A 284893-nucleotide genomic window follows, 5' to 3' on the forward strand; every position below is an offset into this window, starting at 1 on the left:
GACACGTGTCTAACATGACATTCAAGCAGAGATTCAAGTGTAAATATTCCCTCAAAATAAAATGTCAACTTTATGTGAGACAGACCTTAAAGTTCTTTTGGAGCTGACAGATTATACATATTTTATTCATACATGATTGTCAAACACAACTCATCCAGTGGACAAAATGTCCTGAAGAGTAGAAACACCCATTTTCTACTGAAAGTGAACAATCATGACATGCATCTTTAATAAGCAAACTTAAACCTATCCAATTAGAGTGTCCTGGAAGAGTAGAAACAACTCAAAGTCTTGCTGATAATCATACCTCAGATCATGCACCTGCTCATGTTCTTTACCGTAAAAGGCTAGGGCTTTTGAGATTAATAGCACTTCTCTCACACTTGTGAAATGGAGGTTTTCTCTTGCTCAACAGAATATTTACATAAAGGCTCTACCACAAGTTCAGATTGCCTTAGTCTTAGATAGTCTGTTTGATTTGTAAGTAGGAGACAACGTATGCAGTAGTATCCACTACTCTACCGAAACTAATCATATAGCCTGTATTACAGTTTGTACTACAGCACTGTGTTTGCATCTACGAGTATGTGTGTGTTTGCACGTGTAAAGTGCTCTCACTGTGAAAACCTCAGTAGATCTACAGTATCTACAGTAGAAGTGCCCAGTGTTCTAACACATAAGTGGCCTTGGCATCAAAGTGGCACTCTCTCGTTTGACTCAGAGACTTCATTAATGGGATTGGTTAGATGGAGAGAGGAGCAGAATAGGGTGGCTAATTTAGTTAATGCTATCAAAGGCTGTGGATGGAGGGCCTATAGCAGGAAACCCTCAGACTCTAATCCCCTGCCTTCTCCCTGGAGCTGTGAGCTTGACATGTGGGATGCTGTTCTGACAAGCCAATCTCACCAGGACACACTGCTAATCCTAATCTGTGTGTGACCAGGCGCTGGACCCGCTCTGGCATCACACCAATCAGCAGCCGAGCTGCAGAGATGAGCGACAGGATAATTGCTGATGAACGAAATCGTTCACGCTGCCCAGGGTTTATGAAAAATACGACGTTTTGGGGGCACTGATATTTTTGACATGACTGCAAAGACCAAATATATGTAACTGATCTTCCTAAAGAGTCAAATGCAGTCAACGATGCTGTTGTGGGCAATACAGGAGGGAAATTTCACTGGAAAACTTATTTCCTAGCAAATTCTCCAAAAAATGTGCCCTGGGAAGCAATGATTCCATAGAAAAGTATGAAATCATGTGGTGACATTGACTATACATTGTCCTCTTGAAACAGGTGAGCTTCAAACTGTAAGTAAGAGATGTTGCAGTGAATAAGAGGGTGCAAACAGGGTAATGTGGCATCCCGTGGATACAATGGGCGAGCTAAAGCAATACAGTTACTAATTAGATTTCATATACTTTCATAAACTGGCTACGCCACCACACATTCTCAGGCGCTCTGCTCTCTCACACAGACACACACCTGCTCGGTTGATTTCTATGATCTCCTCCTGGGCCAGAGGGCAGTCTCCGCCCATGCTGCCGGACACCCCAATGTTTCCCAGCACGTTTCCCATGAGCCTGTGTGGTGAGGCGGTTGCCATGGCGAGTGCATCTGGCTTGCAGTAGTTGGGTGAGCCCGGCTGCGGGGCGCGAGGGATGTGTTTGTTTTTCTTCTTGGGCAACTTCTGTTTGGCCATGGCTAACGAGTAGTACATGCCAAAGTTGTTGACGATGACGGGCACAGGCATGGCGATGGTCAACACGCCCGCCAGGGCACACAGTGCGCCCACCAGCATGCCGGACCATGTCTCCGGGTACATGTCCCCGTAGCCCAGCGTGGTCATGGTGACCACAGCCCACCAGAAGCCAATGGGGATGTTCTTGAAGGTGGTGTGGGCGCTGGCCGTGGGGTCGGCTGGGTCGGCTCCGATGCGCTCGGCATAGTAGATCATCGTGGCGAAGATCAGGACGCCCAACGCGAGGAAGATGATGAGCAAGAGAAACTCGTTGGTGCTGGCGCGTAGCGTGTGCCCCAGGACCCGCAGACCCACAAAGTGGCGCGTCAGCTTGAAGATACGTAGGATTCGCACGAAGCGCACCACGCGCAGGAAGCCCAGCACGTCTTTGGCCGCCTTGGAGGAGAGGCCACTCAGCGCCACCTCCAGGTAGAAGGGCATGATGGCCACGAAGTCAATGATGTTGAGCGAGCTCCTGAAGAACTCAGCCTTGTCGGGGCAGAAGATGACACGGGCAAACACCTCAATAGTGAACCAGATGACACAGACGCCCTCCACGTAAGTGAGCCATATGTCTGTCTCCACCTCCCACACGATCTCCTCTTTTGTGACATTACCCACGGTGACATTCTCTGTCTTGTTGTAGATGGTGTTGAAGGCCTCATGCGTCTCCAGGCAGAATGTAGAGATTGAGATGAGGATGAATAAGAGGGACAGAAACGCCACATACTGCAGGAGGAGAAAGAGAGAGAGAGAAAGAGCAGACAGATAATACATACAAATACACAGAAATCTGAATTACACACGGTTAGCACACACAATCACACAGGTAGACATAACATAACAAACATATTCAAATAGTAACAATAGTAACATTAGTAAGGTACCTCTTGAAAGGCTATACCTTATTATATATATCTTATTCAAAAGTTTAACCTTCATTTAACCTCTGTTTCAAAGATACCCTTTAACTAACACAACCACACAATTTTGCAATAGTTGCTACTTGCTAAGGTCAGTTCAGCTAACCATAGCCTACAACTGACTGACTTTGCCTAAATGTCTGGTTATTTGTACAGTATAGTCCATTGTATCATGTTTTGACTAAAAATCGCTATTTTGCTTTGCGCTTTCTACTTCTACAAGTATTTACAGGGTTTTAAAATCCGTTCTACTTCTTGAAAATGTTTATTACAGTTTTTCTCAGTCGCTTTGGTGCTATTCTCACATCACTATTAACATTTGCACAGTAGTTAGTGCATCTCTCAAAACAATTAGTGCAAACTGCAAAACCTAGTGGATGACCTGCAAAAGTGCGTCACTTGCTCAAAATGGATAGTCCATTACTCAAAAGCACGTATTCATGTCAATGAAACTGTCAGTGTCATCAAAATGAGAAGTCTTGACACCATCGTTTATGAACAAGATAGTCAAATGGCTTTGTCATGTTTTCATTATGACAGTTCTCTCAGTGTTTTCCAATGCAAAAAAAGGGCAGAACTCTGTGACACTACCTGAACATGCTCAAGACAGCACTATACAGTACTTGTACAGCCATTTGAAAACTACAGTAAAGTTACACATTGCTGTAGTTAGGGGAGTAAGTGAGTACAAGACACTGAATACGTACGTTTCACATTTTTACTGTATATGCTCTTTGCAATTCTACAGCATTGTGACAGAATTTGATAACTAGTTCACCAATTTTGTATGAAATGACTCAAGCAATGAAATGAAGACTATTAGTTTTATTGGGAACGACTATTCAGCATCCATAAGTATAGTTCATTTTGACTGACATGACATAAGCAAATGATAATGTTATAAAACAGCAGAGAATTGTATGAAAGCAACTGATATATGTCCAAAAGTATTTGCAATTTGTTCAGAGGAAGGAGAAATTGCTACTATGATGTGCACAAATGACTAAATGTTGTGGAGGTTGAACTAATAGTTATTAGAATTTTCATTCTGATCTGCAAAAAGCACCAAAGCGACTGAGAAAAACTGTAACTGGAAGAGCTTCAAATAGAAGGTGCACAAAGGAATGGTATACTGCAGCATGTAGTGTTCTCAGTGCAGTACACTGATTTGTTTTATGTGGGACATTCCAGAATTTGAGGACATTTTCTGTCCCACCCATTAAATTTCAAATAATACATGTAAAAAATAACAAAATGTTCACAAGTTGTGTAAATTAAACTTGTCCTAATGCAAAATGTAAACAGGTGAAAATCTTTCCTAAATATTATTTAAAAATAATTACAGTTTTTCTCAGTCACTTTGGTGCTTTTCTCAGATCAGAATGAAAATTCTCATAACTAATAGTTCAACCTCCACAACATTTAGTAATTTGTGCACATCATAGTAGCAATTTATCCTTCCTCTGAACAAATTGCAAATGCTTTTGGACATGTATCAGTTGCTTTCGTACAATTCTCTGCTGTTTTATAACATTAACATTTGCTTATGTCATGTCAGTCAAAATGAACTATACTTATGGATGCTGAATAGTCATTCCCAATGAAACTAATAGTCTTCATTTCACTGCTTGAGTCATTACATACAAAATTGTTAAACTAGTTATCAAATCAGTTATCAAATTTTGTCACAATGCTGTAGAATTGCAAAGAGCATATACAGTAAAAATGTGAAACGTACGTATTCAGTGTCTTGTACTCACTTACACTGGCAGTTTCATTGACATAAAGACTTGCTTTTGAGGAATGGACTATCCATTTTGAGCAAGTGACTTGCTTTTGCAGGTTATCCACTAGGTTTTGCAGTTTGCACTAATTGTTTTGTGAAATGCACTAACTGCTGTGCAAATGTTAATAGTGATGTGAGAAAAGCACCAAAGCGACTGAGAAAAACTGTAATAGGGCATCATTGACATTTCTCTCTTCCACCCTCCTGGTGACCAATTTTACAGTTTTAAATCTAGTTTAAGTCTTTTAATTAAGTCTTAAATATATATCAGAAAATTATAAAAGCAAAGGTCAGACATTACCTGACTAAACTTCATTAAATGTTGGAATAAATAAAGGTTTTATTTTGTCACGACACGTCCACGTATAGTGTATTTCATTTTTCTATAGCTATTTCTTTCACAAAAAAAGAAATTAAATGACAAACTAAATATAGGCCTTTCCAACATGCATAAACGCATGCATAGGCTTTATTTCAGGTTTCCTCAGTGAACCACTGCAACAGTGTAATATTGGGAGATTGTAGTTTGAGCTGGTGATCACCTTAATAATGATTAACACACTGTACACTGTAGTATTTGTATTAAAATGTTCACGTTTTCATCAAATACAAGTAGATGTATTTGATGTTTTATACTGACATTATAGTCAAAGAGAGACTGAAGAGTTCTTTTACTGCAGTTGCATTCTGCAGACTTGGGTAACTGATGACTGAGACAGATCTTGCCCAGAAGATTGGGCTCGTCATGTGCCAGATCAGGCCAGTGTCCTATTGAGAGACAGCTGCCATCAGGGCAATTATATTTCAAAGCTTCAGAAAGACGTGATGAGAAAATGTCTTTCCTATCTTGACTTGAAGAGCAGCGGGCAATAGGCCTAGCCTACAAATAAATACATGAAAGCCTGGTTGTGTATATACTACCCAGTGTTGTGTTCTGTGAGATAGATGGTCTGTGTTGCCGGTTTGGGAATGAGCTGGTGCTATTGTGTCTCCGTTTGGGCCATTGCAGGGGTTTCGCTGCTAGCTCTTCCACCAGATGGAAGACAGGGGGCAGCAAACACAACAAAGAGCAGCTGAAAGCAAGCGTGTGTTTAAAAGGGAGGGAGAGCGAGAGCGAGAGGGGGAGGGAGGTAACCTCCTCAGTGCTGCAATCTCACCGACACACTGCACAGAGACCGAGGAAGAGCAGAGAGGGAGGGAGGGGGGGGCGACAGAAATGGGGTAGCTGCATAAAGACGGGAAAGAAAGATGAAAAAGGGAGAGAGAGAGAGAGAGAGAGAGAGGTAAGCCGAGGGAACGGGATTGAGAGGGATGTTGAGTTATAGCATGGTGCAGAACCACAGCCACCATTATGAAAACAGAGTTGTCATGTTCTTTCTCATACAGATAAATGTCCATTGATCGAGCAGTGAGGTGTGTGTGTGTGTGTGTGTGTGTGTGGCCCGTCTAAAGCCCAGCCACTTCTCCCTATCAGCCAGGATCAATATCATCAGTTCTTCTGTGACAACAGACAACTGCCACCCCCCCCCCCCCACACACACACTCTACTCAACACACATAATTAATCTATGTTTTATATAACACATCATTACCATACATTTAGGAATGCATGTAGATGCCTGTGGTGTGTGTGTGTGTCTATGAGAGAGAGAGAGAGAGAGAGAGAGAGAGAGAGAGAGAGAGAGAGAGTGTGCAGGTGTGTGTGTAAGAATGTGTGCATGTGCTGTATGTATGTGTGTGTGTGTGTGTGTGTGTGTGTGTGTGTGTTTCTGTATATGTTTGTGTGTGTTTGTGTAGAGGGCTAATGTTCTCCTTCCCTCTGCTCACCACAAAGATTCCTGTACACAAATTTCTATTTCTGTACCTTTATAATTCTGCTGCCGTCTCCCTCCTCCATTTGCTTGCCTTCCCTCTCTCTCTCCCCCTCTATCTCTCTCTTCCCCTCTCTCTCTCCCCCTCTATCTCTCTCTTCCCCTCTATCTCTCTCTTCCCCTCTCTCTCTCCCCCTCTATCTCTCTCTCCCCCTCGCTCTCTCTCTTCCCCTCTCTCTCTCTCTAAGCCTGGCTATATCTCTGCAAGGCTGCACAGCCAGAGCCCTGAATGGAAGGCTACTTTAAGAAAAGCTGGTACGAAGCCATTAATGTCTTGAAAAGGCCTGATCAGATTGTAACACCAGATTAATCCTGCAGCCACATACCATTAAACGCACCGGCATGCCTGCAGTTCTCACACACACAGTTTGAAAACGTGCAGATTTCCTGCACACAGGATCACAATGGGAAATATGTTTTTGAGGACGTTTCCCAAATAACCGCAGTCAGGTCAGTCCTCCCGTGGTGTTTAGGAGCAGCCTAATGAAGGGATGAGGCATCCTCGGAGATTTGACAAATTCCCCGAGCCGATTAGCAGGAGCTAATTTAACAAACCCATTTCATCTTCCAGTGTCCTAGAAACAGATGAGGATCCTGTTGTTGAGTCAATGAGACAGGAGACTGACCTGCCTGATCTCAGCCCAAGCCATAGGCCAGCACCCTCGTACTGGTGCCCCACAATTTATTTTCAATGGAGATGTACGTGTGTAATTATGTGTGCAAAGAAAATGTTAGAAACTGGAGATGTAATATTATATTGAAAAATTGTTTATTCAATTATAAGTCGCAAAATCATAAATGATAGCCAACCTGCACATAATGTAGGTTTAGTGATAGACTGCGAACGCAATTGAGAAAACACAGTGCTGATAACACACCAAGGTCATGTGTTTTGCTCTCTGGGATCACACACCTGGATAACGATTCTCCTACCTGCACATTATACATTAAATAGATCCATTTAAATTTATTGCAATGCATTTTTGTTACTGTCATGAAAAGATAAAGCAAAGTAGGTTAAATTAAATAGGGAAGGGAAATAATGAACTGTATGTTTTTGCAACCTATTATCCCAATGTTAGGCTGAAACCCAAGCGTAACATCATAGGGACAGGAAACAGGCAGTAGATTGAATGAGAGAAGAGGGCTGGAGCCATTGCATTTTTAGGTTCCTGTTTACTGCGTGGATTGCCGTAACACTAAGCCAACCATAGCAGAGGCACCACTCAGCAGTTCTAACACCCTACACAACCAGCCACCATCAATTCAGGTCAGCTTTTAAAACATCAACAATAGGTCCAAAGAGAACAATAGGCAATACATGTATTGTCATAAGTGGACATAAATTCAGAATGTGCTGCTACAGTTTCTGAGAGCAATGTATTACTTGACCTAGCTGTTATGACATCAGCGAGGTTGTTAAGTATAAAATTATGTTTCATTGTTCTTTAAAGTACAATCATTGTTAATTAATAGCATACTTAATGCTGTGTGTGTGTGTGTGTGTGTGTGTGTGTGTGTGTGTGTGTGTGTGTGTGTGTGTGTGTGTGTGTGTGTTGATGAATGAATTCTTGCATTGGTGTCACTAAGGTTCTTTAACACAGACCCTTACACAACATGGCTCCCAGAGTTCCCAAGTAAAGTAATGTATTACTTGACCTAACTGTTATAACATCAGCCAGGTTAAGTATAAAGTGTTGTTTCATTGTTCTTTAAAGTAACACCATGGATCACTGTAAATTAATTGCCATTCAATGCTGTGTGTGTGTGTGTGTGTGTGTGTGTGTGTGTGTGTGTGTGTGTGTGTGTGAGGCAGTGTGTCTGTGTACTTGTGTGCACTGGTGTCACTGTGGTTTTTTAACACAGGTCCTTACACAACATGGTGCCCAGAGTTCTACTGAAACACAGACAACAGTGGGATGCTCTGAAATATTTACAAGGTTAACAGTGACGTTGACAGAGAGGCCAATCCTCAGGCATGAGGCACTGGACCGGCACTCTCCCTTTTCCCCCCCTCTCCTACTCACACCACCACCCCCACCCACCACCACTCCCACCCCCACCCACCACCTACTACCACCCCCACCAGCCACTACCACCCCCACCACCACCCACCCACCACCACCACACACTCCCACCCCCACCACCCACTACCACCCCCACCCACCAGCCGCAGTAGCAGCAGACTCACCCCTGACCCCTCACATCTGATACCCTCACCCCAGTGGTCAGGCCTCATTCCCTCTCCACCTCACCTCTCACCCCCTCCACTATAACTCCCCCTGCTGTGCTGCACCCCCTCTCCCCAGCCTCACCTCATCCATCACTACCAGTGCAGTCTCATTACCTTGGGTCACTTCATACTCACCAACAACAGCATTACAAATATCTGAAATACTACACTCTGTGTTACTAGCATAACTTAATAGTGGCCCAGGCCACAAACAGACTACTGCTATTCTTTTGCCTGGTCTTTTCTTACAGGTATAGGATAAGTAATGGGGGGGGGGGAACTTGATATGACCCAAACAAACCTGGCTGTCATACGCCGGTACAGTTATTGCGTCAGTAGATCCTTGTTAGCTCAGCTGTCCTCTCACTGCTCTCTCTCGGTCTCTCTCTCTCTCCCTCTCTCTCTCTCGGTCTCTCTCTCTCTCGGTCTCTCTCTCTCTCCCTCTCTCTCTCTCGGTCTCTCTCTCTCTCGGTCTCTCTCTCTCTCGGTCTCTCTCGGTCTCTCTCTCTCTCCCTCTCTCTCTCTCGGTCTCTCTCTCTCTCGGTCTCTCTCTCTCTCGGTCTCTCTCGGTCTCTCTCTCTCTCCCTCTCTCTCTCTCGGTCTCTCTCTCTCTCGGTCTCTCTCTCTCTCCCTCTCTCTCTCTCGGTCTCTCTCTCTCTCGGTCTCTCTCTCTCTCGGTCTCTCTCGGTCTCTCTCTCTCTCGGTCTCTCTCTCTCTCGGTCTCTCTCTCTCTCCCTCTCTCTCTCTCGGTCTCTCTCTCTCTCCCTCTCTCTCTCTCTCCCTCTCTCTCTGTCGTTTCCTTTCTCTCACTGTGTGTAACCCACTCTCTCTTCAGTTCGTGACATAGTCACATAATCGAAGGTCTACATTTCCTGGTCACATAACTAAGGTTTTCGCATATTTTTGCTAATGGGACTTAATATACATATCCCTTTATCTGTGTTGACTGATCCCGTCATTCATGGCACCCATAATGAGAAAAATAACATACTGTACTGAATATACGTACTGAATACAGTATGTCACAACATTTGTCCATCATTGCTATTGGTTTCTGGAAATTCATTTGATAGGATGGAAATGATGCCGGTAAATGTGTAATTTATATAGTGCCATACAAACAGCAATGTTATGTAGACCTTTGTGCTACATGTATATACATATTGACAGAGAGAAAGAAGAAACCCCTGGATGTGGGGTTTGAGAGGATAGCGAGAGTGTAGCTGATGCAAGGCTTAAATGATAGTAAATAAACCAGAGATGGAAGGATGGTCAGCATCTCTGTTTCATAGGGTCATTGTGAGGGCTGTCTGTCAGGCAGTATTACACTGTGTGGTCAGAAGGGTTAGAAAATCGTAAAAATTGACCCATGAATGGGTCTGTGTGCAGTAGAATGAGTGTAATTGAAGCACCATGGTAAAACAAAATCGCCACAATGGTCATTTTTTAAAAAACCAATGGACACATTCGTATTTGTATTTGTGCTTGTATATTGTATTTGTGCTTCCTGTGGGACTACACACACCAAGGCTAACTCTGGTGCAATGCATCAAATGTTTACATTTATGTTTTAATTGCACACTGTCCCTTACAAATAAATTGAAATTGAATTTAATTGAGAGTCCAGCGCTGTGGCCTGTCAGCCTTTTCAGCTGTGCACTGAATGAGAATCCTTCTCTGTGTCACACAGGTGAAGGGATGATTCATCTGATTGGCTGGTCATTTTCCAGATCCTCTAGGAGAGGGTTTTTGTGCTGATCACCCCAAATGCGACCTTCTCCTTAGTAAATGTCTGGGCGGGCTGCTGCAAAATTAAACAGCCCACTCACACAGATTCAATTTGTCAGCCTATTGATTTAGGCTTGCCTTTATGCTTTGCCTTGCACTTCAAACTAATGCGGGGCCATTACAAACTAGAAGTGTGTACTTCTGACCACAGCTGCCCACTCATGAGAGATGTCTTTCCCCCGAAAGGTAAAGAGCAACAACCCGTCAAACACTGTTCTCCGCGGAGTCCTTCATAGGGCCTCTGTCAATGGCATAGTTGACTAACGTCATCTCACTGTCACCACTTTTTATTAGTATCGATGTGCCAGTTCATGTTGGCAAACTACCCATCATCAGCTTTCTATCTCCAAACTAAACAGGTATTAGTTTGTTTGTGTTTCTCGTGTTGAAGCACCTGTACGCCGCGTCCCGTCTCTTCATCATTAGCGCCGTCATTTGTCTTAACCAAACTATGTGAATGAAGCACGGCAGGAAACACTGCTCTTAGTGCATTGTGGGTAGCTTACCATCCAATACAGCACAAAGCCTCCCAGCACACTGCACACACACACAAGTGCAGTAGCACGTTGTGCTGCAACAAACACAACCAAGGCTCGGCATTGCACTGGCATGTACAATATGGCTTATTGATTTCTCACAGTTCGTATATCATATTCCTGTGTATTGTCCTTTCTAACAGCACTGTGAAAAACTGTATGCCTAATACCCAACTTACAATACAGCGGAACTCTTTCTGTCTCTAACTATTAATGTTGCCTCTTGCTTCAATCTGTCTTCCTATTTTCTCTCTTGACTTAAAGTGACCTACTTTCCACTAGTGCAGTATCCTCCATGTTATATACCCCAAGCCCAAGCCCCTTACTGTTTAACTATTCACAAAATATCCCTCATCCTCTCGCCTATGAAGTCGCGTCCTGTGACCCTTTCTCTGTCCCTGTCCCGTTTCTTTGTGCTTTCCCACTGTTTCCCTCTGTCCTCTATGACTCGGCATGTGTTTTGTCCCCTGTCCTGGTGTTTTTCCCTCCTGTTCTTTCCCTCTTGTGGCATCATTTTTTAGGATTATCACCCTATCATCACTCTATCCCTGGCATGCTCTAAAAAGAGAGTCCACTTGGTCGTAAACATTGTCCGCAGTTCTGACATTCAAAACAGCCTTCAGCCCAAACTCTGTCTTTCTACTCTGGAGAAAGTTGATTCTCTTCCAGGATCATTGAATGAACTGCCTAAAAATTGAGTTATTTCCAGGTGGTGTGAGCACAAAGAGAACAGTTTGATGCTAACACACAAACCCAGACCCATATATCAGTGCACCTACATCCCCTACCTAATATTTCCCCTACCTAATTAATTTGACAGGGTGTAAGGAAATGGGTCACTTCGAAGAGAAAGAAAGGGAGGAAGAAAAAGAAAGAGAGAGAGAGAGAGAGAGAGAGAGAGAGAGAGAGAGAGAGAGAGAAGCTGAGCGAGTACAGCACCAATCGGAAGAAGTAGCAAACGAGGCAAAGTGGAGACTGACTTGGAAAAAAGATGGAGAGGAAGAAAGAGATCTAGACTGGTGATCAAAACAGACAATTAGCATCAATTAGCATAGGAGGCCTAGGGACTGCCTGGACATTTCAGGACTCATCATGTAAAACTGACCTAACTGTGTCAGTAAAGGAGAGGAGATGTGGTAGGCAGTGGATGAAAAAGAGCTCCAACACTATTTCCCTGTGCCTATCATAACCTCTAGCTACTCCATACTGCAACATGCAGTCAAGGTCTCCTCTTTACTTCTTTGAGCCATGACTTTTCCTAGTTATATTAGTGGGTTTGTAACGCACTAAACTCGTAGGTGTACCAAGCGACAAGACGTGTCAGTATATCATGCTTAACAAAAGAATTAAGACAGAAATCTATCCACAATTAACATGCTGTATTCCAGGACATATCAAAACAATTGACTTACTGCATGAATGTATTGCAGATACGTTAGAATCAAATGGTGTAAACGAACAAACCTCAGAACACACAGGGATGCAATGGGTCACTGTTGAGGGCTTTCTTGCATCTCTCTTTTCTCTTCGGAAGCATGTGTGTGTGCTTTTGCATTAGAACGCTGTTTGAGCATCTGTGTCTGCTACAGTTCGTTGGGAGTGTGTGTGCGTGTTAGCCGAGTTGTTCTCTTAAGTGCATGTAAGGAAAGTTTCCTGCCTCTGTGCCTCTAATGCACCACTATAAACAAGAGAGGAGGAAAAAGGAAAAGAAGAGAAGGTCGGAGGGAGAGAAACAAGCAAAGGGTTATAAAGCTATGAAGAGACACAAGAGATATACCAATAAAAGCAAGTCAATAAGAAATTGAAAGCTGTCCGAGGTGGGGCTGCAGTAAGAGAGCAATGAAGCAAATAAGGGAGATTAAAAAAGAGATGGATGGGAGACACAGTGCCCTCTATCTATGAGTAGTGGAACTGCATTCTTGCTTCCACTGCAGTAGCCAAGGTGCATTGACATGACGTGGTAAGGTCCCTCTCCCCCCACCCCCTTCACTGTCACACAGAAAGACTACAACAAAGCACAGAGAGTAATGGATGTGTGATAGAGAGGAAGTGTATGTGTGCATGTATGTATGTATGTGTGTGTATGTATGTGTGTGAGTGTGTGTTTGGGGGGGGGGCAAGGGAGAGGGAGAAATGAAAAAGCTAAGTGAAGAGCTTAAAAGTAAATGAGGGCAAGGAGGAGGAGAGACAGGGTGGAACGAAAAAATATAAGGTGGGTAGAGAGAGGGTGAACGAGGTGAGAGTGAAATAAAGAAGAAGGCAGTCTCGACAACATCTTCGCCTGCCATTTGAGACAGCTAAAGTACTGCACCATTTGCACACTCTCTCTCTCTGTCACACAGACACACACACAAACACACAAACACACACACACACACACACACACACACCGAAATGCATGTACTGCACCACCTACCTATATTCTCTCTCTCTCTCTCTCTCTCTCTCTCTCTCACACACACACATACACACACACACACACACACACACACAGATACACAAAGATGCACCACCTGCTGTAAGCATAGACAACATAATGCCCACACACACCCACACACACAAATACACACACACACACACACACACACACACACACACACACACACACACACACACACCTTAAAACAGTGATGCATCATGAAGACATACCAAGTGTTAAAAAGAACTGAAAGAGCCCTGAACACTGTTCCTAAAAATATGCGCTTGCTTTTTCCACTGATTTAACTGATTAGGCATTTTGTGAGTAGGGTCATTTACTTTGCTGAGCCCCTATGATTTCCAATGTCTTTGTAAATCCTGTTTCGTTCATAATTATATATTTAGGATTAACATTAGTTAAATTAAATATTACATGTAATTAGTGACACAGACCCTTACTGTTCAGAGAGTGTTTTCCATACAGTATATTTTTTATGAATCAATAATCCCGCTCGGTCACCTCCTACCAGTTGTATTACTGTAAAACATGACTTGTCTCAGTCATTTCTGAGGCAGCAGTTAAAGCATTGTAAAAACTCTACTCCCCAAATCCTCATAGCTGTTTAAAAGCACCATAACTTCAGAGGTGCTTCAAAGGTTCCCTGAACTAGTTACGCTATGCCCTTGTGGACAAACAGCTTGTCTTACTGGCGTTGTGGACTGGTGCACTTCCTCTAGCGACATTTTAGGAATCCAGGAACTTTTAAATGGACACGCGCAGAAGAATGCCCAGGATCACCAGGATCTGACCTGTTCACATAAGACATGCGCACCACTTTAAGCCCACAGGTGATGCCCTGCCTTTCTCTCTTAGTTGCACAGGACACACTAAGCTCCAGTGGAGTGTACCGGACGCCTGTAAGAGCGCTTGTGCTACTGCGGTCTAAAATGGTGGCCAGCACCGCAGCAGATGGCCGGCCTGTAAACAGGGGTCTGGTGGAAATACCATGGGGCCATTTGTATTGCAGTCACCCACATTACAGTAGGTCAGGTCTGACACGTGGCTCACCCCCCCACAATCCCCCCCTCACTCTCCACTCCCCCACCTCACATACACTCACTTACTTACACACACACATACACACACACACACACACTCACATCGCCTGCCTATGAGGTTGCCGTGGCAACAGGGTGGCCAATTCCAACCAGCCGTGTGTGACTTTTGATTGTGTGATTTGAAGTTGCACGGCTCGCAAAATGGTCACACTCAGGTGAGAGAGAGAGAGAGAGAGAGAGCTCACCTTCAGTCCCATACATACACAAACACACACACACACACACATAGCCTACACACGGTCATGGCACACTGAAACCTTATCACACCTCTCGGCCAGTCTACACTTGAACTCTTTAGTTCTCTCAGATCTGCTGGTTCTTGCAGGTTCTAAAGAAAAGACTAGAGCCTGCAGTCTTTGGTCATGAGTTCTTATTTCCTGTTAGTAGAATCACTTTTGATCTAGCCTAATTAGTGCCAAACAGATTAACTGCAGCTAAGAAACACTCTCACACATGACTTCATATTCCCCTACAAATAAATGTGCAATACAGTTATACTGTACATTCTTTTCCCCCATGCCCTCGTATGGTTGCAATGTTAACGGCATGTTAGCCAACTTAAGCTTGTCCATGGAATCAATTTCCAGGTTTGTTGAGAAAGAAATGTACTCCTGTTTGAGGAGAACATAATACTCTCCTGGCCAATCAGATTGCCTCAGCATTTCTGTGATAAGCATCTTTCAGAAGGCTCACACAGCAAAGGGGGCAATTGGGACAAATTCAGAATCTTATTTTGGTTTGAGGACTTGAGCCTACACTCCAGGATAGCAGCAAGGGGAGGAGCAGAGAGCACATCCTTCATGCACGACCACCCCCCCCCCCCCTCATACACACACACACACACACACACACACACACACACACACACACACATCCCCCAACCTCTCCACGAGTACAGCAGCAGGCAGGGTTTTACCGTGTGCGTAAGCGGGATCGCACACCACTGAATCAGCACAAAGAACACGGAGATCAATAAAATCATTTGGATGAAAAACAAAGCATGGAGGAGAGCATTTTAATTATAAATCAATAGATTAAATCCATCGACTAAAAGCATCCTCTCAGATATATCATATATATGACTGCAGTATTGGGCTTTGAGAAGGACGCGAGCGTGGGGGAAACGACGGGTTTTAAGAAGTGAACGGCTTTCTTGGATTGATAATTGAATGTGCTAAGCAAGCGTGTTTGTGAGATACAGGGAAGGTGGGGGGGTGGTACAGAGAGAGAGAGAGAGAGAGAGAGAGAGAGAGGGATGGCAGAGGGAGCGGGAGAGAGGGAGAGAAAGAGGGACATGGGGAGGGGGGGCCACTGGGTAGCTTCACGCTAATGTATTGCCTGGAGTCCTCTCCCTCTCTCCCTCTCTCTCTCTCACTCTCTCTCCTTACTGCACCATAATGACACGGACCAACGGATACCCAAGGTGGAAAAGAGTGGGAGGAGGGGCTGTGAAGGAGAGCGAGAGAGAATGAGAGAACGAGAGAGGGAGAGAGAAAGAGATGCAGTCACAGAGCGATAGTACAAAAAAGCATTCATCCGTTCGGCTCAGTACAGGAATGCAAACAGCCCTCAGCCACCCGCTGCAGACAAAACCTGCTTCGTGCCAGTCCGTGTGTGTGTATGTGTGTATGCGCCTGAGCAGTGCTCCGCACAAAAACACAACCATAGATTACACGCTTTCTTTCACAGTTACCTTTTCATTCTCTCTCTCCCTCTCTTTCTGCTCCTACTCACGCTGTCTTTACCCCACTCCTCTCTCTGTCTCTCTCTCTCTCTCTTTGTCATTCTTTCTCTCTCTCTTCCCTCCTCTGTCTGGTGTTTGTTCACTTAGGGAGATACAGATGAGTCCAGGTGGAACAATGGTTGCATGATAGGAGCTCAGAGAAAGGCTGGGGTGGACTGAGGAGACAGATATAAAGGTGATGAATGAGCAACTGGCTCTCTCTCCTCCTCTCTCTCCCTCTCCACCCCCCCCCCCCCCTCTCTCCTCCTCCTCTCTCTGGAGATCTTCCTGCCGCGTAAGCTGATCATTGAGATACGCAGTCATTGGCCGAGTCTCCTGCGCCGCACTACAATTGGCTGACCACGGCGTTTTCTCTAAAGGTGATTGGCTGACCACGGCGGTCTCCGCAACGAGTGGCTGACCGCTGAGTGCTCTGCAGTCATTGGCCCGGAGAGAGAGAGAGGCTTCTGCAGTGCCTGGCCGAGGGGGTGCGCGTAAAACCGCGGCGTTCTGGTAAAATGACGTTCCGGCTCTGGCCAGGAAGCGGAGAAGCGCCGGCCAATCCCCTCGCAGCGGCAGCTTAGGGAACACTGCTGAGTGTGGGAATGGCAAAGCAAAATGGATGAGGGTGAATGGGAGGCAATGATGGACTGGCACCTCTCGTCCAACCCCCCCATTCCTTATTGACCTGTGGTGACAATGAGGTGTGTGTGTGTATGTTTGTGTGTGTGTGTGTGTGTGTGTATGTGTGTGTGAAGGGGGTAGGTAGGTGCAGTGAGGTCATAGTCGAAGAGGGTTATTCTCTAAACAACCATGATATTGATTCATCACTGTCGACTTGAGTGCTGACAGCGTTCAAAGTGTGTATGTGTGTGCATATACATTGAGTGTGTGTGTGTAGGGGGGGGGGGGATTCTGTGTATGCGTATTTGTGTGTGTATCCAATACTGATCTGTTCACAGTTACTGTGATACCTATGTACTCCCAGCTGTCTGTGTGTGTGTGTTTCTGTGTTTCTGTGTGTGTCTGTCGGTCTCTCTCTGTGTGTGTGTGTGTGTGTGTGTGTGTGTGTGTGTCTGTACATTAGTAATGAGAAACAGAGAGTGTGAATGGACTCCTCTGAGAGGCAGGCGGGACGTGTGAAAGTGAGCAGCAGAGAGGAAGAGAGAGCAGGAGAAGAGAGGAAGATGAGATGCGAGATCAGCACTGGAGTTCATAAAGCTCAGCCCTCAGAAAAACACAACTGATCCCAGAAGGGCATCAGTGGAGAGGGAGAGCGAGGGAGAGAGGGAGAGGGAAAGAGAGAGAGAGGAGCGGGAGGACATGGCTAAAAAGAGAGGGAGAGAGAAATGTGAAATATGAAAGGAGAGCAGAGATGAGAAATGGAGGGATGAAAACAGAGAGGAGAGAAAAAGAGTCAGAGAGGACGTGAGAGGAATGGAGAGGGAGGAGAGGAGGAGAGGAGGAGGAAAAAACGGAGAGGTGGAGGAGGGGAATACGCAATATGGGGACCAGCCATACAGCAATGGAGCCATCTGGGAAAAGAACACGACAAACTGTGCTGCGTTTCCAGGTCTCTCTCTCTCTTCCTCTCTTTCCCTCTCTCCCTCCCGTCCTTTCTCTCCCCATCTCTCTCTTTCTCTCTCTCTCCCTCCCTCCCTCTCTCTCCCTCTTTCCCTCTGTCTCCCTTCCTCTCTCTGCCTCCCTCCCTCTCTCCTTCTCTCTCTCTTTCTCTCTCTCTGGTGCTGGCAGTCCACCAGAGCCAGAGGCCCAGACCCCCAGCAGTCCGGCATCTGGTCCCTCAGCCTGGCCTGCCAGAGAGAAGAGAGGGAACGAGGGATCAAGGGAAGGAAAACACCATGATGGAGAGAAAGAGGATGGCAGAGAGTGAAGGTGGAGGTGGTGGTGGTGGAGGGTTGGGTGGGGGTTGGTGGTGGATGTGGTGGAGGGTTAAAAGAGGTATAAGACGACACAGTGCCAGGGGTGATCCACAGACCCACTTCTATGCACAGTTTGCCGCTGAACCACGACGCCTCCCCCTTCCCCTTCCAAACAGCCTCTTCCAGCCATTCATTCCTTTCTGCTGCTATGGCAACAACCCTGGCCATTGTACATACATCGTCTATAGGGTACAGCACTGCAACTTTAATACTAGGCTTGGAGACTAATGGAATCATTGGCTACATGTGCATTTCTATATGTGTTTGGTGTCCTGCTTGTTTTAGTAAAGCACTGATGATTCAAATCGATCTTTGGGTTAAGGAGAAATGAGCTGTCCACCTGTAGGATGGTCATACAGGACATGTTGCTGGCCCTAAAGCAACACATCTGAAATGTAATATGAGTCATGAAGACCTCTCAGTTTTACTCATAGGCACAACCACAGGCACGCAGACACACATGCATACACATACACACACACACACACACACACACACACACACACACACACACACACACACACACACACACACACACACACACACACACACACACACACACACACACACACACATACACATGCATCTCCCATGTTACAACCAGCCTTTGTAGTTCAGCAGAGATGCGCTGGTCAGACATGCCAGCTACTAAACATAACTGCTGAACCCTCAGACACCCTCAGAGTTTTTTTTGGCCAAAATAAATGTCTGTCTCCTCAATTCTCAATATATCAAAGGTGTGAGGAGGACAAAACCACTTTTTTACTACTGACTGTTAGCAGCTCCCTAGGAGTTAATGAGTGTGATATCACATGCCTGTCTCACTGCTATGTGGTGTGAAGTGTTATGTTGCCCATTCGTGTAACTCCACACACACACAAACCATTTCATCAGCTTGTAGTAGCCTGGCTGCATCTCAGCATTTGCCTGCAAGGTTTTGTTTCCACTGACTGCATGGAGTGCACTCTGTGAGTAGCTCTGAGCAGCGGCCCTCTGATGCTGCACATCTGCTGCAGTGCTGCAGGCTGACCAGACCTCCATGTGCTGCGTCCAGTCTTCAACTTAACATGTGTGTGTATGGCCACCTGCAATGAATGTGTGTGTGTGTGTGTGTGTGTGTGTGTGTGTGTGTGTGTGTGTGTGTGTGTGTGTGTGTGTGTGTGTGTGTGTGTGTGTGTGTTTGTGTGTGTTTGTGCGTGTGTGTGTGTGTGTGTGCGCGCACGTGTGTGTCCATGCATGCAAGTTTACGTCATTCATTGGACGCGTGTGTGTGCGCAGCATCAAAAACTAACATGAACAACTTTGTACAAGAGTTTGTGTGGTACGAGAACAGGAGTACAGAGTGCGCTCTTAAGACTGAGGCAATAAGGGCAAACAGGAAAGCTGGGTTTTAACGGGCGATGAGTGCATTGCGTAAGAGCAAAGTGATGGAGGTAGCATGGGGAGGAAAAGGAGCGCGAGAAAGAGAGAGAGAGCGAATGGGGAGGGAATGAGAGATTGATGGAGGGAGGGGAATGGGTAAGTAAGACTGAAAGAGGAAAGGGACAGTGCAGATTCTGAGAGCATACAGTGAAGAGACAGGTGACCTCTCATTGATAAAAAAAGCAAAGGCTGTCTGACTACATACAGAGACAAGAATGGAGGGTTAAGCATCAGCTACCCCCTCCAGTCATGCCTCACTCTGTCTCTTTTCTCTCTTTCTCTCTCTCTCTAACTGGTCAGACTGTGGTCAATCCATCTGCACCTCTTTCCCTCCTTCCCATCTTTCCATGCTCTCTCTCTCTCTCTCTCTCTCTCTCTCTCTCTCATATACATCTCCTGGCCACTCAGACATACAGCCCTACAGACAGACACACGCAGAGTGGAACATTTATATAACTGGCTCATTCAAGAGTAATGAGGAAATTCCTGCACTGGCCAAAGACACGGTCCAGTCCTGACATGAAGGTCCAAAGCATGGAAATCCATGTCTGTGAATCTCACACAATGGCAGATCACATACTGCAGTATGACAATCACCAAACGCCATAAAAATGTGGACATTGCAGGACTAATGGTCAGCTCCCCTTTAGATTTACAAAAGTATCACTAAGCTCTACCGGGGTTCTAAAAATGTCTGAAGCCACAGGGACTATACCACAAGTATGTGGGAAAATAAATAATAAATGAATGATGCACAAAGTTAGTGCTTTGCCCCAATTGTTATTTAAATATTAATAAATGTAGAAAAACAAAGACGCATAAAACAAGAAATAATTTACTACAAATGTTTTATGACTAAATATAGTTTCTTTCCCCTTCATATTACATTCTTTACAATGTTGGTGCATGTCCTCTTGCTGTTTGCGCACAGTAATGATGTAGATGTGGAACGGGATAAGGATGATCAAGGACATTGCGAAAAGAGCAAGGTGACTACTGGTAGAGATCACCTCTTCTGTACTGGTGAGTTTGGTGACACCGATGACGGAGAGAGATGGTGAGTGAGGTGAGTGAAAAAAAGAGAGCAAGAGAAAGAGTTAGAGAGAGAGTGAGAGAGAGGGAGGGAGGGAGAACACATCTCAAAGTCTATAAATAGCCTACATTTATCTAGTGTAACCTTCACTATGCAAAGTTTAGAAACAATGCTGTGTCAGGTGCACCTATGGCAGTTCTTCATCAATCCCGTGTATGAACATGCACGCATGCATACACACACACACACACACACACACACACACACACACACACACACACACACACACACTTTACTTAAGTGAAACCGTGCAAAGGCGAATGCACTGCATTTTTTTTCTGCTTAGCATTCAGTTCTGATCACTGCAGCCCCCATGTGCATTTGTCCTTGTGCGATGTGTTTTCATGCTTGTGCTCCCACTCTCCATCAGCGCCGCGGTGGTGGGACGATCGCCTCACGCTCAGCCCCTCATCCTTCACTCTCAGTAGCTTCTGCAGGCCCCGTCTCTAAATAAAAGACTTTGGTCCTCCTCCTGTGTCTCACAGAGCACTCTCATCTTCCCTCTCACCTCCCCTTTCTCTACCCTCTCTCTCTCTCTCTCTCTCTCTCTCTCTCTCTCTCTCTCTCTCTCCCCCTCATGCAATCTCTCTATGCTCAGCACTGGCAATAGGCTGCATTCTCCTCCTCTCCCTCACTTTTTCACCTTCTCTCTCCCTCCGTCTCCCTTCCTCCCTCCATCTCTCCCTCCCTCCCTGACTCCTATTTTGGCGTGTTCTCCTCTCCTCCCTGTTCTGTTCTATTAGCTGTGATGACAGAGTGCTTTTCTCCTTTGTCCTTAATCCCAGAGAGAGCTTCCCTTAAAAAAAAAAAACTGCTTCCTCAGAGTAGCTGGCAAGTCAGGGACATTCTGGACTCTCCTTCCTCTTGGCCAGGTCCCATGAAACACAAGCTCGCACACGGATACACACACACCTACACACAGACACACTCACAAACAGTTACAAACACACCCACAAACACACACACACCTTCCCACACAGGTACACCAATCATTTTAATACGTACCTCACACACGTGCACAGCAAACAAATGCAGGGACAACACTGATAAATACAGATATAAAGAAGAAAGTGACCGGTTCACAAACTGGACACTTACACATTGCAGCAAGAAGTCATACTGCAGATAAATATTCACTACCATAACTGATGCCGGTTGCACACACCAACACTGCATACCCAGCGAGTGGAAAACAATCTCTTCTTCACATGTGTGTGAATACACATACACACACACACACACACACACACACACACACACACACACACACACACACACACACGCACACACGCACACACGCGCACACACACACACACACACACACACACACACGCTGCAAGATAAAAAGCCAGCACTGGCTGTTTAATTTAGCTGGAGCACACGTGTACGAGACGACTGAGTGTTGATGATAGAATGACATTGCTCATTTGCAAAACTCTCTCTCTCTCTACTTCTCTCTCTCTCTCTCTCTCTCTCTCTGGCGTGTTGGTCTTAGCCTCCTTCTCTATCTCTCCCTCTGCGCTGTTCCTGTAGGCTCCCCCCCTGCAGTCTACAGGCAGCGCTTTGAAGCTGTAAAGCCGCCAGGCGTGGACCATTTTTACCCATTCAAACCGACCCCCCTCTTTCACACCCCTTCTCCTACTCTAGCACCTCCTTCTATTCATTTCCCTTGAGTGAAGTCCCTCCCTCCTTCCCTCCCTGCCTTCTTCTATCCCTCTCTCTCCGTCCCTCTCGCTCTCTCCATCCGATCTGTCTCTCGCTTCCTCCCTCTTCCTCTCTCTCCTCTCAACCCCCCTCCCCATCCAGCATGCTGCAGTATTACAGTCATCATCATTTCATGAGTCCCACTCTCATGCTTTTCTCCACACACACACACACACACACACACACACACACACACACACACACACACACACACACACACTGACACACACACACACACTCACACATGCACGCACGCACACACACACGCACACACATGCACACACACACACACACACACACACACCAAGGAGCGGCTGCGTGTCATCTTAAAGGTATACAGCAGGCATATCCACCTTTTGCCGGGAACTGTTATTAGGCTCAGTGACGGGCAGACCGTTTTACAATGTAAATGTGAGTGTGACAGAGAGACAGGGAAATGAAAAAGATGGATGAGCTCTTTCACTTCTTTTTCTCCTCTATCCTCAGTAGCCCCCCTCTTTCTCTTCCATCTCTTTCCTTCCTTCTCTCTTGGATCAGTTACCCCTGCCCTGCGCAAAACATGAAGTCTTGTGGGAGTGTGGCTAAAAAGGAGGAGGGTGGGGGTGGTGAGGTGAGGTGAGAGGAGAGGAGGAGATGAGGAGAGGAGGGAGAAGGAGAGAGGAGCAGAGCAGAGGAGGGAAGGGAGAAGGAGAGAGGAGAGGGGTGCAACTGAGACGGGTGACACTGGGGAGAGAGGAGCAAGGTGAGAAGGAAAACATTAGCTGGAAATGAGAAGCAAAATAAATAGATTTGTAATAGAACTTCTGACTGACACCCAAACACCTTTCACTAAACAGATGCAATTACATTTACATTTACATTACTTTTACTTTCAATAGGACTGCTCTCTCTCTCTCTCTCTCTCTCTCTCTCTCTCTCTCCAGATACATCCCTAAGGACCACGTATACAATGTGTATAAGAGTGTGTGTGTGTGTGTGTGTGTGTGTGTGTGTGTGTGTGTGTGTATGCATGCATGTGCATGTGTATCCGTGTGTGTGTGTGTGTATGTGTGTGTGTGTGTGTGTGTGTGTGTGTGTGCATGTACATGTACGTGCATGTGTATCCATGTGTGTGCGTGTGTGTGTGTCAGCGCGTGCGTGTGTGAATGTGTATGTCCAGCTGTTCTTATCTGTTTTTAGCCCGCTGGTACATTTTGACCGCTGCTTGCTTAGGGGCATCAGAGTATTTTGTGAAACAATCAGCCTCACAAAAAAACACAGTGGTAGATCAGAAGGGCACTGGGGTCCTCTGTCCTTGTGTGACACTGTGTGTGTGTGTGTGTGTGTGTGTGTGTGTGTGTGTGTAAACGCAGATGTCACCTTTACCCCTAATGTGCATAGTATAGAATTAAACTTCTGCTGCTGTTGGACACTCCTTTTGAGCTATATGTGGATTTTGTCAGGATACTTATCTTACTTGTCCAAATAGAACTAAGATATGTGTATGTGGTGTTTGTGGATGAGTGTGCGTAATGCGTATGCATGTGGTTTACTATACACCACCATTAAACAGAGTGAGTGAGTGAGCAAGCAAGAGATACAGAGAGAGAGAGAGAGAGATAAAGAGAGAGAGAGAGAGAGAGAGAGAGAGAGAGAGAGAGAATGACAGCATTTGGGGAGGTGCTAGGGGTTGTTGAGTTGACAAATGTTAGCCATAGTGGTGTGAACCCCTTCTCTGGAGCCCATCCAGCAGAACTGCACACTGCGACGGTCATTCCAGGTCTATAGGGTGGAACCCGAGACCTCACTGTCCCTTAGGCTTGATGGATGTGAGCTTGCAGAGGCAGCAGATACACTGCATTAGCATTGAAAGGACATTTAGGGGCGTGTGCGGCTCAAAAGCTGATTGGTGGACATTTATTTTTGATGCGTGGGAAAAAGAAGTCAGCGCGCACTACTGCACATACCTTGGCGGGGCCCGAGGAGGATGCGGGCACTGAAAAAGTCTCTTGCTGTGTTCGCACGTTGGGACTCTCCCTAACGTGGGCCACTCAGCCACCGCAGTGTGCAATGCTTAAACAGTGCAGGGCTCTGCTTATTCTAAGGCAAGACCGCGAAAAGCCATATCAGCGCAAAACTATAGCCCTCGGTGATGGAATCTGTCATTCAAAGACGCCGGTATCCGTAGAGGGGGGCTGCTCGTGTCCACGCGCACAGAGATGTGTAGACATGCGGAATGCATGTGGTAGGATAAAATGGATTCAGCACATCTTTTTCTGTTAAATAAACGAAACGTCAGGGATGACAAGGAAAAAAGGACAGAGTGGCGTGTGCAAAGGTGACTGAAAAATGACTTACAAGGAAGCCCCTGGGGTGTGTGTGGGGGAAAGTAAAGTGCGTAGGCAATGGGCATTGATCGAATTGAAATATCGAGCATTACACGAAATCTGATCCTCAACTCTAACCGCGTGTGAAATGTGGTGCATTAAAGAATTACAAACCGCATTTGCTCGTACACAGCGACGCATCCACGGGAAAACCGATACTGGCTGGTCAATGTTTCCCTCGAGGACGCGTTTCAAATGTTTGCAATAAATAAATCAAATTCTGTAGCGCGCTAGGTGAGGTCCCTCACCAGCAATACCTCGTTGATAGTGACATACTTTTGAAGAAGGGGCAGTGCAGTGTGGTGTGAGTTCCTACGCGCGATGATATTTTCAGCACAAGCATCCTCTTTTTTCTGTCAAAACTGTTTACTAACGTCAGGCAGAAGACAATGCCGTAAGAGACGGGATTTCCCTAGGAAACCACGGATGATTCATATCTTTCCACTGCAGCTGATGGTGTTAATGTGTTGAGCCCTGAGTTTGCCAGTGTCATAGCAAATCCATTAGAAATACAATTGCACATTGACTAGAAAACATGAGCCATGACTACCTCCTTTTGAAACTCGCCTCACTAACCACTAACTTTCGTTTAATCGTTAAAGACTGATCCACCGCACTGTTGGACAAAGTATGTTTTTGAATATAAAGAGATAATAAAAACACGGTTTTAGTCGCACATGACCTGCACCTTGAGTTTAATACTGACTGGTAGGCTATCGTTTCACTAAGGCCGAAGGGAAATTCAGCACTTGGACAGCGACTGTGCGCTGGTGACGTCACACAATACAAGCGCGACAACTGCTGAAGTTTCTACTGAATGAAATCCACACAGAGATGAACCGTGAAACAAGAGAGATGATTCAACAGCTACGGTCTCTTCAACGTGGATGCCAATACATTCAAATGATTATTGGCATGAAAACGTGTTGCACAGTGGGCTGCTGCATCACGGGTGTATTAAATTCAGGCTGTTGATTGTTGGCAAGGTGAATTCTTATCGTGTTTCTTGAGCTCATTTAGCACTTGCTCATCCTTGGCGAATGAGATTTTGCACGTGAACGACTATTTTGCCTTGGGTTGTTGCTGGGCTTCAATAGCACACAGCAGTGTTGAGGAAGAAAGGCAGACCAGTCCACAATGATGTTGCCCTGGTGCCCTGAATAATCACGGCATCCTGGAATACCGAGTATAGTGTCAACCATGTTCATGATCATATGTGTTCAAAACAGCCCGCGTTTCTTGAAAAGAGGAACACTATGGTCAGGAAAATTAATGAAACAGGCGATCTTTTGATAAACTACTATGTAGTGGACAGCAGTGCTCTAGCTAACTTCCAACCTATTTATAGCACTGTACACTTTTGACCTCAACAGACTGTAAAGAGGAATGTACAGTCCTATACAGTCTGGGACAGTGGACTTGTCTCACATAAACCATGTAATGCCAAGCAGTTAAGCTATAATTGTATATTTCATGTAAAAACAGCGCTAATAAGTTATGATAAGCTAAGTGATAAGAGAACCTGATGGTCGCTAGAGGCCGGTGTACAGCCGGTAGTGAGCTGGTTCGATGGTTCTGCGGAATTAAGTCACCTCTCCGATTGAAACACACAGGCTGCAAGTGGTGCACTGGTATGTGTGAGTTAGTGGAGGAGCTGTACTGTATCTCTATCTGCAAAGCGAACAAATCAAGGTTAACAGATGAATGAGTGAATGAATATCTATACCGATTATCAAGATCAGGGGGTTATAACGGATACGGATATCCCATCCCCCTTCTCTATTACAGCGGACTGCCTGTCCTGTGCTGCAGCAGAAATCCAAGCGCAGTCAGCTAGTCTCGAGCACCGCAGTGTTACGCTATAGCAGTACGCAAGAAAGAGACATAGTGCCTGCGAGAGTGGATTACCTCTCCGCCTCCCTGCCTCAGTTGTACTAGAAAACGGGGTGTTAGAGGACTTTGAGGGCACACACTGACAGCTGACCAAAAGCACAGCATTACAGTAAAGCCATTGGGCTGCCGCATGTCAGAGGAAGTCCGCGATTGATTCAAAGCACATAGCGTGAAAGTGTGGGAGCAAAACGTGTCCATAAAACCTTCAGTCTTGTCATTTGTTTCAGTCTACGGTGGCTTTCAGAGTGGTTATCTTGATGTGAATGACGCTTAAAACAACTGTCGGCAATAGCTGCGACGATTCTGCTAAGGGCAAACCCTTTGGCTTGGAATTCTTAATGTGGAGCTAGACTGAGTGACAAAATAATTCTCAAACACACACACACCATGGCACAGCTCAGTAGATAATAGAGAACGAATTGTTGTTACGTGGTCTATCGTTCTCTGAAAACACTACAAAACATGACTTAGGCTACTCGCAAACCGGTCAATGAGTTACCTAGGCCGAGTCAACAAAAATCGGTTGCGCACAACCACCTGGGTCATAGCTGAGTTTTTCTTTGTCTCGTTAAGTGGATGTTGTCAAAATACTGAAGGTCTGGACGCTGAACTAAGCTCCTAGGTAATTTATGTTAGAAATTCAGAAATATCACCAACTGCAGGGAATTGGGATGGAGGAGGGTAAGCAGGTTGTGTTAAACTTGATGATTCACAGGCCACATCTGGCAGTAGATACAGGGTCTTCCAAGTAACTGACTGGACGTGACTGGACAGAAGATATTAGCCTTATAAATCCCTGTCCCAAAGCCATAAATGGTCTAGTGGCATTCGTGTGAGTGCGCTTTTCATGCTGTTCTGAGATTTTAGAGATTAGCCTGCGCCTGGAGATATACAGAATTACTAATCTGAAAATTCAGACTTGGAGCCGACTCCGCAAAAGGTGACACCAACATGCACGCAGGTATTCAGCCTAATTGCTAGCATTGCATCCATGATAACATTTATTGATGCAGTCGGAGGTGACACCAAGCATTGGGCCGCTATATGCCTATTCTACACTGCCCGTTATATTATTCCATAATAAGGAACACAACTGTTTGCAAAACAGAACATCATTATTTAGTCCCTAGAAGCCCTAGGCACGTTACACAAGAGTGATACGTTTAGTGTAGCTGCGATAACGCATGGTTTTAAAATAATAATTAGTTGCGAGATGCGCAAGAAAATGAACTTCTGCTACAGGCGATACGCACGCGCACACGCGCACGTCTTTAGGAAGATAGAGAAGATAAAGTTGCGATTGCTATGTTCTAGACAACATGTCATCGAAACGCCGACAACACTGCAATCATCCATGAACGTGTTTATTCAATTATAGGTGTAGTCAGACGGATATTTCGCATTGTTGAGTGATGTGTTAATAATGATGCAAATAGTAACTTAGAGGGAGAGTCATACTTATTCCGCCTATAGTGACACATCAAAGGCTGCTTTAAAAGTGGTGCAGAGGTGGCCGCACTGGCAGAAACTAGATGACGGAGAATAACGTGCGAGGGACCGTGCGAGCAGCTGGACCCGCTGGTCACTGACAGGTGAACGGAGCAGCAGCGACCACAGATAATGAGCTAATAGAGATAAAACGACGAAAAGTCCACAGTCTAAACCCGCACCAGAACGACAGAAAAAGACGAGCATTTCTTACGAAGTGTGTTGACAAGGAGAGGGGGCGGGACCAGTGTATGCACCAACCTGGAATGCAGAGTTTGCAAGCAAATAACGCACATAAAGAGTTTGCGGAGTCCAGTCGTTTTTTTTAAGCATCTCAACATAAAAAAACACATTCTTTTTCAACATTCTTATGGCGTTTAAGCAGAACTCTTAACCATCAAACAACCATCAAACCTTACATTACAAGGCAGAGCTAACAGTCATGGATGTCATCATAGCTCTTTCCATATGTCTTGACAAAGTTCTTCTATATCTTCAAAGACAAAGAAGGAAAAGTAATTGGACACATTCTCTGACTCACCCGGGCATTTTTGGAAGAGTACGGATCCTCGAAGAGGTTCCAAATATAGGGCTGCCACACGCTCCACCAGCTGGGCTTGCGGCCGTCTTCCTGCAGGCACAAACGCTTCAGGTCCCCGTCAGCGCCCCCCGTGAGCGCTGGGTCGATTTCAGGTTCCTCTGGCTCGGGGGTTTCAAAACTGTCCAGTGCCTCCTCGGCATCCCTGTGTTGGCGGTAGTTCATCCAGCAGCATGCCTCCACGTCCGTCTCATCGATGCCCCAAAAAGCGAGCTCCTCCTCAAAGAGCGGACCGCACACATCATTGGGACAGTGCAACTTCCCTGTGCGGTAATAGTTCAGAATGAAAGAAAAAGTGGCGGGGTGACGGTCGAAGAAGAATTCGTCAGTTTTGGGGTCGTAGTCGAAATTGCTATACGCGTCTGGTTCCGTTAGCCAGGACAAGCGGGTACCGGGCAGTGTCTTGAGCGTGCTGCGGTACGTCTCGTGTCGAATTCCACCGCAGTTTATCACGATTTTCTCGCTGTCTGATGACGGACAAGTCATGTCTGCGCTGGAACATGCTTTGTTAGCCGACTTGTTCCCACCCTTGCGCCCTTTGAAAGAGGAGACACACACCGAACTGAGCATAGGGGAAGGGGGGAGGGAAAAGAGGAGAGAGAACGGAGGGAGGAGGGGGGAGGAGGAGTCTGCGGAGAGAGAGAGAAAGAGAGAGAGAGAGAGAGAGAAAAGGGGTGGTGAAGAGGTGGGGAGGGAGGGGAGAGAAGGAGAGATTTAGGAGCTGGTTCAAAGTTTTTTTAAAGCCTGAGGGCACACTTCTATTCTACAGCTGGTCCATGACCAGGTGAAGACCATAGGCCATAGTTTCACTGAGACAAGAAGAGCTTTGTGTCATTTCTTTACATTGAAAAGAGCTAAAAGTTGGATTCAAAGTCGCATCAGAAACCAAGCCATGTCCTACCATGTAGCCAGGCAATTCCTTTGGAGACCACATACTACAAAGACTGTTTAGTGCAGGGAAAGAAGCCTATGAACATCTCACCGAATCATATGAGATATGGGAGTATATCATGCAGTCTAAAATATAACATGATTCTTCTCAATTTGGTGGAATAACAACTGGAATAGAAAAAACAAGTAGGTACTCTGGCACATCATTTGCAAGGAGATGATAAATCGCAGGGAAAATTGCACAGGGGTTAACATTTCAAATAGGATATTACATAACAAATAGGTCTGTGTTGGGGGGGGGGGGGGGACCCCTCCTCCTTCTCCCTCCTCCCTCTCTCAATTCACTAAAACCCCTCTCTTCAATTAGAGCAGAGAGATGAATATGACTGAGTGTTTCACGCCCCCTCCCTGCCTCACCATGTATCCAATGAGAGAGAGAGAAAGAAAATAGAGAGGGAGCAGGGGGGTAGAGGAGTGAGAGAAAGAGAGAGTAAGAAAGAGAGAGAGGAAGAGAGATAGGGGGGTTGAGCTAGCAGCAGAACGATTATTTGCTGAGCTCTACAAAATGGGGAGAAAAGACTGCAGACCATTAATGCACCGTTTCTCTACACTCTCTTTCTCTCTCTCTTCCTCCTCATACTCTCCCTCTCTCACTTGGTGTCTTTCCTCTCTGTCCTCACTCTCTAACAACCATCAACCTCATCCCCCACTAGCCGCTTCATTCCAATCCTTCCACCCCTCTCTCTGCGTTGTTCTTATCTCTTCTTATTGCAGTACTAATATGTTATGCATTCAGTGTGCTGCGTGCACCTCTTTGCTGTATGTGTGTGTGTGTGTGTGTTTTTGCTGTCCCAGAGTATCATTTTTTCTCAGTAAAGCCAACCTTCCCCCACACATGCACATATACACAGAGAGAGAGAGAGAGAGAGCAAGGAGGAAGGTTGTCATAGAGAGCATTTATTTATTTATTTTTTGCTGCAGTAAAAGAGAGTGTCTCTTCCCTCCTCCCCTCCTCTTTCCTGACTGGTCCCCTCACCTGCTGAAAGCAAGAAAGCATCTCAGCTCTGCTCCCCCTCCTCCATCCAGCTCTCTCCCCTGCTCTTGTGCTTCAGTTCCGCATAGTAGAGTCGGATTTCACTGCTGGGATTTCATACCTGTGTTCTACCTCCATTTCCCCCCTGAATCTCCCGTGAACACCGTCATTGGTCTATCCTGAGAGGATTCAACTTTTCTCTCACTGCTCTCTCGTGTGTTCCCTCTCTCTTTCAGACTCCCTCTCCTCCGGCTGCAGTCAGGCTCACTGCTTCCCTCCTCTGTCTTCCCTTCATTTCATCTCTTCATCTCCTCCTCTCACAATTTCTGCATCCCTCTATCTTCACCCTCCCTCCTTGAACCAAGCATCCTCTGTCTCATTTCACCCTCTCCTGTGACTGATAAGCCCTATTTTGTTGATTTACTCGTCTTTCAAATCTGTTACAGATCTTCTTCATCCACTCATGCTGACTATCTTCCTCTGCATCCCTTCTCTGCCTCCTGCTCCTCCTCCTCCCTCCTCCCCCAGCCGTTTCCAGCAGTGCCCTTTCTGTTGCCTGCTCAGGCTCTTGCTTCATTAAGTCCAGGCAAACTGCCACCAGGGTAGCAAGAGTATGGGAGCAGAGGAGCCTCTATGCAGAACACAGCAGAAGAGGCTCATGAATCAACCAGACAAGGTAAGAGGTGGGGGGGTGGGGGGATGGGGATGGGGCGGGGGAGTGTTTAACTGAGTGCCCTGGACTTTTGAGATGGGGGCACACTTTTAAAGTTGAGGGCAGGAGAGTTGAACCCATGAACTTGTAATGGCAAAACTCTGATAATAACGTTAATATTAAAGAACATGATGGAATTATAATTTTGCTAATTCTTACTCTATACACCAAATGACAAAATGAGAAATTAAACTTCTTAAAGTGGCGATGACATCGAGCATAGCTATAGGAGGCTGATGAAAAGTGAATGTCAAAAGTGTGTAATGATATTGCCAGTATTCAGTTCTGACCGATGCTCACCGGAGTGTCGAAATGCGAGACAGCCGCTTCAGAACCGCGGACAGCGCACTCGTTCAACTCGTTCCAGAGAACATGAAGTGACACCGTCGGCTGTTTCCGGAAGAGTCCGGAAATTTAACAGGAAAAGTGGAGCGCAAGGAAAGCCCGAAGGCAAGAGCTGCCATGCCGTCGTCAATGTTTTTAGGCTACATTAAAGATGTCGGCAAATTTCTAGCTATATAGGCTACTTTTAAAGGCCATAATGGAGGATAACGTGTAATGTGGCTTAATGCTAAACTTGACCAGAATACTTTTTTTTTTTTTTACAATTTATGAAGCTTAAACAGGTAAAGTAATTGAAATCGAATGAATAACTCTTACAATTGGAACAAAACGAAAAAAAAAAAACTTCATCATTTGTCCCAGGTACAGGGGACGACTGGCCATCTGGCTTACCGGGCGTTTTCCCAGTGGGCAGACGCATAGGGCCAGTGGAATATAATATAATATTTGGTTCATTGGTTAATTTTCAACACTGACACTAGGCTGATCCAATACAGGCTTTTGTCAGGTCCCACCCCTCCCATTTCGGCTCAGTGCCAAAATTGTGTGAGCGCAAACTCGATAAACCAAGTAGCCTACACGTAGAAATTGTGACCGGTGGCAAAAAATAACGCCAGTGTAACTAGTAGCCTCAACAATTGAACTATTGAAAAAAATTATCTTCAAGATGGTCTATCGCATTATTGCATTTAAAGAATCAAATGTGGTTAAAAGTAACGAGTACTTCAGGCTCATATTTCAAATGTAGTGGAGGCAAAAGTACAGTATGTCTTTCAAATGTAGTGGCGTTTCCAAAAAAATGAATAGGGCCTACTCATGTAAAGTAGGCTACAGATTCTCAAAAATCATACTTAAGTACAGTAATCAAGTAAATGTACTTACTGTCCACCTCTGGTTGCTATCAAATGTTGTTTATCCTATTTAAATTATTTTAATAATTTGAATTTATATACTTGAATTCTAACAATTGACAATTGCTTGTATTTATACTTCAATATGGAGATTATGTGCTGAATGCCTACACTTGTCCACTTTCAGTGTTTTGATTGGAGGGTCGCTTGGGCCAAATATGGGCCGATTTTTTGTCCCAGTCCAGCCTTGCCCAGGTAGTTTATTAATAGAAGGGTATATATATATATATATATATATATATATATATATATAAGGCTTCCTATGTCCAAGGCTTCAAAATCCATACTGTGAGGAGAAACAATGCAGTGCTGATGCAGTGTGATGGTTGTACACTGAAATAGACAGCGGTGAGTACATGTGCCTGTGAGTGTGGGACTTAGAAAAAGAGCGAGAGAGAGAAGAGAGAGATCAGGATTATTGGCTCAAATCATGGAGAAAAGGGGTGAAGCATTAATGGATGGAGGGAGTGGGGAAATGAAAGAGAGACAGACAGGAAGAAAGGACAGACCAAGCATGAAAGAGAGATTGAGGGTGAGAGAGAAAGAAAGAGAGAGTGATAAATTGGGAGGTGTGCTGACAGAGCGAAACAGGCTACCACCCCACCGAAGAAAGGAAATCATCATTAAGTATGTGTGTGTGTATGTGTGTGTGTGTGTGTGAGAGAGAGAGAGAGAGAGAGAGAGAGAGAGTTAAAGTGGGTGGAGTGAGAGGGGAATGGCTGTGTGTGTGTGTGTGTGTGTTTTTATGACGCCTATGGCTTGCACGTTTGTGTGTGTCTTCAGGGGTCTACAGGGGTGAACACTGGGATTTAATGGTAGTGAGGTGGAACTAGAACAGTGTAAGGCGGTAACTAAGGAGAGAGTAGGACACAAAAGAAACAGCAAAGTAAAAAAAGCGAGGAGGAGAGAGATCGCGAGTGTGTAGGAGTGCCTGTTTACAAGGGTAGAAACTGTGTGCGTATCTGTGTTTATGTGCATGCTTGTAAAGGCTCCCTAAAGACTGAACTACTGCTCTCTCTTTCTTTCTTCCTGCAGAGGGTAAGGTCTCTCCATCACATATTTCCTGCAAACTACATATTTCAATAATAATCTTGCATGGTCATTCACTGTCCCCCTCTCTCTTTTGTCTTCCTTTTTCCTTACACACTCTCTCACTCACTCTCTCACACACACACACACACACACACACACACACTTGGTTCATGTGCAGTACCTGATTTTTTCTCACCACTACAACCCTCTGTAGTGTGCAGGAGACACCTAAAGGACAAGGAATAGAACTGCACTCTCAAAAATACTGCAGTCCTCCCCCCTCTCTCCTTCTGTCTTTTCTCTCTTCCTCTCACCATGAGTACTCAGTCAACTACAACCGACTGTTCTTTTTTTCTGTGTGTGTGTGCATTTTAAAGGAGTAAATGAGGTAATCAGTAAAGTGGTTCTGTCTTACGGATCGCTCTCCAGCTGACGGGGTGCTGTGGTTAATGTGTCAGCAGGTAAGATCTGTGCTTATCTGGAGCAATGCTTACACACACATACACACACACACACACACACACACACACACACACACACACACACACACACACACACATATATACACACTGGCATATATTGTATGTAGTAATACAAAATGTTGACGTGGTCATTGAGAGGAGGAATTTCTCCTCTTTATATGCCTGTTGATGAGACATGCTGGAACATCTGAAGTGGTTGCTAAACTAACCAGACACACATCTGCATTCAGAGTAGTGAATGTGTTCTTTTGCAAAAACTAAAAGCAGAAGGGAAACTGTTGCATGACTCTACACTACAGGAATTCAAAAGAAAATTGAAGTGAGCGAAAGTCAGGCGCAGGAAAAGAAAAAAGAGACTGGTCTCAGGGATATCAGGCCTGTGTGACTGTTTCATTTTCTAGAACTAACAACATTCTTAAGATAGTTTTAACCCCCATTCTAATCTCTCGTTAAAACCTAATTAATAACACTGCCCTCTCTGGTTAATTACCATCCCTTTATAGTCCTCCTCCAAGCACTCTGGGATTGGAGAGGCATAGAGAGAGAGACAAAGAGACGGATATAATTGTGTTAAGCCAAATCACATTTGAACTTGATGGAAACTATTCTTAGCATGGGGACAGGAGAAGTACAATGATAGGAAGACAAAGACAGAGGTGTATGCATGTGTGTGTTTAAATGTGTGTGCCTGTGTGTGCGTGTGTGTGTGAGAGAGAGAGAGAGAGAGAGAAAGAGGGAGAGACAGACAGAGCAAGAGTGAGCGAGAGAGAGAGAGAGAGAGAGAGAGAGAGGAATGGGTGGCCAGACAGCGAGGTAGAAAATGGACAGGAAGGTAGATATGAATACAGTGAGAGACTAGAAGGGCAAAGGCAATGTAAGGCGCAGAAAAAAATGGAAGACACAGAGCAAAAAGATTGGCAACAAGAATGATAGGGGATGATGAAAGGAAACAGATTTAACAGAGAATCAAAGGATGACCTTATGGGGAAATACTTTCTGACCACCCCTGACAGATATATGAAGAAATCAGAGTAGAAAACAGGAAGTGATGTCAAAATTGAATTCAGACCAAAAATTGAGGTCACTGTGTCCTTCATAAAAGAAGGGTAAATTGTGGGTCACTGCAAAAAGAGCAGGCTATTGGATTCGTTGCTACTCCCAAAAGATGAGAGTGAAACAAAGCAAGAATGGTTGAGACTCCCTCTATCAAAATCCTTCACTATTAATTTATTACACCGGACACTTACACTCCCAATATTAAAAAAGTCAGAAGCCATGACCACAGGTCTTTGAGCTAGAACTAATAAAATACATAGACTGAATAGGCTATAGGCTACCTGTTTTGTTTTTGTCCATTGTACATGTGGACCCCCACATTCTGCGCAAATAAAGATACAAACGGAGTGGATAGCATAGGTCGTCTACTTGTTGAGCAATACAAGCTAGTTTTGATTGTATGAACACATCAATGTGTGAGAATGCGAACTTCATTTTTATACACGTACGAACACAACGGACCACTGCACAGCACAAACACGACCACAGAACACCTATTACGGTACTTACTCGCTTTGGGTCTGGTTGGGCCCGTGTGTGTAAAGTGTGCGTGTATTCAAACACACACACATTAACACTCAAGTTAATAGTCTTAGTTAATTTACAAGGCAGTCTTTCCACCTTATCTTCTTTTTTCAGTGAAGTGGATCAATGTACTGGTCTGCGGACTGCACAAATCACCAATAATAGCTGATTCTTTGGAGAGATATAATTTCTTCCGAAAAGGCAACAGAAACGATTTAATAGCAACGTGATTTAAGTCTACCAGACAATCCTCGTGTGTCTTTTTTGCTGGTGTCTCGCCTCAATAAATGCACAACGTTTCCCTGGTACGTTAACTTATTTCCACATCCCCCTTTTACCTCAACGCAACTGTATTTTCTCCAACAATCCTGCACCCTATGTCTTTTGACCAGTCTATCGTGTCTTACCCCTGTTTTGTATTATTTCTGCTATTCCATTTTTTTTTGCACGAGCCAATCAAGCGGAATGAACGAGGGTACCTCTCTCATTTGTGCTCTCTCCACTGGCACATAGCCTACACCTCTTTTTCTAAAAGCTGTCGCCCAACAATAAAACGCATTCTTTCTTCTGTTTGCTTGGTTTTCCCTCCTTAGATCGTAGTCCAGTCGCTGGTCAAACGTGTAAATTAGCCTACTAGACAATTGCCATAGGCACAAATGTGTATTCAGCGTTAAAGTCGACCAAGCTCAGCTCTTATGACAAGGCGGGCCTATACAAGGTTTCTATAGTTTCTTTGTACAAATTCTATAATTGAGCTGTTTAGTATCCTCTCTGCCTGAATCTATAGTGAACTGACACTTCCACGCGACATGGGTCCATCGAGTAGCCTAATACGATCGTCTGCATCTCCCTCTTTCTATCTCTTTACTCGTGTCCCTCCCTCCTGCTCTCTTTAAAGGGATAGGTGATCCCTGGCGTCCCCTGAACCATCACGCCCCAGTTACCGTCAGCAGCCGCCCTGTCCTCCCTCAGCATTACATGCGTGTAGGCTACGCTCACTGTTCTTGTTCACTTTTCTGTTTGTATGGGGGAGATCCCTCGAAGGTTCGCAGAATTTCGGTGTCAGTACAGGCGGTTGGTGGAGGGAATCACCCGGTCGTGCATGGGATGGGACTACCCCCTGCATTATTTCCACATTTTCAAACTGACTGAATGTCCCATCCATCAACAGTCAACAATCCATCTGTAGGCCTAAGACAAATCAGAAGGCACATGGCTGTGGACAGCATTCACTCATATCAATGTAAACTCTAATACTTCGTCTAAAGGCTGTGATATTACAACTAGGCCTACAGTGCACTTACATTTTCTGTGTTGGCTGACATCAGTCTATAAAAGTAGCAATCAATTGTTTTGACAAATGTGATCTCTCTTGCCATGCTGTATATGCAGAGGGAGAATAGCTCACTAAATGCACACTATAGCCTACTACATGCAAATCAGTAATCAAGTGTAGTAAATATATGTATATATTTGTTTTGTTAAATAATTCCAAACTCATTGGAAAATTATATGGTTACATAATTAATGAACACAAAGGCAAAGCAGTGAGATCATTTCTTTTTAAGAAATGATAAGCTATATCAGACTACACATCAGACTAGTGGTAGACTGTAGGTTTCTGTATTCAATAAATCCATTCCTGAGGGAAACAATACAGAAATAATAGAATTAGCAAACACCATCCTCTGATTATCTTGTGAATATGACTGAGTATCATGTGGCTTGGCTTCATATCAAAGTAAACCCCCATGCCACACAGCATCACTATATTCCTGTCTCCTCAGTGTGCCTTCTTCTCTTTTTTACTTCCTCTGTGCTCCTCTCTCTCTCTCCGTCTGGCTCATAGCTGGAGGGAGAAGGAAGAGTGGAGTGGAGAGAACAGGTGGGCGGAAGAGAGCGAAGCGGGGTGGAGGGCAGGAGTCTGGTGGATTCAGAGGCTAATTTGTGGGATGGTGCCAAGAAACCTTAGACTGACTCAGTTTCTCTTTGTTTGCCCATCTTTCCTTGTCTTGTTTCCTCATCAATGTGTTTTTTTTATCTGCCACTATTGATCTGTATCCTGGCCCACACCAGTTCTTTATGTTTTAGTTTTATATATTTATATAATACCAAACTGAATAACACAAGACAGGTCTAGTAAAATCCATTCAAATTGAAACAATTCAGTCTGTTAGTTGCTTTAGTGTAATGGAATATTACAGGTGCTACCTTCTTCCATCTTGCCTACCCTCTTAAGACCCTCTTATTCTTGGTGGTCAGAGCTTTTAAGAGGAAAGGTGAAAGAAATTCAGAAACTTGACAGGCATGGTACGGCAATAGTTTTATTGAATTCAGTTGAAATCACCCATTGCATGTTCAGGGTATTAATAATGCTTACAGGAATGATTTAGGAGGTGATAAGGCTGGAGATTCATTAAGGGGCAAAGATGCAGAGCTGATTATTAAGTTTGTGGATGCAGATACTTACAATAGCAAATATGAACTTACTGGCCAAACATATGACACTGTAACTGTCATAGCGTCAAGCAGAAGTATGTGTCTAGCCATATGGTCTTTAATGCATCAGTTGTAAACAGTGTTTTATTGTTGACTATTGTTGGTGTTTGGACCAAATATAAAATGTAAGAAATGTAATGGCAATAGTGAACTTATGTCTTCATTTACATACCCTTTGATAGCTACTGCAGTTGAGGTTCATGTACCGTACCAGTTCAGCTGTATTCCACCCAAAAAATCTATTTGTTAGGGAAAGGGGAGGGGGTGCTTACATCATCAATATTTTTAGCCACCAACTGCCACTGGTTTTGTGTCTGTTCACAGTATGTGTGTGTGTGTGTGTGTGGACCATCTCTTTTAGTCGTTGAGTGTGTACTTGAGTGTGTGTGTGTGTGAGTGTGTGTGTATGTGTGTGTGTGTGTGTGTGTACCATCTCGTCCATCTCTGTGTGAGACTGCTTACTCAGCAGCATTCCTCTTTCAGCCTCACCCATTCTCTACATCTCTCCTTACAGCCCTGGGATTTCACTGGTGCTAGTGTAGCCTCTTACAGTATAGGGGTTTCAGCTCAACATGTACATGCACTTGTGGCCAGCCATACTTCTATGCAACGTCACGAAAACATGCGTGCGCAACCAAGAGGCAGAAAGCACCATAGAACAGCATAGAGCAATGCAATGGGCAGCTGTGGCCTACTGGTTAGCACTTCGGATATGTAACCGGAGGGTTGCCGGTTCGAACCCCGACCAGTAGGCGCGGCTGAAGTGCCCTTGAGCAAGGCACCTAACCCCTCACTGCTCCCCGAGCGCCGCTGTTGTTGCAGGCAGCTCACTGCGCCGGGATTAGTGTGTGCTTCACCTCACTGTGTGTTCACTGTGTGCTGAGTGTGTTTCACTAATTCACGGATTGGGATAGATGCAGAGACCAAATTTCCCTCACGGGATCAAAAGAGTATATATACTTATATATATATATAAAAGAGCAAAAACATAAAATGAGTTTTTGTGCTGAAAACTGCACCAATTCCAAATCACGATGGTTAGAGAATGTTAAATATGTTCAATATCCCTAACGGAATGCATGTCTTCGCCAAAAATGACAAAATACGATGTTATATTAATGATGCAAATGAACGGCAAACATTGAAATGTAGTCTGAAATGAGATGTTATTATCACTGAGACAACAGGGGTATACAAAAAAATCAGATTCTAGCTTACAGCAGCCGACTATTTAGGTTAATATTATAATGTTGTGGACGGCCACCAAGCGTCTTCTGCCCCACGGCTGCGCGCGTATCTAGTTTTGTTGGTAAACGGGAAACCTGTGTATACTCACATGTGGGCATGTGCTGCAATAGCCACAACAAACAGATCAATAAATCAATCTTAATCACTACATTCAAAATACTAATTTTTAATAATCGACTACTTTATATATCAGTATACTTTCAGAAATAGCTATTGAAAGACAACAAGGAAAAAAAAAAGATAAATCCTGTGCACATACCTAGCACACCTCAAAATACATTTGAGGTGTGCTAGGTGCTCAGATGCTGGGGCTGGACTTGGTGTGACAGGGTGCGAGGCAAGGCAGGAGTTGTGAAACTGTCCCTGTACAGAGAAGTGTAGGCCCCGTATGGCACCGCCACAGAGCGGCGTGGCAGCCGAGGGTAACACGAAGTGGTGGACGGGGCTTTATGGCCAGGCATGTGGCTGTAGGCAGAGCTCTTGGTCAGTCCTTCAGGGAGTGGTTTGGCCTGGCCTGAGTATGACGAGTTCAGTTCAAAGCTTGGAGGGGTGTGGGGTCAGAGTGCAGGAGCAGAGTGAGTGAGTGAGTGAAAGAGAGAGAGAGAGAGAGGGAGAAAAAGAGTGTAAGTCAGTGGTCAATGTTAAGGTCCATTAGCTTTTCAGCTTTATTACCATACTATCCATTTACATAGTTTGTAGGCCATTGGAGGGTAGCACTTCTTCCTCTTTTACCAGAAGGGTGCTTTTCTACAGCCCCATATATCTGCCCTGTCCAGAGCACTTCCTTCTCCTCAGAAGCAAACAGGGGAGGCTCCACACAGTCTCTTAACACTAATTATTTGGACCGAGGTCAGCAATCTCCCGTCACAATTACTGAGGAGTGCAACTGTGTAGGGTAAGTATGCACGCGTGCATGTGTGTGTGTTTGTTTGCGTATCTGTGTGTGTTGTGGTAAGTGTATATGATGCTAATGAAGGCTTTTGTGCATGTGTCTTTGTGACAGCTAGCTTATCAATGATGTGCTTGTTCAAGAGGTAATTTGTGTATGATCTGGCCTGCATTTCTACAAGATAAAAATCATCTGCCTGTTCTTTCCATGGACCACCCAAATCTTCAACCAAGATTTTGAACACATTTCAATAACCTCTTACATTAAACAAAAACACTGTAGCAAACTCTACCATAAAATAAAATGATATGCAAGGCAAGACATATTAACCATTCAAACATCAATCTCTGCATTCATATTGGAAGGTGCCTAAATGTAGAACTACACTGTTAGGTGTCTGACACATTCAATCTTCTATTCAAGTGTTGCCCTCTGGTGGTCATCTACATTCTACATTCTCACTACATTCCAACCGCACTGATGGAACCATACCTGTTAAAGTGCCTGTAATCTCTGTGAGTGGTGCTGAGTACTGGACCTGGAGGGGGCACGGTCTGATCTGCAGCAAGCTTTCCATACAAGGCCTGGAGAAATATTCAGAAAGGGGAAATAGTTCCTAACTGCAAAAGTGCAGTAATTAGACAAACCTATGCAAGTCATGTATATAATGGAATTTGGAATTTTGTGTCATCATTGAAAATAAATAAACAAATAAAGACATGTTTGGTGTGGTTTTGGCTGTGATGAACTCTGCCAGAGCACCAGTGATGGGAGATGATCAGATTGCTGCCTCACCAGTAACTCATAGCAGGGTGCTGTAGAGGGGCTGATGCGTGCTGGCTGACCCCTGTAGTGGTCCCGTGTTTCACTGGTTGGGCTGGGAAGCACCCGTAAGGCCCAGCAATCCTTAATCTACAAGTAATAATAAAAACATATCACAGACATGAGACAGCGTACACAAAACAAACAAATTAGTATACAAATTATTATTAATGATCTTGAAAGAAACCTAAAGTGAGGACAAAACAGGTTTCATCACATATGTCCTCATACATGACTCATCTCTAATGTTTACCTATACTCTGTCATGATCCAGCCTGATTTAAAAGAATCATCGTTCCGTATCTACAGGGTTAAGTAGACCACCTTAAAGAGATGGATTCATGTATAACCACTGACCTGAAGTTCACTAGTACACACTACACAGTCTGAATACAGTTTTCTCCTACATTACAGGGGTAATTCTTTACCATCGTCTCCTTACCCTCCGGTTTAAATCAGTCATTGTGTGAGTCTTCCAGTGTGGTGGAGCCAAGGGGTACTTAACGTCAGCCAGTGGTCCAGTCAGTGGCTTCCTGCTGTGATCCATATGTGAGGTGGATGTGAAGTTGGAGGCCGCAGGGATGCAAGGCCTGTAGTCAAGTGAGAGAGGCGGTGGGCCCTTTGGGAGAAAAAGGCAGGATTTTATAACAACCTTTATGACCTTGGAGTTGGCTCATTTCTGCTCTTCGGCTATCTGCAGCAGGTGAATCATGGTAAAGAAATGCAATACCGGTACTCAACTTGTTTTCACAGCAGTGCTATACACATGTCATAGTAGTCTAGGCCTCCTGAAGCCTAAAACAAAACTTACCATTACACAATTTCAATGGCAAAAAAAGTACAAAATTATGACTTTTTTGTTGCCATTGAAATTGAAATTATGCAGAATGTGCTCTGTAGGACAGAGGACAACTGAGGCCCAATTCAAACTCTTCTGCGGTCCACCCAAACATTTATTCACAACTCGAGACGAGACTGAGATAAAGTATTTCCTTATCATTTATTTAATGGCAATTGAACAATTACGCATACATCGTGATGCAACTAAGCATATTACAACCACCACTCCATTATAAGACACTTAGTGTAGCGTTACCAACAATCCATCAATGACAACCCCATTAAATATGTTTCGGATCAGTTTGAAGAATACGCTTATTTCATTTAATTTCAATATATCTAGCTACTTTTGAATTTGAGCTATTTAATCATGAACTTTTTCAGTATTTCAACCTTAATTACAAAATGTAAAATAATGTAGGCTAGCTACCTCTGCGACACCTGCAACACATTGACGGCGCGCGCACTTTTGGAGACAGAACACAGGCCTACCTTCAATCTGCTGCTACTTTTATGGAAAGGTGGAGGGTGAACAAATTTGTGGCCGATTCCAGTACTGGTGAGTTCTGCGCTTTGTATCCGTCGGTCGTAAGTCTTCATGTTGAAACGATTCCTTTAACGTTAGCCAACTTATCAGTGTGTTTCCCTAGCCCACTTTCTTTCTACCTAGCTCTAGCTCTACCTACCTACCTAGGCTACACCACCACCACCACCGATGCTGTAAGCAGAGTCTGTTCATCATTTTCATAATTTGTTCCAAAAAAGCAAGCGGACACTGACACTAACAATAACTGTACGCTAACTATATGGCTTAGTACGCTACTTCTAGCTTGACAAAAACATTAGAGAGATGAATTAATTCGTGCGTGTTGTCTGTCTCGTTATCACCATAGAAACGCCTTCAGGAATGACAACAGAACCTGCTTGCGCTTGCGCCTTCTGTCAGTCTACGCTAAGATTATTGCGCTCTAGAATCTTTGGTCTACAGTGCAATTTCAATGAGAATTTCGAACAAGTAAAATTCCTTCTTTCTATGTAGGCCTAAGCTAGTTGAAATTCCCTTTTAAAAGAATAGTTGGAGTAAATAACTAATGTTGGCAAATAACGACAACGTGTTATGTTACATTATCTATTATAGACTCCCTTTAATTAGATTGTGTAGGGCATGCCTAGGCTAGATAAAACACCAGCAACATTTTTTCTTCTTTATCTGTAGGTTACTTGGGTGGGCATAACCTTACGAAACAAGAAGCCTACTACTTTAACTCCATCGGATGGACCGCACCCGTCCATCTGTAAATTAGCCAAGTGGGTTGACAACAAGTAGGCTAGAGAAAACCCCAAATAGGCTAAACCCTAAAGCGCACGTCACTGTTGTCGTTGTCGTCGGCTACTGCGCATGGTAATGTCACCCCACCCATGTCCTATTGATGGTGATGGGGCTCCCTGTTTTGACAGTGCACGTGAGGGTCATTCATGGATAACAACGTTGAGGAAAATGGTAACATACTTTTCAACCCAAATAGCGTTACACTAAATGTGAATTTTCTTGATTGTTCTAAAGGTAGTCAATAACTCGATGGCAGTTGTCTTCGTGTGGTACCCTACAGACTTTAAAGTTAGGCTTCCTAACAGAGCAGTGTGTTTTCTACCTTGAGTTTTTAACCATTCACTTTGATGGTTTGAAAACTGTTTTGAAACCCACGGTATCCTTAAATATATAGACATAGGCCTAGTAGCTCAATAAAATGTAATGTTGATGTATATAGTTAGGCTACATTGGAAAAGAAAATGCTATAACACTATTATTTTGGAGTTGTTGTTCCATAAAGGTCTGTCATGCTGTTCTAGAAAAGCCCAGTGAGATAGGGCCTCAACTTGGTTTTAAATGTGTGTGCATAAAATGTGTTTTACAGACTAATACATTATGTCCTTTACACAGGCTGATCCAGAGCTATGCCTTGAGATGGGAGGTTATGATGCAGACTCTTTTGTTGATCCTCCAGACCCAGAGCTGATTTGTACTATATGTCAGGGTGTTCTTAGATGTCCAGTGCGGGCACCTTGCCATCACATCTTCTGCAAAAAATGCATATTACAGTGGCTGAAAAGGTGCTCTTTCATACTGTTATCCAAGTAAACTTTGCCCTTTGTAAACCATGTTAACTTGGTTTAAAACATTTGGATGTTGCTTTTTTTCAGGCAGGAGACATGTCCTTGTTGTCGAAAGCCAATTAATCATAACTTAATATTAGTTATGTACAAATTGAGCAGGTCAATTGGCCGTATGAAGATTAAGGTAAGTCACTGTATAAGAAAATTATGCTGTAGGCTGCTGGAGTAATACAAATAAAAGTGTCTTTGACAGCACTGATCAGAACACCACCACAGATTTGATCCGTCCCCTCACCCTCTTCCTGCTCCCATTCCTGCAGTGCAAGAATGAGATCCGTGGCTGCCGTGCCACTTTTCCACTGGCCGAGCAATACTGCCACAGCCTGGGCTGCGTGTTTGAGCTGGTGGGGTGCCCGTACCGTGGGTGCCGCGCCCAACTGCTTCGCCGTGACCTGGAGACCCACGCGCGCCACTGCGAGCACTGGAGCCAGCCCTGCCACATGGGATGTGGAGCTCTGCTGAGCCAGGGCACGCGGGCACAGCACAACTGCTACCAGCAGCTACGGCTGCAGCATGAGGCACAGCGGCAGAGCCACCGCGCCGTCGCCGTTGCACTCCAGAGGAAGATGCGGCGCATGCAGAAGGCCATGGCCAGCATGAAGGAGCAGATCGCCTTGATCTGTGAGAGCCTGGAGGTGATGGATGAGCAGGAGGGAGAGGATGAGGGCAGCAACAGTGAAAGAGACAACATTAGGTGCTTCTGAAGAATGTTTTTACCCCTCTTGCTCTGTGGACTAGAAAAGCAATGGACTGATTTGTCATGTTGCACATGACAAAGTGTAAAGCACATGTAAAGTGTACCGAACACAATGAAATTCTTATGTGTGCTTCTCCACAGGCTAGACAGTTAATATTAATAGTGCAATACTGCAATAGAATGAAAAACAAAATGGATATAAAAATTGTGTGTGTGTGTGTGGGGGGGGTATATAACAGAGAGCAATTATAGAAGTGTATAACTGAGTGTGTTGTATATTGAACAGTCTAATGGCATTGGAATGGAAATTTAGAATAACAGTAAGTAAGTACGCTATGCCACAGAAATAGTAGATATTTGTCATGTATGTCATACAGAGATAGTGCTGTGACAAAAGTCTCACTGCTGTTACAACAAAAATACAATAAAGAAATATTTGAATTAAGCCCACTGTAAGCCCATCTTTAAACGCAGACAGACATCAGGCAAACATTGCTATTTACACTGCATGTAAGTCATTATTTTAAACCCATAGCCTACTCATACAAGAAATTACAGATCTAGTTTCTGTATGAACACCATCAGAGTACCACATCCATGGGGAACAAACGAAACATCGCGATAGTTCTGGCTTAATAAATCTTACCGGAACCTACGTCAAGCCTTCTTCTTCCTGCTAACAGAAATCACGTAAGTGGTGCATTCGTGTCTTTGGAAAAATCTGTTTATTATCTTGGTAATCATAGCATCTAGAATCGTAAACTTGCGAGTTATATGTACGTGTAACTTTAACATTAATATTGCTTGTGATATTTAAGCGTTGTTCATCACAGAAACTTTTATAAAGCCATTATAGCTGATGGTCATTGATAAATGGCGGCAGTCACTACTTCTCATTACTTCCAACGTTATACTGGCTCTCTATACACAGCGTACGGATAATATATTGACGCTATGCGTTTGTATATATGTTATTGTGCATGTATAGTTCGGTTTATGTGATTTGGGTTACCGCATTACCATTTGGTGTACCTTAACGTTCCCGCTAACAGGAAATTAGCGTGTGTTAGCTAACGTTCGTGTTCCCAGGCATTGGAAACCCACGTTGTTCTGATAGTTGCCTTGTGACCGGAGTTCTGTTGGTCAGATGTATGAATGTTTGTATTATAGTGTTTGTGTTTTTTCTATTGTAGCAAATGGCGGACGACGCCGGTGGTAGAGGAGGTTTTCGCGGAGGTTTCGGCACCGGGGGCCGAGGTCGTGGCCGTGGACGCGGCAGGGGCCGCGGACGTGGTCGTGGGGCCAGGGGTGGCAAGTCCGAGGACAAGGAGGTACCTTAACTTCACATTTTGTTCTGAGGAAAATGGCTGCGTTAAAGCCTTCAATTAAAAGTGCCATGGACACTGACTATACATCACTAGTATGAGGAGAACTGATGATCAGACTATCTGGCTTGATTTTCTGTCTGCAGTGGGTGCCCGTGACCAAGCTTGGTCGCCTTGTTAAGGACATGAAAATCAAGTCCCTGGAGGAGATATACCTGTACTCCCTCCCCATCAAAGAGTCGGAAATCATTGATTTCTTCCTGGGCACTGCACTTAAGGATGAGGTTCTGAAGATCATGCCTGTGCAGAAGCAGACGCGGGCTGGACAGCGCACCAGGTTCAAGGTGAGCTGGTGTCTGCAGAAAAGCCCATTGTGTGTTTGCTTATGAAATGTAGATTAGTATCAATCCAGATGGGAGTAATTATGGAGTAAGTGTAAATAAGAGAATTTATTGTAATGTATATTTACTGATTGTCAAAGATGTTTGGACATGTGATCAGTTGTAATTATTTTTTTAGGCTTTTGTTGCCATTGGTGACTACAATGGACATGTTGGCCTGGGAGTGAAGTGCTCCAAGGAGGTGGCAACTGCCATTCGTGGTGCCATCATCTTGGCCAAGCTGTCCATCGTCCCTGTGAGGAGAGGCTACTGGGGTAACAAAATCGGAAAGCCCCATACTGTGCCCTGCAAGGTGAGATGCATTGTATTGGCTGTTGTAGCATTGCCTTTTGATTCTTGACTCAATGACTTGACTCCATTCGATTTCTCCTGTTGTGGAATTTGTGATTTTGAACGCTGTCGGCTGTTTCTTGACCCTCTTGTTCTCTTGTGTGTTTCAGGTTACTGGCCGCTGTGGCTCAGTACTTGTGCGTCTGATTCCTGCCCCCCGTGGTACTGGCATCGTGTCTGCTCCCGTTCCCAAGAAGCTTCTCATGATGGCGGGTATTGATGACTGCTACACCTCCGCTAGAGGCTGCACTGCCACCCTGGGCAACTTTGGTGAGTTTGCTACCTTTGTTTGCTGGTAGGGTAGCTATTGCCTACAGAACTAAATGATGGACCTCTCCCTCTCTGGTTTGGCAGTGTCTTTCTGTGGTGCTAGCCGAGTTTCAAGGGAGACAGAGCAATGAATGCCCTAATGCACGGCAGGGATACCATATCTGGTTTTCCTGTTCCTGAAGTGCACTTCAACAGTCTTTTTTTTAATTGAGATTAATGACTTCTTGGTGGTGTAAAACATTCATTTGAGGTATTGACTGTGCTCCCTCCCTGTAGCCAAGGCAACATTTGATGCCATTTCCAAGACCTACAGCTACCTGACCCCTGACCTCTGGAAGGAGACCGTGTTTACAAAGTCTCCATATCAGGTGAGTTATTGAATTGGTTGAAGTAAAGCTGTTAATGGTATTTGTATGTAAGATTTGAAAATAACTTTTGTCAATGGTCCTGACTTGTTCAATATTTCCCCTCTAGGAATTCACGGATCATCTGGCAAAGACCCACTCAAGGGTTGCTGTACAGAAGGCTCTCCAGGCAGCCACATAAAGTTTTGTACAACAGATGAAGTAAAATGTTGAATCCATTTTTGTCTTTTGTAATTTCTCAAGTTCAAAGGATTTTGGGGTTTGCGCTGGGTGGATAAGTACTGTGGATGGTGTCATGTATTTATTGATCTACCTCATTGGTGAATCCTTGCATTAAGTGGCAGACTATAAATGTTCTAAACTAGAGGTTCTCCACCTTTTTGGGACTAACGGTGCCTACACACAGTTGTGTTGCGTCACCACATGCCAGTGGGTGTGTAGCTATGCAAATGCCTTTAAGTACAAGCATAATTTGCAATTGCAAACCTTGGTCTAAACCAGTGGTTCTCAAACTGGGGGTCGGCAAAAATATTAGTGAGTTTGCGGAATGATTTGCAGTCTGGATTAGACATTTTTGTAAAGGTTTTTAGTCAAAGGCTGCCATTGATGTAATGCCTTTGATGTTGACAGCCTACCTACGAGAAGACAGTTTCTGTTTCTGCTTCCAATGCCAATCTCGCAACATTTCAAAACCAAATTCTGCCGGTTAGACAGAAGGGGGGTTGTAAGACTTGGCCCATGGGGGGTCGGCAGACAAAAAGTTTAAGAACCACTGGTCTAAACTGAAGCATGCCTTTACCCTGTGCAGCATTATATAAAGTTATCAAGAGCAGGAACTGGTAAATGTAATGAAGACCCAAAAATATTGTAAGTATACCTTTCTGACTAGATACAGCTGGTCAGTGTGGTAAGAATGTTGGTAATTACACTGGGATCACATTTGTGGGAGAACTGATCTCATTTCTTATGTGTCGATTCAGAGTAGTGATGGGTCTAGAACAGAAGTGGCTAAACTACATGACTAAACCCAGTGTGATGGTACCAGTCAGTCATTTTCCCATAACATTTTTTAAGCCACTGACTAGTTGGAAGGGCACTTGTACCACTAGTTTGGGAATACTGTAATATTTCAGGGCTTGGTGATGCATTTCAAAATTCGGACAAGGTGGAGAGCACCAGGTACCTGTTCAAATGTTAACGGCCCCCAACCAGGGTGGAGACTAGTTTATGGGCCTCATTAAAAGCATGGTCTGCAGACCAGTACAGTACAAAATGTGATTTCTGGTAGCCTGACGAGCCAGACCTACATTGCTAAGGTGCATCTAGATTTCTCAGGTAATTTAAGTACATACCAAAACGTTATGAAGTGGTCCTAATTTGTAAAAGGCCCACAGTGAGAGTAAAACCTCCCTTACAATTTGTCAAGTCGGGGTTCCCTTTTGTTGTGGTTGAGGAGGTAATTAAGGACAATTTAAGTATATCTTTATATTTTAAAGTGTTAATTCATTAAGGGCAAGGGCAAAACCAAAAAAGGGTAATTCTCAAGAAGGCTTTTCTCCTTCATTGACCATAATTTAAGCATATTTCTACTTAAAACCCTTCTATAATTCGTTTTAAGGCCAAAAGTAAGGCATTTATAAAGGTGACCATGAATGGGTTTTATTTCATAGTGGTAGATATTCCATATTCGCAAGACGGGCTTTCTTCTGCATCTTTAAACAGACACTTGACAGTTTTCCAATAAATTTATTTATCTTACAGTTACATACACACGGGGTCGCCACAGAAAATAGATGAAGTGTTAAGTTTGAGCCCTCAGGCTTTTTGTTGCTGCTCGAGCATCCTTTGCTTCTGCTTCATCAGACACCTGCGGCTATTCGCGTGAGCTCCCAAATCTGCATCTGCACCATAAAGAAAGTATATACACATGTGAAGGCCGAGGCGTGTGATGTTATCTTCATATACAACACTCGTGTCCTACTGACTTATGTACATCAATGCAACGGGGAGAGAAAATACATACATCGAGAGTTGAAGGCCTTGGCAACTTCATTGAACTGCTGCAGGTCGTTGTGGCAGTTCTCCACGTAGCTGTGGCCCTCCCGCTGCTGGCATGCACGAAGGCGCTCCTGCATTATTTTCAGGATCTCCTGGTCAACCTTACTGAATGTCAAAAGGTAAACCAAACAGTCCTGTTAGAATTGAAGTTTCCGTCATATTAAGATCGACGATAACGGTGTGAGGTAACGTTAGAGCTGAATAAAAGAATAGTCACTTACTAATCTCTCCTCCACTGCATCTCCGCCTCATAGTAACACAGATAGTCGCCCTCGACACATTCAGTCAAATCTGGTACACGTCGGAAGTTCTGGTGATAGTAGTAGTACTTGTTCTGACCCCGAACGCCATCAATGATTTCTAAAAAAAAAAACGGGACGGTCAAGGAGAAAACAGACTTAGCTTTGCAGGAAGACAGCGATAGTTAGGGCTTGACAACAGCTAGCAACACTGATGGTTAGCAATCATGCACCTCGTCTAGCAATCAAACATTTCTAGCCTGGTCGCCGTTGAAGGCTCAACATTGTCAGTGACACTAAAACAAAAGGGCTGCGACAACCAAGACCTGACATGTTATCATAAGCAACACTGATTCTCAGACAGGTAACTACTCACAGGTGATTGCTAGCTTTCGTTCACCTTAGCTAACCTATCTGCTAGCTGGCTAACGTTACCTCTAAATTTGGTGACCGGATAGTCCACGGAATAATAAAACAGTTTGGAGGCAATCAGAGCTGGATTCGGGAGGGCGGTCTCCTTCTCGGGAACCGGAGTCCGTTTGGGAGGCTCTGGGTATGCATCTTTCTCGTATTCCTGCGGCATTTCTTACAAGAAAACTCCACTCATTTACTTCGACCTCAACACTCCTAACCCCTTCAATGTGCGCTTGCGTAGAGTAAACAATATGGACGACCATGAGACGTAAAGGTCACCGCACATTATGAATAGAGCACATTTTTTCTTCTTACATATTCTAAACATACGAAATTGAGTGGAACATATTCATAACTTGTGCTTAAATTCATATCAAACGAATAATTGGAAATGTTTAAGCAAAAAGTTCAAAGGTTAAAGGTCTCTGTTTTAAAAGTAGTGATCTGATTTTCCTCCACTAGATGGCTCTCAAGTCAAGTCAAGTCGGCTTTATTGTCAATTTCTTTACATGCACTGGTCATACAAATAATAGAAATTTCGTTTTTTACTTTCCCATGCAGACATAGACATACTTTAAAGACATTAAAGTGCGAGACTGAAATATAGAACATATATCAAAATATAGAAATATAGAACATATATCAAAAAAATAGAGATAGTTGTGTTGTATATTTACATAGTCCTAGCGTAACCTTCTGACAGAGTAGTAGTAGCAGCAGCATTGTGGCAGAGTGATAAATAACTTTGATAACATTTACATGAAGTTTAAACTTGTGCTTGTGTGTACTGTATATTTACATTGATATGCAGTCATTTCAAGTATATCAGGCTTGATATGAAGCAGCAACACGTTAGGCTGCGCAGTCACAGTGCAGTTCCACAGGGCGGTCCTGGGGGGGTGTTGGGGGGGGGGTTCCATAATGCAGGACCTTCCTAGATCACTAGAACGGATTTAAAGCCTACCACAACGCAGCCACACACTTTACATTAAATGCCTATGGACTTCATATTCTAAAAAATATCAAAAAAAGAAGTACATTAGTTCATAGTAAATTACATTGAACTGAACCATTTTATATATTTATTTAAAGGCATACATTATAAATTATAGAAAAATCTAAATAATTATTTATTAATTTATAGTTATTGTTATGGAGTTGTATGTCTATAGCAGACACAATTCTTTGTCAAAGTGACTTAAGTTATAATAATATATAATATCAGGTTCACTGTGAGACATAGTCTATAGCCTGTATAGTGCAATTCACAATCAATGTAGTTTCAAAACACTTTATAGAGCCCAAGGCCTAAATCCCCTGGAGCAAGCACAGAAGTGATTTCAGATGTCAGAGGTAGAAAGATGTCAATAAAATAAATTATAGACACAAAAAACTTTACTCGAGTGTCTCATCCTTGACTACCAGTGACAAATGTTTTTTTATTTAAGGTTTTGTTTTATCCTGTGTGAAATCATATAGCCAGATTTCCTCAGAGGGGCTGTAGTCAGCTTCACTGAACCTAAAGATCTTTGCAGAGTAGCACCCCCTTTCCCCTCCCCAAATTTAGCACCATCATAACTTGGCACTGAAGGTGGTTTGAAAAGTAAAACCGCTCCTTGGCTGTGCCAACCACCAGATTAAGTGCATATCGTCTTAGGTATGACTCTCAGTTCTGCACTTGCTCCTGTCTCTTTGCACCTCAGCCGGGAAAGCGTGCACAACTATGGTTAGTCGTTCTCCTGACTTTTCTTCTCCTTCCTTTCCTAGAGTCACTCAGATATACCATTATCAACTCTGAAAGGTTTAGTATATTGGAATATGTGTGTGATGTTTGTCCTTTTATTACTCCTTAAAGAGACAATCTAATAATATTGATTCCCTGACAGGGGGACTTCTGATTTGACAGTTGTTACGGTCTGTGCATGTGTGTACCTCGTGGCATGGAGTCTTGTGAACCTGTCGATTCGTTTCTCTAGTATAGAGTCAACAAGTAAAGAGGAAACCGCACATTTTGTGTGAATAAACATACTTGGTCAAGATTATTAAATAGGTTGAATGTGATTATGCTTAAGGGAATGCTAAAAACATAACCTAAAACTAATAACGGAAGCTCAGCCAGTAAAAGATTTGTATTCTAAAAATGTTGCCATAATTATCTTCTTTACCTTCTTTACTTTCTTTTAAGCTGTATTTCAAACTAGAGGGACATAGCACACCTATGTTCCTATTATTATGTTGACCCCTAATAAATATAATAATTTAAAATAACTGTTAAGGTGAGAATCTCACTTTCTGCATATATGAACAAAATAAAATGACTTCATTTTGACACTATACACTATACTAGAGTTACACCATGGCCTTGCTGAAAGGGAGGCTATATAATTGCTCAGGTGTGTCTCTGTGTGTATGTCAGGTGATGGATGGATAAATACAATGAATATTTATCATCTGATTTGTTTTGTTTATAATAGTCTCATCGTAAATTCCATGCCCCTCGTCATGGGCACATGGGCTTCCTGCCCCGTAAGCGCAGCCATAAGCACAGGGGGAAGGTGCGCACCTGGCCTAAGGATGACCCCAGCAAACCTGTGCACCTCACCGCCTTCATGGGTTACAAGGCTGGCATGACCCATACTCTGAGAGAGATGCACCGCACAGCCATGAGTACGTAAAATGCATTCCTAATGAGAACCCATACCCAGTCATGCTATTGAATCATTGTTCCATTTAATGTAATATGAATGAAGATGGTCTCTAAACAGAAATTCATATTCGCAGCCAGTCAACAGGTGCGGGCTGGTAGCAGAAATGTATGAATGAAGATTCAAGGATTAACCACCACATTACTTTTTTATTGTTAGCTCAGTCACTTAATGCGATGTGCAGTGGCTAATACTTGATCTTCATAGAAGGAGATGGATTGGCACATTTTGCTCCATCAATTCAATATAATCATCAATATCAATATGTCATTGTTTACACCTAAATCACGTGGTTTGACAGAACTAATTCAATGGAAATTCTGGGAGTGGAACGCCACTGGCAGGTCAAGAATGACTTTGTCATGTGCTGTTTGGGTATCTTCTTCCTTCTCTTAGAGCAGTCCAAGCGTGAGGAGGTGGAGGCGGTCACCATCATTGAGACACCCCCCATCGTGGTCGTGGGAATCGTTGGATATATCAGCACCATCAGGGGCCTGCGCAACTTCAAGACAGTCTTCGCTGAGCATATGAGTGATGAATGCCGACGCAAATTCTACAAAAACTGGTGTGTTTGTCCGTCATAGCAAAATTCAGTTTTATATTCAGTGTGCGTTGGTGGGATATTTTTATGTCATCTTTGATCATTTAAAGCAGTTAAGTGCAAATTGTATAATGATCTGGTTTAAAGCTAGCCAAATGTTTAATTTAATTTAGACTGAATCCATTATTCTTCTTTTCACATGTTATTTATTCACTATTCTTAAAGTCTCATTGTGTTGTTTTTATTCACTTATTATTCACGAATCTTCTTGTCAATATTAAGTATATATGATCCCGTGAGGGAAATTTGGTCTCTGCATTTATCCCAATCCGTGAATTAGTGAAACACACTCAGCACACAGTGTACACACAGTGAGGTGAAGCACACACTAATCCCGGCGCAGTGAGCTGCCTGCATCCACAGCGGGTTAGGTGCCTTGCTCAAGGGCACTTCAGCCGTGCCTACTGGTCAGGGTTCGAACAGGCAACCCTCCGGTTACAAGTCCGAAGCGCTAACCAGTAGGCCACGGCTGCCCCCATTAAGTTTAAATATTAAGTCCTTTTCATACCACTGAACCTCCTTTAGGTACAAGAGCAAGAAGAAGGCCTTCACAAAATACAGCAAAAAATGGCAAGATGAGGTGGGCAAGAAGCAGCTGGAGAAGGACTTTGACGCCATGAAGAAATACTGCTCCGTCATCCGCGTCGTAGTGCACACCCAGGTACAGTGGGCCCAACTGCTTGTATTGGATAGAATCCCTATTTCACCACATATCTTTAGATCTACAGGTCATCAGCTGAGAAGGTCCAGGTGCATTTCTGACAGAAATATTGAATCAAATACTTATTTTATTAAATTAATTTCATTTTAAAGCATTGGTTTAGATAATAAACTATGATTAGTTTCATGACCCTTGGTATTTAGTCTCTCCTGTGCCTGCTCTATCCAGTTGACCTTATTCAAGTCTGCTCGGAAATGGTAAAAACAGGACGTTTTGGCCTTCATGGGTACCTGCATGGTTGAATCCTCCTTAGGGGCTTCTCAGGTGCTCCAATGAGCTGTTTATGTGGACAGCTGCCATATAGTCCTTCTTGTTCCACTGACATGTGTCAGAAAGATTACAACTCATGTCGCCTCCCTCTCAGCACCCCTCCCCCTCCCCACGCCCCACCCAAACTCGTCTAGCTCAATGGTGTGAATGGGGATGGGATATCGTATGGCAGTTTAAAAATACATTTTCTTAGGAGACTCTGGCAAGTCCTCCGGCAAAGGTCTCCAGAGAGCCATTACACTTCAGATAGGATGGGACAGGGAAATGTTCATTAGAGTTCAACTTCTGTTGGGTCTTAAGTAAGTAGTATAAGTATACTTTTTTGATCCCGTGAGGGAAATTTGGTCTCTGCATTTTACCCAATCGGTGAATTAGTGAAACACAAACAGCACACAGTGAACACACAGTGAGGTGAAGCACACACTAATCCCAGCGCAGTGAGCTGCCTGCTACAATGGCGGCGCTCGGGGAGCAGTGAGGGGTTAGGTGCCTTGCTCAAGGGCACTTCAGCCGCGGCCCACTGGTCGGGGCTCGAACCGGCAACCCTCCGGTTACAAGTCCAGAGTGCTAAACAGTGGGCCACGGCTGGGTCTTATAGGCATATAACCCAATAGGCATGAAGTAGACCCAGTAGACTGTCTACAAAGTGACTGCAACAGTCTGTCTTTTATGACAGTTTTGGCACTTTGTTGTTTGAATTTTAACAATGTTTGGATTCTGCCTTATTGTTTAAGGGAAATGTCTAATGTGTAGATACCCAAACTTTCCAGCTTTACTGAACTATCTGTTGTGCTGCTTCTCTTAGTTTCTGAGAATAAAATGTGGGAACAATTTAAATATCGAGCACACGATTTTAATTAAAATTAGAGCACAATTTCTTAAAATTAGCACACAATTTAGTAAAGAGAGCACATGACTTAGTTAAATGAGCACACGGTCACTTGATATACAAAACAACTCTTGCAATGACGCCCCCTTTGCTCTGTAGTATTTCCGGGTGTGTGTGTGTGTAAATGTCTAGGCCAGGGTTTGTAGGCAGGAGGACTTCATATCAGATTTCTATATCATAACAAAGCAGAGCTAGAAGTAGCAAGAGTGTTTGCAAGTATTAGGATTATTTTCTGAAGACCAGGCAGGGATTTCTTTCAGTCCAAAGCAGAAGCACCATTGTCATATGCATGCGCTTTAGCATGCGTCAAATGTGTATGCACTTACCTGAAATGTTTGTAATAGATGTCTATGTGTCTGTTCGTATTTGTGTAAGTTTACACTCTCCATTGTGCACCTCAACATATTTTATTCATATATGTGTACACACAGTATATGTATATGTATGTGTGTGTGTGTGTGTGTGTGTGTGTGTGTGTGTGTGTGTGTGTGTGTGTGTGTGTGTATGCGCGCGCGCAGATGCGTTTGCTACCTCTTAGGCAGAAAAAAGCCCACCTGATGGAGGTGCAGCTGAATGGAGGCACCATAGCGGAGAAGGTAGACTGGGCGATAGAGAGGCTGGAGCAATCTGTTCCTGTGGCTTCTGTCTTCAGTCAAAACGAGTTGATTGATGTCCTTGGTGTTACCAAGGGTCACGGTTTCAAAGGTAGGCTGGGTTGGGAAACTGTTTCACTTGATGTTGTGACAGATAACAACACACAATGTGTATTTAGGCATTAACGGCAAACCCATTCAATTGCCTATTTGTCACTACCATTAAGTAAATAGTTGACATAGTTAGTAAATCTATAGATCAACATAATATGTTGCACAGTAGCTATAGGTTCTGGTACAGTAAAATTTCATCCTGCATGTGGTGTGTATTGTATAGTAGATAGATAGATACTTTATTGATCCCCAGGGGAAATTCAAGGTCTCAGTAGCATACAGACAACACACACACATTCACTAACAGCAGAAAAAGTAATTAAAAGTATATAATATAAGAACACAACTAAGCAATAAGGACAGTAGAAGATAAAGAATATACTAAATGTACTAAAATACAAATTATACTAACTAACGCTTAATCTAAATCAATTCTAAAATCAGTATCCACATTGTGGTGATTAATCAATCAAGAGGCGCTTGCAATGACTGAGCCTGTGATGGTGTATATATATAAGTATATATACTCTTTTGATCCCGTGAGGGAAATTTGGTCTCTGCATTTATCCCAATCCGTGAATTAGTGAAACACACTCAGCACACAATGAGGTGAAGCACACACTAATCCCGGCGCAGTGGACTGCCTGCAACAACAGCGGCGCTCGGGGAGCAGTGAGGGGTTAGGTGCCTTACTCAAGGGCACTTCAGCCGTGCCTACTGGTCGTGGTTCGAACCGGCAACTCTCCGGTTACAAGTCCGAAGTGCAAACCAGTAGGCCACGGCTGCCCCCGCAACTGTTCTGTTGCAAGAACAGGGCACTACTCTGCAAAAACAGTTTCTTCAAATGTTTTGACAATAGAATCTCCATAATCTAGGCCAGTACTGGACCAGACAAAAAAACAACATTATACTATGTACTTTCAAACTGTCAACAACACTGGAATGTGCAAAATAAGTGTTATGAATCGTCCTGTGAATGTCCATATGAGAACTGTATGGTGTGGTTGGGATGCCCCCATTTCCTCATTCCTCCCTGGTCAGGTGTGACGAGCCGCTGGCACACCAAGAAGCTCCCCAGGAAGACTCACAAAGGTCTCCGTAAGGTGGCATGTATCGGCGCCTGGCATCCCGCCCGCGTGTCCTACACTATCGCCCGCGCCGGCCAGAAAGGATACAACCACCGCACAGAGCTCAACAAGAAGGTGGGACTGACCAGTGCAGCTTCATGTGTCTGAGTTAAGATGACTGTGAGGCTGGTGAGGGTAATCTCTGTGAGTGATCAACTCAAATCAACGTGTTTATCGCGTTCCTGTGCTGTAGATATACCGTATTGGAAAAGGGGTCCATGTTCAGGATGGCAAAGTGATCCGCAACAACGCCTCCACAAATTATGACACCACTCAGAAGACCATCACCCCAATGGTATTGAAACAAACTGCATACTGGTATTGGACACAGCATTATACAGTACACTTTCTCAATGTCCTTTAGCAAACAGAAAAAGAAAACAGAACAAATTACTCTGTAAATCTTTGTTATGATTTAAAGGCCTTCAGAGAAGCAAAAACAATGGCTTCACAGACAGCTCTCACTCCTTTCCCAACTCTCTCTCTGCTTGTCTCACCTAGGGTGGATTCCCACACTACGGAGAAGTCAACAATGATTTCTTGATGCTGAAAGGCTGTGTGGTTGGCACCAAAAAACGTGTCCTTACTCTCAGAAAGGTATGAGGTGTATATTTATTATTCAAAATATGAGATTATTAAATAACAAAATAACATGCAATACTAATAAAAGATTGTGTATATATAAAAATGTCTCAGACAAATGACCTAATTAGACAATTGTTGGTTGTGGACCAGCTATAATATAGCTTTTGAAAATCTGGCTGTGTAGCGTTTGAGTGACTGGGCCATTCCTGTCTGTCCTGTCGTTTCCTCAGTCTCTCCTTGTGCACACATCACGTAAGGCTAAGGAAGAAATCGAGCTCAAGTTCATTGACACCACGTCCAAGTTTGGCTTTGGACGCTTCCAGACTGCACAGGAGAAGAGAGCGTTCATGGTAAGAGAAACACAGCATCTTTGTCCAGTGGGGTCAGCATTGTTTCATAAGTCTCACAGGATCCACAGCAACAGTGTCCATTCATCTCCTCTCTTCCCACTCTCCCACAGGGTCCACTGAAGAAAGATGCCCTGAAGAAACAACCAGAAACGAAGACTGATGAGCTGGACTGAGAATACAGTACAAAGGAAATGTCTGACCAGAAGAACAAAATACATCAAATAAAAACAACAATAAATATTGTATTTACCAAACAATTGCTGTTTCACGGTTATCAGTTAGGGAATAGTGATTGAACTACATTATTATCTTGAACATTATGCACTAGTTACTAGTTTTATCTACCAATTATTTCTGCTAGTTTTATCTCCCTATCTCCCAATTCATTTTGATGGCATATTGCAATCCTGTTCTGATACCCTACAGGAATTTAAGAACAGCTTAAATATATACTACCAAGTTTCAGTATTTTTAGTGCAAGTCCGTTGCCTTTTAGCTAGTGAGTGACCAAATCACTAGTGCTAGTGAGACCAAATCATCATACTACTGCTGCTTTCATCTGCCAAGGCCTCAGTTCACTTAAGGAATTATTTGTTGCTTTGAGCGCTAGGCATTCCTAAATAATGGAAACGCTGAAATGGAAAATTATTTATTGAACATAGTCAATCGACAAGATACATCCAAGAATGTACATTTATACACGTCATTCACATTTTGCCTGTTACACAAAACAGACTAGTCAGGCAGTACAAATGACATGCAGATCTGCAAGCTGCTTCTCAATGAAACCAAGGGGGCAAACAGGGAATAAAAGTGCTCTTCTCTGTCCTCTACTGGACAGTGGACACAAGACAACCTTTCCTGACTGATCTCAGTGACCCAAACTCTGTCCTTGCGGAGGCCATGCTAGGCTTTACAAACCAACCATTTCAGCTTCATTAGACTGGTATAGACTTCTATCCTCTATCTGCATTTCATATGTACAACATGGTTCTGTCACTTCCTCACTGATGTGATGGCACACCAGGACACATGTTGGTACATGGTCATCAAAGTCCAAGCCCTTTGACCAGCAGGTTCTAGAGAAACCCTGCACACACATGGTGTCTCAAGTCAGAGGCACTGGTCACTTCGTTTTTAACGAGGACTCATCTGTCCATCTCACTCCGAACCAAAGCTGTCCTCCCTGCTTCCCTGCAAGTCCACTGACGACTTCTGGGAGCACTGGGATGTAGAATCGTGGGATGCTGGAGGATTGTCCACTGCAGGGGTCATGAGAGGCAAATAGAGGTCGTCCATGTTTGGCATGACGAAGACTTTCTGGATTGTGTGACAGAAGCGAGAAAGTGAGGTGAGAGAGAGTGACAATGGGAGGAGAGTCTCCCAAAGGAAGCTGAGTACAGAATAATTTACATTAAACTCTAAACAAAACACTTCTTTCCAAACCAATAGTTGTACATATGCTGCATATGTATTAATATCTACTAATCTAGACACTTCATTCTTCTAGACCAGTGTTTCTCAAAGTGTGGTCCGGGGACCACTGTGGGTCCGCAAGCTATCCCAAGTGGTCCGCGAGCAGACATGGTAAAATACTAGATGTACCGCAGAGCGGTACAAAATATGACCGCCGCCCAGTCCAGGACATTTTTTCCACAAAAATAAATCACGCTGAAAGGCCTATATGATTCTGTCTCACTAAATTGCATTATCCACACTCAATTCTCACTGGTATCTGCTAGACAACAAGTACCAAAACATGATTAGTTAATAGATTTCACATGTAAAATTCATTTTATACAACCCCACCTCCATCTTGCCTGTTCATAATTCTGAGAAATTCTTGAATTGTGTGCATGTGTGCATGTACATGTTTATGTTATGTGTGTGTGTGTGTGTGTGTGTGTGCGTGCTTGTTTGTGTGTGTGCCTGCGTATGTGCCTGTGCATGCATGCTTACATATGTCTTCTGTGTGAGTATGTGTCATACGTATGATTACTGTGAATGTATGTGTGTGTGTGTATCTGTTTGTGCACATGTGTGCACATGAAATGGGTTAACATGACCCCTGGAGGCAAACATACAGAAAAAAATGGTCATCCTAGGCCCTACAGTTCTCAAGATATTCACAGAGAACTGTGTCTGCCCTACCCTCCTTTCGGGGGTCCGGTCCAGCGGGGGGGCTACAGATCAAAATGAAAAACGACGGTTCCATGCTATCCATGTGGGGTTACATGCCCACCAAGTTTTGTGTACCCCGGTCTTTCAGTGTCCCGGGAATCCTTGTTGGTGTACGTCACTAAATGTACACATAAATGATTTTATTGTAAGGCCCCCCATGAACGAAAGTACACAAAACTTGGCATGCATTCGGAGGGTGTCATAATGATCCTACACTTTTAATTGCAGTTTGTGCAGTTTTGACCTTGTCAGCCAGAGATATTGTGATGAAAACTATACATGAAATAAGTGGTAATGGGATGGGTTGACATGCCCCCTTAAGACCAACATACATAAAAAAAAGGTGGACCTCCTAGGCCCTACGGTTCTCGAGATATTCACAGAAAACTGTCTCCGGCCACCTACAGGCCAGTTGGTGTATAGTAACATAAATTAATTTATTGTGTGGCCCCCCATGAACGAAATTCCACAAAACTTGGCGTGCGAAAAAAAAATCAAAAAAAAAAAAATCTGACTAAACCTATATGACCGCCGCATAATATAGATGAGTTGTTTGCAATGTTGAACCAACTTGTATCTAAATCCAAACAGTTCTGCAACATGCCTATGTAAGATACGCCAGTTTAAATTCTCTGTTAATCCTCTGACACAATAAGCAAGGTGAGTAAGCCTATTGTGTAATATACTGTTAAAGTAGGTCTACTTTTTTTTTTTAGCTAGGTGGTCCGTGAGGATTTTTTTATTGGTTAAGTGATCCTTGGTCTTTGTTGCTAAGGCTAAAGTGATGTTGAGAGTGTAATGCTGAGGTGGGTGGCTGTCTGGTGAGAGGAGGTGGACTGACCTGAAATTCACACTGTAGCTTCCTCTCAATCCACTCAGTGACATGAGTGAAAGTGACCTCTCTCTCCCCCAGCATTGGCCGCACACGCAGGTCCAGTCGGGGAGGCACACGGAAACTATACCTGCGTGCACACACGCACGCAGACACACACACACACACATTTGGATAGAATCCCACATGATCTGAAATTAGTATTTGTTACAGACCTTAAGATACTAAATATCTATTATTTTGTTTTATTCACACCAACACTGAGACTGTACCATATTCTGTCAGTAGGGGGAGGAGGAATGTTGACAGCCAGGGTTCCTGACAGTTCTAGGACCTCCACCGTGAGGAGTAACGGTGTGTTTGAGACTTCGGCGATCTTCTTTTTGATGTACTCATTTTCAGTGGCTTTCTGGAAGTATTTGGATTTGGCAATCTTGTCCACAAAGCGCAGGAACCTTCTGCCTGTGCTTCCCCCTGCATGGCTGTATGGTGCAGACAATAGTGACACAGACTTCATATCAAATCTTACTAACTGTGCCAACACGTCTGTTCACCCCATCACATTCTTTTCCAATTGTCCCTAGTTGTTACCCAAGACAAGCTCTCCATTGCAGTCTAGCCCTCTGGTGTACTTGGGAATCAACAGGAGGTCAAGTGGATAATTACCCGTCTGCACCTGGAGGGGTGCCCTTATCTCCCAGAGTTCCCTGGGGCTCAGCTGGCATGACTTCCTCTTCATCAGAGGAGCCAGCGCTGGAGGACTCTTCGTCACTGTCGGCTAACATAGACAGCCGGGGATTAGAGCTGGCAGCGGGAGAGAGAGCCCATTAGTGGGGCAGTACACACACACACACACACACACACACACACATGCACAGACACACTCGCATGCGTGCGTGCAGACACACATACACGCACACACTCACAAGCACATACATTCCTTATGAGGGATGAGACCACTCACATAAAAAATATACATTTATGATCCACTTACTAAGCTTGTGTTAGAACTGTAGAGTTTGCTTTTTGCTTGAATCACTGAATTTAACCTACCGAGCATCTCTTTTGTTCCAATTACATAGCAAAGTCCTCCAATAGTCTAAAAAAAGGGCTACCAGACAATGAGACAGGATGAGTTGGCGATAGGGTAAGAAAAGCGATTTGTAAGAGCAGTTTGTCACTGGTGTGCGTTCAGAGGCACTAGGAGAGGATTGAGCAGGGAGAGGTAGTGGGGAGCAGAAAGACTTCTCCTTCTTGGAGTCAGTCCTGGTCATTGATCACTGTCCTTGTGCCTTTGCTGCAGCTGGCTATCTTCCAGAGCTCACTGCAAAGGGAGGGCCTACATGTCCCTGCCCAGTTTCATACATCTAAACATACACACACACACACATACACACACACGTGCACTTACGCACACAAACATGGGCATACTGCCATGCACGAACACACATACAGTGCACTTAGGTAATCACAGCAGGAGTGTGAGTGATGCTGTGCTGAAAGCAGATCTCCATGTCCCAATTCAGGAACAAGTAAGATGAAGGTTACTTGATAAAGAGGAAGGAGAAATGTCTTTGCTAATCCCTTTCTCCAGGTCAAGTCTGAGCACTACTGGGGAACACAATGGCAAGTTTGCTCTGCAGTGTTCGTTCGCACGCACCACATACTGTACCTCAAATGACTTGTCTCTGGGATGGCATCTGCCTCACTCACACTCTCTCTGCCTAACTTGCACAGGTCCATCTTGGTTTCTAAGGTCATTTGCAGAGAACCAGCATAGACTATCTCCATCTCAAGCCACAGTCCTAAGAGTGAGAGAGAGAGAGCGAGAGAGAAAGAGAGAGGGAGAGAAAAAGAAAGGGAAAGAGAGGGGGGAGAGAGAGAGAAAGAGAGATGGAGAGAGAGAGAGGGTTGGGCATAACTACATTTTGAATGCTTAAATGTAAACTTTTATTACAGTGGATTTCCAGCAAATTATACCACAAACTACACAAACTAAATCAAGCCAATAATCGAAACACACACATTGCAGTAGGTAATGTATGTACAGTAGGTGATTCTTTTGAACAATCTACATTATAAACACGCGCTATTTTTTACAGAGACATGCTTGTGTTGGTCTGATCTGTAGAACATTTCAATGACTCATGTGTGACATTACACTGGTTTTCATTTGGTTACTTAAAATATAAAACAGAAACTTAAAACTAAAAGTTACTTTGACATAATTTTGTTTGTTATGATTTAACTAAACAAAAACAATTTGGAAATAAGTCATGCAAAAATGGGACATATCAGCTCATTATGAGATTAAATGAGGAAGTGTAAGTAGATTACCGAGGCCTATTGTCAAGCAACAATAGGCCTGCATTAAAGAGCCATCTAATCCGTAAATGAGATTAAAGAGGAGCTGTTGACGTGACATGAGCGACAGTGAGTGTGGCGGACGGGTGGAAACTACTGATGGCTTGACTGGCCTTGACATCGCCTGCCTAGAATACTGCCAAGGGACAGATGAAGGCTACATATGAAAATTAAATAATGTCCTTTTTTTTTTTAAATACAAACTTGCTGAGCTGTAGATACTTACCAATTGTAGTGTAAAGCTATATTTATACACTGTGCACTGTATATACTGTGTATATTATATGATATGATATGAGAAAGGTCTCATACAGTATATGCATATCCACTCACCTCTGTGGTCCACTGATGGCTTGGAGGTGCTCAACACCTGAGGCAAGCAGGTCCCCATATCCAGCTCAGCCAGTGTAAGCTCGTTCATGAAGTATGGCAACTGCACAGGGACAAACATTTTGCTGAATTTAAAAACAATTGCGGTGTTACTGTGAAAGTAGTTTGTCAGCATACAACAAGAGAGAACCTGTTGTGACTGAGAGAAAGATGGCAGCTTGAATATATGACAGCCTGTTGAGTAAAATTGATGAGTGTGTCACTTCACATTGCATAAATGATCTACAGTACCAGCTGTTGACAACACCTGATTTGACATGAGGTTATAGCAGCACAGAAACATCGTCATGAAATAAAGATGATAACATAAAGATGATCCACATAAGCAACAAACACACCAACACCTCCTATCAAGCAGAAGTTATACACATGAATAGCCAGTGGTCCTGGAGCTGAGGACTCATTATCACAGGCATCTGACTCATGCAGAACTTTGTAAAAGGAATCACAGCAAATGACACAGAAGCAATAGACCTTTCTCTTCTCCTCTACCTCAAAGCTACAGTGGAATACTTAATCACAAAAATGTGTGTTCTCCAGTAACAATGTCACCGTCACCTGTAATTGCTGATGACTTCCTCTGTGCGTGTCTGATGGAACAGAAGTCTCTATAGGGCAATTTGAGCTGCACTGACCTTCAGTTCTGGCTGCTATACAAAAGCCTGGCTCTCTATGGCATGCTTGGGACTGTGCCTATTTTCATAGTTTAACCTGGCAAATGAAAGGATGCGGCCAAAAGGTGCTACAATACTGTGAACATCAACTGCCACACAAATGAAGCATAATTTCACCATAATGAAGGCTATTTTGAATTTAAATGGAGGGAATTTCAATGACTGAATATGGAAACAGCGGCAGAGATACTCAAGTGTGGCTCTTGAGTGGTGGCTGCTGGAATCTCTCACCCTGATCTTGGTAAGCTTCTTCTGGACCTTGTGGGCGACCAGGTCGGCCCAGTAGCGCTCTCGTAGGAAGTCCCAGAATATCCTCCCCAGCATGGCATTGACCCAGGCAGGCTCTAAATCCCCAGGGCCCAGACCAGGGTCGCTGGAGAACTGCTCAGAAAACAAAAGACACCATGCACATTATTTTGAGACCTGTCTTAAGGTTGTCAATGTTTGGTCTACCCTGATATTATGTAACATTTTCTATTCTAGTTTTGTCTCTTTTGAAGCTGAAATTTATATTGTAGTTAAGACCCAGAGGGCAGACGCGCTAAACTTTCAAAGCTAGTCCAGACTCTGATGGCTCACATGCTAAATTTAGCACAGCAACTCATCTCTGTAAGCAGGCTATGCTGAGGAGAATTTTCCCATGTAAGTGATGATTCAGCTGCAGAAAGGACTTCTTTATTTCATTAATTCATACTGCTCTGACAGTTACAGTATTATGTGATTTTGTAAAACAAAACTACTGATATCTCTTAACGATCTGGATAATGCTCACCCTCTTTCTGATCTGTGGGCTTCCTGAGTCACTGTGGCTGGGGCTGGGTGTGGGGCTACCACTCCTGCACACAAAGTGGGCCATGTAGGAGTCGTAGTCCAGCAAAACCTTCTCTCGCATGGCACCGGAGACCTCTTTCAGGCCCAGCATGGAGGACAGGTCCTCGGTGCTGCCCTGGCTTGATCCACCACCACTACACACCTCTAAAAGAGGCCAAGAAAAAGAGAAAAGAGAAAAGAGTAAGGGTAGATATATCAGAACATAGCAAGTTTGACTCTTCAGTGTCAGCTACAAAAGCAACAAAGCAACAAAGATAATCCAGATTTCCAGTCCTTTTTATCATAATGTAGTGACCGGCTGTCAATCATCAGCGTGCCCGCGCTATGTATAACCCCGGGCATGCTGATGGTTGGCAGTCTGGCGAGAGGGGGCGGACCCCCAGGGATAAATGTGACGGGTTGTGGAAGTTGTCACTCTCTTGATGATCTGGGCCAGGCACGGGCCACTGAGTTCTAATGCCTGTTTATTGTGCTGTGTATGAGATAAAAAATCACTGGCATTTTCGTGAGACATTACAATAGTATTATCCAGTCATGCACATATTGCTTGAGAGTCTCTCTACTCAGTCTACCAGCGCTCACCAGTCTGTGACTCATCCTGACGGAGCTTGCCCTGGATGTCTCCTTTGGACGCTGATAGGAAGTGCTGAAACCACTCTTCCTTTTCTCTTCCTGTGCGACCGAAGAGGTAGAGTGTGGTGGGGAGATCACGCTCAGAGTCTGATAGTAGTGGATGCTTATCTCCTTTCTCCTCATCCTCCCCCTCCATGGCTTGCCCTACCATACCCTCCTCTCTGCTCTCTGCTCCTTCTGCTAGGATGAGGCAGATGGGATATTTCTTGTTCCAGATTCGCTTGCGAGCCAGGGCAGAGGGCAACAGAAAGACCTAGAGAGCCCATAAGGTAAATGGCAAGCAGAGCAATATGAGAAGACACATTAAAACAAATGACTATAGACCCTTTCAACAATAAAAACAAAAACAATGCTTGAACGTTCTATTTGGTTCCCAATCTACTTCCTCTGCATTAAGATAACATATGGAATGGAAGTCTTGTGGGGCCAACTATGATGCTGAAAATGGAACTCTCTTGAAAGGGTCCATATTGAATATAGCTACCAATTACCAATTAGCTACCAGCTATTTTTTTACAGTCTATGCTACCAACCCATGGCTAAAATGGCTCAAATTAATTAATTGGTAATTGAGTTCAGCATGTTAAGCTAAAATCAGTTGAATGTGTCATATGTGATTGATAACCAAACAAATTGGCTGAATACTGAGTTTAGCGTGCTAATTCTGAAATTAGCTGAATCCAATCCAGTCACAAGAGACAATAGCAAAGCGTAGCCTCACCTTGCTGTTGGCCAGCTGGAATGTGCATGTGTGAGTGAATACTGCCTCATGAAGGGGCTCGTTGAAGGTTGCCCTGCGGGGGATGTTGCTGCGCGGGTAGGACAAGCGCAGACACGAGCCATCCAGTGTGGCGTATACAGAGTGAGTGAGTGAAGGCTGATATGTCTCTGGGTCATAGGCATCCATTGCATTCATCCAACCCTGCACCCCAAAACAGAGACAGACTTTAGAGTTCCATATCAGGACATCGCTACAATGAAGCATAGATGTCAACAGAACTAGCAGACCATTCACAACAGAACTTTTCAGTCAATTTTACATTCTGTTCAGCAGAATGTAAAATGACAAATGATAAGTTACTGTTCCCTGTTCAAATTCTCCATTTCACATTAAAGTAAAAGAGCACATGGGTCCTCTAATACCACTTACTGTAATGTGAATTCAATTTGCATCTGGTATCTGTGTAGTGCAACCATATAACACTATCTGGAAGTGTCAAGCATAACATGAAACACTTTTTCTGCTCAGACATGCAGAGTAGCCTACTCAAAGCCTAGAGACATTGTGTCTGTCAGTAGGTCTGTGTTGGAGCCTAAAATCCCATAGTGTTCCATTAGGTTTTCTTAGCTCATTCAGAACTAATTGACTTAAAGGCAATGAAAATCCCCAATTGAACTTGAAAGGTTAATCATTCCGTTTGTTGTCTTGATCTCGTTTCAGAGGACACAGAGGACAACAGGTCTGTTTGCGTGCTAATGTTGTGCTACAATGTCCAGTAGACCTTCAGCAGATGCTAGTTTGGCATCTTGGCAGGTAGCTGTAATCACTCTAAAAAGCCAGCCTCTGCCCTGGAGGAGAGAGGATGACAGGAAAATGCACATGCAGCAGTTCTGATCGGGGACCAGCTCCTCAATGTTTACATCAGGTGAAGAGAATGGTTGGTAAGCAGCATGGGTTGGGACACTGCTGCTGCATTTCATTTTTCCACTCAGACATATATAACAATTCTACTGATAAAAAGACTTAAACAGGAAATGGTTGAGGAAATTGAGACCTTCAGGGGGATAAATGTTCTTCTCTGAGAGGGAAAGCTCAAGATGAATCACACACAACAGGCCCAAGAGGCACTGTGCATTTAGCTGGAGCTGATTTCAGCAGTAATCAGCATCTGACCCAATACTGACAGAATTAAGTAGATGCACAGATTCATTCCAAAACTGCTGTACGAAGGCAGAAATGCAGACACTACGGCTTGCTGAAATTTTAGACCAGACATTTTCATTTAAGCTAACTATTTGTGGGTATTTGTGAGCATTTTCCAGAAAGTCCATCCATCAGATTAATGTGTGCTGCAAGCAAAAGGCATAGAGCATTTATACATTATTGTGAATACACTAACCTGTAGGAGTCCTTGATCGGTATGGGTTTTACTGAGGGACTCTGTGGGCATGCTGTCGTCAGGTGAAGGTGGGGCTCGCTGAGGCAGTGGCATCCGTCTGACTGGCCGCTTTGGAGCCAGGAACATCACTGCCCATAGGCCCATCATGAACCCACAGGCGATCCCAAGGGACAGCCCTGTCAGGTAGGAGGGCAGAGGCACCACAAAGAAGGTGTACACCAGGAATCCCACACAGAAGAACCAGCGGAAGGGCCAGGAAGAGAATTGCCGCAAAGGGACCAGAGGCGGCTGAGGCTGAGGTCGAGACTGGGACTGGGATTGGGATTGGGATTGCTTTCCACTGCCACCTGCTTTGGAACTCCCCTGGACTTCTACCACTTGCATTACATCTCCAAAGGTACAGATCTCATAGCGGATGTCCTTGCCGCCCATCTTTGTGCTTCTGCGGGGGACCTCCGTGGACTGGCTGGGGTCCACCGGTGCCATCCAGAGCTTTCTACATGGAGTGTCAAACACCGCTAGTGGGCTTCCACTTCCTACCTCTTTCTGTCCTCCACCTGCATCTTCACCCTTCACTGGAATGTTTACTCCCCCGCCGCTGCCCTGGGAACTGGGTGAGTCGCCGCCAGCCTTCTGCTTAGGGCTGCCCTCGTCTCCCATCATCTTGCTGAACATGTTGAAGGGCTCTTGCATGGCCTCTGAGAACTTGCGACGGGTGTCCTCCAGCTCGGCGATGATCGAACTGCTCCTGCCGCAGGCCTCTGTGGGCGAGAGGCAGCCAGGAGAGCGCGGATCCTCCATCTGCGTCAGGGGGTCCCCTCCTGTGGGTACGTCTGGCTGAGCAACTCTGGGAGCCGGTTGGCTGAGGATAAGCTGCTTCCAGGGCCTGGGGTGGTGCAGCCTGGAGTCCGACTTGGACAGAGCGGCGGGCTCGGAGTCGTGATGGGAGATCTCAGACGAAAGGGACTTGACCAGACTGAACAGAGGCTTGGACCGAATGGTCCCCTGAGCCTCTTGGGTGGTCTCGATGTCTGAGGAAGAGGACTTCACCAGGTTGGAGAGGTGCCCTGGGGTGGAGACGGAGAGATCGGGGCTGGAGGGGGAAAGGGGCACACGGAAGCCGTGGGACCGTTGGCCAGTGTCTTCGGCTGTGGCACGCTGTCTCTCCTTGGAGAAGGACACAGAGGGACCTTCTTCATCACAATCCAGGGACAAAACGAGTTCACTGTCTTCCATGCTGCTACACCCCTTTACTGCCCGCCTCTAGATCTTAGGGTGCCTCCAGGCACTGGGTGGACAGAGTTCCAGGGAGGCAAGAGACTGAACTTGACACATGACACTCAGAGTCATGGGCTGTTTCTTTAATGTCACATGGAGTCTGCTTCATTCTCCTGCATATTGGAGACATCATTCATCCCCAGGCAACAAAACAAGTGCACCTGCTAAACAGAGACAATACAAATATTTAGAATGGGTGAATGCAGTGGATATACACATCTCAAAACTCTGACAGGACACATTTGTCTTCACAATTATGACTGATGTGACAATGACAATCAAATGCTGATAAAAACAGCCTCCGGCAGGTGGTCATGTAATTTCCTTAGGTATCCACTAGGCCTACTAATGCTTCTGTTGGTCTGGAAGCAGACGGTATCCTTCACAATATTTCACAATAGCCTTTCAGTATCAAGCCAATAGACAAAACCAAGAAATGCTAGTCATATTACAGACATGTGATACAATAGCACATTTACAAACATTACAGCAACAGCAGGCACAATGACACTAACTATAATAACTAGTAGTAACTGGTGTTTTATACTACAAGTAAAAACACCAGTTACTACTGTGTATTGGATACACTTAAGATTAAGTACAGTATATTTCATAAACACCAAAAAGATTATTACACAGTGTCTACACATTCTCCCGCAGATTCCTTCATTGTGTATCGACTGTTCGTGTATCGTCACAGTGGTTAATTTCAATAATCATGAAGGGAAAAATAGGCCTTCCTTGAAAGCTTTACAAGAAATGCTGCTTTGGATGACGTGTGTGCCTGTCTCTTTATTTAATATGACAGAGGGATTCCAATGCCATATCTACTTGTACATTTTCATGTGAATCTCATGGAGGGCACAACCCAGTGATTTGATTCTGGCTGACAGATTACCCTGAAGAAACACATGTAAACCCTGATCTATCAGTACTTTGTTTTAATCTAAAAACACAACCAAAGCATGATTATACAAAAGACAAGCCTCAATATTACACGCAGGTAGAGGATTATGGAAGTATCAACCTTCCATTTCTTATCATTGTGGTAACAAATGTATTTCTCTCTCTCTCTCTCTCTCTCTCTCTCCTATGCAGCATCCCATGCATACTCATGCTAGGGTAAACACCTGCAGACTGCTAAGTAGTCTGCCTTACAAACACACAACCAGAGTACTGTCCCAGTCAGCACCACAGCCAACAAACCAGCATGCTATATAAGTATGCACATTCAGCTAAAAGTAACTTGAGAAGGCATTTCAAGGTATCTTTCTGAGAAACACAGCATCAGCACTTACCATTCAACTATATGTATGTCTGAATTATTGTCTACAAAATGAATGCAAATGAACCGGTGTGTTTAAAAAACAAAAACAAATTGGCTAGTCTAGTTCATCAATTGTTTATTCAAACCAACTGACACTTGTCAGCATGTTTATGACATTGTCACGTCAGCCTGCACTGGCCATGATTGGCTGATGCTTAAGATGCGACCTGTCTCTAGGGGAGGGGTCAAGTAAATAGGCAGAGGGTATGTCAGGTGAGGTAAGCCTGAGTAGGACTGACTTTAATAGGCTTATTGTGCACAGGAACACAGTAACTAAGCAGGGCCTATTGTAAGGTACCTGGTCTGGAGCAGACACATTTGTACGTTGCATTGTCCACTGTCACTAGGTCAAGAAGCAGCCTTAATCACTGGCCAAAGACTGGACCTGTCAAAGGTCAATCTGGTGCCAGCTATATGCATGCAAATATTAAGGAACAGAAAGTTCATACAGAATGTATGTTTAGGCTGCCTTGCTACTCTGTTGCTGATTTTAGGTGACTGGTTCCTGACCCTCTCACAATTAATATTTACTGGAGCCTTTGTCTGACTGGCCAATATCCATGTAGCGTTTGAGGCTTGAAGATAAGAATCAGATTTTGTTCATTCTGACCGAATTGGCAGGACAGTGCAACTTGCCCCCTTGGCCACTGTTATTTATATCTCTGCACCTGGCTAGTGGGTGTCCAGACAGTCCCCCTGCATGCCACGGCCATAGGCTACTCTGCAATATCATGGACACATCGCAGTATCATATAATTAGGATATACAGTAGCGTATCATACAACGTGTATAGTTACTAGTCTGGACGACTTGCTTTAGTATAGTTTTTTTTAGTTTATGGTAAGAAAATACAGTTGAATATTCAGATGCTTTATGAAATTCACTGGGCTACATTAAAATTAACACACACACACACACTCCATGAGTTAGAAATGTCTGTCTACTACAGTAACAGAATAGTGTGGTTCAGTTGTCCAGACACCGCCGTAGCAGACATGACAGCCTTAGATATGATGGTCCGTTACCATCCAGCTCATACTCACCAGAACTTTGACATATCTGCTGTTACAAGACCATGTTGGGACAGATGCTCAAAAATACTGCAGAACTCTATCCTGATTGCTTCGCCTACAGCTTTAAAACGCACGTCGACATAGGGTATCCGATGCAGCAGTACGGGGAGTGTTTTTGAGCTCTGCACAGAAATGTAGATTCTCTGCAGTAAAGCGGCAAACCAGTGGCGATTTTTAAAACTTTTTTTAACGCGTTTACGCACTAAATAAAGGTCAACATGCAACCAACAGACGTGGCATTATGCCTTACCTTAAAAGCACAAAAAACATCCCTGGCAAGTCATAGCGGAAAGATGTAAACAGTGCAACACTGTGCTGCCTCTCTTGCTTCTCCTAGAGGGACCGAGTCGATCTAATTGCCAGGGCTGCTGCATCGCTCACTAATCCGGATTAAATCACCGTCGTCAGATAGGCTACCCTCCTTTCTGGACATTTCCAAACCTGACATTTTAGCGACCGGTTTAAAGCAATGCGTTGATTGTTAGATCACAGCACACACAGCAACTGAATGAATTTTTCGATGTCTGAAATCTTGGCAGGTTGGATGATCTGAGGCTGCAGTTTTCGTAGTTCCGACAATTTTTCCGGGGGGGGGGGGGGGGGGGGGGGGCACTTTAATGGGCTAATATACAGTATTTACAGTTTAGAGTAAACATATCGCTATGTAGATATTTCAAACATGGAAATGATCTAGCAAAACAATTAATCACATCATTGGAGACTGCCCGCGACCAGGCCATCTAGATTGAACGTTGACGATAAGTGAAGGACTACATTTAGGCCTATGATTTTTTGTATCGTCCTAGTGCAAAGTTTAATGTCCCACACCTGCTGAAATCGCACTGCAGATATCCCTGTACCAACATGTGACTCCTGTAGATTCAAATTAAGCGTCACTGGAGTTTACTGATTCATTATGCCGAGGCACACTGCATATCACTCACGTACATAAACAGGCTCTTTGTCAGAAATAGATCTCTGCTGCTGCGCTTTAGGCTATAGCAGAAGTGCTGATTTTGGCCTACAGTACAGCCAGGAGTAACACTCATCGCAGGGATGACCTGAATGATAGAATATATCCTAGGCATGGATTATCTTGCACTTTAGACTAGCTTGCAAGTGGATCATGCGTGAAAGAGTGAGAAAAAGGCTAGATGCCTTTTGGATGAATTAATTATTGATGCATTAATTCAATAATATTGAACTCTACCTTTAAGTTGGTTAATTAAGCATTTAGATTTAGACTTAATGTAAAAGTAATGTAAAGAAAATAGTTTATTCCACTACATTTGGCTATTTCTTATTCAGATAGTCTATTTCAATATGTTGGGCTATTCGTGGCAGTTTAGCAATTTATAATCAGTTTGTGGGCAAGTCATTGATGACATTTTTGTCATTAATGACAAATAATGTGGACAAAACTGAATGTTCCTCATTGACATACCAGCACTGCCATCTCGTGGGCAACTCCACAGCCATAGTGGTCATGCGCCCAGAGTGAAATTCCAAACCGAAGAGATTATCGAAACGGCTGTTGTCGTTCTTCCTCCCTTCTGCTTGAACTTTTAACGGTGGAATTTGATAAGAGAATCTCTGAAAGCATGTCTTTTTGCACATTTTCTGGAGGTGAAGTCTTTAAAGATCACTTTGAAAGTGGTAAGTAGCACAAGCCATGCAACGAGAACAACTGAAGTTGAGTGAATTTTGGTGGTGTTGAATATGTTATGGAAGCTGTTTGCGTAACCTTCCATAAACTCAAGCCTGTTCAGCCTGTTATTCAACTTGACTCATTTTTTGTAAAGTGTTGGTCTATAAACTGTTGTGTGCTTTTAAAGATGATGAAATCGTAAAATTACGTATGAATGTTTCTAGACACGACCTAGTTTTATCTTGTTTGAATATGCGCATACCTTTATTGGAATTCTAAGTATTGGTAGTTGCTTCCTTGATCTGAACTTCCGTTCTGCAGAGTTATAGCCTATAATATTTCTGTGTCGCTCTACATCGTCTTTGTGGGTTTTTCCTCAGGTATGTATGTGTGCACAAAGTGTGGCCACGAGCTCTTCTCTAGCAGGTCCAAATACGAGCATTCGTCACCCTGGCCAGCGTTCACTGAAACTATTCATGAGAATAGCGTCTCCAAGAAAGAGGAAAGGACGGGAGCCTTTAAGGTATGAAGCCTCTTTGTATCCGTGTGGTCTAAACTACAGGTTAAGTTAATGTTTATGTGAAGCTCAGCTTATAATGATTCCAACATGAAATATGTCATGTAGGTTCGTTGTGGAAAGTGTGGAAATGGACTGGGTCATGAATTCGTGAACGACGGACCCAGGCATGGACAGTCGCGCTTTTGAATATTCAGCAGCTCGCTGCAATTCGTCCCCAAAGGTGAGAGTTTAGTCATTCAGGTTATAGTTTAATTTCATAGATGGCAATTTTCAATCACTGTAGAGCAATAAAAACGTGAAAGAAAATTCATGATTGGCATAATTGTTCTTGCACTTTGTAGTGATCCCAGAACCCCATGGACGGATTATGAACTTTTGGGGCCCTGGGCCCATGCATTAAGGGCCCCCCACTAATTGTTGCATATGTGTGTGTGTGTGTGTGTGGGGGGGGGTTATTTGTTTGGTGTGATTTCCTGTATTCTGGTGCATTTTGGGGATGGCCAATACTTTATTTCAATCAGATTCATAGCCTACATCCTGATGTGTTCAGATATTGAGGCAATGATTCCATGCAATGGCTTGGGCTTCAGGCCCCCCTGACCCCTTGGGCCTGGGCCCGATAGGCCCATGCAGTAATCCATCCCTGCAGAACCCTTTCAAAAAAGAACTGCAGTTATATGGGACAGTTATACTGCAGTGTTTCTGAAGTACAGTACAGTATTTTTAATGTCAAATATTGCATTTACTGCAAATTAACTGCAAATAATAGTTTTGATACTCAGAAAACTGTGGTTTTGACACTTGAAGTAGTGCAGTTATTTTTTTTACTCACAGTCCAGTTACTTTCAGGTAGCAGCGTTCAATCAATAGCCTGATGTAAATGATTAAAGATAAGTTCTCTGTCTGGCATGTAGTCTAGTCTGAGCATCATTATGGATGTGAGTGATCTATACCTACCTGGCCCTTGTTTATATTCATGTTGATTTTAAAATTCCATCTTCCTGTCAATACACCTACTCTCATTTTCAGATAAGGGCGGTCAGTAAGGCGAGCTGTGTGAGAAGGTGGTGAACGCACGGTAGGAATGTAATGGAGGTGGGCAGTCATGGTGCGCAGTGGGGCCTGTTGATGACGTGTGCTGTTCTAAAGCCCAGAACGGGAAGGTCAGGACACAGATGTGCCTGTGGTCTCACTGTCCAGCCAGGGCCACCCTGCTCCAAAAACACCTGGCTTTAACAGTCAACACGCACAAATTGAAGATGTGGTGAAAATTATTTGCTAACTATTGCACATTCAAGATTTATTAAAAATGTTGGACACTACATAATATTGCATCATATCATAGGTTACTGGAAGGTTTAGATACAGTTATGATTATGGAATTTAGCAGATGCTTTTGTCTAAAGCGACTTACAAAATAAAACAATGCAATAGTTAAAAATTAACAGTAAACTGTTTTTAATAGTTGATAAGACTACATTAAGGAAAATAGCAATAATAACAATAATGTCAATGCAATATCAGTGATCAATAATGAAAATAAACAATTACCATAAATATACAAGCATAAATATACAAAACGTATAAGAACCACTTTATTAATTAAGTGTAAGCTGAACATATATGGATATAATTCATGCCTAAATCAAAGTAGACAGAAGTTTGATATCAGTAATGCCTGTGAAAAATGTATGATTTCCCCTTTTGTTTTATTTCATGAAAATACCCATTTCCTGTATTCACAGTATTTGTATTGCAATAAAACACTGAATCACAAGTAAAAAGTAAATTTTGAAGAATATTCCTTCTTTGGAGAAAATTATCTTATGCATACATGCCATGTAGTCATACATGATTTTTGTTCCAAATGTTTTGGAATGTCCAGTGTAGTTTAAACTGGTGGTAGATTGATTATTTGCAGCGTTTCGTGTTTTTTCCTTTAAATCAAGGCACTATCTGATAAAGGGTCATATATTTAATCTGGTTTGTGTTGGGGTTGTACTTTGGAATGTATGACCACAGTTCTTGTTGAGTTACTATTGATAGAGTTTAGACAGAGTAAATCTTTAAAAATTCTCTTTGGCTTGTTGTCAAAGTGTTAGTCCCATCACTACTGTTTCACAAGCACTTAAAAAGCAACATTTGGAATTGCATGTTGTATATTGTGAAAAACTTGTTTCTACCTATTGGTGGTGCTATTGACCACAAACATTTTACTGCCATCCAACACTTCACCATTGCAGACACCATTGAGATATGAGACTTGTGCTAATTCTTGGCACTGTGCAAAAGATGCACAGACTTCAGTTTGTTTCTGATTGGAGGGAACAGCATTGCAGCATTGAATGTTGATTGTATCACTGTATATTTGTACTGCTGTCATCAAGCTGATCTGCACCTCATTAATAAGAGCTGTGTGGACTGAATGCTGAGTTTAGTTGATCACCAAAATCACCAAAATAACAGGGATTTAACTCACTTCTGCTGCTGGCTAGATGTATCGGATGTATGTGAATAAGAATAGACTTGACTCTACCCTACACTCCTACTCTATTATGTTAGTCTTATATTATGCACCATTGTTATATGCTACAAAACACATATTGATCACTATTTTAGCACAGGAAACCAAAAGGAGCAGGTCTGATTAAAAAATGAATTACTTGTGTGATGCTGAGTAGTAAACAAAATGAGTGAGTAAAGAGTAATAATTACTAATCACTTTCACCAAAGACTCCTCACAAGTTTTCCTTTTAATAATTAATAAATCAGATGACATTGTTGTCTTTATAGCTTAGCTCAGCTTTCTGAAGCCTGCTAATTCCTTTAAGATCTTGCTTTATTGATGCTACCAATTTGCCTTTGCTATGGGATTGATGCCTTTTGGAAAGATACCTCAGTTGAACCCCTATCTATAGAACAAAGCTTAGTCAAATTTGTGTGACATTTCACATCACATACACCCCTTCCATCTATCTATTACTCATATCTCACGCACACGGACACACCACACACACACACCATGGCCCCATTGTGTGGATGTTGTGTTTGGAGTCTGTGGTCCATGTGTGGAGGAGAGCCGACACAAAGTACCTTTTTACTATAGCCAAACATCTGTCTCTGACTACTTGATGAATGGAACAGTAAACAGTTCATATAAAATGAGACAGAATGTGATTTCTTTACAGCAGAAAGCTTAGAAAGTCACTGCTTGTTAAGGCCGTCTCAGGATTCAGGTAAAATGAATCCAGTAATGTATTGTATTTATATGTTGCATTTGAGAAACAGTTTGAAATGAGGTGCACCGAGACATTCAATGCCCAGGGGTTTATCAGTGACTCAAATCCAGTATGCACGTCAGCAATGCAAGCATCTGGGAATATGCACTGCCAATGACACGTGTGAACCTACATCTTCAGACCAGAAATCCAACCCTTAGACTGCCTACAAAAGCAAGCAGATGTAGTGGGCAGATTCACCACCACCAATCTTGATGGCTAGTGCTTAAATGTGTAGTTTAAGTCCCTCTAAGTTTCTCATTTGCGATGGCTGTCCTCAGCCTTTAGTTCCACATCACAAGATCACACAGAGACAAAAACCTTTTGTAACTTCACCGCTCAAGGCTTCAAAGTTATCAAACCACAGATGTCCATGCTCTCTTTTGTTGGTATATACATATATATATATATATATATATATATATTTTCGCTTTCGCCTTTGAGATGTGGGCAAAAGAACGCTTTCATTTAAGCTGTAAAATGAATCACATAAACATAATGCCCATTCAATTCTTCATGCTATTCCCATTGATTTTCAGCACTGTCCATCTTGAAAGCTACATTGAGTCAAGGTCATAAAGCAAGACACCAGAGCTGGAAAGATTTTACAGTTTCTTCCTCTCATCTTTCATCAAGCAAAAAAAGATTGAAACATGAACCAGGACAGTGGAACAGGATAAGCATCACATACAATTGATCCAGCAGGAAGATTAAAAACATTTAGTAATTATTCATTTAAATCAATAATTTGATGAGACGTGCACAATTCAACAGTCTTTGTGTTTCCCATGCCCATTCCCAAATGATTACTCATGTAGTTATAAAGTCTTATAAACAAAAGTGATCAGCCTGATCATGGTCATGTTTGACACACTTGTCTACTGATAAAGATAAGGTACTAAGAACTGAAAATACTACATGGTATTTGTTCAGAGTGAGGTTGTTCAGTTTTGGGTTTGTTAACGTGTAGTATGCTGTGGGTCAGTAAGCAAAGCAGATTTAGACAGAATTTTTAATGAAGTGTAGATGTGTGAGTAGTAACTCATGCTACTCTCAGTGACAATACCAGTGTATTGAATGCCCTTTGATAAATTCATGCCTTTGACATGTGAAATTGTGGCTCATAATTCATTTATATAGTTTTCATACATGTATTTCAAACTTAATCTGTATATTATTCTGTTCACAAATATAAAGACAGAGAAACACACATTTAAATGAGAAAACAGAAAAGGGCAGAGACAAATAAAGATTTGATTCACATTTGAAGCACATTTATTCCTGAAATGTTCGTGAAGTTGATCAGAGGTCCAGCAGTTCCTGGATCAGATCTAGACAGACAAAAAATGGGCATGTTTTAGATGTTCTTGCATTTTCAGTCACAATGCACTCACTCACACACACACACACACACACACACACCTGGGTATTTCATGCTTCTCGTCAGCTGTTCGATGGCATCATCCGAGAGCATTTGGATCTCACTGCGATGGCGCATCCGTCCATCTGAAGTCAGGTGCCAGAGACAGGACTTGCGCTCGCCTCCACTGGACACCTGCTGTGGAGTCTTTTTGAAGCTGGTGCTGAAGCACAGGTTGTGACGGATAGTGTTCTTCCAGCCGTCGGGAGCAGTCTGAAAGAAGGGGAAGTGCTCCCTGGAGCATAACGAGAAATCAAACTTCCAAGTTATTGCATGGAGAAAATAGCATGGTATTCAGTCACAGATTTCATATGCCTTATTATGATGGCTTAATTAAGCCTTAAGTGATTTTTTAGTAGGGACCAGTGAATCTTGTGAATGAAACAACTTGTGCTAGTCACCTGGTGAAGCTATAGATTTGCTGTACATTTAGACTTCCTGTGCGACAGCTGCCGAGGGCCATGGCGATGAGAAGGCAGTAATTGACTGGAGGTCGAGGCCAGGCCCAGGATCTGAAAGCGAAACTGTCACTGTCTTTATGCACACGCCGTGGCGGTCTGCCTCGGCCCCGGCCCCTAGTCTGGCCTGTCCGACGCGCCCGCTCACCCTCCTTTGGCACGCGGGACTGCCGTGTGACCTTCACCTTCCGGCAGATCTCCAGCTCTGCAGAGGACTCATCATCAGACACCTGAGGGCAGTTTTAACTCTCCGTTTGTGATGCAATAGCACCCATTTATCATAGAAACAAGTCTTGTAGTATTTAGAAGAGTCCAAACCCCTGAATTTCAATATGATGGATCACACTAACCTGTCAAGTATTAGTAAACAACACAAAAACAAGCAAAATTGCACTCTATTGAACTCTAATTATAAATTTACCATGTGTTTACTTGTGAAGAAAGTGTCGCTTGGAGACTTGTCCAGAACCTCAGGTGAGACAGGAGTCAGGGGCTCATATGGCAGGTGAGTGTTGATGAATTGGTGATCTATGTTTGGTGTGCCCACATAAGCCTTAGTGGGAGTTAGCCTGCTTGGATGCATGGGGCATACCAAGTTGGGGTTTACAATAAGCCACAGATTTGGCTCAATGTCATTTTCTGCCAACAAAAAATATAAATTAAAACTAAGGAAAGCCCAGTGTTTTACTGAGGAAAGCCCAGTGTGATAATCCTGTATAATGGAGGGCTGGCTAACCTATAGACCCTTTCAATCTGTCCCTAGAGGACATCCGGTTGAAACGTTTGAAACCAACGCAGATACACTGAAATTTACTTGAGCGTATTTGCTCTTCAAATGGTCAACTTTAAACTTGTTTGTTTGCTTTTGTTACCTTTAGCTCAATGTTGTTTTCTCTGCCACCCAAAATGCCTTTTAGGAACGCACATGTTTTCTGCAGTTGAAAGGGTAGGCGATAAATTAGGCTACACATCCTCCAAAGTAGTCAATCAACTTACCATCTGATTGCTTTGAATACTGACATGGAATTTCAGCTGTTGACGTTCTCCGTGACATTCTTGCATAGTGCCACTGAATCAGATACTCATTGCGTTGACCATCTAAGAATATATATTTCTTATTCATTTCAAGAGTGAAAACCTTTGCATGTTACACCTAAGTTACCATTTTCCTACCTTGATGATACTGATCTGTGGTTGTGGTAAGATTGATTTCTTCATTAATATCCCAGTCTGTCAGACCGGTTGTCAAATGAAGGTCAAGAAATCGATCTATATTTCCAAAGCGTAAAAACATTGTTTTCAGCTTAGCAGGAACATTGCTTTCTGCCACAGACTTTCAAGCCTTTTTAATTGTAAAGAGGCTGTGGGCAAGCTAGGCCTACAATGGGTTAAACTTCGCCAGGTGTACAAGATTGGTAGACTGTATGCTACAGGGTGACGGTAATATGGACCACCTGCAACTGAATTATCTGGGCAAACGCAACAAGAAAGAAACAAATCCGTCAGATACAGCTTGCATTATTTAAGCTACTTCGCTAATTCAGAAATCTTGCTTTGGATAATTATGGATTTAAGGGAGGGGGGATCTGCAGTTCTGTCTTACTGCAGAATGTAGCCTAAAGGAACGAGTTCAATCAGAGATGGCATGGTAATCATACATACCCATAGCGCGAAGACCAAAATAGAAACACAAGGGTCATAGGCTAATTGTCATTACAATAGCCTACAACCACAGGTGCCAAGACTTTGTTAGCTTAACTTTAGCATTCATTGGTGTCGTACTCGCTCACTCATAGGCCTACTTCTTTTTATATCCATTCAACTATACATCTAATCTTATCTAGAATAACATAGTGTACTTGTTCTTGAGTATTTTTCTTCCATAATGAGGCGGAGATGTTTCAATGAGACGCCATCCATTCACATGTCCAAAGAGTGGAGACCAGTGTGCTTTTCTGCCATTTCTTCCACTTGCACATTCTTCCCTACCCCCACTGTAGTTTGCTAGCCAGATGTTTATGGCTAATGGGAAATGGTTGAGTCTGGTTCATTCATAGAAATATAAATAAAATTGAAAATGAGCATTGATGACTCATAGGCTACTGCAATGTTTCAGAATGTTATGTAGGCCGGGGACAGAGCTATGGGGGATCGCTCCCAGATGTGCTCTGTGAATAATGTTGCCTGCAGACCAAGTTCACTTGTGAACAGACTGTGCAGTTTGGATTATGGGTCTACGAATGTAGTATCAAATGATGAAAGTAATAAACATGAGGGATAAAGGTACATGCATTCTGCATTTTGTAAAGGAAATGTTTTCTTTTTTAGTCTTAGTAGGCTAACAAATGAGCTTCCAAATGTGAAATCGAAAAAATACCTTTGCCTGCACTGCCAAATTGAAATATAAGTTGTGTTGTAAGTCATAATTGAACCAAAGAGGAAAGAGGCTGAAACATCAGAATTAACAAGGTCTATCTGGCATGTACACAAAGAGTTTGCACCAAATAATATGAAGTAATGATTCAGTGCAAAATAATACTATGTAACAATAAAATAAAGCAATATATAAAATGTAATAAAATGAATGTCATGGAATTATGGTTGACTTTGGATTATCAACTAAGTTTTTCTTAAAAGTGTACTTCTTGGACTATGTCCACTCTCAGCTGACAACATGACTGCTGTCCAGTTCTTGGCCCCAGGGCCGGATCACCCTATACACACACTACGCAAGTTGCGTAGAGCCCCAAGCCCGCAAGTTAATCACGGCCCCCTCCCCGTCTCCCCTTGAGTCAAGCTAATGAATGGTAGGCCTATATACACTGCTGAAAATAAATTAGGGAACACTTTTTCATAGGAGTATAGCATCAAGTCTATCAAACTTGTAATTGGTCTGGCCAGTTACATAACAGAGGTTGTTGTGAATCAGTTTCACCTGCTTTGGTGTCATCAAAGTTAACAACAGGTGCGAGGGGCACACAATGAGACGACCCCCAAAACAGGAATGGTTTTACAGGTGGTGGCAACTGATCATTTTCCATCAGTGTCACATAAGCCAGTACCTGGAGCCTACAAAGGTTGCACAGGTAGTCCAACTCCTCCAGAATGGCACACCAATACGTTCCATTGCCAGGACTTCTCCCAGCGCAGTCTCAAAAGGAGATTCCTGGAGACAGGCAGTTGCTCTAAGAGAGCTGTGCAGTGTGGTAGAAGATCCCTTACCCAGCAGCAGGACCAATATCTGCTCCTTTGTGCAAGGAGGAACAGTAGGAGCCCTGCCAGAGCCCTACAAAATGACCTCCAGCAGGCCACTGGTGTGAATATCTCTGACCACACTGTCAGAAACAGACTTCATGAGGGTGGCCTGAGGGCCCGATGGCCTCTAGAGGGACCTGTGCTCACTGCCCAGCACTGTGCTCAATTGCCATTTGCCATAGAATACAAAATTGGCAGGTCCGCCATTAGCGCACTGTGCTTTTCACAGATGAGAGCAGGTTCACCCTGAGCACATGTGACAGATGTGAAAGGGTCTGGAGATGTTGTGGAGCACATTTTGCTGCCTGCAACATCATTCAGCATGACCGATTTGGTGGTGGGTCAGTGATGGTCTGGGGAGGCATACCCTTAGAGGGACGCACAGACCTCTATGGGCAAGACAATGGCACCCTCACTGCTCTAAGGTATCAGGATGAATCTTCAGACCCATTGTCTGACCCTGTACTGGTGCAGAGGCCCCCTGGTGCACAACAATGGCCGGCCACATGTGGCGAAAGTGTGCAGGCAGTTCCTGGAGGATGAAGGAATTGATAGCATTTGACTGTCCCCCACACTCCCCTGACTTAAATCCAGTAATACACCTCTTGGACATTGTGTTTTGGTCCATCCAACACCGGCAGGTTGCACCACAGCTCCACTGTCAAGGAGCTCAATGTTGGCCGTGTCCACATCTGAGAGCAGACCCTCATTGTCAACCATGTGGGGTCCATACGAACTACTAAGTACCATTTTGAGTTGCTGCAATGAAATTTAGGCAAAATGGACTAGCCTGTGGCATAATTTTTTTCACTTTTTTTATTGATTTTCGTGGGGGTCTTTGAATTCAGCCCTCTGTAGGTTGATCATTTTCATTACCAAAAAATAATGTGGCATCCTTTACCCAGTACACATTACCCAGTGCATATCAGTATAGATATCCAGCATGAGTTTTTTTCCCATTGAAATCTGATGTGTTTTCAAAGTGTTCCTTTGCAGTGTAGTTAGCGACAGTGTCTCATAGCCTACATCAAGAAGATGAATATTAAGAAGATGGGGGGGGGGGTGTGTAGGACGACTCTAAGGGCCCAGCACTGACAGGGGGCCCAAAATCATAGAGCCCAAATTTTCTAGCAACACCCCTGCCTTCAGGCCATGACAAACGGAAGAAGGAAGCAGTCAAACTTGTTTTACAATATTGCAGTCAAACTTTAATTGGTTGAATGTATGCAAAATGGAAAGTAGTCTAATGGATTAACTTTGATTTACTGTGCTGCATACTGAAGAAATAGATGCACATAATAAATGATGAAGTATTAGAATTATAGTTTAAATAGTCTACGTGTGAAAAAGTATTGAAGGGAATCAGTGGCACTGCTTGGCCCCCTTACAGGGTTCTTTCCTTATTCTGATCCTGTCTGAATCAAATTGTTCTCCATTTTTCTAAACCATGCAGCCAAACAAACTTGGAGGAAGGATACAGGTTTGTTTACATTATAGAGTGAGCTTCAATGGGAGCTATCATCAAATGCCCGCATCATTTCGTCTTGACATATTCTGTACACAATACATTGCAGGCACAAATTTGAGCAAGCAAACACATTGTTTTCAAATAACGTAACGTGCTGGTATGCACACACTGGTGTGCGTCTCTGAATCCCTGGGAAATAATGGGGTCTTGGCACCACTCCTGACTGATGGCTTTAATACTCAAGGTTTATGTTTTTGCTCCCCACATCATGCCTACAGGCTTCCAACTCTCAGCGCCTTTCCTGAATCTTCTGTGGAGGGAGACCTGCACTTACAAGCCATGTGATATTCAAGTAGGTTGGACTCAATCATGAGTGTTGCGTGCTTGTGCGTGCGTGTGTGTGTGTGTGTTTTAGACCTGAGCGGGTATTAGAGTTGTCTTTGTTGATGCAGGGATGCCTGAGGCCTGAGCCAAAGTCCTTTGGATCCTTCTGTAATACACTCCTGTGACAGTCATTCATTAATCAATTACACCCCATAGGTACAGATAGACACCTAGATGTGTGTAAAACATGTCTAATGCTTAAATCGGTGTAATTTGTGCTCACCCCATGTTATAATCTTAATTATGTTACTCTATCACACTATCATAAACTTCAGGATATTATGTGAGTATTTTATTCACATTATCCTGTATGAGAAATGAAAATCTCTGTTGATTTTGTATGTGCACTTGTGACAGGTTTTCTTCTGTGGGCATCTGTAGTGATTTACATTATGAGAGAAAAGGGAGTGTTTGTATGGCCATGGGCAGTGACATATAAAGGCTGTGGTTATATGTGGTTATTGTGTTGACGTCATGGCAATAGAGTTAAAGAGTTGAGAAAAAAATCATGAATGAAAAGGACCGCTCCCAAGCGAGAGACTCTCATGCACTTTTAACCAAAGCAGCATATGAATGCACACTAGGGCTCAATGCACACACGCATGCACGCACGCACGCACGCACGCACACACACACACACACACACACACACACACACACACACACACACACACACACACACACACACACGCAAACACTCAAACACAAGGCATTTGCCTATTTGACATCAGCAAGACAACTTTTTCTCCAGCCTGTCAACTCTGCAGCCACAAGTCCCTGTTAATCCTACAAGTGAGCTGCAAGGCATGAAACTATATACCAAAGTCATATTGACTGTCAGTCTCACCTGTCTTGTTCTTGTTCTTTCTTGTTTTGATACGCTCTCTCACACACACACACACACACACACACACACACACACACACACACACACACACACATACACACACACACACACACACACACACACACATTCCCACACACACACACACACACACACACACACACACACACACACACACACACACACACACATTCACACACACACATATACACACACACACACGCACACACACACACACACACACACACACACACACAAACAGTTACTATATCCACACCCTACTATCTATGTGTTTAACATTAAACGGAGGCTGCGGTGCACCTTAATCCTTCCTGTGGCTGCTCCAATGACATAACTGTCATTCAGGGCCATTCTTTTATTTATCCTGCGCTGCACACAATCCACTGGCTACAACAAATCCCCCCCTTGTACCAACATGTCCCGGGCACATGGCCCTTTTCTTTTCCAAATGCCCATCTGATAAAACATACTGTGTTACTACTGCCCAACCCCGCCCTGCCAGGACTTGTGTTGTGTGAGCTGTGGACACAGATGCGTAGAGGAATATTTTCAGTTGCAGCTGCATCTGTTGTTAAACAAAACTGGTTCTTTTATTTCCTTCTCTGGAATCCTGCATAATGTAACATTAAGATGTGTACATATAAGCCTGTACCTGTTCTGTTTTGTGTGTGTGTGTGTGTGAGAGAGAGAGAGATAGATACAGAGAGAGAGAGAGAGAGAGAGAGAGAGAGAGAGAGAGAGAGAGAGAGAGAGAGAGAGATAATAGCCGTATCTCAACTGACAGGTCTGAGCTTCTCTGATGGACACCCGGAACATTTCTTAACTGAACATGAGCCAGGAAGGAAATAGTCTTATGCGGCAGAACTAAACAGCCTTTCAGGTGATTGAAAATTATATCCATATAGAATTGCTACACAGCACTGCTGGTGAAAGTTTCAAACCAACAATGAATTAATGTCCACCATTTTGATATCGCACATGTCCTAAATTGTCTCTTAGTGTGATTCGCAGACTGACTAACTATGGCAGAACAAAGCATAGCTTAAGTGTCATTATGTTCACCGATGAGCCAACTAAATCGATCAATCCATTGCAACATGCATAGTCAAGTCAAGTCAAAGTCAAAACTTCTACAGTGGGTCCTGTCAGTCATGATCTCCCGATCGAGTTTAACCCTTTGTGTATGCCTTTTTCATGTGGTTTGCAGATGAAAGGTGTCAAAGGGTTAGGAGCTGGACTGGGCTGCAGCTGATCTGGTCTATCTCCGGCTTTGTTCTTCCTCATATCCTCTGATCCCCTCTGACAGTGGCCCTAACCCCGTGGCCAGGTGAGCCAGCGGTTACTGCAGGAACTCCCTGCCCTGCGGCACAGAGGCATTTCATGCTGCTTTGGTGTGCGAATCCAGCTTTGGATGCATCCTTTGTAGCTTTTGAGGGATCGCGCTATTTTCAGTTCCAAAGCTGGTGTCTGTGTGTTTTTTTGCCTGTGCGTAGTTTTTCACAAGGCCATCCGCATCATACACAACATACTCACTCTCTCTCTCTATCTCCCTCTTTCTGTCTCTCTCACACACACACACACACACGCATATGCACAGACACACACACACACACACACACACACACGTGCATACATACACTCTGTGATATACATATACAAACATGCACATATACAAGCAGTTAAAGTGAGCTGCATACAGTTTTCAATAGTGTCCAGTTCCTCAGTGGTATTCACACACTCGGTGGCCCTCAAGTTACACATAGCTTAGTGGTTACATATCTTACCGCCATTGTAAGTACAAAGGCACTCTGTTGTGCCGTTTTCGAAAGATTGTGGTTTCAGAAATCCTTTGGCGGAGACATAGCTGGTGGGCATCCTTTGCGGGTATTGCAAATGACTGAGAGCTTCTTTTGGGCATGGAAATGACAAAATGAGGGTGGAACATTCTCCTTTGGTGGAGGAGACTTGTAATTTGCCGTAATGGCTGACACATGGTCAGACCATCTGAGGGCCTGGAGCAGAAGCAATCTGTCAGTGGGAATGGCAGACAGAACGTACATCCACCATGCATGTGTTTTAGGCATCACCGGGGACTGTTTGTTTCTGCGTTTCAGGGCATGCATTTGGAGTCTGGATAGAGTCTGCCAAGCTGGTTCTAAATAGAGCAATTAGCGACAGACCCAAGCAAATAAAATTGTAGATAAAGTGTGAAAGGCAGCGTTTGGGCCTCGTTCCTTCACTTTAAATGTCCCTTTACTGCTGCTCACGTCACGCAGTCACTTCATGGTTTGAAACTGTGAACATAAATCCCTTCATTCTCATGAATGCTATTGAGCACTTTAAAAATAAATATAGTACTTACTTCACACATTGCACTTGTGTTGTGCATTTTAATTGTAACACTATATCTTGAAAAAAGGATTTTACTTTATTCATATTTTTCTTATCTTGCATAACCTCTAAAAAAAGTTGTGGATAGGCCCCCTATGTGTCACAGGACAGGAAATCAGTGTGAGCACTGCTTCCATGTGTTTCCTTGCCGACCGCAGACTTCTCTGTGCGCCGCTCCCTCTCAGTCATCCGAGCGAGCGGGTAAACCCTCATCCCCTCTTATCCCGCTGGCAGCCCCACATTTTCCCAGCACGTGGAAATATTAACAGATGTGCGCCTGTTTCCGCAGCAGTCACTGAGCTTTGAGGAGACATATACGTTCAAGGCTCCAGCAGCCAGGCAGGAAAAGTAACAAGTTAATGAGGGAGACATGTCACATTACAGATGATCGTGCTCTCCCTGTCAACACATATACAGCATGTGCCATTCACTCGTACTCGTTTCTCGCTCACTCTTGTCTTGTTGTTTTCTGCCCCCCCTCCAACACTCACACACACTCATTTTTTTCTGACTCTGTTTTGGAGTTTTTCCCTCCTCTTGTGCTGTCTCTCGCCCTCAGTGTGTCTCTGTTCGTGGTGTCATAGCCGCCTCCCTCGGGGCACCTTCATGCATGTGTTTCCCAGACGCCTGGTCTTCTCCATTACCGCTCCCATTCACTCTTGAGACACTGGTATTAGTGCAGTTCAAAGGAGCCCACAGCCCTGCCAGCGGGTAACGTGATATGCCTCCAGAGCTTTACAGTGATGAGCAAATCCCCCAAAACCGTCTCTGCCCATAACTGTTCACACACCTTGGCCTCTCTCTGATGAGCGTGTTTTCATATTCCCAAAATCATGGCATTGAGGTTTCAGGTAAAGTTCCGCTTTGAGGAAAAAAAAGTATGATGTTAGATTATAGGGACTAGGGAGAGTGATCTGAAATGTCTACCCTTAATCCCAACATAAATTATGCCAGATTATATTGCAAATTACATGGGAACATATCACAGTGCAGGTCTTTAATGTTATTGTATTGTATTGTATTCTTTCAACAACTGACTAAAGGGTTTTGAAGCCTGATAAAATGTTCACATAAAACAGTTAATTGAAGTGTACAGTTAGCTACTCAGGACAATGTGTTTGTTGTGCTGAAGAAATTAATAAAACAGTTATTGTTTGTTCTTTGTATATAAAATTACACTTTGATATCACTTTTATAAGCTATTGGCTTCTTTGAATTCTGCTCCTCAGACTTCAAGAACATGGTTTTCTATGTACTGGGTTTATTTGGAAAGGGTGGAGACTTAAGGAATGGGCGTGGATTACAGTTTTTGAATGACATGTAAGTGATGAGAAATGAATTCTTCCATGCAGGACCACGGGCACTGCCACACTTGATTTGAGAGAAATGAACACCAGACACGCAACAATTTAATTTGGTACACTGGTGTCACTTTTTATTTTAAGTGAAAGGGAATATTTTTTAACTAGATTTCTAAATTATAATTTCAGTGGAAAATTGGGACACGTCTTCTTATCTTTGATGAAGACCGGAACACGGCTATTTGATACAGAGTGGAACAGCATGTCAACTTTCTGCTGTATCTGCTCTGACCAGGAGAACGACCCATGGGATGTCGTGTATGCAGCATTAGGTTGAACTTCGGCAAGGCGCTGTCCAAAGTATCTGTATTCTTTATCATGCTTTTGGTTTTCATGTATTTATTCTACAGCCTCGTCGGATTCTCTCACTCCTTCCCAAAAGGCACATTTGATCAGCAGACCTCCATCAGCGAATATGATGCTGGGGACGACTTTCAAGATAATGTCAGACTTTCAGAATATTCACGTGTCGCGCATCCTATACGCAACCGAACGGACTTTATTCCTGGCCTCTCCAGCGTTTCACCTAAATTTGCCTGGCAAGTCATCGGTCACTTGCAGCAACAGATGCTGGAGAGGGCAGGTGCTGGCGAGGCTGTTTCCAGGAGCGCAATGCCTGTATCGAATTCATTTGGATCCAAGAAATTCCCCCAAGCCATCATCATTGGCGTCAAGAAGGGTGGAACTAGAGCACTTCTGGAGTTTCTGCGCGTCCACCCTGATGTTAGAGCTGTTGGCGCGGAACCCCACTTTTTCGACAGATTCTATGACAAGGGGCTGGAGTGGTACAGGTATGAAACACAGACCTCATCGGGTTGTCTTATCTGTACAATGCACAACACATCTCACATTTTTATATAAAACCATCTTGGTGCCGCGTTTTAAGTAATTATTTGGAATCGTCATGACATAGTGTTCAACAGATTCGGACCAACCTATTTACACAGAGCTGACCTGTTGTTAAAGGCAAGACATGTTACAGTTGTGTCTGTCCAGTTCCCCAACTCAGACAGTATCCGTCAAAAATGTTCACCCCACCTCGCATACGACACCTGTTAATGCACAATGTGCAACTAGGCAATGCTTTGAGGTAAAGTTGGTAACCCTGCGGTAGGCTTTTCAAGGGTAGCCTAACTTGCTGTGCACATCTCTCCAGAACGATACTTGCACTTAGGAGCTTAATCTTAAACGAGGGAGAGAGACAGGTGGTCTTGCACTCTTGTTCGATTTCTGAGAAGTTGATTGGGGCTACCTAGAGTAAGATATAAGTGTCACAAGAATTCATTGTGTGAAAGTGTGCATGCCTTTCAATCACTCACATCAAATTGATCTGAAGTTTGATTTGATAATCCCAATGTAAAACGTATACAGCAGATCTTAGATTTATCAATAATATACAATCCTACTGTTTCATAAGCTGTGTTTCCCAACCCAATTATATTCAGATGTATGCAACCTTTGCCACATCTTGTCTCTTATCTGATGTACAGATCATGTGGAGCCTTGCATCAGTGAGTGCATGCATAATATATTTGAATGATTTTGTCTGTCAGTACATCTCAATTCTTCATAAATCACATGTCCTTAAGCGACAAGTCAATACAAACAGACAATCAGATTAATTTTATTTTAGTTAGGCGGAAAAAAGCATCTATCATCCAGGACAGGTCATGCATGTACAGACTGGTTTGGTTTGCATTTGAAAGGAGGACCAGTGCTCGTAGATGATGCATCTCGCCTGCACAGTGAGATTGTGTGTGTATGTGTGTGTGTGGTGAAGGCTTTACTATTGTAAGTGATAACTGCTAATGGAAACGTTGACCTAGATGACCAAAGCTGTAATTTGTCCATGGTTCTACTCCAGTGAATGGAATCACCCCTGATGATCTCCAGATGTCTGAATGATCTTTGCAAAAGAGACTGCTGCCATAGTGCAGAGGTCTGATCCCCCCCCCCCCCAGCAGCACCCAGTTTCACTGTTGAACATGAGAGAATGAGAGATAGTTAAAAATTCAAAAGTGGCAGTTTCATCTTTCCTTCTCCCCCTGAATATGTTTGAGCAGAATTTCACGTAAAACAGGAAAACAGATGGAAGTACTTTACTGCTGATCATTTTAAGTGTGCTGCCCCCCTGCCCCCCCCCCCCCTCCACCACCCACCCTCCCTTCTCCACCTACGCTCCCATACCCAGGCCTGGGCCCAGCACTGGAAGCCAGGATGAAGTGTTTGTCTGGAAATGCCTGTGGCAGATCTCTCTTCCAGGAAGCAGTACAGGGCACTGCTTGTCTTTTAATTGCCCCGACCAGCGAAGCTGCTGGTGGCAGGCATGGTGCCGGTAGTGGAGGTCCTGAGGCCTGGGACTCCCAGAATCCTCCTGCTTGTGGCTTTGCTGGTACATACAGATGTGACCACAAAGCTCCCCCATGAGTGCATAGTATCACTCAAAATGGTATCTAGCCTCGTACACGGTCTTTTACAAAGATGGCACCATGAAAACATCTTCTGTTATGTTCCTCCCCATGCAATACTAGCCACCCTGTAAAAGCAGAACAATAAAACAGTGTTAAAGAGAGAGAAAAACAATGTTATGACATTCAAGAGAATAGACAGTAACACTGATGGTAAGCCTTACCACTACAACGTCAAAAAATGAGCTGTCATCCAAGATACAAACATAACACTGGGTAACCTGCGCCATCATTTTGGCATTTACTGGCTCAGGTTTCAAACGCAAGGAGAGCGATTGCACAGAGGTTTCCTCATTGCATGCGCCAGTTGTCAGGGTCAAGACACCTGCCTTTGGACCTGTCTGGTCTGAGAGCTTTTTTTCTTTTTATTATTTACAATTTTCTTTTCAAAGAGAGCCCTGGTGACAGCTCAAGCATAATGACTCACTGAAGAGGAAACTGCGGCAGGCCTCTCCATTGGAGTCACAGTTGATGGGACGAGACTGGTTGCAAAGCGTTTATGTGGGGGGGGGCCAGGCGGTCACCTCTTCCTGTTAGCGTGGGGGTCACCTGACTCGACTGTCACGCCTCAGTAAACATGCGCTGTTTGTCTACATTCATTAAAATTCCGCGCCGGCCTTACATGTCAGCTTTTCCCTCAAACCTAGCTGATCCCTGACATCTGAGGGATGCTTCTTTATTCTCCTCCTGTTTCGTTGCTGACAGCTTGCATAATTTTGATGCCTGCAGTGGAGGCAGTAAGGGGCAAAGCTATTCGCAGTTCACCAAACGCCTCTTGGCTCAGGTTGACAAAAAGGGTCTGTGTCTTGTATGAGAGTGTGGTAAAATCATATTTGACAAAACAAACATAGCTGAATAGTTACTGTGGTTGAATTTAAGTGCCCCTAGTCCTTTGTTTACTTCTGCAAAATTACACAAGCTGTAATGATGAAGAGATATATTATATTTGTATATCAGTAAAAAACAAATCCATCTGAAACATTCGAAGCCCTGTGATAGGAAGTTAATAAAAAAAATTGGTTGTAAATGTACGTGAATGTGGAGAGGATTTCTGTAGAAGCAGCTCTCTGTCCCCATGGCAATCCTGGCCTGCTGATCCCAGTCAGAGACTTCACCTCCATGGTGATTTGGAAATGTTAACAAGGACAGAAAGGGGTGACCAGGTGTTGTTTCAGTGAAACATCCACATAGTGAATACTTCCCCATGATGGAAGAAAAGTGAAAATAAATGCACAAGAGACACTACACAATCCTGAGCTGTGTTTTCTAAAAGTGATGGATCATGCTGTAAGGCTCATTTGTGAGAACTCATGTCCTTGGCTGGCTGTGCTGCCTCACCAAGACCTTGCAAACAGTCCATTTACCCGTCACTGGTGCATCTTGAGATCATCAAGGAATCAATGCCTGAATGTGCTTCTCTGACGTATCACTGCCAGACCACATTTTCGGTTTGCTTCCAAACCTTTCATTTGGGTCTTTGGTAATTTGTTTGTAATTTTTTGTCCATCTGTGATCATTATGCAGAAACCCACAGAACTACCCTATCAAACTTATTTAAAAGTACATTACTTTTAAAAGTAATGGTTTTCTTGTTTGTGTTATCTGTTTTTATTTTTGTTTGTTTCACATATGATCCAAAGAGAAAGGATAGCACTAACAGAGGATCTATAATAGGCCTATGAGCCATGCTATGAATGAAACATATTCTTTTAAATTACTTGCCATTACATTAGTATTTTAAATTACTTGGTCAATAGTTTCTGACAACTTAATAACTGACTCATTTGTTTTGTGTGTTCCTTTACAGTTGATCTCACCATAAAAATGCAGACAATTAAATCACACGTCTTATAATAGTAGCCTACACAATTAAGAACATTTCTCAAATAAATACATGTAAATAAATGCATTGAATCCGAGTTTAAAGGCACACTATGCAAGATTTCCCCCTTCATGAAGCCAATTTTAATGGTAAACGACTTCGTTCGGCAAATCGTTTACCTAGGTCGCCAAAAATACCTAAACCTGCATAGTAACTGTGTTTTTCTGTCTTGTTAATTAGTTTGACTATAGCTGCATTACTGACAATGTAGCAGTGTTTATGGAAACTCCAAAACCATGTCTGTTATAGAAAAGGAACCTATATTGGATAAAGTCCAGCCAAGTCAAAAAAACAATAAACAAACAAAGAAATTTTCATTTTTAGATTTCAAACAGGAGATATATTTTAGAACTTTTTGAAAGCATTCATTTGGACACACCACTTGCTAAACAATTATTTTCATATAGTACAGAGTATCAACAGTAACGAAAGATAATATAAGAGCATAGACATGGATATCGATCATGTACGATAAATGATGTATGATTTATGAGAAGGTCTCCAGAGAGTTTGAGCCATGCAGTTGAATGGGAAAAACGACTGCACTCCACAAGTTCTGTTATCAATATGTTGACAGTCTGTCAATTGGCTGACCTTTCCCCTCTGACACAAAAGGCCATTTTCTATTGGATTGCAATTAAAATATGGAAATACAGCAAAGGGGGGCAGTAACCATCTGGAACATGGACTTTTTGTAGCCTTGACATTCTTTGATCATGCCAGAAATATTTTAGTAGGAAAGATGGGCACTGACTCAAATACCACATAGCTATTATGATGTTGTGCTTGGGCAGTTTACAAGATTTTGTACATGATTTTCCTGTAGACACCATATACTGTACGTTTACCAAGGGAAGGTTTGTCTCCATGAGATAATGGAGGATTTTGAAGCAGTGGAACAACAAGAGATGAATAAAATGCTTTAAAAAAGCAACAGTATTTGGCATAAAATGCTTTGAGAGAGCTGTTGTTCATAAACGGTCAGCAATCTAGCAGTGCACTGGTGAATTTATGGAACTTCTTACAAAAATGTAGTTCTAATGAGGATCATTGAGGATCCACTTTTTACAGTTTATATAGTCTATGTTGTACACAACACAGGGCATAATGTAGCCTACACATATTTGTATTCTGTCATGTCAAGTTCCATGCCTGATTTTCAATAATGAAAACTGCATTCTAAATACGTTCATCCAGCATGATGGAAAATTGATTGGTAGTGATTCATTTCCAAAGAATGGCATAAACCATGGATTGATGGTTGCCGTTGAGATTAATTTGTCTTGACCTTCCATGTGATCTTTCTTAAGTCAGAAACATAGAACATAGAAATATATGGGATATTTAGTTTTGTTATGATCACGTTTGCTTCCATTTGAATTGGCTTTAAAAGGTCTCAGTTGAACAAATGCAAATAAACTGTTCCTTTGTGCTATCCTTTGTAACATGCCCTTGCTTGATAATTTCATTCAGTTTATCATGAATTGTTTTGTTATACACGTCCATCAGCACTCAGTGGCATCAGACATCAGATCTGGGCTGCTGTCGATCTTATCCTCCATTTCAGTCTAATCGTTGCCAGTTAATGTTTTTTTTTTTGCTGAAATGCATCCTGACAGATAAGGAAGTGTTTTTTTTTTTTTAAATATCAAATGGACAGCCATGGCTTAGCTTTCTGTGGTTCTAGAGAGGTCAACGACTGAGAGAGATGTCATGTCCAAATAGTGTGGTGGTGATATCTGACAGGAAACAGCCAGTGAAACATATTCAAAATTCTTGGATGTCATGTTTGTGTCCGTTGCCAAACCTGCAAATACTGATGTTTGATTACGATTGTAGAAAATGAAAAAGAAACAAACTCAGAGCTCTTTCTTCTGCTGTGTGTAGTATTGAAGCTCTATGATGATGTACTTATTTCTTAAGGCTGGAATTGCAATAGAAGGGTAGTAATACTTCTCAATATGAAATATAAATAAAAATAACTCTTTAAACCTTAGAGGGACCTCGAGGTTCTTAATGTGAGGTATAACTTAAAATATAAAGCAGTACATATGGGCCTAAAATTGATGGCTGACCATAACCACAGGGGGAGTGAAGAGACAATGTTAACTGTCCAATATTCCCTTGATTATCCATTAAAATACAGACTATGAGGCTAAGCACCTTCCTTGTGTTCATGGCCATCAGACAGATTTGGAGGATTGGCTTGGTTATTGTTGAAATTATGTCTGTAAACTGTTTTATTGGCAATAAAAAATAATCTGGTGCAGCAGTTTTTTTTGTCTGATGTGGCTTTCTGTTGTTGTTGGTATGTAGAATGTGTCGGAATGTTTAACTTTGTGTGCAGTGTTGTTGTTATTGCAAATTCTGAGGAGTTGACTTCTTAATACCCTTGCAGCATGTCATCAAAGTCCCTTCAGGAAGTGTTTACATCATTAAAGCTTTAGATATAAATGTTGAATTCTAAAAAGATATTGCACGTCTTTATGTTTGTTCCCATGTTTATTCTACTCTTCTACATAGCCCTCTCTGTATATAACATGGCTTTGAGACATCAGCGGTGTTGTACAGATCTGTACACATGGGCAGGATTTGCTTGGAAAAGATCGGCTGTCTCATGCACAAAGACTGTAGTGCTTTAGGGCTTTTGTTTTTATTGATGTTTACGAGATGTTTCTATCAGGCCTTGATTGCGTTGTATCATAAAAAAAAAATCAAGGATGCTGATGTCTCTCCAGGGACTCATATTACAGAGTTGGTGATTGTGGTGGGAGCAACAAAGCAGTTCTTGAAAAGACTAGTGCAGAATGCAGAACAGTGGAACTGTTTGAAATCTTCAGCGTCAGTGGTTTTGAAACTTTCTGAACTGACATACAGGATCACAGGAGCACCTAAATACGTACAATAGTTATGTGCACACACACACACACAGACAAACACACACAAACCCTTTCAAACACATCAACCCCTATCAAAACAGACACTGATGAACATGCAGGTCACACACACACACACACAGATGTACGCATATTCTCATACATGCTGGCAACACTGCCGCTCCCATACAAATGTGCGTCTGTACCCCCCGCTCTGGACTTGGATGGTGTAGAGGTTATATCTCTGAGCCTCCGCCCTGCATTAAGTATTTATGAGTGGTGAACAACAGCAAAGGTGAGGGCTTAGCAGAGAAATGGAAAACAATCCGTCGCAGACTGGAGCGTCCGTGAGGCCTTGAGCCCTGGCTGAGTGTCTGGTTCAGGGGCAGCTTGATCCTTCGTTAAAGAGCACCTCTTCTGGAGCCACCAAGACAGACAAATTGATCTGGGGGGAATAATATTTGGGAGACAGGAGGCCAGACAACGACACATAACACTCAACCTTTTTTTTCCTTTTGGCTGGAGCAGTCATTAGTGTTCATTAGGGGGCTGTAATTATCTCTTGAGGGAGAGAGCAAACCCAGCAGGACCCAGGAGGACAGACACTGACTCAGAGACAAGAGACGTAAACAGCCTCCTCTAACCTGTAGAGGAGATCGTTTCTGAAATAAAGCAGTTTAATCTGGAGAAATCTGTTCTAAAGTAAAAAAAAATCAGAATTTGTTGTCTACACAGAAGTCTAGTTATTGTCCTACCATACAGTATACAACATATAAGCTCATTTAATACACACTTAAAGTCCCTGTAAACCAAAATCGGAGATTTGTTTGTATTGTGACACCTTGTATAGGTTAGAAAACTACTCACTGTAAACTGTGGTACTGAAGTGTAGAGTTAGACCATTAAACAGACCATTTTCAGTGTTCTGTTTTTTGGGCAGTCCGTATATGCAGTAAGTTCCCTATTAAGCATACCCCCTCCCCTTTAAGAGTTGAGTGGGCAACAAACATCTGTAGCTTCTAATTCTGACACCATGAAATCAGATGTAATTTAAACCTAACATACACACACACGGTTCCATTTGAGCTGAGCTAGATACTCTCTCAGGCTGCAGTGCATAGGGTTCTACTGCGTCTGGAGTTGGGCTCTGTACTTTAAACAGAGAAAAGAAAAGCATGTGTCTATTGTTTTGGTGTCTGTAACTTTTGGTTTGTGTTTTCTTTTTCAGTTTGAGTAGATTTTATGCAACTTGTAGGTCTCAGGGAGACAAACGAAGAGGTCTGCTGTAGCTATGAGTTTGATATGTCCTTTTAATATACAGTATGCCCTCTGAACAAATTAATATTCCAAGAGTAATGTGTTAAGGTTTTTGGATAGATACAACTACAGATGAATAGAAATTCATCCTGAATAATTATGTAGGTTCACCTAAAACCACAGACATGAACTGTTAATATTGGCCTACATGCTCCAGCAACCATTCTCAGACAAATGACAGAAATAAGCCATATTGACACTTTACTTTGCAAATCCATCAAGCAAGTTCCACCGAAACTCATTGCACTTGTCTTATGTTTTTCTTATTGAGCTTATGGGCCATTTCTGTTGTTGTGCTCTTAATGGTGTTTATTTTACCTGAGCACATTGCTACAATTTGTCTTGAAAATCCACATGTCGACCACAAACCATGTGGGCCGGCTTAGGGAGTAAATAATGGATGAGCTGGTGATGGAGGCATGTCCCCTCTCTGATGTCCGTCCGAACCACAAACAGACCAGGAAAGGGAGCTGGAAAAATGACATGTGGTCAAAAAAGATTCAACATCCTTATGAGGAACGTTTATTACTCTGGATCAAACAAACTTTTTTTTTTCTATTGGAAAATATTTTGTAGGACAATCAGTTAGTGATACAAATATACCATGCACATAACTGATGAATTAAATGAAATGAAACAGAATGAGATTGGACTTTAAAGTTCAATAGTTTAGTTTTTTACTTTATGGTCTGTGAAAATGTGGGATGTTTTCATCCCACAGAAATCAAGTTTATGTAAACGGATGTAGTCTCTCTCTCTTCCCTGGGGACAGACTAACATTTTGAGGTAACATTAATAATCTGTCTCTTACTTTAATTGTTTTAATGTGGACAGATGTTGTTCCAGACGTGACACTCCTTATTTTCACGTGCACATGTTCCATAACACTGTGGGTTCTGTATGTTGTGCTGAACAGGCCAGACTGTTGTGAAAAGGCCAAAAGACCAGAGTAGACAATGATTAGAGATTTAGGAAACATTCTATTTTGACCAAATTGAATTGCAGTTCACTCTGTCTCACTTGTGATGATCTGACTAATGAAAACACATCCTATCCCCCTCTCTCGTCCACCCCTCCATCTCTTTTTCTCTCTCTACAGAAATCTGATGCCTCGCACACTGGAGGGACAGGTGACCATGGAAAAGACGCCCAGCTACTTTGTGACCAAAGAGGCGCCGCTGCGGGTCTGTGCCATGAACTGTGACACCAAACTCATCGTGGTGGTGCGGGACCCGGTGACCAGGGCCGTCTCCGACTACACCCAGACCCTCTCCAAGAACCCCGGGCTGCCCTCCTTCCAGAGCCTGGCCTTCCGGAATGCCTCCTCCTCCAGCCCGGACGCCATCGACACGTCCTGGAGCGCCGTGCGGATCGGCCTGTACGCTCAGCACCTGGAGAGCTGGCTGCGACACTTCCCGCTCTCACGTTTCCTGTTCGTCAGCGGCGAGCAGCTAGTGGCCGACCCGGCGGGGGAGATGGGTCGCGTCCAGGACTTCCTGGGCATCAAGCGCATCGTCGGGGACAAGCACTTTTACTTCAACCAGACCAAGGGCTTCCCCTGCCTGAAGAAACCGGAGGGGAGTGGGCGGCCCCGCTGCCTAGGCAAGTCCAAGGGCCGGCCACACCCCCTCATTCCCCCAGAGGCTCTTCAGAAGCTCAGGGACTTCTACAGGCCATTTAACCTGAAGTTCTACCACATGAGTGGTCAAGACTTTGGCTGGGACTGATTCGTTGAGGACACAATCTCATCATCTGTAGCATTTTAAGAGGTACTACAGGAAGCACTCTTGTACTGTTGTACTCTTGTACCTTGTTGCTAATGATGAATCTTCAGTTATTGAAATATCATCAAAACATGGATCACTTGATTATCACTTACACTGGAAGGGCCTAAGATGTTCTTATTCCCATGCAAGCTGTTTCAGGCTGAGGCCAAAGAAATGTTGGTGGTTGCTGTCAGGAACACAGGTGACACAGCTTGTACATAAAGTCTCTTTGATCAGCTATTTGACTGAAGGTGTCAGGGTATTGTGAAATTTCCATTGTACAGATCAGAGAGTGCAGCTTTAACACATTTCAGTGTAAGATAATTCACTTGTGTGACAGAATGCTCCAAAATCAGTGAGGGGGACCGGGAGCGAACAGGATGAAATGAATTGTACTCAGCACAGGACGGCTCTGTGAGCTGTGTGTCAGTGTTCTCAAATGATTAATGTCTTTCTCTCAAGTTCTTTTTTGCCCTCCATGGGAAATACAAAGCTGTTCTTTCCAGTGTTCAGGTATGTATATATTGTAAGTCTGTAGCTGTTGCTGTTGCTAGTTCACTGTCAAGAACAAGTCTATGTTTTTGAGAACATGTACAAATCTCTGCAACACATTTTTATAAACTCCATAAAGAACATTGCCAAGTCCCTGATCAATTGTATTAATCTCTGTTATACATTTATAAATGGTGTAAATAGGATGCAAATGTCTTGTTCAGCTGTGCATGAGTAGAATTGCCTGTTATATGGAGATTTCCGCTGCTCTTGCTGTTTGAATTAAAAACAGATACCCAACTGCACAGATTCCTTCTTAAGATTACAAAGATTGCATTCAGGATTTGCTCACACCTCATTCTAAAAGCAAACAATGATAAATAAAAGAACACAAATAACAGATCAATAGAATAACACAAACAACTTCTAAAAGCCATGACCTCAGTTCAGGAAGCACATGTACAGAATTCTATAAAACAGTAAGACATCTTGTGGAACACCAGCTTGCTCAAGGTCGACAGACCACAGCTAGTTCCTATTCCACAATGAAACCATACACACAGCTTTCAAAGAATATTCTCTGGCTATATATATTATGAATTATGGAAGGAATCTTTAGAGACAATCTGCCATCGATCTCTCACCACATTGCTTCATTTTCAGTTACAGTTGTCTAACATGGGATCTATCCATTTAATTTGGTTGCAGATCTTAAATAGCCCTCTGTTGTTTGGGGAAAACAGTAATTTTACACAGCAGTGTACAATATTCACTGACTTCAGTAACTCAGGTCAAGTCTTCCCCTTGTCTTGGTGGAGAACTCATGACCTGTTTTGGATGTAGAATATGAACTCTCATCGTAACAACATCAGTACCATCCATCTTCATTTTCCAGATAATGAAATGCGAGTACAAAATCATAATTCAACTGTAGCATTAAATTGACTGTATTTTTCCAGTAGGCTTAGTGCAAAACACATGTATGAGGTGCAGTTCTAGACATACAGATGCCCTGGCCTGTAGGTCTCATAGAGTCTCAAAATCAATCCAACTCTGGTTTCTGCCACAGATGGATTTTGGGTTCCATATTTATATACACATCCTAAGAATGTTATTTGTATGTTGAAAGTTTTTGTATCCTCTCTTCAGCAGGTTTGAAACAACACCTCCAACTCAATTATATGGCATCTGGTGATCTGTTAACAGAACCATTCATCTTAATCTATTTTCAGTTAGGTTTAAGAAACAGAACTTTAATACTGTTTGCAAATTTACCTGCCATTTTCTCACAACTACTAATTCATTCATCTGACACTAAAGGATGGACTAATCAATACTGGTTCTGCAAACAGGTTATACATATGGATGGTTAGTTGATCACACCAAGATTTTCTTCTTATTTATGCTGAAACATGTTTACAAAAAAATGAAAAGCAGTCACTGAATCAACCAAGTGGTGTTTTTAGAAAAGTGTCCCAGAGCCACATGTCCCTTCTTTGACAATAAACACTAAAGGGATAACAAGATGTGGAGTAGTAGACAGATTTTATTTTTAATGGACTGGAACATACGTTGTGCAGATGCAATGAAGTGGTACAATTACAGGTCTGCGAATTATTTAAGCATAGTTCCAAATGAGACGATCTGCTGAATTGACCATTGCTATATTATTCACCTATAATTTCATGCATACTAAACTGCCGTTTCATCAGCCTCTCCAGAATGACCCAGTCTGTTACTGCTCTGTAACTCTCTGAGATTAGCAATGATGAGGGGGTCAATGTATTTTCAGCCGTGCTTTTCATTAAGGCATGGGGCAACCTAATGAAAACCATACAGCTGAAAACGGCACCGAGCTGGAGAGCCCTGAGGAAAGAAACCATTTGTACACACCAGACAATGGCAGGATTACAGTATACAATCACAGTTTCCTCTTTTCTCTGTCATGAAAGATTTTAACCCATCCCCTGAACTCGACATGCCACAGTCTCTGCTTTAAGGGTGACATTTGTACAGGATTTCCTTTCATGTTTATTTGGTTAGGGGAAATAATACAATATTGCAATAAAGGTGCATCACAACTACTGTGGCATGACGGAGAAGCCACCTAAACCAAATTACATCCCGGATCTTTGGACTGAAAGCCATGCTCTCTGGTCGCATGAGAGAGCCATGCTATTGGTATGGCCGTCAGAGGACACACTAATGGAATGAAGGTCTCTGACAGGAAAAACAGAGAAAAACTAAAACTGCCTCCTCAGCTTCCAATCTTAAAAGCTTTGGTTTGGAATGTGTTGGTGCTGATAGACTGCAGCTGAAACACAACATATAATATGCAGCACGGTATGGAACTGAGTGTAAAGCTAAAACATACAGGAGCAGTTCAGGGATAATATAGTCAGTCCATCCATTTTTGTAAACGTACATAGTGTGCCAATAGCTGGCCTCACCTCAACAGCTGGGGAACCAATTCTATGTTCCACAAGATATAGTTACCAAAACATAAAATGCATGGATGAATTTGGCTTTTTCCCATAAAGTTCTAATGCATTCCACAACTTTATTTAACACTAACTCCCATGTTGTTAATGCTTTTCTGAAAGATTTACTTGATCATAAACTAATCATTGCCATGTGAAGAGCGACTGTTGTCCAGACTTACTATTGCATTACATTTGCACAAATACATTTATGAATAGTGGGTGAGTGTTCAGACAACTCCAAATAATTTGCAAACAAGGAGAGAAGATGTTGAAGGCTTCCCTCTTCGTCAGTGACATTCACTGTACTTTGCCTTTGCTTACAAACTTACTGTTATCAATGTTGCTATCTTTTTATTATTTAGACTCTTTTGTCCAGGCCATCCTCAAGTAATTTCCACAATAACAGCTAACAATGATTTCATCAATCAAATTATACAGTTGGCCAGAAAATGACCGTGTTTGATTAATCTGTGTTAAATACTCACTAACATGGCTCACTTAACTCAGGCCTCTTGAGAAACTGCTGCCTTATCAACATTCTTACCATACTGTAAAACTATACTGTCTATTTTCACCATTTTTCATAGCCGTGAAGTAAAATTGCCATATTCAATTTAAAACTAAATTCTCACTGTTTTGAGATGCTGGTGCAAATGTACAAACAGTTTGTGACATGATTTAGAATGGAGAATTAATGGTGGAAAGGACATGCAGCAAAGAATGGGTCTCACCAAAGTCTGGGAAGATGTTGCATACTTAATATCAGGTTACATACACCACTCACTCATACTTCATGCAAGTATGATGATGGGTCTAAAGGATGATGGGTCTTGAAAACAGAGAAGGTACAGAGAAGTTTTGTAATTGAATATCTAACAGATGTTACACACCTGGGAAAATGGGGTCGTGGAGAGGTCATACTCTTGTGGGCCATACTGTCATATGCTATAGAGTAAGAGGGTGTAAAGAGGGAGCAAGGAGGGGGCTAAAATACAGTCTCTGGGCAATTGCAAACCCATTATAATCCACTTTTGTAATATTTTGAATCAACACAGAGCCTTTACAATTATATTTGAAAGCATGCCATATCAATGAGTTTAAAGTAGCCTAACGCTTACAAGCAATCAGCTTTCATAAGACTGGAAAATTCCTCTGGCATATTTTAAGCTGACTGTGTATCATAGTGTCAAGCCGCTTCTAATTCCTGCAATTACATTGTATAGCACATTCATCATCAGAGTGGCTGTGATGAAATAGGACTGTAGGTGGGTAGGCCTGAGGTTTTATCATGCAGCTACTTTGGGACAGAAGTCAATCATGCTTGTACCTGAACATACCAGAGTTGAGTTCAAGACTCAAAGGGAGTCACAGGGGTGCGTTGAGCACTATATTGTCGGCTTTCTTTTCCAAATTTATTCCGAGTATGATGAATCTATGTAAATAGGTTTCATTTTCTTTTCAACTTTTCATGTTTTACTGCTGATAGATCTTCCGACACCAACCAATGTTGCGACCAAACATGTAGAAACCATAGTACAACGATACAAGACGTTTTGATTTAGAACCTGCCATATCATCAGCAATTGGAGAGCACTGTACTGCCCTCTTCTGGCCACTTACTGTAGACGTTTAACACCCAAACAAATATTCAATCTGCAATGTAAAAGCAAACTATTTGCTATTGCAGTGTTACCAGTTGCATGTGATGCCTCACATAATCCATCTAATAATAAATCGAAAATCTTTTCACATGTCTCTCTCTCTCTCTGTGTTGGCAAAGAGAAATACTGACCTTAACAGCTGTGTCTGCTGATCTCTTTACACTGCTTCAAGTGGAACCATAGTAGGCCTAGTCTTGCCATTTAGTATTTGTATGAGGGGTGATTGTCAAAGAATGCACTTCTTGACCACAGGTGTACATATTTTGTATTTGGTATAATTTTATTTGTAGGCTATTGTTAAAATCCAAGCTGTCAAAGAAAGCCTATGGCTAACTGGACCCATACAACTGAAAACATCAATGGGCTGCATGGAACGTGTAGGGTGAATTTCAGTTTCATAACCTGTCCACTTTGAAAGACATGGTGACAATGCCCTCTATCCCTGCCTCTATCTCATCGTGTTCCTGGACGCTGGACACCCCCTTGGGAGTTCCGGTGAGGATCAGATCTCCCTCTTCCAGGGATATAATGTCACTGATGTAGTTTATGAGGTATGGTATGGAAAAAATCATTTGCGATGTGCTGCCATTCTGCCTCATCTGGTCATTCACCTTTAACCACAGTTTGACGTTCCCTGGGTCAGGGATCTTGGTTTTGGGAATGAACTCACTGACAGGACAGGATGTGTTGAAGGCTTTGGCAAGGGTCCAAGGTAGACCTTTGGACTTGCAGTCGTCTTGAACGTCTCGCGCAGTCATGTCTAAGCAAAGAACATAGCCGGCCACATGGTCCATCGCAGATTCTCGGGGAATCGCTGTTCCTGCTTTGCCAATGACCACCCCCAGTTCAACTTCATGATGCAGATTGCTTGAGTATGCAGGCACGATTATTGGGCTACCCTCTCTCAGGTATGCCGACGGTGGCTTCAGGAAAAGCACAGGCTCAGTTGGAATGGCGTTTTTAAGCTCTTTTGCGTGGTCTGCGTAATTCCTCCCAACACAAATAATCTTTCGCCCCCATTCCCAAAAGCGTGTGAGGTTTCTTGAAGTCATACTTCCTCTGATAAAGTGTGAAAGACCGGTTTGCTGCAATGACCTTTGAACGATGACAGCTTAGGCAACAACGCAATAAAGTACGGCATGCGAAAGTAGACAAAATTCATTGTAAATAAACAATATGGCTTATAGAAGTAAATGCTTATGGAGAGTCACTATTGTATATATACTATACTTAACGCAATAGTATATTGAGTATTCATTTATTCTCTATCAATAATGTTTTCAGTTTACTGAATATTTTATTAACCGATTACGTACGCCGCGCCCTACATTCGATTGGTTATACATGGGGTCAAAGTTGAAAGAAGGCTGGACTGTAGTTAAAACGGAACTTTCTGCTTCCTCTTGTACTGTTACCATATATTCGACAACAGCTGTCATATTGCTATGTTATACAGGTCACTGTTGGCGAGTGCGTGCACTCTCGGTGTTTTTGGAGCTGCTACGTATAAATTTGGTATGTTACTTAATGGCCAAGATTTTCTTTCAGCGATGCACTGTCACCGTCTCCCCTTCTTTCTTTTTGTTATCTATTGCTTACTTAACTTAACGCAGTCTTGTTATTTACTGTACAGTTAACTTACAACTAGTCTATTACACTGAACTAGAGTGAACCAGTTATACCAGGGCACTGACTTCGTCAGTCATCCCCAACTCTTCTCAGGTGTCACAAATGTTACATATGCTGTGACAACAGCAACACAGGATGAGCGCTGTTAAACGTTTTAACACAATTACTGATTGCGAAGATGTTCACAAGCTAATCGTAGAGCTCTTGCGTGTTTATATATAATGGTCCAGCGCCAGATTGATGGCATGTGGCAAAACAGGAACACAAAAGTGCTTCGAAAGATGTAGAACATCTGTCTAACTTGTGCCACAGCGCTTCTATCTCTTCAACTTTAATGTGTGCCGCTGTGTCGTTTCTGACAGTTGTCGAATCTAGGAGGCACGTCATTTTCACTGACCGCTACTTAGATATTGTATAATGCGTTGAAAATTGTGTAGCAAATTTATTGAATTAATGTTTTGCTATTACATTTCACATATAACACCACATAGCCGTATAGCCTAGGCCTACTATGGATGCATGATATTCACTTTAGAACAAAAGGTAATCAAAGTGAGTGTATTTGCCAATCTGACTCATGATGACTGGTCAAAAGCAGCAGTCTAGATAAAACGAACAAGCGCACACTCGGTCAAATGAAGCCATAGAGGAATAGTCATGTTTAGGCTGAACTGAGCTTCGCCAAAGGGGGAGACAAATACCTATTGGAGTAATAGTTACTTCTGCATAAATGGTGAAGGTGTAAACCAATGGTAAATTCAGTTTAATGCTTTTCATACTCAAAGAAAGTAGCCTAAACTATTATCCTTCAAATAGGCAACATGTCATTATTGTGGTCTAGCATGTGTTTTGGTTTGGTCTAAAATTGAATTATGACATTTAATTTCCTGGAGTGCATTTCATTAGATAGTTATCTTTTTTTTAACCATCGTTGTCTCTTTCTTTTAGCTCCGCCTAAGATACAAGCAGCCGCCCTCAGTTCAGTTGTGAGAAAATCCTCTATTGTGGAACTAACTGACATGAAGATTGAACTACTTCCAGCACTCTCAGATAATTATATGTACCTTCTCATTGATAAGGATACAAAAGAAGCAGCCATTGTTGATCCTGTGGAGCCAGTAAAGGTACACACAGAGACTTTATGAGAACTTGTTTTGGTACACACCTACACACCAGTGAACATACAAACATATTCAGATGTCCTATATTGGTTGCTGATTATTGACTGATCCATGATATACTTATTTTATTGCTGTAAGGTTGTGGATGCGGTAAAAAAGCATGGCGTGAAACTTAAAACTGTCATGACCACACATCATCACTGGTAAGTCATCATTTTTAAAGTACCTTGTTAAAAAACATCTGTAAATAGACAAAAAATAGCCTCAAAAGCATCTGCAAAATACGACTCAATACAATTTTATAATTGAAATTGAAAGTGACACTGAGTGCACATTGCCTTGCCAGACCTTTCCTGTAGCTGGCTATTGTTGGAGATGGGAAATGTATATGTGTATATATATATATATATATATATATATATATATATATACACACACACACACACACACACACACACACACACACACACACACACACACACACACACACACACACACACATACACACACATATCATGGGGTTTTTTTCACATAGGGACCATGCAGGTGGGAATGAAAAAATGGTAAAACTGGTTCCGGGGCTGACAGTCTACGGAGGGGATGACCGAGTGGGTGCCTTGACCAATAAAGTGAAACACGACAACACATTCAAGGTATGTCTCTTCCAGGTACCCAACCTGCCCTGTGTTCATTTGTGTGGAGGCAGGGTGTTACTTTCCAATGTAGATGTATTCAATGGTTTTGTCTCCTCCGTTCTTGCAGGTTGGCTCACTCAGTGTTAAATGCTTGTTCACTCCATGCCACACTACTGGACACATCTGCTACTTCGTGACCAAGGAGAACAGCACTGAACCACCAGCTGTTTTCACAGGTTCGTCCTGCATTTTGTATGGCTATTCTTGATAAACACAGACAATAGCATGTGTTGTGTGTTGTTTTACCTGTCATTACAAAATACTCCTACAAAATACCTGGTACTTGTTTTATGTCTGTTCAGGAGACACCCTGTTTGTTGCTGGCTGTGGGAAGTTCTTTGAGGGCACTGCAGAGCAGATGTACAAAGCACTGATTGAGACTCTTGGTCAGCTCCCTTCTGAAACGGTAAACATACCTATCTTTAACTGCATTACTTGTAAATCAGAGTTGACAATCGGTCAATAACTTCTACATGGCTGAGGGAAAGATGCTTGTCCACTCTAATCAGCCTATATTTTAGGAAATATCTGTCAAGTAGTCCTAATTGCCAACCTTTAGTCAACAGTACATCCATGTCTGTTTTGTATTTCTCACACCTGATGCTCAAGAGGTATTTTGAAGGATTGAGTACTGTGGGTGTATGGGCATCACATATTAATGAAAGAATTGGTGAAATAGTGCACCATCCTTTCTTGTTGTGATATTTAAGAGTTGAAGTCCATAGTTTAGAAATGGCCACCTATCCCTTGACATGTACTTGATAGATGTATGTAATTCTTAAGATGTATACTTCATATGCACATATGAGTTGACTGGTATGTTAACGTAAAATATGTAATGGATTAATATATTGTGCATTGATTTGCTTTTAGTATTTCATTGTGCATTTGTTCTTATTTCAGCTTAATAATTTGATTTTGGAAATTAATCATATCCACACTGTAACTAAATAACTTCTTTGAATGTCAGCGTGTATTCTGTGGTCATGAATACACTGTGAACAACCTGAAGTTTGCACGCCATGTGGAACCAGATAATGAAGTAATTCGGAAAAAGCTTGCCTGGGCCAAGGTAATTATCTCTGACACAAGTTGAGCCGATTATGACCAGAAACGTTTGAAATTTAATTCAAAATACCTTTATTTATTAGGAAAAATGCTTAAATGGAGAACCAACCATCCCATCAACCTTGGCTGATGAATTCTCGTTTAACCCATTTATGAGAGTACGGTAAGGAGTAGTCCATTCTCTGAGATGTCTTGAAGAAAGTGTAATGTCTCTTCTGGTTATGCTGATCATTCTTGGTCTTTGTTGACTAGGGAGAAGTCAGTCCAGGACCATGCAAAGACTAGCGACCCCATTGACACAATGCAAAGCATTCGAAAGGAGAAAGACAACTTCCGTGTCCCCAAGAACTAAAGCCCAAAAAGCCTTCCATGCCACAGTCTACTCTGTTACTACCACACTACATACCAGGAGTATCAAAAGTTACTTCTGACAATAACAAAGCTATTTTAGCTTACTTGCTTTTCTTTTTAAATGCTGTTTCTCTGTGGCATCACTGGTATTTGAAACATGATTTGGTTCATGCAGCGTGTACAGAATGATATGACCTGTAAATGTATAACAAAAGATATTTTAATATTGCTGTGGTCTTAAAGTTGGAAACCCGATGATGGGTAACCACCTAAATGTTATAAAATGACAAGAAAAGCAGGGAATTTTCATTTTGAGCAATGTAGGCTATAGGCCTAACTTCTGCTATTTGTGTGTAAAGCAATAGCTTGTGGTACTATTTTGTTTATGTAAATCTGTTATACGATATGCACAGTTTTAATGTGGATTAGGTCTGTTCAAGATGCAATACTGTTTCATCCTTTGCTTTAAAGAGTTAGATTTACACAGAATTATTTAACTTTTTTTCCCATCACTAACAGCATTCATGTCAAATCTTGAAATGTTATCCAGCAGATTTTGCACTTTTCGTTCTTAAAAAAATTTAGTTTTGTCAACATTATAAATTATGTAATAATTATTTAGCATTGCATAGCCTATATAAAACTGTTAAGCAGCACAAAATGTCAGTTCATTCTTATTGGCCCTTGGCTGTCCTTTTGAGAAAAAAACAACAGATGAGGTACACAACTTGTGCAATAAGGTGAATTGTGCGAAGATGATTTTGTAGGTCTAACCAGACTCAGGAATCAGCTTGTTGGACTGGTTTGTTGTCATGAACAGATAATTTCTAACTCTGGTCATGAATATTTCCGAGTTGAACTTTGAACCTGAACCAGAACTAGAAACATGATTATGTTAAGGGCGCATGTAATTGGCACAGAACTAGAATACACTTTCAGTTGCAGACAGACATGTAAATTCATGCTTATGATAAATTTGCGGTGTGATCTCTATGCACTCTGTTGACAACGTTAAAAAAATAAATACTCAGGTCGCTCACTGTATCTGAGGCGAAGCCGGGTCTTTCCATAATTCTAAAGAAGTTTGGAATTAGGATTTCTTTCATCTAATGGCCTCCTTACACCAAACAACTTTTGACAAGATTTGGGAAAGATTCTTGTAAGATTCTTTTGAGTAAAGCTTGAATGGGTGGCATTAGATAAAAGACTACAATCTTTCAAGAATCTTTCCCAAATCTTGTCAAAGTTGTTTGGTGTAAGGTGGCCATAAGTTGCAAAACTTAGCTTCTCAGCCTTTTGGCTGAGATCAAGTGTAGTGTCCGTCCTTCCAGGACGACTACTACGCTTATGTTGTCATGGGCAGCCATGGCCTACTTGTCAAGGCTTTGGGCTTGTAACCGAAGGGTTGCCGGTTCGATCCCCGACCAGTAGGAAAAATGTGGGCGGGGGAAGTGGTTGAGCACTGCTCTCCCATGCCACGGCTGAAGTGCCCTTGAGCAAAGCACCTAACTCTTCACTCCCCGCGCGCTGCTGTAGCAAGGTAGCCCACTGCTCCTGGTTATAGTCAGGTTCACTATATATTTTTGGGGGATTTGCTAAACTATACATTTTTGGAAAGGTTATTGTATAAGGACTCAAAGAATCGATGTTTGCATTTGCCCAGATGTCTATGTGGCGGCCATGTTGAATATCAAGTCACTTGATTTAACACTATTACTCCAACTGCAAAATGACACACATAAAACAAAAATCAATATGTTGTGGGGATTGTAAGGTAATATTTGAAGAGTGAGGTCATAACATGTAGTCTTCTGCATATTCAGTTCTTCCTGCAGCAAGACACTGGACTTCAATATTATTATTACTCCAATAGTAATGTAGTTAGTTAATTATCATGTAACAATTTCTCAAGGATTCTGCTTTTGTTTTACGAATCAAATATTATTTGAGGTTCAAGGTTCAGTGAGCTTTCTATCTAGAACTCCATGTTTATCTTGCAAACAAAGCACAGTTCACCTTCCGTGGAATGCACTTTACAAACACATTAGTCAAAGGTGGAGGCTCACCTTGGATCAATCATGATTAGGTCAGGTTTCTGCTGCTTTGATTCCTTCACAAATAATTCTGCATTCTCTCGCTTTAGCTTTCTCTAAGATATCTCACAGAAATCTCGGAGACATTTAAAGACATTTGCTTTTGTGTTTCAACCGCAATGTATGACAGACTCACACTTTGAAATTAGACATTTTATTAAGTAAAATATTGAACATTTATATAACATAAATTGAAAATAATTGTATAATATTTATATAGAATAATATCATGTTGAAAATATGGCAGGAATGATTATATACATGCGATGGTAGATTCATAGATGTAATAAAAAATACTGTATGTCTTAACAAACATAAATATGCAGTGTGCACTACTGATAATTCAGCTAAGGATAAATATATTATTACACTTTAGGTAATCAGGCCCCAAAAATCATTTGGACACGATGTCAACAAAAGGCCACAGTGCATTTAACTGCTTTTTAGTGCAAGACAAATACTTGCTAGCATGATAGTTCACATCTTAACAGTTCCTCTTCAAACAAGCTGGAAATGCTATTGCCGTGGCTTCAGTGGATTATTTACACAAAGCAGTAATGGACACTCTACTCTGCAGCTACATTATTGGCAAGGTTACAAAGAAAGAAGGCAACTGCTTTGATCATGTCAGAGAGATATGAGAGATGACCTTACTCTACACAAACACCCTCATTCACTCCTTTTCCCTCCCTCTGTCCTTGCAGTGGCATGACTCGCTTTTGTGCGCTTAGAAGCCCAGCGGCTTGTGGTCATAACCCGAGGAGTTTGAGTCCTCCCGTGTCGGGTCCTCACTCACCACTTCATGGTGAGGCCACTGGAGGCCTTCTCCACAGCGTGGTACTGGGTATGGAGCAGCTGGCGTGCCCGCTCTTCGCCGACGGTCTGCAGCCAGGTGTGGTAGAGCTGGCTGACGCGGGCGTCCCCGTCGGGCGCGGTGCTGCGCTCGGCCTGGTACAGCGTCTCCACCTGCTGCAGCAGGTCCTTATTGGACTGCTCTCCCTGGGGCTTCAGCTGCCCTCCGCCGTTCAGACAGCCTGGACAGGAGAGGAGGTGGACAGTGCGTCACGCCACACAGCAGAGGCCAGGCACAGCTTATTCAGATCTAAAAGCAGCACTTAATGCTCCTCTGCTCCTGAGGATTCCTCCGTTCTATTCCACAATTTGTCACTGGCGCTGGACTATGAAAGCCTGCAGTTCCGCGACATCTGTCGGCAGCAGTTCATTTTTGTCGAGCGACACTTATCGCCTGGACTATAAATTGGCCTTAGCAGGTCAGGTATCATAAGAATTACCATAGAGATCTAACATAGATAAGCATTGAGAGAGACAGAAGGAATGTGTTGATAGTACAGTCTATGACACAACCAGCCTACCTTAGCTAGTGAGAAAACAGCCAAGGAATGATTTACAGACAGAAATACACATTTTAAAGGTGCTCTAAGCGATGTTGGGTAACGTTATTTCTGTTGCGTTCAAAACGGAGAGCTAGCTCGCTACTCCCCCCTCCCCTCCCCTCCCGTGCAATTGAAACTCTCCTCAATGCACATCTCGTCTGTGATTGGCTGGAACAGTTTGTTATGTTTTTATGGTTCATGCTGGACAAGGTTGCTTTTGTTGCTGTTTTTGGAGCCTGGGCTGTCCACAGAGACAATGTTTCTTTACAGTCTATATAGGGCACTGGCAGCTAGTGGATAGTGAGGTCATTTTTGCTGTATTTGACAAAAAATGTTTTAGATTGGAAACAGCGTAACATTGGTTAGAGCACCTTTAAGCAAGAGCCAAGAGAGTTAAATTGGAAATAATGATCCTAGACATAGATGCAATGACTCTTGCATCAGGTGGATTATTATACCTGCATTGAACAGGAATTCAGCAGGAGTTCAATGCTCACCTGATGGACATGCCATGACCTCCACAAAATGATAGGGTGACTTTGCCCTCTTCAGTTTCTGTACAAGGTTTTGAATGTTCCGGAAGCCATAGGTGGCCGCAAAGCGCAGTAAGACGACGCCATCTTTCTCAAGGGTAATTTCTTGGAAGTCTTTGTTCCTGTTAAACAAAGAAGTGGTGTGCGTGCAGACAAACAAAATCATATTGTGACATATACGCAAAACCACACAACTACGTTGTAAGATAAAGACAACCTGTGCCATAGAAATGTAAAAATATACAAAGAATTTAGCATTAGTCAAAAAACTCCCTCATTTACGAAACAAATATGTGACATACAACAGGCATAGGACAGGCGTACACTCATTTCCACACAAAGCATGGCATTTATCAATCGGTGGCTACACTCAAAACTCATGTCAAGTCTCAAATCGTGTACGGACGTTTTTGAGTTGGCAATGCAGTCTTACGGTGCAGCAGAGTAAATCGGCAGAGGATTGGAAAGTTGGACAGTTATGTTCATAGAATATACAGTAGTCTAGGGCTTAAGACTTTTCCAGCACATTTGTTGCCTACTTTCCATAATGTAGCCCGTCATGTTGACACATTTGATGGCTAAGGATAGCCATCATGTGGACAGCATTACTTTTGTCAATGAAAATGAGTATTTAGAAATGCGGTATAGCCACAAACTACTTTTTTCTGGGACAAATGGCATGTGTTGTACGGTTAGGTCATGAATGCATTGTTATGATGTGTTCTCTCTGCGAAATAAAGTTTGATACACTGGTTCAGCTGGACTTCCAACATCACCGTGGCTCTCAACTCAAAGTCGGAAAATGTTCACTTTTTGACGCATTATGCCCCTCCATATCTGAATTCTAGGCGTGAAGCCTCTACAATGAGAATAAATGAGATATTCAATTACGCTTGTTTTCAGCCACCATATTTACCAATATAATGTTCATTCTTACGCTAGAATTGGAGTGATACGAACGTTTCATGAATCACACGGGAGTCCTGTTTTAAGATGATTCCTGCACTCAGATCTGCACAGGTTTCTACACTCAATTGATAAATAAGGGTCATCAAGTTCTTCAGGTTCTCTTCACTCCTTGAAATAACATTCAAGGAAACCACTCCTAAACACCACCTTTTTCTAATCCATCAAACGGTCTTACTCATAGACACCAAATGACAAACATACAATTTACTTTTAATTTCTCACCTTAGACTCTAATTTGATCTGATTACTACAGTTTTATTTATCCACATTTACGTGTACTCTGGACTTTGTGAAAGTGTAATATAATCTGCTGGGCTCACTTGAGAGTTCTATAGGTGAGCTCCTTCACTTCCTCCCCAAACAGCTCTTTGGCAGCATGGGTGTAGATATGGTGCAGGTATCCCCCTGAGCCACTGCCAGCATGGGCCAAAAATTCCTCTCCACATACATGGTTGAACCTAGTAACCACACACACACACACACACACACACACACACACACACACACACACACACACACACACACACACACACACACACACACACACACACACACACACACACACACGGTTTATTGGAAATACCAGTTAAGTGACCTATTTATAAAATTCTTCCTTACAATTAATTTACATACATAGGGTCTAAGGGTGCAGCTTCAACATCATTCAAAGAGACACCCTCCTCCTCCAACATCTTCAGAACTTCACCTGAAAGTGCCAAAATAGTACATAAACCCACACAGAAAAAATGTGAGGGATATATTTTCATGACAAGAAATAAAGGCTGGTTGTGTTAGCACGCCAACTTCACACCTGAAGTGATGACGCAGTCCACCTCTCTGGTCTCCGATTCATTCAAGTAGAAATCTGGTCTGGAGGCCTCAAGTTTTTTGTCGTAACAGGGCATCACAGTAACATGGTAGATCTTCTGAGGAGACAAGCCCTGCGCAGAGAGTTACACGCCATCCAATTCATTAAGACTCGTATACACTTAAATAGAGACTCAGAAGTTACAAAAGCCAAACAAACACCAGGTAACACCATCAGCACCACCACTGTTCACAAGCCGGGTTTTCATTCAATGCATTTGCATATGTTTAGTGCATGCATGAAACTTGTAATGAACAATGTAAATGTCTATGCTTTGTGATGCAAATTAAAAATGGACCTGCCCCTAAACAAGGGAGGAATTGTGAACAGCTATGGGATCAAAACGTAAGGCTGTCAGTGCAATGTTTACAGACACGTAACTTGTGAATACGAAAGTAAAATGTGAATTTATGGCAACTTGTTTCCATCGACCGTAGTCACATTATACCCATCAGAATAGAACATTAATCCACCCCTCTTGCGAATTGAGTTTTAATTTGCAAGTGTCTCCAGTCAGGATTTGTTATTTGAATGGTAAAAATAATTGGATGGAACCAGTTACTACTGCGCTTGCAAGGGAGAGACAAGCTTAACAAGAAAAGGCTGGTGGTAAATAAAGGATCTATTTGTGGACTGTGTTAAACCTGTTTGTGGTCTATGGTTAAACCTGTGATGGTACCAATGTCTCAAACAGACAACTGCTTAAATAATGACATATTGTTTGGCTTAATTGTATAACTGACTGTGAATTCAGGGTTAATACCTTTTGCTCAGCAAAGTAATTCTTCACCAGGGAGCCCATCATCTGCTGTGGGGAACGGGTTGTACTAATGTATGGTAGGATGAACTCACCATGAGTCTTTTCAGCATAACAAATCCAACCTATTCGCACAACCACATATGCATACAAATAATACAAATGAATTTGATTAAGACATGACAGCCTTACAATAAAAACTAGAAAAGCAAGTTGTCTAAAAAAGGATTTCCTATACACCACTCACTCTTCGGGGCACTATATGGTTTGATTTACACATTGTCTAAAAAAAAAACTAGTTTATCAGGTTCCAGGCTGACCGATGGTTTATGGGAGTGGACAGGGTGTGCCTTACCTGGGCAAGCGGAGGCTAGCATGGGCAATGCTTTCTTGTCCTCCTCCTTCCTCCGGAAACGCTGGAGAAACTCCCTCTGGCTCTCCAACAGGCTGAAGTTGCGGCTGAAGCTGGTGTCAAACACATAGTGAACACCTGAAATCAGTAGGCAGATGGATTTTCTTAGAAATGAAGGATATTTCATGCAACAAATGAGCAAACTGATGAGTTTCTTGCCAATTTGAAATTAAATGGCTGCAAATTAAGTATAGATGTAAGTACATTTTCAAGTAAAAATAATCATTTCACATTTTCTCAACTTTTCTATTAATTTCCTTCGTATGTGCTGGGTAAAATTTCTAGGTGATTTTAAATGGTAAATAGTAAAATATTTACAAAAAGCCGGAAGAGTCTTCAAATCATGCTCTGAACTCACCATGGCTTTTAAAGAAGGATGTGAGCCTCCTGCCGGCATCGCTGCTGCTCAGGCCAAAGCGGGCGGCCAGCGAGGCTCTGGACTGAGGCGAGACGGACACCACCACCACCTGCTGCTCAGCGACACTCCGTTGCTGCACAATGCCACACACACACACACACACACAATAAATTTACAATCAGTCAGATGATTAAACAAGCAGATGATCAATCAATTAAACATAATAAATAAATTCAGATCGCCCGCAAAAAGCTGCTTCAGTTCCAATCTGACAGCGCTCTGTGCTCTCAGTATATGATCCTTTATCAATGATATCACTTAAGAGACACATCACATACAGGGACATTTGGTATAGGGCAATGTTGTTGGGTCAGTGTCACAAAGTAGACCACAGAATTGTTCTTCAATTTATTCATCCATGCTATGCAATGCACACCTTGTTCTGGCGAAGCACTCTGAACAGCTCCTCATGGCTCTGCTGCGTGATCAGGACACTCTCAGCAGAAGTGATGCACCCACTGCATGCCAAGCAGTCGTTCAGGGTGATCTTGGCCTTCTCCAGCTTCTGCATTCCGCCATCCTAGAAGTGGGGATAAACTACTCAGCTCAAAGGGTTTTAAAGTTCTTCTTAAGCTTCTGAGCCACTATATTGTTTTTTATGCATATGTGTAGCCTATGTCTAACACATGCACACTCAATAAAACAACCTTTCAGCTTACCTGATTAACTTGAAAATAACTCCCGTCATCTTCAATTTGTATTTTCGCCAATGAGCGACCCTGTTTCTTCTCTACTTTGATTGGCTTCACACATTCCTGGACAACAAAAATAATTTGTTCAAAAGAAAATATGACGCAGTCAATGTGAAACTGGGAAGATAGATATATATACTTTATTGATCCCCTAGGGGAAATTCAAGGACAAGATGATACTATGGTAGGCTACAGCTCTAATAACATTAGCTCACGTTACTTCAAACTCCTTGCCAGAATTGTTACAATATCATGTTACATATTTACAACTTCAGATTCAGTTTTTTTATCCACTGACATTTATCTCATGTCATCTTGCTTACATGAGTCATGTCATGACTGTTGTTGTAGGGGTTGTGCTGGCTAACGTTAGCTTGGTTGATCTACATGATAATTAACGACGAACATAGGCTACGGCTTATATTTATAAGCATCACCGTATGAAATCGGTTTAACAGCATAATCATTTTCGTCTTTCAGCGTACCTGTGACGGAGTGATGAAATCATCTAGATCCGTTAACTGTAAAACACCACTGAAGTGTGAAGCCATGTTGGATCAATGTGCCGTAAAGCCACACTTTCTATGAACGCTCAAAAACTGTCGCAGCATGTCGCTAAACTGTTAGTGCACTCAGAGCCCGTCTGGTGCACTTAAAGGCACAGTCAGCAATTGTTTCTTCTTCTTCTTCTTCTTCTTCTTCTTCTTCTTCATTTTTTTCTTTGGCGGTTGGCAAACAGCTTTTAGGTGCATTACCGCCACCTTCTGAATAGGAGTGTGGGTCTGAATACTACATCCCTCTAAATTCCATGGAATAAACCTGTTGTTTTCAAATATTGAAAAAGACATCTTAAACATTGTTCCCCAGAATTTCTTTGCAGTATATCTGTTATGTCCAGACTTATTTTTTCTTGTGCTAGCTGCTCTATAAGTGTCTGTCGTTCCTGTTGGAATTTAGGACACTGTACTATGACATGTTCTACGGTTTCTTGATTGCCACACTCACAGTAACCATCAGCATGCTTTCTCATTAAAACTAGTGTGCTGTTCAACCCTGTATGCCCATACCTCATTCTTGACACAATATCCTCCTCCTGTTTGTTTCTGCTGGTACTCCTACTCCGTCCTACATTCTTTTGAATTGAATACAGATGCCTGCCTGTAACTTCATTATCCCATAAATATTGCCATATTTCCTTATTCTTAGCTTTAATCATGTTTTTAATTTCAGCTTTGCTATATTGTACCTGAATACCTATGCTGTCTTGTTTTGTTGCCTGTTTAGCATACTTGTCTGCCACTTCATTCCCCACTACTCCTACATGGGCTGGAACCCACCCCAGAAGGACGCTGACTCCTGAATTGGTTAACCTATTTACCAAATGCACTATCTCATATATAATATCCTGCCTGGATTCAGAATGTACATTCCTTATAAAGCTGAACTTGAGTCAGACCATATTGCTACACTTTTAGATCTATACTCCTCCACCAATAATAACGCCAACCATATTGCAATTAATTCATCACTAACTCTCTTAGCCTTTACCAACTGTAATTCGGGAATTGCATATGCAACTCCTACTCTCTTGTTTATTTTTGATGCATCTGTGTACACATGAATATTATTTCCATACTTTTCTCTGACATATATTTCAAATGCACAATTATCAATAGTAACTCCACTCTCCCTTTCTTCCAATAATGCTAAATCTATTGCTACTTCTTTAAACATCCATGGAGGAACACTTGAATATGCTACTGTTGGACTTACACTTAGTGTTGTAATTTCCATTTCTCTTGCAACATTTCCTATTGTCCAACCAAAACATGAGCTTTGTTTTTTTTCCTTCTCTTGGCAGGGCATTAGAACCCTCTGACAAGGATGGTCATCTTTGTGGCCCTTCAGGTTTGCCCAGTAAACAAGGGCCAACTGCTCTCCTCTTAGCTTAAGAGGCATCTCTCCCATCTCTACCTGGATAGCAGCCACAGGAGTAGTTTTATATGCCACACTACATAATCTCAAAGCCTGATTTTGTATTGCATCCAGTTTACTTAACTGAGTTGCAGAAGCAGACCCATATATAAAACATCCATAATCCAACACTGACCTCATTAATCCTATATAAATAGTTTTCATAGCTGGTCTGCTTGCACCCCACTCTACTCCCCTCAAACAACGCATAACATTTAAGACCTTCTTACACTTTTCCACTACTTTTTGGACATGAATTGCCCATGTAAGCGTCTTGTCATACCACAGACCTAAATACCTAAAGAAGTCTACTCTTTCTAATTCTGATCCATATATCCTAAGTTTTAAATCTGGACTTATTTTCTTTCTTGTAAAAAACATGGTCTTTGATTTATCCACTGAGAATCTAAATCCCCATTCAAATTTTATTAACAACATATTCAACATTTCTACTCTTCTTCCACATTGCACCATCATCTGCAAACAGAGCTACATCGACTGAGCCTCCAACATCTTTAAACACATCATTAATCATTATTGAAAAAAACAAAGGACTAATGATGCTCCCTTGAGGAGTGCTATTCTCTACTTCATAATAACTACTTAATACTTCATTAATTTTATTTTCCTTTCTGTTAAGAAATCCTTACACCAGCTAAAAACTCTTCCTTTTATTCCCATTAGTTTTAACTTGATAAGCAGTCCCTTCTTCCACAGCATATCATAAGCCTTTTCAATATCAAAGAACACCACTAATACTGTCTCTTTATTTGTCTGAGCTCTCCTTACTTCATACTCCAAACACACCATAGGATCCATTGTTCCTCTTCCTCTTCTAAACCCACTCTGATAATTTTTGATCAGACCTCTAGTCTCCAGGTAGTACCATTCTATCATTGACCATCCTTTCCATAGTTTTCCCCATCTGAGAGGTCAAAGCAATCGGTCTATAGCTTTCTGGAACTGTTGGATCTTTCCCTGGCTTCCTTATAGGTATAATTATAGACTCCTTCCAACTTATTGGAATAGTGCCTTCTATCCATACCTTATTGTACAAATTTAGCAACATCTCTTTCCCTTTATCACTTAACTGTTCTAGCATGACATAACAGATACTATCCCTTCCTGGAGTTGACTTACCCAGCTTCCTTAAGGCATTATTAAGTTCAGCTATTGTAAATAATCTATTTAACGCACTACCATCTTCACCATCACCTTCCTGACTGATACTCTCATATCTTGCAATAGTATCCTCCCTTCCTCTTCTTTCCTCTTGACTTAAATTTTCAGAACTATGTACTTTTACTAGTGTCTTTGCTATTAGCTCCGCTTTAGCTTCACTACTAGTAACACTATTTTGGCCATCCTTCATTAGGCTACTGGGTAACCAAACTCTTTCCCACAGCCCCAACTCTTTAGTTCCCCATACTTTCTCCACTGGTGTTGACCTTCCAATTGAGTCACAAAACCTTTTCCAATGCTCTTTTTTATATCTCCTTATTGTTTGCCTCACTATTGCCTGTAGTCTCTTATATTCAACTAGATTTGGAAAATGATTTGTCTTCTTCAACTCTTTAAAAGCTCTATTTCTTTTCCGTATTACCTCACCACATTCTTTTGACCACCATGGCACAATTTTACACAACTTTGTGGGTTTAGACTTTGGAAAAGCCTCTATTGCTGCCTGAATTATAGTGCTACTTATCTCTGTATTTAACTCCTCAACTTTTTGATCATCTCTGACCCACATCAAAGAACACTCACTGATTTCTCTAAACTTCTCCCAGTCAGCCTCTTCCAACCTCCATCTCCCCTCCCTCACTACCTTTTCCACAGTCAATTCCATTTCTGTTTGAATTAGTATAGGATAATGATCACTTCCCATTGTACTTTCTCTCATTACCTCCCACCTACACTTCCTAGCTATTGCTACTGTAGCTAGTGTAATGTCAACTGTAGACTCTGTCCCCCTTGCTACATCTATCCTTGTACCAGTTCCATCATTTAAACACAAAGCTCTTTCTCTTCCATAAATTCCTCAACAATGCTCCCATTACTGTCATCCTTTACTCCCCATAATATGCTATGTGCATTAAAATCTCCACACCAAATAACTTTCCCATTTAACTCACCCCAAATGTCGTTCCCATTTTCCAGTTGCTTACATGGATTATACAAGTTAATTTTAACACTTCCCTCACTTGTCCATACCTCCACTGCAATAAACTCCCACTCATTTCCCTTCCTTAACTCTCTATATTGTAAACCTTGTCTTAGAAAAATAGCACACCCTCCACCATTTCCCTCTAATCTATCCCTTCTTAAACTTATATACCCCTTTATCACAAAGTCTAAAATAGACTTAAGCCAAGTCTCCTGGATGCATACAATATCTGGCTTATCATTTAAGTCTTCAATAAAACCTTTAAGTTCTTGGCCATTTGCAATAAGACTCCTAGCATTCCATTGCAAAATTAACATGGTGGATCTAGAGCTCCATGCAATGTTCCCTCACTTACCTCACTTTAAACAAGACCTGCTTGAATTTTATCAAAAGACAAATCTTTCATATTCAAAAACTTACATGCTGCTTTCATTATTATCTTTATTTTTTCAGTTTTTGTTTTTGCTTGTTCAGAACAATTGATCACATATGCTACAAACAGAACCAATTTTTCTGTATTGATTTCTACCACATCCTTATCCCTTTCCTGCATGTAACTCACTACAGGGCTTTCTTTCTTCTGCTCGTTGACCACTTTGGTTACCTCTGCACGAATCTGTTGCACTTCTACTGCCTTTTTCCTTACTGGGCACCCCCCATAAGCTGCTGTGTGATCCCCACCACAATTACAACACTTCCTCTCAGCACTATCTCCACACTTTCCATACTCATGATCTCCACCACACTTTCCACATCTTTGCTTTCCTTTACACACTCTTGCAATATGTCCATATCTCTGACACTTGTAGCATCTTACGGGTGGAGGAATATACTCCCTCACACTAAAACTCATAAACCCTATCATCACTTTAGATGGCAGCACCCCTTCCTGAAATTCCAGAAGTACTGAGGTACTGTCAACTTTCTCACCATTCTTCGTAATTTTAAGACGATTAATCTCAACTACAGTTCCTCCCTTAATAATCTTCCTCTAACTTCTCACCTGGGATTCCTGATATTACCCCCCTCGCTCTCCGGTGTTCATCACGGAAGTCCAAACGCATACGCCGTCCCAGCAACGCATCTTTCCAGACCCTGTCCCCCAGCAATTGTTTATGTTTACGGACAAACTAAAAACTGCTATCTGATCCAATTATCATGCATGTTTATTATTAAAGCGAATTTACAACACGTCTCTAGAAGTTCATGACTGTATGCAGCTATAAAACAAGTAGGCCTAGCTTAGGCTACTTTTAAAAAGAGGGGGAAAGAACAAAAGAGAGAAAAGAAAGATACAATGCAAATGTTAAAATGACATGAGTGCAATATTGTTGCTGGATTATTTGGTGATTCTTTTAAAATTGGAGAAGTTTGAGATAGCCTACATTTAAAAATATATGGTGAATTTGAAAATGTTGCCCTTTCACTGAGAGGGCATTCTGGGCAAAACGATGTTTATGGTAGGCCTATATGGAATTCTGCAACTGCCACTTATGACTACGCTAGTGGTTCTGACCAAAGTATCCGAATAATTTTAATAAAAAAGAAAGCAGTCAGAACTTTGGATAGGCTATAAGTTAATGCAGCACGTATACATTTAATTTAAAAAATGTACTAAAGTAAAAGTAAAAGTAAAAATAAAAAGTATTTCTACTTAGTTACTTTACATCTCTGGTTCTGACTATACTGCCACTTTGCAATCTTGTTATGATTTAGCAAAGGGGTTGAGGAACAATGTTGTTCAAACAACAAAGTAAAAAAGAATAAATGTAAAATGTTATTTGCTGAAATTGTGACAGTGTTGCTTAGGTTATCTGCTTTTTATCCAGGATTTTTAATGCCTTTCTGTAAAGAGACTATGGATTTAATTGTTGATTGGTTGACTTGGGACCAGTTAAACCATAAGGCCCACTTGTTCGATGAGCTCACCTTTGAATCTAACTAGGGCTGTCAATCGATAACAAATTTAATCAAATTAATTACATACTCTGTGATTAATTAATCTAAATCATTTTTGCTGTGAAAGTATTTTAAATATTTAAATTCAAATGAATCATTGAATAATCAGCATTAGTGACATTAAAGTTCAAAAACTCTTTTATTATTATTTTCACTGTTCAAATAATGGCCATAATAACCTATGATATGACCTAATATGGTGAGGAAATAAATTCAAAAGTGCTTCTGGAAGAAGTTTTTTTTTTTTTTTACATACAAGGCATTTCAGGCCACAGATATAACCTAGGGCAGTGTTTTTCAACCTTTTTTGTGCCACGGCACACTTTTGACACTTAAAATATCCCACGGCACACTAACATCCTTGTGTGAAGAAAAAATAAACATAGGCTACCATAGCCTAAAATTTACAGTACACAGATATGGCCTTATTATGGCTTCTATGCAAGACCTGCTCAATAAAACAAGCGCCTCTGTTTCATTTGTAGGTGACTATATCTAATTTAATTGTTGTTGAACTGGATATGTGATGATTCTGTGAATACTGGATATGGGGCCCCCGTTGTACAATGAAGGCTTACCACAAATAGTGCAATCATACAATCAATGAGAGCATGTGGTTATAAATTCTTTGATGCAACAGTTGCTTTTCTGGACCAGTGAGTGACATTTGGGTAATTTTCTGCGGCACACCTGATGATCTCTCACGGCACACTAGTGTACCCCGGCACAGTGGTTGAAAAACACTGACCTAGGGGACACAATGAGAATAAATGAACACTCCCCTCAATGTCAACACTATTTCTTTGCATTGTCAACACTATTTCTTTGCATTGATGTGCGACTTTAGAGTTGACGAACTCCGGTGATATGCAAATTCCTTGCTGCAGACATTGCAGAGGACTTTATTTTAATCAACACTTTATTTTTATCAACACCATTAGACCGTTTTTTAAAAGTAAATGTTCCAATCAATGATCTAGGCAGCACATTTTCTTCTCTCTCTTTCCTTTTACAGTCTAATGACTAGAATGGCTGGGGGTCAAAGGTCATACGGAATCGATTAATCTGTGCTATTTGTTTTATAATTTATTTTTTCTCAAATTAATTAATCGAAATTAATCAGTTATTTTGACAGCCCTAATTCTAACATTCAAGGGCTGTGTTGCAGTTGATGACAAAAACAGATAGAATTGGTCTTCTTAGTGTTTAATGTTCAACTTGCCGTGATTGGAGAGGGAAATGCTTAATGCGTGGCCCATACGTCCATTTCAATTTTCATATTTTTGACATGTGTAGACAAGACATGTTCCGTGGAGTTTTGTGATCATTGATAGCTGTTGTAATACTAGTGCAGTGCTCGTTCAAACATGCTAATCCTGTAGAAAATCTGTAGCCCAATTTCATTGCTTTAAAAATAGGATTAGAGGGAAAAACATAATTCCAGCTATACAAGCATTCAATAATAGGCCTACTGAATGTTATTATACATTATAATAAATGTGCAATGAACAGATCAAAATGACATAAGCCTAACAATTGTTTTGAGTTAAGGCTGTTTAGCCTATTGAATAACTTGATGATAGAGAAGGCAAACCATGTTGATTATGCATGCGAATGATGCATCATCATATGAAATTTGCAACAATGGTGTGAACACCATAGGCTATTTTACATTGTTTTGAACCACTGCATAGGCTACTCGCCATGTGGGTTGGCATGCTGTTGTAAAATCTGCTGAATCATTTTATGCACGCAAACTGCATACAGAGGCATTCTCTATTGTTGAGGTTAGACATGATAACCATCGAAACACCTTGAATCTTGACTTATACCTGCACTGATTCAGTGCTGCCAACACTCTGCTTCTACTCTCTCTGATCCTGCAGTGTGTTGTGTGAGAGCGGGAGCTAGTAGCCTGGGCTTTTAGCTCAATTGTCAGCACACTTGACTCCCGATCCAAGGTGCTGCTGTGCAGGGGTTCGAGTCCGGGCGTGTGCAGGGCTAGATAGCAATTGACCTGCTAGACCAGCAAAACTCTTGCGAAAACATACCATCAGCTGGACTACCCAGCTTACGATGGTAAATCAGCTGGTTTTGCTTGTCGTACCACCTCAAGCTGGTAATTTTAGCTGGTGTTATATTATACTGTAGCTTAGGTAGTGATAAGGTTACTATCAAAGATTATAGAGCGCGGTTACTATCAAAGATCTTAGAGCGGAGCGCGTAGTGCTCTATAATCTTGCCCTTTCCTAATTGCTAAATTGATAGCCAAATAAATTGATTTATTGATAGCATATTGTGATTATTAATCAGAATATGCTGCATGACATGGAATATTAATGGAATATTCTATTAAGAACTCATGTAAACACCATATTCGTTGGCAATATTGTCTTATTCTGCATAAGGTCAATACTCAAATACACCAACAATCAAACTAGCCTCCATCACTCAATCTCTGAGGACCTCTCTTGGACCCTCAACACCTACCCTGATCAAGAAGGCTCAGCATCTCTTCTTTCTGAGGAGACTAAAGAAGGTCCACCTGTCTCTTCAGATCCTGGTGAACTTCTACCGCTGCACCATCTAGAGCATCCTCACCAACTGTGTCACAGTTTGGTATGGCAACTGCTCTGCCTACGACTGCAGAGAGTGGTGAAAACTGCCCAACGCATCATCGGTTCATCACTCCCCTCCATTGAGGCATCCAGTGCAAGGTGCACAGCATCATCAAAGACTGTTCTCACCCCAACCACAGACTGTTCTCCCCACTCCCCTCCGGGAGTCGTTACAGGTCTCTCCGCACCCAAACCAGCAGGTTCAGAGGAAGCTTCATTCCTGCGGCTGTCACCCTACCCTACTGCATCCCGGTGACATCCAACCAACTACAGTATATACCTATATTATTCTTACTACTAATATAATGCTACTACATTGCACATATCTGTACATGTTGTTCATACATTGCTCATATTACATACCCATATTTATTCTGCTCTTATAAATATATATATATACTTGTATATCACATTGCACTTTCCTGCTTTTTTGCACTTCTGGTTAGATGCAAACTGCATTTCGTTGTCTTTGTACTTGTACTCTGCACAATGACTATAAAGTTGAATCTAATCTAATCAACCAATGCTAACGTTAACGTTATTTTACCTATGGGCATAACATTTAGCTGGTGTAAGATTGGCGTTCCTGCAGTAAAAACCTAAAAAGCATGTCAAATTATTTTGGCTTCAAGAAGAAATGGGAATTACATTTCACCTGAAAATCATCCTATGAATACACAAGCCACAAAGCAGTGGGTGAAACCTAAGCTACCGCTGCGTTGTCATTGTAGGAAGTCACAGTGAGTGAAGGGAACCAAGTCAAGTAATGTGTGTCTTGCAGCAAGACACTGTGCCATCTGGTGGACAAACTACATAACACCAATACTGGAAATACAGCCTAAATAATGGATCAATATTCAGTTTTCCTTTACTAAATTTAAAATTATTTATCGTCCGTTATAATTGCAGATACCGATAGTTTAATATCGGCCCACTCTCTTACTCTTGCAACTTTTTTGTATGCTTGTATGTGCGTAACCGTGTGTGTGCGTGTATGCATTTTCAGGTTTTCTAGTTGGACCCAAGAGCAGACCAATAGCAGTTGCAATTGACAAGTCTTTATTCTTGTATAAAAGTCCAAAACAGTGCAGCAGAGGTCAATACCAGAAAGAGCAGTCCATGGCAGGCAAATAATCCAGAGGGCAGGCAACAGTAATCCAACACTAGTCCAACAAAACAGGCAGGCAAATAGTCCAAAAGTTCCACAACAAAAGTCAGAGATGGAGCACGACACACAGAAACAACTGTAACAAACTGACAAACTGAACTGAAAAGAGCAGGGTATAAATACACTGGGTGATTGGATCTAATTGAGATCACAATAAGAAACAGGTGAGCACAGACAAAATGGAGGGAACTGCAATTAAAGGAAGTGACACAAGGTAGGTGAGGACGGGATCAAAACAACAACATTGCCATATGGCGAAATAAACAAAGCAAATGACAAGTCAATACCAGACATGTTTCATGTACAGACATGAAAATTTCAAGCCAGAACCCTGACAGTACCCCCCCCCCCCCCTCCTATGGGCGCCTCCTGGCGTCCCAAAAGGTGGTATTGGATGGTGGCTGTGGAAGTCCTTGATGAGAGACAGGTCTAAGAGTGGGAACCCAGGACCTCTCCTCAGGATCGGAGCCCTTCCAATCCACAAGGTATTGTAGACCACGACCCCGGCGCCTAACCTTCAATAGACGGCGTACCGTGTAGGCTGCAGAACCATCGATGAGGCGGGGAGGGGGAGGTGGCTTGGGCGCAGGGCAAAGAGGGCTGCAGATGAAAGGCTTGATCCTTGACACATGAAATGTAGGATGGATACGACGGAGGGTAGGGGGCAGTCTCAGACGCACTGCAACAGGGCTGATCACCTTGACAATGGGGAAGGGACCAATGAAACGGGGAGCCAGCTTGTGGGAGTCCACCCTTAGTGGAATGTCACGGGAGGACAACCACACTCGCTGGCCCTGGCGGTAGTGGGGAGCTGCAATGTGATGCCTATCGGCCTGTTGTTTTGCCCTTGCTGTGGAACGGAGCAGGACCCTCCGGGCACGCTTCCATGTCCGACGGCATCTCTGGATGAACGCCTCTGCCGATGGAACGTTGACCTCCTCCTCCTGAGATGGAAATAGGGGAGGTTGGTAGCCATGGCAACACTGGAAGGGGGACAGACCAGAGGAAGAAGAAGGTAGAGTTAATGGCGTACTCCACCCAGGGGAGCTGCTGACTCCAGGAGGACGGTTCCTGGGAGGACAAGCAGCAGAGCATCACCTCCAGTTGCTGGTTGGCCTGTTCAGTCTGGCCGTTAGTCTGTGGGTGGAAACCAGAGGAGAGATTAACCTTGGCACCAAGCAATTTACAAAATGCCCTACAAAATTGAGAGGTGAACTGAGGGCCTCTGTCAGACACTACTTCGGTGGGTAGACCATGAATCTTGAATACATGGTCAATGAGAAGGCCGGCAGTCTCCTTGGCAGAAGGTAACTTGGGAAGTGGAACCAGAGGGGTATTTCACAAAACCTAGATAAGGGATTAAGCTGGGATTTTTAGGTTATCCTGGATGAATTTAGCCTGGACTTGGTTTCACAAAAGAGATGGCACATAAGTTACCATGGGGATTTATTCTCTGCACCTAGCCTGGTCCCGACCAGTCTAACAGCCAAGCTAAGTTAATTCTAATGGTAATTATGTCGTCTTATTGGTTCAGCTAGCTGTCATTCACATCAGACCTCCGTGCTAATTTTTAAGGAGCTTTATTCCATTTATAAACTATTTGCTAAATGTATTTGCTCGCAAAACAAAACAGATTGTCTGCCTACTACCATATAGTTATTATTTTAATTGTGATAGCCTTATAATTATTAACATAGGCCTAGGTACTCTTTGTTTGCTTATTTTATTGATAGACGTTTGATGAATAGCCTACTGTAGTTGATTGGAAGTGGAGGGGCAAGTTCTCGGAGGTATTTTCAACTATAATATTAAGGTATATCATGCATCTTTGCAGAGGCAAGCGCTTTCTTAATGACGTTGCGTTCCGAGACAAGAAAGCACTCACACGTGGGTGCATACGTAAATTTGCATTCAGTTGGTCTACCACGCCTACTCCCGCTGTTTTACATAAATAGCCATGATTCCCCATTCCAAAAATGACAACTTTACTTCATTGTTAGTCTATATCAAAAGCGGTTGTTCACTTTGTGTGAATGACGCTATTTTCTGCGTCTTTATTCCAACCGTGGGCATTTTGGAGCAGAAACGAGAACGCGCACACATCCTGAATTACTTACACCTGGCTTGACATAGTTGCTCCTACTCATCTTGGATTGGCGTTAGTGAAACGAGTTTAGCTAGGATGACCAGACAACACTATGTCAAACCTCGCTTTATCACTTATCTTGGATGTCTTAATTCTGCCTTTGTGAAATACCCCTCTGGTTTACAGACTTAGAAAAACAATCCACAATAGTCAATATGATAGTGTTATCATCAGATTGAGGCAGGCCAGTGACAACGTCCAAGGCTATGTTGGACCAAGGTCTCTTAGGGATTGCAAGGGTTGTAGAAGGCCAGATGGGGGACGGTTGGAGGTCTTGTTCCGGGTGCAGACAGGGCAGGCAGAGACGAAACTGTGGACATCCTCCCTCATGGCGGGCCACTAGAACCTCCGACTGATGAAGGCTGCCGTGCGTCTGACGCCTGGGTGACAAGAGAGTCTTGAAGAGTGTCCCCACTGGAGAACCTGGGAGCGGACAGACTGAGGAACAAACAGAAAGTTAGATGGACAGGAGCTGGGACAAGGCTCACCCTGCTGGACTGCTAAGACAATAGACTCGATATCCCACTGGGCTGCTGCAACCAACCACCTCTTAGGGTCTACCTCTGTAGCCTCCTCGAAAGGGCATCTGGTTTGCCGTTCTTAGAACCGGGGCGATAGGACAGAGTAAAATTTAATCGGCCCATAAAAGGGTGCCAAGCGGGCCTGGCGGGGGTTAAGGCGTCTTGCAGACCTGATATATTCAAGGTTCCTGTCTGTGATCGGTCCATACCAGAAAGGGGGTGACTGTCCCTTCGAGCCAGTGCCTCCACTCCTCCAAAGCTAACTTGACAGCTAGGAGTTCCCGATCACCAATGTCATAGTTACGCTCAGTGGGGGTTAGCCTATAGGAGAAGAAAGCCTCTGATGAACGCTGTGACAGGATGGCCCCTACTCCTACATCCGATGCGTCAGTCTCCACAATGAATTGGCGGCCAGGATCAGGCTGAGTAAGAATGGGAGCAGTAGTGAAACGCCTCTTAAGTTCCAAGAACGCCTTCTCAGCAGCTGGACTCCAAGAGAACCTCTGCTTGGAGGAAGTCAGGGCAGTGAGGGGTGCAGCCAGAGTACTGAAGTTACGTATGAAACGGCGACAGAAGTCGGCAAACCCCCAAAAAACGTTGGACCTCACGACGAGATTTGGGTAGGGACCAATCCTCTACCGCCTTAACCTTCTGGTGATCCATCTGAATTCCTCCTGCTGTGATGACATATCCCAAGAACGAGATAGTGCTCTGATGGCACTCGCACTTCTCGGCTTTCACAAACAGCTGGTTCTCCAAGAGGTGCTGAAGCACCCGTCGTACATGATGGATGTGTTCCGAGAGAGACCTGGGGCCTGTACTACGAAGGGAGCTTAACCTACCCAGATGTAACCCAGGGTTACTTTGTTAAACCGGGGTTGACAAAACCTGGTTATCTTTAGTGGTGTTAATCGGTACTACGACGCTGATTATGAAGTTGATTTGTTGAGCCGGGGTTAACCTCATTGGAGTTTGTGCGCGTTCACATAAAAGGGGCGGGTTGCAGCGCAAATCACCACTTTCAGTGATGACGTGTTCACCTTATTTTACGGATGAGGAATGCACAATTATTATGACAAGTTATGAGGAATTAAAACCCACTCTACGACAAAAATCAAATACGTCGGCAGTGAACAAAGCAAGGCAAGGCTGTTGGCAACGTATTGCAGATCGGGTAGCCAAAATGCCTAAAAGTAAAGTTTTATGTCCACATGTTCTTCAAATACGGAGGATTAATAGCTTGCGGAATGTATTTAATGAGTTTAAATAATTAAATTGCTTATTTATTTTGAGTTCATAGAAATGCCTACAGATGCAGCACAATTTAGAAGTGGGCATATAGATTACAGTAATAAGGATAATTGAATGTTTAAGTAGCCCCATTGACTGATTTAGTGTATGCCTAATCCTGTGAACATTTCAGATGCAACACCATTGCCAAACGCACATGGCAGCAGGTGAAAATGAAACACAAACACATTATTCAGAATAGTGGTTTATATAGTCATAGCTTGCATTAATATTTCTTAATTATGAAAACATGTAGACCTATGCTTATAGCCTTCACTTGGCCTCTGTTTTACAGCTAACAAGAAAAAGGTGTCTTTGAACACTACTGTAAGGCACCAGAGTGTTTTACAGTAGCAGAGGAGTTGGCCATCGCAAATAATAGTGGAAGGCCGATTGTGGAAGGGGTTGAGGGAGGCATTCGGTCGGATTCTGGTGCTGTGGAAATGTGTAGCCTTTATGTGCAGGGTACAGTAATATGACATTCAATTCAATACGTTTGTTAAAATGGTGATTTTAATTTATTAGGCCTACTATATGTCCGATTTATTCTTGCTCAGATGTTCAGCATACTGTAGGCCTATGTCCGATTTATTTTCGGACATACAGTAGGCTATTCTTGCTCAGATGTTCAGCATCACCAATGGAATACATGAATGTCCACGTACGGGCATTGCTATGAGACGTCTTCCTAGATCATCTGACAAAGATAACGAATTCCCTCGGCTGACAATCTATATCTTCATAGAGAATATCGTCCGGGTAGGCTATATATATTTTCTGGCGGTCTCTAAAACCCCTCGCCCTGCGAAGAGAGTCCCTCACGATTTGCGCTCCAATGTCGTATGGATCATCCAGGTACGCCGACATGTCTCGGGAGAAATTGTTAGTGGAGGGGTGGTACTTATAAAGGGTGTGGTTAACGGAAACCTCGGGTTAACCAAGAACATAACCTGCTCGGAGCAGGTTTGAGATGCAGCGTAAATTGGCATGGCAGCATACCTCGGTTAAAACCTATACACCTTTCGTAGTACGGGTTAATCGGGAAGTTACGCCACACGTGATCAAGTTACTCTCGAAGTTACCCAGATAAGCCAGTAACCCCGCTTCGTAGTACAGGCCCCTGGGGCCTATTGCACAAAAGCAGAATTAAGACATCTAGACACTAAGTTACTGAGCTGCGTTCAATGAATCCAAAACAAGAGCGTACAGGCTTAATTGGTTGCACAATGAGCAAGCCAGGATGAGCAGACACGGATATATCAAGCCAGGTGAAACCTATCCTGGATGTACGCGCTCACGGCGCTCTCAAATAGACCCCGCCACCGATTACAGATTCACCATGGCAACTAGAGCGGCTTCATTGCTTCTTCTACGGTGTGAAGTAGGTAGCGATAGCCTTTTCACAACAGCAACAAACAGCAACACCTCTGTTTAGGAGAATATTGCAACTAGTGCCGCAACCACCACGCGCGAAATAGTTAGGCACTCCTGTGACATCGCATGACAGGTCGGGAATGGCGAGTATGTAAAAGTTAATTAATGATCACAAACGTTTCAATAATGACAGTGGGTCTAGGTATATGTGATAACAATGTGTAGTGGGCAGTGGAATAACTATTGGTTTCCGTTTGTGGTGACTGCCGACTGAGATAAGGGATGAGATTAAGTAGATCCTGGAACTTAACCTGGTCTGGAGCAGGTTAGCTCCACAGAATAAATCGCCATGGTAACTTATACCATAATATATCCTGCTGCCCCCTATCCCGCTTTTGTGCAACTGGATCATGGATAAATTGAGCCAGGATAACCAAGTAATCCCGGCTTAATCCCTTATCCTAGTTTTGTGCAATAGGCCCTGTTAAGGTCCTGCTGGTCATTCCCAGTATTACACCTTTTCTAATGTCTGTGCTGCCTTGTTACCAATCTGCAGATCATGGAGTGTGCCCATTGGTGCTGGGAGTAATGGGTGGCCCTATAAAGAAGACCTCATGGGTAACTGACTCTGCCTCAGCTCTGAACCTCTGACGCTCATTCCTGGTTCCTGGTCACTCCGTGGCTGCTCCGCTGGGGAGAGCCTCAGCCCGTCGCTCCTCACACTGACGTCACGTTTTACACTTTTTTTTGATCACCCCTAGACACTTTGCATTACACCATCCTTTTCATACACTACACAGACCTTATCTTTTTAATGTAAAAATAAACATACATTATTGAACATATCGCTACAGTGTGGTCTCCCATTTAATGTCACAGCTACTTTGAGCCAGGTGGTTGTGACAGCCCCTGGAGAATATCAGAATGTCATCAAGGTAAACAAACACAAACTGATTCAACATATCCCGCAGAACATTATTAACCAGAGATTGGAACACAGCAGGGCTATTCGTAAGACCGACGGCATCACCAAGTACTCATAGTGGCCTGATGGTGTATTAAACGCTGTCTTCCACTTGTCCCCCTCCCTGATTCAAAGTGATAGGCATTGCGGAGATCAAGCTTAGAGAAAACTGTGGCACCTTGAAGCAATTCAAATCCCGACGACATCAGGGGAAGTGGATAGCGATTCTTCACAGTAGTCTCATTAAGACCTCTGTAGTCTATGCAGGGAGGGAGAGACCCATCCTTCTTACCAACAAAGAAAAATCCTGCACCCGCTGGAGAAGAGGATGGGCGAATTATGCCTGGATTAATTCTGGGATTCTAGTATCGGTCCATGGCCACGCTTTCAGGTGGAGACAGGGAGTACAGGCAACCTCTAGGTGGAGATGTTCCTGAAAGAAGCTCCACAGCACATTCATGGGGGCGGTGAGGGGGCAGGGAGGTGACCCTTGTCTTGCTAAACACAGTCTTAAGATCCAGAGATTCTGGAGAAACAGCAGATAAGTCAGGGAAATCTTCTGCGGGTGAAAAAACAGTCTGGTGCAGTCTGAGCTGAACGGAGGCAGTGACTCAGACAAAAAGAGCTTCAGCCTAACACTCTATTGTCAGTCCAATCAATGTGGAGATTGTGTTGTGCCAGCCAGGGGTGTCCTACAATGACAGATGCCTGAGGTGAGTCAATCAGATGGAACACAATGTTCTCCCGATGATTGCCAGAGATGAGAAGGCTCACCGGAGCTGTAGTGAGAGTTATCTTGGCAAGCCTGACTCCAGTTAAGGCATTGGCCTCCAGGGGTGTTCGTAACTGCGTTGAGGGGATGCCTAGCTTGGCAACTAGACCTGCATGGATAAAATTCCCCTCTGCCCCCGAGTCAATGAGTACTGAAACACTCTTTGTGACCCTTTGAGAGCAAAAATGCTGGAAATAGTGTGCAAGAGGTAGGGGAGCGAGAGAGAGGAGTAATGCTCATCTGTAGTCCCCTCTTCACAGGTGAGCATCTGCTTTTACTAGACAGGTTGACACAAAGTGGCCGGGCTGGCCACAATACAGACAGGAGTTGATGCTGATCCTCCTCTGTCTCTCCGAACGGGTCAGACTGGTGTGGTCTACCTGCATGGGCTCAGGAACGTCACTCGATGGAGTCTGATCCGGAGAGAATGGGCTGGACAAGAGTTGGCGAGTGAAGATTCCCCACTCCCTCGCCTGACCTGAAAGCAGCGTGATATACGCGATCCGGGATCGATCGGTGGGAAACGTAGTGGGCTGGAGCTCGAAGACCAGAGAGCACTGGGAGAGGAATGACCTGCCGGTCCCCGGGTCCCTACTGTAGGCTCCAGGTGGTGGCAGTCGGGGCTCTCGGACTGGCTGAGCTAGAGGACCTTGTTGAACAGCTTGCTGGGAGTCTGCAGACTGCTGGTTGGAGCTCAGCGTTAGCTGAACCTGCTGAACCTGGGTGCCCATGCTGGTCAGGGAAGCTGAAAGGGTCTCTATGGACTGGTTGACACGGAAAAAATTTTTTGCTCATGTCTTCCCAGCAACTCAGTCCATTTTCGGGTCAGTTCGTTCTGTCAAGTTTTTTCAGTCGGACCCAAGAGCAGACCAATAGCAGTTGCAATTGACAAGTCTTTATTCTTGTATAAAAGTCCAATACAGTGCAGCAGAGGTCAATACCAGAAAGTGCAGTCCATGGCAGGCAAATAATCCAGAGGGCAGGCAACAGAAATCCAACATTAGTCCAACAAAACAGGCAGGCAAATAGTCCAAAAGTTCCAAAACAAAAGTCACAGAGATGGAGCACGACACACAGAAACAAATGTGACGAACTGACAAACTTAACTGAAAAGAGCAGGGTATAAATACACTGGGTGATTGGATCTAATTGAGAGCACAATGAGAAACAGGTGAGCACAGACAAAATGGAGGGGAACTGCAGTTACAGGAAGTGACACAAGGTAGGTGAGGGCGGAATCAAAACAACAACATTGCCACATGGCGAAATAAACAATGCAAATGACAGTCAATACCAGACATGACCTGCAGGGGAACAGGAAAAATACAGGAAAAATAGAAATTCAAGCCAGAACCCTGACATGCATGGCTGTGTGTGTGCATCCCTTTGTGTGTGAGTGTGTGCGAGCCTGTGTATGTGTGTGTGCGGTGCGTGTGGATGTGAATGTGTGTGCTTGTGTGTGTGTGTGCGGGCGTGTGTGTTTATATGTGTGTTTGTGAGAGAGAATGTGTGTGAGACAGTCCTGCCTTGTAGCTCCTCTCCTCACCATCCTCTACCAGCAACCCTTCGCTCAACACCACCATCTACAGGCCGATGAATGTACAGTCACTAAAGGCCGGGACACACCAACCCGACGGCCGACCGTCGACAGAAAAGCAGTCGGACTGATCAGTCAGCTCCCCGAATCGGTCAAAAAGTGCCTCGGAACACACCAAAGCGACCCCTAGCATACGTTCTGCGTGGGCGCGAGACGTATTACATTTCCATAACAGCAGATAATGGAACGAAATTGCACTAGTTTCGGACTTCTCTGATTAAGCAATAAGAAAATATAAATACAAATATTATGAACTATTTTATTGTCATTGCTTGTGTGTGATGCCAATGAAACACTCTTTCGGACACGGAATAAATAATTTATGTTTGCCTGTTAACCGACCCCCAACGTTAGCACAGTAAATGAAAAGTGATTGGGAACTGCTAACGTTAGTGATGTTCGCTAGTTAGGTAGGTATAAAAAACTAGGAAAAATATGTTAGGATAGTTTATCAAAATGGGTTCATAACTTACATCGCTGAATGTAGTGCTAATGGTTATCTGAGATAATGTTTAGTCAAGGGTTCTAGCACTCCACCAATCAAATTGGTCATTGAGGCCGACTGCCACTGGCAGATTCGATTTGATTTGATTTGAAATCGGCCAAATGAACGCCGACGCTGACTCTAACTGAAGATGGCACGGGACACACTGAACCGACTCGAGTCACCTTGCCCGACTGTCCGATGACGTCTGACGGCCGATAATTGGGTTGGCCTTAAATGTAGCCTACACAAGGATAAGCCCCTGGAGACCAAAAAAAATGTTTCCGTAAAAGTCTAGTGGGGCTACATGCCCACCAAGTTTCATGTGCCCCAGTGTTTCGGTGTCCCAGGAATCACTAACCAAAAATTCAGGAAGTTGATGACGAATTTTTTCTTTTTTTTTAAACTTTGATAATCCTTGGGTCATTCTACGAAAACGTGCCATTTTATGTCCTACAAACAAAATGCCTTGCAAAGCTGAATTAACAATATTTTGTTCATAATTATTTCATATTTTAGGAAATAATATAATGGGAAAAATAAATTATTTACTTTTTAAGAATTCATCCTTTGTTTTTTAAAAGGAGTTTAAGCGCTTTTTGTGTTTAAGCATTTTTTTTTTTATTATTATTTGCCATTCTACCTTACAAATAGTTTTTATATAGCCTACTGCTCAAAAAAAACAAGGGAACAATTACAGTTTTCCACAATTGTTAAAACACATTTTTTGAAACCTTCCACCCTTTTCTCCATTCTCAAACTACATTCACAGAATGTCTGACAGTTCTTGAAAAATAAAACACTCACCTTAAAAGTTTTACTTGTGCTCAGAGCCAAACAGTTTCAGAGTACCGATCCAGTGTATGATTGAAGTGTTCCTTTAAAAACATTTAGCAGTATAGTTATTGATCAGAAAAATCACTTCAATTAGTTAGGTGACAAAATAAATCACATTTGTATGTGATAAGAATATTACCAATTAATTAGAATGTTGCCAGTTAAAGGTTCCATTTGATACTGTCATAATGAACTCAAGCAACCAGTTTGAATGGCAGTTAATGTAAGTTCTAGATCTTCACAGTAGAATTCTGGAATGACTTGTAAAAATATTTTAGGCTAAAAATGTGTATTACACAGCATATCTAGCCCCTGAGGTGCCTCGACGTCTGAAATTAAACCTTAGGGGGTGAAGATTATATGGGGAAACGTGCATGCTTTAGTCATAAAATGCACAATAGTTTTGCTTATCAGCCTAACTAAAAATGCACCAAAAACAAAAGCTTCGGAGAGGTAGACTACAAATTTGTTGTTGCATGACAAAGCCCTGAACATGCTGGTACTGTAGGTCCCGCAGCTGGGCGCGTCTAGCCTAACTAACCTGTTCCCCATTGCACTGTAAACACAGATGATGAAAGTGGAACTGCAACTTTGTCATTGCATGACAGCACCCTGAACGTGCTGGTAGATTGGTCATGGGTCATGACGTTTGATCCACTGAGGTTTTTGGTATCATTCCCGCGTTATAGCATACACCTGTAGGTGCTGGGTAACAAGGAAGTAGGTTAGACTTTCACTTGTCTAGCTGCCGTTAAAAATTCAACTTTCACTTGAGTAAGGCTAGCCTACAAGCAACCGAGATCTACAGGTGTAGGCTACGTCTAAGTAAGCGGACGGAATAATTGATGAGTGAAGTGGTGCCAACGTGATTTTAGTAGAGGATTATTTTAGCGTAGGCCTATTCCAACGTCGTTTCTGCATTCGAAATAAGCTACAGACGTTGAACGATCAATGACCTGACAACGGCTTAACGACTGATTTGGCAGTGTCGCTAAAGGCGTGCTTCAAAGGTATTGTGGTCTTCGCAGGTTAAGGTCTATTGACAACAGTATCATTCTCTATGCCTTAATAAACATTTAGTTACATGAATAATGAATTCTTAATTCATTAACCTCACGGGATTTTTATTTTCCTTTCACTCAAGGCATAGCCTACATGGCATGTCAACACAACATAACTTATAAACACAATTTAGCCACTCTTGTTTTGCTTTATTTTAGGCTGGTTCAACTATGCTGAAACAGAAGGCACTGAGGGTGTTTGTTTTTTGTCTGTTTCTTTGGATTGCAGTGAGGTATTTTCTTCATGAGAGGTAAAGTCAATGATTTTTCTTTAGCCTACATATACTAAGGCATCTAGGTCAATAATCATAACAGTATTATTATAGAGTAATTCTATTGAAAGTCTTATGTTTACAATTAATTACAGATAGTTAATTAACAATTAATTGTAGAATGAATATGACATGTGTCCTATAACTGTTGAATGCATTCTCATGAACTGCTTGCTTGCCACTTTTGTCATTAAGACACACTCTAATTTCACAACTCATTTATGTTTCCAGTGATGGAACAAAAATAGTTGAGAGGGCTTCCACTCAGCAGAACAGGGTGTTCTGGGGTAAGGACCTTGCTCAGGATGAGAAAAGCGATGTGAATGGACTGAAATCAGGGGCCCTTCATAGGGCTCCTCATGGAGAAAAGGACTACGCAAAGCTACAGGCAAAGCACAAGGCTGAGGTAGAGGAGATGCCAAAGCTTTCAAAATCAGAAGAAGAGCTGCCAAGTGAGCCACAAAGATCCATCAGTGATCTACGGCGCATCGTGCACTTAGATCTGAAAGGTGCCGCGCCAAAAGTGAAATATCTCGAACAGGTAGGTGACATGGGTGGCATGGGAGTGAATGCATCTTTGTGAGAGGAACAACAATGTACTACCAGCTGAACAGGTCTCATTACTTTTTGTCATGATGTGCCTTCTAGATCTTCCCTCTCTTTTCTTCTCTTGGAGCAAGTGCAGTTCTGATGGAATATGAAGACATGTTTCCATATGATGGGAACCTTACTCGTCTAAGATCCTCATTTGCATACAGGTCAGATGCCATGTCAACAGGCACATTATGGCCCGATACCGATACTGGTATCGGGGATCGGGCTGATACTGGGCCCATACTCGTACTAATAAAAATTCACCGATTCCACCCACCGATACCACTTAATTACACTGTTTCCCCTAAATCATATTAGCTTAGCTGCTGCTTTCAAGACACTGCTTTCATGTAGCCTACTCGCGATGCTTAGTCTTGCTTCAAAAACATGCAACTAACTAGATTCATGTATCTGCGTTGAATCTACACAGCTACTGTAATACCCTGGCACAAATGGTTCTCCGTTTAAAGTATAGCTCACCTAAACTATACATGTGGCACACACTCAGTTGAGTGTATTTGTTGTTGTTGTACTTGGCTGGTGTGTTGGTGTAGCTCTGCATTCTCACTAGTTGGGGATAAGTAGCCTACAAAACAAACTCCATGGAATTTCCGTTGCAGTAGATAAATCTAATTTGCATAGTGTTTTGTTAGCTCACATTATATGCTCCAGCCCAGTTCACTTCAACTGTAATTCATGAGTAACAGGCAGATGCAAGACGTATTGTGCGAGAGATCACCGCTTTATTCAATGGCCAATAGTTTAAACATTGCAAGTCTCCTCAGTGTTTACCACAGTATTGAATTCCATTTGTGGTGGTTGATTTGCAGAATTAACTTGAATAGAACAGTTTTAACAAATTAGCACAGCGTGGTTATGATGCTAACCAGATTTAAGCAGAATTTAGTACAACCTGGAAAATCATTGTGTGGTGGTAAATGTTGATATTGTGGTGGGCCGCCACAAATAAGTCAATGTATGGGAAACACTGCTCCTTCACTAACTCTGCTTAGGCAGCAATCTGTATGCGGGCTCTGCAGCAGCAGCAGCATCTCCCTTCTCCTCTCATTGAGTAGCCACTTGCTCCACGCACTTAAAGGAGCCACACCAATCGTACAAAGGTCACATACAGTAGGGTCACATGAGTACATGTTTTGTTGCCCTATCAGATTGTATTGAGAGACGGTGCAAAATGGTCTAGTTAATATTTTGTTTAATTAAGATATGGGGACAGTGCCAGTGTGGAGGCTTGTTTTGGACATAATTGTTTGTTTATTTTTGGTTTGAAATAGCCTGCTATTATATATTTTATTTGATAGGCTACTTATTATTTTTTAGGCTATATTTATTTTAGGGTTATTTTAACAACCAGAGCAAAGAAAGAAATTCATTGCAATTTTATGCTAGTTATTTTGTGGTGGAAATATCGGTATCGGTACTCAGTATTGGAAATGTAAATACTCATACGTACTCGGTTTGAAAAAAAAAAGAATTGGTATCGGGACATCCCTAGCTCTTTGGAATCAAGGGTATGTTTAGCATTTCAGAAAAGTTAGTTAGACTTGTTAATCTTCTGAGACACAAAAAAGTGAAAGTCTTACCAAAATCCTCAAAGGCTTACGTGTTACGACAAACTTGTCTTCATCTGAGCATACTATATAGTCAACTGTACATATCTGTCTATACTGTTGACATATAGGCCTACTTTTGCTATTCTTATAATGTTACTTTTAATACATTATGGGCGGGGCCAGGCTAGTACACCACAAAGGTCATGTTGCAATTTATGTATCCTTTTTTCCCATTGTTTTTATTTTAGTGCACATCTTTGAAACTTTGTTTGTGGAAAACAGTAGTGTTTATGTACTTCCTTATTTTTCATTATGGTGAGGTCCAAGAAGTCAATTTGATTTAGATCATACTGTAGACACAATTTGAAGTTGCTATTGGTAGTGTTTAAGTAGTTATGGAACAAAAGTAATAATTGCTTTGTGCAAGAAAAAAATAAATAAAAGGTCATAGGCACATTCTTTTTAGTCAGTTGATTAGCAAATGCTATCGATAATGCCAATACCAATAAAACGAGTTGCTGAAAATTGAATATGAGGCTGCCCTTAATGAGTTTCTGAGAACTAAATACAGGTTGAATGCTGCTTTTCCATTTAACAGTGTGAAAGACATCATGGAAATAAAGCGACTAGCGACGATCAGTAACCTCGAGATTATTCCACTGGTGCAAACATTTGGACACCTTGAGGTACACCACTCCTAATGATTTTGACCATTCAAAGACCTTGGGCAGTGGTGCATTTTCCACTGCATTCAAATATATAATTTTTACCTGTATTTAAATGCCTTTTCATGAGAACGCAGACAGTGTTTGCTGGGAAATTTTTTTTTTACTCTCTTCATTCCTTGTTACAGTTTGTTTTGAAGCATGACAAATATTTCGACTTAAGGGAGGTGGCAGAGTTCCCCAACAGCCTGAATCCGCGTGTTCCCGGCTCCCTAGCACTGCTGAAGGACATGCTGGCACAGGTCATGAAGCTACATCCAGAAGCCCAGCACTTCCACATCGGATGTGATGAGGTCAGCTGGGACAGGGCTCCGCAACAGGCTGTGAAAGGTTGATCTCATGGAGTTTGCAGTGTCATCAGCTTTGGATGCACGACAAAAGGAGATTGACTATAATCTGCAGGGCCCTATATCTCCAACTAAATCAGTGAATGGATGTGAATTCTGACAGACATGACTATGCTGACCTCCTGTGGTGTTCAGTGGAACACAACGATCATTGTAGGGGGCCAAGCAGAGAATCTTTTTGATGAGGTTGTCTTTTGCATGTATCCATCTAAACCTGTTTTCCTTCTCTTGCTCTGCAGGTGTTTGGCCTAGGAAAGGGCCAGGACTCTAGGGCTCCAAGTCACGAGGAGCTTGGGCACCTCTACCTCAGTCATGTTACTGCTGTGGGAAGGTTCATGACTGAGACCTGGCCCAGTGTGAAACTGCTTATTTGGGACGACATGCTGAGGAAGATCAGCGTTAATGCATTGAAAGGTACAGACTTAATTATTTCAGTCTCCTCTCTGAGAAATAGCCTGGTCTCTGACAACCCTATGCACAATATCCAAGTAAAGCATTACCCTGCTCTGCTCCTATAGTGCTTCAGTGCAAACCTCTTATAGCCTTTTTCCACCGACAGAGAACCGGTTCCGTTCCCGTTCGTGAACCAACATTTGAACCATTCAGAGCATTTCAACCAAACAAAAAACCAAACAAACAAAAAAAAATTCCCTCCATATCAACTATTGCCATGAGTAAACAAAAATAGTCAACTACGATACACTGCAGATGCTAACTAACATTTTACACAGCTAATTTCGTTTTTTTAAGGGACAACTGTTCATATAATTCGCCCGTTCATTTATCTCATTACCTTTTGTTTGGCAGGCAACACCCATTGTTGATAACACATCTTGGTTCAGTTCAAAACTGGTGAAAATGCAGGCTGGTTCATAGATAAGCACCATTTGGTTCAAAGAATTCTGAATGGAACCGGTTTAAGAACACATTCTCTGTCTGTCCGTTTTTGTTATAATCCTTAGAGTTTTCTTTAAAGGCTTCATAGTACCTTGTGCAAAGATCAACATTTGTTAATGGAATATTTATGTAAGCTTTTACTATAATCATTATTTTGCTTCCTATAATCATTAATAGATTATTGTCTGTTAACCTGACTACTGAATAACTGGAGAATTGTATTTGTCAGATTCAGGTTTGCCAAAACTAGCAGCTCCAGTGGTTTGGAAATATTTACCAGAGCTGGACCTCAAAGCCATAAGTATGTGTCATCTATATCTTATATTAATAGATAAAAGTGATACACATAAAAAAATACCACACAGGAATGAACTTAAATCATTGTAAAACTAATATAACAATGCTTGTGATTTTGTTTAAAGGTGGCTGGTTATCTAAATACCAGGAAGCTGGGTTCAAGCATGTGTGGTTTGCAAGTGCATTTAAAGGGGCGTCAGGACCTGACCAGAGGTGGACACCATTTGGAATCCACCTACATAACCACTTGTCTTGGCTGGACATTATATTTTCCATGAGCAGCTATCCTGACTTAACTCTAGACGGTGTAATACTAACCGGCTGGCAAAGGTGAGAAAACAATTTGATAGCATTAACTTAAGCAGTACTAAAAACAAAGTTATGCCCAACGACCTCACATTTTGCAACTGAACAGCCGCTAGTGCGGCAGTTAAGTCCATATTCCAGGACAATCGTTCACTTTGTGATACAAGCACCAAAATTGGCATAAATAATCACTAGAACCTACTTTTTGAGGAAAGCACATTAGCCACCTGAAAATCCAACATGGCGGCCATTTTCCAAGATGGCCACCACATCAAATGTAAGAAAAAAGTTTTTGCTGTAGAACTTCATCAATTTGTATGTATTTTAACATGGCAAAATAAATGGTGCAAAGAAAGAAATCTATTTCAAGGCTAGTTTCCAAGATGGCGGCCAGAAATAGTTGGACTGCACTTAAATCGTTTATCGAAGCTCACTCTCGAATATCGTTGATCCTCTTTCTCACTCAAATATAATTTATTCTCTCTTTCGAATATCGATCAAGGCCATAATTCTTTAAGTTGGGAAGACTGGTGTGAGAAGAGGCAGATGAAGGGGCAGACGTGGCCTACTGGTTAGCGCTTCGGACTTGGAACCGGCGGGTTGCCGGTTCGTACCCCGACCAGTAGGAAGCGGCTGAAGTGCCCTTGAGCAAGGCACCTAACCCCTCACTGCTCCCCGAGCACCGCTGTTGTTGCAGGCAGCTCACTGTGCCGGGATTAGTGTGTGCTTCACCTCACTGTGTGTACACTGTGTGCTGAGTGTGTTTCACTAATTCACGGATTAGGATAAATGCAGAGACCAAATTTCCCTCACAGGATCAAAAGAGTATATATACTTATACTTATACTTATGAAGAGTCCACAGTTTCAATTCTGGGAGCTTGTGATGTCAATGCAATTGGTTCTCTTTGATCAGGTCTTTCAGAGAAGCAAACTTCTAAAAATAATTCCGTGGAAATGCATGGATTCCAGTTGCTGCTACTGGAAGCAACTGAATCCATGCATTTCCACAGAATTATTTTTGGAATCTGATCCCTTATCATACCTGTTTGTTCGTACTCGTCGCTCGACTTATCGTGACTAAATTCAAGATGGCGTCGAACGGTAAAATTCCTTAAGGTACTGTCTGTATAAATCGTCTTGTAAATAAACTACCAGTGCTTTTTCAAAGTTCTCCATGTCTCGTTTTAAATGTCAAGGCCCTTCGGAAGTCTACCAATGAAGTATGGAGCTACTTTGAGCCTCGTAAATGGTGTAAAACAGTGGTTTATTTGCATGGCTAGGCCGATGCCCAAAGCACCGCAACGAAAAACTGTTGGTAGCATTGGCTAACTAGTGCCAGATTTCTGAGTGCAGGGGACAAGCCAAGGTGAGCTATGAGACATACGTTCACACTCGGTATCATGTTTCAACATACTTTAGGTCAATATCGCACCGGAATTCTCCTTTAACACATTCTTTGACATTTTGACAATTGGAAAGTCCAGACCCTTTACCTATATTTAGATATCAAGATCATCAAAATGTAATTATCCAATCCCAATCGAAAGTCAAAAACCAAGTATAATGGCTTTCAATGGTGGCCATCTTGGAAAATGGCGGCCATATTGGATTTTTTGCGTGGCTAATGTGCTTTTTGGATAAAGTGGGTCTCAAATAATATTTGTGCCAAGTTTGATGCTTGTATCACAAAATGAACGATTGTTTCACTAATCTGCCTCACTACGCTGCCTGTGTGAGTTTTATTGGTCAATGTTTGCTACAGCAATCTAATTTGAGACTGAAACACCATTTGACTCTTACTAGTGTCCTGGAGTTCATACTATAGCTGAGTCCTTAAATGCTTTGCAGGTATGAACACTTCAGTGTCTTGTGTGAGCTGCTCCCAGTAGGGATCCCTTCCCTAGCGGTGTGTCTCCAGACGCTTAAGTATGGTAGGTGTCATGGTGACAGAGGGAGTGGTCGACCAGGGTTGGATAAGAGTGAGATTCAAAAAGGCTGACCATATAATGTTTGTGTGTGTGTGTGTGTGTGTGTGTGTGTGTGTGTGTGTGTGTGTGTGTGTGTGTGTGTGTGTTCAGGTTCTTATAATGACGAGGCAAAAGCAGAGGTTCACCATATCTTGGGCTGTGAAATAAAACTGGACAAAGACTTATGGTATGCACAGACAGTATATAACACATCAACACATATCTATTCTTAAACAATATCTTTGGCGAGCTCTACTCTAACCACGCCTGATACTCTACAGTTATGGCAGTGGTACCTTTGCTGGAGTTGAGCTTTATCACCTGGTGCACCGTATCCACATAGATTTCCAATCATCAGTGGATGACCTCTTGCAGGATAGGTAACTCTGTTCTTAATGTACTTCATGAGGATAACATTATGTGTGATACATATCTGTAAATGCAGTATGTGTACTTGTACATTAATGTGTAACCCACATTTTATTACCCTCTCAATTATGTTTTCTTTCTGTGATGCAGACACCTGAGAGGGGCTTATAGTCGGTATCATAGCAAGTACAGCTTTGGAAATCCACGAAATATAGGCTTATTCCAACATAAGCTGACAAGGTTAGTAACAACATGCATAATAACAATATGCATGTGCACACAACAAAACAACAGAACATCTTCTTGCTCAGGGGCTTTTATCATTAAAAAAAATAATTGCTGATGGGTCTGAGATACGGTTCCACTGTTTTGTTTTTCTAGGACACTGAAGCAATGGGAGGCTGTGATGGAGAACCTCCACTCTAACATGGAAACCATCTTCTTTCCAGACACGGTTGAGGAGTGGATGGAGGAGAATGTCAACCACAATATGGACATGCTCCGGAAGATGGTGCAAGATGTACAGAGCATCAGTCAGCGCCTAGGACGTCCAAAATCCCAAAAGATTTGATTAGGATGTATCCTAAAGTATAAGCGGCAATTTTGAACTACATGGCATTGTTCAAAATAAACTCATTCATAGCTTCAAAAGCTATCAGTGGACAGAAGATTGTCTTTTGGGAAGACAGAAATGAATATCCTTTTTTAATGGACATTTTGCACAGAGATGTTGCTGAGGAATTGGGTTGTTTAAACAAAAACTGACATATAGAATCTGAGGTGTTTGTGGATGAGGGGTGTGGTGGTGTGTAACCAGGCTGGAGTTATACATAAAAAAAAAGTACTATAGGAATCTTATAGTATTTTGGGACTAAATATTATAGGAATCTTATAGGAATACTATAGTATTTTGGGACATACTATAGAAGTACTATAAGACTACTACAGAAATACTATAGTGGCTATAGGATATTATAAAGGTATTACAGAACATAACTGTGATGGCAGAACATAACTGTGATGTTCTGTAATACCTCTATAATATTCTATGAAAATTTTTTTTTTTTTGTGTGTGTGTGTGTTGTTGCTACTGTACGCCGTCGCCTACCGATAACATTATTCATATTTTGGAAGTATGCTATAGTATATCCATCTATGCCTGCTCGCTGTACAAAATTAGGCAGGGCCCACATTTTTTATTCATTCCATAGGCCTGGGGGGCACTGTTGTCAGTAATATTTCTAGTGGGTTCTCTCTTGTATAGCATAGACATCAAATGTCATTTACATTTTAATAAACGATTATTTTAAAATAATATGCATTTGTAATTTGTCCGGTGTAAAATATTGTTCTTCATTTAGTTGTAGCCTAGGTCAAACTGCTGAAATCCCCTTTTGCAAAAGTTGCTTTTTTAGTTGTTATGACTACGAGGTCGTAAATCCGCCATGTTTTCATTGCTCTAGCGTTGCGACAGAGACGGAGAACTCGAACCATACGACATGAAACTAGAAAATAATAATACGGCAGAAACAGGGAACGGGCAAACGGATCACGGCAACATCATCACTATTGAAACCACACTGGGAGACGAGGGTACATGCTATTCTTTATTCAAAATTGTTGTTATAATGCATGAAACCAACCCAACACTTCGTTCACATCATGGGCCTTGATTCTGAAATTGGCGACAAGCTAAAATGATGGCTAGCTTGCTAACCTAGCTGGAATAATGACCGCGTTAGCATAACGTCAGAGAATGTCTACGTTAGCGTACATTTCCTTGGCTTACGAATTCTGGGTGTTACTTAAGCTTACGAGTTTTCGCCCATTATATTGTTCTGGATAAATAATTTTAGTTTACTATTAGTTTCACAGATAGGTATTAATCAGTAGGTTTGATATTTCCAAAGGTCTTTGGGCCACATAACGTTAGTCTTTCTAGTTAACGTTAAGTTAACGTTACTGCTAACGTTAGCTATCTAGCATATCTGTTCACGTTAGTGTTATTTCTTGGCCAAAAAGAGAGGTGGACAAGCAGATAAATTGTGGTGTAGGCTACAAACTGAAAATGGTTATTGGCTTTTTCAGAGGACTTCGACCGGAGGTAAGAGCTACCCTAACGTTATGGTAAATTCGTAATGCCATCGAAGATGGTTTGTTGGCTAGCCTGTGACGTTAACTTGCATCATAAAGTTGTTGCTGTATCAATGAAAACATTGTTTATGGTCTTGCTTAGCCAGGTCTGATATGGCTTTCGCTCCGGTGAAGGAGCTGTCGTAATAACGTTAGGATACATAACGGGGTGCAGCTCTTCACTAGATTCATATTGCCACTGTTTTCCAGATGAAGATGTGCACAAATGTGGACGCTGTCAGGAGGAATTCTCCTTATTGGAGGCCTTCATACAGCATAAGCTGCGTCGGAGCTGTCAGCGTTCTCAAGAACAGCCGAATAAGGAGAGTCAGGTACTTGCATAAATATGGGTATAGGGTGGTCAACTATGATGGTTCCAGAAGTTCATCCATGAATCTGTGACTTTTGAGGTTGTTCTCTGTAAAGTAGTTTGGTGTATAAACAGTGGTCTTTATCATGACAGATTGCTGATGACGGAAATTCTCAAGCCACGCTAAATGACAGTGGCATATTGTCTTCAGTCGAGCAGGTCAGACCTGAGGATCCTGGTGAGTGTAAAGTATTTGTTGGCTTCACTATGAACATATTCGTCCTACATCTTGTTTCAGACCTACTCTGTGCACTTCCTGTCAAAATCTTACACCAAATATGATGAAGCTCCACCCCACTTCAAACATGAAATGTTAAATTTTTTTATGCAGACAAAGCCATTGCTGAAGTTTCCCAGCAAGCAACATCTCAGGATGTGGAGTCTAGCGATCAAGGGGTCCTGGCCTCTGAAGGCTCAGACGGCTCTAAGCTTCTGTTAAGGGTGAATGATGAGGGACGCTTCGTCTGCCAGCTCTGTGAGAAAACCTTCAAAACGGTGCGTTGTGTTATAGAGAACAAAGTTCATTTTGTACTTCTAAAAGCGCAAAGCATAAAAACAGTTCTTTTTTTCTTGCAGCCCAACATCCTGAGGACGCACATGTCCACCCATAGTGAGAAGAAAGACTTCCATTGTGACCTGTGTGGCACTTCTTTCAGAACCAAGGGCTCACTGATACGCCACAATCGCCGGCACACAGGTGAGAACCAACACCAGATGCTACCAGCCAGACGTCCACTGTTCCCCTCCTCAGGCCCCAGGCTAACTTTGTGTCCATTCCGCCCCGTCTGACCATCCAGATGAGCGACCCTATCGGTGCAATCTCTGCGGCCTCTCCTTCAGAGAATCGGGGGCCTTGACCCGACACATGAAGTCCATTACCCCGTGCACAGAGAAGATCCGCTTCAGCCAGTGCAAGGAGATCCTCGTTGGCAAGGATGGCGTCCGGAAAGGTGAAGAATACCTTCTGAAACTGCACATTCACCCAGTGAAAGTGCCTTTTAGGGTATTCTCAAATGGATCAATGTTTTGTTGAATTTGATTGTGATATAAAGTTTGTTTGATGGTTTGTGTGTGATAGAAGCACATTTAGCACTGGTCCTGTGTGTATTCTGTGGCCTGTTCTGAGCTTAGACTGGTGTAGTAATGGTGGCCTGTCTGTTAGTAGAGTCTGTGGCGGAGCAGCAGACTACCTCCATCCTGCCCCAGACGGAGGCTCAGCCAGTGCAGGAGGTCAGTGTGGTGGAGGAGACCCAGGAGCTCATCCACATTCAGATGGTGCAGGATCCAGGACAGGCCCAGCAGGTGTGTGTTGCTTCTCCAAACAGTGTGCTGAAGGGTGGTGTCACTTCCCCTGATACTGAGAGGTTGAATTCTCAATCCAAAAGCAGAAGCACGTGGGTAGAATGCTGTCAAATATTCTTCAGAGGATAAATCCAAATTTCAGCAGTTTTGTCCACCAAAGTCTTTGCGAGGTCTTTCAGGCAATTATTTCAAATGTACAAATAGATGGGGACATACAGGCATTTAACATTACAGGCGACAATAATAGCATATTTTCTGGACTTGTGAAAAATACTGTAACATTTCAGACTTCTTTTTCCAGGAGGTTGTGCAGCCTAAGCCTGAGCCCACTGAGGAGAGCAACAATTTGATCTGCCAGGCCATTATCAACTCGGGCATCGCCCTGGAGGCGGACGCCAGCACAGAGACAGACGCGGAGCCAGTGCCAGGGCCCGTAGAGAGCCGGGCCGCCGGGTTGGCCCTGCAGACCCCCGAGACCGAAAGCCGTGTCCCCGACATTCAGCTGTCCGAGGAGTGTGTAGAGATGGAGGACGACACTGCGCTAAGCTCCGAGGTAAGAGAACTGACCAGCCCCCGCACTCCAGCCCAAAGCTAGTGCACATCAGCGACTTCATACATAGTTAAAGTGTAGAGTGTTTTGGCCATATTTGTATCAACACTTTCCCAGAACATTGTGTCCAGAGGTTGAAGGGTACGCAGCTTCTTACTGCAAGAGGAAATGGGGTTGAAAAGTAGATATACAGGAAATAGGGATCATTTATATTTTCCTTCCTGAAATAGAAAAATCTCATTCATTTTCAAAATCTCATTCTCATTCACAAAAATCTCATTCTCATTCATCTCAAAATTAATTTTTCTGTTCACTGTTCATGCAAAGAAGTATATGATGATCTGATTAACAACATAAATTACCTTGATGAAAACTTGTTTTATAATAATTTAACTTATCCTCTGCAGGAAACTTCTGAGAAGGAGGGAGAGCCAGCGCCTGCAAAGCTCCACAAATGTCCTCACTGCAATCGGGTGTTCAAAGCTTTGAATTACCTTCGTTTCCATGTCAAAGGTCACCTGGGTGAGCGTCTAACCCTCCTCATCTCTCTTCACCTCGCCTAGTTAAACAGCAGAAGCATTCTGCTATACTGTACACATCAGCCATTTGAAAAAAGCTGAATGTTGGCGATTGAGTTCTGAGAAATGTTCATCTGTTGGTCGGAAGTGTAGAGCAGAGCTGTTTGGTTAGCTCTGTATGTTTGCAATAACGGGTGTTTGAGATGACCAAGGTGAAGATGTTAGAGAGATTTATCATGCTCCTCTCTCTTATAGGCTACAAGCCCTTTAAGTGCATGGTGTGCCAGAAGGAGTTCCTGACGGGCTACCTGCTGAAGAAGCACATGGAGGTGCACTTGAGCGAAAGGCGTTACAAGTGCGGCGAGTGCGGCAAGCTCTACAAGACCATTGGGCACGTGCGTGAGCACATGCGCGCCCACTCTGACGAGCGGCCCTTCCACTGCAACCGCTGCGACAAGGCCTACAAGACCAAGGTCAGAAAAATACCGTAACCACAAGGTTGCCCTCCTAACCAGGAAAGTGAAGTACGCACTTCACAATAGGTTGCCACAGTGGCAGGTCAGGCATGTTGACAAAAATAGGGCGGGGGGAATGTCTCTGATTTCAAACAAAGCTTTTTTCAATAGCCAATCGCGGAGAGGTGGCAGACCTTGTCAGTATGCACATGTACTGGGTGTTTCATGAAACTGCCGCCGACAGCGAACTAACAACCAAAACGATGGCGTTTAGTTTGCCTTTGTAGCCATCTCTGGTTAGCCTTTGCTTAGGCAAATGAGACAACTTCTGCAGAGGTTTAAAGCAACTGTTGTTACGAACTTTAATTTCTTCAAAAATCGACTCTGAACATGCTTAAATTACGTTTGTATCGGCAGCTATTTCGCACTGGTTTCAGTATGGACTTTTGCCCATGAACACAACGGAAGTGAGATCAGTGGGCGTCTCTGAAAGTAGCTGTTTTCCGGTTGTCAAGGTTTTGGCCCAGAAGTTCATTCAGCATGTTGCGAACTTCTGGGTACTTAGATCAGTTGACGCGTGATTAGTGTGATTCTGCAGGGTTTTCACCAAAAGAATGTCATTATGGAATGCATTGACACTTGCTCCCTCTTGTCTTCCACCCTATCCCAGAATGCCTTGCAGGTCCACCAGAGGACGCACGGGCAGGATAAGCCGTACGTGTGCCCTCACTGCACGCGTGGCTTCCGGGAGAAGGGCTCGCTGGTGCGCCACATCCGACACCACACCGGCGAGAAGCCCTTCAAGTGCCCCAAGTGCAGCCGTGGCTTTGCTGAGCATGGCACGCTCAACCGGCACCTGCGCTCCAAAGGTGTGTGAGAAACACAGTGTTTAGCCCTGCTTCTGCATGGCACCCAGCCTCATGTTGCACAGTAAACAGAATACATAATAGTCCACAAAGCTTCATATTGCACAATTTAAAAAAAAAATGTGTGTGTGTGTGCGTGCAGGGGGCTGCCATACAGGCCAGAGGGAGTCGGAGCAGGCGGTTGCAGTGGCGGTGAAGGAGCAGCAGGTGTCAGCAGAGAGCATGGCAGCCATTATTACCGAAGACCCCCACGCTGTGCTGGTGGAGTTCTCCTCTGTAGTGGCCGACACACAGGAGTACATCATCAGGGTGAGGCCTGCTTGAGGTTTATGTCCGGGGTGGGGCCGGGGGTCAGTGGCTGAACCAACCTAATGACTGACACTGCATTTCTTTTCAGCCGCATACCATATGGTAACTTAAAAGGTTTGTTGGATTCGACTTTGTGTATATATCTGTGACTTCCTCTAAGTTTGTGTCTCTACCCGTTGGTGCAGGCAGCTGCAGAGGAGTCTGTGCAGACAGAGGAGGTGGCCCTGCTGCAGGACACTCAGAGTCAGGTCAGCATCTGGGCTCCATTTACAGCACCAATGAATGAGTTTATTAAAATTTACATTTGAATTCGAGTTAAATTTATTTATATTTGTCAATTTCACAATGAATTGCAATGAGACATTATTGATATATTAGGTGCATACGACAGAACTACATATGATAAATAGCTACATAGAGAGAGTTTTGTTTTGCTGTGTTCCAGATGGGCAGTCAGATCATGAAGGTGGTGCAGCAGATCGTGAGCCAGTCGCAGCAGCGGGGCGGAGGTGGGCGCCAGATCATCGTGCGCAACGTGGTCGCCGGCGAGGACGACGTGTCCACCACGACCGCCACCATCTCTGACTCGGGCGACACCATCACCATCGCCACGCCTGAGAGTCTGACTGAGCAGGTGGCCCTCACGCTGGCCTCCGCCATCGGCGACGGCACCATCCTCACTGCCACCGCCCCGGAGACCACGGTCACCATGGTGACGGAGGGCGAGGCCCAAGAGGTGGAGGTGATGGAGCAGGAGCAGTTTGTCATCGCCGCCATCCCCGACGAGATGGAGTTTCAGACTGTGGTGGTCTGAGACGGAGACCGGCAGACCCAGACAGACTCTGAGAGATGAGCTTTGGACACAGCTTTGGTCACAACTGTAGTTTTAGACTCCGCTTTGGTCACAATGGTGACTGAGCCAGACACAGGGCGTTCACCACAAAGCAATGCCGTGCACAAATGAGTGAGAGACTAAGTGGAAAAAAAGGAACTAGTCAATGACATTGGCTACTTTGCCTTCTCCTACCTGAAGAACTACTCGTTTATGTGTGGTTTTGAACGAAGCTTTTCACATATATATATATATATAGTTCAATCCTAGTTAGTGAGTGAACTAGGAGAATATGTGAATAACAAACACAGCTGCTGAATATTTATTGGTTTCATGCTTCATGAAGAACTCTGTTGTCTTAATCTGTTTTCTTTAGATCATTGACTATCCAACCCAGCCTACAGTGAAAGCCCAGGCCTCACTGATGACAAATCAGAGGTGAACAGTAGCCCAACTGAACAGTGTTGGCTCGTGTTTAATGGCTGGGCCTTTTGTGCTTTACGTTTGTTTACATGCTAATGAAACAAAGGCCGCTGTTGCTTGCCATTTGTTGTATCATTTGTTGCAATACCAACAGATTTGTTCTGGTACACGATGATCACTGATAAAGGCAGGTTTAATCTTTACAGACGAATTGACTATTCCCAATGGGACATATTATGAGGGTAGTAACATTATTAACGTGCCAATTTGCCATGTGAATCCTAATATGGCAGAAGTAGACTGGAGCTAGTTGGAAGGCTCTCGTTGGGCACTGAATCGGTTACTGAGGTGCAGGAAATTAATGTCAGTGAATGATGATGATGTCTTAGTTGGGCCAGTATATAAAGTATATGGTGTTGTGGGCAGTATTGCCATGTTAATGATATGTTACTACCTGCCAGTTTGTGTTCAGTGGCTGCCGATGTGGATCTATTAGTAATATTTACTTACAGCTGTCCAGATTGCATTTCCATTTGGTTTAGTGCTGTTTAAATGAGTAGCAGGACTGATATGGAGAAAATTGGTGCATGTTTGGGAAAGGAAATATGGTGGCTTCATGTTTTACATTAGTGGGCATCCACTTTTACGTCTGAACCGAAGAATTTCTCAGTATGTCATTAATTGTAGTTACAATCCAAAGTCTCTGTAAGAGGCATGCCAAAGTAGTCTCATGACTTAACCCTAGATGTTTTTTTCCATGAAATATTAGTACCAAATATGCTCCCCTCTCTGTTACTGCAGGAGATCATTACTGCAGGAGATCATCAGGTCATGCTGTCAGTCATCTGCTGATGTCCTTGTTGAGAGGATGTTATTAAAGGTGTTTTTCAAACATTGTTCTGGATCTGACTCATTTTGAGAACGTTTTTTGAAAATTGTTCTGTCTTTTGAAGAATTAATTATTTTTAATTTAAATAATTTTTCATTGAAAGTGTTCTGATCAACTGATCAGTTCAGCAAGGACAGTAGCCATGCTGATGGGCGGAAATCTTTTTTGTTTGGTACTTGAAATGTTGGTCTGTATGTAACCACCATCCCTGTCTGTTGATCGGTTTTATTTCTTGCCAGCTGAACAACCAGGCCCCACAGGCTGGTCCCCGTGTGTCAGACTCCATGAGCCGTGGAGTGGGGCAGGGGAGGGCTTGGGCAGCAGAAGGAGTAGACGTACTGAGATGGACACTGAAACATGTCCGTGCATGAAAAGGATATCCTGTTCCTGGGCGTCTGAGAGCAATCTAGTTTTTTTTTTATTTCTTTTAAGAGATGTGTCCTGCTGCCTGTGTGAGATTCTGAGTAGTTTTTAGATTGTGTGTGGGAGTGTGTGTGTGTGGGGACATGCAGAGACCACAGGTGTTCTCAGCATATTATGGAGTGTCATCATCAGTGACAAAAGAAATCTAGGACACACGAGCTGATCCTGCCCACTTTACTGCGTCCCTCTTTCACCCGTGTGTCGGCCTGTCTGACTGGCTTTTTTCCTCCAGCCTCCCTTACCAGAGGGGTATACTACGAAGCTGGTTAGACATATCTAGGCTTTCTTTGTGTATACGGCAGGACAAACCCCCTGAACCAGCGATCTGAGGTTATTGGTACTAGGATGATGGTTATCCACTTTATTGGTTAAACCAGAATTTCTGCTTCAGACTCATTTCCATCTTGGGGGCCAGTGCAGTGTTGGAACTAGTGCCAGTTGTATAATATGGAGAGGTGTACAGCTAAAAATGATTACTTCTGCATTCACTAAAGCACGGGTACATAATCTTGGTTTCTCAATCTGACTGTGTTGGCCATTTAAATAAATCAGTTTCTTTGAAGTTATGATCATTATATCAATATTAAATTGGTTGAGCTCCACCTATACCATTTGACAGGCTACCAGTTATGGTTACACCATTTTCCAAGATAATTGATTGGTCTATAGGCATTACTTTTATACTTTTTGAGCTCTTGAGAGCCACCTGAACCCTGACCTTTAGCGCAACAGGTCACTAACCTACTTGCCTTGCTTTGTAGTATACCCCTTTGGACACCAGTAAGGACACCAGTGCAGCACCATTTGTCATCATACAGTCTCACTGTTGAGGACATTTATTGCATATTACACTTAAACTACGCAGCCATTGTGTACAAAATTATAGTGGAATATTGTTGTTTTGTATTTTCATCCGTTAGTGATGCCTATGTTGGGGTCAGACATAGTACTATACCGTTTGTGTGTGTGAAATGGAGCAGGAGGCATTACAGCTAAGGCTACTTGCTCCTCTTGTAGTTCAGCCTGTTGACATCTGTTGCCTCCACTTATATGATACTAGACTAGAGTGTTTCATTAGGTGTGGCTAGTAGTCACGCAGCAAACCACAAGTTGTCTGACCACACTGTGATCAATCTTAATGCAAGTGTGGTCATAGTAATATGTTTTCTTAAAGCATGCAGTGGTCATTCATCAGTGTTTTGTTAAGGCTTTATAACCTGTGAATTATCCGAGATTGATCACATTACAAGTGTATGGTGATACTGATGCCTAATCATCATAGCAAAGCTTTTCTGATCATTTCATATTGTCTGTTGGTCTGTGTATTTTGTCATTCAAGAGCTGTTCTTGCTCCCAACAGAGTAAAAATAGAAGTGCATGGTCAGGACTTTGGGTCCCAGTGTCATAATGATCCACAGCTCACAGTGCAGACCCTCTAGGGCGAACAGGCTTCCATTGCAGATATTCTGCTGCTCAGGTGAACTTGTGGGAAAAATAAACACAGCCCTGCCCCATCTCTAGTGTTTCTGTTGACGAGTGCTCTTTTTGAGTGAGAGCCGAAGCAGAGTATTTGATCTGGCAGAGTTGCTTGGCGCTAGGATGGAACAGCAGTGGCCTAGACAGATGCGGTGTTAGAGGGTCTTACAGCTTCATCAGCGGCGCAAAGCAGGGATCAACTGGAGACGTTTGTGTTAAGCTGGTGGTCTGCTGTTACTGTTAACTGCAGATCTGATGGGTGGTACCAGATCTGTCCACCCCTGGACCGAAGGCGAGTCCCCCTGTGTCTCAGCGTTGCATAGCGACACCCTGCCTCTGTTCTTTATACATGCTGTCCTCTCTTTCTCTCTCTCTGTCTCTTTCTTTCTCTTACTTAGTCTCTCTCTCTTCTTCCTTCTTGCTCTCTCTGTCTCTCTCCAGCAAGCCAGACTCTTTCTGGGTCAGTCCCCAGCCCTTAGAGAGACCCTGATCTAGAAGAAGAGAGAGAAATAGAGAGAGAAAAAGAGAGAGTGAGAGCATGTGAAGGGTTGGGGAGGGGAGGTATTTATAGAAAAATGGGGCTTCGCAGCACCTTTCCTCGAGAAAGAATCATTAGAGGACCCAGCTAGTGGTGTCCTAGTTTTGTTCTTCCCACATTAGTCCTGCGCACAGAGGGCCGTGGCTGGACTAACTTACCGGAGCGTCGCTCCACTCCAATCCACTCCACTCCACTCCACCGGAGTTAGTCCTCGCCCACCTGATCCTGATCCTGTCTCCTCTCTTCCCTCCTCTTCACCCCCTCCTTCTCCACCTCCTCCTAATCTGTCTCTCTCTTTCTCTCTCGCCGTTGATCTGATGGCCGACCCTGGGACCAGAGCTACGCGTCCACTTCCTGCCTGCGCCGAAGACGCCGAGACCCAGGGCAGGAGCCCAAGAGCCGGGCTCCTCTGAGCTCAGTGAGGGGACACCAGACGGTGGGAGGTGGGGGCCACCGCCGCGTTGGTGGCGGTGTTCTTCTAAACAGAAGAGGACGGAGGTGGGCGGCCGCGACGGCCGTCTCCTCTCCCTCTGGCCCGGAGCACCGGCACGCTGAGGCGATCACTGAGCCTGAACATGCGGCGCTTCCTGAGGAGCCAGAAGGGCCGGTTCTCCCTCCGCCAGAGCCGGTCCGGCTCCTCCAGGGGCTACCGCAGCGCCTCCAAAGACTTCTGTGAGTGACCGCTCTATGCCGTCAGCCCACCTCTGCATTCTACTTGTGGCTTTTAGGGGCAACATTGCAAATAGCTTTTGCACTTGAGGCTAGAGGTTTAAGTGGCTTTGATGTTGTGGGTCAGTAGTTGCAGGGCTGTGGACAGTGCGGTGTTTTCTTTGTGCATGTGACATGTAGAAGGCTGAAATGAAGTTACATTGTGTTCGTAAAACTTCACCCATTCAACTGAGGTGCTGCGAGCCATTTAATTCTAAGGCGCACACAAAGAGCTGTCATGAAGGACAATTCAGCGCTCACAGAGTTAAATTGTGGCATTTGTGCCTTTTCTTTTTACAGCGTGACCTGATTTAAATTCAAATGAGGAATCTGTGCTGCTAAGAGACATTTTGGTTCCTCAGAAAGGACTCTTTCGTGAGCAAGGGGACTGAGGTGTACAGTGGCACTTCTTTTTCTTGCTTGAGTTGTTTTAGAATAGCCTGGCTTCAAAGGGGTCTTCAATTTTGTCTTTTTATCTCTGTGCATACACAGAAAAATATATAATATAGTAATGTTCTAATCTTACACTGATACAGTTTACATGATGGCAGAGGGGTGCATTTCTCCTTATGGATATTCCAAGTATACTTGATGATATGTCTATGATAGTGTAACGGATTGCATACTGTGTGTATGAGGCTCCACACTCCAGTGTGATGTATATGTGTGAGAGTGAGTGTGAGGTATATGTGTGAGAGTGAGTGTGATGTATATGTGTGATTGTGAGTGTGATGTATATGTGTGAGAGTGTTGCTATGGAGCAGGTGGGGCGAGAGGAACTCAAGGTGTGCAGAAGGGCTTTGACAGAATGAGGGGAGAGGCGCCTGCAGTGAGTGGAGAACAGGGCCAGCTGATCTGGAATCAGCCTCTTAAGAAGCCCTGTCACGGAGGGAGCTTCACACACTGCAGGACCCTCTTCTTCATTAGAACGGAGTTCTCATTATTTAATGGCCAGAGCTTGCATATTTAATACTAATGCACCATGTATGAGTTTGTGTCTCTTGAAAGTACTCCATCAGGATTACAGAGGTGACATTTAGATTTTAAAATGTAGGCGTCATTTTTTTTTTTTAAAGAAATATTGTCTTAATACTTTATTATGCATTTGTGGGTGTGTATGTGCGTGTGTGTGCGTGCATTCGTATGTGTGTGTATGTGTGTGCATTTGTGTGTATGTGTGTGTAGCTTTGAGCATGATGCCGCCATCTAACCAGGGCTGGCCGGAGGACTTTGGCTTCCGCCTGGGCGGTGACGGGCCGAGCTACATCCTGTCCGTGGTGGAGGGCAGCAGTGCCCACATGGCCGGCCTGCAGCCAGGGGACCAGGTGCTGGAGGTGGACGGCCAGAACGTGTCCACACTCAGCCCCCAGGCCCTCGTCACCCTGGCCAAGACAATCAAGACCGTGCCCCCAAGCATAGGGGTGGTGTCCCGCATTGAACAGGTGCCACACACACACACACACACACACACACATACATACAAACACACCACCACCACTAATGCTCGTCAGCTTTGGTTCTACTTTGACAGCAGCTCAGCTCCTTTTTGTAAATTGCTAAAATGATGTAAGCACGTCTGAATTAAAAACTGACGCATTTGAAAGTCAAATACGAGATTCAATGCATAGTAACTGATTTTTGTTGTTGTTGTTGTTGTTGTTGTCCTCAGTAGATTTAGGTTGACATGTGCTTTGTATGGTATGTAGTATAGGTATGTGGTAAAGGTCCTCAATCAGAGGCAAGGGCCTATATCAATGTCAGAGATTAAGGTGGTTTGTGTTCAAAAATCTTTGCTACAGTGTTAAAATCATGTCCAGGTTACTGGAAAACTCGATTCCAGACAACAATCTCTTTTTTGACAGACTTTAAGTCCCAGTTCCATTGTGGTTCTCTTTGGAGTGGTTTGGTGGAGAACTATTTAAGAATCAATTATTTCAGAATGAAATAGTTTTTTTTAAGTTATGAAAATCCTCATTAAAAGCACATTACTCAAGAGACACTGACCCACCTCTGGTGGTTTGATCTTGGACAGTATCATTCATATTAATAATGTCCCCCCAAAATAGGCCGCCAGCCTAATGATTTAAAGACATCCAGCTGTCTCAGAGGCCAACTACAGTATACCAGTTGTGAGGGAATGCACTCAGACTGTTGACATATTCTCCAGCTATATTTTAATCTAATCAATGACCTTTGAATTGCAGAACCTGTTGACAGACATGCTAAACTACGTGACCACGTGACCTGAGGAAGGCAGACAGGCCGAAACATTGTCACTTTAGTCACATTAAAGACTTATATGTGTAACTCGGGAGTGTGCGGCACTTCTCTCCTTTTGCAAGTTTTTTTAGACATGCTAAACTAACCACAGCTCATTTCACAATGAAAGAAAACGATGCCTTTCACTGAGCTTTCTTGTTTCACTGAACTGAGAGCACTGCATGGCTATATTACAACTGGCTTGATAAGCGTATGCTTCTTGCACTGATAAAATATATTTGTTGGTGAATTTTTTGGAGGTGCATACAACTGGAAATAGCAGTATACATGGTGGAAGCAGCACATATGTGAGTTTGAAACTAGAGATTCTAACCACTCCTTATAACCAATTTTGCTAGCCGACTTTTGCCACCGGCCCACTGTTATCCTCCTTGTGAAAACCCTGTGGAAACTCATGTTGATTTACCACCTTTTTACCTGACCTTTGACCTCTACCCCCTAGATTGACATCATCCCGGGGCCCGACGGCCGCTTCGGCTTCACCATCGTGGGCGACAGCCCTCTTCTGGTGGAGGACTGCATGCCCAGCTCCCCGGCGGGCCGCAGTGGCCTGCGGGCGGGCGACTACGTGATGGAGGTGAACGGGCTGCCGGTCAAGCAGCACGAGATGGCGGCGGCCATGATCAAGGCCTCGCAGGGGCGCACGCTGCGCCTGGGCGTGCTCAGCATCAACCGCTGGCAGCGCCGCTCCGCCAGCGCCAGCATGAAGGAGGCGGCGGCCAACGCAGCAGCGGGCATGACCACCCCGGTCAACATCGGCACCCCTGGCAGCGCTTTGGCCGGCGGCGGGCCTGTCAGTCCGCCACACATGAGCGGGGACAGTGTGCGCCAGGACCGCAAGCACAAAGCCCAGGAGTTCAATAAAAAGGTGCGTCTGTGTTAAGATCTCTCGGCAGCATATTGGTAAACAGGAATCATATACATTATGGGAGGAAAACTGTGTCCTGACTGTGGCAGGAGCTCCAGTGTCTCTTTTGGATATACTGTATCTCGTGTCTACAAATTTAGATAGTCAAGTCTAGAGGGATGCAGGCTGAAAATATCTGCACATTTTTATGTTCATACTGTATTATATGTGTTATCAATGTATGCACAGAAGACTCCGATCTTATAATATCAATACCCTCAGCAGATCTCCGGACTCCAGCAAGTGTCCAAACATTTCACCTCTGTATCAGTAACTGTATCTGCCTGGTTGATATCAGTTGATGCCGTGAGGGAAATTTGGTCTCTGCATTTATCCCAATCCGTGAATTAGTGAAACACACTCAGCACACAGTGAACACACAGTGAGGTGAAGCACACACTAATCCCGGTGCAGTGAGCTGCGTGCAACAACAGCGGCGCTCTGGGAGCAGTGAGGTGCCTTGCTCAAGGGCACTTCAGCCGTGCCTACTGGTCGGGGTTCGAACCGGCAACCCCCCCCCCCGTTACAAGCCCGAAGCGCTAACCAGTAGGCTGCCCACGTGATGTGATAAAGCCACTGAAAAAAAGCCACTCTTCCAAAGAGAACAAAGTAGAGAAGATATTTCACTCTTCCGGCATGAATGCCATGAAAGGCCTAGTGAATGGTTGTCTACCAGATGTGCTGCCTGTCTTAAGTGAGCTCTGCTGCCCCCTACAGGTGGAGGAGATCCTGGGGGAAGAGCCGGAGGTGAAGGAGCGTCTGTTTGACGTGCTGAAGCAGTACGCCACTGAGAGGGACGTGGAGAACCTGGCCTGTATCCTCCCCGAGATCCTCATCACCGAGGAGCATCAGCAGCTCATCGAGAGCGTCAGGTACAACACTTCAACATGCTGCCTTCTCCACAGACTACCAGTCCTGGTCATGTGGTAAAAACTGCAGCTTTCTTTAAAGGTTTGTGTACTGATGGTGAGATGTTACTGGAAGACGAGGATCTTCTGTTTGAGATTCCCCCTGGTGAACACAACTCTCACTGTTTAAAAAATGGCATGATATGAAGGAGCATTAGAGATGCTGGCAGCCATTATTTAGTCATGTGCCCTTGACAATGACTGTCCAATGTCTAACCCTGACACTGTGTGCATATTATGAAAAGAAAAAGACAGCTTCTGCTGACAGTTTTGTCATAATCGGGACAGCTTGTGAATATTTTACTGAGCAGGGACATTTGCTCAGTCTCAAGAAAGTCTGTTGAGCAGATGAAACAAAAAAGGTGGTTTGATTGGTTCCCATTGTTTGATGTATACAGCTCATGTTGTTGAAGACTGCTGGCATGCGTGGGATGTTCTTAATCGGCGTGTGTGTGTGTGTGTGTGTGTGTGTGTGTGTGTGTGTGTGTGTGTGTGTGTGTGTGTGTGTGTGTGTGTGTGTGTTTGCGTGTGTGCAAGTGTGTGTGTGTGTAGGCCTTCAGCAAGAGAGCATACTCAATGGTGGAGAAATCTAAATCTGTATGGTGTGATTGTAGTCAAGGCCTATTGAGATATCATTAATTACCAAGTGCTGAATGGAGGTTGATTTGCGTGCCAGCTTGGCAGTCAATGATTCTCATCACCCCTGCTGGGTGCGACCTCTTGGTTATGTGTTTAATATTGCTGAAGTAACAATAGGCTGTAGGCAAAGAAGAGAGACCCGGCATTCTAATTGGGAGAAAAAAACAATCAATCACTTGCAGCAATGGGGGGAAAAAGTGTTTTTTCATTGTGCAAATGTGGATAGAACATCCCTAAAGAAAGGAGACTAGCTGTCTTTGATCAGTTTGAAAACCTAGCCTGTCACAGATGAGTCCGCTGCACGCCGGAGTGGGAGGCTGCCTGGTTTGAAGTCGCCCTCCTTAGATATCATGTTGGCGCACTCCACGCTGTGCTCAGATCCAAACGAGGGTGTGTGCTGGGCCCCAGGGAATAGCCAGATGCTTTATTCTCCGCGCTGATTGGAAAAGTACAAAAAAACAAACACTTCTGCTCACACATCTACCACCGCCGCCCCCCTCTTCTGCTGTTCCGCTCTCATCTGCCCAATATTCTTTTCCTCTTCCTCTTTTCCCCCACTCTTCCCTCCCCCTCCCTCTCTTCCTTCCCCCTCCCTCTCTCACAGGCATATGTGCAATATTAGTACATATCATAGAGTTGTTTAGTCGGAAGCCCCCACCTCCCTTTTTCCTTTCTCTGTTGCTGTGCTTGGTTGTGCAGATTGGTGCTGTTATGTCCAAATCTGTTATTTATGTGATACATTCTGTGCAGTGAATCTGCTCTCTTTCTCTCTCTCTCTCTCTCTCTATATATATATATATATATATATATTTCCCTCTTTATCTGTCTTCCCCTCTCTCTCTTTCTCTCCTTCTCTTCCTTGCACATCCAAATGCAGTATGCTACATACACTATAAAAATGCTTTGAATTTCCACAAGGTGTAAAGGATTATGAGGGACACCAGCAATGAGCTGTCTGAGGTGAGTTGCTCTGTGCGTCTCTTTCTCCTCACACTTCTTTCCCCTCTGTTCTTCCTGGCTATGTGAGAGATGCTGACTCTGTACACTGATAGCTGTATGTTCTGTGCACTAGGTTGACTTTTGATTGTGTTGCCCATCCCTTTGCCTAGACTAATTGATGTATGCATTCTGGAAAGCATATGTGCTTGATGGCATTTAGTTAATGCTTCTTAATGCAAATGTAAGTTAATGCTTCTTCAGGATTTTATCTTCAGTGAACAGAGACCAGGAATCTTCATAATGTCCAAAGCTTTGATTTCATATGATGTCAGGGTACTGAGAATATCTTGAGATGATAAATTCAGTGGTACAGGTGTAAAGGCACCTCTTACATGCAGTTTACTGCCACTCTAGCTATTCCTAGTTGTCTCATATCCTCTTATCACCCTAAAGAGGTGGTGAAGTAGTCATAGTGTCTGCTATTTCCTAGTAATCTTGGCTCTTTGACAACATTTGAGCTATTCTGGGCAACCCATTTCACTCTGTTTTGATGGTTTAATGGTAATGATGTTTTTTGTCACATGTTGATTTAGAGCTTTTGGCCTCCTGAAAGGATCTCTCAGAGGGGTACATGTTGGGATGTTGCAGTGTGAAGTGTTCATTTGTGGTTTACATGTTAGAAGCTTTAGTGCTGTTTTGTGTTTGTTAAAGTGCCACTCTTGCAGAGCTGACAATGTGCTCTGAGCACATTGTTACTTTAGTGCCATACCAGCTAGTGATGCTGGGTTCCATTTTGACACTTCACTGCAAATGCCGTGCTCCTCTTCCTACCGAAATGGAAACTCAGCCGCCTCACGTGCGGGTGCTGGTGGCACACTTAACCACTCAACGTGATGTTCCAGCTCTGAAGCTGAACTCCACTTGGACATCAGGGGAGAGTTTTGCATGAGAAGCATGAGAGACGAGTCTAGAGGCCAGTGCACAATGACCTATTTGTGTACTGGACATGTTTCCCTGCTGTCTGCCTGGCTCCCCATCAGTCGCTGCCCAAATATGCCCATCTTTCCGAGGTGTTGCGTTTGAGTTATGCTTTATGTGAGGTGGACGCAAACAAGGTAGAAGGTTTAGCTTAGTGTAGGAAGAGCATAGTGGTGCAGCTGTCTATCAGGTTTTAGAGTACAGGAAGTTTTACCCCCTTTTTATCATGTAGAACATGCTTGTCCATGAATAGTTAAAAGCTTAAGTTGTTGCGTTATTATCTAAAAGCTTTAGTTGTTACAATATTTTCTGCAAAGATTTAGACATTGTTGGAATGGTCTGTTTAACAGGGCACAATGACAGCTCAGGCAGGCATTCATCTCCTAACTCATGATCACCTCCTACAATCAGAAGATGGGTTTTTTTGTCAGAACTAATTCTGGAGCGCTGATTGCTCTCCCAGGGGGGGCCCCCTCCAAAGTGTCTCTGTAGGATCGTCTGCCATCCACCTATTAAAGAGCTCCCCCTATAGGACTGTGTCTCAGTGTAGAGTTGTCGAGGCAGTGGAGACAGGAGGATTTGGGGATAGAGACTTCTGCACAACGGTGCTGACAATGGAAGTGCTTTGCTTCCAGTCGTGTGTGCCAGATCAGATGATTAGGCTGCGGGTCTCGGGGGATTCAGCCTGATAGCGCCGTAACTGCACGCCCCACGGCAACACAGTGCTAATGGAGTGATGTTAATGACAGCCTACAGTAAAGCTGACAAATTATGTGTAGACAAAACAGGAGCAGACTTTCATTATATCTATACAAAGCCATCAGCATTGCCCAGCATCTGGTGAGACTGTAATGATTGATATGCATAACATCAAATACTAAAGAGCTCGTTTGCTCTCCTGCCTCGATCGCCTGATTTTTCTAAATTGTATTCCTGAAGCAGTATTTGTGGCACCCATTTCATTGCTTTGTGGTTTTATTCTGTGGGGACTCCTTGGCATATTATTTGGTGTTGCTATGTCAAACTAATGTGTCCATTGCATCAAAGCACTCTCTCCTTACGTTACAACCCAACCCTTTGACCTTGCTCACGGTGCTTTACAAAAAATTCAGCCTTGGAGGAGCCATTTCAAGCCAGTGTTAAGAGCTCAGACGTTGAGGCTCTATAGTTGTGCCTATGGTGAGGGTAGCATGCATGCTCCCACAGCTCTCCGAGTCCTCCTCTGGGCAGCCCATCAGCGTCGCTCATCAGTGCTGGCAATTAGTGTCCTCTTCAGTCCACTTGAAACCTGACCAGCCGCTGCATTCACTGTCCTCAGGAAAAAATTAGAAAAAAATCTGCTGAATTTCCCCCAGCGGACGCACTCTATTTTTACGCAGCCTACTTCCTTTAGCACTGCGTCTCTCAGGTTTGTGACGCACTTCTAAAAAAGTTCTTTGACAAATTCAAATGCATTGGGGAAAGTCGGGGGGGATTAAAGGTGGTGGTTTGGTTGGTGGCGGTTGGGGAGGTATGCTGTACAATTTCAAATGACTGAATTATGTGCGTTTTTTTATTTTCTTTATCTCACAAGACTATCAATGCACCTGGATTCAGTACTCCAAGACTCCAGCATTTGCCCAATCTGTGAAGAGATCTTTGGATTGGATGCTGAAGGAAGTTTGTGATGATTAAAAATCTGTGTGAGGAGGACTGTATTGAGTGTACTCGTGCCTGGGGACTGGTGGTCCGTGTAGATTCGTGGGGGCCGGGGTCCTGAGATGCTCTGTGAGATGCATGTGGGATGGCTGCAGTTGCTGGTGGTAACGTGAGAGGATGCTGCGGCGGTCCCTCCGTCCCGTCTCTTCCGCTGGGCTGTCTCAGGCTGCCTGTCTGTCAGCTGCCAGTCAGCCTCCCACCTGCACATGTGGAGGCTGTGAGAGGAGCCTCCGATAGAGCCTCTGCTGGTCCCACGCGGCCGAACTCTTTGACATCCAGAGAGGGACTCCCTCCCTTGCCTTCTTCCTCTCTTTTTTTATCTCTCTCTCTCACTCCTTCCCTTCCCTTTCTTATTCCTCCTCTTCATTTCCCCGTCTGCTTCTGGCTTTTCCTCTCCTCCTCCCACAAACTCACTCCTTCGTCTCGCTTCCTTTCCCTTTCCCTCTTATTCATCTCTCTCCTTTCTTCTTCATACACTTTCTTTCTTTCTGCCTTTTTCCCTCTTTCTCCCTCTGCCTTCCTCCACTGAGGCAACAGCAGGCAGGCACCTCCCTCCTGGTCGGACTCAGGGAGGCATCCTCGTCTACCAGGAGACCCGAGAGAAGAGCAGAGCTGAACTTAGCCCTGCTGCGCTCGCGCGGCCGACTTTCCCACAGAACCCGGAGTCACCATGGTCCCGCTCGCTCTCCACCACGCTGACGGCAGCGCACTGACTAAGCGTGAACCGTTTTATTTCCCTCTCTTTTTTTCCTTTTCTTCACCTCCTCTTGTTTTTCTCCTGGAGGGATGAGGTTGAGGGTGCCAGGTTCCTGAAGAGCTGGTAGTTTCCCCAGCCAGAGGCTAATCTCACACTTCTCTCTGGACGTTTGGGAATCCTTTACATCTGTCCGCTCCTCTACTGCTTTCTTTACCGCTTTCTGCTGAATTATCAATTATTCAAGCGTACATGGGGACTCGGGGTTTGGGAGATAGCGGCGACGGAGTATCCGGCGCCTAGTTGAAAGACCCAGAGCCTCCGGACAGACAAGCGGAGTCATGGGGAGGGACAGGAGATTCTCCAAACACTTTCGGTAAGGTGGACCACAGAGACTTCTTTGTTTTCTTCTCCTCTCTCTCACTCCTGCATGAGCTTCAGGGGGGTCTCTTATCACACGCGGGTGGGGTGGGGTGGTGGGGGAGTGCTTACAGCCCCCCACTGTCAGGTGTATAAGAGCAGAAAAGTCCCCGGTGAGTTCTCAAGCCAGAGCTGTTGCATTGATGTTGGATTAAATATAGCTTCTATTAAATGTACTACAGCTTTGTCCAATTTGGGGCAGTTTATTTTACAGACTTGATTCTGTTTTCTCGAACATGACTGATACTAAAACCAGGTGTTTATGTTACTGATTGTTCCTGAATTTTTGAGATGCTTCTCTGTCTCTGTTTAGCGGGAATACATTTTATTTGTGTTGAGGTGTGAAAAGAGGCTGTTTCTATTTTGATCTTAGTATGATTTTCAAGTCTTTCCTTGCATGTAATATTTCCGTCTAAGTGGTGTTATGTTGTTTGAGTGGAGAGAGACTCTATTATGTGTTGGGTTTTTTTTAAAGAGAGAGAGCCTATTGTCTCCCACTGTGAAGGGACTGATGATGAGAGTCTGGGCATCCTGTTTTTGTTCGAGTACAGTCATCTTTCTTTACATAGCATCATGCACATGCTCCCTGTGTGAGCCCAGAGCGAGCTGTCACTCTCACTCTCCAGCACTTCTGAGATGCATGTCATTTTACACACACTCATAAATACATGTACACACTCATAAACACATGGACACACACACACACACACACACACACACACACACACACGCACACACACATAAACACACACATGCACACACCACAAATTCAAAAAACTAGTGCATCAGTGTAATTGGAAAGTATCCATCAGCATGCACATACAGTACACACATACACAAACATACACACGCAGATACTGTAAACACACATACTCACTTGCACACAGCTACAAACACACACACACACACACACACACACATGTACACAGCCACACACTCTTACAGCAGCAGCAGCAGCAGCATCAGAGCAGTGGCTGGCGTGTGCTCCTGAAGTCTGGCTGAGAGAGCTGCAGGCTGTGCCTTCTGAAGCCCCTCTGCTCTTCCTCTCCACTTCTCCCTAACTGGGTCTCACTTGTAATCCAGGCCTCTCCTTTTTAGAACACTCTCCCAGCTGCCTTCGTCATTCATTCTCATTCTCTTCTTCTCCTCTCCTCTCCTCCTCTCTTCTCTTCTTTTCTCCACTCTTCTCTGCTGCTTCACTCTTCTGCTGCTTATGCCCTTGTTCCATACACCCCCCCCCCCCCCTCCACATAGGTAATTTTAGATTTCTTATGACCTCCTTCTAATTGAGGGCATCCCAGCCTAAATGAAAGTTAAATGTAAGAATCGTTTGCCATGTGTGTTGCCTCCTGTGTAAAGTAAGAGATATCACTTGTAAATGTTGGTACAATAGTACTCGTCATACTCTGAATAGAACTGTATGTACTTATTTTAGTGATGGGCAGCATTTGGAGCTCCCAGCACTCTAGTTCAGATGCCAGCTGGGGTGTGAGTTCCGCCGATGTGGCAAAGTTTCAGTTTTCACATACTCAGACATGTACCCATTTTTTGCGGGACTGGATTTGACTCTCAGTGGGGGTAACAGATCTCATTCTGGCGTGTTGACTGCTGACATAAATAAGAGAGTGAAATAAGCAAATGAGCTGATTGATCAGGGGCTGTTAATTACCATCTGCACGCTGGATGCCAGTGTGACTGCACTGGGCTATAAGATCAAGGCCCAGGTGCCCCCCCCCACTCTCTTTCTGTCTCTCTCTCTCTCGCTCTCTCTCCCTCTCTCTCCCTCTCTCTCTCTCTGGCCTACATAAAAGGTGGTGATGTGGAGCTGAGCTGGTAATGTGGAGCAGGATTGGGCACACCGAGTGACCTTGAGGCCCGGTGAGCTCTGTCTCTGAGTGAGTAATGTGCGGTAAACTCCCAGAAGTAAGCGGTGGTGTCCGTTTTTACCACAGGCCAAGATGGGCCAATCGTGAGCTCTCCATACACCTGTCAGGATGGGAAGTAGTGGTGATGACAAGAACTACCAACTGATGGTGGTGGTGGTGATTTCTTGATTCATTCAAAGTGTATAGCTGTCTGCTAATTAGTAATTAATAATACAATTAATTAATTGATAAGAGATGTGAGTCAAATTATGTCTAGTGAGATCTGATAACTAGTAACGGATGATGATTTGTAATGGCTAATGAGGATTTAGACTGATTTAGAATGATTTGTGGTGATTCATCATTTGTGATTCTTATGATTGCGGATGATTGGTGATGATTTGGAGTAATGGAGTAACGTATTTACATGCATTTCAACAAAGGTATAAATTATTTCTTTCTCTCTTTATTGTCTCATCCTACTGTTTGTCTTGGTAAACAAATAAAGATCTCGGAACAATGATTCATAAACAAGATTGCCCACAGTATGAATTTAGTTCACGGTTACCATGGAGACAGGGGTGGAAGTAACTAATTTATAAAAAGTGGGCTATTTGTGAAATTCTTGCTATTTGTGGCTGAACCCAGACCCCTCTCTCTCTTTACATGTAGAAATGTGTGAGTGTATGTGAGGGTGGCTCGGGGGAGAGCTGTTTGTGTGTCACTGACGGAAATGTCTGGATCTCTCTGTTGTGGTTCTCTGAAGCTTTGCAAGATATATTCATGTATTTGTCTACTAGTTTTATTTGATGCAGTAGTCTGTACAGCAAATGAGAACAGTGTGTTTCTCTTGAGCACTCAACATACAGATAAACACACTTAGCTTTATTCAACACTGTTTTAATGCAATCTTTTGCAGGCTATCAGTCAGGGTCTGCATAGGAGCCCTGGCGCATCTCAGAGGTAATATGGGAACTGTAATGATATACAAGATTTCACTGCTCACTGTGACCCAGTCAGAGTGGGATCGTAGAGATAATTTCTGAGCTGAGGGCTTTACTGCCTTCTGTCTACGGTTGGCATGGTGCCTCTTCCTCCCACTTGTCTCTCCATCTCTTGGGCTCCTCTCCGGGGGGCGGCTCCCTGACTGGGCCCCTGTGGGAGTACCATTCTCCTGTGCCAAGGTGTTCAACGTCATGTGATCCCAACCAGAACCAAAGTGGGTCCTCCCAGCTCATCTCAATTCTGACCACCTCTATTGTCACACCATTCATTTAACAGCCTCTGGCCGACCAGAAGAGTTCGGTATCCCTGGGCCCTGTCGTGGGAGATGCCATAAGTCATTGGTTCTCAAAGTGGGGTCCGCAGCACATTGTCAGGGGGTCCTGACAAAGTTTGCTACAAAATATGAAATTGTCCCATATGGCGAAAAATGCTACAGTATCAGTATTTGCCCAATTGATCTGCTGATACGTTACATCAATATGTCAAAACACTTTACTATTAATTAACCGCCAACAAAATGAAAGTTATGTGAAGCAAGCACTATGTGTTCAACACAATAGGCCTATATTTGACAAAGAAACAACAATTCATTAAAAACATCCTACATAGGCCTACTGTCAAAGTTCGCTAACATGACTATTGTGGTATTAGCACTCTACTGTATGTTTTAAAACATAAGCATCTAACAGAAAAAAAGACTTTACAGCTACATGATTAATTTAAGTTTTATGTGTTGCGATTATGAGGGGTCCTTGGAGAATTTTCCACTCCATGAGGGGTCCCCGGTCCACAAAAGTTTGAGAACCCCTGCCATAAGTAACTGAGTCAGTTCCACTCCATGCTAGTCACTTGGCTGCAGATCCCTGGAGACTGACATGAGTGGTGAGTCAGAAGGCTCTGAGTGGGCAGGCACTGGGCGCAAGTGTGAGGAAGAAGTAATTAAATCGTGGTAGCCCTCACTTCATCTCAAGGTGCCATGCTCTCTGGCTGTTTCCCTTCTCTTTTTTTTTTCTCCCTCTCCCGCCTCAGGTTCTCTCTCTCTTTCCCACCCTCTCTCTTTCTCTTTCCATCTCCCTCTAAAGCTCTCACACAGTGCTGACAAGCTCTCTCAAGCTCTCTGTTCCCAAGGCTCTGTTCTACCATGTCATTTCTGGTACTGCAGCACCTGTCTGCAGTGCAAGCCGTTGGAGTTGACCTGACAGAGAGATGTCTGTTGATATGCAGCTGATCCCAGCTGGAAGCCTCTTCTCTCTCTCTCTCTCTCTCTCTCTCACTCTCTCTCTCTCTCTCTCTCTCTCTCTCTCTCTCTCTCTCTCTCTCTCTCTCTCTCTCTCTCTCTCTCTCTCTCTCTCTCTCTCACTCTGCCTGGTAGTCTTGAGGTGCCTGAGGCATTTAATTCCCTGTGATGCCACATGTAGGTGCTCTATGCCTGAAGGCGTGGCAGTGCTCTTCTCTCTCATCGCTGCACCAGATGCGACTGTATTTTTGTTTCTGAGTCAGTAACCACACAAACCTACTCACTGAAAAAAGTGCTGAAGTTGGAAGTATATCCCTTGAATGAGCATTATGATTTCTCATAGAGGCAAGGGGAGCTGAGGAGAAAGAAAGAGAGTGAGGTGGAAAAAGGAGAAGAAAATGAAACTGACTGAAAACAAATGCCTCAAGGGCATGTCCATGCTGGTAGCGCTAACAAGTCAAGACTGCTCCATATATCTCAGTGTGTATCGAACTGTGCTCACTGTCCATCTCTTCTTCGCCTCTGTGATGGCTCCTCCGGTACTTCCTCTCCTCTCTTCCTCTTTCAAAAGGGATGCAGTGAAAATAGACACGGTCAGAAAAATCTCACCTGTGATTCACATCTGGAATGACTTAGTCTAGTTAATGACTGGATGCTGTTTCTCTCTCCCTGTCTCTGTCTTATCACACCCCTATATTGTCATTGTAATATCACACATTTACCGACTTTTTCCCACCTCTCTCTCTACTCCTCCTCTATCTTTTTCTCCCTCTCTCTTTCTCTCTCTCTCTCTCTTGAACACACCCCTTTGTTTTCCCCCAAGGATAACCCCCCTATCTTTTTCTCTCTCTTTCTCTCTCTCTCTCTCTCTGCTCAGCCATATTTCTACCTGAACATCACCTCGGCCCCTCCAGCTGTTGAAAGGCTGCTCACATCAGGCTCTCCCCACTCTCCGATCCCTCACTCCTCTCTTGATCCCTTTTGCCCTTCTTTCTCTCTATCCCCCCTCTTCTCTCTTTCTCACTGTTTCTTGTTCTCTGTCTCTTCTGCGCCATGTTCCTCAGGATCTTCATCCCCAAGAAGCACCGGCAGCGCTTCGACGAGGTGGTCTCCCAGAGCCTGATCAGCCGGCTGCGCGGCCGCAGCTTCAGCGAGCATCGGCACAACCGACTGCGCCGCAGCCGCAGCGAGGACCACCCCGAGCGCCTGCTGGTGTCCACGCGCGCCAGCTCCGTGCCGCGCACCGCTCACGAGGAGGGCCTGCCCCCGGCCTCGCGCGGCCTCCGCAAGACCACCTCGCTCATCGCCGGACATGCCAGCGCTGCTCCCAACGCCAACCGCAGGTCAGAATGCACAGCAGCCCACAGGGCTGTCTCTGGCACACCACTACTTATTATAGTCATGGCTGCACTCAGAACATACCATCACCCAACCTCTTAGGAGCACATACTACTGTGTCCTACTTTATACACACTTTGCCAAGTCTAGAAATCACACTGACATTGACCCTGTGACCATGAAACCCGTTTCTATCACATACTGGACACAGCCATAACATGCCTATGTTATATACATCCTACTGTTGCTTTTTCACATTCACTGCAGGTTAGGACTCATAGCAGGTCCATTAAAGTAGCTCACATCTCTAAATAGGACATAGTATTCACAACATATGCTGATTTGCTCTACTGTAATATTGTACAGTTATGCGATATAAATATCTCATTTTGGTAATCAGCATGGTTTACAAGCTTTCTGGTGTGTATGAAATATGCATTTGACTATCAGACTTGACAATTCAGTATGTTCATTTTAAGAACTGTTTAAGAACTGTAGAATATTAAACAGTGAATACCTTTCATCTTCCTGGCCTTCATGTTTTTGTGCCTGCTATACTTGTGTTGGCAGCCTGATGTTTGCTGCTCATTAATTTGCGCTTGGCGAGTGAGAGAGATTTTTCACTGTTATTTTATCACTTGCAATTACTGTATTTTCTTACTAGTTTTGTAGTCTTTTCCCTTCATAAGCTTTTCCATTACATGAGCTTTCGCATCTCTGCTTTCCCTCCCCTCAAAGAGCTTGTGGAACAAATACATGGGAATAGGAGTGTGTGTGTGTGTGTGTGTGTGTGTGTGTGTGTGTGTGTGTGTGTGTGTGTGTGTGTGTGTGTGTGTGTGTGTGTGTGTGTGTGTGTGTGAGGAAGTCCGGGAGTGTGATTTAATGTCGGGCATAATTGCACAGTGAAGTGCTACAGAGCCTGATTGCTCACCTGTCAGTAACCTGTCAGCTTAAAAGTGAGACTTAGGAGGCACACTTCAGCTCAATCATGTATAATTACACCAGCAAGTGCCTTTTCTTCTGCCATCAAACTGATCTGGGTTCAGTTCCAATATCTGCAACCTCAGACAGGAGCATTATGTGCCACATGGGATGCAGTGGTGTTTTGTGTAAAGCACATAATTAACATATGAGCAGACTGTTGTGGATTATATCTGTAGGCAGTTATGGTAAATAGATTGAAGGTGAAGGCTGACATTGTGTGGTCCTAACGTGTAGGTGTAAGTGGTCAGCTACTTCTGGTGGATGAACAAAAGTATTGCTAGATTGTACTGAACATTCAACTTAAGATACAATGAATGTGTTGCCTTCTATGGTGGGTTAGAGGAAGGATGATACTGAGCTGCTTGAGGTATTACTCTCCTTTTACATGAGATCACCTAACAGCCCTCTTCAGTGGATGTGCTCAGGTTTCTTCAGAGCTCAAGGGACCCAGCCAACTCTATCTGGTTCTTATAAACACTCCTTAAAACTCTTTTTTAACTTTCGTCCCCTTTTCCCTTGTATTTTGTGTTTGCTCCCTCAGGACTGTGCGAGTGTACAAAGGCAACCAGAGCTTCGGCTTCACCTTACGAGGCCATGCTCCAGTCTGGATCGACTCTGTCATCCCAGGTCAGGATGAGGAAGGGGGTGGGCATAACCATCAATTACATAATTCATTTGACTGCGTATGTTAACTCTCTCTGCCCTGATATACTGAAAGGTCTTATCCATTTATATCCAGTTGGGCCATAGATTTCACATTTCAAGCACATAGCATTCAAAGAGTGTTTCCTGTGTTGTAACACATTGCAAAGAAGGCTGTGAAGGAGACTGCAGGGTTTGAGGGACAGCTTGAAGGCTGCTTCGCACAGTCAGAGATCACAGGTGGTGGCAGAGCTCAGGGTAAAAACTGTGCCAAAGCTTGGATTTCTCAGACTTCCAAAATGAGAAAGAGAGAGGGGGAGAGGTGAAGAGGGGGAGAGGTGAAGAGCACCATGTGGGAAAGTGTCAGTGGAGCAGATTGATAAACCAAACTCTTCGATCCGGCCTTATCTGGCTGTTATATGATCTTCTGTCTGTTGCCACAGGGCTCATATGAATTCTCAGATTTTTTTTCCTTCCCATTTCACATCTCTAGAGATCATGTAATCTCATTTTCAGTGTCAAATCTTTCACAGGCACACTATGTCCTGTGTTAACATAAAGCCCTTGCCTTCCGTCCTCATTATGTTTTAGTGTCCCTAAAGATGTGTCCTCACAAGATACCATTCTCCAGTATCTGTGTATCTCCTGTTAAAGTGACTTTTTGTCTGTCTCCTCACAGGTAGCCCGGCCGAGCAGGCAGGCCTGAAGCCTGGAGACCGCATCTTGTTCCTTAATGGACTGGACATGAGGTGGGTACCTGCAGACTGTCCCATTCCCCTTTAAAACCCTGTATGCTCTTACTGGGATTGCTTGTCATATTGAAGAAGGGAGTTTTTATTTTAGGGCTTTTAAGAAGGACATTTCTGCCACTGACTGACTGACTGACTGACTGACACTGGGGTGTAGAACTGCCCACTTATTTTTGTCTTTTCCTGAAAGGGACCAAACGTTTATAAAGAATAGTGCCCATTAAAGCACAGAGGTCATTGTGAGTAAAACACCTTGCCTGACCGTATTGACGCGCTATTTGGAACTACTGGCCTCCGCTCTTTGATTCTGTCATTCATCAGCCTTGCTCTCTGTTGAATACGGGCCAGTCAACATTCATGTAAACCATTTGAAGAGATTTTGCCTTTTTGTTCCTATATACAGTATTTCCAAAAGCTTTAAAGCTTGATCCTCTCTGTTTTCCTCTACTCTTGTGTGTCTCTGTGTGTCTGTCTGTGTCTGTCTGTGTGTGTGTGTGTGTGTGTGTGTGTGTGCTTGTGTGTGTGTGTGTGCGTGTGTATGTGTGCACGTGTGTGTGTGCATGTGTGTGTCTGTGTGTGTGTGTCTGTGTGTGTGTGCGCGTGTATGTGTGGACGTGTGTGTGTGTGTGTGTGTGTGTGTGTGTATATGTGTGCATGTGTGTGTGTGTCTGTGTGTGTGTCTGTGTGTGTGTGTGTGTGCGTGTGTATGTGTGGACGTGTGTGTGTGTGTGTGTGTGTGTGTGCATGTGTGTGTGTGTGTCTTTACTCTTTACTTATTCTTTTGAGCGTAACTCCCATACAGGAGCTGCTCCCATGAGAAGGTGGTGTCCATGCTGCAGGGCAGTGGCGCCATGCCCACGCTGGTGGTGGAGGACGGGCCGCCCATGTTCGTGCTGCCCGACCCCGATCTCCAGCCGCCGGGCGGGGCCTCCCCACAGGGCCGCTCGCGCTCCCGCTCGCCCGTGCTCACCTCCCTGCAGTGGGTGGCCGAGATCCTGCCGCCCAGCATCCGCGTGCAGGGCCGCACCTTCAGCCAGCAGCTGGAGCACCTGCTCACCCCACAGGAGCGCTACACCATCTGCAAGGCCCTGGAGGCCTTCTTCCAGCACAGGTGTGGCCCGCACTGGACAAACGGAGGGAAGGGGGGGGGGGGGTCATTTATTGCCTTTTTATTCATTAGTATCATTTATTTATTAACTTACCACTAGGAGATACTGTACAGTAAGTGCTGCAAACGACTCAGTGGTTCATATCTATATGGAATGGAAAATCGTGATTGTTCACGGTCAGTTTCTCGAAGTGATAACAGCATTAATGCGAATAGGGAAAGGATTTGGCTACTAATGTGTGTCTGATGATAATGCGATGTGCGAGTGTGGAGCCAGGGGCTTGATTGGCAGGGGCTTTTTTTCACACAGGAATGTGGACACTTTGATTGTGGACGTGTTCCCTGTGTTGGACACGCCGGCCAAGCAGGTGATCTGGCAGTTCATCTACCAGCTGCTGACGTACGAGGAGCAGGAGCACTGCCAGACCAAGATCTCACGCTTCCTGGGCTACAGAGTCACAAGTGCGTATGGCACCCTGGGAGGTGGGGTACATGTGAGTGGGGGTGGGTGCTTGTTTGTGTACAGATGTTGTGTTCATACTTACCTGGCAGGGGTGATACAATGATCAAGAAGGTTGTTTGCCCAGGGCGAGGCTCGGCCATTGCACATCCGGTCGTGCTGACCCCTGCGAATTCCTCAAATGTGGGAATCTCGACTGCACAATTTCTGGTAGTGGGGGACTGCGTTCGCGCTCTCCCCTGATTTTGTTAGGGGCAGCCGTGGCCCACTGGTTAGCACTCTGGACTTGTAACCGGAGGGTTGCCGGTTCGAGCCCCGACCAGTGAGCCACGGCTGAAGTGCCCTTGAGCAAGACACCTAACCCCTCACTGCTCCCCGAGCGCCGCCGTTGTGGCAGGCAGCTCACTGCGCCGGGATTAGTGTGTGCTTCACCTCACTGTGTGTTCACTGTGTGCTGTTTGTGTTTCACTAATTCACTGATTGGGTTAAATGCAGAGACCAAATTTCCCTCACGGGATCAAAAAAGTATATATACTATACTATACTATACTAGATGTCTGTGTGTGAACATGCTTGTGCGTGCGTGCGTGTGTGTGTGTGTGTGCGCGTGTGTGTGTGTGTAAGAGAGAGAGAGAGATTAAGATGATTATGTGAGTAGGGATGTGTGTATTATGATAATAATGATGATGGTGATTATTGTGTGCGTGCGTGCGTGCGTGCGTGTGCTGTGTGTGTTGCAGTGCCCCCTGTTGAGCCTGAGCCGGCCCCTGAGCCCCACCGCCGCAGCAGCTCCATGAAGGTGACGGGCACCACCTACAGGAGTAGTGTGAGAGGACGCAGCTCAGACGACCTGGTCATCGGCACACATCTGGGCATGGGTACTACACACACACACACACACACAGGCACTCTGCACACACACACACACACACACACACAGGCACACACACAGGCACTCTGCACACACTGACAAATACCACATCTCAAAGACAGACACAGAAATTGTACTGCAGCAGCAATTTGCATGAATCACCAAGACTCATGTAGCCTACGCATAATCTTAAACACAGTAGGTAAATTGTCATCACAACATACACACATTAACCTGTTACCATTGTCAATGTTGGTTTACCACACACCCAACACAGCAGTAATATGAATGAAACTCGCAGCCGACACACCGCAGCAGACTCATGGACTGCATGTACTGAAAATAGTAATTCATTCTAGCCACCAACCTCTGTTTCCGCTAGGCAGTCATTAACATGTAAATCTCAGGCAGACATCAGTATATGCCACACGATGAGATGTGCTCAGCTGGGAGATTTGTGCCAGATGTAAGGCAGTTATGTAACCCTCCTGTGGGAATGATGCCTCCCATAGATTAGGCATCAGTTTAAGAGAGGCTCCACACTCTGTCTGTAAATGCTTGATATGTAGGACAGCTGTTAGCAGAGAAATGATAACCAGGGTAGCAGTGGGCAGTTAATAACGCAACTCTGCAGGTATCAGCTCATAGATCTGGAGTGTGCTGCTCTGGTTTCTGCAAGGTTGGTCATCATGTGATGGTACTTTATAGTCAATACAACTTGACCTGTGTGTAAGTCACAGGTACATCGGAAACACTCATCCATCATGTCACATGCATTTCACAAGTGTTCAGCTGTTATCTTTTTTTTCCATCCTTCACTCAAAAATACACACTCATAGTCCAGTGTGAACAGTACAGCTGATGCTGACAGTGCCCCCTTGTGTCTGTTTGAGGCATCCGCACGGAGCCTGTGGAAGTAGGCATGAGGCTGGCGCCCGGTGAGAGGCAGTCCGGAGATGGCACCTCCCTCCCAGAGACGCCCAACAACCTGACCAACGTAAGGACCACCATCCATCCATCGCTCACCGCAGTCACACTCTCTGGTCTTCCTCACTGGCACGATGAGCAAGACCGTCTCCCAGTTTGCCTCTGTGCGTGCCTAGCACGCGCACACCATACACAGGGCACTATGATACACAGGGCACTCCAGACACTGCCAGTACCAGACAGCGAATGAGTCAATGATTGCCATGGGAAAGTGACAGTGGTGTAACAGGGTCAGTGAATGTGTTTGTAGATGGAGAAAGTGACACTGATGGTGTGATGCTCCGGCCATTAGGGGTGGATGATTAACACCACGGTTGCTTTGCTGTCCTTCGGTAGCTGTCCGCTGTGTATGCGGAGCTGGAGAATGCGTACGCAGGGAAGCGGTCAAAGTCCCTCAAGAGCCGCCCTCCGCCTGCCCCTGACTCTCTGGTTGGCATAGACCCCTTCACACATGCCCCTTCTCCATCCATGCGGACAACTTCAGGTAATGGGTGCACAGGTACTCAAACACAAGCACGCACACACATACTGCACACACACACACACACACACAGACACACTCACTCAGACAAGCAATATTTAACAGGAAGTTAATTAAAGGATGTGTGTAAAATTTGGGGTGAGAAATGTTTGGCAAGAGGTAAAAAGTCAAGGATTATTCTTGATCTATTTTATTACATAATCTGTTGTGTTGACCTGTTATGGGTGCAGTTTTAATGAATATGTGTGTGTGTGTGTGTGTGTGTGTGTGTGTATCTGTACTTGTTTATATGTGTGCATATTTTGCATTCTATTTAAATGTGTCTCTATGTGTGTCTTTGCGTGATTCTTTCTGTGTGTGTGTGTGTGTGTGCATTTATGATTGTGAGCAGGCAGCAGAAAGCACCAGCCCCCCCAACAGCAGCCCCAGCAATGGTCCGAGCCTCTCCCTGAGCCCCAGTACTACCCCCCTGTGCTGCCCACGCAGACCAGCGCCGAGTCCAACCCCTACATCAGCCTGGACAGCCCCCCGCCCTCGCCCCCCGACTTCGCCCCGAGCCCTCCGCAACGCCTCCGCAAGCGCTACACCTTCTCCCGACCCCCACGCACCGTGGACACCGAACGCTTCCTGGAGGCCCTCAGCCAGCAGATGGGTCAGTCCACCGTCGGCCCGGACGACTTCCTCTCCCCCGAGAACGACTACGAGGAAGTGAGTATGAGCTCTGACTCTGTTTCTCTGTTTCTTACAAGACGATATGTTTCTTCCTCAAATATTTATTGATCTATTTACTTCCTGTGAGCTAGTAAAGTGCTTGTTTGAAGTGTTTCTGCTGAGGGAGGGGGGAGGGAGGAGGAGGGCACAGTAGTTGTTGGTTGTAGTTGTAGGTGTTTTGATGCTACAGTGACCCACATAAGATGTCCTGTGAGGAGCGTTCTCAGTGTTCCCTGTAACATCGTGTCCCTGTGGTCTGTGATTGATGGTAATGCTAGGATGTTGTCCAGATGGGCTTCCAGGACCTGGAGGATGAGGAGATGGAGGAGGAGGAGGAGGACATGGAGGAGGAAGAGGAGGAGCTAGAGGAGGAGGAGGAGGAGGAGGAGGAAGAGGACGAGGGCGAGGAGGGCGAGGAGGGAGGCGTCTTCCTGCCCCCGGAGTTGAGCAGTGCCAGCGAGCTGCACAGCGGCCCCAGCAGTGAGGACGCCAGCTCGCTCACCTACTCCTCCGGCTCCGAGCCCATCCCTCCACCCCCCCTCACCCCCCCTCCCCCGCCGCCCGTCCAGTTCAACGACCAGTCCGGGCACCCCGGAGGTGGGGGTGGTGGCGGTGGTGGTGGGGTGGCTTACACCCCTGAGCACGGCGGCCGCGTGCTGACCTTCCGCCGGCACCCTGGGCCCCCTCCGCCTCCCCCTCCCCGGTCCAACCCGCCGGCGTCGGGCCCCAAGCGGCACTCGCTGCACAAGGTGCTGCCCACCCGGGAGGACCTGCTGATGGACCACCCACAGCAGCAGCAGCAGCAGCTGCTGCAGCACTACCAGGAGCCCATAGACCAGCACCAGGAGCACCACTCCCTCCCAGTGCAGCCCACCGGGCAGGCCGTCCACCAGGGCCAGCAGCAGCACCACCACCACCAGTCCCTGCCGCCGCTGCCCTCGCCTGAGGCCGGCGTCCACCCTGGCCACGCTGTGCTCTACCAGATGCACCAGGCCCAGCAGGCCCAACAGGCACACCAGGCCCAGCAGGCCCAACAGGCACACCAAGCCCAGCAGGCCCAACAGGCACACCAAGCCCAACAGGCTCAGGCCGCTCACCATCACACTCAGCAGGCCCACCAGACCTACCAAACTCACCAGAGCCACCAGGCGCAGCACCCCCATCACCACTCCCCCAGCCCTGTGCAGCAGCTCCACCATATGCACCACCACCACCACCCACACCACTCCCACCACCACCACCACTCACAACAGCAGATGCAACAGCAGCAGCAGATGCAGCAGCAGATGCAACAGCAGCAGATGCAACAGCAGCAGCAGCAGCAGTCTCCCCACCAGATGCAGCAGATCCAGATCCACCAGACCTACCCGCCGGCCCAGCCGGCTCACCTGCTCCAGCAGGTGCACCAGACCCATCCCATCCACCACTCCTACTCGCACCCCATCCACCCCGGCCAGCAGTACCAGCCGGCAGTGCTCACCACCTTCCAGCCTCTGCCTCCCCAGCCGCAGCCCCCGCCGCAGCCCCAGCAACCCCCACAGCCTCCACCCCTGCCCCAGCAACAGCATCAGCAGCATCATCAGCATCAACAGCATCATCAGCAGCACGGCCAAGCCCATCAGAGCCATCAGCCGCACCCGTCCAGCCAGCAGGCCCGCCAGAGCCCCCAGCCCCAGGCCATGGCCCAGGCCCAGGCCCATCACCACGCCCAGGGTCATCACTCGGAGCTGGAGCCCCCGCCGCCTCCGCCCCCTCCCCCGCCCTGCGAGCCTCCGCCGCTGCCCCGCCAGCCCACTCTGGACTCCAGCCACATGAGCGTGAAGCGTCTGCGCTGGGAACAGGTGGAGAACTCCGAGGGCACCATCTGGGGACAGGTGAGTCCAAGCAGCAGCAGCAGGAGCAGCAGGAGCAGCAGAAGCATCAGTAGGTGAGCTCAGGCTTTCCGGTAGCTGCAGGAGAACATTCTAGAACATGTGACCTCAGGTGGCATAAGTGTGGAGGTGGGGGAGGTAATGAGGACATCTGAGATATTCATAGTAGCACTGCTATTAGTATCTGTAGATATACAACAAAAGGACAAAAGTGATGACAAGATGTAATGGTGAATTTAAGTTAAAGTCCCTGTAAACCAAAATTGGATTTAGAACCTTGGAACCTTGTATAGGTTAGAAAACTACTGAAAACATGTGTAAAGTCTTTAAACTATGTAGTACTGAATTGTGGAGTTTGACCGCTAAACAGGACATTGACACTTTGAAATCTGCAAGCATTGTGGGAAAATCTGCTTTCTACAGTATAAGATGCATTTTGTGCTTTCACTAATTATTCATCTATCTGACTGAAGAATAATGCTCGTTAGAATCAGCTGGTTTAGAGAATGATAGGAGCTATGTGGTGAGACAGTTTAGGTGTGGCTTCAGTGGACAGTCAGTGGACCTGCCCACACAATTTCAGGGATGAATGTACCCTTCAAATGCCTATATGTAACGTACTTGTCAATGTTTTTATTCTGAGTGGTTTATTCTGAGTGGTTAAATGATACCCTTTTCTGTGATGTGACAAATATTTATATTTGACAGGTGTTGAAAGGTTGTGATGTGAGATATGTGTTGGATTGTTTATGTGTTGAGTAAAGCTTTTCTCTATTTGTCCTCGTAACCTGTAGATGGGGGAAGATTCTGATTTCGATAAGCTGAGTGACATGGTGAAGTATCTTGACCTTGAATTGCACTTTGGAACTCAGAAGGCTCCAGGTTTGTAGATTGATATGGATATGTTTTGTGTGTGTGTGTGTGTGTGTGTGTGTGTCTGTCTGTCTGTCTGTCTGTCTGTCTGTGTGTGTGTGTGTGGTGTGTGTGTGTGTGTGTGTGTGTGTGTGTGTGTGTGTGTGTGTGTGTGTGTGTGTGTGTGTGTGTTAGAGTGGTTGAGTGGATGAGGAAGTCTGGGAGTGTGATTTCATGTCGGGCGTTAATTGCACAGTGAAGTGCTACAGAAATGTGTGTGTTCTGTGTACAGAAAGTTGTGTGTTCTCTGTGTGAAAGACACTTTGGGTAATTAGAGCAGTCTGTCACTCTTCAAAAGGACGTTTAATTAATGCACCTCTTGATAATAACATTAACACTTTCTGTGGCCTGAATGTTGCTGTCAGTGACCCACTTTGATCCATATCAGTGGCCAATTTCCCAAAAAACTTTTTATGTACTTTTGTACTTATGTATCTAAGAGAGTGAATATTCAGAATGTTGCACCATCCACCTCATCCCTGTTTACTCCCTCCTGCCTCATTAGTCCCGCCTAGTCCCATTACACTGGTATGATGAGATCTAGTGTGTTTGTCTGTGCCACTGTCTACTCCCTACATCCTTTTCAAAATGCTTGAAGCCACTTGTCTGTCTGAAAGTAACAGTCTCTCTGTGGCCTCCTGTGTCAGTGGCTGTTCCAGAGCCTGTGCCTCAGCCCGAGACCTTCAAGAAGAAGGATGTTGTGGAGATCCTCTCCCACAAGAAGGCCTACAACGCCTGTGAGTATGTAACGAGTAGCGTCTGATAGTTGTCTCTTTGTCTCAGGTATAGGAACGTCACCTATTACCAACCGTCCCGTATTTCCAACCTCTTACGTGTATGTGTCACTTAATATTCATTTCTATACAAACCAAGATGGCGGATTCCTCAAAAACGCAAGCACCCTCACCATAAGTGTATCTAAATTAGCTATGTACCAAAAATTACATTTTACCATGACTCGAAGAGCTGTAAACAGTGTTGTAAGGCTGCGTGTACAAATCCACTTGGCGCTCCAGTGGAATTTTGATTTGTGACGAAAATTCTCGGTCTAACCGTTGATGTGCCGTGAGAAAGGTTGGAAATAGGCACTCACAAGCCCAGCAATAAACTCAGAGCGTGGTAAACAAAATCGGATATTTCAGGCAGTAAAAGCCCTGGAAAGAACCAAACTAGATTTTGTTCAAATCTACACACCTTTGGCTACTGAAAAATGTAAGGTTCATTTATCAAATGTTATTTTGAAGTATTAAAAAACATCGTTGTTTTAGGATTTTCGAACGAAAGGGTTCATAATTGGTGGTTTTACGATAGTGTATTGTAGTTTTTTTTACTGTAGATCTATCAGACCCAGATTGAGTCCCTTGGCACCTGAACTAATTGGTTCAGGAACCAATCTGTGTCAGAACACATCAGGTGATGTCTGACTGGCAGGCCCATCTGTGTGTGAGTGTGTGAAATGAAAGTAGATTGAATGTGTATGTGGCCTACATTATTCAATGATGACCGAATGTACTGAAGTACAGAATGTGTAACATGACATCTGGATGTGATTATGGGGTGTGTTATCAATGCATGTACTATCATAGCCTGGTGCAACATGCCATCTGGATGTAATTATGGGGTGTGTTTCAACCACTACAGGGAAAAAAGGCCGCTGCACACAATTGGATAAACCTAACCAATCAGAGCAACACAATATGCAAATCTAATACGGGAAACGGCAAAAGCACCCTTCTTTTCAAAAAATGCCTTAATCACTGTTTTCTATTCATCTTTTAAAGTTATTGTACTGTCAATATCTTGTATAACAGACGTGATGGCAAAATCTAAACATCTTGCTTCTCCAGCTGCAATCTTGTTGTAAACTAAATTAACTCAAGCACACTCAGATGACCTGGATGACTAACTGTTGCTCATCTGTCCACCCTTGTATAAATCCTGATTCCAAGTGATTTGATTGGCCTGAACACACCCTGACTGGGCATATAGACTTCTCAAGAGCCCAGATCGAATTTTGTGGGCAGGGTAAATTTGGGCTGGCTTCCAGGCTAGCACTATCACTGTTTTTTTGTGGGGTTTTTTCTGTATTTGTATAAAAGTGATTTTAGAATATTAGAATATATTCTAGATTAGAATATTTATACTATGCATTGATTTCAGACACAACATGTTGTGTGTTATAAACCATGCTTTGCCTCTCCAAATTGGCAATTATACTCTCAAGGGGGCTTCACATTGTACACGCAAGCGGCAACGCTGCACTATGAAATCCATTATTGTCAATGGCTTGCGCGCGCAACAACTGGCCTGCCGCTGCACTGAGCAAAGCACAGCGCAAGCGGCATTTTACCTTAACCAAGGGCACAGGTGAGAATAGCTGTTTATTTCTCCTCACTGGGACTGTGTTTAATATTGCCCTTTTCCAGATTGTTTACCTTAGCATTCACTTATCTATAACATACTTTACTAGATAGATACTTTAATGATCCCCAAGGGGAAATTCAAGTTTACTGACGATTGGCACATTGTAGTCTTTTAATTGTGTCTTGCTTTTAATGCGTTTGGTACTAACTCAAACCAAATCTCTGTCCCTGACCCTTATCTTGACTGACAATATTGTTTTCTCCACGCCCCTGTCAGCCATCTTGATTGCTCACCTAAAGCTGTCCCCGGCGGAGTTACGTCAGGTGCTGATGACCATGGCCACCGAGCGTCTGGAATCCGCGCACATCAAGCAGCTTCTGCTCTACGCCCCAGACGAGGAGGAGGTCAGGAAGTATGAGCTGTACAGGCAGGACCCCAACAAGCTCAGCGAGCCCGACCAGTTTGTGCTGCAGGTAGCGTTACTGCACTGAGGGATGCTTATTTGTGGTCACTTGATGGGATAACAGCCTTTGCTACCCCTTTCGAACCCCTTGTATGTCTGTGTCATTCAAGATGTTTATAAATGCACATCATTATGTGTCTGTCTGTCTGTCTCTCTGTGTCTGTCTGTCTGTCTGTCTGTCCCTATGTGTGCATGTGTGCCTGTCTGTGTGTGAGCACAGATGCTGTCTGTTCCTGAGTACAAGACCCGTTTGCGGAGCCTGTTTTTTAAGACCACCCTGCAAGAGAAGACGGAGGAGTTGCGCGGGGCTTACGAGTGTGTCTACACAGCCTCCATGGAGCTCAAGACCAGCAAGAAGCTGGCCAAGATCCTGGAGGTGCCGCCCTCCTTATCCGCACCTCATTAACAAACAAATAACCTTCCTTATCATCCCAGCGCAAAAAGGAACCATGCCGAGTAACACACTGTGATAAGATAAGCCATAATCTCACTTAGACCTCTATATATCTCCCCTGTAAGATTATTTAACTGTATTCATAGCTAACACTAGACCTGTCTTGTTTACACCAGAAGTGCAACCTTTCTCAGTTACTGCTGAATGATTCGTTTTTGAAAATGTCTTTCATTTTGTATTGGCTATTGGTTTTAAATGTCTTTCAGTTTGTATTGGCTATGGGGAATTACCTGAACAATGGCCAGCCCAAGACTAATAAGACCACTGGGTTTAAAATCAATTTTCTCAATGAGGTGAGCCCTTCAGAACTCCCATCTCTTCAATATTGTAGAAAAGCTATGTGAAACCAAGCTCACAGAATGAATTTGTCTTTGCCGAGCCAATTAAAAGTGTTTCTGTGCTGAAGATCTTACTCCTGCCTGCCGTATCAGAACACAGCTCTTGTTTGTTCCGGCCCCTAGCTCAGCACAACCAAAACTGTGGATGGGAAGTCCACCTTTCTGCACATTCTTGTCAAGTCACTTTATCAACACTTTCCAGAGGTGCTGGACTTTGCCAAGGAACTGACAACAGTGCCCCTGGCAGCCAAAGGTATGGTGGGAAGAGGCCAGGCACAACTGGAAGGAGGGTTTATGCTTGTGTTCAGTACTGAAAGACTCACAGTTGCCAATTCCTAAAAAAACAGCACATTTTTCTGCAATTCTGCAAATATGTAGGTGTACTACAAAGAACCATGTTAATGTATCAATGTTCTCACATAGTGCGTTTGTTAAGACATTCAGGAGGAACAATGAGTTTGTATACAGAGGCTGAAACATTTCTACTGTGTGCAATCTGTTTGCCAGTGAATCAGAGGAACATCACCTCTGACCTCAACGACCTGCACGGCACCATCCAGGAGATCCGCGCGGCCTGTCAGAAGATGCCAGCCACGTCCGAGGACCGCTTCGCTGTGGTCATGAGTGTATCCTTTTTGCTGCGTGCCCTCCCAAGGCCTTAGCATGGCACCACAAAACCCAAGCAAGGCAGATGTATGCTGACTATGCTCCTTTGACCTTTGTGTAGACCATTAAGGTCACAGTTCAAGCATTCAAAGGGTCATGATTTCAGCCAATGGTACTGATGAGTCTGCACAAAGTGTACTGTAGCTGTATACTGTGCCATATAGTATGCTTTTTGAGGAGGTGAGCCTTGACGACGTGTACACAGGGCTTTCTGGAGAACTCACACCCAGCGGTGCAGTCTCTGGAGTCCCTGCAGCAGAGGGCCATGGAGGAGTTCTTCCGCGTCGCCTCCTTCTTCGGCGAGAACAGCGCGGCCACCACCGTCGATGCTTTCTTTGGCATCTTCGCCGAGTTCATGTCCAAATTTGAGGTACGCTGTCACATCTCCAATCATTTTATTTCATCCATGTTTGGTTTGTTTTATTTATTTGTTTGTTTACTTTCTGTGTTTGTGTTTTCAGAGGGTTTTGAGTGAGAACCAGGCAACAGAGAATCCTCCACGGAGTCCCCGAAGCCCACGCATAGCCTCACCTCTTGCGTGGTGAGGGGTGCCAGACACACACACACACACACACACACACACACACACACAGACACAGACACACACACACACACACACAGACACACACACATGAACTATCACGTGACACATTGTCTGTGACTCCATGACAGTAACCATGAAGAGACGTGTAAAGCAGATAAGATGACCTTTGCCAATTCTACAACACTGGCGTAGAAGTCCTCTGAACTGGAGAATTTCTACGGTGGAATAATGATGAATGTCTCAATTTCTACAAGATGGATTTGGTCGGCAGAGGAGACACTCAGTAAAGACACAGTCTGACTCAAATCTGTTGTTCCTTTCCCTGTGTGGGGATTAACTAGTAATTAAACCCCACACATGTCTGAAGAGCAGCCTTACCAGTGTTCCTTGACTATTTAAACTAATTAAACTGAGCTCAGAACAGCCATCAGTAGCACAGAATTTTGTGAGGTATCATCTTGCAAGTACCCTGGCTAACACCAGACCGCTTATTAAATCAGATTTACCAACAGGTTTGTCTGGGTTAATCTAGGCTACCTTGCAAGTGTGTACGTAAGATGAGATGGTATTGAGTGTCCTGAGGAACGACTTCTGTAGACAAATTCTGCAGTAAGAATCTTGTTAATTCAAACCTGTGCAAATAGACTGTAGACGTAAGAGTATACGACAACATTGACTTTTATGCTGAATGTATGTTGTAATTACCCTGTATTGAAAGCAAGTGTTGTTATTATACATTATTCATATCTAAAATCTAATGTCTGTGAAATCTTTCACATTATGCTTTGGCTTCTTGTTCCAAGCTGCTGTATTGAATGTATACACTGTTGAGCATTGTAAGGGCTTGGACTTAACTTATTGATCACATTAAGTTTAATTTAGTTTGTTTTGTAAAATGTACAACAGGAATCCTCCATTTTCTTTTTCTTCTTCAGTTAGGAATTCATAGGAAGCAGACATTTCCTCCTCTGTTGGTTTTGGTTCCCTCAGTTTTATCTTTTAGTTAAATAGCAGATTAGATTTAAACACTTTTATATCATAAAGGCATCTTTACCAATTCTTTATGTGGTTTTGTTTCTTTACTACAGCCCAAGACTAGACTGTGAAATAGAAGTTGGAAGAAGTTATTATCATGGATAGAAGTGGTTCTCATTTGTAAAAGTGTATATAGATGTGCCTATAAATTATTGACCATGTACCAGGAGTACTACCAGTATGGCATAGCCTACCATGCTTCAGCTAATGTGTATATTCTGGCATGTGGTAGAATTTTAAAGCATTTATGATTTTACTAATATATCATCATTGTTATAATTTGATTATGTCCTCCACACTTTACAGCTTGATGACCATGTGTCTTTCGAATGGGGTTAATGTGTATGACCATGGGTCCTTCAACCTCTCTGATATTGCTAAGTCATGCTGTGTAAATCTAAATGGCTCTTCATGCGCCTGGCTCTGTTTGCTCTTTTGGGTAGCAGCAGCACAGCACTGGTTACAGTGTTCCCTATTTGGAACACTGTGCAAAAGCGGTAGGGTGGATGGACATATAATCCTGAATGAAATGAAAAGAAAGATACAGTAAAGATACAGTACAAAGATAAGCCTTGCAACCATGTCATTTTAGGTGCTTGTGATAAGACTGTTGTGCTGGGCTTTGTGTAAGAGCTTGATAAAGGCCATTTGACTTGAGGGAACTTTTAGCCATTTCTTTGGCCTGTGTTGAAAAGTGTGGTCTTACAATGCTGTCAGTCTGTCATTAACTTGTAGACACGTTTTGACAGTGTTGCTGTTTGTTGTCATTACCTGTGTGGGTAATAAAACACTTACATTTTAACCTGCGTGTGTGGAATGCTGAATACGGTGTTTGGAGTTTGATCCTTGGTTCCCTGGGTCCAGTGCAAGTGTTTTAGTTCCCAGAAAGATGTTAGTTTGCTGGAGGCCCAGCGACATCATGTGAACTCCTTTCAGTGTCAAGGGAGGGAGACACAGGGATTTTATCCGACTGTGACTTTAACAGAGGTGAGTTAGCTTAACCTTTTTTACATCTCTCCATGCCGTTTTCTCCTGCTTCATTTTCTCTCACTTTCTCTAGACATATTCAGGCATAGCTGAAAAAGCTTGTGTGTGTGTGTGTTTGTGTGGTGTGTGTGTGTGTGTGTGTTAGTGTGTGTGTGTGTATGTTTGTTTGGTCTGTTTGTGTGTATGTAAGCATGCTGCAGTTGCGTACGTCTGTGCGTTTGCTTTAAATCTGGGAAGAGGTCCCTAAAATCGGTGTGTATGTGCACATGTATCTACTTTACCTATTTGTGTATTTGTTGCGGAATTATAAAGAAATCTTTTAGAAAATCATGAAAAATAAGCCTGTCTCTCTGGAAGGTTCTAATCTAGAAGATTCTCTCATGTTGTGCTATTCTGTTTATTTATCCTTTATTCTGCCAGATGAGTCTCATTGAGATTTGAATCTCATTTTTAAGGGAGCACTGGAACGACTAATATACAATAAGGACAGCAACCAGAAAATTATACAATAATGACAAGCCAGGACACCACAGACAATAGATAGACATACAGTATAAGCAAAAAGGGGGAGAGGGTTATTGGAAATGTACAATATTCCGACCTCATTACCTTCATTTAATGTTAAATATTACCAAGTGAATTAAAAATGTAAAGCTTGTTGTCCTTTTGAAGAAGGTTAAAGCACCAGGGGGCAGAATAGCTGAAAGCCATTATTTAAAATTCTGTTGAGGTGCGAGATATGGTAAATAGCAATGTACTAGTATTGGAACACAGATTATACTTGTTGTGACTCCAGTTTAACAGACTACATGTAGTTATACTACCAATAACAGCTTTGTATATACCTAGAAATGGGCCATCTATAGAGACCAAGAGAGGCTATCCTGTGAAGATGAGCTGATATACTTGCTTGATCATTAAGGGTCCAGATTCACTAACTATCTAATTTCATTCAGGCCGTTTCTGCGCATTGTTACCTGTTACCCAAAGGGACACAGCATTCCAGACGTGTGTGTTCCAGACTTTTCTCTGTGTTCTCTGAAGATTGTGTCACATTGTTTCTGTCTGTGCAAGTGTAAATGTTTCTGCACATTGCTACCTTGTTGCCAAAGGGAAGCATCATTCCAGACGTTCCTTTGTGTTCCACTGTAAATCTCGCTGCCTTATTGCTCTTGGATATTGAGGATATAAAAGTTGGGTAATCTGTAACCTGTGTGTCCTGATGTCCAGTCAGAACTGAACACCTCAGAGGGGTGTTGCTGAGGTGTGACAGTGTGACCTTTAACACGTGAACCTGGCGTGATACAAACTCCCAAAGCCTTGATCGACATTTGGACTGGCCAGTATGGAGTCCACCAATAGCCCCAGCACCACTGCTCCTGTGGTGGAGACCAGTCCTACGTCACTGGCCACAGCTGACATAGTGGTGCTCATTCTTTACTTCGTGCTGGTGCTAGCTGTGGGGTTGTGGGTAAGTCCTCTTTATTTGTCCACCTTTGGGCGCTCATGATCCACGATGATGAACTGCTCTTTAGAAGAGTGAATATCACCTTTTTTACTGTGGATTTTAAAAAATAAGGAATAAAATAACATCAATAAGGAGTGTTGAACGCAGTTGTGTCCTGCATCCCTCACTCTCTTCTCCTCTAATTTAGTCAATGTGGAAGACTAAACGAGGCACCGTTAATGGGTATTTCCTTGCCGGCAAAAACATGACATGGTGGCCAGTGAGTATATCAAACATAACTGCTCCCAGTTAGAGTGAAGTGAATAGAAGTAAAAGGCCTCACATGGCCCAGTACTCAGACATCCTCCATGGCCTCTGTGTGTCCCCTGTGCAGGTAGGAGCCTCCCTGTTTGCCAGTAACGTGGGCAGTGGCCACTTTATTGGCCTGGCAGGCTCAGGGGCTGCTGCTGGCATCGGTGCTGTGGCCTACGAGTGGAATGTGAGTAGATCATCATGGAGTCACAGGACGATGTGTATCCTTGCAGATTATAGTTGTGTTCTGCAAATGTTCTGCTGGGTGTTTTGAGTGTATTGGGGTTTTGTATTGTATTGTATTGTATTATAGTATTGTATTGTATTGTATTGTATTGTATTGTATTGTATTGTATTGTATTGTATTGTACTAACTGATGAGCTACATGCATATTTTCTGTAGCTGGCTAGCTATATTGTCATCTTAATGTTACATATGCACATGCATCTTATCTCTAAGGGGTTGCTGATGGTGCTACTCCTGGGTTGGCTCTACCTACCCATCTATGTGGCCTCTGGGGTAAGGGATTGAAGTACACACACACACACACACACACAGACACACACGCGCACAGGTGCAGGCGCACGCACACGCACACACACACACACACACACGCACGCACACACACGCATACACACACACACTCACACGCTGTCTGTTATCCTCCTTACACATGGCAGCCATCACTTTACCTATTAGCATCCTCTAGTGTCTTCAGGGCATTCAGATAGGTTTTTATGCTGTTTCTATTGACAGGTCACCACCATGCCTGAATACCTACAGAGGAGATTTGGGGGAAAGAGAATACAGTTATTTATTGCTGTTTTGTACTTATTCATTTATATCTTCACAAAAATATCGGTGAGTAAAGCAAGGTCAAACAAATCCATGTCACAAGCTTTTGATTCATACAGTATACAGATTCAGCAGTACATTTAATACATAAGAGTTGCACATGCTGTAGTAGATGTGGTCTGTGCTTGTGATGGGAGTCTGAGCGGGTCCTGTGTTTGACCTCTGGGGTCTGCAGGTGGACATGTATGCGGGCGCCGTGTTCATCCAGTTGGCCCTCCAGTGGAACATCTACCTGGCAGTGGTGGTGCTCCTCAGTATCACAGCTCTCTACACGGTGGCAGGTGTGTGGCCTACTACAAGCACCCTCTCCTGACTGTCCTCTCTGGTATCACCCTGACTGTCCCCTCTAGTATCACCCTGACTGTGTCCTCTAGTATTACACTGACTGTCTCCAAAAGAAAAGTGGTGTAACTCTTGAGCTTAGTAACCTCTCTGGTTGGAGCTCAGCAGATGCCGGTCCATTACTTGGTGTTCTGTGATGTTTCAGGTGGCCTTGCAGCAGTGATCTACACAGACGCTGTCCAGACTCTCATCATGCTGGTGGGAGCCTTGACACTAATGGTCTTCAGTGAGTGTCATTGAAATGCATTCACATGGAGTTACCTGCCAAGCTGTAAATAGACTTCAATTCAATTAATTTAAACTCAGCTCAGTTTTGTTCATATTGTGGCATAACATATGAATATGTGTTTAAAGGCACTTTACAGAGCCCAGCTTGAACCTGAACCTCCTAATAGACCCTACTATGCACATTTTTACTATTCAACTCTTGCCTACTAGAAAGTGACAAGCCAGTGTTGTTTGGAAGTAATCCTTTGTATTAGACTCATGAATCATTTTTTCCCTTAGAGAGCATGCCTTACGCTCATTGCTGGTGGTAACATTTTAATGCAACATTTGGATGTAATCATTTGTGTAACAGATTGCTGAATCATTTTTCTTTAGAAAGCATGCCCTAGGCGCAGTGCCACTATGGTAACATTTTAACTCAAGCCCTGTGTGTGTGTGTGTGTGTGTGTGTGTGTGTGTGTGTGTGTGTGTGTGTGTGTGTGTGTGTGTGTGTGTGTGTGTGTGTGTGTGTGTGTGTGTGTGTGTGTGTGTGTGTGTGTGTGTGTGTGTGTGTGTGTGTGTGTGTGTGTGTGTGTGTGTGTGTGTGTGTGTGTGTGGTGTGTGTGTGTATGTGTGTGTTTGTGGAGGTTTTGCGGAGGTGGGGGGTTGGCAGGCCCTCCTGGATGGCTACCACTCTGCCATCCCCTCCATCAGGGAGCCCAACACCACCTGTGGAATCCCGCGGGAGGACGCCTTCCACCTGTTCCGCCACCCCATCACCTCTGACCTCCCGTGGCCAGGGGTCATCGTGGGCATGACCATCCCATCCATGTGGTACTGGTGCACTGACCAGGTGACTCTACAACGTCAGGATAGATGATTTGTTTGTTTATTTTGAAGGGATAATACGCATACAATACAATATGACACGGCACGACACGACACAACACACATGACTCACTGATTCAGATGTTTTAAGCATTTGAAATAATGAAATAATGAAAGCCTGAAGAATCACATTGATTTCAATTGATGATAGCACTTTCACTTGATTCTATTTCTATTTTCTATTCTATTTTTTTTTTCTCTGATTGCCTACATTCTGTAAAGCGCCATGATACATGTGTAATGTTTTGGCGCTCTATAAGCACAATAAATTAAAATGAAATGAAATTAAATTTAGCCACAGATCAAACTGTAATGAGAAGGTGTGATTTGGATCCAGGTTATAGTCCAGCGCTCCCTGGCGGCTAAGAACCTGATCCATGCTAAAGGCGGCTCTCTGCTGGCGGCATACCTGAAGGTCCTGCCCTTTTTCATGATGGTGCTGCCAGGCATGATCAGCAGAATACTCTTCACAGGTGAGCATTCCCACCTGCTCTTATCTGCACCTGCAATCACATTTTATCCGTGGAGACATTTCTGCTCTGATGTGGATAGCAATGTGCTCTGTACTCGGTGCCAGTTGGCTAATTGCTACTGTGATATGAGGACTTTATAGCTGACAGCATGTGAATAGATCTCATATGTTGAGGATTTCCCAGGTCTACTATAATTAGCCTCTTGTTGGTCATCTGTTGTCATTTGCAACTATTTCACAATCTGAAGGTCCAAACCCTGGCCTATTCTTTGTGTGTGTGTGTGTGTGTGTGTGTGTGTGTGTGTGTGTGTGTGTGTGTGTGTGTGTGTGTGTGTGTGTGTGTGTGTGTGTGTGTTTGTGTGTGTGTAGATGAGGTGGGGTGTGCAGACCCAGACGTGTGTAAGGCGGTGTGTGGGAACCCAGTGGGCTGCTCAGACATTGCCTATCCCAAGCTTGTGATGGAGCTGCTTCCCAGTGGTAAGTGCGCCCAATACATACAAACATGTTAACACACACACACACAGACACACACACACAGACACACATACACACAATACATACATATTTGCACCAGACCAGACCAGAAATAGTCTTAAACTGTTTTCTTCCTCTCGCTCACCTTCTCTCTGTGTGTGTGTGTGTGTGTGTGTGTGTGTGTGTGTGTGTGTGTGTGTGTGTGTGTGTGTGTGGGCACTCATGTGTGTGTTAGGTCTAAGAGGCCTGATGATGGCGGTCATGCTCGCTGCTCTTATGTCCTCCCTGACCTCCATCTTCAACAGCTCTAGCACCATCTTCACCATGGACCTGTGGCGGCACATCCGCAAGCGGGCGTCCGAGTGGGAGCTAATGATCGTGGGCAGGTAGGGCACATTGCTCAGCCCCACTCTGGAGCACTCCAGCCCGGCACCCAGTCACACAGAAAGGCTCATTCACACACTGCAGCAGCTGTGATAGTGTACCTCAGTGGATACTTAATAAGAGTGTGAGTGGTTGGCCATCAGGTTAAGGGCACTTTTTACACATTTACTGGCGAAATATGCACAGAAAAGAATAAAAGAGGATTTTTATTACCACACAAGTACTGGGGTAATGTTATCAGCCTCATAGCTTACTCTCTTAAGGTTGCTAACTTTATGTATGAATATCTGAGATGAACAAGTTTAAGTGAAAGACATGGATGTGCTGAAGGATGCAAAAATACAGGGTCAGGGGGTTTAGGGTTAATGATTGAATTTCATTAATTTATTGACGTGTTACTTTGAGGCGCTTTGAGTATATGTGCACATGCTTTTGTGTGCTTTTGTGTTTATGAGTGTTTTTGTGTGCCTGGGCATGTGTACTCTCTTTCTATCTCCCTCTCTCTCTCTCTGTGTTTGCGTGTGTGTGCGTGCATGTGTGTTTGTGTGTGTGCGTGGGTGTGTGTGTGTGTGTGTGTGTGTGTGTGTGTGTCTGTCTGTCTGTTTCTTTGTAGAGTATTTGTGCTGGTGCTGGTTGTTGTGTCCGTGATGTGGATCCCTCTGGTCCAGGCCAGTCAGGGCGGTCAGCTCTTCATATACATCCAGGCCATCAGCACGTTCCTGCAGCCCCCCGTCTCCGTGGTCTTCATTGCCGGCTGCTTCTGGAAGAGGACCAATGAGAAGGTACTATGGGGGCTCACTGCCGGCAGTGTGTTTGTTGGGTATTGTCATATAATTGCTTAATTATTTTACTCCATTGTTGTATTGTAGTGGCAATTCACTCTAAATACTCTATATATTCTTTGGTCATGGGCTATCGTAGCTATAACCAGTGAGAATGTTTTGAAAATCCATCTCAGCACATTGGATAAAATCCCTTTCTGATGCAACTTGAAGTGCAACTGATAAGCCAGTGTCAGCAGAAGACAGCTTCGCACTCAATACACATGGAAATATTCTAGATAGAGTAATGAAAAAAATCTTGTTTCTCTGATGCCCACCCCACTCCCAGGGTGCATTCTGGGGTCTCCTGGTGGGCTTGATTATTGGCAGTGTGCGGATGATTCTGGACTTTGTCTACCCCGCGCCCCTGTGCTTTGAGGATGACACCCGCCCGGCGGTGGTCAAAAATGTCCACTATCTGTACTTCTCCATGATGCTGTCGGTCATAACCATGGTCATCGTGGTGTGTGTGAGTCTGGCCACTGAGGAGCCAACGCCTGAACAGGTGAGGTGGCGGAGGGCAAAGATATCCTCACATGTCCCAAACATTCAGCCCTAATGCCAAGCAGACACTGTGCGACTTTGACACAATTTTAGGGCCAAACCCACCTGTCATGTCTCTACTATTCCCCACTAATGGGGCCTGCCCCACACTTTGAGAACCACTGGACTAGAAGACATCACAATCAACGCTCCAGCTCTGATCGGAGTGGATTTCTAACATCTGTCAGAAATGTTCCAATTTGTCTTGCAGTGTGAGCAGTCGAACGTAGGCTCACAGTGTAAGCTTAGAACTCACGTCCAATTGAAACACGTTGTGTGAGTTGCCATATTGTATGCAACTGAAAAAAAACACACAGTGTCTACCTGGCTGTACACTTTACTGCACACATCGCATCCCACATCTGAGATATGAGAGGGCGTGGGCTCTTTCCTTGTCGATTCTATACATTGATGTTTTCTTCCAGAATATCTATATAAACACTAACTTATGTTGGCCTGTAAATAAGGTGTGAACATGGTCTGTGTTGGGTCCTATGCAGATCCTGATGTCTGTCCGTGTGGTGGAGCAGTGGTAGTTTGCATCTTGAGCCTGCTGTGGCCAGTGTGTGTATGTCACTTTGGGTCAAGGCGTAGGCTCAACACCAGTCCCTTTGCTTTCCTTTAGATCAGCCGTCTGACGTGGTTCAGCAGGTTTGATGAGGTGAAAGCGGCTGAGGAGCCAGCGCACACAGACATGGAGGCGCCCGAGATGAAGGACAGGTCAGAGAAACATGTGCATGGGACCAGTGGGAACGGAGCGCCGCATGAGGACAAGCGAGGTACGGATGAGGAAGAGGAGGGGGGATGCAGGGGAACTTTGATACCTCACTTGTTTTGCCAGAACTAAAAAAAATATGTTTGTGAAATACACTCATGAATAGACCACCTATTTTTAGAACTGCAATTCAGTGTGTGCAGTGTTACTGCATGTGATTTAAAACATCTTAGAGGGTGGATAGGCTGCACAGCTAGAGCTCCTGTGACATCCCTCATTCCTATATCTCTCTATATATCTGTTCTGCTCCCTCTTTCTTTTTCTCTCTCTCTCTCTCTCTCTCTCTCGTCCCATTCTCTCCTCCAAAGCCTCTGTGTCCACTCAGGCCAGTGTGTCGGCCGCCTCTCGGCTGAAGAGGACCTGCCTTTGGCTCTGTGGTCTGGACAAACCTCCTGAGGGGAACGGCTCGCCAGCGCCCCCGCCACCCGACGCCATCATCAACTCCCTGGAGGAGCAGCCCTGCATGAGGGGGGTGGTGGACGCCAACCTCATTGTGTGCCTGTCTGTCGCCGTCTTCCTCATCGCCTACTGGGCCTGAGCGGACCGTTTACTAAAGGCTGATAACCACGCCACGGGTTGACACCAACAGCTTGGTTGGAGTTAGAAGTGGTGTGTCTGAAGACGTCTCTGTATCTTTTGTGTTTGCAACGGATATCAAAGGTTTTCTTAAGTCATTTACATACTTTGGTGATTCTCCTTGTGAGAAATGCACAATGTGATTGAGAAATGAGCGATGTACCATTACTTGTGCAGACAGGAGAAAAGCAGCCTGTAGGTGGCATAGCTCAACAAATGTGATGATCAAATAACATATGTGTGTATAAATATTGACTGTGAAAGTCTGTGAAAATGTAAGTATGAACTTTGTAATGTGCCATGTGCCCCATGACCCATGCACGTTTTATTTATTACATGTCAATCATTGTGTAATCTATACCACTGTTCAAATTTCATTAGCTTGCAGATAACTGATTTAACTTGAGTCAAACAACCCTTCAAATAACACTTTCAGTTTTGCACTGTGAGCCAAATAGTCTTTTTCCATATCCCAAACTTGGCTAAATGGGATTCCAAGTGGGATGATATTAAACAGAGACAAACAGAGCACATCTATCAGGGAGGAGTAGCACTTTCACCTGTAGCACGATCAAGGTTTTTTCATCAGAAAGTTTTCATTAAGTGTAAATACCTCCCAGTTTGCCTAAATTGTTTAACTTATTATAGAAAGTTGAGGCAGTTTATAATATCATAACAGGTTAACTAAAAGTTAAGCAGTGATTACTTGAATGACATTCTTTTATTGGATTTCTTTTCAAGCATTTGAACAGGTTATATGTGCATAGAATGGAAAAAGATTGAAAAAACAGCTTTGGTCACTACCATTGCAATCATAGCAAAACGCTCAAAAAAAAAAACGACAGAATGACATCAATGCACTGAGAGGTATGCATAGACAGAATATCTGAGAATCTCTTTGGCATTAAACATGATGCACATTTTCCAACTGAGCTGTGTGAAGATCAGTTTTTTTCTACTAGCATAACCAGTTCTGCCATTGCCAGTATTTACATTTTTAAGTGCAAACATACACTTTGCACATAATTCTGCCAGTAAAGACAAGGTCGGATGTTGGACAACAGACATTTCTGATACTGTAATCATGACTCGGTATGACTGTGATAATGACATTGACGCTTGATTGTTCTTAAATATGTCAACGGCATATACTGATATGTACTGCTGTAGGCTATAGAAGCCATACAAACCATGAAACTGAAAGTAATGTAAGAACAGCCTTTAGGGTGTGTGAGTGACATTATGTTTTTCTAATACTCAACATCACATTTAAAAGGATAACAAATGATTTAGGCCACATCTTATTTTTAACCAAAATCAGAACCCAAAAGGGGAAGGATTCCTATAGATAACGTCAAAACTGAATTGAATACATACATACATACACAAGACAGAAAAAAAATCAAGTAACAAATATAAAAAGACAAATTTGTAATTATATACCAAAATGTCAGCTTCATATTCAAGTGGAAAAATTACATTCATAATCTTTGATATATCTTTTTCTCGTATTACCCCTGTGCACTTTCTGGAACCATAAACTAAATTGCTCAGAACATTTTCATAACCTTTACTTTAAAAATGTAAATTTCTCAGACCTGTATCTAAATACGAAAACAAACTTGCTTGGCTTTATGTGGACTCTGAATATATTTCACCATCTCATGAAAATGTAAAAATGTGTATATTACAAGCATTTAATAGGAGTGGAATGTACTGAAAGGTGTGTGTATATGTGTGTACATATGAGTGTGTGTTTGTGGGTGTGTGTTCACAGTGCAGCAGTGGGATGGGAGGATGGGTAAAGCAGTTGACTCACGTGGCCACAGGTTAGCTTTGCTTTTCCCTTACTCTTCTGTTCAACAGACCTATGTATATTTAATATACATCATTCAAAAAAGCACAAAGTTAAAAACATCAAGCTGCAAAATAAACCACAACACAAAGTGGTGCCACTCAGAAAAATGATCGTGCTAATACCAATAAGAAAGAAACTGGCAAGGGCAAGTGGCAAGAGTGAAATTCAGTGTGTGTGTGTGTGTGTGTGTGTGTGTGTGTATATGAGCTGAACACATTCAGATATATCACATTCAGACACAATTACAGATATATCAACATTCACATCCACCAGAAGGGATCCAGATGATGAAGTGGTGGCTTTAGGGGAGCTTCTTAAGCGCTGTGTGCAACATGTACAGGCACTGGACTCCAGCTGGGATAGGACATGCGGTGGTGGTGCGGGACTGGCTGGGTTCTCTCTGATGGGGATTTAGGGGAAGCAGTGATTGGCTAGAGCGCAAGTCTGTCACAGGGCGGTGCTTTCTGGTTGGGGCTCAGGCTCTGGGGGAGGGCTCTGACTCGTCTCGTCCATTGCGATGTCAGGAATGAACGCTCTCCCCAGCATCTTTAGATTCCCTTCTGTGGGAGCATAATGAGAACACTCAGGCCACTGACACATATCTGTTATTGACAAGCCCTTCATCTAGCCATGCCACCATGGTAGTGGAAGGAATTCAGCCACTAAATGCCTTAATTGAAGCCCACTTTAAGCCCCTCTTTTTGGGTTTACTACATTCATAAAGGTAGAGAACACTTACTTTGACAGATCAGTTACTGTATGTGAAGGTGCACTGCCTACCAGTAGCATACACTACTCATAGAAACACACAATCAATGAACTAATACTCATAGTGGCAAAGTAGACTGGACTGATGTGACCCATTTAAAGCTTTTCCTACAGTCTCTAAAGACTCATGTAAAAGTAAGTGTTCTCCAGGGTCAGATCAAATAGCATGAGGTACACCTACATACAGTACTTGTAATGAGGAGAACATGGATTAGGAAAACAATCTTAAGATTCATAATATATATGGATTTAAAATTGGCTCTAAACATAAAATAGAAAATCCATGGCATCATTATCATTCTGGTCCTGATACACAAACCCCATCTTGTGTCATGGGCTGAAGTGTGTATTTGCATTGCATACTTGCATTGCATACTTTATAGTGCATACTCTACATTGCATACTCTATGGTGTATACTCTATGGTGCATTCATGCAAGCAGGGTTGGGATGTTAGTTAGCCAGGTTCTGAGGCACTTACTAGCCACCCACATACAGCCTGTGGCAATGAGATTGCACATAACACATGTAGGCAGAGTTAGTAAAAGCAAGTCCGGCACCTTTCTCTTTCTTGCTCTCATACTCTCACTCTTACTATCACTCTCATTCTCATTCTCATACTCTCCCTCTCACTCATTCACCCTGGCTCCCACGCAAAAGCACGCATGCAAGCATCGCTAGGCAGTCAGAGCGCTAACCCTGGTTTCCTCCTTACCATAGCCTGCCATTGAGCCTCACTTCTCGAGGCAGTGCGGTAGGTCACACATCTGGAATATTGCAACAGTTCAACGTCATGCATTTCACTCAACACAGGGGGGGGGGGGAGACATCACAGAGTCAAAGCAGGCCAACTCCCAGGAGCTTTTACAAGCACAGCGGAAACGTGATCGGAGCGAATCAGCCACGGCTGTGTGTGATACGCGCCACGCAAGAGAAGCGTGGAGCTGAGCTCTGGGGAGATGGCTGTATAGTGTTACTGCTATGAGAGGTGGATGGAAGGATGGAGGAGAGAAGGTGGTGCTATACACATGCAGACTGATAGGAGGGGAGTCATGTGATAAGAGGAGAGGGAGAACTTTTAAATGATGGAGAAAGGGTGGGTGGGGGTTCTGGCACGATGACACTTTTCCATGGTCGTTGGAAAGGCAATGCAAAATCCTTCCATGAAGCCCATCACATGATATTATCTTTAACCATGAAAGGCATGCTTACAGGAGTTGTGATGCAAAAGATAAATGATGTATGGTTATAAGGGAACGCCCGTCTACTCTGCCCCTCTTTATTCTCTACGTTTTTTTAAATAACGAGGCCTCTTCATAATCATTCTTATGAAATGGGAAGGAATAACAGTTATGTAAGTGTTTTCCACTGTTTCAGAAAATAATAGTGGTTTAGTAGATGTGATTTCTCAGCATTTTAAGTGAGTACATGGATGTGATCAAGAAGGAAGAAAAAAATTAGATGAATGTCTGACACAAATACTCTACGATCAGTTTGGCTCAATATAATGTTAAAATACAACTTTCATTATATAAATAGGTTGCTTTTGAGTGGACTCAGTCTAGAACTGCCAACTTTGCACAAAGATAACTTAACTCTTTAGCTGTAATACCAATGAAATCCTGGTGCAGGCAGTCAGTGTGCTACATACAGTACACACACAAGGCTCTCTAGCTCAGAGGGTCTGCAAGGAGAATGAGTCCAGAGTAAGTAGAGTGTACAGTCAGTGATGAGGGGCTGATAGTGAAACCTGACACTCACACCTCCTGCTGCTGGATCCATTTATGAAAGCCTCTGGTTTGACTGTACTGACTGCAGAAGTGAAAACATGTCCTGGGTCCACAACAATATCTTTCCAAACTTTTCGAGAGTGTGTGTGTGTGTGTGTGTGTGTGTGTACGTACGTGTTTAAGTATGTGACTGTTTGTGGTAGAAGGAGAAGTGACATTGTGGCATGTGTGTTTTGTGTTTCAATTCTTGAATGTTTTGATTTTTGGTAAGTATGCAAGTATACACAATCATGTTAATACTTAAAAGTACAAACACAGATCACTAAGTTTCTTTACCTGTTATGACCTTGGAAGCTGAACCGCAGACTCCATTGGTAGGCGGGTTTGGTGGCGGTGGCACGCTGGGCCGAGGTCTGGGCCTGGGAGCGGGTTTGGGCCTGGGGAGCGAGCCGGTCTGGTGGCCGCCACCATCATGGGGAGGAGTGCCCGGCGGGGTAGGGGTTCTGGGGGGAGAGGGGTCGGGCTCGGCACTGCTGCTGCTGCCGCCCGGTGGGGGCTGAGGGGGCGGGTGGCTGGGGGACTGGAAGGGGCCCTGTATGCTGGCCTGGCGGCGGGGTGTGGCCACAGGGTGCGGGGCGGGGCTCGGGGCAGAGGAGGGGTTGGGAGAGGGAGCGGGTCTGCAGGGCGTGACGGATGGAAAGGCTGCAGGGGTGGACAAGGCCGGAGGGGGCTGACTACTGGCCGTCTGGGAGGGTTTGGGAGGAGCCGGGGCTTGCTTCTTTGTACCTGTACACACAGACAGACAGACAGACAAAACACACAGACAGTCAAAGTGACCGTCACTGGAGTTAATGGTGCCTCACAATTCCATGCTACTATGTAACAATTAATTCACTGAAATTCACATCTAAGATATAGCTGAACATAAGGAACATTTAGTAGCTAAATATAATATCCTCTGCATCTCATACAATCATGTGTCATAAAACATCAGCAAAGATGCTGACTGGAATCTTATGCATCACAAAAAGGCCTCTTTTAATAATGTAATTTGCAATGTGCTCATTTTAAAGGCATACAGTGCTACAGTAGACGACCTGCGCACCACCAGCCTCACTCACCTCTGCGGTTCGGTGCGGGGCTGGGCCCTTTGGAGCCGGCGGCTGGGGCCCCGAAGCTCAGCTGACCCGGGGTCCCTCCGGGCGGCCCGTTCCTCTGGGGTTGTGGCGTGGACACCGGGCTGGGGGCGGGCATCTCCCGACTACCCACACTACAAGACGAGGCAGGACACAACACAGCATGTGGTCAACCATACACACACCATCAACATGAACCAACACTGGTCAGACGACATGCTTCACGGCAAACGGGTGTTAGGGTCAGTGTTAGTCCCACACACTGTATTTACAGTATGCATCAGATTACAATGATAACAACAGTGTGACATTATCGCTTCATGGATGGCAATAAAATACAAGCATAATAAAGTAGAGGTGCTTGGAGAGTCACTAGATTATCCTAGACAGACGTGTATGCATTTTCCACGCAGAAGACCTGAGTGACAGACATGCTTGATCACTAGTGTCAGTCATAGCAGACATGCAGTCTAACCCACATCATGCCCCCACAGCAGAGCGGGATGGAAAAGTGACTCAGACACGGGTGGAGTGACGGGGCAGAGCACACGAGGACGTCATGGGAGACCGAATCACACACCCCACCCACACCCACACACAGAATTAGTGAAGCACACAGACAAAGCAGCAGCAAGAGGTACAGCGGACACAGTGGAAGTGAATGGAAGTGGATACCAGCGCTACAGTGAGGCAGCCAAAGCTGAGGAGGAGGAGGACGGGTGCTGGGAGGAAGAGGAGGACGAGGTCATCTAGGAGCAGCACTGGTGAGAGACTTGGTGAATGCTGTGCCACTTGCCATTCAGAATTTCATGATCTTCAACCCACTGGGTGCATTCATTCACAAGCATCTGAGCAAATCTGGGTGACATGTTTGTTCTTCATGTGGATATTGTGACATGTGAAATGCTATGACTAAAATTACAATATGGATTATTCATTACAATGGATTCAAATGGAGGAAGGAGTGAAAGAAGTCGATAGAAACGAAATGACTCGACCGAATCTATATCACGTGACATGGCTGAGTTAAGTACTACTAAAATAACCAATGATGTGAGATCTTCTTAAGAGGGTCTGAGTATTCTATCCATCTAACTATCTAATCCATCCACTAATCCATCCAGGGATTTACATGGGAAGAATGGACCAATGCTGTAGGATCTTGACAACGAGGGCCAACCATTTTTGGAAGGTGACCTTATTTGGATCACAAAATGTTGGTGACCCCAATCATTCACAACATCTCTATTGTAACACCCAGTCGAAAGTGGTACTTTGGTTTTCCCCAAATGTCCTAGCAAGCTAATTATTTTGGCTAGCTTTGTGCATCTGGTTGCTTTGCTACTTTGTTTAGAACGTTGATCAAGTATGATTACATAAATCAAACATCTCATGCAGGCTGTGTTACTTTATTTTCACGTAGCCAGATTGTAATGATGGATCCGATTAGTTACTTAAAACCATACTTGGATACCATGGGGTTTAAAATATGTTTTATTTAATGTATGTATATTTTAATGTAATGTACTGGTCAATTGTAAGATACCCAGTATCTCAGGCGACCCCACATGGGGTACCGACCCCAAGGTTGGGAAACGATGGTATACAATGTTTTCTTGATATAAACCAAACCATCACTGATCTAAAAATGTTTTACTAGCAATTGCTAAAACAACAGGCTCCTTTTCACTTGCTTTCATTGTCAGCAAGTTAACTAGAGAGTGCTAGCGAGCTACTGAGTTCAGTATTTTTGGATGATTTGGAGCCTGATCGCTATGTGGAGCGTGAGGAAACGTTATGACTCAGCCACTATCAGCACTTCCACAGTGGGTGGCTCTGGAAAGTCACGGGGACGGGGACCCGGAGTGACACGTTATCTTTTCCGCTCCTGGCGGCAGATGACCATCAAGAGACGCCGCCGCCACCACCATCATCACCACCAGAGGGCCAATCAGGGCCAGGCAGGAGCTCCTTACCTGCTCTCCTGCTCAGCAGTCTGCTGCTGGAGATGCTGCTGAAGCTGCTGCTGCACAGCTTGAAGCGCTAGAGCCCCGGCGGACAGCAACGGGCCGGCCTGGCCGCCCTCCCAGCCCAGCGGGGAGGCCTCGGCCTGGGCATGGCTGACCTCGGCCTCCTCCTCGGCGGAGGGGGGCAGCGGAGGCTGGAAGGGCGGCGAGGCGAGCGGCTGCTTTCGGACTGAGTTGCTGACCCGACGCACGGACTCAAGCTGTTTGCTAGCGGGGCTAGAGAGGAGAGGTGGGGGAGGGAGTGAGTGAGGACACACACACACACACACACACACACACACACACACACACACACACACACACACACACACACACACACACACACACACACACACACACACACACACACACACACAAACACACACAAACACACCTCATGCCAGTACACACACCCAAACCACAGCAACAGAACACACCCACAGAAGAAGATAAGACGGAGAGGGAGAAGGACACCACAGGGCTGGGAGGAAGGTGAGGGAGGGAAAGAGACACACAACTACTCCTGCCACGACAGCAACACAGACACAAGCACAGCACAGACTCACACATATGCAGAGTGTAGGAGGAGAGCCTTTATCTATGGTTTAACTGGACATAGGGCATCAAGGGAGGGACACTGTTGACATTTGTAACAGCCAAATACATATCATGGTTCTTCTTCATTTGAGGCCTACTTTAGTGGCATCTATTAGTTTAAATTGGCACTACCTCATTATATAACACAACTGTGGTCTCTTACCATGATTATTCAATGAATCTGTATCTCTATATCACTAATGAGAAAACAATTAATAAATAATCAAAAGTCTGTGGTTGGATATATGTATTGACTTAATAAGTAACACTGACAGAAATGCAGCATACAGAACATGGCAAGATTCTCTGACTTGCTTGAATTTATGACTTTACAGCAGCTGAGTGGCCACATGACTACTCTGAACTTCACAACCTTTGAACTCCTTCAAGACGTGGATGCTAGTTTCTGACACATTTGATCATTTCGATCATTCCGGTTATTTTTAAACACGTCTACTACGGTACATATAATAATATTTAGCCAACTTATCTGCTTCACCAATGAGAACAATGATTCATCTATATGTGCTACCCTCATAAAGCACTGCATTGATCATTTACAGTACAGTAGGCTGCACCCAGCACCTGCACTAACAGAGCTTGGCCAAGCCTAAGAACCTCTTTCATAGTTTAAAGCGATATTGATGGTGGACCCAGCATATGACACGCATAAACCTTTCCACAATTAATGATTTCTCTTCAATAGCCATCAGCAACTGGGAGTAAAAGACACCTCCATTTTTATTGTGTTTCATTGTAGTTTACAGTGGTCGATAGGACACAATCAACAAGACAAGCCATCAAAAAATCCTTTTTTCTCTTTTCAAAACCCTCTCTTTTACAGAGGTCAAGAGGTCAAACGGTCAAAGGTCACACGTGTGACTCGGGGGAGGCGAGGGTCTCTCGCACGACTATGGACTCGTTGGCCACCGTGTACAGCGCCGAGACGCTGGCGGCGGGCTGCGAGTCCTGCCTACGCAGCCGCGGCTGGGACGGGTACCTGTCTTTGCGCTGGCTCTCGCTGCTGCTGCTGCTGCTGCTGCTGCTGCCGCCGCCTCCGCCGCCGCTGCCCTCGGGGGGCCCCGTCACGCTGCCTGGCCGCCGGCGCTCCAAGGTGGGGGGCACCTCGGGGTCCAGGGGGCCGGGGGAACCAGGGTGGCCGGTCGGGTGCGAGGGCGCGGTGAACATGCCCGACACGTTGAACTCCACCTCTGCGGAGAGAGTGAGAAACGCAGCGTTGCCTTAAGATGCTCGTGAAGCATCTGGCACAGGAGGAGAACCGACAATGCTGGACATGGGAAGTGAGTGTGCTTGGAAGGAAGCTAACATAAGAGAGGGCTGGAAGAGAAAAAAACTTAGCTAAAACCCAATGGGTGCTAACATTAGTCGCTAGCACTTCTCTCAAACCATCTGAGAGTGATCGATTTACATACCGACACAGCTCAGTGCCCACTGGCTTACATCATGCATACAGTGACCACATACAGGTCTGGCCAGACAGGCACTAAGGCAAAGTTAATTTGAGGACAGAGGGAACTAAGAGTGAGGATGATGGCCTTGCAATGAATTACATGAGTATTGCAGACATTGCAAACAAAGAAATGCAAATGATTTAAAATATAGCTTCACTCAATGATAAATCATCATGTGGGGCAATCACCATGGGACAGAGAAGAGAGAAAAGTTCAAGGGAGATTTCTGAGGCAGATGGGTCCTACCATCGGGGAAGAACCAGTCGGCGTGCAGAATGATGGGCTCGATGATGGTTACCACATGGACCGAGGTTGCTGCTGCCATCTCGGCCAGAGATCTGAGGGGAGAGAGGACAGAGAAGGCCATGACCGAGACTGCGACGACACACTGCAAGCCATGGGTGACAGTATGTGGACAGACAGACAGACAGACAGACACAAACACACACACACACACACACACACACACACACACACACACACACACACAACATTTTGATTTTGTCTGTGTGGTATCCTTCATCACTGATATTTTCCATGTACTCTGAGAAAAGAATCCTACCCTTCAGTTTTAGCCCAGAGGAGGTTTGGTCCCAACACTATGGCAATGTTGCTGGGAGTCATCTTGTTGACATCACTATCCTGAGCAAGCTTAGCCAGGAACTTAATCAAATACCTGAGGACAAAAATGTACTCTTACAATTATGTGAGACACTACACAAATAGCCACATATACACTCTAGCCTGGGAATCAATTGTTAGACAAACCCTTCAGACACTTATAAAGAAGCTATGACATTTGGCTGTGGAGTGATTCTCACATCTGCTCTGCAGTAACTTGCAATGTGCCATGAAATTAATGCACTTGATACCTTGACTACTCTAACTTAATAGCTAGGATTCACAAGAGTCCCACTGGGGAAACAACAAACAAACAAGCAGAAGAAAAGACATCTCGACAAGTCAGGATTTTTCTTTTCTGTCATTTCATGTTTCCAAACTATGTTGGCAAGAGTTGTGGAGATTTCTTTGGCTCTTCCCATCGAAGACAAAAGGCCTCTCTCAAAACTCGATTGTATGACTGAATATGGTGATAATATGGTGATAACTGTATCATTTGTTTCCATTCTCAGCATGTTTAAAATAAAGTAGGAAAGTTAATCAAGCACCAGTAATTTAAAAAATAGGCAGTCCAATCTTCAGTCAGAATAGGCAGTCAAACATTTTAGATGTCCTGCTGTCAGGAATTGCCACCACAAACACACAAACAGATTCCAACACACACATATGCAGACGCACTTAAAATTGGCATGGTTGTGCTTTGGCATTTTATCACAGGTCACCCATAGCGCCTGGAGCCGTTTGTCTGGGTCTGGAACACTGGAGAGAGAGAGAGAGAGGAAGAAAGAAAGAGAGAAAGAAAGAGAGAGAGAGAGAGAGGAAAGATATGTTTATTTCATACACACACACATATTTCTCAAATGCACACCTGATGCTGCATACATGAACATACAATACACACCCAAACACATACACACAGATGCATACTATGGCAGTACTCAAGACTTGGCTTTACCTTGAGGCTTGGATCCAGTCATCATAGAGGTGAAAGGTCATGAGAGGCTCAGGCAGCTCCCTCAGGTAAGACTTCAGGGCTCCTGCAGACACGGGCATGACAGGAGAGGAAGAGAGAGGAGCGAGGGAATGAGAGAACGAAATAAGGAGAGATAAAAGCAGGATAAAACGAGTGACTGCAAGCCAATGTGGAATATCTGAGTGTTTAGAGCCAAAGCCAATGGAAATAAGAGGCTGCTTCGCTTGATTTTAACAGCTGTTCCAACCCGAGTCTTCTTGAACCATTTCCTGGCCGTTAATACACTCTACTGGGTCACTACTGGGGGCAATGGCAATTTCATATGGCAATGCCATTTATTACAATCAGTGAAGCAGAGAAGTGCCTGATTAAATGTATGTGATAGTAAGTTATTGCATAGTAGGGGAACATTATGTGCCCACCATTGAAGTCAGCTTTTTACAATACAAATACAAATCCATCACAACTCATTAATGAGCTCCACAAAACGGAGACTGGATGTGGTCCAAAATCAAAGATGGTGAGCATAATTCATCAAAGTTTCAGCTTTTTCATATTTCACTGAGTGCATTTTCAAGGTTGTGGTTAGAGTTGGACCGTACCAGCTACGGCATGGGGGTCGGAGTAGAAATCCTCCAGTTGGGACGTGGAACAGTCCAGGGCTGCCTTAAGCTTCTTCAGTTTGGAGGCCCCTGCTGCAATCCGGAAGAGTCCCTGAAAGATGAATTTGAGGAACAAACAAACAAACAAACAGTTCACACATTGGGTTAACACATTTATTAATACTGACGAGTACACATGGCGTGCCAAGTGATTAATTCAGCACAGATTCTATTTTGATTATCAGGCTTTCACATCTTAAAGAGGAAGGTGCAAGGCATCTTTCTACAAGCCTGCATCCAGAGGAAATTATCTCTTTTCAGATCTAAAGTTAACAACAGTAGTCTGGATTCGAGGGGGAAAGGAGAAGCTGAGTAACTGACAGCAGCAATGTAGATTTCAATGTTTTGTTCACGTTTCCCTTATTGGTGTAACCTACTTTCTGTTTTTAAATGTTTTTAAGGCATGACTAGCCTATAGATAGCCAGTTTTGATAACACAACTGAATTTATTTAGTTTAAGTATCATGACATAAGCATATCTGTCATTACTGGGACTGTTATGGTATGTTTGATGGTCTCACAAGCCACCGAAACTATTCACTATGGTTTTATGCTATGGGTTGAAAAGGGAAATTGCTTTTACAGCACACCGTCGCGACATACAGTGCCTTATTTAGCAAGCAGGCTAGCTTGTGCCTACCTCTTAGGGCTGTTTCAGACCGGGTACGTGGCGTGAGCATGTTAGCTGCGTGGCGTGTCCGTTTATTATTTCGGCTCCCATGTTAACAGGTTAGAGCTTGCACACCGCCTGTGTGACACGCACGTCTCGAGCCACGCACGCTAGAAATAGGACCGACGGCTATTTTTCACACGACACGCAAGCGTGATGGAGGCGTTTCCAAACGCAACCGCCACGCACCTGGTATGAATCAGCCCTTAAACATGTTGAGCCTTCATCTGTGGATTCACAGAACTGCTCTATGGACTCTTAACCAGCCAGTCAGAACTTAAAACCTCCCACCCACCCTTTTTTCTATTCTAGCCTGTCTAGAATTTGCCTCCAGGATGTCAGCATTGGTTCCTGGCTCAGACTACAAGGCTGTAAGGCTTTGGGGCTTGGATTAAATGTTGATCCTGACCAGAAACTCCATTCCCTATACCTCTGTAACTGAACCTCTACTGTAGCTCCATACATTTATATGCATTTTTTTACTTTAGTCATCATTCTTCATGTTAGTGATACGCAGACAGACTTGTGTGTCTAGCCAGAACCAGTAAATGATGACCACACAATGTAAAGATAAATGGGAAAAGAAAAGTAAAAACTATTTTGGAATAATTTTATAGGCTATGGTGGAGATGACAACCTCTCTGGAGACATAAGAGCAAAGTAAGACAAACAGCCAAGAGGTTCTGCGATAATAGCCCAGACCAATAAAATACTCACAAGCCTTGGCTGTGTGTACATTTGTGTGCTCAAAGGGGTACTGTATTTTGGTAGACGGCGTTCTCAAGTATTTTTGCATTAACACTCAGTGTTTATATCTATGAGCTGGTATATGCCGTGAGCGTACAGAATGCATCCTGTTTGAGTAACTGCTGGTGTGCATCTGCATGCTATGTGTTGCAGATAGCTCAGGTGTGAGGATGTGGTGTACCTCCTCTTTCATGCCTGTCTCCAGAAGCATCATCACACAGGCCTCGATGGGCAGGGCGATGTCCCTGCTGCTACGCTTCAGGTGGTCCTCCAGGGCTGAGCCGAAGGCCGGCTGCTCCGTCCACGAGTCTATAGCAGGGCGGACACAGAGAGCATCACAGTCTGGCCTCCAGATGGTGCAACACCCACCAGGAGAACAGAAATGGGATGGGGGGGGGGAGGGGCAATCTAACTTCACTATTAGCACTCCGCTCTTTGATATACAGTATACATAAACAAACCCCAGATCAAATAAATGGTTTCATGTTTTGTTTCTTGTTTTGTTTGGCCTTGTCATAGAATCAGTGAGGGATTTCAACATGAACCAGAAATAAATATGGTTAAGTCACTAAATCCATCCTCCCTTTCAAATATTCCATAGTGCATTATCGTCAATGCTCTTACCACCTTCCTCTTTTTGCTGTTTATATCTGCTAATGAGCATTTGATGGAAATAGCGGAGAGCAGATTGCATTCAGAAAAGGCCATATTGATTTCAAATACGTTGAGATCGATGGCGACTTATACAAGTCTTCATTTGAAGGTTGTTTACAAGATGACTATAACTGATGTAAAACACAGATAAACCCCAAATTCAACCCAAAAACTATTCAACCTTAGGGTAATAGCTAGAGACATAGATATTTTCGTGTCAGATTGGCACAAAATAAACTACCCAGCAAATTGTAAGATAGCAAAAACTATTGGTCAATTCACTTCAGTAAAAGAGCTCCTCTGCACAGATACAGTCTATCTCCTGCTTTTCATGTTCCACAGAAAAACAGGTAATAGGTTTCACCAGCTCATGCTTTCAGTGATGACATAATGAGGTTCTCTTCCACATGTGTTTTCATTTCCTGACTGCTCCACATCTTAGTAGTGCCGATGTCACTTCAGGTTAATCAGCTACACTGAAACGCTCTTACCTAAGGAGGTCTCACATGTCATATGTAAAAGATTACAAAGGGATTTTTTGCAGTTCCACTCTACAGAGAGCGATCTGAGAGGGATATGCTTTCCATCAGAACAAAGGGAGTTTAAGCAGAATTAATTGACTTGTTACACAGTGTCACATTTCATTTCCCTCTTCATGGTTACATTTGGCAAACGCCTCTCGTGGAGTGGAGTGGACACGTAGCTGGCACCTGATCGCCGGAGTTCATAAAAACCAGCACCAGACCTTAGCAGTGCCAGTAAAGCAACTGACTGCACTGTGTGGCCCTGTTGTCATTACCTTGTTGGGACTGAATGTTGGGCAGGACTCTTTCAATAGCGGCTAGTGATCGTCTGTGGTAGTCAGCCTGGGCTTCTAGTAACTGGAAACAAAGAAAAACAACCACAAGTCAAATTCCAAATGCATGTCCCATCCCACAAAAAGCTGTTAAATTAAAGCTCCTATGTTCAGGTTTTTCAATTCCATTTTAAAAACCTTATGACCGTGGGACTCAGGGTTTGACATTTAAAGCATTAAGATGCGTCTAGCTCCAGTACCCTGTTAGCTCCAAACCCACACTGTTCCTTATCATCTTGTAAATTATCCCCACGTATCCCCAAGCCTGGATGCATTCCACATACTCATATAGACATATAGTCTCTTCCACCAACAGATTGAGATCATACAGTAAGGTTCCCACTATACATACCGTGACATAATAGCGGGCATAATCCCCTTCCTTTGAGAAGAAGTTGTACATGTCTGCAGCCAGCTGATCCTGTGCAGGAACAATAGGAATGAGATCAGTGGCCAGAGGATTAGTTCTGTATATTTCTCAGAAAGAAAAAAAATGGAAATATATACTCATATGACAACATATTGTTTGGCAACAGTTGGAGAAATAAGGCATAACAATTACGATAAATTCCACGCGCTTAACCTGGCTTTGATGGGGGCCATTATGCTAATCTAACATTAATATCATGAAAAAAACAACAACTATATGAATGGCAGCACCTCCCTGATGTGTCATGAGATCACATTATGATCCAGCCAATCCTATAGTAGGGGGGCCTATGTGTCTAATTTGGGGGCTTGTGGGATTCGCATGTTAATTTTTGGAGAGTATTATATCTTTGTTCTAGGGGTTCTTAAGAGTAAAAAAAAACATGTCTCCATTTTTTTTGAAGGTTTTGAAGGACCCAAATCAAAGGTCAAATTCAGAAAAGGTCAAATATGGTGTTTTGTCCATAAACCTCACATTGCTGGTATTATAGCATAGGGTTTGGTGCCTACAAGGTGTGCAAAAGTGGGCCACAAACAATACAACATTATAAAACATTTTTAGGCTGATGATTGATCTCTTTAACAAGAAATTGTGCCTAAAATTCTCGAAATTGTCCGCTAAAAAAATAATACTTCAATATCAATACAATCAATTCATGCCTATTAGTGTGCTTGAGTGTAGGCCTAGCCTGCTCTGTCAGTTCTTGTCTACACCCATTCAGAGCACAAAGTGCAGAGATCTCTGTTAAATCAAGTTTAATAGACTTAATAGACTTTTACATAGTACCAGCTGAAGTCTGTAAGGCCTTCCATAGCTTATGTAAGTGTGATGAAAAGAAAGGGTAAAGGATCAGATAGACAGACAGGTGTGTGTGTGTGTGTGTGTGTGTGTAAGAGAGAGAAAGAGAAAAAGAGACACTACCAGCATGGATGGATTATGAACTTTCAGGCCCCTGTGCCCAGATGTATTAAGGGCCATCCACTAATTGTTGCGGGGGACATTTTTAAAAATGTATTTGATGTGATTTCCTATATTCTGGTGCAATTGGGATGGCCAATACTTTAATTCAATCAGATTCATAGCCTATATGTTGATATGATGTGTTGATACTGAGGCAATGATTCCATGCAATGGCTTGGGCCCCCTGACTCCTTGTCTCCCCTGGGCTTGGGCCCGGTAGGCCCATGCAGTAATCCATCCCTGACTACCATTGACAGTTTGCTGATAGCTGGCAGTGATAGAATTTAGAATATTGAATAACCTGAAGCACATAGTCCTCTGTTCTTCATGGTTGGTGATATTAGTGACCTTCTAGCCTTCTACATTTGTGCAAGCACATTTTCATAGTCCATGGTGGCACAGTCTAGTTAGGTTATATTCTGAGGTGTGTCTTTCTGTTAGTCAGGTGATGGCACACATATTCTAAAAGAAACAGATTTTGGGATATGTATCCAGTGGCAGATATGTGTGGACTGGTGAATGAACCATCACTAGAGACATATGCCTAATTTCTTGTTTTTGTCCATGAGAGAGTATAGTAATTCACAGATTGGGTTAAATGCAGAGACCAAATTTCCCTCACGGGATCAAAAAAGTATATATACTATATACAGTAGAAATCATGTGAAGCAGGCAGGACTCGGTGTCTTCAGAAAAGACGTGGTAGACCATCTTCTGAACCTGCAGCAACACCTGCAACTGCATAAAGTCCATCTAGAGGGACTTTGTACACTTGTTCAGCAGCAGCTGCTTCCAGCATAGATAAGTGCTTCTTCTGTCAGAAGCAGACAAAAGAGTGTCTTCATGAGGTGTCCTCTTTCAATGCAGGCAACCAACCAAGAACTATAAGTAATATTTTGAAGTCAATGACTTTTAACAGGTAGCCAGTGTAAAGATGCTAGGATGGGGAAAATATGTTCATATTTTTTGTCTGTGTGAGCAGCTGCATTTTGAATAAACAGTTAGCTCTTTAGACAGGTATTATTACAGCCAGCATAATAGCATTGCAATAGCATTGCAAGTCTATCCTTGAGATGACAAAACATTAATTTCTTGGCATCTGGTAAGGAGAAGGACTTCCTTATCTTTGAAATTTTCCTTAAATGGTAAAATTAAGTTTTGGTGATCTATTTTATGTGATTACTTAGTGCTAGGTCCTGGTCAATTATAACTCCCAGGTTTTTAACACTTGTGGATGAGGTCAGTGGAAGATCACTATATGTAGCCTGTGATGTGGATAGGATATCCCTCATCTTTTTGAACCTAAAACCATGACTTCTGTTTTATCTGAGTTCAAAAGCAGGAAATTATTCGTCATCCATGTCTTTATAGCTCTTATATATGTGTCAAGTTTGGCTAACGGGGTTAATTCATCAGGTTTTATGGAGAGGTATAGTTATGTATCATCTGCTAAACAACAGGGGCCCCAGTACTGAGCCTTGAGGCACTCCATATTTTACCATAATCTGGGTAGATGGTTTATTATGGACCTGTACAAATTGTTGACGGTTAGGAAGGTATGATCTAAACCAAGCGAGTGCTGAGTCTTTGATGCCTATCAAATTTTCAAGCCTAAGTAGTATGTCATGGTCTATGCTGTCAAAGGCAGCGCTGAGGTCCAGGAGGACCAGTATAGATACAAGGCTAGGTTTTTTGAGGGAGAGCTTAATAACAGATGTCTTAAACGACTGCGGTACATGCCCTGACAGAATTATTTATAATCTAGAGCAAAACATTATCCAGGAAGGGGAGACCAGTCTTAAGAAGGTGAGTACAAATAGGGTTTAGTAGACTAGTTGTGTAGGTGACATTGTGGAGGTGAGATCTAATATGTTGTGTATATGTAAATTAATTAAATATTGTTTGAGGTCTCATCTGTGATTCAGTGATTTTGCTATCTTTCAGCAATGGAGTTTGTGTATTTGGTGAAACTGATTGGTTATTGATCTTATCTCTAATTGTTTGACATACAATCATAATACTTACATACAATCATACTGTTGAAAATAATAAAATAACTGTTTTGTGAACTTTATTCAACATAGCCAGTGATTTAGGCAATATTTATGGTGTTAATTATAGTGAAATATACAATTTCACAAAAATAGGGTTAAAACAGGTTAAAAAAAATGGAGACATCATTTTCTCCATGTTCAATGACCTCTAAAGACAGTCCAACCACTCTCCAAAAATTAACATTTAAATCCCACAGAAACCACATAGGCCCCCTGACTACTACATGCAGGAACTGTTAAGAGTGGTTATATGTCCTACAATGTGCATAACAAATAAAACAAGAACTAGTATCTTTAATGTCTCCATAAAGCCTCCATCTGGTTCCTTGTTCTCCTCCTATTTCTAGTGGCAAGATTCCAAGACTAGACTCCTATCCCTATAAATCATCTCTGATTTGGGTACAGACTCCCTACTCAACAAGCTCGCTTTATTCATTGCAACCTATTGAGGCAAGAACTGATCCTGAATCAGCTTTTGGGCCCCAGTGACCATCATAGACAGCACAGACAGCGACCGTTGTGTTTTAAAGGACATCTCAATAGTGAGCTTTGTTCGTGGCCATTCATCAGATTCCTGAGCGGGTCGAGAGGCCTCTGGAGGAATGAACCATCGTCATCTCCTCCTCATCCCCTCCTCCTGTGGCTCAGCCATGGACCATTAAGAAAGAAAATAGGCAAGAAGTGAAGCTGGTGAGTACCTTGCAGATCTCCACTTTGTTCAGGGCCTCATCCATCTCATCTTTGAGGGTGTCCGCTTTTGCTGCCAGGGCGTGATGGCTGGTGGACTTGTTGGCCTGATAGTATCTGCATCGCAATTGACAAGAGGGTCAGTTAAAAGCCACAATAGGAAACGTTCGCATAGGAGCTGCCTTAAACCACACTTAATAACAAAAAAAAAACTCCCGGAAGAAGACATGTAGCCGAAACGCACTGGAGTTTTTAGAAGGTTAACTTGACCAAGCCATAATAATAAAAAAAGGCTTTTTAACTTTTTCAAGAGAGTGCCTTGGAGTTTTTTTGATTCTTCACACTTAATAACACTTGAATGGTCATGTAGCACTGATGCACTGGTACAGCTTTTGCTGTTATATAGTCACGTGTGCATGCTGCTTGTATGAGTCAAAGGTTCCTCAATTACCGGGCTTTTGCAGAGTCATAGTCCAACACCAGCTTGGCTAGTTGCCTTCTCTGCTTAAGTATGTTGGGAATGTCCACCTGAGGGCAAACGGGAGGGTTAGAGACTGAAAACGAGTCCAAGGAGGGGCGTTGCATGACTTTTTGAAAGCATCAGCCAGGACTGACCTCAGCAAGCTGGTTTAGAGGGTCCAGGATGTCTTTCTGAACCTGCACCTCATGTTGAGACTGATCGTAGGCCAGTTGGTCTTCAGCTTCTCCGCAGAGGTCCATCATTTTACTACACACACACACACACAACATATTAATGGTAGCCTTTATCACTCATGTTAACATTCCACAGGCTGGTGGGGTCGTACACAGAGGGTGTTGTTAACATGCACTGGAATGCAGTGCTCCATTCCTGAGCTAGTCCTTCATCAATCCCTGTTATCATCCTCCCGGCTTCTCCAAGACTACTGACCCTCACCCTGACAAAATTCCAGACACTCCACACCCTGTGACAACTGTGGTCAAATAGCTTGGCCAAATAGCTGCAATGTGCATTTGGTCAAAGCTCTGTCCACTTGTTCTATGATCTCCCTCTGAGTACTTAGTCTACAGAGAGACTCAGGCCAAACAATTGCCCCTTCTCCACCCTTACACCATGCTGTGAGAAATTCAAAAAGGTCAGATGAGATGGGAGACCAGCAGTAAAAGAGACGTCAAACGTTTGCCCTTCTTCTGAGGTGGAAGAACGGTCCACTTTTTCCATATGCAGATTGCCATAAACTATACACAAAACCATGACATTGAATCACACTCACAGCATGTATTACCAAATTAAACAAATATTTTACATCTTTACTGTATCACAAAAAACAGATACCTCTCCTCCTAACTATTATACAGTGTTGGGCAAGTTACTTCAAAATCGTAATGTACTATGCATTACTTATTACTGCCATTTCAAAGTAATTTGTTACATTATAATATTACTGTCTCTGAATTGTAAGGCATTACACTACTATTGCATTACTTTTAAGTTACTTTCACCAAAATATCTAGAAATATGGATTTGCCATTCTAAATGCAGTTTATTACGCTCAATGCAGCTTGCTCTTCCAATGGAGGGAGATGTGGTATAGCATAATGACTGAGCTAGGCTTAAGGCAACAGTAGAATGCAATAGGCGCAGTGCTCATAATGCAATACAAGGAACAATCATAGTCAGAATTTTGTTAAAAACCGACAAAAGGTCAAAGTCTGGTAAATTGTGATAGAAATACTGTAACTTTAAGGCCTAGGCCTACTCATTAAAATCAATAGAGAGCCTACTATATTGTAAATCAAAGCTTAAAGGAACCATATATAAGATTGTGGCCAAAACGGGTACTACAATCACTTTCAAATTACTGTAGATCGGTGTATCCCCTTCCCCTCCCCTCTGACTGGCAGAGTTGGCAACCGGATGACGAAACACTACTGACTTTGTGATTAGTAGATAGGTGGAGGGTGGCGCATTAGGCCAAAACACAACATGACAACATCAACATCAGTTGAGGGCTGCAACTTCACTTTTTAAATGACAATATCCTGGCCAGACTACTGTTGTTAGTGATATAAGTATTTGAAATGAACATGATTTCTTAATGTCTAGTGACATATCAGGGCAATTTTATGATTAATTGAAATACATTTCTTACATACGGTTCCTTTAATAAAGACATGTCAAGATGGTGGCCTGCTGGCCATTTCGGTGCCCTAAGTGAGTGGCTTTGAGTGAGTGACATTTAAATGATAACTCAAACACCTAAAGTAAAATAAAAGGCCTATTATTTACAGACCATTAGTGTGTATTTTTAAACATTAATTTCTGAAGAAATGCTGTTTTACTTATAAATGGTGCACTGTCACTTTAAGAGCATTGATCTTTACGTTGTCATAATGCCCTTTTGCCAGCTCTTGTTTACAAGCCTTATTTGTTTGAGTTACATTGATAGCACAATATTAACAATAATATGCACAATGTTAATTTGTTTTAAGCAACCTTCATTGCTTTGGAAATGGAAGTATGCAATGACATGTTGCTTCACATTTCGTTTTGCGAATACAAGTGAATTATGAGCCTGGTCTCCACCTAGCTATCTGAATGGAATGCGTTTCAGTCGACTCAGCATATCATGTGCTTCATGTAGCCTAAATGCTTGGAAAACGAATGATTGAAGACCCACCAATTCTAGTACTACATGGTGATTGAGAGAACCCAAAAGGTATCAAACTTGCATGTAACATCGTGTTAGTGCATTTTGACATTGTAAACGTTATTGATAAAAGAGTGAAACGCAGTTTGCAGTAAAGCTACTATTCATTGGTTACATTTGGGTGCCCCCTCTGTCCTTTGGTGCCCAACGCAAAGTGCGTGATGCGCGTGGTGGGAGCGGTGGCACTGCCAGGCTACACAATCTTTTTCTGCATTTCTATCCCTTTATTCTCTTCAATTCAAGTTCACAGCACAAAGCTGACATGCACAACAGCATAGTTTGTGTTTTATCAAGAATCAAAAAGATTAGCGTGGCACTACTTTAGATGTTTCATTAATTTACTTGTGCTATTTCGCGAGTTGAGAGATCTTTCGGTTTCGCTATTAACTATTATGTTCTTCATAGCCTTGTCTCTGACAAGCTGAAAATAATGAGCGTAGGCTTCGGTGTATTCCCGCAAATAGAGTCCGCCTGCGAGTCTGCTGCAGCCACAGTCATATTCAACCAGTATCAGGAGATAACGTTCTACTATTTTGCGCGGATTTTTTCTCCTCTGTTGTTCTCGCGTGGTGTTTGCGAATATGTATCAAAACAAAATAAGCGCTTTTTGGGTTAAACTGCATTGTAACGCGCGTTACTGAAGTTTGTACCGAGTACATATTACCCAATTTGTTTTTGGTAATGCCTTACATTACCGCAAACAGCAATATATTACAGTAATTACATTACTTTTGTAACGCATTACTCCCAACACTGCTATTATAGCAGTAAAAGATGAACAGTTGTATGAATGTGTTCACAGCCCCTGAGAAATAGAGCAGAGTTTATCGAGTTTATTCATTTGGACTCAGGAATGCTGGCCTGCCGGCTATATCAGTGCATGTGTCAAAGTGAAGTGAGGACCACACAGATGCATCAAAGCAAGTTCAACAATGATACACAATTTCAAAACAGAAACAGGGATTTATGCGGCTTGAAGATTGAGCTGGGCAGCTCCCAGTGGATTTGACTTACCCAATCAGAGACTCATCACCCAGGTGACCGCTCCCATCCTTCATGGCCTGTGCAAGGGCAGTGATGGGAAGCTTTTTCTGCCAGGGAGAGTGGAAAGACATTGTTGGAAAATGTACACCACATTTCCCTTTTGAGTAGATGACTTTGTGATTGTCATACAATACTATTGTTTTCCATAAGGGAGAGATAAAAAAACACTGTTGGAATCTGCTGCTGTGAAAAACATCGCTCTCTAGTTAGTGCTACTATTGGCTCTGTGCCTATTATTTCACATTGCGTCTTGTCAGTGGTGATAGACAAGAAAAGAGAGCATGCAGCGGAAGAGCTCATGTGACCTTACATGTCTTTTGTCCACGTCAGCCCCAACCTGACCCTGTAGGCAGGCCAGCATCTTCTTGTGGACGTTGTGCGAGACGGACCGCACCGTCTCCATCCGACGCTCAATCTGTAGTTCAGAACACACACACACACACACACACACACACACACACACACACACACACACACACACACACACACACACACACACACACACACACAGAGCAATCAGGTTGAGGAAATTTTTAATATTACACCAATATTACATCCAGTGATACTGAGTGCTAGTGTGCTTGTTTGGAGATCCATGTTGAGGTCACAAAGTGAGCAATGCCTATCTGTACTATACTTATGTCTTCCCAACTCAGTTTTTGAGGATTGTGACCTGGAAAGCAAGGGGGAGTGATTTCAAAGAAATGTGACTGTGGTGACACTGGAGTTGTCACAGAGGTTAGAAAGAGTTCGGTTTGGTCGTCTGATCACTTTTGTAAGAAGCCAACTGTAAAAGTCATGGAAAACAGGAACCGATCAGGCAACCACACAGACATTCACTGACTGAAGCAAAGGACGCTATGCCTCATTTCTCTTCAGGGTTCATCAACTTTTTATAGAAAATGTAGTTAGCTGTGTGCAGCTCTGATGCAAAACTCTGTTGCGTGACCCAGGATCCAATCACTTTTAATATAAAATGGATCAGTGCTAATAAACTGCATCCTTAGTACAGCTTGATTCCAACACAACAGTTCCAGACAACAGAGTGCACAGAGTGTGGGTTTGGCAGAGATAGGTCAAGCAAAACACACTGCTATGTGCAAGAAAGCCTTCACTGATCACTATATATGTGCTTTCTTACAGTTAATACCCTTGCCAGCACAGTTAAACAAGAAAGATTGAGAAAATAAACTCTACTTATGAAAAGGTCAGCTCTTCTTGTTAGTGACTGCAACTGACACCAAAACCAGGCGACAGTGATACTAAGCCCTACTTTCAATATGACACTTGGCATGGACCTCTGGCTTCCCGTGTCTGCCACGTGTCTGTCTGTCTGTCTGTCTGTCTATCTCTGTGTGTGTGTGTGTGTGTGTGTGTGTGTCTGTGTGTGTGTGTCTGTGTGTGTGTGTGTCGTCTGTCTGTCTGTTTGTCTGTGTGTGTCCATCTGCTTCCTCCTTCCAAAGCCTCAGCGGCTGCTCTGTTTCCGACCTCAGTCCGCAGCCCATTACTGCTGTTTCCTGAGTGCAGGTAGGGCATCAGGCACCGCTTTTCTGCACAGCTGCATTCAATCTGCCACCCCCCCCCCCCCCACACACACACACACACACACACACACACACTCCCCCATACACCCCTGCCATAAATGCTATCCTTCACTTTGATTCATGTGGACAATTTAAGCTCTTTCCTATCTGCCGCTGTGTTAACGGAGGGGAATCCCTATGCCAGGTGTCTGTGCTGAGTTAGGGCTGGGCGTCGGTGCCAAGGAGGTTGGAGTGATGGGAGCTGGGCTGTCACGGCTCCCTCAGGTGGTCAGCAGCACAGAGCGCAGCGGGGGACCGGACACAAGCCCTCAGCTCCTATCACTCAGCGGGCTGGAGAGCCAGTGCAGCAAATGGTTTTGATTTGAACATCTATGTGTGTGTGTGTGTGTGTGTGTGTGTGTATGAGACTGCGTGCGTACCTGTCAATGTGTGCGCGCGCATGTGCTTGCACTTGTATGTCATTTAACAACACCAAACAAATACACCAGAGGCGATTGCTCTAAGACTACAGGGGAAGCTCAGCCTCCTCTAAAATATCACAAAAAATCGCATCAAATAACACTATTACATTAGCTTCTAGCCTACTATTCCAACTACAACATGCTGCAAACATGTTCATCTTCATGGCTAGTTTGTTCAGCAATAAGGTTTTGCCGGTCTTTTATCGTGATTTCGCACCCGTAATACATTGCTGTGACGACACGATCCATCAAAAAAACATGCAAAAAACCCATAGACGCTCGGCTTCACTGGACTACAGAGTAGGCTGATCTCAGTGCAGAAAAGCTAGCTCTTTATTGGACAAGCGCCACAAAATCGTCATTTCCAGGGAAGCCCGGCGTCTCTGGGAGTGAATGGGACAGTGGGATGGCCTGGACGCCAAGCTTCTGTATGATGATTGGAGGAACCGTCATAGAGGCCGGACTCTTTTTGATTGACAGCATATGTCGCGATCTGACAGGAAGTGGTTCAAGTTCAAGGCAGGGATGCGTTAACGTTAGTGTTGGCAGGTGAAGTCGAGAGATAAGGCAAGTTGCAGCTCAAATTCTCATAATTTGGGAGCAATACAGTTTCTATTTGTCTTTGTAAATAGCATACTGTAAATAAAACCGTAATGTGGAGTTACAGAGTTTGTGACTTGCTTTTGTTGCAGTTGTGTATTTAGGCTAAGTTAGGTAGCGCGCTATATAACGGTGTAGGCTACATTATGCCATGTCTGCCATGCCTACTGTTTGGGATAATTTTTGCCTTCAAAGAACAATATAGCACCTTAATAATATTAATTTAATAATTTACAATTTTTATCAGAGCTTCCCCTGTCCCAAAGAGCAGCAATCGCCACTGAAATACACGTCTATTAGAGTTATGAGAAAGTTGCTTCGATGACCTGTTTATTCGCAAACTTCTGCTTGTGTCAGCAGCTGCAGAGGAAAGGGTTTGGGGAAATAGGGCAAAAGTTAATTTCAGCTGTGAGTCGAGTACAGTGGGAAACGGCACACAGCATACACTCACTGTCCCTGTACAGCAAATACATCAGTCTCCAAACATTCATCCCACTGGATCCAATGAGCCGTGAGGAGAGCCAAGGAAAAGACTGAGGACAAGGAATCAAATTCTTCATGCTCAGGGCAGCCAGATGAGTAGCGAGGCTTTGAATCCTAACTGTGTGAGCATGACTAGCGATAGCGTGTGTCGCGTCCCAATCTGCAGCCTTCAGAAGGGTGCATCCTCTGGCCTCACTGTAGGGCCAGGAAATGTGGGGTCACATGAACACTGACTGACGGGCTGACTAAGGGAACTGCAGTAAACAGGAGCTTGTAAACCCAAGCTCTGCCCTCTACAAAAAGCCTCCAAGTCCAGTGTGACCGTTTATATGGGGTCTTAATTCCTTTTCCAGTCGTTGGTTTCAATAGCTAAGATCTCAGGCTAGTCTAGTTGCTTCTATCAGACAGGGGGTATGAGAGGAGCACGATGTGTATAAGAAGAAGCTGGTGCCAAAGAACATGACTGAGGAAATTATCAAACTTAATCTACACTCATCCATCTTAATGTGAATAGAGCAGGAGTCAATGCAATCAGTCATTAAGGCTGAGATTCTACTTCTGAACTAGGGGTGTTGCGAATGATGATGTATTTTTTAAAAAAGAAAGAGGAGAAAGGAGAGGATTTATTTCACAAAAGCCTCGTAATAAAGCTGTTTGGAAAAAAATACCCAGGTTTTAGAGAGAGAGAGAGAATGATTTCAGTTAGTTTTGTTCCTGTTCACTGAACCGTATTCTGCTTCGTGGCAGACAGCAGAAGTCAGAAGCTGCGACTGGAACCACAGAACAAAGCTCAGAGTAAAAAAACCCTCTCAGGACAGGTAACAAATCAAACTATAAAAAATTATTCGAGTCATTCCTGTGCCTCATGGTGGTGAAACAACCAACGTGCTGAGTGTGGAAAACTTACTTCCCTTTTTTTACAACTGTAGCAAAAGTAACACGCATATTTACAGCGGAGGCTGAACAGACTCCAAGAGCTCATCAGCAAAGTCGCCCGTCTAGTCAGTTTGTTTATTGCGAGTTAAGGTGAAGGCATAGGCCCAGGTACAGAGGGTGGAAAACGCCCGGATGAAATTCCATCAGCCCTAGGGCTCTTCTGCGTCACTCCTCTGACTGAATCTGGACACAAGCACCAACTTCGATGGCTCTCCCAAGAGATAGGGAACATTCCAGAGCCGAGGACGCAAGAGGAAAAAATCAAGGAGTGTAGAAGGGAATCACTTGCGTTGCAAACTGCAATAATGCCTGAGCAAAGTCCAACTGAGACACACACACACACAGAGACACACACAGAGACACACACACACACACACACACACACACTTTAAGGGAACACAGAACAACCTCAAAGGTGACTGGAAATGAGGGAGGGGGAAAGAGGCTTATATCAGCCCAGTGAGAAGTATGAAGCATTGAGTTCCTGAATGAATAAATGAGCAATATCAGAACACTATTTTACTGTTCAAAACACACATACACACAGAGACCATTATACTGATTTGGATGTGAAGCAAGTTAAGAATAACATGGATTGTTGTTTTGTTGGCAAATAAAGACAGACCCATGACGTTATGCCCAAGTGGCTGGCCTAATAATCCTATTCTGCATTTTAACTTGTCGTGGATATGGGCCTTCTAAAGAAATACACCACACATATGCTAATGAAGCTAAAAAGTAACACATAAATGTAAATGAATTGTTGTTAGGTGTGGTAACAGATCAACAAGGGTGTTTTTATGGTATTATGTAATAGATCTAACAACGGGCAAGTCACCTGGAGAAGGTCATCACTCAGCACCTCAGTTTTCTCAGCTCTGTGGAGGAGACAAAAACATCACATACAAACATAAGTATTGCTGATTACAAAATTCACTTAGCATGTTTTCCATCCTTGACCTTTACCATCCGTGTCACAAATATCATAGGGCTCTGAGTGTAAGGTGAGTAGAGGGGCACGGGTCGATTTGAATAGATGAGAAACTTGACTCGAGGCTAAAAAGAGCTCATTGATCTGTTGATTTTCAGACCTTTCGTCCTGTTCAGGGGATTTTTTTGTTTGCTCACTGAATTGATCTGCTGTATCCTCTAATGGTTGTAAAGCAAACACTGTCAATTCCTTCCTATCAAAATAAGTTGGTCAATAAGAGCACACATCCCGATCCTGTCTAAACTACTTAAGCTAACAAAGATGGGGAAAATGTAACATCGCAAACTCTAAAACTCACTTCCTGTCTCTTGCATTCCTGGCTGCTTATTATGGCAACAGCTTGGGAAGAGGCCAAGGCAGAGTGGAATGGGTTGAGAAAGGGGGGGGGGGGGCACTGTTGGTAAGTTAGACACATTTATGTCATCGGTCTGGTACTGGAAGTGTGCAGCGGAGCCGAAGCAATTTGGCCCGTTCTGTCTGTCCCTCCTGACCTGCCGTATCTCTGGCTGCACACTGCACTGTTAGCTAGACTGAGCTGGTGGGTTGCCAACAGGTCACAAACCTTTCTCACTCTGGCACTGTGGCGGCCAGATTATGATTCAGGGGGGTAAAGCCATGGTGAAAACAGGATGTGACAGCGAGGCCAGGTATTTAAAGAGTACAGTGGGAACTACCACCACTACCCTGGGCCATTACAATGGAAGTCCCAACGAGAACTGTTGTGCCAAGAGCTTATTGTTACAGCAGTACAAGATTAATCTGAGGTCTCTGCACACAGCCTGTGAACATATTTCACAACAGACATAACAAGTTGTGTAGCACAATATAGAACATACAATACATAAATATATAACATTATAGCTATAGAGCAAATGCTCAATACATTGCCAATCAGATGTGATGATCATGATGCATTTCGGTTTCTACACAGTTCATCAGAGCACACTACACAACTAGAACACCAAAGCCAGAGGGGCTGAGAGAGGGAAGACCATGTGTATTGTCTGCCTTTTTCCACGGCTGATAAATGTCTTTTAGAGGCAGGTTTGTCAGCATTCTGTCAAGCTCAGGAGAGATTTACTCCCACATTCGAGACAATGCCACATTAAAGGACCATCAAAGACAAACATATGCTTTTGCTATTGTGCATCGCCTCCCACGAACACACTCCAGCAGCCACAGTTCAACAGCAGCAGGGTATTCTCTTGGTTCCCAAAGCACATCAAACCTAATGTAATAACTTCACACAAAAGGCCACAGGAGAGGCAACTATGACTTGAAGTTGGCACATCACATACGAAGTCCAGACACCATACAGATGTGCCATAATCATAACAATCGTCTGTCTCACCATAGCCCTGTCTCTGTCTGTCTGACCACAGCCCTGTCTCTGCCTGTCTGTCTGACCATAGCCCTGTCTCTGTCTGTCTGACCATAGCCCTGTCTCTGCCTGTCTGTCTGTCTGACCATAGCCCTGTCTCTGCCTGTCTGTCTGACCACAGCCCTGTCTCTGCCTGTCTGTCTGACCATAGCCCTGTCGAGTGGAGCAGTGCAGTTCAGGTAATCTGAGGGAATAACAGATGTGAAACAAGCGGAGAGACACCATAGACAGTGAAAGGGGAAGTGCGCCGGGCAGCTTCTGAACTCTCTGCTCTCTGTTCTTCTGTCCTTGTTGACGCCCGTCAGAAAATGCAGACTCAAAGGGAAAAAAGACATATCTCAGGGTTGCACACTGCTTACCAGTTCGCAATCCACGTGTCTGGATTCAAATCCGAATGTATGCTTCTGAGAAATTGAACTGGTCGAGAACTTGATGTTTGTAGAAATGCCCTACCATACACAATCTATACCCATACATTGTAAGCAGTGCAATAAATATACGACACACAACACACTTAATAAAGATATTCATTCTCTAATAATCTCACATTCGGTAACCATGCATGGTAATGATCAAGGCAGTTTGCTGACAGGGTTGTTGGTTGGGAGCTCTGATGGACCTAGCTAGAATACTCATACCCCAGCCAAACACATGTGGATAATGAAGTGAGTCACTACGAGGCAGGATTCAGGCAGAGCACCAGTCATGCCAGCACCAAACAGTGTGCTGCTGTTATGCGAGATGTGAGACCAGCAGACAATCCACGAAAACCTCTGTATGAAAAACAGTCCACACTAGCTCCAAGCTGGACAAAACATTATGCTTGCACACTTACAGTATCCTGCTGTACCAAAATTAACTCACAGATACAGATACACAAACACACTCTAAGATGCACGCACGCACACACACACACACACACACACACACACACACAGACACACAGACACACCATACATACATACATATGCATGCACACCAGCGGCCTTATGGAAAAACAACTGAATGGTTGGAAGAGAGCATATGGTCCCACTCACGGCCCATGAAGCTGGCCTGCAGAGAAGCTGCATGAGACCCTACTCAGAGCCAGTAATAGGGCCATTTATCCTTCAGCACTCACTCTCTGCAGGGTGAGCTGAGCAGTGAGTAACTCCACCACAGGGGTGAACAGGAGTTACTCATTAGAGGTAATATCAGAGCAGTTCTGGGTGCTGAGTCAGCACAAGTCCAAACCAACAACACATCACATCAGGAGGGATCTCCTGTGTTTAAACTGCGTCTACGCATTGGGATCAATTAGCCATGCCACAAAAAAAAAAAAGGTTCGGCTGGGAATTATTAGACTCAAAACCACCCATCTACAGATTTTAGTGTAAACTGTCTTCCATTCAGACTGGACCACTGGGGTCTGTCTAGGAAAAAAAAGTAGCTCTGTAAAAAAAGGCATGGCTGGGAAACCCTTTAAAACATCCTGCATATGAGTCAGAGAGTCAGCTCCGGAATGTTTAGATTGCCCATGAATATTGCATTAGTATTGAACTGAGGAGAGTTAATAGGGCATTAGACAAGGTCTGGGCCACTGAAATGTCACCAATATTAAATCAATAGTCAAGGCTCCCATAATAAGACCTGGATTTCACCATAAAGGCATCAAGTTGATATGGTAATGTGATGTCCTCTCAAATCAGGCTTTTTGCCAGGAAAGGTGGCAACAAAGATGCAATATAAGTGAACTCCTTTAAAGGAAAAGCCCATACTTTTGAGAAAAACATTGTTGATCCTTGTTGTGCAGGCTTGAAGGGGCGGGACTTGGGTCATGTGACTACTTTCACCTCCCTCTACCTGGGAAATGTGCACACCTGTGTGTGTCTGGCACGCCCTGGGGAAGACTATAAGTTGAAACAAGCATGTAGCCAGTATTTAATAAAGGCTTTTTATTTTTTTTACAGGAGTGCCTCAATTATTATTATTCTTTTCATCCAAACATTGTTGATATTTGAGCTCAGCAGCCGAGTCAAATTACATCCTTGACTTCCATGTTCCTGAAGCAACGAGTTGATTGGCTGAAATGTACTGAGACAGGAACACAAACACAGTACAGACATCTAGATGTCAGACATTTTTCTGAATATATAACAAAAAAGTGGATTGGATTGGAATCACATGCTGCACCTTTAAGAAACTCATGCAAAGCCAAGCAGCTGCATCCGAAACCTCACAGCCAACAGATCTGCATGCTGCTCAGTTCTGAGAATGTTTTTAGCCATTTCTTTCAAACATAGGTTTCACAGCATAGACAGGTTTCTGCCATTTCTGTGAGAAGCAAGAAGCTAAAAACACACTAGTTACTCTGCTAAAAACAAACAAACGGTTATGGTGGAAGTTACACCAAACCACTGTCATGCTAGAAACAGCACACTGTTATGTGTTGTGTCAAAGCCACTGCATCAGCTAATGGTGAAACTTACGAAGATGTAAACAAATGGTGAATGACCACGATCCTATCTATTCAGAACTTCTGTGAAAAGAAACATGCTACTTTGTTTACTTTTACAATAACCAAACATCTTAAATGTGGCAAATGCTGCTCATCATGTCTACAGCATATATTCATATCTGAACAAGTCAAACTCAATCTATCTTTATATCTCACCCATTTCATTCCATACAAAGAGGATTTGTCATGTAATTCTATATTTTTGTGGAATTAATGCTTTGGTAGTATTTGGGCAGCTGTGGCCTACTGGTTAGAGCTTCGGACTTGTTACCGGTGGGTTGCCGGTTCGAACCCCCGACAAGTAGGCACGGCTGAAGTGTCCTTGACCAAGGCACCTATCCCCTCACTGCTCCCCAAGCGCCGCTGTTATTGCAGGCAGCTCACTGCGCCGGGATTAGTGTGTGCTTCACCTCACTGTGTGCTGAGTGTGTTTCACTAATTCACGGATTGGGATAAATGCAGAGACCAAATTTCCCTCACGGGATCAAAAAAGTATACTTATACTTAGTTTGGGCTTTATGTTACAATGCTTGGCTGGTTGTATGTTTTGTCAATAAATACACCTCTCCAGAGGGGGCTTGTAGTGTTTGGCCAAGTAGGCTAGATTTACTAATCAAACTGCACCCACACATCACTATTATGATTTTACACAGACGCCTGAGGGCTACTAGTGGAGTCTGCTTGAGACCAATAAAGTGTGTGTGGTATGTCCACAGACTGCCAGTGACCTCCTGTCCACTACACACACTCCACAGTTAGCCAGAAGTCCCAGGTCCAAGTTATACGCCAGGCGTGTTAACGAGATGCAACACACCAACCAAAATACTGAGAGCACTCCAGAGGAACAGCCATAAAACCTGGGTCTCCTGGCAGGGGCTCCTTAGACATTCTTGCCACCTCCACTCCAAGACAAACCACATTCATGGTACACTAAGCCTCAACGACAATGGAAAAAAAAAGACATCAGCTGACTTATGAAACATGGCAAAAATGGAACCAGATCGCCACCTTTTCAACCCCACAGCGAGGCTCAATTATGTCCGTAGTCAACTCCACTCATACTCTATTTTGATGTATTAGAGGTGTAATGAGTATTCCAGGCCGTCTCTGCCGAAAGCCCGCATATATTTGTGGGGGGAGACATTTTACTAGCCCACTGTCGAAATCACCATCCTGCCAACTCAAATATAGTGCACACCCACGTCTGCAATGGGCTCCATTCAGCTGCAGTAGCATAAGACATCACATTAAAAAGTGACACTGTGTACACGAAAGCTTCATTGGTCAACATCTTTCCTCTCAGCGTCAGCTGCTTCATCCATGTGTCAATGTCAGCTTGTTACTTCCTGTTGCCCCTTCCACTTCCGAGGCCCAGATACGTACTTGCTTTATTTGTGCTCTAGAGCGCATCGCTTGATATATATATATATATATATATATATATATATATATATATATATGCTGCCCTAGAGCACTACATTTAAAACACCCATATTTTTAACATCAACAATAATTCCATATGATATTGAAATCAGGAATTAATGTCTAAGCTTCTTCAGTTACAATTGGGTGTTCCTCTGTGGTGTGTTCTTCCACATATGCTTGGGATTCTGTTCCTGTCAATCCTATATCTTTCAGTATGTCTTTAGAGACACAAGGGGGATATTATGCTGCAGTGTGTCATCCCCTGCATCACTATAGTTATCTGTTCTGGATTACAGGGTTTCCGCTAATTAGTCTGATTCAGTGTGTGAGCCACATGATATGGGATATGATATGTGACTATTTTCTCTAGTTAGAGATGGTGAATCTTTATCTGAAACCATGTTGTTATCTCTGCCTTAGTGTTTACCATTGGGGTCATTCCACGTCAATTCAACCAGGGCCCACGCACTTAGGTCTCAAAAAATTCTGAAAAATTTACCAGGTGTACCTATGTTACCCAGGAGACACACTGTAAAATTACTCTTATGTAAGATCAATACTTTCCAAGATACAGCCAGTTTTACAGGGGGAGGGGGGTGTCGATTTTGTTCGGCCTCTTTTTTTTGTCAAAGTTCACAAGCCCACAGCGCAAGAACTAAACCCTGGTTGAACTGATGTGGAATGACCCAGTCAATAAAACTTGATTTTGTACTGACTGAATCTTCACTTATCTCTGGTACAAAAAAGATCTGACAGTGAAGAACATGGCAAATGTGAAAAGAGCATGTAGGTACATGTAGTTTTCAGTTAGAGTAGCACGACTAATGACAAAACAAACCAGTTGTGCCAGTAGTGAAATTTGGAAAACTTTCAATTTCAATACATTTCAGTAAAGAAGATTGCTATCACTGTTGTTGTTGCAAAATTTCCACTGGATTCAGTTTCTCACACACGTTCATAGACTGACTGGGGTTTACTTCATTAATGGTCTTATGACAGAATCTGGCAAAAAAATACCCTACATGATTACAGTCTTTAATAACACAACTTAATCAGCTTGTCTTGGTAATTTCAAAGCAAAACCAAAATTCCAACATACCAACAAGGCATGGCAGCTATCAATTCATCTGTAATATAAACCTAATTCACAAATAGGTTTCAAAGAAGACATAACTAATAACTCAAAGCATGTAGTGGAAAGGGTTTCCTTTACTCCTGTCATGTCACAACAGTATTAGTGAATCCGTGAATCCCCATCATACAAATATGGCACATAGGCTACATAGTTGCAATGTGGTAGATTGTTGTAGAGAAGTACCTTTGGCAAGGACATTTAATGAGATTCAGTCTAAGGGATGATCCCGAGTCCCTTCCCTAACGTTAAACCACCTTGAACACATGTCCATTTATGCACAACCCTCACCTCGAATATGTCTAGAAAGCACACGCACTGGCCTTCTGTGGCTAATGTTTCAAAGTGTCAAAAGTTGATGACACGCTCACCACTAGGCCTACACCACCATTGAACTTGCCACTATAGTAACGGCCCCTCCTATCAATGGGCAAAGGGAATATTACTTGGACACAGTGTAATGGAAGGCACGGTGAAATGTCATAAGGGTGGTCCCTCAAAGAAACAAAATGCTGATACAGCTTTGCAATTCTGCCACTGAGATTTGTCCCTGGTCCCAAGCATCGAAAAGCAGAAAGGCTAAATGACCTTTCGTGTCTAAATTTCTCGGCTCGGCAGTTGCAATTAAATAACAGATCCAGTCATCATAAAACTATACAAAATGTTTACATATAGGCCTATAATTAAAATGTGTTCGTCAAACGAACCTGGTGAAGGCTACTTGGCTGTTATGAAGCACATGAATAGCCTAGGTTTTCAACATTTATCATATAGCCTACAGAACAATCATAAAAACATGGTGTGGTGTAATGATTCATTTACTTGCCTTCCAACTGTTTGGTTGGCGAGCTGTTTCATTCGATTAAATTGCTTCTTCATTTTCACGTCTTATTATGCTGTCGCCCAGAAGTTTGAGAAGTTGTCAGGCCTCCCCGTTATATCCTTCCATAAACTTGGTTCTGAGAAGGCTTGGTCGCTGCCATAGTATTATTTCACTGCGCGCTGCTGAGCAAAGGGCTGAATAGTCCGCAGAAATAAAATTGGAGTAAACATCCGCAAAGTTTCATTTGCAGGTAGCTGAAGAAATAACTCGGCGTCCACAAGCCCTATTTCTGTTACACTCGCCACATTTCTTCGTGGCTCACAGAGTCGGCGAGCACTCTCGAAAAGCTACAGGGCTGGGAAGGAGGAAGTCGTGTTCACTTCCCTACATGTAGCAATTGCTAGCCAGTGACATACGATACCTCTGTACAATGCCATTGATTCACTTACACGGAATTGGTTGGAGAATGTGTCGAACTGTCAGATCAGCCCTCTTACGATTTATATGATTTATAACAAACTTCCACAACATTTAGCTTACATGTTAATTATCTTATTTTCGTTTAGACATAACCCAGAATATCATGTTATTGTAAAAGACAATCTCTTGTAAAAGTCATGGGTAGACAACAAAGTAGCTAACCGAAAGTTTTACTGAATTAGAATGAATTAGAATAAATAAACAATTATGATCAAGGTAAGCTCCCTTCGCCCTGGAGCATCTGGGCCTACATCTGTATCCTACCAGTGCCTGGTGGTCACGATTGTTATTTGTAAAAATTAAAGCGCAGGCCCTCCCCTCTTTCGCGAGGTGTACTTGTCTTTCTTGGGCACAAGCAAACGTCTTGTGTGCACCAGAAATCTGAAGCCATAGCCTACTCTTTTGCGAAGCAATGTATAACTCTACCTCTTTACAATTATTCGATGTAGAACAATGGTTAATAGTTTAATGGCCTAGAGGTTTGTGGTCTGTTGTATTCTGAGTGTTTTCAGCTGTCTCCACCATGCAAGGTTTTTTTCCTTTTTACACTGAATAGACAGATGTGTCATGCATTACTGCCAGAATTAGAGTGGCCCTGGGGATCAGTGAGTGGAGCACACAGGTCACTCTGTGGTAATTGAACTCTGGTGTAATGGTTAGTTGGAGACTTTGTTACACAGACAAGAGTTAGAGCTTTGGGCAAACACACATCATTTATTATATTCGCACATTTAATGTAGAAAAAGAATATCCGATAAGGTTACCACACTCTATACCATAATCTATTGTTAAATCTGTTGTCATTTTTTCAAGCTTATTTTTGTACTTGAAAACTGATCATTGCCTTGCCTCATTGTGAAACATGTCTAGTCATCCTGCCTACCTTTTCTTTTATGCCTCCCTTCACAGCTTCCATTGTGATATGTGCAGTTTTGGAAGTGTAAGAAGTATTGTTCACTTCACTTGACGCCCCTACCTCTTGCACATTGTGTGTTGTCGTTCTCATATTACCTGGGCCTCCACCTATAGCTAGAGTGCAGACATTGTTACAGCTGCTGAGCTCGCTGTTCTTTTGCTTCTGCATATTCTCATGACCGCCAGAGATCAATCACTAATCCTACTTGCTGACACTTAAAAAAGCAGGTCATGGACAGGACAGGTCACAGGTCATGTGAGAGTTTTAATGCTCAAAGTGTGTGGTGAGTAATTATTGTGATGCAATGCGCTGAGCTACAGTTGTTTGTGGGATGGGATGGTGTCTCCCTCTGCTGGTTAGGAGAGTGCAGTGCATTGGAACGTGGCTTGACTCAAGGGAAATTAACCAAACCGTGACTTCCAACACCGAAGTACGTACCGGATTGTACCGTGATTTGTGTGTACCGTTACACCCTTGGTCTTCACCTGAATGAAAGTTCTGCATTTATAATCTGACCAACTCTTAAGAGGTACATATAATTGTGTTGCCAATTGGCTCTTCAGGCTACACTGCTTTGTGTTTCTTGTTGTGGGACAAAATGTTTAGATCAAACATCAACAATCTTTCACCTGAATGAAGGACTGTGCCTGTGACGATTAAAGTCTCAGACTCAAGTGCAGGCGTTAGGATTTCTTTTTCAAAAGTACAGAGTCCACAATCCACAGAGTATCTGAACAGACAAGATGAGGTCAAGACACAGGTGATCCAATAAACAGGGCGAACAATCCAAAACATAATCCAACAAGCGAGGTCAAAACTTGCAGACATGGTCAAAACTAGATAAGCAAGCTCAAGATTCAAGATTCACAAGAACACGGCACAGTAGAATTCACAACAAATAATATGTCAAGGCAACAGATAGAGAGTCCTTTCATAGAGCAATGCAAATGATTGGTTGATTAGTCCCAGATGCTTTCAGTATTCTGGGGAGGCTGTGCAGGACTGGAGTGGGCGTGTCTGTCAGAGCGCTGCAGCGAGTCAGGCTTTACCTTTGTGGGAACTGCAACATGGGTGAATGTCAGCTTGAGCTAAATGACTACTGCCAACCCTAATCAGATTGGGGGCAGTATATGTTGTTACATTTCATCCTCCTCCTCCTTATCCCTTTGCAAAAGTAACCAATAATTTTATGACATAGCGCTTCTTTCATTAAGTGTCATTCGGTTTTTGTCATAAGAAGTTAGGGTTAGGATTAGGTTTAGGTTTAGGGTTAGTGTGTTAGGGTTAGGGTTAGGGTTATGGTTCATGTGTCTTGACAGTGTCATGTGTTCAAGTGTCATGTCACTTTAATGTCAATACTGTCAAGTAAACTGTTACCGAAATAACTATAAGAATACATACAATTATAAAAGCTATAACATTTAGATCTGGATAAGTATGGGAATGTGACAATGTAGGTTTTTGTTGGCATCCCCACATCATGATTATTCATTTATTTTGATTGTTTGGTGCCTACACTATTTGTGCAGCAGTAGATTAGTAAGGTAATGTTTGCTTCTTTATCTGTCCTTGAACTGAATTAGAGCAAGTAAATGGTTTGGCTGGTAATTGGTCTTCAGGTAGACAATTTTTGGTTGCACATGACTTGAGTCAGGGGGGGGAGTTTACTAGAATTAGTGTAAGATATTTAAGAGGTGCAGGCCGAAGCTAGCTAGGCCGAAGCATGACAAGCAACTGAATGCTTACCTCTACGTCTGTATGTCAAAGCCTCCAAAACAGCTCTGCCCTAATAATCCTATAACTGGATCTAAATCCAGAAATTCATGTCCAAATCAATTAAAAAAAAAAATATATGTCAATATCCTTGATTAGAATATGCATAGCAGTAGAACTGGCAAATCAGAACATTTATGAGTTATACAATTATGAATTTTATCAGATACTAATGAGACATGTAATTCCGTGGCATAATTGGCTAGGGGAGACCGGGGTTGGTTGTCACAATTTTTACTCATGCATGAATTGCTCATCTTCAAAAACTCTTTCAGCAGTAATTCCTACATGAAATGAAAGCTTGGGGTCTTGGCTTTAAATGTGTATAATTTTTACTTTTAGAGTGTATTGTAACAGGGAGCAATTAACCATCAAAGACACTCTGACACAATGTGACAATCAACCCCATCACGGGGTTGGTTGTCACAGGGTATGGGGTTGGTTGTCCCTATAGAGTTTCAATGGGATTTCAGTGATAAAATGGGATCTTAAAAATGATGTGTAACTTTTTAGTTTTTTAAGCTAGAAACTGCAAATAAGTTTTAATATGAATACTACCCCTATGATAGTTGTCGTCAATGCCCCTTATGTTTAAACAATGGGATTAAAGGAGGTGATCAGTTACTTGAATTGTCTACTGTGTTGAGAAATAAAATGAAATCATTTTCAGTGCTAAAACCTCTTTATTATCATGTAAGTTGCAAACAAAGTTGCAAACACAGTGACAATTGTGTCACAGTGACAACAAACACATGTGACAACCAACCCCACGAGCTATGTGACAACCATCCCCAACTGACCTCTTGACAAAGATGTTAACCTAGCTGCCACATGGCTTTAACTTGATAGCTAAAATATGACTCAAAATAAAGCTACTACCTTTGGCTTTTTAATGAGTGTTTTGTTTTTGAACTACTAATATCCTACAAGCTCTCAATATAAAAACAACACCAACATGAAAATTTACTCTGACCCATGAAATTTTAAAATTGTCTCCTCACCTCAATGCTGTGTGTCTGCTCAGCAAAATTCCTAGTGCAAATGAGTAAGCTATCAACGGGTAACAGTTTGATATCAAAATTTTACCACAGCATCACCTAGTGTGCCTGGAATAAGCAATGTGACAACCAACCCGTGAGACAACCAGCCCCGGTCTCCCCTATATAGTAATAATTGTCTTTCAAGCACATGACCTGGGTTTGAATCCCATTTATGTCCAAGAGGGAGCACCAGCAATGTAAATTAAATGTTTAATTACATTCTTTTTTGTAAAAGAAACTATATCAGGGGAACACTATACTATTACTATGTATTACCCTTGCTTCCTAGAAGGCAGGGAAGAGTGTATTGCAATCGGGACTGTGTGTCCATGTGTGTGTGTGTCCGCTTACATATCTTCAACAGTACTAGTCAGATCTACTTACAATCTTACAAAAGGCAGAGATGCATATCTTGGATAAATTAACACCATAGGCTTATGCTCATGACAACACCATTGCTTTACCTTTCTGTTTTCCCTTCACAGGTATGTACAACTGGTTAGTATGCTCAGGGCAACATGTGTAGACATTTTTGTAGACACAATTGTCTGTCTAAATCGTTATTTCTTAAAGGAACCGTATGTAAGATTGTGGCCAAAACTGATACTGCAATCACTTTCAAATTACTGTAGAGCACTGTATCCCCTCCCCCTCCCCCCTGACTGGCAGAGCTGGATGCAGAAACACTACTGACTTTAGTATATATAGATTAGTAGATAGGTGGAGGGTGGCGGATCAGGCCAAAACACAACATGACAACATCAACATCAGTTGAGGGCTGCAACTTCACTTTTTAAATGACAATATCCTGGCCGGACTACTGTTGTTAGTGATATAAGTATTTGAAATGAACAGGGCCATTTTATGATTAATTGAAATACATTTCTTACATACGGTTCCTTTAACATTCTGTTTCTATTTCTGGATGTTTCAAAGTAAAAATCTTTCATTTAACTCCTTGTGCATCAGTCATAGTATCGGCAACAGCTTCCCTCCTGCACAGTTAAAAGAGTCTTTAGCAGTGCTTAGGTCAAACGTCATGCCACAGGGACCACTGGTACAGATCCACTTCATGTCCCCAGGAAAGAAACCGTATTTGAATGATTTATTACGTGTGAAGAGATTCTCAGCAAGTCATTCTGCTGTATATGTTTGCATGCACATTAAAAAGAAATGTGCTGACTGCAGCCTCACTTCTCAAAGCCATTCTTTAAAACAAAATGCCATTTGGAGCAATACAATATAATATTTATGATTTTTTTTTTACTCAAAATGAGTTCACATTAAGTTAGAATGTTGTGTCACATCTCTTATGAGAAAAAAAAAATCTTTGGTTTTGTTCAGTTTCACCTGTGGACCTATCCAAGGTTTCAAGTTTTTGGGGGGAAAACGTCCAGCCCCATCCATCAAGCTGCACATGTTCCTGAATTTAACCAGTGGCTAGTCAGTGAGTTCGCCTTGAAGAAGTCTCAACAAACACTGAGACTTTAGGCATTGGGGTCTTATCTCCTGCTATCTTATTAGGAGAAAGGTGGTTAATGTTAAAAAAACAGTGGGCAATAACCTCCTCAAACCAGACAAGTCCTTAAGATTTGTTTACTCAGTGAAACACATGTCATTACCAGAGATAATAATGCCCTAAAAGCCTTTGATAGGTTTGTAAGTACAAGTTGTATAACTTGGGCTTTACAGACCAGTTATCACTGAAGTAAAACAAGCATTTAGTTATTCAGCGATGAGATTTGGGGTCTCTCAATTTGTCATGGGTTTTTTTCCTTTAATTTATGACATATTTGGCCAAGTACTTCAAGTCATTTAACTGCCTTGTTGTTTTTGACCCAAGACCTTAAGGTTATCAGACATAGTTTTGTATGAATTCTTTCCACTTGATTATGTGTGTTGGTTAACTATTGACATTGCCCCAAACAAGGCCACGAGTTTGGGGAGATAAGGGCCTGCTCCTGTCCAAAACACACATACAGAGATGACATCCTCTGGCTCCATAAGACCTGAGAGAATATGGAACAAGCACACTATCAGAATGTAACTCAATATCAGCATTACAGTAAATTGAATTCCTAAAATGACTACAAGATAAGATTGCAGAGAGAGACAGAGAGAGAGGGAGGGAGAGAGAGAGAGAGAGTGTGTGTGTGTGTGTGGGTTTACACCCCCACACCCCTGTACACACACACACACACACACCCATGTACACACTCCCATGACATCCCCCAACAGGACACAACCTATGACCAACACATCCGTGTACACCCCCCACACCCTGTACACACACACACAAACCCTTGTACACACACCCATGCACACCCCCACCCATGTACACATGCACACACACACCACACACCCACACACACACACAGACACACACACACACACACACACACACACACACACACACACACACACACACGCCCCAGCCCCCGGTCAAAAAACACGAAATGACTAAAAAAACATACAAAATGATCATAAAAAGTACAAAAATGACACTGAAACTTAACCTGACTCTCGCCAGATGAATTTCATTCCGCTTAGCTCCGCCTAGCTTCACTCACATTCATCTGGGACCTCTTCCATTGAGAGTGATTTCTGCACCCGATTTTATGGTACAGCCAATCAGGACGCAGGGCGGGAGTTTCATAGATGTGACATAGCGTAGAAGCGACTGTGAGACTGTTATCAGCGTCACGGGTTGGCTTCGATGTGAGTGGTTGAAGTAGCACGTCAATAGATGACGGACAAGTGGCTTATTCAATCATATGTAAGCATTTTTTGATTAGGCCCAGCCTTCTGAAGCAACACTCCAATGGATTGGTCCCAGATGGATGAGTGGAGCTAGGAGGAACGAAATTCATCTGGTGAGAGTCAGGTTAACTGAAACCTACAAAACTGTCAAATTCACTATTTCCCCGCAGACACACACACACACACACACACACACACACACACACACACACACACACACACATCCCCCTCCCCCAGACACATGACTCATACAAAATCATCCATCAATGCTTCACTTAAGGGAAGAGGAGAGATAGACTTCTCTGCATAGTCTGTCTGCCTCTTCACCCCCTCCATGTTTGGATACTGTCTGTCCACTAGCCACTTTTTACCACTTTCTTTCTGCCTCACTGTTTGCGTGCTATGTTAGCACATTAGCACATAAGCATAACCCCTCCCTCCATGCCATAGCCGAACTGTGGCCACACTTATACCTTTTCTTAAAATAGTTATATAGATATATAGATATATAGACTCTATTCTTGCACTGTTGCACTGTTGGACTTACTCATTTGCACTATCACCATGACCACTATCACCATTGCACTATCACCATGACACTCACTCACACAGAGCACCTTACCTTACCTTACTATGCACAGAGAATCACAGGCTCAGTCCCTGTCTCAGTCACTGCAAGCGCCTCTTGATTGATTAATCACCACTATGTGGATACTGTTTTTAGAATTGATTTAGATTAAGTGTTTGTATAATTTATCTATCTATCTATCTAATCTATCTAAAAGCACACCGCCACATTCAAACAACCTGTCAGACTCAATTGATGACAAGTTCAAAACCCGGATGTCCCGCCTTCACAGGAAATCAAACACCTTTGCCGGAAGTCCCGTCTTAATCAACCGGAAGTCCCGCCCACCTGTCACTTTTTAATTTAATTGTAACTTGAAGGAAGGTATTTCTCTATCTCTCTAATGCCCTTGTTTGGATAGTTTTGATGTTACAGTGCAAAAATCCAAAATATAACTGCCAATACAAGCACACAAGTCGAATCACTGTATGCTTTCTGAGGGGGAGAAAGGCAAATATTCTTATCATATTCTGCATTCCGTTATGCCAGGAAATATAGTGAAGTGTTGGAAATTCAAACAGATTGTTTCCATTTATGAGAGTTCCTTCTTTCCTTGCCTGTTTTTGTTGTGACTTTCAATTGTTATTTTCAGTTGGTATTGTCATTGTTGTATTTTAATGTATAGATTTGTGGAGGTCAGTATTATATGGAAGTGTGAATTATATTTAGAATCCTTAGGCTATCAGCTTGATTGTTTTCAATAATGATTTAGAAGTCTCCCTGGCCAAGCCCACAGATGACCTTTCTGACAAGGCACTTAGGTTGTATTTGCATAATGTCCTTCATAAATCCTTTTACTCATAAAATAAATAGGTCTTTACTATGTAGGAGATTGACATTCTTCGGTATACGTTAGGCCTATGTATTTAATAATGATTAAGACATTCTTATTTAGACATTAATTGGAAGTGCAAGAGTTTTTTGGTTTAGAAGTAAACTGTCAGTAGTTACCAGTCCCTTTACAAATATTTTGTTTTCAGAACGAAACATCATGTGGTCTACTTCCTTGACCCATTCTGAGAACTCTTCAGCAAATTCAGCGAAGGCCCTCTTTGCTGTCCTATCTCAAACTACAGAATGTAGAGGGCAGTTTGCAACATCCAAGACACCGCAACCTTCCACTGCTTCCTTTCTCCTGAGTCCTTCACCTCCCCTGTGTTTGCCACCACGTTGTGTTTACTTCCTCCAACCTCTACCTCTCTGTCCCACCTCCTTTCACTGCTCTGTATATCTCTCTCCACCCACCTTTCCCCCTTCTTTCCCTCTTGAGGCTTATCAGCAACACTCTCGTGCTCCATGTAGGGGAGGATAGAGTGGGCGGTTATCGAGGGGGGGGGGGAATTATTATCCGCAGATTCCTGAATGCTCTCCAGAACCGACCTGTCCCAAGGATGTCGAAGTCAGAGTCCAAGACAGAGCTGTACGACCTTCCTACCACTGAACCTGCAGGTAGTCCAGATGGGCCAGTGAAGAAGCCGAGCAGACGAGCTGCTCTGTTCCTGCGCTACGTCCAGCCCTGCCTGGCCGAGCTGCTGGGCTCCACGCTTTTTATCTTCATTGGCTGCCTCTCGGTGGTGGAGAACGTCAGCGGCACTGGGAGGCTCCAGCCTGCCCTGGCTCACGGCCTGGCACTGGGCATCGTCATCGCGGTGCTGGGGGAGATCAGGTATGGAGGGACAGGGAGGGAACGGGGGGAGATCAGGTATGGAGGGACAGGGAGGGAACGGGGGGAAAGGCGGAGGGGGGGGGTCAGAGGGGGCACCAGTTAGGGGTAGGACCAGCTATAAAGAATGGGGAGAGGTGGGGGCTATAGGAGACTGCAGGGGTGTGGGTAGGTTGGGGGGCATCCCCTATATGTTGCAAGGTCACCGGGAGTTTAGTTTTGAGTAGGAATTTATTAAGCACACCTACCTGTGCTAAACTGCATGTAAGTGTCAATGCTGGCATTCAGTTTAGTAGCCTTAAGTGTCCAGTGTATTTCAGTCATCCAATAAGTTCAAGAAACTGTAACTGATATTTCTGAAACATTTTTGATTACATTTGAAAAACTGGTCTAAATACATCCCTTAAGTGCTTAGTATTAACCTGATAAAGGTAACAAACATAGTACTGGTATATTATTTTGGCATTGGTCTAATGCTATCTTACAGCATGGCAATACATTCCATGACAGGTTTCATGTAGTAAGTGGAAGTACATTGATAATATCCGACCTGCAAAATAAATGTAACATACCCAAGTTAAGGCATTAAGCTATATGGTAGTACTTAGTACCCGATAGTACTTTCATATTTGTATCACACTAGTAAAAAAAGGAGTACAAACTATTGGCCATATATAGTTTATTACATATCATATTTACAACCCCAAAACAGAAAAAGTTGGGACGTTGTGTAAAATGTGAATAAAAACAGAATGTAATAATCTGCGAATCTCTTAAACTCATATTTAGTTGCAAAAAGGACACAGACAACATATCAAATGTTGAAAATGACAAATTTGACTATTTCATGACAAATATATGTTAATTTTGAATTTGATACCAGCAACATGTTTCAAAAAAAGTTGGGACGGGGGTAACAACATGCTGGAAAAGTTGTGTAATGATAAAGAAAACAAAAGGAGGAATGTTTCACAACTAATTAGGGTAACTGGCAACACGATTGAGCATGAAAAAGAGCATCCCAGAGAGGCAGGATCTCTTAGAAGTTAAGATGTAGGGGTATTCATCCCTCTGTGTAAACCTGTGTGGACAAATGATGAAACAATGTAATTTTAATGCTTTGAAATTGTGAAGTATTTTGGGAGTTCATCATCTACATGACATATTATTATTAAAACATTCAGAGAATCCAGAGAAATCTTTGCAAACAAGATAAAAGAGCTGAAAACAAATTGGATGGTTGTGGTCTTTTGGAACTTAGATGGCACTGCATCAAGACAGTGACCTGTTTCCAGACCTGTCATTGTATGGGCTCAGGAAAACCTCTGACATTGTCTATGTGCATAGTTTGATATTCAATTCAAAAACAGCCAAAATTGTAACATCTAATATTGTATTGAGACATGCTACAGAAAATACCACCGTCTTATCTGCTCCTGAGCTTGTTTAAAATGGACTGAGGTAACATGGAAAAAGGTCCTGTGGTTACACCAATCAAAATTTGCCATTCTTTTTGGAAATCATGGACTCATGTGGGCTAAAGAGGAGAGGGCCTATCCAAGTATTCAGCCTATCCAACTTGTTTTAGTGCTCAGTTCGATACCCAACATCTATGATGGTGTGGAGGAGCATTAGTGCCTACAGCATGGGCATCTTGCACATTTGGCAAAGTACAATCAATTCTGAACGATGTATACAGGGTTTGAGCAACATATACTGCCATCCAGGCAATGTCTTTTCCAGGGAAGACCTTGAATATTTCAGGAAAACAATGCCAAAATGAATTCTGCACATATTTAAATAGTATTTCTCCATAGAGGAATAGTCTGGGTGCTAAGATGGCCTATCTGCAGTCCAGAATTGTCAAATTAGGTGCATAATGGAAGAAAAACATGACTAAGAATACACCATATTGGGGAGTTATGGGACAACATTTCATTCTGAAAACACTAGCAAATGGTCTCCTCAGTTTCTAAACATTTACAGAATTGTGTTAAATGAAGAGATGAAGCAGCACAGTGGTAAACATGCTCCCGACCCAACTTTTTTTGAAAAATGTTTCTGGCATCAAATTCAAAATTAACATATGTTTTCCATGAAATAGTCCAAATTTTCATTTCCAACATTTGATATGTTGTCTATGTCCTTTTTGCTGCTAATTATGGGTTTATACTTGTATATGATCACATTCTGTTTTAATTACACAATATCCCAACTTTTTCTGTTTTGGGGTTGTATATAATTTTTCTCTGAAACCCACATACAGTGGTGGCCACTTCAACCCAGCAGTGTCCGTGTCGGCGTGCATGATTGGCGGTCTGAAGGTCATTCTGCTTCTCCCCTACATCCTCTCCCAGTTGTGTGGTGGCATGATTGGAGCCGCACTGGCCAAGGTGAGAGTCCCGACACAGATGGAACCACTACTGACTGAGGACAAAACGTCGATTTCCACATTCCTGCCTTATCTGATGTAGTTAAAATGAGCATCCCCAGTTATAGTTATCTTTCTTATCGCAACGTTTGAACATTTCTGTCTATGTCTGCACCCTCCTCTACAGACTATTAAGCTGTAAAAGGATTAGGCGGTCGAGGCTTTGCTGATTTCAGACCGGTTTCGAACTGGGTTTTGCTCTTTCACTGCCAGATTTCACCATCCTTCTAGAAATTCAGATACACAAAAATTTGACTTTTTACATTAGGAGTAGGAGTACCCTACTTAAATGAAACATACGCCTCTTGTCCTCTTATAGTTATGTGCATAGGCTATCTACAGCCTTTATGTAAACTTTTGAGGCAGAACCCTTATGTACATAATTCACGTCCCACAGGCCGTTTCGCCGGTGGAGAACTACGACAATTCGTCTGGCGGGGCCTTTACCACGGTGCAGGCCGATGTGCAGATAGGCCGGGCAGTCGGGGCAGAGACAATCATGACCCTGTTCCTGACCATGGTGGTGTGCATGGGAGCGGTGAACGGCAAAACCCGCAGCGTGCTAGCACCCCTCTGCATCGGCTTCACTGTCGCTGCAGACATCCTGGCAGGGTGAGAACAGATCCAGACGGCAGACCACCATCCCATTACCCAGATCTTTATTCATGTTTATTTCCTTAAAACTTTAGTATGAACTAAGGCAGTTTGACCCTATAGTCTTGCAGACTGCAGTGAACAATTTAAAGAACCACTACTTAACTAACTATTTAACCTTTGGTAATTGGTAAGGTAATGTTTACGTAAACATGCACACCGCTGACTTACACAAATAGTCAAAATGAAGAGGGAATATATTTTGTATGCTGTCACAAAAATGTTTTCTGAAACTGAGCTATAAAAACTGTTCACATAAATTCCTTCATGTGTGTTTCAGAGGAGCCATTTCTGGGGCCTGCATGAATCCAGCCCGAGCTTTCGGCCCTGCGGTGGCTGCCAACTACTGGACCTACCACTGGATCTACTGGGTCGGCCCTATGGCTGGAGCTGTGATTACCGGCAGCATCATTAAGTAAGCCCTGGACTTCTCAATATGGACAACAATACAGCCCACATTCACTTATTCACGGATGAAAGGCACATCTTCTAGCTGTTTACTATATTTAATACAGATTCTATCCATGCACATTCATTAAATGCATATTTGCATGAACACACAACAGCATTTCAGAATCTAGGTTGATAGGTTGACACAAATGAGTCAGTTTGTCACTTTCTTATCTTATATTACTATACCTCAAATGTACCACTTGGTACATGTTTGTGGCATGGTCAGCATGAAAATAGTCTGTGGGCCAGTTCCACAGAAAGACTACACTCTAAACCTGTTGTCTGACCAGACTCTAACTATGACTCTAACTATGGCTGTTTTCTTTCTGAGGTTGCTGATTGGTGATGAGAAAGTTCGAGTTTTCTTGAAGTGACCCAAGACCTACACCTTGATCATATGAATGGAAAATTCTGGACATTTCATAATCTGAATCTGTACATACAACACTGAATTAGTTGCACTTCTTTTTTAAACGTGTATTTGAAATTGAATACCTTGCCAATGTATGTTTCTTTCTGAAAAGTTATATGATTACATATAATTGCCTACAAAAGTACAATCCCCTATGCTGCTACTTTACTGACATTTATATCTCACACATGCCTGTTTCTGTTAAGATTTTTAAAATGTGCACAAAATGAAATGCAAAAGATTGTCTTAAATGACTGAATAATAATAATGATAATATATAGTCATGAGTTATAGTACTTTATAGCACAGGTCTGTCATACTTTATGTTATTGTCTTTTGTTTACATTTCCATGAGTTCATGTTAAAACAATAATAATCTAATTTGTGATGTATTTACATGTCCTTTTCTGATGCTGGTGTGGCATATTTTTAAGATATAAATAATAATAATAATTATTATTATTATTATAATTAACAATAATAATAATATGCCTAATAATAATAATAATAACATGGTAAAATTATAATTTATATAATTTAAATTATAATAACCGCAGGCTATGGATTTCAGAAAGTACATTAAATCCACAATAACATGTTACTTAGATTATTACACTAAAACAGAATAACGATAAAATATCTAGATTAAGCCTACACACAATATCAATATAGACTCATCAAAAATTAGCAATACATTTATAAACACAAAAATTGTTATTTCATGTGTTATCAGTACTGTGAAAACACTGAATTAGTTAATGTTTTCTCTTTTCTGGGATTTTTCCATACCCTTTTGAAGCACTGCATTGCAACAAATTCAGAGTTTGAAATTTAACTCAAGTCAAGTAAAATGTATTATAACTCTCTCTCTCTCTCTCTCTCTCTCTCTCTCTCTCTCTCTCTCTCTCTCTCTCTCTCTCTCTCTCTCTATCTATCTCTCTCTCTCAACTTGATTGTAATTTTGAGCAAAGATAATGAAAGCATGTTCAGTATTTGGATGCATAAAAGTTGGTGCTCATGATTTCTTTTGCTTGCTTTTATCATCCAAATTGGGAGTAAGATTATTTATATAACCACTGGTAAATAAAGCAATAAGACTCCAAACAAAAACAGAAGCCATGTTTGTATTATATGTCATATATTTGGATTTATGTACATGATCTGTTTGCTTTTTTTGTTGGTATTTGAGAGTAAAATGTGTTGAGTTAAGGACAAATATGATTGATCATGCAATATCATGTACAGTACAATACTGTATACAATAGTTGCAAGGCTTCTTTTGAAACAAATAACACTGCATTTCTGAATCAAAATATTAATAAAAGTGTAAAACTCACAACATCACAAACATCTGCTGAAAGGAATGGATACCTGCTGTGTTGCTTTGCTATTGACAAATACATAATTTCAACAGTTAGATGAAATCAACTGGAAGTTAATACAATGTTTTGAGTGTCTTTTGGTCTTTATATTGACAGTGGTATTTAACATATCCACTGGTACCATCACAGTAATCTCACAAATAACAGTTCAGGTACTCTCCAACTTGTGAAAATTGATGCTCAAACAAGAACTTTACAATATAGTCAGAATGTATCACATATTCAGTGGCATCAAGATTAAACGTAACCAAGGCCAGTGCATTGTTTGAAATGTTGGTTGATGTTTTGTGGCGGAAATGATAGCCTCTGTTTTCCAAGTTAAACATTCTAATCTCAGGCTTAACATCCCCTTGGCCAATAGCCCTCCCGGCCATGCCTATAGTGCCCGCTAGTATCAGCTTTAAAACCAAACCTATGTCCTTGTATAAAGGCCACTGAAGCAATTTGTCTACATGTCTCCTCTAACCTGTCAAAGTTCAGCTGATTACCAAGCCTGACGAAAGACGCCAGGACGCACCCCTGTGACTGTATCTGCTCTGTTTATAGAGCTCTCCAGCTCATTTACCCCTGCAGAGGTTCATCGCGGTGGAGTGTTTTGAACAGGTCTGAGACCAGCATGACAGAGGAGCTCCAGCTCCACGACATGGAGAGCAACTTGGACGCAGACACCAAGAGGCGAGATGGCGGCCGCCCCACAGGCACCTACGATCGGCTGATCCAGCCATGTGTGGCCGAGCTGCTGGGCACAGCTTTCTTCGTGTTCGTCGGCTGCGTCTCGGTCATCGAGAACGTAGAGGCGGCAGGGAGGCTGCAGCCAGCCCTGGCACACGGCCTGGCGGTGGCTGTCCTGGTGGCCTGCTTGGCAGAGGTCAGGTGAGGAGCGTTTGGGAACAGTGCCACACTGATTGCCATCTTTTGTAGATAGATAGATAGATAGATAGATACTTTATTGATCCCCAGGGGAAATTCAAGAAATTGTGGTCCTGTTTACAGTGCATTGTGGTCCTGTTTACAGTGGCAGGGCAAGTTAATTAGGACAACACACCTTGCGCGTGTGTGCAACCGGCAGGATATCTTGATAAGATAATAGAATGTTGTAAAAAGAGTATTTTTTTCCTACTACATTTCCTACTGAATCTGATGTACAGACTTCCTTTCAAAGACATTTTTTTACGGGTTTATGTCATCATTAATTCTTCAATGTGTGAATGTATGTTTTAAGATACAGGTAAGGTATATGCAAGGATAATAACTTTTTAGTACTAGCAGTTTATATGACAATTCAGATAAAGACCATAAAAAAGTATTTTTATCTGTTCCTTACTCAGTGGAGCCCATTTTAACCCACCATTCACTCTGGCGGTGTACCTCTGTGGTGGCATCCCGATGAAAATGGTGGTGCCATACATTGTGTGCCAGCTGATCGGGGGAGTGCTGGGGGCAACCATGTCAAAGGTGACTGTCTAGCTAACAACCTCATAAAAACATCTGTATTCTTCCACAAAATAATAAAAAAATCCACAGAAAATCTCATCTTTTTCACTCTAATTTTCCTAATCAACAGAATAAAAGAATGGGTTTTTTGATCAGGTGATGACATCAGCAGAACACTATGCCACTGCTGAGGGTGCAGCGTTTGCTGTGGTCCAATCAGACACGCAGGTGATGGCAGCCGTCTTTGGAGAGGTGGCCATGACGTGTCTGGTCACTACCGTGGTGCTGATGAGTGCGGTCAACTCTAAGAGCAAGAACCCCATGGCACCCTTCCTGATTGGCTGTACTGTCATCGTCAACATCTTGGCGGGGTGAGTGATTAGGCTATACAGCCAGGCACAGCAAGTGAGGAATCCCCCTATCTGACCACAGTGCATATGGTGCACACACACAGACAGTACAATCTTGAATGGACCACATCTATACACTGTGCAGTGCTTGGACACTGATTGGATATCATGACATGAAATGTCCTGAATTCTTTCACTTCAGAAGTATGTTTGACCCACAGCTTTGATCAAACATTTTGCTTGCATTTTTTAATCTTATTCAGATTCTAAGGTCTTGTGTAAAACACTTTGTGTCAGTTAGAGAAAAGCAAATCCTTCTTCTTAAAAGTTACTATTTAAAGAAATGAAAGTGCCCCATTTCACATGTTGTCTTTTGTCTGTGTGTTCATCCCATCAGGGCTGATGTGTCCGGCACCTGCTTGAATCCCGCCAGGGCTTTGGGCCCAGCAGTGTTGACGGGGCACTGGACGTACCACTGGGTGTATTGGGTGGGTCCTCTCTCAGGGGGTCTGGTGGCTGTGGTGTTGGTGAGGTAAGGTCTTTAGCTAACCAAGAACATTTCAATCAATGTATACAGTATACATGGGTGTTTTGTTTAACCTAATGGTGTGCTAAACAATGCAGCAATAAAGTTCCCTTTGCAGTAAAGACAGGTAAATTAATTTGCCCTCATTTGCTGTTTTAGGCTTTTGCTTGGGGATCAGAAACTACGCGTCATCTTCAAGTAAACTTTTAGTCCTTTACTACTCTCCAGCCCAGTAAAACAATGTTTTTTGTGCTTTTCCGCTCACTTTTGTGTTATTCCTGTACTGTATATGAGTTAATCTGATAATCAGACCTACTGCACCAAGGATATTATCTTAGAACACAGAATAATTCAAAGTGAATGATGAGTGTCCCTCTCTTCTCGCTTCGTGTTCCTCTCCACTTTTAAAATGGCATTTTGCAGCTGCTATTGACGAAGAGGTTCCCAGCTCCAAGACCTCCCATGATTTTTGATAGAAAGCTCATCACAGCTAACACACGGCAGTGTAGTACTGTAGAACACTTTAAACAGGCACTGGCCAAATATAGGTATCAAAAGGCGTGTTGAATGTTGTATTCATTGTTATTGTATGTTATTCTGACTATAAAACTCCAATAAAAGTTTTCATCACTACCATCTCTCAGATGTCATTTAACACAAAGGACATGAAGGAGTACAAATTGTTGCCTATTTAATGCTTTCACAGTTTCAAAACGTAATATTTCTAAGAACATTGAGAACAGTTCTTTTTGTAATACTTTGCATATATATTTCAGTAGACTACATCAAATCAAAGCCCAGAATGTTGTTGCCACTGTAACGCTGCCAGAATTAGGTTTGCAACAATACGTCAGTGTTCTGGAGCCAGCCTCCAAGCATGAATGATCTGAACTGACAGATTACTACATCAAGAAAATTAATGTCCCAAGTTTCTTGAATACTCACAAGCATCTGTTTCTGTCTTTCTGTGTGAAACAAAACACTTTCAAGGCGTCTTTGAAGGGTGAATACCGCAACAGGTGTGATCAAAAAGGGAGGCGTGCACCGTATTATTTGACGTGATTTACTTTTGAATCACTTCTGGCATCTGAAGTCTTACCAAAACTTGATTACAGAACTAATGTTGATGCAAGACAGGGGCAGAAAAATGAGCAGCCCGATTTGGCTTTTGTAAGACTCCCCACATTGTCACTGCTGTGCGGTACTCTGGGGTCCGACTCTGCGGGGTCCACACTGTTCTCTTGTGCTCGCTCACAGCAGTGGCCACATGGGAACGGCTCTCCACAGTGCTGCCCTAAACTAATTACGGCTCACCGACCACGCGGACCCCTGCCTGCAGCTCCAGACTGGAGCCCCCAGGCCTCTCCTGGTGCTCCTGACCGGGAGGCTCCCAGACAACCCGCTGGCAGAGACCTGGGAAGGCTGCCACATGGCAAGTTTTTTACACACTCAGATTTGGACACATTTTGTATGCCAAGAGGATGGTGAGTATTGAATTAGATCTAATTCAAACTCAAGACTCAAACTTTAATTCTCATTTTAGAGACTTTTAATATGTGTACTTTCTTATTCCATACATTATCATATGTATAGCCTAAATTCTATAGATTACAAAGAGGATGGTGAGTGGACTTTTAATATATGTGTACTATCTTATTTCATGCATTATCATATGTGTATATTCTATAGATTACAAATCATTGTTGAGTAAAATTTCACTTGCTCTGTGTTCTTTATAAAGGAAATGTAATCTTAGTTGCCAATCATCACAGGCAAACAATATGATAATATTTTGTTAGACATCACTCACATCACTTTTCCAAATGTGAAAATGACAATAAATCCTTAAATTTGACCTTACATTTTATGTGCCTCAAAGAATATGAAGTGCAGCATTGTTCTCTTTATCAAAATCCTGACATTCATCCTCACTAACACTACAAATATTGCAATTGCTCAAATAACGGCTATTATCCCACCTCCACTAACTTCTATTCTACTACTATTCCACTCTTCTACTTCTGCGAAGGATTGTACATTCCTATCTTTTAACAAACATATGGTGGAAAATACTGGGGAGTTAGAAAAAAGTGACACTAGACTTTCATGAGGTTATGACTTCATATCTGTGCCGCAGAGAGAATGACTTTTTAAACTGTGTCCCTGTGGTTTTTGGAGCGGCAGAAGCACATTTCTTTGCAGGGAGTTGGACTGCAGTACTGATGGCATAGGGAGAGAGGACTGCGGGAGTGGTTAAGTTAATGCCTCCAACCCAGCAAGGAACCGACCCAAAAGACATCTCCTGTTCTTTGCTGAATCTTCGCCCCGCCGTGCAATCATGGGACCCTGAAGCTTTCACAGGGGACAGCGGAGATGACAATGATCATTATGTCAGTAGGGAGACTTGTCACGCTACGACTATTGTCCATGCCGCATTCAATCCAAAGTCATTTACACTTTCATTGGTGCCTATTTAGTCCCCATAAAAAGTTCGAGACAGCAATTTGTGAATCCTGTTCAGCCAAGTAGAAGTGTGGAGACGGAGGCGGTGTGTGTGAGTGTGTGTGTAAGGGGGGTGGACGGGTGTGGGGGAGGGGGAGGCCAGAGTTTTCTTTAAAAGTCAATTATTTGTTCTCTGAATTGGGGAGGTGCCCACTGAAGGCCCTATAGTTTGGGCTTTGGGCTCTTTAACATCTATTCTCTCTCTTTTCCCAAGCCGTGACCCTGGAGCCAGTGGAGCCACTGCAGAAGGGCTCCGTCAGACCCCTGGGTGCTGTGCCTTCACAGAGGACACATTTGTATCTCATTTTACGGCAGGGCTGCTCTATTCAGCCATCAGATCTGGGGATAATAGGCTAGTGGTCTGGTGAAAAATGGATGCCCGATTTAGCTCACTGGAGGTTGGAGAAACGATTGTCAGCAGGCAGGAAGCCAGTACATAAGAATAAGAAATAGGGGAACACATTCACACATTCAAACCAGAAAAAAATTATAAAATATTTTGTTTTCTCATGCTATGTGTGCTATAATTAAGTTTAACTTCATCTCGTATGTGTCTAATGATTTATGTCGCTTCAGCAGCACACACGGACAGCTATTCATTTTGTTAGACTCATTTAAGCAGAATGTAATAAGACATAGGTAAGTCACTGGAATGCTGAGAAAACCAAAGGTGCATGTGTCATAGCATAATCTAAACGCACGTAATGTTTTTAAAATAGCACTCTTAACATGCGAAGATAAGAGTTTTTTACAATGCAACAACATTATGCTAAATCAGGCACTGTTCAAGTTGTGAGGTCCCCACCAACCTTGCAGGGGCCTATACGGAGCCTCGAAGATAATATAGTGATAATGTGAGGTTGAATTGATGTGTTGGTCTGCAAGCACTTGCAAACACTCTATTTCCCTCAAGGGATATTCAGTAAGCACAAGTGATCCCCTTTGAGAACAATACCTAAGCGATACAATTATCTAACAAAACCCTGTGGAGAATCATGCTGCGTTAGTTGTCTCATAAAATGACTAGTTATTCAGAATAGTCACATCAGTGTAAAAAAATGGATGCATTCCATTTGTCAACAAGTCATAAGAACAAAATGCGACCTGGAAAACAACTCGGGAGGACAAATGGAAAACACCATGAATGCCCTTCTCTGCTAGGTCATTATATCCCATTCACATATCCGCAGTGTGAGTGCTGTAAACACAACACAACACATTCTGCCATAGCCTACTGCCATTCTGCATTTAAGCAATAAGCCCCAAGAGGCCGTAGGTTACACTGATTATACAACAGCTAAGGGGTGTTATATAATGTAACCTACGGACTCCAGTGGCTTATGTAGTTACTACATATATCAGGCAATATTTCATAAAATAAAGGCACAGCAACAAGAAATGTAACGATTTATTCATAGATAATCATTCTTCCGCCAAGAAATATATTTCCTCTATCAACGTTGAAACGCAGCAACTGTAACTTCTGTATCAAGTTGTGGTAGCGCAGTAATATAGAACGAAATGGTCAAGGTTTATGTTTGTGCTCATTATACAACGGCATCGAACACAATTTAGCCAATCACAATCAAGGACTGGAACTATCAGTTGTAGAAACTTGCTTAACCATTTATTTTTTGAATAACTTGACCTTGGTAGATTATCTTTTTGTATTTGTACCCTGTAAATAGCAAATAAAGGATTCCACATAACACTTTAGGCATCTAACACCACTAAATGCATCTGATTTTCAAATTGTAGCTCATTTTTGCGAATGCAGGAAAACAAAGCATGTGAAGTCTTAACACACACAAACACAGAGCAAGACAGACACATGTACACTCACTGAAAATAAAATAAGAAAATAAGAAGAATTACTTATTTCACCCATAAACTACTTAATACGGCACAACATGTAATAACCAATACAATAATTCTCTTATATTGTAAATACTAGACAATCATTTGGAATTACAGTAGTTATTACATAATACCTATACAATATATCACAATGGAATCATATCACTACCTTGCATTACCTTGCAGGTTTGGTCCCATATCCATACAGTTTATTCTGCATTGGATATAATGTTCATTTAAATACCATCCACTGAAACAAAGAACATCTCATCTTTCTGTCTCTCTTTTTTGCTATGAAGTGTACAGTATGTGTTGGTGGTATTGGTTGAGTTGAGGAGAACACCCTCTTGTCCAATGAAGACAATGTACTGGACCCCTGTCTCGCTGTCCATCAGTGCAGCGAGATGCCCTGTGGCTCTAGGGATAGGGCTAGTCCAGGGGGAAGTCACACGGGTTCTGCTGATTCCGCTTGGCCCTCAGGTAGAGGGCAAGAAAGTCCTTAAACCGGGGGGCACAGCCAAGCCAGGCCTCGCCAAAGTGCTCAGCGCCAGTGAAGAGGAACAGGCCTTCCCCTGGCCTCACGTGGCATGCCAGCAAGGTGTGGATGTGCCCGCGCCAGTTGGGTACCCGGGCGCCCACCTCCCGTTCAAACACCCCACTTCGCTGACGATACATCCGGCTGCCCCGCACTTCCACCACGGACGTCTGTCGCTCGGCATCGTGGGATACGTTCCAGATTGAGCCACGGATGACTAGGGTGTGAAGAGAAGCCATAGATTAGATTGGATGTTATAGACCCTTTCAAGAGAGTTCCATTATCAGCATCATAGTTGGCCCCACAAGGCTTCCGTTTTAACATTCCATATGTTATCTCAATGCAGAGGAAGTAGATTGGGAACCAAATAGAACGTTCAAGCATTGTTTTTGTTTTTATTGTTGAAAGGGTCTATATAAAACATAACACAACACAATGGGGAACATTTAGATAACCCCCTAGTGGCTTTCAGACTGGAGACCTACTATTTGTAGAAAGTCCTTGAATTTGAAGGGTCAAATGTTGACTCCCCCCATCCTTAAACAATTTAGTTCAATTCAATCTTTCCTACAAATTCACAAGAGGGTCCATAGCTTGGAAAAAAATGAAAAGTAATCTTGTAATACAATAACAATTACTGCTCAGTCCTTTTACACTTTCATTACCCTGCTATTTTGTGTCATTACAGGCAGAAATAAAGGGCATGATCATGACGGCGATTTGGGAGGTGGGAGAGGCTTAAGGTCAGGCAGTGAATAGTCAGTTCAAAGGGCTCATTTCTTCTGGTTGGCTGCTGCTATCCATGTGCCTGCTTTGTGTGAGCCAGAGCCCTTACATCTGTCACAACCCATAACCCAGGCCGGCCAGCAGGACTCTGGGAACTGACCAGTGCTGTGGCCAGCTGGCAGACCTCTGGTAAATACATCAGGCTGTCTGTTTTCGTCTTTGACTTTCAAGTCTGTGGTAATAATAAAAAAGGATCAGTGTGCAAAAGAATATTCTCTAACTAAAATTGACTTTTGCTTCACCCTGTCTTTCATTAAAGAGTTGTGCAATGTTACTCTTCCTTTACCATTAGGATTAGGGGGAAGTTAGGTACATGGTACATGGAAGTCATGACAGTCTCATACCAAAATCACTGTTGCAGACGGCCAGCAGAAGTTCTGTGTTGTTGCATGGTTGGCAGGCAGCTGGGGAGAGAGAAAGAGAAAGAGAGAGAGAGAGAGAGAGAGAGAGAGAGAGATAGAGCAGATGAAGCTCTGTACAGCACTGAAATGTTGTACAACACTGAAATATTTCATATCTTTTCAAAACTCCATTGGGTTATTCAATTTGTCTGAAAGCACCCTGGAGATTATCACAAACAGTGAAATAGAACAGTATACAACGGATAGAAAACACAAGCATAAAATATATGTTCAGACTTTGTTATAAACTAAACCTTTGGTGCATAATATGCATCTGTTTAAGACCTGAGAAAGAATGAGAAAGAGTGAAAAAGTCAGGTCACATGGCAACTTTGATTCTTGTTGACCACCATAATTGTGCCATTGTGCTGCCTTAATTAGACAACTCCACCCAGACAGCTTACTGGTTGGTGAAGTCCTCTATTGGTATTCACAAAGGACCCCCCTACCCACCCAAAGCTAGACTTGTAGGTGGACATGTCTGTCTCTGGTTATTATAATTTCCAAACTGGCATCTTGGAATCGCCCAGCAAACAGATATAATGCCATGGTATTTCTGGAATGCACGGGATATTTGCCGTCTCTGTTAATCTAGGAGACTGACTGACCCATAGGCCACACTCATCAGCATCTTTCTTTATTCCTTTTGTTTGTCTGAAGGACGGACAAAACACTGAGGAGGTGGACTGGAATGCTGAGAAAACCAGAGGTGCATGTGTCGTAGCATAATCTAAACGCACTAGTGTAATGTGTTCAAAATAGCACTCTTAACATGCGAAGATAAGAGTTATTTACAATACAACAACAAATTATGCTAAATCAGGCACTGTTCAAGTTGTGAGGTCCCCACCAACCTTGCAGGGGCCTACGGAGCCTCCCGGCTGAACTCCATCTTCTGGGGAACTCGTAGTGGAAGCCCGCTATCCGACGGCTGATGTCTTCTTGTGGGTTAGCCTGAATGAAAAGAGCAGATTTCTGACGTCCACCTGCGCGAAAACAGTGCACACGTTCCAGCCGCTCGCCATCAGCCATCAACAGGTCCAACTCCCCAGTGCGCTCAATGAATAGGCTAGCTCCTCGAAAGCCACGGAAAGGTTTGATGCAGAGAGTGGTGCGCTGCGCCCTGGCGAGGATGGGTTCCAGGACCACCCGCAAGGCGCGGCTGGGGTATATCCATTCTACTGATCCCTCGGTGCAGTGCAAGCGGACCTGCTGCACCGCACGCAAATGATTGTCCTGCATTAGCCCACTAAAAAAAACAACATTAATATTAAGATCACAAATACCATACAACCATGACACCCCTACACATGGGTCTACAGTAGGCGTAGGCCTACTGCACTCATTACATATTCATCGGAGGCATTCATTCAAACGAACTGACCTAATGACGGATTTAAATGTATTTAACACAATCTTACAATTCGTTTTCAACTCCATAATCAATTCAGTCGGTGAGAGCCAGTTAAGTTGAATTGTCCCACGTACGCATGCCCCATTTTCGCTCATCAAAACAGCTTGGCAACATTTTGAAAAAGAAAAAAACATAGTCATACCTTCCGCTCCAATTGCACAAATCAGCTCTGCAAGTGGAAAGCAAACAAAGAGCTTGAAGAAAGTGTAAAAAAGAGTTTCTTGAAGACATGCTAAAAGGCTCGCCGACTACAGCACACCGCCAACGTGACTCTTCCGTCTGATGCTAACTGTCTGTGAAGCTATTGGTGGAATCTCAGGCAAGAACCCCCCCGAAGCTTGAATGAATAATGAGATCAGAAAACCCAGCCAGCTAATGACACAAAAATAAATTTAAAATAGATTAATCAAAAGACAAGTCATGAGTTGCTACAGAATATGGAGAAATTATATCCAGTTTATTCAAGAGAACAGTTAGTGGTCCAAAATACACGCTAATTAAAATAAATAAATAGCCTACATATTTTTCATCAGTTTGTCTTGGTCACATAACCGTTTTGACATAGGCTAGCCTACTGTGAATATTATGGCCTGTAGGTTAACAAGATTTAGGGCCTATTGCAAAATGAAACCGGCGTTATTGGCAGGAATTAGCCTAAACATGGCAAAAAGACAAACGTGTGGGCCTATCTAGGCTACTGTTTAAATCAGAAATTAAGAAATAAGTTAGGCCTACCCGATAAATATGTAGGCTATAATTTATATAGGCCTACATATACCCTATATATATATATATATATATATATATATATATATAAACATTGTTTCTTTATTTATTTATAATATATCCGATATGATATGATAGCCTAGGCCTATAGTCCTATGTATTGTAGACATTTAGAAATTTAGCCCATTTGCCCAAACGTTATAGCTAGATGTCTTTGGACACACGAATTCTTAGCGACCTCTAGAGGGATTGATACAACACTGTAGACCTGTGATAGTGAATTCATGGTCTATGCTGACTATTTCTTTCTTTTCTTTTTTCTTTTGCTAAAGAACACAGGCCTAAACGGAGTTATTTTGGTAAGATTTAGGCTATATGAGCATCATGAATGATTTCATGTAACTGATAATTTCTCCACATTAAGCAAGTTTTAGGCTATATAGGCCTATGTCATGTATGTCATGCGGCCGTCAGTCTTTTCAGACAATAAATAACCTAAATTGACTTGGAGTATATCACTATCTGCCTATCATTTTAAAGTAGGCCTATGCCTTACTTCCTGCACACTTTCGGGCTGCAGGAATGAATTATGTTATTTTTCGTCGAAGTCCATTATAACTAAAATACATGACAGATATCAGCCCTAAATATGTCCGCCGGGCCAAACACTAATGCTAAGAGATATTTGGAAAACAAATAGCCTATCAAATCTAGACTCGCCTAAATCTCTAGCTGTTGACAGTTTAACCTCTACTGCTGCCATAGATCATCTAATCTATAGTCTAGCCTATGGCTACATCATATTTTGATCAATAATTTAATTCAGGAAGACTATAGCCTAATGCTAGGCATACAGACTTCGCGAGATGGCCTGCTGGACACAGACCGATGGCATTGGCCTATTTCCTAGCAATAATCTTGCCCATACATCGACGAACAGGCCATAAATCAAATTGACGCAATAATTTTGTTTGCAGGTAGACAACGATTGATGTTTCATAGCCTAAGCGAGTTTGCTGATAGAATACACGGTGGAAAGTAGCCTAAGTCTGATAGGCTAAGCCAAAATGTGCCTAATCCAGCGAACGGAAGAAAATTAGGCCTACACTAAAACCTTTGAAAGGTTTCCTTAGTTTTTGTTGGTTTGTTTTTCTTGCTACTGTTGGTAACATGAGGGAATGATTAGAGTCAGGCTATTTATTAATTTGGCTGACGTTTATAGCCTATCCAAAGCGAGATAAAGTGAGGCTATTATTAATAATAATCTATTATAAGTAGGCCTAATAAAATAACAGGGAAGGATATATCAATAAGTCAATGAAAGTTGCATGAATATAGGCCTTAATTCAGAGACTAATGATAATGCGCGTGAAAGACAAGGGTGAATAAATTATGAATATAGGCCTTAATTCAGAGTAGGCTAATGATGATGCCCGTGAAAGACAAGGATGAAGAAATTATAGAAAACAGCCTAAATAAATGAATAGATTAATTATGAACAAATTACATTTTAAACGTACAATAATTTCCTTTTACAACGTTTACCATTGCTCTAGAACTTCATCAAAAATATAATTTAAAAATGAAATATTTTTCGTTCCCGATTCTACCTGATCTTGTTAAAAAAAAAATTTTAAAAGTTTAAATAGCCTTACTACCAATGACTCAGAAGTCAAATGGCCTGCTTTGGTTCTAAATTAAACGAATAAACGTTAAGGTCGAAATTATATTTGGGCTTCTGTAGGCTAGTTCGGATCAAAAAGTCAACAGCCCATCAGAGGGAATTGGTTGGCCTTAATAAACACCATGATCCGAGAATCGCTTACGCTTCTCTTGAAGCTAAAAAATGATTTACGTGCCAAACAAACCAACCCCCCTCAAATATGCACAATTAAAATCAAATAACCAGAGTTCCTTTGCATGCCAAAGCACGTGCAATGATGCACAATGCCTGGACACGAATAAACCCACAACAAAATCTTATTCTGGACCCACAATTTGTGCTTTAATACAGTAACACTTTTACAGCGCTGGTACACAATGATAAGGCCATTTAACTGAAGACAATATAATAATATGAGAATATTACTCGTCAATCTACATAATATATAATTTGAATAAAAGTGCTCGATGTTACAAGTTAAAGAAAGAATGGAGTTGTCAGTAGCGGTGTACACAGGGAGAGATAAACGGACAATTAATGTCAAACACAGATTAACTCACTAAAAAAATAACATTTTCCATAGAAAAGGTAAATGTACATGTAGAGGTAAATACATATTTACACTATGCATGACTACAATCTACGTAAGCTGTACAAGTGCGAAATTGATAGAAAGTTATTAATGATAAATCAGCTTTGAAATCAAGCGGGAAAAGGTGCAATGTCTATACATGGTCGATAGGCCTCATACTCGTATAAAAACCAAATCAACTCATCTCTTTTCTCTGAAAAAGCCCTTGTCTGTAGTACTTTCTTTAATGGTAACTGTTAAAAAATTACTGGTAACATCTGTGACGACAACTTTCTCCATGTTTGACATGGATGGACGCCAGAATGCATCTGCAGAATGATCAGGCGTCTGATCACCAAAAATGCTTGGCACTAAATGTTTTGAACCAGACTGTTCCGTCTCTAAATCCTCCTCCTCCTCATATAACCGAGGCCTGCTTGGAATGTGGCCTTTAGACTGATGTGAAGTTGCACTTGGGCATTCTTTAACAGTTCTGTGGCCCTGAATATCATGTCTGGGTTTGCCGAGAGCAGATGCCTGGATGAGATGGTAACCGCTGGTAGCAGCCCCCATCGTTTTTTGAGAGTTTGTCTTATATCTTTCAGTCACTTGAGAAACGCTGCAGTCTGCCATTTCACCTTCATGATGACCATACCTTCCCAGTTTAGAGGTCCCGTAGGCTAGCTGCTCATCTGACCTTCTCTTTGAGGCATCGGGGTAAGCGCAGTTGCCTGCACTGACATTGAACCTTAATTTGGGTTTCGGCCCTCTTTTCTTAGGCGTGCTGACAAAGCCGTCGGTAACTCTTGTAGGCGATCCTGTTGGTCGTGGTCTTCTCTCCAACTCCTGTGGTCGGACGCTTTCTCCCCTGTTGACTGTACTCGGTGGAAATATTGTAGGTACCACAGTGCGCAGACCTTCGCGCGCTCTGGGAGTTATGACAGGTTCAGCAATAGGATAGGAAACGTGCATTCCTCGTGACATCTCTCTTCGGAATTCATAAGATTTCCCTTTAGCCTTTGCTCTAGCCTGTACACAATAAACGCATACCAATGAAATAACATCTAAGATCTAATACAACAGATATGCAGGACAGTCATAATAACACCTGTCAGACATCGATGAAGATGAAATTGGCTGGCAAATAACAACGGCATAATTATAACATGCAATTATTTATTGCTGTACGCTATTCTACAATTCAACATTGTATATTTAATCTCCACAACCATCATCATCTGTCATGATACATTTTGTGTTTAAAGTTTTGTACGATTTGAATGTTGGTCACCTTCATCAGGAAAGTCTCAGGTTTTGGACCTCTTTTTTTCGGCCCATAAAGCTCCCGTTCACGTTCTCTGCAAAAACGTAATGGAACAACAAAGCCAAAGTTAGTACGTCTCGTAAAAATCGCCAATTCAGGCACTAACTTTCCCTCCATGCAAACACATGGTCGTAAACCACAAATAGGCCTGCCTGCATATGTGACAGCTAACCACCTAAATGTTAACGTTACCTCTCTTCGAAGGCTGCAAAAAGACGTTCGTCCAAAATATTTTCCTCTGGTTCCCAGGTGCTGTATCTGCATTGAAACATTGACGCCACTGGTAAACTCCCTTACAGTGGTTGCAAGCAATTTAATGCAAATACCGTAGCTTCATCAGAATATGCAATAACCATATGCTCAGCTAACGGATAGTGAGATGCTAACGTTAGCTCCATTAGCTAAACCAGCAACAGCCTTGCAAGCTTACAGTTTAGGGACAGCATTACCGCTAGCTAGAGCCACGGCTTGTCCAGCTAAGCTACGACCTGCTAGCAAGCTTGCAACGACGCCAGCCATAGATATATATACTGTCAGTATATATATCTATGGACGCCAGCTCTGTGAGCTAACTGGCTAGCGTTCGTTCTGTACACGTCTTGTCAAATGTTAGCGTAGCCATTGCAATAACAGCGATTAGCTCGAACCCGTTATGACTAGGTTAACGTTATGCTCGCTGAATAAAATCGACTAACAGCGTTCGGCACTAGTACCATACAAAGCAATCAACTGTCTGTAAGCTAACATTACTCACTTTTGAGACCAGCCTTTCCATTTCACGAGGTATTCCATCCGACCCTGCATGATGAATAAATAAGAGAAAACAGCGACAGACACATCACATATTGAAATCGAACGCACAGTTTATGATCAAAATGACATTATCTTCTTTATTCCAGCAAATATAAGCAAAAGATTATCATACTCGTCTTATGCGCCGTTTGATTATGGATTCGGCCGCAAAGACTCGCTCTCCGACCGCGGATAGCTCCATGTTTACTTCAGCGTCGCAGCACTTAAGCTGGCCTGGTATCTATCTCGCTTCTCGCCACCTTTGCCTCTGTGTTTCACACAGCCCATAATACTCGACCAAAACGTCATAGGTTGCCATGAGGACCGGTGTTTTAGGAACATTTGCGCTACGCCCATTGGTTCCGCTGCAGGAAAGGAGGGGTTTGGTGTTTCCAGAGGAAATGACGAAATTATAATAAATCTACGGAGTTTTTGATCATGTTTTCCCCATCTGGGTTCTTTTCATTACATATGTACGTTTTCTGTAAAAGAGTTTTTTATTTATTCATATATTGTCTTTCAGCCACATAGGCACAAATAGTCCACTGGTAAAATAGTATGATGGATGATTAGGTTAGCCTGCGCCTTGGCCTAGGGTAAAATTACTAAATAATTATTTAGGCTACTCTCCAGGCTGCGCCCTGTCAGTCAAATAAATGGATCAAATTACAGATGTTCGTCTTATTGGAAAACTGAAAACGCTCACTGGTGGATATACAGCCATCAGAAAAGCACAAAAGGTAAATGAGAGTAAGGTTACCTAGGCCTAGCTTATTTTTTAATGTGAAACGGTGACCTATGTTCGTAAGCATAGGCCTAATGACCTTATCCTGAAGCGACCCTTTCACAAACTTTAGAGCCATAATATAAGCTTCACCAGACAAAGGGATCATATCATGGGGGAATTGAGTAAGAGACATTAATCAGTAAACCTAATGGATTAATGAAAGAAAGAAAATTCCAATTGTGGACAAAATAAAAACTTCAAAGAGGATCCTGTGAAATCTTTATTTCCGTAGATACCATGTAAGCTAAACCGTTCCTTTCCATGTTATTTCTTTCTCTCCTCCTTTCTTTCTTTCTTTCTTTCCTTCTTTCTTTTAAATTATTTTTCGTTTAGAACAGTCCCATAAAATAAAAGTCTAGTCTATGAATTCTTATAAAGCATGTGCGGCTACAGTGCGAAGCTAATGAAAACGAGCTGGTAAAACCCAGCAAAATTTATATAGGGTAGCCTATTTAAGGAGTTGTTTTTAATATCAATGTACATATGTATTGACAATAAAATGGCATTCTATTCTATTCTATTCTATCCATAACTTTGTCTTATAGAATTCGCTTGTAAGAAATAACCAGCCTATGAAAATGTATGTGAGAATGTATGCTATTCCAATAATAATAATAATAATAATAATAATAATAATAATAATAATAATAATAATAATAGGCTAGGCTAATAATACTAGTAATAATAAGAATTAATTGACTTGAACTTATGTCATACTTTCCCGCTTACTGACATTTAAATTTAAGTGTAGTTTTGGCAGTTTCTTGAACTTTTTAGAAGAATCGAGAGACTGTGCGTTGCGGGTCTTTAATTGGGAAGAAAAAGAGCAGTTTGGATAGCGGGGAAATATGTATGGTGCCATAGGGTTGAATCCCAAATATATTTTTGCTTTGAGGAAGACATTTATTTTACGCATAGATATGAGACAAAAAAGTAAGCCAGTAGCCATGGAAAATTAAATCTCAAATAGATTAGCCTATAGCCTACAAATCACATCTTGGATTTGGATATCAATAATAGAATGCACTTAGAGAGATAACATAAATTAAAAAGGGCATACGTGTATGATAAATGTATGAATGATAAATAAATTAATGAATGAATGAAGGCTCATTACATGAATGAATTAATAAACTAGGCTAACCAATTCTTTTAAGTTACTTTGATGTGTCCACATCGTCCATCCTAGTTTTTCAGTTTGTGCACGCTCAGCATCGATTGGGTGGGTTCAGTTGTGATTTAGTTTAGTTTATAGGCTAAATTGTTGTTGTTTTTTTGCCAACACATTTAGAAAAAAAAATCGACTGAGAATAGGTCTTTATTCAAGTTTTACTGTTTTTATTTTTATTTCCATTGGCCTATATATGCAAAAACGACATTGCCCATAATGGACAGCCTAAATACATCTATAAATAATTTGTTTTCAGGACATGGTTTATAGGCCTACTCGTATTATGCGTGCTGCGGCGACTGTCGAACAAAGAGACAAAGACGGCATATCGCCCAATAACGGATAGTGAATAAAAAATAAATAAATACAAAAATTTACGCTAATGGAAAAATGTCACTATAAATGAACCAGGACGTGGTCCCCATAGCGATAATGCTATAATTTGTGGTGAGATACAAGATTCGAGAAATAGGCTTCTCGTGATTGGCTTTGCCATGCCTGCAGTGCAGCACTGCTGCGACCACATATGGTTAGCCTGCATAGTGCGAGTTGTTAAAATATCATTGGTTCTCCTGTATCTGGGCAACCGCTATGATCTAGCATTGGCATTGGCCGTCATGAAACGGGGTTTGGTGGAGGATGTTCCCTTATCCTACTGTAATCTTTCCAGGCAGCTACACCTGCGAATGTCCATAAATTAGCCTACACCTACAACCAGGTGAATAACCTAGGCCTATAATCAGCCCTGAAATAATTTGGTCCTACACCAAAATGAGAGGGATTCGATTCGTGAATTAAAATGTAGCCTGTCACTGTTCGTCACATAGGCTATAAAAACAATTTAGATCACATGTTGTGATCTAGACCAAAATGAGCCGCAGCAGAATTTCCCTAGGCTATGCTGCTATGCGCATATTCTGTCACCTGTATAACCTTCAGGAAAACATGCTAATTTCTTTCCGTGTGTCAGATATGTTGTTGTGTGCCGAAAAATAAGCTATTATTGATTTTAATTTGAAATAGGCCTAATCTGTCTTGCTCTTGCTGACTGATGAACTAACTGATGAACGACGTGCCAAAGTAAACAAATCGATATCGAAGTTGAGAATTTAGAGATTCTGAAATGACAAGTGTAATCAAACATGTAACAGGATTGAAACATTTAGCCAAAGTAAGCTAAGCTGTTAACCCGTGTGATCGGTTATATAGGCTATACATTATAATTAAAACCGGCTATATATATGAACCATATAGCCGATTTATAATTATAAGCCTATAGGCTGATTACCTGATATTTATAAATATCAGGTAATCAGCCTATAGGCTTATAATATATAATATAGGCCTATGCTGGAATGACATTAGCGGTGTGCACTAAACGAATGAATCTGAACATAACATTATTTTGTAAAATTCTTTTAAATTAATATTATACAAACTGCGCGAGAATATAGGCTACAGAATATCTGGCCTAAGGCCTACATGTTTGAACAGACAGGGTCGTTGTCCAGAAGGAATATGACTGGGAATTTATAAATTATTGAAAGTGATATCAATTGTAGCCTAATATGTCATTTTATTAGAGGACGACACAATCAACTCAATTCCCATTCCTTTATACTATAGAGCCACCTCAAAGAATTCGAGAACAATAATCTGCATTGTTTTATTTGTAGGCCTGCACATAAGCTCCATTGAGGCCTATTGAAACGCCAACTGAATATGGCTGCATATGTCTCTTGTATGAAATGTGGTCAGAGGAAAGTTATATGATAAAAGCAATTCCCAGATGAACAGCCTAAATTCAGATGTGTTTACTTCCAGGAATCAGCCAATCTAAAGATTTTGACCCAGTGACGTGTGGAGCAGAGCTGTAGGCTAGCCAAGACCACCTTTGTCAAGTCCAAGACCAGGACTAGTCAAAACCAAATAAAGACCTAGTCAAAAGATGTTCGAGTCCAAGACAAGACCGAGTCCAGAGTCGTTCGAGTCCAAGTCGAGACAGAGTCGAGACTGAAAAAGGGAGAGAGAGAGATAATTCTCTACACCAATATGTAAAACTTTTCTGTGATGTTATAGAAACACTGTATATCTACTTCTTTTCACATCATTAGGTCATACTGTTAGCATTTTCCCTTTAAAAAATAGCTTTGGAAATCATTCAATGACTGGACTTGATTACTACAGCCCTGTTGTGAAGTGTAAGTCATAAGGTTCAGTTGACCTTTTTCTTTCTTCTTTCTTTCTTTCAGTTGATCTTGGGGTCTTTATTTTCCAGGGCTTAATAAAGCTTACTGATCAGACAAATTTAAAATGGATGGTTCATTTTGCAGGAGAAGCAGATTCGACCAGAGTCAGTCAGGTTTCAAACACAGATTAATCACAGTTGATTGAGAGAAATGCTCTCACAGTGTTTCTCAGTTTCTTGGAGATCTGATTTATTTTCTCCTTCTTTGAGTCATCATTTTTTGAGTATATATTTTTTGGGCTTTTTATGCCTTTAATGATAGGACAGTGGAGAGTGACAGGAAGCGAATGGGAGAGAGAGCAGGAGTGGGATCCGGAAAGGACCACGGGGCGGGAATCGAACCCGGGTCGCCGGCGTACGGGGCCCCAGCCAGTTGCGCCACAGCTGGGGCCTTTGAGTCATCTCTATAGTGAATGTAAAGATATTTCACTTTTCTTAGGCCCAAGGGATGCTGTAGCTGGGTTGTTAATCTTCAGTAATTTTCATCCATTTGCCTTTTAGGTGTTAGATTGAGGTATATTACTATGCCTTTAAATGCTAAAAGCAGAAAACACTGTGGCCAGTGCCTATATCTTTAAAAAATAGTTTTTCACTCAACATGTGTGTTCCTAATCTCAGTGGTTGACAAAACTCAATACCCTCCACCCCTACCATACACATACACACAGAGAGTAAACAGACACTAAATGCTTATTACTAAAATGCTAATTCATTTTCTTTAATCATAACTAATATCATATATCCACAAAACACAAAAGGTTTCTTTGAAATGCTTTTAATGTACACATACATGTCTGCTCTTTAACAAATTGTATAACAAATACAAATTTGTGCATAGGATAGAAATGTTCAGCTGAATATTCACCTATATATGAGCAAGAGGCTACCTTTGAACTGAAAATATAGTTAAATAGCCTAACAGCCAACATTACTTATACTTTTGACCATTCCACAGACATTGAAGCTTACTCTGTTGTAAATGTGTACGACAGGCATTATCTGATGTTGCCGTAGACTACATTCTGCTATACTGAAAGAGCAACAACTATTGATACATCCGTTATAGCAGCCGTTTTATAATAGTTTGTGCTAAGGGATTATATTTTTGTATTTCATATTTGGCCATTCCTCCTCTTGTGTTTGAAAAGTATGTGGCCTGGCCAGGGGGGTATTCCAAGTATGTGGTTTAGTGACAAACCTGGGTAAGTTAACACAGAGTAGGCGGTAAATAGAAGAGCTGTATGGCTTCATTCTCCTAACAAAAAACAATGCCATAGGGCTCTTGTTGTAGGAGGTTTACCACTTACCCAGGTTTGTCACTAAAACACGTACTTGGAATACCCCCCTGATCATACAAATCAATTGATCATTGACAACTCTGGGATGCAGACAGATGAGCACCAGTATAACACAGCAATATAACTTGTTTCCGACCATACCTCAAACATTATGTGCTTTATTGGTTTTCTGAATATCTAACAAGCTTGTTAACCCATGAAGACAATCTGTAAGTGCTACACACCATCCAGTTTCATGCCTTATCAAGAATCACATGGAAAAAAAAAATTTTTAGTATCTGATGATGGGAATGGCGGACAACTCTGTTGAGCTCTTTTGGGAAAACATACAAATGTATGATAAATCTTGCCTCAAACATGAACACCACAATAAAATAAGTGGTCTGCTAATTATTCGGTGTACTAGCTCATTAGCATCTTCAATCAAATGGATCTTAACCAAGAAAATAGCTTTGCAAAATGTCTCCCTCAATAAAAAATGATCTCTTTAAATCGTGCAGACATATTTCTTCAACGGGCATTGTTAATTACCACGTTGCTTGTAAGCTTGGGTACATAAGTGCTTTTTTCAGCGAGCCTTAAAATACCATGTAGCTCACTGACTTCAACCATAATTGTCATAATTAGGTGCTTTGAATCCCAAACAATCTTTAGCAATGCAGCTTTAAGTACATGTTCTAACATTCATATACAAACTTATAAAACACTCAAAATGAGGACACTCCTCTGATTCTGCATCTAGCAGCAACATAATGTTTATACATTATAGATTGTACATACATATGAATATTTTTTGTACACATTATTTACATATGTACAAGTACCCAGTGCTGCTGACTGTCAGATCAGATGGAGACATATTCCTTAAAGGTCACTGTGAGGCAGTTTGTTGTGATATCAGTAATGACAACGTTGCCCTGAAATGGTTTGAAATGGCTCTCGGGTTCCTCCGGCCTCTTTGGAGTCTCCGCTGACTGTTGGTCAGAGGTAGGAGCCCCCGCAGTGGGCTCTACCTGTTTCGGAGACTTCCAGAAGCTCAGATCAATGGGTTCGTCAGGGTTGGCGCCTGCAAACGCACTGTAACCATTCCTTGTACACTGGTCACCAAGGTGTAGGTTCATAGGTTCGCTCTGGTAAGGGGAAGATACTGTACTGGGGGCACTTGTGCTCCTTGAGCACAGAAACTTTTTACAGTCTGACCCGTGCTCTACAGGCTCCAACAAGGTCCGCTTCCGATCATTTGGGACTGAATGACATCTGCTTACCTCCAGTGGGGCACTTGGCACAGGGCTTGTTTTATTAGTAAGCTGTAAAGGTTGATCTACTTTGGTATTAAACTGACCCTCCAAAGTATCTATTCTACAATGCTCCTCATCAGTGTTTCTTTCTTTTGGGATTCTGTGCTCTTTGAAGGACCTTTCTTTTTTATAATCCAGAGAGCGACCTCTAGAGTCCTTCTCTGCTGTGCTGTCTTCCTGGTGGCTCGTGACCTTGGCCTGCTCTGGGGAGTGGTCTGTGCCACTGTCCTCAGGTTCTCCACCCTGGCGAGGAGACCTTAAAGTGTCTCCATTTGCCAAGTCCGTCGATGACACATTGCTGTCCATGTACTTACTCATGACAATAATGATCCTGCCATTCTTGTTTTTGTTTTTGATTATCTTCATCTTGCTGCTGACGGCATTGGGAAGGCTGCCTTCTTTCGGGCTTGTGTTGGGCTGCTGCTCTGGTTGGCTTGTGTTGGTAGATGGTTTCTTTGGTTCCACAATGAGATCTTTCACTTTGCTCAGGCAGCCAGTGTCTTTGTCCCTGACCCACTTCTGCTGCAAGGATGGGGGTAGGTTCCAGCTCGGACTTGGAGGGCCCTGAGGTTTTGTCTCTTTCACCTTAGCAAACTGCACATCATACATCTTAGGGTCCGGTTGGTAATGATGATGTTTTTTGCTGTTGAGCTGGTAAAAGTATTTCTTTTTGCCATGTGTGTGTGGCTCTGGTGATACCTCCTGACTGTTGGGCAAGTAATGGTGGTGCTTCTTGCTGTTCAGCTGATACTGCTGAGGCTGGGAACGGTGCATGGGAATGGAGTCTAGCTTGATTTGGTTTTCTTCATCTTGGGATGAATCCTGGAAGTTGGCGAGAATGCTAGATCTTCTGGCAAATGCAGGGAGCTGAAAAAACATAGTTCAATTATGTTAACATTACGTGCCTTTCACATTGCTAACAAACACAGTGAAGTGATGGTTTAACAAATTTGCACGTGCAGCTGTTGAATAACTCAGACAATTAAACTTTAACAAGAACTGCACTTTTCCCGAAAGTAAATAGCATGCCTTTAAAAACATCCATGGCATGCCATAGAAAAGAATTAAAGATATGCTGTTTGGCAGACAGATCAACATTAGTAAAAGTAAAATGTTCAGAAAATCATTGAACAAGGACATTAGTTCAAATATTAACTGACGGTTATCCTCTGATCAGAATTCACATGAGAAGCAAATAAATATGCAAATTTGACTTGCCTGGACTAACAGATGTTTTGGCTTTGGTCCTCGTTTCCGATATCCTAACAGCTGCTCCTGTCTCTCTCTGAAAACCATGGAAAGGAATTAACAATTACAAGAATCAGCAAATAGCAGGAATACATCCACAGTGAGACACCAATACAAACTAATCTTTGAAGGTGTTATAAACAACTAATAACTTCACCCCAGAGAGCATATGACTTGTGTGGAGTGCCTTGTGCCTTGCAGTTGTTGTAATTGTGGCTAAAGGGAAGAAAATGCAGGAGAGATGTCTCCTTTCACAGACAGATGCATAGAGTCTACCATTGAGCCCCTCCTACCATGCCTATATAAGGTCATAGATAATCCCCTCCCCCTCACCGGTCAAGTCACTACCTCTGCACACACACAAACCGTTTAACACACTTCTCACCTGTTTTGAAATGCCACCAGAAGCCTAGGATCAAGAATGTTTTCCTCCGGTTCCCACGTGTTGTACCTATAATGCAGAAGAATCGCGGTGTCAATCAAATTACATTTACTCATCTGATGACCATATATGGCTGTACATTAAACATTGGACGAAAAACATATTTTCATAGATTTTTTTAGAAGTCCTTAATTATATTTATACATATAACAACCATGTTCCAGTGCATCGATATTACGTTTATATAACTATTGAACAGTAGGAGGCCATTTTAGTATTGCAGTTTCACGTGAATTCACCAGTTAAGCAACACAACCGCAATTAAACCGCGAGAACATGGCAGATCACTCTCTCTTCATACAGTCACAAATTAGTGATGGAATTCATAGATTAGACCACTTCGCTTGCGCCTCCCCATTTTTATTTTCAAACGGATAGCGAGTGGACCCGTGGCTACTCGTCGGCAAAAGCGTGTGTGTGTGCAACGAACGACTTACTTTGGGGACCATCCTCTCCATTTCACCAGGTACTCGATTCTGCCCTGTTCGGCAAGAGTAAACATTCAATAAGATTGCATGTTAACCCAACGCACCAAAAAAGCCCACCAGGAGCTCAAAACATGCATTAGTCTGGTGTGTCCCTGATAGATTATTCCTTGTTGGCGCTCAGCTTTTACCCTCCGTATGCGCTTCTTCTCGATTCCCTCCACAGCGAAGACGTGTTCGCCGACGGCAGGTAGATCCATTCCCGCTCGGATGCGATTGTCGACAGCCAGCGATGTAAATGGTGAAAGTCCGATAATGAATCCCGTATTCTGTTGTGTTTATTTTGCTTACAGTTTATGCGGAGTCTCCTGTAAGGTTTCTTTCCTTTAAGCCCGCCCTCTCCCGCTGCTTACCAACTGTTCTCTTCTTCACACTTTCTCTCCTCCACTCACTCTCATGTTAGGACTCCTTGCCAGCTATACACGACCAGATACGTTCAGTGGTGTAGCCACAAAAACTAGGCTAGTTCATGCAATTGATGGGTGACGTCACATCGTAGCAGCCAAGGTAGGGAGGGACTTGGTTGATATTGTTGCCTTGCTGTGCACACAACTGGTAACCATACTGTCAGTGTGTAGGACATGCAAAGTTTTGAAACATTCTCTTTGCATTCAATACATTTCAGTAAAAGGATATAGCAATAGCCATATGTGTCCTTGTAGTCAGCAAAAATAGCGTTGCCCAAAATTCTGTTCTTAATATAGGCATCTTGGGGACAAGCATTTTGTAGCCTATTACACACCAAGATGATGGATGAGACTTGATTGGTTTTTGGAATCACAGCCTGGATATAAGGAATATATATGGTTAAAATGTTAGCACATTCACATTTAATCTGAGCCTGTGTGCGCGCGCGCGCGTTATTAAGGAACCATATGGACACATAGGCTACATTAATTTAGGCCTGTTTTAGAACAGTTCAATGCAATTGTTTGGTATAGTCTAGAACCCAGTCGGAAATACTTCATGGAAGATTTTGATCTCTTTCTAATAGGCTATGTGCCCATGCCACTGTTTAATTCCCATAGGATAATGTTAGAGATATTAAATGAATTTAAGGACGAGATGTGATTAGTTTGGCTGAGGTGGTGAGAAAAGCAATCTCGATGTCGATGTAGTCGACGTAGAGCCTGCATGCCCGTCTTAACAGACCGAACTTTTGGGAAATAGAATAAGACCAACGTCAAAACAATACGTCTCCGTGTACTTTTGCTTTAAAACCGACTGTGAAAGCTGGGGAAGCCTTGTGTAGACCCCTGTGAAAGCCAGCGAACACCAGCTGGCTGCCTGCAATTTTGGCCAGAGTCTCCAGCTCCGCTATTACAATGATCTGTCGTGCTCAATGTCAGCCATTGCGCTGGAAAAAATGTCTATCGTGCATGAACGCATAACCTTGAATCATTAGGTATAACGTTCGCTGTAACTCCGCTGTATGTCGTTCAGTCGCGGACATTTCTGTTTGCAGTGGTTGGGTTTATGAAATTTAAGAAGCGACAGTGAAATACAACCTATTTTCCGCCAAATGCACATTGCAGCGGACCGGAGGGGTTAAAATGAAGCTCGAGGCGGCAACAGTCAGCCTATGGAGAGCCCTGCGCGAAAAGGCGCTGCTCTTCCTTATATGGGCATGAAGGAGAGGGGGAGAAATATCGCGCCAGCCTGAAATTAATGCCCGTATAAAATGCCGATCAGTCAAATAAGCAACGCCTGGGCGATTATTCCCATTAAGGAGCATTGCATCAGATCTATTTTGTCAATTTAGCAGTCTCTATCGCTATTATCTCTTGCCCAGCTCTCAAGGAAATAACAGTTTGTAAATCTAACAGAAATAGTCGGTAGGCTATTTCCCAATCCATTATGTAAATATTTATGATCGAGATTTCTCACTTATGATGACTAGGTTATAACCTGGATTCCACAGACAACATGCTCTGTCGTGGAATTGATCATTACCAGGTGGTGAGCTATTCAAGCTATTGCGACTTTGATTATTACAGCAGCTGAGTATGTATAGGCCTAAAACGAAAATATTCTCGACAGCGTTTGATATACAGCTTACTGCGTTTCATCGTGACTGGCGGCTTTGTGTGTCCTGGAATGCTGAACACAGTTATGTTTTGTTGATGTATATTATCTTCCCATTTCCCTGAATCAAAACCAGACCAGTATAACTGGTCCACCGCTCAGTCAGCAGCTGTATCGATGTTATTTTCTCGGTCAACAATGACTAGGAAGAATTAGTCCATAGACCAGTGCGCAATGCAGTGCGCCTACATTAATTATTTTAAGATATGGGTGCATGTGTCTTTATCTACGCTCCAAAATCTTTCCTTTTCAATAGCATAAACAACATGGATCAACCAATCAGCTATTCAACCGAAAAAGGAATGAGAGAACATCTGGAACAGTTTGAATATGCCATGCATTACCAGGTTAAATTATCTGTAATTTTATTTTTGACAGCCAAAATAGCCCCTCCTTATTTAGGCAGTATAACATCACTGCAACAACATTTCTGAGAGCTCCCCTTGGACACTTCCATTTATGGTAAATGCTGCTTCAGCTTACCCTGGACCATAGAGTCTACTAGCCTACTTGCTGCTAAACACAATCAAATTCAGAAACATGATAAGAGCCCTTTATCTCATTTATCGAACATCAGTAAGTAATATTATTTGACCCAGAGTTTTGCTGCTTGTTGCAGAGGATGTATAAAACTGTAATCTTCACCACACAGTCCCTGATAGAGCCTTTTCAAGCCTTCCATACACAAGCTTAGCCAATGAAAAATGTCATGTGGAGTGGATATGAGAACAGTAAGACTGCTTTTACCATTGTAAGCCCAATGGAGAGGGCTTAGTGATGATTTCAAGAGGACTACCTCAGAGGAAGACAGCCTGGATGCAGGCTACAGTTCAAAGGGACATCGATGAACGTGATTGCCGTTGCAGTACTGTCACAAATAAGTAACTCACTGGTGCTGGGGCAATGCAAGTTCCCATCATAAGGGCAGTGGGGTAAAGCAAATCCACATCACAGGGCTGCCACCCTCTCTCAAATATGGATGCCATGCTCATATGAATCATCTTCTTTCGCTTTATCATTTTTTGTGTTTGTATTTTTGCCGTGGATCGTATCCTGACAGTTCAACGGAAATGCACTTTTTGGTGTCACTTTCAAGGCCGTTGTTGCTGTGGAGAGAGGGGGGGGGGGGGGGTTCATGGCAGATCAGCGCTCCACTTCCAACCCCCCACTTCTCAGAGCAGGAGAGGGAGGTGGAGGATGGGGGTTGGGCTTCCCCAGGGTGCATTCAGATCTGGCTGTGCTGTAGCAACCGAGCTGTCAATACAGTTTATTGAACATTGCACTGTATGCAGGCTTCTGGCTTCCGTTGTTTAGGCCATTCCTCAGGTCATATCCAGCTCAGATGGTCATTGTACAATCTTCGAGCCAGTCTATGTGATGTGGCTGTAGGAGGTTTGTGTGTGTGTGTGTGTGTGTGAATGTCTGTGTATGTCTCCCATAGAAATGTTTAGTGTGGCATATTAGTGCGCTACTGTGAGTCTTTCTGTTTGCACACTGCCCCTTCAGCTGCCCAGTGTCTATGTTATGTAAATCAGCTCTAGCCTTTTCCTGGAGTCAGGAGCGCTCGTTTCTATGTGTCAAAAGAGCTTCTGCCTTCCCCTCTCCAAATAGCATCTCTTGGGAAGAGCCCATTTGCTTACATTTTATTACATTTTAATTTGCACTCGGTGCCAGAAAAGGAAGGAAAGCAGTTTTCTCAAGGCCTCAGCTCAGCAGAGTCTCTCAGTCCTCGAGCAAATTATTCGGTTCGACTCCAAAAGGCTGACAGCTTCACAGTGCAAACCAAATTTCATGCAGCAAAAGACAGTTGATGCAATCAATATACTTTTGCAAACATTAAACCACAATAGTTGTAATTGCTAGAGGCAGAGCAGTTCTGTGTAATGGGAACCGTAACTCTATCAAGCTTTAATCCCAGACCTGGAGAAGGAGAGGAGACCTGCAAACTCGAGTTTCCTAGTCCATCTATATGGAAATGGCATGGCTCTGGAATCTCCCCTGCAATGTCTGTCGCCGTGTTCATGACTACAGTGACCAGGCAGCTTCAATGAGAGGGCTTTGAGAGATAAGGATGCTGTCCCCATTAGATAGAAAAAACAGTGGAGTCTTGGAGATTTAGATCAAATCCATGCACATCATGTGTGTGATTTAAAATGCTTTCATGCTTTCTTTTCCACATGAATGTTAAGTATTCACTTAAATCCAAGAGTAATTCTCTCTTACAGGCACATACAAAAACTACACCACCGCACAAGCTCAACATCTGAAATCTGTGGCATTAAAGCCCACAGCTACATTATATCTGTGCATTCACAGACTAGACCATGCTGGATTTAGGTCACATTATCTGTTTTCATGCCTCTGATATTGGTTGATCAGACACGTCTAACATTGCTGCGGAACAGGTTAAGAGGGCAAGCCACCAACACGACAGTCACACATGGTTTACAGCAGCCCACCTGACGGTTAGCACTTCAGACGAGGACCAAAAGATCAGTGGTAACCGCAAAGGACAAACCACAGATATGTACTTACAATATAATGTTCAGGTCTTTAGAGATATATTTTAAAAGAAGAAGTCATCATTTACTTAGCTAGCATTTCATTTTCTTAAATTGAATGTATTAGGAATTTACAGCACATGCCTGGATGTGATGGTTATTTAAGGGGAAGGATATGGATTTTTTGCCCCATTGAACTTAATGGGAAATCAATACCTCAGCATATTTGTGTAACAAGGCTTTCACAAAAACAGTCCTTGGGAAACATATCAATTCAGAAGCAAATGCCATGATTCAAATGTTACGTTTAGTTTAGTTTTGGTATTTTGTGTGTTTTTTCTTAGTGCATGTGGCTACTGCCAACCAAAGTCCATCTGAAGCAGCTGATTCAGCATTAGGCTGATTCAGTGTCTTCCAGAATGATCATGCTGTGTCTCACAGCACTGCAGGATCACCCAGAGCACAGCAGGGTGGAGCTGTTTTTGTTGGCTCGCAATATGTGTGTGTGTGTATGTGTGTGTGTGTGTGTGTGTGTGTGTGTGCGTGTGTGTGTGTGTGTGTGCGCATGCATGTTTGAGAGCAAGGTCCTCAGACATCACTTTCTGGCAGCATGATTGTTGCAAACCTCACAGATATTGGGAGGATTTTCCTCTTCAGCAGAAGAGAGTTCCCCAACTCCCTGATATCCCGACACTCTTTTTCTCTCTCTGTCTCTTTCACACACACACAAAGTCAAGAGAAAAACACCACAGAAAACACTCTACTGCATAGTTTTATCTGCACACACTGACCTGAAACCCCTTACTACCCCCCCCAACACACACACACACACACACACACACACACACACACACACAAACACCCAAGTGTCCATGCGCTGAACTGCTGCCCTCCTTCAGCACAGCTAAGGTGTTGCAGTGTCATTAAGTCTCTTTAAAGCACTTCTGACCTGCTATTCCTATGTGAAATACCTACAGAGAGCCAACCTCTCAAGCTCACCATATCGATGGCTGATCAAAGTAGTGGCGGTGAAATGGGGGGTGAGTAGACACCCAATGCTGATGATGGATAGTTCTGACTCGGGTATGATGCAAAAACCAGCAACACGTCCATTGTTCTTCCCTCTCCACCAGGCTGTGCCTCCAAGCCTCTAAGCCCTGCTAAGCCCTGCGCTGTTTCTGCGGTCGCCTCAGCCAGAGAAGCTCACTACTCGGTCATGCGGGGATCGCTTCTGCCGTTTCTGAGGGTGAAAGATTCTGAGACTATTGGTGTGCAGCACAACATATAATCATCAGCATCAAATGGTAATCTGATGTCCTTTACCACTTCTGTCTTTTGTGATTTTTCTATTTGCCATATCTTGGATCTTGAACTTTTTTAGCCACTGATATTTTGATGAAAAACTATCAACAGCACCTCTATACAAACATGTGAAACAGCTTGAATAATGTGCAGGGGTTTTATATGAACCAATAGAGGCAATTTGCCCTCTTCTTGTAGCTTCATGTCTCAAAAATACATACATTTCTATCTATCTATTTCTATCTAAACACAATACATTTCTATCTATCATATTTTATCTATTTGATTTGAGAATGGGCTATTATAGGCTACCCACATTATAGGCTAATTGTGTCTGCCTAACCAAGTCTTCCACTGAATTCCAGTCCACAACTCATCACAAACTGAAATTAGTGTAATAAATAGGAGAAATGAGGTTTTTGGTACGTCTTTTTTTTGTGCAGATTATTGAACGTTTTTCAACCATGCAAGCCTATGGCCTCTTCACCATCAGTGCCTGTTTTGCTCATTAATTCTACTCCCATTTGGATCCCATTTGGATCATTAATGGCTTCATTAATATCACAAGAAATGAATCAACTATGATGCAAAAGGGATGCATTTGTTTCAGTCTGGCTGAAAATGAAAGTGTTTTCTGAGTAATGAGGAATTGTTCTGAGCATGCTGCTTAAATTAGCGGAGGTATTCAATTATTGACTGGGGCACGCAAAAGAAATTTGTAATCGGTTAATGTTTTATCTGTTCCCCAGGATAAACTGGCCCGCATTCAATGAATCATTGGTGTGCATTTGATGTCTGTTGAGCATTCATGTAATGTATGTTGAAATTCTAATTTAATATACTTCACTGCGGCATATATTTCCTGTGACTCAAAATGAAAGGGCCATGGTGCATCACTGAATACAGAGAAAGGTCAACAAGGTGCAGAGGAGAGCTTTATCCGCCGCAAACATGGCCCCACGCATGAAAAATTCACACGGAGAGGGAATAAAACTGCCTTTGCCAGGCAGCATCCGGAGACTTCCAGCAGACTGCGCGGGAGAAATCTTATTAAAATGCACTAAAGCAAATGAGATTTTGGAGGCAGCTTGAAAAATGATGCATATAATCTGTTTTTCTCCATTTCATTTTGCCAGGGTTCTTCTCTCTCTTTTTTTGAGTGGAGCTTTTGAGATGGGTGCACCCCTCCACCACCACCCCATCCCTCTCCCCAGCCCCCCTCCACCACCACCCCATCCCTCTCCCCAGCCCCCACCTCATCATTAATATTCATTGGCGATTGCCTGCTCCCTCTCGCCGCGAGCAGGTATTGTTATTACGAAGATCCCGACCCTCTGGAGCGTGTGCCCACACAGATGCAGCCCAGAGAGAGAGAGAGAGATAGAGAGAGAGAGAGAGAGAGAGAGAGAGATACTGCGAGGCTCAAGGAGAGAGGGAGAAAGGCTTCTTGGCAGAAAAGGATGCAGAATAGAACACTGAGGAAGAGAGAGAGGGATTTTGGAAAATCTAAATCGTTCAATCATTTTATTTTATTATTATTGCTACACCATATTTTGTCTGGCCCCTTTTCACTCTCTTTTGTGCAGTTTGGCATGGTCCTCAAGTATGACACATTCGCTGAGGCACTGGGACTTTGTAATGTGCTGCTCTGTGATGGATGTGTGCAGGCACAGGCGTTTGGGGATACGGAGCTGCAAAGACGCCAGTCGTGCCCACAGCTCATTGAGCTCATGTGCGTCACACTTGGGGGTGAGTCACGGCGGAGCGCGACGAGGCAGTGACTCACCTTGTCCCGTGGCACCGGCACCACGCTGGACCTCGAGCAGCCACTTCACAGAGAGCTCCGAGCTCCCCGGCAATGCAGCACAGTGCAGTGCGTCTCACATGACCATATATGGTAATCCTGGAATCAATTTAAGAGGGGGGAAATGGTGGCTCTTTATATCCCCTACTCTTGTTTGTCTCAATCTCATTCATTCTCAATCTCATTCTCATTTTCTCACAGTGGCTGTCTTTTTTATTTTCCCTCTTTTTTTCGCCCCCCTCTCTCCCTTTCTGGCCTTTCATTACAAACATGAGAAGCACGGAGACGAGGCCAGCTGCTGCAGGCTGCATATGCAAAACCAGCTGTCTGCAGAGAGAGAGAGAGAGAGAGAACAGAAACCACAGACGCTCTCTCAGGCTTTAGCTCAAGCCTGGTAATGGTGAAACTTTGCAAAGCAGATGTCAATGTGTGTGTCAAAGAGTGAGATGAGTCTTTAGTGGGTAATATTTAGTGCATGTATTATTTTTCCATTTGACACGCAAAGTATCTCTGTCATGTGGTACGCGTTTCAAATGAGAGAGACGTAGACATGTTGTGTTATGCCCCCCCCCCCCCCCCCCCCCCCCACCAACCACAAGCACCTCCTCACTGACTGACAGGCACAGAAGCTGTGGGGTGTGTGTGTACAAGTGTGTGTATGCATGCACTCGGAGTAGTGAGCAGGGCCTGCACAGTTTAATTTGCTGCAGAATTCCCTCTCTGATGGCTACCCTGCCCCCATTCTTTTTACCAACCAACCACACACACACACACACACACACACACACACACACGCACACACACACACACACACACACGCACACACACACACACACACGCGCACGCACACACACACACACACACACACACACACACACACACACACACACACACACACACACCACAATCAAGGCACCAGTTCAGTCTTTTAGATGCAAATCCTACATTAATCTAAGCACCCTTAATATACAACCATGGCAACAGAGACACAGTTCTAATGAGGCAGAGACCAGGGTTAATAGTTACCCTTGCACATTACCAACTCATACACACACCAGGAAGCAAGCTTGCACCCACACAAATACAACAAATACACATGCAGGCTAATTGAGCTCACTCTGAATGTTCAGTTTTTGCAGGCATCCACATCCATTCCTTAACCTGAAGTTCATAGATATCTTAATTTGGGTATAGTTACGTGTTAATATGGAAAGTTGTGGTTTAATATGGTTTAATTTAGTGCATGTTCAGTGCATCATAGAATGTTGAGGGTTATACATGCATGTGTATTTTAGTATTAAGTCTCACAGCTCCTGTTGGAATATCAGCTGGCCATTTTTCTGTTTCAATCCAATTACTGTATGTAAAAGCCATATCCAGAGCAAGTATAACTGGGAGAAGTGGACAAGAGCAGAAAAGAGACTATTTTTGGTTGTGTAACTCAATACTCAAATAGGATCTGTATTTTTGCTGGCATTCAAAGATATACAAAAGGTGGTTAGTTTATGCAAGCTAGAGTGCTGATTGTAAGCCAGTCTTTGAAATGTCGAACCTTTGATGTTTTTTTTTCTTTCTTTTTACAAAAAAGCATGTCAAAATGATAAAATACAAAGTAGGCTACCTCATGAACATGTATTGGAATTAAAATACAGCAATCGTTTAGAGAGAGTATCATTTGTCAGCTATTTCAGGTACAGAAAAGGTTTTAGACATGAATCTTTCCACATAGTTCAATGGATTTTCATTATTGTTTAGTTTGGTTCATTCAACCCAGTGTACATTCAAGAGGCAAGCCCTTAACATGCTCAGTGAATCTCACATGACTTTTAGGTCAGATTAGGAACTAAGTACCTACATTTTTAGAACAATCTGATGTGGGTGGTTGGAGAGTCACAGATAAAGAGGCTCCACTCAGAATAGAGGGTAAGTATGCCAGCAAACCGAGTCAGGCCAAACACTCACAGACTGCAGGAATTGCCCAGGAGTGCCCAATGGTATGAGACATCAGATGTGGTTTTATGGTTTACCATTGCTGGAAACTAATCTCTTACAACCTGCTATCAAAAGACTATTTGTTGAAAAAGAGTTTAAATGTTATAAGATGTCGACTTCACTGCCCTGACCCATAGCCTTGCTTTGACTGTTGAATAATGATTGTAAACATCTACAAAAAAAACTAGGGGCCAGTAAGTCCACCACAAGTATGTCTTTACTCATGTGCTAGACAGCACCGCAAAATAGCATTTGAATGAGTTGGCAAGCCCTGTGATCTGATCCATCAGTCATGGAAGCCATGATAGGTGTGAATCAGGATGCGCTGTGACTGACGCCTCATTTGTCATCATCTTTCAGCATAATGATGCACACACTCACTCACACACTCACCAAAAATGGGCCACAAAATAGAGCTTCTTGAGAAAATGTTGTTAGCTGCGAGCTCATCATAGCCAGATGGTAATGTGCATTTGTTACCGCCTGCTATTTTAATTACCTCAGCGGGAGCAACCCCATCAGTTCCCAGCCCAAACCTCCCTCGACCCCCTATGGCACGAGCACACACACACACACACACACATGCACACACTACCCCCCCCCCCCCCAAACACACAGACACAGGATAATCATACCACAATCTTTAAACCAAAAAAAAAAAAACAAAAAAAAAACACACATTTGCAGTCAAGACAGGTTGATCGCATTTCTTCACATCCTGTAGAAAATATTTCAAGGGTTGTGCATGCCTGTCTGGGAGATGGTGGGTGGTTTGTGTTCATGTACTGATTCCAGAAGCATCGACACCATGAGAGAGAAGCAAGAGGACACAGCTGCACAGAGCTGAGTCTTTTTCATCTCTTGCCACAGGGTAAGAACATAATAGAGGTGCATATCAAAAATTTTTGAAGATGCACAAGGCAAGTGACTCAGTATTAATCTCTCTCTCTCTTTCTCACTGCATGTTTTTTTTTCTTTCACCACCACTTCCTCTCTCGGAGGTATACCTGCTCACAGCTCCCTTTCATATCAAACACATGGCAGCAGAAACACTTTGTTGTTGATTCTCATCTGTGTTTGAAGTTTGAAGGCTTTATGAGGCCCAGAGAGGGCTGTATCAGCAATACGAAAGAAAAAAAATAGATAATGTGAAGAAAAACAGCATCCTTTAAAGCCATGCAGACATAGCCAGACAGTCGGGTTTTTAAAAGTGTGCAGCACAGTGTATCAATAAATCATTGCCTTCTTCAGGCGGCACACAAAATTCCTCTTTTGCCTCCGCACTAAAGAGAAGTATTTCAATTATGTGTTGCTGGGACAAGGGGGTACAGATAATATATGGTTCCGTGGTTCCAAGGCTCAGGGCACTGCTGTGTGTGTGTGTGTGTGTGTGTGTGTGTGTGTGTGTGTGTGTGTGTGTGTGTGTGTGTGTGTGTGTGTGTGTGTGTGAGAGAGAGAGAGAGAGAGCAAATATCCAGCAAGTTGGAATGCAGTCACTTGAAGACAGTCCTCCATAAGGAACAGGAAGAGATAAAATACTGGGTAATGTCGTTATGGTAAAGGACACTTTGGGGACACTAAAAGGACCTGATATTGGTATATTGAATGTGTGTGTGTGTGTGTGTGTGTGTGTGTGTGTGTCTTTATATGAGTGGAGGCTGGGTTAAATATGTCAAAAGCAGAATGTCTTGCTCCTAGACATATTTTAGTTGAACAACAACAGTAATACAGATTTGATGCCCGAGTGATTTGAGTGCTACTTCAGGAAGACTAGAGTTCCTTTACCTTCACTCCCCAGATCCACTGAGGATTATAGGAGCTGTCAGCAGCCTTGGGCACCCTGCAGGACAAACACTCAAACACTCACAATGACCTTCCATGTTACGCTGCTCACTTAAACACTTCAGGGCCCTTCTGTTCGAGGACATACACACACAAACTGACAGACAGTCAGAGAGAGAGAGAGATACTTAGTAATAAAGTACTTTCCCTAAATGGAAAATCATATAGAGACTGTGAGGCCTATAGAGAGACATGGTGTGGTAGTGTGAAGAGAGAGGAGAGAAGATTTGCAGAGAGAAATAATGTCTGGAGGAGGTGAGGGAGCTGGGGCTTGGGTGTGGAGCCACAGGGGGGGACGTCTGCCGGGAGGTGAGGGTCACCACTGAGGCCAGAGGTCACGCTATTCACGGGGAGGCCGAGTGTCCTTGCAACTCCATCCTCAGGAGATTTGTGAGTGTGTGTGTGTGTGTCTCTGTGTGTATGTTGGTGTGTGTCTCTTTGCGCTTGTGCATTTGTGTGTGTGTGTGTGTGTGTGTGTGTCTCTCTGTGTGTATGTTGGTGTGTGTCTCTTTGCGCTTGTGCATTTGTGTGTGTGTGTGTGTGTGTGTGTGTGTGTGTGTGTGTGTGTGTGTGTGTGTGTGTGTGTGTGTGTGTGTCTCTGTGTGTATGTTGGTGTGTGTCTCTTTGCATTTGTGCATTTGTGTGTGTGTGCATTTGTGTGTGTGTGTGTTATATTTACCCTCTCCCATTTCTCCACTCTTTCTTGTTGATGTGAGAATCACGATTAAGCTGATTCCACATTTCAATGCGCAAATATGGCCCATACCAAACCGGAAACCTTCACCTCTCCCCCACATCCGAAAGCTAAAGCTAAAAGGTCAGACTTTAACCACACAGACAGTCACTCACACTGTAGCTACATTAGTGATTTCAGTTAGTGGCCTAATTCCCACCGCCACTCTCATTCTGTCTCTTATTTAAAGCCAAGAGGCTGTACGTATAGCCTCCAGCAGCTACCATGGAGAGGCAAAATAATAACGTTGTAATTTGTAATTGATAAAAATATTATATAATATCAATATAATATAATGATATGTGTAAGTGCATAAAGTATCATCATAACATGCACATCATAAAAAGCAAATGCATTAAAGACTCATCACTGACTCCTGAATAATGAATAATTTACTCATGATATTCCGAGACACAAGATAACAAGAATACATGACATGCACAGTCAATACAATATCTTCCACGGAACGAGCAGCTGAGCACTAAACCTGCCTGGTGGCCTAGATGATTCAGTATCAGATGATTCAATATTTATTAACGCTAAAAAAAATATTTATCCAGCAAACACTGCGTCCTCCAGCAGCCTCGCCCAGGCAGGCTAACACTGGACGCCTCATTGCATTTAATGTTCAGGCAAGGATGTAAAGTAACCAGAGGCGGACAGAGTACACAGCTTCATTACTTGAGTAAAAGTACAGATACCCTTTGCTAAATTTTACTCAAGTACAAGTAAAAGTACAACACTCAGATGTCTACTTAAGTAAAAGTACTGAAGTACTTGTTTTTAAAAGAGTATGAGTACCCTCATGAGTACTCCCCAAAAATGATACTCAAGTAAAGTACAGATCCCTCAAAATTGTACTCAAGTACTGTACTCAAGTAAATGTACTCCGTTACTGTCCGGCTCTAAAAAAGTAACAATGTAGTTTCAGTTAAAACGGGCCTGACTCTGGTTTCAGAAGGATCCTGTTCTGCAACACATAAATGTCATCACACTACTTACACGTCACAGAACATATCAACAAAGTAAATAGGACAAGACATACTTTCAAATTGGAAAAAAGACAAAATAATTGGCACAAACAATACAGACAAGTACAAAACATAGACAGTCATGCTTTTGTTTTGTTGTTTGCTTGTGTAAATGTTAAGCTCGTTATTGGCCATGTTGTAATCCCATGACTTTCGAGCGTCGCTCATCTCTCATGCAAATGGCCTCCGCGGCCTGCTCAACTCTTCTTGTGTGTAGCGTCACATCTGTCTCCTCACGTGGGGCGGCTGGACACAGGTGGTGGGTGGCTCTTGAAATAAGCAGCACATCAGGCCTCGGCGCACGCGCGCATAATACGTTTCTCACTCTGCTAAACTCTCGTCTCACTCCGGCTTCACCCTTAAGTCACTCAGCGCTCACTCAGACTCGACTACCCCCTGCAAGACAAGAAGAGTATTTATCAGTATCAGTCCCCAGTCAAACCACAGCTTGCCCCAAAGACTGGTCAAGAGAATCCGCCAGTCTTCTACAAATGACCTGGACACCTCTCCCCTAACCATGCCACCCCAGTTCCAAAACAAGTCCAGTTGACGTCAATATCTGTATGTCCCTGATTCGGCCCCTTGCTTTACAAAACAGTCGAGACAGCCTAGAAACCTTCTCTAATCAGTTTCAGTGCCCCTTGTTCCCCAAACCAAAGGACCCCTACTGTTCCTCATTACCTCACACAACCCCCTGCTGCTACCATTGGCAATGATTTCAGAGAAACGCGAGGGGAAGTCGAAAGAAAGACAGATAGAGAGAGAGATAGCGTGGATTGAGAAATCAATGAAATAATGGCAAAGACGGTCAGGTAACAAAAAAGAGCCCCAAAGAGGATCAATGGGGTGTTATCTGAATTCTAGGTTATGCTTTATGGAACTTGTTTGAGGTTTAGAGGGAGAGACAGAGACAGAGAGAGAGAGAGAGAGAGAGAGGGGAAGATTTCTAAGACCGTTGTAAAACAAATCTTATCTTGCATATAACTTTAACTTGCATGTAAAGTATTGTAGATGCTGTGCACAGATAACCTTTAAAAAATAGGTTATACAGTATACTGACACATCTGTATGAAAAAAAATCAACATTGTTTGGGAGCCATCTAAAGTTACAAATATACATGTATTATTATATCAAGAACAAAATAGAAATAGGAGGGAATCAACTGCCGGCATGATTAAATGAAGATACCCACACTGCTGCCAAAATATTTTTCAGTCTTTCACGCCATCCAAGATAACACTTATAAGTGTTTAGAAAGTGATTTACTTATGAGCACTTATAAAACACAAATAAGTCTTGCATATTGAAATATTACACAGACAGCATTTGGTTATCATCGAGATAATACAGAGGTGTAGACTGCCATAAAATACCCAAGGAGCTGTACAGAATGTTGCATTGTGGGTGTGAATTGAAAGGTCACTGGTTTGTCAGAGCAAATCAGCAAAGCAGAGCTCATGACTTGATAGAGGGTTACAGTAAGAATGGTATAACCTGTCCTCCTGTAGTCAGCATCAGATTAACAACAAGTTAAGGGAAATACATCTCTCCATATCCATTCCATCTAAACTCATGGTTTAAACACACACACACACACACACACACACACACACACACACACACACTTATCATACACATCAGTGTACATATTCTGCATTACCATTTCAAGCCACTTACAAGAGTAAATTAATTCTTGCTTGGAAGGACATTTCTCA

General features: G+C 43.2%; 23 protein-coding genes, 1 long non-coding RNA gene and 1 other non-coding gene across 32 annotated transcripts in view; 13 read left to right on the forward strand and 12 right to left on the reverse strand.

The window, feature by feature from the left end:
* kcnc3a (potassium voltage-gated channel, Shaw-related subfamily, member 3a) overlaps window positions 1-29213 on the reverse strand; it is a 41882-nt gene extending 12669 nt beyond the window's left edge. For all 3 annotated transcript variants that reach the window (XM_076266831.1, XM_076266830.1, XM_076266832.1), the window contains exons 1-2: window positions 28587-29213; window positions 1487-2471 (exon numbers count right to left, since the gene is read on the reverse strand). In XM_076266831.1, the coding sequence (XP_076122946.1) occupies window positions 1487-2471; window positions 28587-29213 (1612 nt within the window). The remainder of the gene's footprint in view (window positions 1-1486; window positions 2472-28586) is intronic.
* Window positions 29214-39664: 10451 nt separating this feature from the next.
* On the reverse strand, window positions 39665-42827 carry saxo3 (stabilizer of axonemal microtubules 3). The gene is made up of 5 exons (XM_076266640.1): window positions 42418-42827; window positions 41528-41704; window positions 41059-41175; window positions 40756-40847; window positions 39665-39914 (listed from the first exon to the last, which is right to left on the reverse strand). The coding sequence occupies exons 1-5, from the start codon at window positions 42523-42525 to the stop codon at window positions 39665-39667; spliced, it is 744 nt and encodes a 247-aa protein (XP_076122755.1). The 5' UTR covers window positions 42526-42827.
* On the forward strand, window positions 42265-44951 carry LOC143103042 (RING finger protein 151-like). 2 transcript variants are annotated; one of them, XM_076266834.1, is made up of 4 exons: window positions 42265-42484; window positions 43868-44037; window positions 44128-44224; window positions 44361-44951. In XM_076266834.1, exons 2-4 carry the CDS (start codon window positions 43892-43894, stop codon window positions 44802-44804), a joined length of 687 nt encoding a protein of 228 aa, XP_076122949.1. In that variant the 5' UTR covers window positions 42265-42484; window positions 43868-43891; the 3' UTR covers window positions 44805-44951. The 2 variants fall into 2 exon arrangements, with proteins under 2 accessions (XP_076122949.1, XP_076122948.1); XM_076266833.1 differs by lacking the exon at window positions 42265-42484 and adding an exon at window positions 43322-43426.
* A 448-nt stretch (window positions 44952-45399) lies between these two features.
* rps2 (ribosomal protein S2) lies at window positions 45400-47706 on the forward strand. Its single transcript, XM_076265250.1, has 7 exons — window positions 45400-45487; window positions 45991-46128; window positions 46269-46466; window positions 46642-46815; window positions 46964-47123; window positions 47400-47491; window positions 47598-47706. The coding sequence occupies exons 2-7, from the start codon at window positions 45994-45996 to the stop codon at window positions 47667-47669; spliced, it is 831 nt and encodes a 276-aa protein (XP_076121365.1). The 5' UTR covers window positions 45400-45487; window positions 45991-45993; the 3' UTR covers window positions 47670-47706.
* Window positions 47707-49218: 1512 nt separating this feature from the next.
* ndufb10 (NADH:ubiquinone oxidoreductase subunit B10) lies at window positions 49219-50438 on the reverse strand. Its single transcript, XM_076265255.1, has 4 exons — window positions 50221-50438; window positions 49768-49906; window positions 49512-49651; window positions 49219-49389 (listed from the first exon to the last, which is right to left on the reverse strand). Exons 1-4 carry the CDS (start codon window positions 50366-50368, stop codon window positions 49304-49306), a joined length of 513 nt encoding a protein of 170 aa, XP_076121370.1. The 5' UTR covers window positions 50369-50438; the 3' UTR covers window positions 49219-49303.
* Window positions 50439-51902: 1464 nt separating this feature from the next.
* Window positions 51903-58369, forward strand: LOC143101940 (large ribosomal subunit protein uL3-like). Its single transcript, XM_076265246.1, has 10 exons — window positions 51903-51925; window positions 52674-52866; window positions 53301-53469; window positions 54031-54166; window positions 55904-56090; window positions 57134-57294; window positions 57413-57514; window positions 57721-57816; window positions 58035-58154; window positions 58265-58369. The coding sequence occupies exons 1-10, from the start codon at window positions 51923-51925 to the stop codon at window positions 58325-58327; spliced, it is 1230 nt and encodes a 409-aa protein (XP_076121361.1). The 5' UTR covers window positions 51903-51922; the 3' UTR covers window positions 58328-58369.
* A 946-nt stretch (window positions 58370-59315) lies between these two features.
* Window positions 59316-69415, reverse strand: LOC143102828 (testis-expressed protein 2-like). Its single transcript, XM_076266641.1, has 11 exons — window positions 68180-69415; window positions 66781-66981; window positions 66009-66312; window positions 65368-65570; window positions 64827-64976; window positions 63865-63964; window positions 62840-62972; window positions 61834-61971; window positions 61440-61649; window positions 61177-61297; window positions 59316-59474 (listed from the first exon to the last, which is right to left on the reverse strand). The coding sequence occupies exons 1-11, from the start codon at window positions 69413-69415 to the stop codon at window positions 59316-59318; spliced, it is 2955 nt and encodes a 984-aa protein (XP_076122756.1).
* A 3940-nt stretch (window positions 69416-73355) lies between these two features.
* On the forward strand, window positions 73356-75814 carry msrb1a (methionine sulfoxide reductase B1a). The gene is made up of 4 exons (XM_076265256.1): window positions 73356-73513; window positions 73886-74028; window positions 74131-74245; window positions 75055-75814. The coding sequence occupies exons 1-4, from the start codon at window positions 73459-73461 to the stop codon at window positions 75069-75071; spliced, it is 330 nt and encodes a 109-aa protein (XP_076121371.1). The 5' UTR covers window positions 73356-73458; the 3' UTR covers window positions 75072-75814.
* Window positions 75815-78605: 2791 nt separating this feature from the next.
* Window positions 78606-80475, reverse strand: foxr1 (forkhead box R1). The gene is made up of 6 exons (XM_076266643.1): window positions 80355-80475; window positions 80178-80279; window positions 79603-79820; window positions 79125-79411; window positions 78726-78958; window positions 78606-78634 (listed from the first exon to the last, which is right to left on the reverse strand). The coding sequence occupies exons 1-6, from the start codon at window positions 80473-80475 to the stop codon at window positions 78606-78608; spliced, it is 990 nt and encodes a 329-aa protein (XP_076122758.1).
* An 8443-nt stretch (window positions 80476-88918) lies between these two features.
* On the forward strand, window positions 88919-99919 carry LOC143101941 (heparan sulfate glucosamine 3-O-sulfotransferase 6-like). Its single transcript, XM_076265247.1, has 2 exons — window positions 88919-89696; window positions 98548-99919. Exons 1-2 carry the CDS (start codon window positions 89152-89154, stop codon window positions 99173-99175), a joined length of 1173 nt encoding a protein of 390 aa, XP_076121362.1. The 5' UTR covers window positions 88919-89151; the 3' UTR covers window positions 99176-99919.
* Window positions 99920-104105: 4186 nt separating this feature from the next.
* fahd1 (fumarylacetoacetate hydrolase domain containing 1) lies at window positions 104106-104964 on the reverse strand. Its single transcript, XM_076265254.1, has one exon. It carries the CDS (start codon window positions 104900-104902, stop codon window positions 104246-104248), a length of 657 nt encoding a protein of 218 aa, XP_076121369.1. The 5' UTR covers window positions 104903-104964; the 3' UTR covers window positions 104106-104245.
* Window positions 104965-105223: 259 nt separating this feature from the next.
* hagh (hydroxyacylglutathione hydrolase) lies at window positions 105224-109226 on the forward strand. Its single transcript, XM_076265249.1, has 9 exons — window positions 105224-105365; window positions 106428-106603; window positions 106739-106803; window positions 107136-107253; window positions 107363-107471; window positions 107598-107701; window positions 108266-108367; window positions 108447-108526; window positions 108616-109226. The coding sequence occupies exons 1-9, from the start codon at window positions 105296-105298 to the stop codon at window positions 108713-108715; spliced, it is 924 nt and encodes a 307-aa protein (XP_076121364.1). The 5' UTR covers window positions 105224-105295; the 3' UTR covers window positions 108716-109226.
* Window positions 109227-111023: 1797 nt separating this feature from the next.
* On the reverse strand, window positions 111024-117506 carry narfl (nuclear prelamin A recognition factor-like). Its single transcript, XM_076265243.1, has 11 exons — window positions 117336-117506; window positions 116818-116913; window positions 116535-116678; window positions 116099-116231; window positions 115684-115818; window positions 115335-115453; window positions 114515-114644; window positions 114337-114409; window positions 114024-114161; window positions 112699-112856; window positions 111024-111841 (listed from the first exon to the last, which is right to left on the reverse strand). The coding sequence occupies exons 1-11, from the start codon at window positions 117399-117401 to the stop codon at window positions 111600-111602; spliced, it is 1434 nt and encodes a 477-aa protein (XP_076121358.1). The 5' UTR covers window positions 117402-117506; the 3' UTR covers window positions 111024-111599.
* A 9605-nt stretch (window positions 117507-127111) lies between these two features.
* On the reverse strand, window positions 127112-137213 carry LOC143101953 (uncharacterized). Its single transcript, XR_012982539.1, has 3 exons — window positions 136858-137213; window positions 136689-136759; window positions 127112-129317 (listed from the first exon to the last, which is right to left on the reverse strand). It is a non-coding gene; the product is annotated as an uncharacterized LOC143101953 (long non-coding RNA).
* Window positions 137214-137354: 141 nt separating this feature from the next.
* On the forward strand, window positions 137355-146441 carry LOC143101936 (hexosaminidase D). Of its 2 annotated transcripts, none has more exons than XM_076265239.1 (14): window positions 137355-137728; window positions 137939-138030; window positions 138283-138592; window positions 138700-138809; window positions 140815-140902; window positions 141070-141234; window positions 141528-141702; window positions 142415-142486; window positions 142608-142812; window positions 144639-144721; window positions 144869-144944; window positions 145039-145137; window positions 145277-145366; window positions 145576-145663. In XM_076265239.1, the coding sequence occupies exons 2-14, from the start codon at window positions 137951-137953 to the stop codon at window positions 145583-145585; spliced, it is 1563 nt and encodes a 520-aa protein (XP_076121354.1). In that variant the 5' UTR covers window positions 137355-137728; window positions 137939-137950; the 3' UTR covers window positions 145586-145663. The 2 variants fall into 2 exon arrangements, with proteins under 2 accessions (XP_076121354.1, XP_076121353.1); XM_076265238.1 differs by having other exon boundaries at window positions 137357-137728; window positions 145508-146441.
* Window positions 146442-146564: 123 nt separating this feature from the next.
* On the forward strand, window positions 146565-153780 carry e4f1 (E4F transcription factor 1). Of its 2 annotated transcripts, none has more exons than XM_076265235.1 (14): window positions 146565-146719; window positions 147470-147591; window positions 147723-147807; window positions 147961-148124; window positions 148206-148326; window positions 148427-148579; window positions 148792-148931; window positions 149233-149484; window positions 149889-150003; window positions 150255-150472; window positions 151125-151323; window positions 151463-151629; window positions 151815-151877; window positions 152075-153780. In XM_076265235.1, the coding sequence occupies exons 1-14, from the start codon at window positions 146626-146628 to the stop codon at window positions 152441-152443; spliced, it is 2262 nt and encodes a 753-aa protein (XP_076121350.1). In that variant the 5' UTR covers window positions 146565-146625; the 3' UTR covers window positions 152444-153780. The 2 variants fall into 2 exon arrangements, with proteins under 2 accessions (XP_076121350.1, XP_076121351.1); XM_076265236.1 differs by having other exon boundaries at window positions 146566-146719; window positions 148795-148931.
* A 3005-nt stretch (window positions 153781-156785) lies between these two features.
* On the forward strand, window positions 156786-187139 carry grid2ipa (glutamate receptor, ionotropic, delta 2 (Grid2) interacting protein, a). Its single transcript, XM_076266644.1, has 25 exons — window positions 156786-156886; window positions 158111-158360; window positions 159641-159911; window positions 160002-160066; window positions 160823-160977; window positions 171553-171831; window positions 173352-173437; window positions 174132-174201; window positions 175004-175312; window positions 175620-175771; window positions 176510-176647; window positions 177534-177637; window positions 177964-178126; window positions 178500-178816; window positions 179098-180000; window positions 180076-180693; window positions 181485-181572; window positions 182250-182339; window positions 184243-184439; window positions 184650-184805; window positions 185090-185176; window positions 185345-185474; window positions 185729-185847; window positions 186093-186257; window positions 186349-187139. The coding sequence occupies exons 1-25, from the start codon at window positions 156786-156788 to the stop codon at window positions 186430-186432; spliced, it is 5097 nt and encodes a 1698-aa protein (XP_076122759.1). The 3' UTR covers window positions 186433-187139.
* LOC143103399 (U1 spliceosomal RNA) lies at window positions 175847-176011 on the forward strand. Its single transcript, XR_012982815.1, has one exon. It is a non-coding gene; the product is annotated as a U1 spliceosomal RNA (small nuclear RNA).
* Window positions 187140-190150: 3011 nt separating the features above from the next.
* Window positions 190151-196512, forward strand: slc5a11 (solute carrier family 5 member 11). The gene is made up of 14 exons (XM_076266645.1): window positions 190151-190180; window positions 190295-190399; window positions 190673-190732; window positions 190970-191074; window positions 191244-191349; window positions 191556-191636; window positions 192265-192470; window positions 192843-192978; window positions 193347-193454; window positions 193687-193837; window positions 194449-194617; window positions 194946-195161; window positions 195825-195978; window positions 196283-196512. Exons 1-14 carry the CDS (start codon window positions 190166-190168, stop codon window positions 196510-196512), a joined length of 1842 nt encoding a protein of 613 aa, XP_076122760.1. The 5' UTR covers window positions 190151-190165.
* A 740-nt stretch (window positions 196513-197252) lies between these two features.
* Window positions 197253-232124, reverse strand: arhgap17b (Rho GTPase activating protein 17b). Of its 3 annotated transcripts, XM_076265233.1 has the most exons (21): window positions 231441-232123; window positions 224027-224066; window positions 219475-219579; window positions 219135-219211; window positions 216046-216157; window positions 215882-215958; window positions 215442-215547; window positions 211652-211720; window positions 211243-211324; window positions 209971-210098; window positions 208313-208424; window positions 207693-207774; window positions 207416-207496; window positions 206679-206792; window positions 206363-206454; window positions 205645-205855; window positions 204018-204284; window positions 202027-202175; window positions 201242-201691; window positions 199891-199942; window positions 198859-198968 (listed from the first exon to the last, which is right to left on the reverse strand). In XM_076265233.1, exons 1-20 carry the CDS (start codon window positions 231491-231493, stop codon window positions 199935-199937), a joined length of 2415 nt encoding a protein of 804 aa, XP_076121348.1. In that variant the 5' UTR covers window positions 231494-232123; the 3' UTR covers window positions 198859-198968; window positions 199891-199934. The 3 variants fall into 3 exon arrangements, with proteins under 3 accessions (XP_076121347.1, XP_076121349.1, XP_076121348.1); XM_076265232.1 differs by lacking the exon at window positions 199891-199942 and having other exon boundaries at window positions 197253-198968; window positions 231441-232124; XM_076265234.1 differs by lacking the exons at window positions 199891-199942; window positions 204018-204284 and having other exon boundaries at window positions 197253-198968; window positions 231441-232107.
* Window positions 232125-240425: 8301 nt separating this feature from the next.
* On the forward strand, window positions 240426-244876 carry LOC143101946 (aquaporin-8-like). The gene is made up of 5 exons (XM_076265251.1): window positions 240426-240700; window positions 242964-243090; window positions 243526-243740; window positions 244063-244197; window positions 244567-244876. Exons 1-5 carry the CDS (start codon window positions 240426-240428, stop codon window positions 244607-244609), a joined length of 795 nt encoding a protein of 264 aa, XP_076121366.1. The 3' UTR covers window positions 244610-244876.
* A 1769-nt stretch (window positions 244877-246645) lies between these two features.
* On the forward strand, window positions 246646-248541 carry aqp8b (aquaporin 8b). The gene is made up of 5 exons (XM_076265253.1): window positions 246646-246902; window positions 247358-247484; window positions 247620-247834; window positions 248211-248345; window positions 248499-248541. The coding sequence occupies exons 1-5, from the start codon at window positions 246646-246648 to the stop codon at window positions 248539-248541; spliced, it is 777 nt and encodes a 258-aa protein (XP_076121368.1).
* Window positions 248542-253127: 4586 nt separating this feature from the next.
* LOC143102832 (meteorin-like protein) lies at window positions 253128-255662 on the reverse strand. Its single transcript, XM_076266646.1, has 3 exons — window positions 255275-255662; window positions 254364-254423; window positions 253128-253450 (listed from the first exon to the last, which is right to left on the reverse strand). Exons 1-3 carry the CDS (start codon window positions 255660-255662, stop codon window positions 253128-253130), a joined length of 771 nt encoding a protein of 256 aa, XP_076122761.1.
* A 2890-nt stretch (window positions 255663-258552) lies between these two features.
* On the reverse strand, window positions 258553-261170 carry cbx8a (chromobox homolog 8a (Pc class homolog, Drosophila)). Its single transcript, XM_076265248.1, has 5 exons — window positions 261044-261170; window positions 260873-260916; window positions 260311-260376; window positions 260086-260152; window positions 258553-259823 (listed from the first exon to the last, which is right to left on the reverse strand). The coding sequence occupies exons 1-5, from the start codon at window positions 261110-261112 to the stop codon at window positions 258996-258998; spliced, it is 1074 nt and encodes a 357-aa protein (XP_076121363.1). The 5' UTR covers window positions 261113-261170; the 3' UTR covers window positions 258553-258995.
* Window positions 261171-265881: 4711 nt separating this feature from the next.
* On the reverse strand, window positions 265882-270322 carry cbx4 (chromobox homolog 4 (Pc class homolog, Drosophila)). Its single transcript, XM_076265242.1, has 5 exons — window positions 270019-270322; window positions 269840-269883; window positions 269346-269411; window positions 268931-268997; window positions 265882-268579 (listed from the first exon to the last, which is right to left on the reverse strand). Exons 1-5 carry the CDS (start codon window positions 270085-270087, stop codon window positions 267260-267262), a joined length of 1566 nt encoding a protein of 521 aa, XP_076121357.1. The 5' UTR covers window positions 270088-270322; the 3' UTR covers window positions 265882-267259.
* Window positions 270323-284893: the final 14571 nt, after the last annotated feature.

The sequence above is a fragment of the Alosa pseudoharengus genome, unplaced genomic scaffold (genome assembly GCF_046254945.1).
Source record: "Alosa pseudoharengus isolate Yale_2024_CS ecotype anadromous, Long Island Sound unplaced genomic scaffold, YU_APseudo_1.1 YU_APseudo_1.1_scf_4, whole genome shotgun sequence".
NCBI classification, from domain to species: Eukaryota; Metazoa; Chordata; class Actinopteri; order Clupeiformes; family Clupeidae; genus Alosa; species Alosa pseudoharengus.

Bases quoted from the DNA above. Each gene is read 5' to 3' on its own strand.
- saxo3 (XM_076266640.1), bottom strand. From the start codon at position 42,525: ATGAAGACTTACGACCGACGGATACAAAGCGCAGAACTCACCAGTACT. The intron at 41,176-41,527 runs GTAAGGAGACGA...TATTACTTGTAG, and splicing joins TGACTGATTTAAACCGGAGG to ATTAAGGATTGCTGGGCCTT. The intron at 40,848-41,058 runs GTGAGGCAGCAA...ATATTTCTCCAG, and splicing joins CACCCTGCTATGAGTTACTG to GCCTTGTATGGAAAGCTTGC.
- LOC143103042 (XM_076266833.1), top strand. From the start codon at position 43,325: ATGGTAATGTCACCCCACCCATGTCCTATTGATGGTGATGGGGCTCCC. The intron at 44,038-44,127 runs GTGCTCTTTCAT...GCTTTTTTTCAG, and splicing joins ATATTACAGTGGCTGAAAAG to GCAGGAGACATGTCCTTGTT. The intron at 44,225-44,360 runs GTAAGTCACTGT...CCATTCCTGCAG, and splicing joins TTGGCCGTATGAAGATTAAG to TGCAAGAATGAGATCCGTGG.
- rps2 (XM_076265250.1), top strand. From the start codon at position 45,994: ATGGCGGACGACGCCGGTGGTAGAGGAGGTTTTCGCGGAGGTTTCGGC. The intron at 46,816-46,963 runs GTGAGATGCATT...TGTGTGTTTCAG, and splicing joins CCCATACTGTGCCCTGCAAG to GTTACTGGCCGCTGTGGCTC. The intron at 47,492-47,597 runs GTGAGTTATTGA...TTTCCCCTCTAG, and splicing joins TTACAAAGTCTCCATATCAG to GAATTCACGGATCATCTGGC.
- ndufb10 (XM_076265255.1), bottom strand. From the start codon at position 50,368: ATGCCGCAGGAATACGAGAAAGATGCATACCCAGAGCCTCCCAAACGG. The intron at 49,652-49,767 runs GTAAGTGACTAT...TTTGACATTCAG, and splicing joins ATGCAGTGGAGGAGAGATTA to TAAGGTTGACCAGGAGATCC. The intron at 49,390-49,511 runs GTATGTATTTTC...TTTATGGTGCAG, and splicing joins CAAGGCCTTCAACTCTCGAT to ATGCAGATTTGGGAGCTCAC.
- LOC143101940 (XM_076265246.1), top strand. The intron at 54,167-55,903 runs GTACAGTGGGCC...GCGCGCGCGCAG, and splicing joins GCGTCGTAGTGCACACCCAG to ATGCGTTTGCTACCTCTTAG. The intron at 56,091-57,133 runs GTAGGCTGGGTT...CTCCCTGGTCAG, and splicing joins CAAGGGTCACGGTTTCAAAG to GTGTGACGAGCCGCTGGCAC.
- LOC143102828 (XM_076266641.1), bottom strand. From the start codon at position 69,415: ATGGAAGACAGTGAACTCGTTTTGTCCCTGGATTGTGATGAAGAAGGT. The intron at 61,650-61,833 runs GTAATTATCCAC...TGCACCATACAG, and splicing joins ACCCCTCCAGGTGCAGACGG to CCATGCAGGGGGAAGCACAG. The intron at 59,475-61,176 runs GTCAGTCCACCT...CACACAATCCAG, and splicing joins AGCTACAGTGTGAATTTCAG to AAAGTCTTCGTCATGCCAAA.
- foxr1 (XM_076266643.1), bottom strand. From the start codon at position 80,475: ATGTTTTTACGCTTTGGAAATATAGATCGATTTCTTGACCTTCATTTG. The intron at 79,821-80,177 runs GTAAGTTGATTG...TTTTGTTGGCAG, and splicing joins GTATTCAAAGCAATCAGATG to AAAATGACATTGAGCCAAAT. The intron at 79,412-79,602 runs GTAAATTTATAA...AACTGCCCTCAG, and splicing joins TCTTCACAAGTAAACACATG to GTGTCTGATGATGAGTCCTC.
- LOC143101941 (XM_076265247.1), top strand. From the start codon at position 89,152: ATGGGATGTCGTGTATGCAGCATTAGGTTGAACTTCGGCAAGGCGCTG. The intron at 89,697-98,547 runs GTATGAAACACA...CTCTCTCTACAG, and splicing joins AAGGGGCTGGAGTGGTACAG to AAATCTGATGCCTCGCACAC.
- fahd1 (XM_076265254.1), bottom strand. From the start codon at position 104,902: ATGACTTCAAGAAACCTCACACGCTTTTGGGAATGGGGGCGAAAGATT.
- hagh (XM_076265249.1), top strand. From the start codon at position 105,296: ATGTTATACAGGTCACTGTTGGCGAGTGCGTGCACTCTCGGTGTTTTT. The intron at 106,604-106,738 runs GTACACACAGAG...TATTGCTGTAAG, and splicing joins ATCCTGTGGAGCCAGTAAAG to GTTGTGGATGCGGTAAAAAA. The intron at 108,527-108,615 runs GTAAGGAGTAGT...TTTGTTGACTAG, and splicing joins AACCCATTTATGAGAGTACG to GGAGAAGTCAGTCCAGGACC.
- narfl (XM_076265243.1), bottom strand. From the start codon at position 117,401: ATGGCTTCACACTTCAGTGGTGTTTTACAGTTAACGGATCTAGATGAT. The intron at 116,679-116,817 runs GTAAGCTGAAAG...CCCCACTTCTAG, and splicing joins GTTATTTTCAAGTTAATCAG to GATGGCGGAATGCAGAAGCT. The intron at 115,454-115,683 runs GTAAGGCACACC...TTGTGCGAATAG, and splicing joins GCTAGCCTCCGCTTGCCCAG to GTTGGATTTGTTATGCTGAA.
- LOC143101936 (XM_076265238.1), top strand. From the start codon at position 137,951: ATGCTGAAACAGAAGGCACTGAGGGTGTTTGTTTTTTGTCTGTTTCTT. The intron at 142,813-144,638 runs GTGAGAAAACAA...AATGCTTTGCAG, and splicing joins ATACTAACCGGCTGGCAAAG to GTATGAACACTTCAGTGTCT. The intron at 145,138-145,276 runs GTAACTCTGTTC...TCTGTGATGCAG, and splicing joins GATGACCTCTTGCAGGATAG to ACACCTGAGAGGGGCTTATA.
- e4f1 (XM_076265235.1), top strand. From the start codon at position 146,626: ATGAAACTAGAAAATAATAATACGGCAGAAACAGGGAACGGGCAAACG. The intron at 148,327-148,426 runs GTGAGAACCAAC...CTGACCATCCAG, and splicing joins CCACAATCGCCGGCACACAG to ATGAGCGACCCTATCGGTGC. The intron at 148,580-148,791 runs GTGAAGAATACC...CCTGTCTGTTAG, and splicing joins CAAGGATGGCGTCCGGAAAG to TAGAGTCTGTGGCGGAGCAG.
- grid2ipa (XM_076266644.1), top strand. From the start codon at position 156,786: ATGCGGCGCTTCCTGAGGAGCCAGAAGGGCCGGTTCTCCCTCCGCCAG. The intron at 180,694-181,484 runs GTGAGTCCAAGC...CGTAACCTGTAG, and splicing joins AGGGCACCATCTGGGGACAG to ATGGGGGAAGATTCTGATTT. The intron at 184,440-184,649 runs GTAGCGTTACTG...GTGTGAGCACAG, and splicing joins CCGACCAGTTTGTGCTGCAG to ATGCTGTCTGTTCCTGAGTA.
- slc5a11 (XM_076266645.1), top strand. The intron at 190,400-190,672 runs GTGAGTAGATCA...CTTATCTCTAAG, and splicing joins CTGTGGCCTACGAGTGGAAT to GGGTTGCTGATGGTGCTACT. The intron at 192,471-192,842 runs GTGACTCTACAA...ATTTGGATCCAG, and splicing joins GGTACTGGTGCACTGACCAG to GTTATAGTCCAGCGCTCCCT.
- arhgap17b (XM_076265232.1), bottom strand. From the start codon at position 231,493: ATGAAGAAGCAATTTAATCGAATGAAACAGCTCGCCAACCAAACAGTT. The intron at 224,067-231,440 runs GCAAGTAAATGA...TCTCCTCCACAG, and splicing joins GCCAACCAAACAGTTGGAAG to AGCTGAGAAAACTGAGGTGC. The intron at 207,775-208,312 runs GTACGGTCCAAC...CCGTGTCTGCAG, and splicing joins CGACCCCCATGCCGTAGCTG to GAGCCCTGAAGTCTTACCTG.
- LOC143101946 (XM_076265251.1), top strand. From the start codon at position 240,426: ATGTCGAAGTCAGAGTCCAAGACAGAGCTGTACGACCTTCCTACCACT. The intron at 243,741-244,062 runs GTGAGAACAGAT...TGTGTGTTTCAG, and splicing joins GCTGCAGACATCCTGGCAGG to AGGAGCCATTTCTGGGGCCT. The intron at 244,198-244,566 runs GTAAGCCCTGGA...TTTCTTTCTGAG, and splicing joins ATTACCGGCAGCATCATTAA to GTTGCTGATTGGTGATGAGA.
- aqp8b (XM_076265253.1), top strand. From the start codon at position 246,646: ATGACAGAGGAGCTCCAGCTCCACGACATGGAGAGCAACTTGGACGCA. The intron at 246,903-247,357 runs GTGAGGAGCGTT...TTCCTTACTCAG, and splicing joins GCCTGCTTGGCAGAGGTCAG to TGGAGCCCATTTTAACCCAC. The intron at 248,346-248,498 runs GTAAGGTCTTTA...TTGCTGTTTTAG, and splicing joins GTGGCTGTGGTGTTGGTGAG to GCTTTTGCTTGGGGATCAGA.
- LOC143102832 (XM_076266646.1), bottom strand. From the start codon at position 255,662: ATGCAGGACAATCATTTGCGTGCGGTGCAGCAGGTCCGCTTGCACTGC. The intron at 254,424-255,274 runs GTTGGTGGGGAC...CTCTCTCCCCAG, and splicing joins GCTCCGTAGGCCCCTGCAAG to CTGCCTGCCAACCATGCAAC. The intron at 253,451-254,363 runs GTATGAGACTGT...TTCACACCCTAG, and splicing joins CGTCTGCAACAGTGATTTTG to TCATCCGTGGCTCAATCTGG.
- cbx8a (XM_076265248.1), bottom strand. From the start codon at position 261,112: ATGGAGCTATCCGCGGTCGGAGAGCGAGTCTTTGCGGCCGAATCCATA. The intron at 260,917-261,043 runs GTATGATAATCT...TTCATCATGCAG, and splicing joins TCAAACGGCGCATAAGACGA to GGTCGGATGGAATACCTCGT. The intron at 259,824-260,085 runs GTGACCAACATT...TATTGTGTACAG, and splicing joins CTGAGACTTTCCTGATGAAG to GCTAGAGCAAAGGCTAAAGG.
- cbx4 (XM_076265242.1), bottom strand. From the start codon at position 270,087: ATGGATCTACCTGCCGTCGGCGAACACGTCTTCGCTGTGGAGGGAATC. The intron at 268,998-269,345 runs GTGAGAAGTGTG...CATGGTTTTCAG, and splicing joins CTGGTGGCATTTCAAAACAG to AGAGAGACAGGAGCAGCTGT. The intron at 268,580-268,930 runs GCAAGTCAAATT...ATGTTTTTTCAG, and splicing joins CAAAACATCTGTTAGTCCAG to CTCCCTGCATTTGCCAGAAG.